The sequence below is a fragment of the Thunnus thynnus genome, chromosome 20 (genome assembly GCF_963924715.1).
Source record: "Thunnus thynnus chromosome 20, fThuThy2.1, whole genome shotgun sequence".
NCBI classification, from domain to species: domain Eukaryota; kingdom Metazoa; phylum Chordata; class Actinopteri; order Scombriformes; family Scombridae; genus Thunnus; species Thunnus thynnus.
The window spans coordinates 15,031,005-15,264,008 of record NC_089536.1 but is presented as its reverse complement, the minus strand read 5'-3'; the positions used below and the strand labels follow the sequence as shown (position 1 = coordinate 15,264,008).

The following is a 233,004-nucleotide window of genomic DNA, read 5'->3' as shown; positions in this document are numbered from 1 at the left end:
GTGTCACTCCACCAACCTAAACAATTACTAACACAACATTATGCAGTCCCCATCTACAAAAAATGACATTTTATACTATAAAATATAATTATTATCAATTAAATTATGTAAATCATCAGTAAAAATAATAAACGTATAGATAAACGCATAAGCACATAGATAAAAAATAAACTTAAAAAAATAAATAATATCTTATATTAGTAAGGACATTATTGTCATAAAAAGTTCCCGACCTTCACTGAACCATTAATAAGTATGTTGCAACATAAAGGTGATAAATACTGGCTGATGACAGTCTTGCTGTCCATTTTGTTTCCATAACTCTCATCCAACATCATTTCTGTTTTTTGTCCACTAAAATGAAAAATTAGATGAAAACATCCACAGTAAGACACATCCAGTGAAAATCTGTTTTTTCCACTCAGTGAACAGAGGTATGGTATGTCATGCGATCTTTAGCATTAATTCTTTTTTCTTCACTGATTTTACATTAAAAGTAATGAAAATCTAGATAATGATGATGATGATGGTGTGGCTTGTCAAGTTTTGATGCTCACTGCCACACCTATATTATTCAAATCCATGACTTAATCAAACACAGTAGGTCATATTGTCACTTTACTAACTAGCGAGGAGTCGGCTCAGTATGTTCAGCTGCTGTAGGTGTTTTGACTGTGACTGTTGCTCATGGATGCTATTTTGCTACCAGAAATGTTGACATTCCGATTGACCTCAACCCAATCTTGTTTTTAGCTTTGACACTCCCCTGTTATTGGGTTTTGTGACTTCTTTATCCTCAGGACTCTGAAGAGATCAAACTGCGGAGGAGGAGAGGTTCATCCTCAGAAGAAGATGGCTAAACAGAGAATCATCAACAACCTTGTCATTACCTTTATTTCCTATCTTCCTCCAATAATCATTGTATTTGTGTCCCAGTTTCTGAGCTTGGATGACATTACCATCTGCTGCCTAGATGTGATTCCAGTAATGTCATTATCACTGCAGTAGGAAATATAGCCTCGCCCATCCTGCATTTGAAGAATCTAGGAAAAGTGGACTGGTTAAAATGTTGGAAGCAGAAATGAACATAATACAATCTCTGTTTTTATCATTTCAGTTTCTATTAACAGAATTTGCCACAAATTTCAGTTTGTGTGCAGTTTCCTCTATATAGTGTTCTAATCAGTTGGGCTCGAAACTATTTCCTCATAGTATGAATATGAACATGAGTTTATTAAGCTTTGTTTCCAACTATATGCTACTCTTGAGACACTGCAAAGGATTTAATGGGTGAAAAAAGTGAATTTTTGTTCATTTATATTCATGTATTTGATAGATAGCGTGTTATTCTGCATATATACCTGCTACCAATTTTAAATTATGTTTTTTTAATATCTACCATATTTAACTTAGCTACATTTATTCATATAGTGCCATAGAGACAGACATTTCTGAGGCTCATAATCAGATGACAAATACATTAATTGTAAATTTGCTCTTTGTATTGTAAGTGAATGAGTTGGATTAAACGAAATCCATGCTGTTATATTCCTCTTTTAGTGGTGGTGAGGTTATTTAGAATTTTCAATACTTTATTCATTCATTTCTTCAGTCATTTTGTTTGTTTCCATGTATACAGCTTTGAGGATGTCCTAATGTAACCATAAAATACACACCCCGAAAGTATTTCAGTGCACTTTTCTGGCACCCTGAATCATATAATACTGAGTGAGATGTTGCATCTCATTGACCAGGTGTTGTCTGGTGCAATCTGTGGTCTGTAAACAACATAAGAAGCAATTTATGTCACTGCATGTTTGTTTGGCATCTGTCAGTAGCCACCACCTCGTTTACATTGAAACCTCACTTACCATTTACAAAACACTGATGGTGACAGGCAGTGGAAAGTGACTGGTCATGAATGAGTGTGACAAATTAGACCTATAGAGAAAGACTTGCATATTCAAAGCAAGATACATTTTTCACAATTAGACAGGGGAGGCATCATGCTAGTTGTTTATCAGCCATGTGTATCACACATGGTTAAGGTTTTAGTGCTCCTAGATATCTTTAATAAACTTGATATACAGTATCAGTCAAAAGTTTGGACACACTTTCTCATTCAAGTGAAGTGGAAGGTGTGTCCAAACTTTTGACTGGTACTGTAACTTGATGATACATGATATTTAAACTTAATAAATGATTATTTGCGCATTATGATGTCATTGTTGGTTATTATTTGAATTTTTCATTCAAAACTTAGTAAAAATCGCTTTTTAAACATAAAAATAACAATTCATATCATTATTAATTATATTATTATTTCAGGTAAACAATTTTTTTCGATACTGCGTCTATCTATCTTAAAATCTATGTATACACACAGTACAGAGCTATAACAATCAATATATCATGACTGCGTGACGTTGACATCAAACTCAGGAAGTAAATGTATCATCAACGAAACAAAAGTCTCTATTCAAAATGAAAGCGCAAATTATGTCGCTGTTAAAACACTGAGTTTAGTAAGTGAGTAGGACTACAGAACAACAAGAATAATCCCTTGATGCAGGAGTTTCAGACTCAATATGGATGCCTACTTTAACTGGACTTGATTTATCTCTCAAAACAAACGCTTCCAAAAAGGCTCTTCCTAATAAGTATTTTGTTTTGGAAATACCGGCAGGAAACGGCGTGTGACGTTTGACCCCGAGCAGTGTTATTATTTATCCCACCCGTATTCCGCGAAGACCCGCCCTTCTCTGCCTCTGATTGGTTTTGACAGTGATATTCTTAACCCAACCCAATCATCTCCCTCCTCATGCTTAAATCTGACCAATCTTATCAACGAAGGCAAAGAACACTAGCCAATCAGAGGCATGAAATGGCAGAGAAGGGCGGGTCTTTGCGGAATGCGGGTGTTGAGGAAAAATAAGGCCCCTGATCAGAGTGCAGGGCAACAGTGCAGACTGCCTGTAACTGTAAATCATTTCAGGTCCGCTTTCTCGCCACAAACTAGGAATAGTAATGTGGTAATGTGGACCTTCGGCTGCGGAAGCCATCGACACCGCTGTCGCCCCGCCGTGCCTTTGTGAGTGCTAACGGGCCGAGAGACCCACCATGGCCTCACCGTTACCCCGCTGCACAGCTGTCAGACTCCCCGCTCTGGCCGCCGCCGTCCTGCTCTTGGTGTCGGTGCCCAGTGTACAGTCCTCTCAAGGCGACAAGGAGCCGGTTTACCGAGACTGTGTGAAGCAATGTGTCCGTACCAACTGCACCGGAGCTCGGCTACGGGGCTTTCAGTCCGCCCAGCCGCAGTACATGATGCTGACAGGTGAGTTGTTGTTGTTGTTGTTGTTGGCAGGTAAATGAAGCTAACTTAGTCTGCTAGCAGTCTGTAACCTCTTCCTACACGTAGCAATCAAGGTACAATATCAATAACACTTGTTCACAGTGAGAGTCAATCACTGTGTAGTTTCTTGTCCATGTAGCTGCTCTCTGCTGGCTGCTGTGTGACTTTTAATCTCGTATATTTTCTCATCTTTGACGGTTCATGAAACATGTGAGTTTCTGTGTCATAAACCTGAAAACAGCCTTGAAAGTTGAAAGCCAGTTTTTCTGGCTGAGCAAGGTGTCACAAAAGGCCTATTGTAACTCCACCCAAGATCCATATCATTAGCAATTGTATGGTTTGTTTGTGTGAGCTTTAAAAACTCAATTTTGCATTAAAATTTGAAAAATGTGAAAAGAATAACTAATTAATAAAGGGCAAGACAAGGAGAGAATAGAGATCGAGAGGTAGTCATTTCTTCTCTGCTGCTGCAATAATTGGAAGAGGACATTTTCAGTAAAAAAAGGTTTCTAGATGTATTCTATTGTTGATAGTTTGTAGTTAAGTAGTCAGAGGTTTTTCCAACTAGAGCCCATTCAGTTCATCAGATGGGCCAGTAATAGCTTCAGAACTGCAATGATTAGTTGATTAATCGATTAGTTGCCAACTATTAAATTAATCAAGTCAAGTCAATTTTACTTTATTTATATAGCACCAAATCAGAACAGAAGTTATCTCAGGGCACTTTTCATGTAGAGCAGGTCAAGACTGTACTCTTTAATTTACAGTCACCAACTATTTTCGATTCATTGTTTTGAGTATTTTTTTAAGAAAAAAATGTCCAAATGTTTTGGGAAAGAGTGATCAATATTTTTCACCATTTTCTGACATTTTATGGACCAAACAACTAATCGATTAATGGAGAGAAAAACTGACAAATTAGTCGATAATGAAAATAATTGTTGGTTGCAGCCCTACTAGTATACACAGAACACTGATAAATTTATTTCTCAAATGTATAATATCACATTCTGTACATATCTTAGTCACAGTTTATTAATAACAAAATTTAAAAGATTCTAATCAAAAATATTTGTTCCACTTATGTGTTTATGTTAAACATGAATCAGCTGAAACTCTCAAATATCAGTATTGGTATTTATCTACATCAAAAATCTGAGATCAGTTTGGCTGTAGTTTCAGCACCTTGTTATGACCTCAACTGCTCTCTCTGTTCCTGTCGTCCAGGCTGGACATGTCGTGACGACTGTCGCTACCAGTGCATGTGGACCACGGTGGGCCTTTACCAGGCCGAGGGGTACAGAGTCCCACAGTTCCATGGCAAGGTTGGTGCTTCTTATTCATACAGAGGCCAATATGACATCGAAGTTATACAGGTTTCATCACAAACTTTACCTCAAGTTACTCAGTATTGCAGAGGATGCTGGATTCTGTCCTCGAGAGTCTTTTCCAAGTTCTCCAGTGTTGATTTTATTTAACCTATTCGAGTCCAATGTTGTGAAATGATGAGTGATATCTTTTGACTTCTCCTAGTGGCCATTTGCACGCTTCCTGTGTTTTGAGGAGCCGGCGTCAGCCCTGGCCTCTCTGCTTAACGGCCTGGCTTGCCTACTCATGTTGATGCGCTATCGGAGCACAGTGCCACGCCAGAGCCCCATGTACCACACCATCAACGCCTTCTCTCTGGTCAGTCCAGTGCTGTAGTTAGTCGAGTCAGACAGAGGACATGAAATGACTTAAAACACTAAAATACACAAGTACCAGCAGGTCTTTACATTTCTGTCATGACTGAATTACACTGCATATCTAACAAGAGCCTGCATGTGTGTCTCTAGGTATCTCTTAACGCCTGGTTCTGGTCCACAGTGTTCCACACCCGGGACACCTATCTCACTGAGGTAATGGTGGTTGTTAAGTGTCTAGAGTCTTTATTATTGTAAAGCTGAAATAAAAAAAAATAAAAAGTAGAAAATATATTTCTTGATCTAGTTTTTTTGAAAAACCTGTTAAAGAGTTTTGTTTGTCTCCATCTAACTCACATAAAATGAATAATCTCTCACCTTTCAGAGCAGCTAGAAGGAACCTTTTCACATCACCAGCAGTCAATGATTCAGTGTTGATTAAGAAAAACACTATAGGTGTAGCTTTATTATTTGGTGAATTGCGACAATATCTTTCCAAGCAGTGCAGTATATTTTCTATAAAATACAACAGGCACAAGTCTTTCTTTTCTTGATCTTGACGTTTCTTGTTTCTGTTGTTGGTAAACGGTCTGCATGTGTTGTTTTCTTTCAGAAAATGGACTATTTCTGTGCAACAGCAGTGATTCTTTACTCCATCTATCTATGCTGTGTCAGGTAAGCTCTAAAACATGTATTCTATTCCACATGCCCTGCAAACCTAAATCACATTCAGCTGGAGTAATCATTGACCCTGTATAACATTCCTGTCCAATGTTTCCTGAATGAAGATGTGATATTTCTGAAGAAGATGGCCAACTTTGAGAAAAAACCTGCTGAGACTGAGAATGTAAAATGTCTCAGTTATGACGCTTTCTATTATTAGATCATATCTGTTCACACCGTCTCTTCCTTCTCGTCGACAGAACTTTGGGTCTGAGGCGTCCAGGGGTTTCCAGCATGGTGGGAGTCTTGCTCATCTTGGCCTTTACCTCGCATGTATCCTACTTGACCTTTGTCAGTTTCGACTACGGCTACAACATGGCTGCTAACGCCACCATAGGTACAACAAAATGCTCAAAAGTCACATGAAAGCTCATATTTGCTTGCTCATAAAAGCGTATATTTGACAGTTGTGTTATTTTGAATACTTTCCTATAGCTGTACTTTATTATTAATATCTAATATCATCAACTGTTTTGCTGCTGCTGTCTCTTGTCCTGTTTTACGTTTTTCCTCTCTTTCTAGGCATGGTGAACCTGCTGTGGTGGCTGTGTTGGTGCTGGCAGAACCGGCGGACCCTGCCCTACTGGTGGAAGTGTGGCCTGGTGGTGCTGCTGCTTCACGGTCTGGCCCTGCTGGAGTTGCTGGACTTCCCCCCACTGCTCTGGGTCTTAGACGCTCACGCAGTGTGGCACCTCAGCACCGTCCCTGTGCACTTCCTTTTCTACAGGTTCGTCCGCTCACCCGCCTGAAGAAGATAAGCATTTCAGACGGCATCTGATAAAAAAGAATGATGTTTTTTTTAGAGGAAATGAGAGAGAAAATGTTTTTTTTCCTCTTTTACTACATAAATTTGTTCTTTCAAAAACATTTCAATCGTTTTCCTTTCTTTGCTCCCCCTCCAGTTTCCTGATAGATGACAGCCTCTACTTGCTAAACACAGAGAAGATGGGCGTAAAAGTCGAGTAGGAGGAGCTCACGGCCTCGTCGCCACGCCTACACCCTCGCACCTCTCCAATCAGGGCAGCCGCACACCCGAACGTGGCAGTAGCTCAGCCTCCCAGATGACATGCATGACACCTTTTGCGACTATGACTTCCATCAAAGTAGACTTTGTTTACACTCTCTCTCTCGTTTTTTTAATTTTCTTGTATTTATTTGATGTTGTTTCTCTTTTTTTTTTTATTTTCAACGAGAATTATCACGATTGATGCTTGCTCTACTTTGCCTTGTAATGACATGTGCACTACTTTTCTTTTTTGTCGTCTATCAAAACTACAAAACAGGACGAAGGAAAAAGTGTTTTCTACCACAGCAGACCCAGTTTTTGAGTTCCAAATGTGACTGGGGTACATATCCTAATCCTCCCCTCCTTCATTCCCTGAATCCCAACGATCTGACAGAAGCTCGCTCGCACCAGCTTCAGCCCCTCTGAAGTAACCTCGCTTTGCACAAATGCAGTTTGCCACAGCTGACAATAGATGGCACCAAATCCCTTGCCACGCCATCTTAACCTACACCGTGTTGTCAGGCTCCATCTATGCCAAAAGTGGACTGGCGGACACAGAGAGGTGCCCCTTGTGAAGGGGGGCTGCCAGCAGATTGTTCGAGAGAGGGGGGAGGTGGTTTATGTTTAGAGGCTATTCTAGCTGACTGTGTTTTTTTTTCTTCTTTTCTCACCATCACACCTTTTATTTTTGTGCCTCTGTTGTTTCCACTGCTGCTTTTGTTTCTTAACACTCTTCAGGATCATTTCAGGTTATTATTTTCTTTTTCATCAGCTGCCTTAGTTATTTTAATTCTGTTTTTTTTTTCTTTTTGTTGACCAGTCTGTGCTTTATTCTGTTGTTCTGTTTTACTTTGATGACTTGATTTTTTTTGAATTGGGTGGACGATCAGGAAATTATTTTTTATTCACCTGGATTGCCTTTTAGTGTGAGTAAAGCGAGGAAATGTTTAAAGTAGAAAGAAATAAGCAACAGGAAGCCTCAGTCAGTGGAGCTTTTTTTTACATATATGAGGGGCAAATCAAGAGATTCTAATAAATTCTGGGGTTAAGGTGGTGTGTGTGTGTGTGTGTGTGTGTGAATGAGTGTTAAGGTGTTTGATTGACGCCCAGTATTTGGATTTGGTTGTGTTTCTTGCTGCAATATTTCCCCAGAATGACACACACACATTCAACCAGCTGCTTTACAGATATCGCCCTGTCATGTAAAATACTCCATCTCCCTCCATGCCTGCCTTACCTACTGTATCATAACCATAAGTTTCTTCTTATATATATATATATATATATAACATTTCTTATTTTGTATCAAATCTTTTTTTTTCCCCTCTCAGAGTTGAGACCATGTATGTCTTCATCCCTCAGAGTTTCCCCTTCCATATGTGCACTTTACGGGTGTGTGTACATTTACGTGCGTTTCTTTTTTCTTTTTTTTTTTTTTTTCTTTGTTTGAAATTCTGCCCATGCCTTTTGTATTTCTGTGTGCGAATGTGAACAATGACTGGTACGTGAGTGTGTATGCGTACACGCTGCCTTGTGTTGTTTTTGCCATCACAAACTGAAACTGCGTGTGTGTGTGTGTGTGAGAGCTAGATAGTGCTCACTCTTTTGTAAAACTACTGACGTATGTGTGACTGTGTCTGTGTGTGCAAGTGTGAGTGTGTGTGTGTAAATATATATATATGTTCGAGGTTTGCTGTGTGAATGTGTGGCAGACGATGGGTAAATTTAGCTTTGCTGACAGACAGCCTGGGATGGGGGTGGGGGAAGACAGAGGACGAAAGACACGGAGAGGTTTGGGTGGCAAAAAGATTCCTGAAATTGTGGCAGAGATACCGACCTTATGAGATGAGAAACAATATATAGCACATATTCTAACTGCTACTGGCCAAAAATGCTTATATTATCAGATGTAATCATGTTTATTAACCAGCAACGTTCATGAAATGAAGTGTCTGGGCCCCAGTTATGACAAAATTGTAAAAACAAGAGCTGTCAGTTTCCTATTCAAAACAGACAGCACTTGTCTACAGGTAAGAAAATAACTGGCTAAATCATTTCATTGGTATCTATTTTGGTAAGGTTAGGAGTATTCATTAAACAAATTCCACTCCCCACTTTGCTCAGTGAATCATTTCATTGTTAATCTCCTTCCTTACTAGTAGCCACATCCGTCCTCTTCTCTCACTCATCTGCTGCCCTGTGCACCATCACCTCTCCCACTGAGTGCTCTTTCCTCCACCTCACATCTAATATTTGACCAAAAAAAAAAAAAAAAAATCTTTAAAAAAGTGGAACAAATAAAAGTGTTCTTTGTTGATAAGGGACGGGGGCTCGGTTGTGTGTTTTTCCTACATGAGACTATTTCTATTTCTCAATGATATGATCTTATGGAATGAGCTTTGTTGGCATTTGACCAAAAACCATTTTACACAAACATATAGTAAGACAAGAGGAGGAGAAGATGAGGAAAAGGGCAACTTTCTCTCATCACAGAATCTCTTTACTCTGAGACCTGGACCTGGATTTGTCAAACTTCCAAGAATTACACAACAGGAGTGCTGTGAAGAACCAAAGGAGTTACAAAATTATTTGCAGATTAATAATAAGACAGATATCAAGCAACTTACTCCTTTAAGAGCAGCTCTCAAGTGGTTACAAGATGAATAATATGTATACTCATATGAGGATTTATCCTACAGCTGACTTCTTAAATAGGAAAATCTTGAATTTTACTCACAAAAACTTCTATCTACAGTAGCAATTGACATGAAATTTACAATAATCTAATATTTATAATACATACTAACAATAGGACATTGGCTGAAATAAAATTAAACATGAGCAGGAAAGACAAGTAAGTCAGAGAATTCATATAATTAGGAGAATTTAGTACCACATTTACAAGATGAAGATGCATTGTACTGTTAGTGATTGCAAACAAAATCAGTAGGAGTTGTATTTGTGTTTGAATCCCTGATAAATGCAAAAAAGAAAGAAAAACGGGCAACCAATCTATCAAATATTCAAATGAAAAGTAAAAAGTACACTAAAACAACCATGAATTATACATATTGCTTCAACGTATTATCATCACGACCAATGATACTTTGTACAATCACTTCAGAACAGGAGGTGCTGGTCTCTGTTTCACTGCAGACATCAAGGATCTTCTCTTACATGTAAAACTGTTTTTATGATTTAGATAGTTTTTATATTTAAGTTTATGAGTAGGAGTAAAAGTGCAGGATTTTATGTTTAAATGTAACTTTTAGCGGCTTTATAAAAACGCTTCCTTATGGAGGTCAATTAAAACCACAACCGCCATTCATCTCAACTTCCTCATCTAACTACCACAATCTTTGTGCCACATCATCCAGACAAACTACTGAAACTGAAAGCCTTGTACTGCTTCTATTTATTATCAATGCATTTGATCATGGACCTATTCTTTATTGCACAGCCTTTTACTGCTGACATTGTATAGTTCTTTGCACTCTGGACATATTCCAGTAAGTGAGTCTGTGATTCATCTCTTGTGCCATTTGTGGGAATATTACACGTGCAGATTCTGTCAAAGCTGTTATTATGTCTCTTATATCATGAAGGCACATTCTTCAAGGCCTACATTAGTGATTCTGGGTTGATCTAAGTGAGCAGATGATATTGATTGTCCAAAATTTATTCTTAGAAACCCGTTTTTTGCAATCTTTGCTGTAGTTGTCCTTGGACTCTCTCACTTGCACACAGTATCTCTCACCCACTTGCTGGCCCCCTCACTTTTCACCCCATACAAGCCCCAACAAATACTGATGTTTTATGAGTCGCAGCCTCATTTTTGCAACCCCTTACATAATATTTTGTCACATTATAGGTGTAAATTTAAGCGTCAGTTTTGCATTTGACCTCTAAATGCATACTTTTTATAGATATTGCGAGGTTTTGCATGTTTCTACAGAGCCAGGAAACTTTATCCAAAACTTGATGCTTGAGAATTCTCTAATAAAACTTGGTTTATTCATTTCACAGAAGTTTACAACTGAGAAAATCGTCTAACCAGAGTGCTAAATTGGCTCCATCCCTTGAAGGCCTCAGTGGAACCCTGTGTCCTAGAAATTGCGTTTATACGGTGCTCTATGGCAGAAAAGTGACTTTTTTTGGTGGGAACCAAACATTTAAGTTTGGCTAGGAACAGTAAACCTTGTGAAATTTCCGGGACATGTGTTGTCTTTGGCTTTAGTGGGTAGCTTTTTGTTGTTTCCTGATAGCTCTGTGCAGTAGGTTGGACTCTGACCCTGGCTGCAGTGGGTGGGGAGAGTGGATAGGTTGGGATGAATAGAGTTTATTCTTCCTCCTTCAACTCCTGATTTGTGACTGTGAAGTGAAGGGCATGAGAAAAGTGAAAGAAATGTGAGGATGCTCCCAGTTCATGAATTGCAAAAAAATGTTTCCCCTCTATAAATTCAATAGCTCACAAAAACTAATTGGTATAAAAAGTTGACTTGGCATATGTATGATTATGCTTGAGGTTGGAATTACAAATAATGTGATACAGAGAGACATATTTGAGGGGCAAATGGAGATGAATTGGAGATGAAAGTTTGATGGCTTTTTGTAAAAAAACGAGTTGGCCTGGATGCTCTCAAGCATTTTTCCAGAAGGTCAAACAATTTTGATGTATTTGTACTTTTCTTGAGTATTTTCTTAGATTTTCTCTGGATGCATCCTCGTGTCACATTTCATATGTGTATAACTTGTTCAGCTCTAAACTTCTCAGATGGTTTCATTTTATAATTGTTCAACGATCAAAGAGGTGAAACTCTCCACTATTTCACAAAAAAGCAAAGATTCAGTCCAAAGTGCAAAACATGACTACAAATGTGCATCTTAAAACTTTGTTTTTATTTTCCTACCACATTAATTGTCTCACGACCCACAAGTTTTATCTTGTGACCCACTGGAAGGGTCTTAACCCCTTGGTTGGGAACCGCTGGACTAAACTAAACTGTGTATAAAGCAGGTAAAACTATAACTATCTCAACTAGTTGTGACAGTACATTGATGCATCAGTAATAACAAACTAATAATGTCATATAAAATCATGAAGAATAACTGCAGAACGAGCACTTTAAATTTTGATGATTCAAGATACATTTTACTGATAATACTTGTCTACTTTTACTTGTGAGTATGATTTTGAGTAATATTTGTAATGAATTTAGTATTTTTACATTGTTGTATTTGTACTTCTATTTACCTAACAGACATTTTATATACAGAAATATGATCATCTTATATCATATAGACCAAACTACCCAACTGTAACATAATAAATGGTTAAAATTTGTTCCACCTCAACTGGCTGCAACATATAAGTGCTGCTTACATGTGAATACATCAATGATTAATGATTAGCCAATTCAATTACAATATACTGTATGTATAGACCGTGAGTCTGTGGCCACTTTGCTTTTGATACTTAAAGTCCTCCTGCTCTCAGAAAATGTTTTGCCTGTTATTACTTCAGTTGGATGTTTGAGCTTCACTGTGCAGGATGACGTGTGTGCAGACTTTGACACTAGAAGACTGTTTTCACTTTCATTTGCTGAACACGGAAAGTTTCTCTGAGCTCGTCGAAAATCTGAGTTTAAGGAGTGAACCTACGAGCATGATTTGACGCATATGATGCAGAAACTAGAGTTGAAACAAGTAAGCGATTAACCGATAGGTTGATCCACAGAAAATTAATTGGAAACTATCATAATGGATTTATTATTTATTTATATTTATTGATTGATTTTTTTCTAGCAAACATTCATTGTTTGCAGCTTCTTTGGTTTGAAGATTTTGCTGCTTTTCTTTGTCAAACTGTACATGGTAGTAAACTGAATGTAGAGCTGCAACGATTAGCAAATTAATCAATTAGTTGCCAAATACTGAATTAATTGCCAACTATTTTGAAAATCGATTAATCGTTTGGAGTCATTCTTTAAGAAATTAATGTCCAACAACAAACAAATATTTTCTTTAGTTTTCTATATAGTAAACTAAATATCTTTGGGTTGTGGATTGTTGACATTTGAAGACGTCACCTTGGGTTTTGGGAAACAGTAATCGTGACTTTTTATGGACCAAACAATTAATTGATTAATCAATAAAATAATTGCCAGATTAATCAATAATGAAAGTAATTGTTAGTTGCAGCCCTGTATCTTTGAGTTTCTGACTGTTGATTGGACAACAATCTTTAAGTATGGATTCCTCCGTGTCAATAGTCCGTTTATTGTTGGTACGGAATTATTACGCATGCGTATTGGTATTGATTGTACAAGATCAGGTCAAATTGTTTCAAAATGGAGGAACGTTTTTGTTTGCAGGTGATACGCCAATTGTTCCCATGGTTTGGGTTAAAATGGTTTAGGCACAAAAACCACTTGATTAGGGTTAAGGAAAGATCATGGTTTGGGTTAGAACAGTAAAATGTGGTAAAAAAAAAAAGTCCCACTTAACGGTACTAAATTGCCTGATGTGACAGTAAAAAAAAAGTCTGGTTACTGGTCTACAAGAGGACTGGCAATAAATTCTGGGAACCCATTCTGTACCAATAGAACAAACTACTATCTGCACAGAAAACCAGTCTGGACCAACAGCCTGTAGACGATCCCGTTCCTTGTCAATAGTTGTAAATTATTGCACTGGTTCCGTAGCCTTAGCCGGTGCCTTTTATATCATGCTGGATAGTTTAATCAATAATAATGCATCATATTTTAATTGTTATATGTTTATGAGTAAAATCTGAATCTGCAACATAACCAGTAACATTTATCTGTAAATGTAGTAGTACAATGTTTTCATTCATAATCATCATAATAAATCTGTAGCTGTTTTTGGGGGCCTTTTAGTTGGGGGCCCCAAAAAGTTGAATACCTTTTCCGATGGTAAAGTCACTGCCGCCCCTGACAGCCAGTTTGAAGTGAGGGCGGGCTGACTCAACCTGCCACTCCCCGCTCAGGCCTTCACGGGAGCGCGCCTCTACTCCTGCGCGCACTCACGCTTTACTACCAACAGGCACTTAATTCCAGGGAGGAAGTCACTGAGATTGGGAAACGAGCAACGACTCCAAACGTGCCAAAAAAAAAAAAAAAAAAGAAAAAGTAAAAACCCAACCAAGGGACGGGAAGAGGTGTGAACGCAGCATTCCCTCACTGGGAACAGTAAAAACACCAAACTTTAATATGGACTAGAGGCGCTCGGTCGCGGCAGATGGAGGCGGCGAGAAGTTTGCTGTTTGTCGGGGCCGTGCTGCTCGGAGTGACGGGCGCGTTGGGCAGAGAAGGTGGGTAACTTTCGCAGCCTTTCTCGTCTTTTAACGGCCCGGTTGTCACCAAAACAGACACCCTGCCTGTTTAGAATATAAGAGTATAGTGTGTAGGTTATATTTAAGTAAATATTCGAGGTTCAGCTCGGCACAAAGAGCTTGATATCTCTGCCTTGAGACCACATTCCTCCGTGAGTCCGCAGCCCTCTCTCTCGCGCAGACAGTCGCGGTTGTGGTGGCTCGTGGGATTTATGAAGCGCTGATAAGGTGGAAAAATCACACCTGTCACAAAGTAGCGTCAAATGAGATTTACTGTTTGGACAAAACACGCTCGTTGACACTTTAGGCATGTTTTGTTGCACACATAAACATCGCTAGCATTGACATTGGGACAGGTAAAGAAATATGAGAACCTGCTTTGCGGCTTGTGGACAAACAGGAGACACTGACTGACTGACTTGCGCGTGCAGGAGGACGTTAGGCTAGTTTTGCTCTGCGCGTAAACAAAAACAAATCCCAGCAACAACAACAACAACAGTCCGTGCATTGTGTGCCAAGGATCATGACGATGTCAATTATTCACTTCTGGCTCCAAAGAGGACATTGTCTGATAGAGGGCCACTTGTCACACTTGGTGCTTGAGTGCATGCCAGTAAAACAAGAGCTAACTGAAAGTGCAAACAAGTTCACCACATATGCAAGATAGTCCCATAAATACTATTTCTTCCTGTTTTATATTTATATTTATATTTGGGGTCTCATTTGGAAAAATGACACTTTTTGACTTAATCGTTTCTTCAGATTATCAGAACTGAAATGATTTCGAGCTGCAACGATTAGTCGATTAATTGTCAACTATTTTGATGACTATTAAATAGTTTTGAGTATGTTTTTAAGAAAAAAAGTCTAAATTATCTGATTCCAGCTTCTCAAATGTGAATATTTTCTGGTTTCTTTACTCTTCTATGACAGTAAACTGAATATCTTTGGGTTGTGGACAAAACAAGACATTTGGGGACGTCATCTTGGCCTCACAACAACTAATTGATTAGAAAATAATCAACAGATTAATTGATCAAGAAAATATAATTGTTAGTTGCAGCCATAAAATGATTGGTTGATTAATCAATCAGAAGTAAATTATTTCGCTGATGTTCTATTTAAGGCTCTAGCCAGGTCTAAAGATTATCATCATTATCAAGTGTCAATTTACTGTCATAGATGACTAAATAACACCAGAAATTATTCACATTTAAGAAGCAGGAACCAGAGAATTTTTTTTTCTAAAAAAAAGTGATGCTCAAAATGATTAGTTGACTTAATTTTTGATTAATTTTCTGTTGATCAATTAATTGACTGATTGTTGCAGCTCTAGATTGATTATTTGCTTTAGTCTTATGGTTCCAGCTTCTCAGAAGTGAGGATGTGCAGCTTTTATTTGTCGTACATTACAATAAACTGAATATATTTGGGTTTTGCTCTGTTGTTCAGATGAAATAACTCAGAACTAATATAATATATAAAAGGAAAAAAAGCAAATGGGGTTTGGGCTGCAGCAAAATTCTGACTCGTTCCTGACATTTTATAAGCATTAGTTTAACAACTTATCATGAAAATAAGCATTATTTGCAACCCTACTTCATGTCAGTGGTTGTATAGACTTCAGTATTGACAGAGATCAATAATAAGCCTGGTCAGCTGATTTTAAAAGCTTCAAGTTAATGGCAAAAATATTGACATCAGTAATTCTGAGAATTCCTCTTACAATACAATTTTTATTGACATGCAGTTGCTAAAAAACAAAAACCTGCAGAGGAAGTAGGTCAGTACATAGCTTTTAAAAAATTAATAACATGAAATATGTGTTTTAGTTGTGGGTGAAATCTCTAAATAGGAATAATATATAAAGAACTAATAATCCATATAGCCACAGTTGTTTTATTAGCTGCCAGCAACAGCAGCAGCAGCAGCAGCAGCAGCACTACTACACACACTCTCTAACAAAGCTGATAGTCACAGGTGAAGTGATTTCTAAATAAAACTGCATTGTTGGTGGGAACAGGTTGGTGCACTTCTCTCACAGTGTTGATCTCTGTAGCATCGGTTCACTCTGAGCACCGTGATTGGTTCATCAGTCAGTTCTGTCTCTGAGTTTAGCGATGCATCATGCACAAGTGGACAAATCTCAACTGTGTTTACTTTCAGTTATGAAGTCATCTTATGCCAGTATTTCTGTCCACTAACACACATAAACATGTCCTGTGGCCAACATGACTCTCAATGTCAGTGGTTGTAGTTGCAGCTGTGTTTGTGTTTTTCCTTTTTAGTGGTAAGAAGAAATCCTTTCAAAACTAAACTTCTTCAGCAACCTGTTCAGTAGCCTCAATATTCACAGGGTTCATGTCCTTGTCACACTCCAGTGCACCCATTTAGCTGAACTTACTGTGAAATGATTAAGTCCTACTGAATTGGCCTCAGTGGCAGGTTAACTCAGCCAGCCGTGACTCACCAGTCTAGACTGCGTGTTAGTGATCTAACTCACTGAGGACGGGGGGCCACCGTTGGGCTTCATTACCAGCCTTGTGGGGAAACTTTCGACACCTTCTTGTGTGCTTTTCTTGGTTTACACCTTCAGGCTGCATTTACAGTAAAACAAATCCACACAAGGAAACCAGTTTCACAATGAATCATTGTCTTTCAGCAGCCTTCTTAAGAATAAGCTATTATTTCACTGATTGATCATTGATTTTCAGCACACGTCTTCTGTAGATACCAATTTTCTACTGAGGATTTTTTTTTCCGTTGTCAATTATTTATAGTTGGTTGGCAATGTTCGTGGTTTGAGTTTGGCAGGAGACTTTCGTCGCACGTCATCTCTCTTCCCTCCTTTCCTGTCACCTCTCTACTGTCGCTGTCAAAAAATAAGGCACAAATGGCTTAAAAAAATACCCTAAAAAGGAGATGAAAATGTCAATTCAGTATTGTCTATCCAGTGGAATTACATCTTGATGAAATATTTTGCTATTCAAATTTTCCCTTTTTTTACATCTTGATGAAATAAGTAAATAAAATTAAATAAGTCCTACATAAAGTTAAATCTTGACCAAATTTGGAAACATTATTTGAAAACAACCTTTTTATCACAATACAGTCCAGTGCAGTTAACATCAGTTCATCTATATACATCTGCGTGTATAGCAGATAATAAGCTACTGATATGGAAATAGTTCCTAATGAATGTTATGATAGGTGATGTTGTCCAACCTAGCTGTGAGCAATATACCAGTATTTATTGTTTCTTGTCCATCACTGTAATCATGTTATAGTATTTCTCTATTTAATCAATTGCAACACTAAATTTGGTCGTCCAAGTTAACACTACAAAACAATTACACTGTCAGATTTCTCCCCCCCAATAATTATTGACACTTGAGATTACAGGTTGAAAATGATAAATTCAGTTTGACCTCCATCATCATACAATGTGATGATTTCCATACCTTAAAACTGGTGATATTACAGCTGCAGTGGTTAATTTAACATTCATCAAAAGAAAATTAAGGGGCAACTATTTTGATAATCAGTTTATCATTTCAGTCATTTTTCAAGAAAAAAATGCTTAGTGGTAGTATCTTCTCAAATGAGAGGGTTTGCAGCTTTTTTGTCATACTTTATAGTCAATGAAACATCTTTGGATATTGTGATGAGCATTTTTCACATTTTTTTCACATTTGGACTAAATGATTAATCAATTAATCCCATTAATACTTGACATCAGAAAACAGACAGTATTTTCCCTTCATGTCCTAGTCCTAATCCAGTTTTGCATTCATTATGTTTTAAACATTAATCTGTTCTTTGTCTGCACGCACGCAATCCTTCCCCTTTGAAGTCAAATCTGCATTTGAATGCAGCTGCAGGTGTTTTCAAACTGTGGTAAACATGTCAGAAAGTATGCAGCAGGTTGTCTTATGCAGCAGTGTGTTTGTGATTGTGATTGTAGTCTGTGAATGACAGAGGGCATGAGCGAGGAGTACGTGTCTGTAGCTCCAGCACATAACAGATCCTGTTCTGCTTGTCTGTTGAGCAATACCTGTTTTTTCTTCCTCGGTCTTAGAGTGAAGGATAAGAAAGAATGTGTTCAGGGAGGTTGGGAGAAATTTGAATTTTATGCAGGACACGTTGCTGGGATTAGCTCTGCATTGGAAGCAGGACTGCATGTTTCCTTCTTTTTTCTATAATTCATGGTGACAGTGTAGGATATATGGATCATGTGCTGTGTTGTATATTGTATTTGTTTTTGGACTACTATCTGTAAAGTAAATTTCCACTTGGACACATTTAAGTTTTTTGAATCTCGAATGTTAAATCTTAGGGCTAATAAGAGAGAGAGAGAAAGTCCTGTTGGATCAGCTTGTTCTGTTTGTGTTGAGCTTTGATGGGATCTAATCCGTTAGAGCAGAGTGGAGGCTAGATGATCTTGTTGACTGTTCTGGTGTGTCACACTGCAAGCTTTTCCACCTTGATTCAGACTTAACTCCTTCAGCAGAATCGATGCCATCATGTTTATGTCACTTCTTGGCGTACTCACACTGGTAAACACACATGCACACTCCCTGTGTTAACTGGCGCGCTGCCACACACAGGTGTGGCTTCAAGCTGGCTTCATTTTACAGACCATTTCAAGATGCACACCGATACAAGACACAGTCAGATTGGAGTTGTTAAATCCTCTCTTGCAGGAAACCAGATTAAAGATTCATTTTTTCAAGTCTGTCTTAAAACTATTATGAACACTGACAGAGGTTTTGCTTGCTGTAATCATTCCTCCTGTCCATACTAGTCAATATAAGATCCCTTCCAAATGTGCTTTCAATGTAATTCTGTGCAAAAATGTATTCAAGTTTATCTGAAGGTAATATGAGGCTTCAGCTGCCTTATATGGGAAAAGAAATTGGATATCTTCCAAAATTAGTCTTTTCAGTTCAAAATTCCCTCTTTGTTTAACACAAAGATAAAATTTTGTACTAAAAAGACATGCATTTAGGAAGATATCCACTTGATTTGCCCCCATAAGACTGCCTCATCTTGTTGACTGTTCTGCACTGTCACACTGCATGCTTCTCCACCTTTATTCAGTCATGCACCAGCATTGCTTCCATCATGAAAAGTTCAATCAAAGCAAGCGTAAGTGCGGGGGCATGTTCAAAAAGGACAAACCCATACAGCTTGTTGTCCGACCATGTCTGAAAGCAAAAGTGTTCATAGCTGTTTCGAACGGCCACACATATACATGCACATGCCGGGGTGAAAAGCTGGCCATCACAGAGAGGTGCAGGACATTTAAATACCAGGAAAATAGCACACATTTTCAGGTAGTCTCTCCTGGAAGGTGTTCACATTGCTGAGCTCGGTTGTTGACACAAAAAGTGACAGAAATAGTTGTGTAAAGAATGAAAAAACAGCGCTTCAGAGAGAAGTTTAAATGCTGCTTACTTCCTCAACTTCACACACCTGACCAATCACTGGGTGAAGCAGGCACGATTGTTGGATTGTCCGTTTTGGAAAGTTACAGAAAAGGTGTCAGTAAATTTTTGGGAGGGATAATGCAACAAGCACACCCACTCAACACAACAATTGGTCAGGTGTGTGGAGGTGAGTAATCACAGTTTGTACTTCTTTCTCAAGCTATTTCTGTCACTATGAATGCCTTCCAGTATACATTGTCCAAAAATGAGCGCGCCGTCTTCCCCATATTGAAATGTTTAGCATGTCAGACAGCCAGCTTTTCAGCTTTTCATTCCATCTTTGAGTTTAGTCAGACAGACAAAACGCTGTATAAACTAGGTTGTTTCAAGCACACCCCAGCCAAGATTCTCATACACAGTCCCCACCAATACTTTGGTTGGAGCGTACCGATGCCTTAAGAATTCTTCAGCCTGATTTTAAACACTGATGAAGACATAAAACACGTCCAATACAGTCAGTTGTTTCATGTTTAAAACAAGCAAAGGTCTTGTCACTTGTAGGTGACTGAAACTCAAACAAATGTGAAATAGATAGCATAATCAATCAAATCAAGCTGAATCACGTTCCTGTTAAGCATTAACCCCGCATCGTCTTTACACCAGAACACTGAATGTGATCACAATGAATGCTCACTTGTTCTGTATGCAAAGAAGCGCAAACCGACACTGTCACTGACACTGACTGAAATGAACAGAAGTCCGTTAAAAGATTGCATGTCTGAAGTCAAACATCTCACTGAACACAGAAGGATCCGACCACAAAACCACCTGACTAGCAAGTTGCCTGTGTGCAGAGGCCATATCCCAGACAGCATGAACACGCTCAATCTTGTGTGCGTGTGTGTGTGTGTGTCTGTTTGGATGTCCATGGCAGTGGCATTAGTTTATGTGTGTGTGTTGGGGTGACCTGTCAGACGCAAGGATCATCTTGTGACCTGGAGAGTCACAGGTCGCTGACGTGTCTGAACAAGACACTGAACTGCAGCCTAGTCTCAGTTCCCCGACTCGCTGGTGAAATACATGCAAGTGTGTCATCTTCAAGATATGCAAAGACACACATTCCTGTGAAATGACACTTTCCAGAATCCAAAAAGAGGTGGGCAATGGCCAGTGGACTCTGAGAGGAACTGACAGGAAGAAATTATTGGGGGGGGAACAAAGGGGAAGTTTGTAGATAACGAAAACAACTAAAGATATAGTGACTGAAATTAGACGAGGAAGGCAGGGATAGTAACATGACAGTGCAGAGATAAAGCAAAGGAAGGGATAAAAGAACAAGATCGGGAGAGAATATTTCAAGCCATGGAGATGGAAAAGTGGGCAGCTCCTCACAAGGCCCCACATACACACACAGGCGTTGCTGAGAGACTTTTTGGAGAGCAAACAATGAGGGAATAAAAGGAGAGGAAGCTGAGAACTGGCTTTACACACACTTTTTAGAAATGGAAAATCTGCTCTGTTGTGCTTTCTGTTACGGCACATTTACCTAATCCCTAGAGCTGGAGCTGTCCATGTTTGTGTGTGTTTGTGTGTCACAGAGTTTCTGTTTCTGTTTGGATATTCTGTCTTAATAAAAAAGGATTTAAAATGCTGGAGAATAAAAGCATGACTCCCCTTTTGGCTCGACGTGTAAAGCTATTTTCCATGATGACATCACTGAAGGAGGCAGTGATTAGGCATTTGATTTGATATCTGACACAAGCTGCAACGACTGGGTGTGTATTTTCGGCAGCCACACTATTAATCATAGACGCATTTGCTGCATTGAGGATTTCAGTAGCATGCTGTCAGATTTTTAATGCAGACCTTATTTACTCTTTATGACCCAATACTTTGTTGCTGTGTTTGGTGAGCTGCAGCAGCTGTAATACGAGTCAAGTTCTGAGCACTCAAGCATCACTAAGAGACTTTACACGTGGCAGATGCACATACTTGATAAGAACACAACTTGAGCACATACAGTGTCTCCTGAACCTTGATGAGCCCCAGTCTATCATGAAAATCACCCTCCTCCTGCACTCCTGTTCCCCAGATGATGCATCCGAGTCCATCCGGCCATGTCTCCAAAAGGAGGGACAGAGATAGCACAAGGGGAGGGTGGCCTCAATCAGGAAAAGTGGGTTGACTATTGAAGGGCTGTTGGAAGGAAGCCAAAGGAAGTCATTTATAACCTCAGAAGAGGAGGGACTGTCCACTGTGTGACTGCCTGTTAAAGCATGGGAGCTATGTGTCTGCGAGTCATGAATTGTAATGCTGTATGGCCCACCGTGGGGAATCTCTGCTCACTGTGGCCTGTGGAAAATATATCATACACAGTAAGACACAGACAGAGGCAGTGCATGTGGTTTGTATTTCAAAGTATGCATTCAAGGCTGCTCATAAACAGTGACACCGTCGAACTATGTAGAAGCCTCAATCCTTACAGTCATTTGGACTTTGAATATCTAACACAAGAGCTGCTGTCTGTAACCTAAAGTAAATCAATTAATCATGTAGTGGTTTGTAAATTTCTTCTTTTGTCTGACCATCAGTCCCAATTCCAAAGATATTCCATTTATGATGATATAACATTGGTAAAAGCACCATACATTCATACGTTCTCTGTGTTGCAGTGTGCCTGGGTACAGACATGAAGCTGGCCCTGCCCTCCAGCCTGGAAAACCACTACGAGACCCTGAAGCTGCTCTACACTGGCTGTCAGGTCGTCCACGGCAACCTGGAGATTACACACCTTCATGGACAGCCTGACCTCTCTTTCCTACAGGTATACACAAGTTTTATTTTTTTATTACCTGCATACGATTAGCCAGACAGAAAAAGGAGTTTAAATGGAAACCTGGTTTAATCTTGCCACAAAAGAAGCATAATAGTTGCAAACTGAATGAGAGGGAAACAAATAAAAACAAAAGTGTTATTCAGGAGGACAGGGTGGTTTTCTGTTCTGCTCCAGTTTTTTTCTCTTCATCTCTTGTTCTCCAGGGTATTGTGGAGGTGCAGGGCTATGTACTTGTAGCCCATGTTTCAGTGAGTTTGGTGCCTTTGGACAACCTTCGGATCATCCGAGGCAGCCAGCTGTACAACACCAGCTATGCCCTGGCAGTGCTGGATAATACTTTGAACGGACAGGGGCTCAGTACACTCCGGCTTCGTAGCCTCACAGGTCAGAAAACAGTAGAGCGTTAATGCCCAAACCTGGTATGGCCTGACTGGACTGAACAAGAACTATGCTCTCCTTTCATCTAATATCTACTGTAACAGTAAGTTGATGAGCTCCTCTTACACATCATCTCCCCTGCAGAGATCCTGTTGGGTGGGGTGTATATTTGGGGGAACCCCCAGCTGTGCTTCCCAGATCCCCAGAACATCACGTGGAGGGACACTTTGGATGAGCAGAACATCCACGCCAAGCAGCACCGACTGCAGCCTCGGGCCTCTAAATGTGAGCAGCAGATTGGCTTTGAAATATTCAACATCACACAGGCATATTTAAGACATAACAGCAAGCAAAAGCACATCAGCATGTGTATGAAAAGGAGATTTGCTTGCTTTACAACTTGTTGATGGCAGGTTTTTTCTTCTACAGGTCCAAGTTGTTCCCCTGCATGTGAGACAAGCTGCTGGGGAGAAACTGCACAGGACTGCCAAACCTGTGAGTTAACATCATGTGCACAGTATGACAGTAACGCTATTTGGTTCTTGCTGGAGAAAGTCCAGAGCTGGTGAAGTGAAGTTGACAACTGAAATTTTTTCACTTATGTTCAAAGTGACCCGAATCAACTGTGCGTCTGGCTGTCAGCGGTGTAAAGGACGTCTGTCCAATGACTGCTGTCACATGCAGTGTGCTGCTGGATGCACAGGACCCAAAGACTCAGACTGTCTGGTAAATGACACACACACACTTATCAGATTTTTTTTTGTTTTCTCTCATCTTCTGTGTAATCCCATTGTGTTGTCAGGCAGTCCTTTATCATTTGTGTAATAACACGTTTCCTCCTTCCTCTTCTCTCCAGGCGTGTCGTCATTTCAACGACAGTGGTGTGTGTAAGGACAACTGTCCTCCACCCACTATCTACGACCCCGTCACCTTTCAGACCAAACCAAACCCAAACAAGAAGTTCAGCTTTGGAGCCACCTGTGTCAAGACGTGTCCCTGTGAGAACTTATTTTGAATAAACCTAAGAAAGCTGCGACACATTGCTCAGCTAGAGGCCACTGTGCAGCTCCACTATTGCAGCTGATGATTAAGAGCCTTGCTTGATGATGGTAGATGGGAGGAGGAGATAAGATTATTTAGTCCTTTACTTGCCAAGATTTCCACACAAACAGCAGTGATTCAAAACCTGGCAATGTTACAATCACACTCCTGCTTCTCTAAGCCTTTAGGCTACCAGCTTCCCATTTCAACATACCCATTTCATTTTTTTTTTACTGCTGCAAAGATGCCCTTTGAACACTTTGTCTCCTGTCTATAGATAACTACCTGGCTATGGATGTGGCTTGCACTTTGGTTTGTCCCAAAGCCAACCAAGAAGTTATCATCACCAATCCTGATGGAAACGAGATGCAGAAATGTGAAAAGTGTGAAGGAGACTGTCCTAAAGGTGGGAGTCAGTGTGTTTGTTTTCGTTTATCTGTGTCAGTGACACGGTGTTCCTCTACAGGTGATTTGCACTGCATGTACTGATGTTCTGATGTGTCGCATGCTGACAATAGTGCAAAGTGAACCAACCTGTTTCTGCAGTAGGTTGTTGTTGTTGTTCTTGCATCTGGAGCTTGTCTCATGAATCAAGATTGGTAAATTTAGATAACTTTGATAATTTATGCCAATCTGCATTATTGAATTTTACCTCAGTTCCCGATTTCAGGGCAGGGGGGTCCAGACTAGAGACAGACCCCAGCTATCACATAACTGCAAATTATACTGCTGAGACTGTCTATTATCATTCCATACCCCCAGAAGTTTTATTTAACTTCCTTAACACAGCCATTTCAAAAAGTGCATTCACAACAACCATTAATACAGCTATTGTTTCTCTATTACATAAACAAGATAAAAGATACATAATCTTATACACCAAGAGCAGACAGGGTTTTTTAAGAAAAGGTTAACCATGGATAAAATCCATCAGTTAATGGACGCACAGAAAGCTTTTAATCTTGAATGGTGTTATCTATGGCAGGTCCCTCATTGTTTTGAACAGTTTACTAATATGATTGAAGCATAATACTCTTCCCCAGGTGGAATTGTTTTTACAGGTAAGGCATATCCTCCATATATGAACATTGCTAGAGGCAATGGGCAGGGCTTCCCTCTCTCCCCATTCCTTTTTGCTCTAGCTCTTGAACCACTAGCTATTTGTCAACCGCCTTGTACCCTTGTATACAATATACACAATACACCACAATGTGTTTCATTCTATGCTGATGATGTCCTGTTTTATTATTGATTATTCTGTCCCTGTTATGTTAGACATGTTTGGTAAATTAAATTTAATCTCTGGATTTGAGATGAACTGGTTAAAATCTGTTAATTTTCTGCAGTGTGTTATGGTCTGGGTATGGACAGCCATGGCGTCATGGACAACCATGTTGTCACCATGGTAACCTCTTCTAATGTGGAGCAGTTTAACTCTTGTAAGAAGATTTTTGGCAGTCTGGCCTTCCTCCCTCAGAGCTTTGAGAGGTAAGAGTTACACAAATATAAGTATGACCTAAGTACATTTTTATCTCACAAAAATACATGTATTTCTATATATTTTAAAAAAAAACCCAACTAAATAAAGTAGTTAATTCAGTTGAAGTTGAACTTGTTAAGCGACACTGTCCTACCTGTAGGATACTTTAGCCTTGGTGACATTATTTTCAGGATCTTTTCAAATATCCCTTCAAATATTTGAGTTTGCAGCAACGTTTGTGGAAGATTCTTTGTGCGAGTTGAACAGAAGGTTGCCACCCAAGCCAAACAGATTACTGGACTCAAATGTACTTCAAATCTAAACTTGGTTTGTTTTCTTAGGCATTTTTCACTTTTACAGTGACAACTTCGTCAGGTAGGGAGACAAAATGGGGGGAAAAAGCTGCTTTCATGTTTGTAAGGGGAGTGAAATCAATAGATATATTTGCACCTCATGCCAATACAGTGAAGAGTAAAGAGAAGAACTAATGTACAGTAATAACATATACAGTACATCAAACTAGTTTGCTGAGTCACTAGTTGCTCTGTGAAGGTTTTATAAAAGGTTTTTCGATCAGCCAATGTGACACCTATCTGAGATGTCAAAAATGGATTATCTTCATAAGTGTGTGCCAACTCTTCACAATGAAAGTGAATGTTTTGTTTTGTTTTGTGAAAGGTAAACACAAACCTGAGATAACATGCATCAGTGAATAGAGATTTTACAAGATAATAATTATTATATTATAATTATGCATGTAAAATTTGTACTCTAATCTCATGTGCTCATCCAGGGACCCTGTGACCAACACATCAGGCCTGACTCTCATGCAGCTGAGCGCCTTCAAGAACCTGGAGGAGATTACAGGTACTGAACACTGAGGAACAGTTTGTTTAGCCCTTTGTTAAGCTTTAACCAAGAAAAGAAAAGCAGGTTATTCATTTTCTAAAGTTGTGTTTTAGTTCTGAATTTGCAAATGCAAATTTTCCAGTTCAATCTAATGTTCTTTCTGAGCTCCACATAGAAGTCTTGTATACAGAGCATGTTATGGCTCCTCTGTTAGTGTTTTTAGCATCTTTGTCTGATTTGCTTTTGCAGGTTATTTGTACATTGATGCCTGGCCAGAGAACTGGACTGACTTAAGTGTGTTTGAGAACCTGAAGGTGATCAGAGGCAGGATGCTCTACAAGTAAGACTTTTAAACTGCCACATCTGTCTGTATGCTCACCTGTCCTTCTTTTGGTCGCCTATAAACCTCCCTGTCCCAGTTTCAAAACTAAAACCACTCACTCATCGTACTGATTTCAGTTGCCCTCACGTCCAGTATTTTATGAAATGCAAAAAAATATATATTACAAAGTGTTCTCATATCTCAAGTCAATGTACAGCATCAGTTTCTTTCTGTGTTACCACATGCCACTGCCTTTATGTTTTTGTGCTCTGCTTTTTTGACTTTATGTCTCTGGTTCAGTTGAGGCAGTTTGTTCATTTTCAGGGTTATAAAGGCTAATTATTAGCCAGCACAGCTGCATTAACCTGCAGCACACGCCAGCCTGGATAACAGTAAGAGTCTATGTGACGGTAAACTAGTGCAGCATGCTCAATCTAGGTCATAGAGACAAGTGTGAGATCTGCTTGTCTGGAACGGTTTTAGCATTTTACAACATGGTCTGACTTTATGGGCTGTTGTTTTGATAAATAGTGAAGTGCTGCAGTTTTTCCTGTGATTCGTGTTCAGTTACTTTATCTATATACAGTGTTATTTCTTCACTCATGACACACTTTTACTTTCTTTCAGTTTCTTTCCTCATTGTGCTTCATTAATACTATTTTGGGTTTGTTTTTTTAAAAAGTCTTTTAACTGCACAATCCCCTTCATCTTTCCTGTTTTATACTAGATTCTTGTTCATACCTTATTGTCACACTTGCTCACATGTAGACTTGTATGATAGGAAAGAATCTCAGATTGTGGTTCAACCACTTGTTGTGATCCCGATGCAAACCTACCAGACCTCATTGTTAAAAAGTGTTAAATCTGACTTTTACTGTACATGCAACGTTGATACAGCCTTCTTTGTGAGCTGTCTTGAATACATTTTTAGAAATTTAAAAGAAAACATTATAATTGGGCCCAACTTATACTTCTCTCTCTGTGTTCAGGGGTGTGTTTTCACTGGCCATCCAGAACTTACACATCCAGTCACTTGGGTTGCGTTCACTACGCAGCATCAGTGGAGGTTTAGTCCTGTTGCACAACAATTCCCAGCTGTGCTACACCAGTTCCCTGCCCTGGGGGACTCTCCTCCATCCCACCCAGGGACCGCACTACATCGTCAGCCACAACCAAGATCCCGAACTCTGTGGTAGGTAAACACACGTAATTAAAGTAGAACACAGCGATGCCGCGGCCTATTAAAGTTATTGTGGTTGCACTTTGATCGAGCTCTTGTCTCTTGGTTGCTGTCTTTATCTGGATTAAATACTTTGATCAGATACAAGATTCAGTTTATTGTTGCAACAGAAATGCAGCAATGACAGTGCGGAAACTACAGTGCTATGATTGCATTTTTAAAAACATTCATGAATGTTATTGCATGTTATCACTTTGAAATTGGTGATATGGGGGCAGCTTGTCTGCGCAATCCTTATCAAGAGTTTTAATGTGCATTTTTGTTATTTTTAAACATTTCTCATTGAGCAACAAAAGGAAACTTCGCCCACAAATTTGTAAAATACAGCAGAAAACACACTCATAACAGTGATGGTGAAACCTGATAACTGTTTGATGGGAAGAAGCCTCATCACGCTCTGCTGTGTCTGTCTCTGCATGTGTTTTCAGAGGCAGAGGGCCGTGTTTGTCACTCGCTGTGTGAGGGGGGCTGTTGGGGCCCAGGGCCCAGCCAGTGTGTGTCCTGTAAGGCTTTCCAACGAGGAACTGAGTGTGTAGAGCAGTGTGACATCTATCAGGGGTAAGAAAGTTTGTGTGTGTGTTTTCTGTGGGTGTGGCTGCACTAAATCAATAAAAAGCCAAGTGACAATGTTTCAAATATTACAGTATACTGGAAGTAATAATAATCCCCAAACAAGTAGGCTAAATAAAGCAAAATAAGCATCCAAGTATCCATCTGAAGTAAAAGGTGAACTAGTGGATGTATGCGGGGTCAAATGGATTGACAGTCAATACCAAATGCCAAACCAGTAACAGTAAATCAATCTGAAAGCTTTTAATTTAAATTGCGCCCTTAAGCAAATAAAGATCATGAACAAAGCAAATAGATTTGATAACACTCGGGACTTGACCTGCTCTTTGCACAGTAGCAGGACTAAAAGTGACATTAATTGATGTCATAGTAGAAAAAATACTCGATAGAGATCCATTTTGTTTCCAAGTTGTTAGTCTGTAATCAATAGAAATGGTGAACTAGTAGGTTTCTGTGCAGGTTTTTATTACCTTTCTGCTGATCTGGAGTTGACCTACAGTTTGATACAAAAAGTCAAAAATATCCTTCTGATGAAGTCACAAAAAAAGCATAAACATTATATATGTGTTATTATGTATATACATTATTATATGCATATATTATGTATTACATAGTGATTGGAATCATAAATTTGACACCATATTTCTTAAAAACACCAATAACATTAGATGATTAAAGTATAATTACACTGAAAGTTAAAGTCTAATACATAGAACTGTATATTTTATTGGTTTACCATCCTTGAGTCAGTGAACATGTGGTCCTGCTGCTCATCAGGTAGAGTCTGACAGTATCAGGGTTGGCGGTTATTTGCAGCGTGGGCCCCCCTTTCTAAAAATGTATGTCCTTATGACTCTGTCAGGTGCTTCAGATAAAAGCACCCAACAAATGCCAGACTATGTTATGGGATGTTCTGTTACATTCCCTCTGTGCTTGTGTTACAGGCCTGTGCGTGAATACACAGATGGATCCTTGTGTGTCGCCTGTCACACAGAGTGTCGGCCTCTCAACGGCTCTGCGTCCTGTCATGGCCCGGTAAGATGTTTCTGAGCGTACAGTGCTGAGTGGGGTTAAGTGGCAGGTTTCATTCTAAATTAAACCTACTCAATAGTAATGATTTCTGATATTAAATCAATCATTTAGCTTGCAAAAAAGTTTCAGGATGCAACTCAAGTCCTTGGAAAGCAGAAATCACTATGATTTTTTTTTTTTTTTTTTGACTTTGAGAAGACACAAAGATGTGTGCGTGTTTTGGGCATTGATTGCTTGAATATCACTCTTAAATAACATAAAAATGAAATTTAAAAAGTATGATAAAACAATTGAAACATTTATCTGCAATTTTGTACTTTTGTACTTTTACTTTGATTACCTTCTAGGTTTGGACGTTTGTTGTGACAAAACAAGAAACAATAACTCAATTAATCAAAAAAAGACAGATAATAAAAATAATTATTAGTTGTGTCCCTAAAAAATAATAATTACTCTGTAGATTTGAATATGCATTGAAATATGATTCTGAAACTTTTCAGTATATATCATAAAAGCAGTACAAGGACAATTATTCAGACTTTTACACTGCAATGAAAATTAAAAGTCAAGTCACAAATTACAATCTGGGGGGCATCCCTGTGGTCTAGTTGTCTAGAGCAATGGTTCCCAACCTGGGGGCCAGAACCCTCACAAAGGGCTGCAGGACAAACCTGAGGTGTCACAGGATGATTAAGGGGATTCAAAAAAAGAAAAAACATTTATAAAATGCCTTAAATGAAACAGTCTGAGAATGAAAAATCATCCACTCAAAGATCTTAACCTGTTAAGAGGTTTCATAAGTAAACACCACCTTGTTCATGGGATCTCTAGACAAAAAGGTTGGGAACCACCACTATGTGACACATGATTTCCTTCCTGTCTATACTGTAAAAACTATCAAATAAATGCAAAATTGCCCCAAAGTAATCTTAAAAATTAAATTCACCTTATTATACCTGTGTGGATATATCCAAATATGCCTTCCGTCTGTCTCCAGGGTGCAGACCAGTGCACAGAGTGTCAGAACTTCCAGGACGGTGAGTCTTGTGTGGATCATTGTCCAAGCGGTGTGAAGGAGGATCAGCATACTGTGTGGAAGTACAGCAATGCCACAAGACACTGTCTGCCCTGCAACACCAACTGTACACTGTCGTGAGTGGACACACACACACACACACCCAAACGCACTCTGTACACACAGGGAGAATTATTTCACACCCAAGTGTCTCTGTGTTTCAGCTGCACTCTGATGGATGAGAGAGGCTGCCCCATTCATACCAAGACAGGGTGAGGTCCTCTCACTGTTCAGACACTATAAAGGTGTCTCTATGTGCAACTTGTTTTGTTTACAAGTAATTTCGGTACAATTTCCTACCTGATTGAAGTTATTTTGGATAATTTTATTTAAAATTCAGCCTAGCTGAGTTTCTCGGACTATAATAGTCTTTTCCTTCACTGTAAAGCATTGTGTCTCTCTGTTTAGACCGGGTACGACCATAGCGGCTGCAGTGGGTGGTGTGGTGCTCTTCTTCATCCTGCTGGCTCTGCTTGTCTTCTACCTGAGGAGACAGAGAAAGCTTAAGAGGAAGGAGACCATGAGGAGGATCCTGCAGGAGCACGAGGTGGGCCGTTAGTAAATATTGATGTTTTATCATTTAAGTTGTACTTGGGTCAGAAGTGAAGTAATGAATGAATCTGCCTTCTGCTTTCTTCTTATGTGCAGCTGGTGGAGCCTCTAACACCCAGCGGTGCCTCACCCAATCAGGCTCAAATGCGTATCCTGAAAGAGACTGAGCTGAAAAAGCTCAGGGTTCTGGGTGCAGGGGCTTTTGGTACTGTTTACAAGGTATGTGTCTCAGTTCTTTAAAAAAGAAAACATCAAAACTGAAGCATATGTTGTTATTTTATATTTAGATTTAGATCTCTGGTGAACGGTTTTGATCACTGTTTCAGGGAGTGTGGGCTCCTGATGGGGAAAACGTGAAGATACCAGTGGCCATTAAGGTTTTACGAGAGAACACCTCACCAAAAGCCAATAAAGAAATCCTTGATGTAAGTACAAGCCTGATACATACACATGTACATTAACAGTCCACGTAAATACAATTTTCAACTCGCAGCATCTTTCCTCCGTCCGTTCCCAGGAGGCCTATGTGATGGCAGGGGTGGCCAGCCCCTACGTGTGTCGTCTGCTGGGGATTTGTCTGACCTCCACAGTGCAGCTGGTCACTCAGCTGATGCCGTACGGCTGCCTCCTCGACTACGTCAGGGAGAACAAGGACCGCATTGGCTCCCAGTTCCTCCTCAACTGGTGCGTCCAGATTGCCAAGGTACGTAAACAGGACACAAAATATCATCTGAAACGACTTTGTCTGAATCTTACTGTTGATTTCCCTCTCTGATATTTTATTTTTTCCTTTCAAATTTGATGTGGTATCAGTTTGTACATTTGTGGATCTGTGTGTGATGGATATGTGCGTGTGTGTTGGTGTAGGGGATGAGCTATCTAGAGGAGGTCCGGTTGGTCCACAGAGATTTGGCCGCTCGCAATGTTTTAGTGAAGAACCCAAATCACGTGAAGATCACTGACTTTGGCCTGGCCCGCTTGCTCGATATAGATGAGACTGAATATCACGCGGACGGAGGGAAGGTACATTACGGCTGTGATTGTAGGAGCACCTGCTTTTTAAAATTTTTGTTTTTTTTTTTAATTAATGTATCTGTGTTTCTAGGTGCCGATTAAATGGATGGCTCTGGAGTCAATTCTGCACAGAAAGTTCACTCATCAGAGTGATGTTTGGAGCTACGGTCAGTGTCACTCAGTGCTGGAAGTAACATTAACGACATAATGTCAAACAAATGTAGAGGCATGTATGGAAACTAGTTGGTTAATTCCTCAATTTTAATGATGTAACATGATGCTGATAAGTGTTTTATGTGTCCTTTTTCATGATAAATGTTTATTTTTTAGAATCACATTTGTTATGATGGGTAGAGACATCATGATTTGGAACAGTTGTGACTCATGCATGGGGTTGTTTTTTTGTGACACTAAATTCCACTTATTAATGCAAATCCACATGATTCAGTGAAGTAGTTAAGTTTAAAAAAGTGGTTTATCTTTAATCAGTAAATGCATCTGCAATGAAAGTGCTTCCAAACTGCTACAAATCTGTAGTAGAAAAAACTGTATCATTTTGGTAGATATCTCACTTTGGATTAAATGTTGTAACTGTTGTAACTTTGGATTAACTGTACATTTCTCTCTCAGGGGTGACGGTATGGGAGCTGATGACGTTTGGTGCTAAACCCTACGACATGATCCCAGCAAGGGAAATCCCAGATGTTTTGGAGGGAGGAGAGCGGCTTCCGCAGCCCCTCATCTGCACCATTGACGTCTACATGATCATGGTCAAATGTCAGTAGTCGTAGTTGTTACTGCACATTTGATTTTTACATTTTGTCTGTGTTTTAAGCAATTAACTAATTCAATGGGATAGTACATATGCAAATTTTATAAGAACATGGACTTAATTTGCAATGCATTTTATATCTGACCGAGTTCAATCAAAAAAGTCATGATTTCAGAGGCAGCTCGGATGTATTTCACTGTCACCTGTTCCTCATTAAACAGGGTTACAAAGTAGTAAATAATGATTTATTGAGATCTTGACTTTCTGTTTGAATGGCAGGTTGGATGATTGACCCAGACAGCAGACCAAGGTTCAAAGATCTGGTGAATGATTTTACTGCCATGGCCAGAGATCCACCTCGTTATGTAGTTATTCAGGTATGTGTATGTGTAAAGCCTCCAAAGTTGACCGTTATCATGTAATGCTCATGTACACTGTAGCATTTTATTTGTCATAGACATTCATGTGTGCTGCTTTTTTAGTTATGTTGTACATTTAGAGATTAAAAAAAACACAATCCTATACATCAACATTCTTTCATCATATTCCACTGAAGCTCCACATCCAATTTTTTTTTTTTTTACATGTTTTTCCTTCTCTGTTTGCAGAATGATGAGCAAATGAGCATGTCCAGCCCAGTGGACAGCCAGTTCTTCCGGATGCTTCTGGAAGAGGAGGGGAACAATATGAGGGAACTGCTGGATGCTGAGGAGTATCTGGTGCCACAACCAAACCTCTTTCCCAGGGCTCAGGGAGACGGGTCTCAAGCCAACGGGCCATCTAGACACCAATCATACAGGGTCAGTGGGACAGGACAGTAATTTTTTTTTCTTATTATGTCCTGAACCTAGTGACTAATTATCTGTGTTGGAAGAATCTGCGATTGGTCTTTGTTCTGGGCTTTTACTACTAATTTTTACTGAAAAGCTTACCATTGATCCAAGCAATAGATACAGTTGTTCTGTAATCATTGTTTTTAATTTTTATTGCTGTGGTCTAATTTGAAGGACAGACTGTCTGCACTCTTATTTGGTTATCAGGTTGGACTTTGTGTTTTAAGCATCATTAACCTACCAGCATTAATTGCTCTGGAAGTGAAGGAAGAATCTGTAAACACTTTCCAAGTATGTCTTATTAGGGATTTAGGGAGACACTAAAATATGTCAACAATAATGAGATGGATTGCCATGAAATTTTGTACATTTACAATCATCAGATGATGCATCCTAATTTCAATTTGTATTGTTCTTTGACCAAATACTTGCAAAACCAATGACATTTCCATCAGCTTCAGCTACACTTCAGCGTTAATTAGCAAATGTTGGCATGCTAACACGATAAACCAACATGGTTTACATTATACCTGCTGAACATCAGCATGTTGGCATCATTGTGAGCATGTTAACGTATAAATGTTAGCATTTAGCTCAAAGTGCTGCTGTGCTAAAGTAGCCTCACAGAGCTGCTAACATGGCTGTAGATTCTTTGTCTTGTTTTGATGTATTTTTTACTTCGTTTTATCATTTTTAATGCTGCATAATTTTTAGGTAATATAGTTGTCAAGGTAGATATAATTAAGTAGTGTGATTTTTGGATTGGATTTCAAACCAGCTGTAGTCTAATTTGCAAGAACTTTCTAAACAGCTTAACTTTTTGAACATATAGTAGACATGGAGTCCTGGGAACCCGTGACTGTCTGGATTCGCCTTCTTGTTTATTTTTCATTCATCATCTATGTCTCCTTTCTCTCCAGCAGAGTAGAGATCTGGGCTTAGATGTTGAGCCCTCCATTGCTGGTGGCCCTCGCAGCATGTACTCCTCCCTAAGCACTCTTGGCCGCAGTCAGTACCCCACCTTACCATTAGGAGGTAGCACCTCCAATGGCATGTGGACTCCCCAATACCCAACTCTGGCTCGAAGCCCCTCAGCCAGCGGGCAGTCTGACTCGGTCTTCCTGGATGGGCCTCCAGATGACTCGCTGCCCCCGGCCAGCCCCGGCCGTTACTGCAAAGACCCCACCTACCCCAACGGCAGCCAGGATGACCTGGAGACAGATGGGCCAAATGGCTTTCATCATCCTCATCACTTTCATCACTCACTGCCCAGACGAAGTCATGGGCATAATCATAATCATGCCTTGCCAGGTGAGCGGGAGAATCCTTCCTCTGTAGACTCTCTAAAATAAATACAAATGTATGATATTTAATTTGGTCTGACGTTTCTCCTTCTTCCAGAGTATGTCAACCAAGAAGTCCAGGATCTCAGGCTGGGGATCCCTGAGCGGCCCAGCACGCTGCCTCGTAAAGGCTCCAAAGTGGACCGACGCCTCCCCAATGGCCTGAGCTCTGGTCACAGTGTGGAGAACCCGGGATACTTGGTCCCCATGAGCTCTAGGGGTTCCACCTCCCCAGCCTTTGACAACCCGTACTACCTGGACCTTGTGGCCAAAGCCAAAGCTGTAGCAGGGGCTGCAGCAGTGGACGGCCCCGGGCAAGTGGAGCGAGACGAAGGAATGCCCAGGCAGGTGAACGGGTTTGTGACCTCCACGGCGGAGAATCCAGAGTATCTGGGACTAGCGGACACCTGGAGTGGATATACTTGAGATGGGGAATGGAAGTGATGTGAGGAACTCAAGAGGAGTCGCAGGTTGTGTTCATGGAGCGAGAGAACGGCAGAACTGAGCTTAGTGTGTAATAAGTGTGCTTAATATTGGGAATAGTGGGCACATGTGGAACTGAATCTACTCTGTAGAGAAGAGAAGCGTCCGAATAGAAAAAGTAGTTGACGGTGTTTGGCAGAAATCACCAAAACACCCAGTTGTGACACACCATGACTCAATACTCTGTAGCATTAATCTGGTGTCAATGGCATCATTCGTATTCCTGCCTTTTCTCAGCAATCTGCACTCTCTATGTGACTGTTAGGTGCCAAAAAAAAGAAGTTTACTCAGCCTCTGTAAATAATTCAGTACTTGATAAGCAAAGGAGTTCACATCTGTCAAAATCCATCATGGTACTCGAAGGAGAACAGGGGAAGTTTTTAATCTCAGAATCCAACATTTGACTGGATTAATGAATGCTGATTTTTCTTTTTTCTTTTTTTTTTTTAAATATTCGTTTTTTTTAAAGTTGGTGTCGTTTCTACAACATGTGAAGCATTATTTGTAATTCCTTCACTTCCCCTGTGCATCCTGATATGCTAGTCAGCCCAGCTAAACAGAGAAAAACATAGAGCACTTTGACAAAGTGAGCCATAATATGCATTGAAGATGATGTTTAGTATTCTGGTCACTTTCTCCTGACCTGATGGGGGTCTTCAATACACTCAAAAGCCATTTTGTTTTGGCCAGAGAGGGCCTTGCAGCCCATCTGGCCAGTAGACATGCTCCCTGAAAGAAAGGCATCCTGTATGTAGAAGACAGAGGCATTGTGCTGCACTGATGTATGTGGTTGTTAGTGTCGGTGGCTGCAGCTACTTTGTGGTGACAGATGAGGTATGAGGTAGCAGCAGACTTTATAGGCTACAAAAACCTCAAAAATTCAGTTTTTGTTTTACAGATGTGTACTGGTAATTAAGTTAACTTTTCAGGAATTTACTATTTTGCAAAGATGATTATTTGCATTTTAAATAATGCACAATGCACTACATGGTAGGATATTGCATATGCCCCCTCAGGCTTGTGTTATCACAATGAGCCTTTTGGTTTTGGTGGACGTTGACTGTGCAAGAAAGCACTACAAGCTATTGGTGAATATATTCCAAGAAAAGTGAAGAATTTGCATGTGTATATACATGTATTTGTTACCCTTTACGGAACAAAAAGCAGTTTTTCTGTTTGTATTTTTGTGTAAAAGTGAGCAACGCACTAGACACTGGAGCTGAATGTGATTCTGATGATGCAAAATTTGCTCTGCTCGGTTTGGATAATCAATGCATGACTCAAATTCCACTCGATGAGAACCCACTGGCATCCTAGTTAATAATCAACAGCATTTTTTTGAAGACTGATTTTCCTTTTTTTTCTTTTTTTTCATGTTAACTGGTGTTGGGCTGGGGGAGGTCAAACAGAGTCAATGGAGCCATTGTCTGACCCCATGTTCTTGTTGAAAAGTCAGCACTCTCCCAACTCGCTCATCCCAGCGACTGATGTTTTCACAGCGTTGGACAGGAAAAAAATTATTTTTTTCCTGCAGATTTTTCGGACTCTGCTGCAGAATGTGGGTCAGTGTTTGAGTCTCGTAATCCGGAAAAATTTCTAAGTCTTGAAACAGGATATTGGGTGATTTTTTCCCTCTCCTGTTGCATACTAAAACTGCATCTTGCCATCCAGCTACTACTGAGTGAGTTTCAACATTGATAATTTTTTACATATGAACCTCTCTGAGATGGATATTTTCTCAGCGATTCCCCACTCAATGAATTAAATGTGTCAGGTGAAGAGTGGCAAGGCTGAGAGTTTTGTTGAAATGTGTACAAGCCTCCACCATACCCCCATCATCACGTCTGTTTTACTCCAAAGTGTGTGGGAAATTATCTTTTATCTTGATGTTCTCATACGGGTTCAAAGAAAAGTTTGAAGAGGATACAATAAGATCTCTAAAATTGATACCTGATTTTATATAACAATTTCTTACATACTAGTAATATGTTTTATTAATCAAAACATATTTTAATACCTTCTGCTATTATATACTAACATTGTTCAGAATTAAATTTATTTTTTGAGTGATAAGATTAACATTACAGTTGTTTCATGTTTTTATATATACAGTGGATTTGAGTGTTTTGGAATGAAACCTTTCATATGTATTGTTGCTGGTGAGGCCCTCATATCTCCACAAAGTTTTTAAGAGAAAAGCAGCTTTAAAGGATGGATTCACAGTTTTCCAGTCTGTCTTAAAACAACAGTCAGGTGCTTAAATGAACATTGAGACATGTTTTTCTTGCTGTAATCATTCCTCCTGTTCACACTGACCATTAGATGATTCCCTCTAAAAGTGCTTTCAAAGGGGGACAAAATCCACAGTCCTTATTTTGTAAAAAAAAAAAATTTCAAAGTTTATCTGAAGCTAATACGAGGCTTCAGTCGACCACATGCATCAAATTAAGTAGAAATCTTCCACAGTTGAGTGTTTTTAATACAAAATTCCCTGTTTGTGTTTCCCTGGACAGTGTTTCTCTGCTGAGTGGCATTGAGAGGATAGTAACAAAAAGAGGGAAATTTGCAGTGAAAAGGTGGTAACTTTGGAAGATATCCTCTTGGTTTTACTAATTTGGACAAATGAAGCCTCATATTAGCTTCTGATAAGCTTAAATACATTTTTTGCACAAACAAAGGGTGTGGATTTTGCCCCCATCACTTATATTGAAAGCATATTAAGAATGGTTCTTCTAATGGTCAATATGAACAGCAGGAATAATTACAGCATTTGCTGTAATTATGTGCACCTGACAGACTTGAAAAAATTGTGAACATGTCCTTTAAGATTGACCATGCTTTTTTTGCATTGATCCTGTGGTATATAAAAAGTTTTTAAAAGATCATTTGATGTAGTATTTTCTCAACCCATAAGGAAAGTATTCAAAGCCCCTGCCCTTTACTTTGGGACAGCACCCATAGGTGCCATTAATCCCCCCAAATTTCCAAAAGTTGAATTTTAAACCATCAACCATAAGATGGGAGGAATCTTTTGGTAAAACAAAGTCAATGTGTACCTTCAAACGTGGACGTCACCTCTGCTGGAGATACAAGGTTTTCCCAGGATCATAACAATGTACTATTTTATAGCACAGCTCATAGACGTTCCCTCTTCCTTTTTGAGAATGTGATGCACACCTTTAAATACAATCAACTAATGTACTGGTGTTTACACTGTAGTGTCATTTTTGTATAAATTGTTCATTTTAGACGTCTCTGTTGGAATCTGACAGATGAGAAAAAACAAACATCTGCTTGCCGTCCTCATTAGAAAGGTTTTGCTCTTTTACAGATGGGTAGACATAAAACCATGGCAGTGCACTAAATAAATACAGGACTTTCAGGTTGGAATCTGCTAAATGTCAAGAATATTCATGTTTATTGGGTAATTTTAAACTGTATTGCAATGAGATTGAGCAGACGGGGCGTAAACCAAATGAAAAAAGGTGCCTGTGGCTGCTTTTATAGGTGTTACTATCTATAAAAGTGTGTTTTAAAGTCTGATGTGACTGAGAGGAATTAAGGAAAAAACTAACGGGAGTGTGCTGAAGGTTTTATAGAATTAAATATCTGTAATTTACATTTTGAAGAAAATGTATCTTTTGTACTTTTCATGTGAATGTTTTTTAATGCATCCTTTCTACCAGTTTGGTCAGTAAGTCCGATAATGTAAATGCGTAGTGTGTGTGTATATATAAATAAGTCAATCATTTTGGTAGCTAATTTGATTGGATACATTGTGACCGGTTGCTCTACTGTGGATAGAGAGGGGGGGGGGGGGGGAGTAAATACATAAGAGAATATTTTATGAAGAAATGGTCATTTTTATATGGAATTGTGTGCATACGCTGTGTGTTCTTCAAAGCATAAAAAATAATTAAACCTCCAACCTGTGCTCTGATCATTCCTTAACATAAACTGAAATCCCAAACTTCAGTTCTCTTTCCCCTCAGTTTGGATTAAATCAAACGACTGATCAATCATGGTATGAAAAATTGGACCATTACTCTGTGATGACTTCCTGTCCTGACCATTATGATTAAAAACTGACTTTAATTGTGAAGTATTGACTGAATGTATTAAAGGACAGGTTCACAATTTTTTAAGCCTGTCTAAAAACAGTAGTCAGGTGCCCATATGATGAGGCAGGTTGTGCTCGCTGTCATCATTCCTCCTTTTCATACAGACTGTACTAGAACATTAGACTCTAGTCTTTTTAGTAAAAAAAATTCCCTCTTTGTGTCTCGACAGTGTTTTCCTCTTCATCTGCAGTGGAAGTATTGTAACAAAAAGAGGGCATTTGGCACTTGAAAACAGTACCTTTGAAATATATTGTCTTGATTTGATTAATTTGGACAGCTGAAGCTTCATATTAGCTTCAGATAAACTTTAAAACACATTTTTGCACAGAAGGAGGACTTTGGATTTTGTCCCCCATCATTTACATTAAAAGTCTATTATGAAGGGATCTCTAAATGGTCAGTAAGAGCAGGAGGAATGGTTACAGCAAGAAAAATGTGTCAATGTTAATTTGGTTACATGACTTTTACCTGACTTGAAAAATTGTGAACCTGTCCTTTCAGTTTGGTCAGTTTAACAGACTACTTGGTTTTGCTTGCCCTATGTTACTGCAGGTTACTGTGCACAACAAGCTGCTACTGCCACCCAGTGATGGTAAGTAAAACTACAGCAATCGTGTATCAAGGAGGAGAGACCAACTGTTGTTTAGAAATTTTTAAAGCTAAATTACTTTTTCTTTTCACCTTCATCAAAGTAGGGAGTAATTCTGGTTGTGGTTATTTCTGGTCATGCATACTTTTAATCACCTCTTCCCACTGCTTTATACTGATTAGATACATGCTCCGTTTATGTGTGTATATAATACTCAAAAAGAAAGTTAGCTCAATCAGCTTCTACAACAGTTACACTACGCATGTCATAACGTCTCATGTGAATGTAGTAAATAACAGCAGGTTGTTCTGCTGGTTAAAGAAACTGGATCGAGGTCAACCCCTTGACCTTTGACCTCTAACTGTTCAGTGAGGCAGAAAAAACTTCATTTTAATGCAGCCTAAACAGTTTATATCACATTAACTCCTTATCCAGTACTTCTAAAAACACAGCTGGAGTCCACATGATTCCTTGTTTATAAAAACACTGGTACAGACCAAGATTGGAAAAATGATCCTCAGTGTCACTTGCATATTCAAGTCAGTATTTTCTGATTAGCATACATGCTAGATGGCTACATGTCCAAGGTTATACAGTGTGAGTTCATCCAAAATGCACAGTATGAAATGTAGTACAGAGAATAAAAACTGTGGTTTTTCTATGACAGTTGACACCAGTTCAGCAGCTTTATTATAAGTTTTACTTTGTGAGACAGATTACAGCTATTTATTCCTATTTTTAATATTAACATTCAATCAAATATACAGGGTCCAAAAACATATTTTAATATGTAATAACTGCAGTTATTTCAATTTAACTTTTTTTTAGCACAAAACAAAACATACATGTAAAGCATACAACACGCATATGTCATATGACAATAAATAAAAAAACATCATGCAAGAACAACAGAAAATTGAACATTTACAATGTTAAACATTATCACATAATAACAACATGAGTCAGGGATAAAGCTTTATCTGAGAATTGATTTGGGGTCATTTTAACATATCTGAGCTGATTGAAATTCCTGGAAAGTTAAAGAGCCCCTCCAGAAATGTTTTAGGAAATCCTCTGCTTGGAATAATAAATTGTGTCTGGCATGTTTTTTCTTTTTCTTTTTTTCGTAACGTGACAAAAAGAAGAGTGAATTTAAATAAAATAGACGTAATAGACAGACATACAAACAAAAACATGATGCAGTTATGATGTATGTGATGATATGATAAGAATCCAGGAGTTGAGATTAGATTAAGTAGGGTATGTGTGGGTGTGAAACAGTGATACCATTGCAGTAATATAATAATAAAATAATATGATAATAATATAATAACACTATCAACAATACAATATAATACAATTTAATAATTACGATATTAAATATATGGTGTAACAGCAATATTACAATAATAATAATAATAATAATATAATAAAATAATATGATAATAATATAATAACACTATCAACAATATAATATAATACAATTTAATAATTACGATATTAAATATATGGTGTAACAGCAATATTACAATAATAATAATAATAATATAATAATAATAAAATAATATGATGATAATATAATAACACTATCAACAATATAATATAATACAATTTAATAATTACGATATTAAATATATGGTGTAACAGCAATATTACAATAATAATAATAATAATATAATAATAAAATAATATGATGATAATATAATAACACTATCAACAATACAATATAATACAATTTAATAATTACGATATTAAATATATGGTGTAACAGCAATATTACAATAATAATTATAATAATATAATAATAAAATAATATGATAATAATATAATAACACTATCAACAATATAATATAATACAATTTAATAATTACGATATTAAATATATGGTGTAACAGCAATATTACAATAATAATAATAATAATATAATAATAAAATAATATGATGATAATATAAAAATACAATCATTATCATCATAATAGAATAGAATAGAATAGAACAGAATAACCAATGTAAAAATTAACATTAATTAACATTACATTACCTGGCATGTTTTATCCATATAAAACATGTTCAGTTACCTTGTCAAAAATCCTTGACTTATACTCCTTTTCCATTATTGAAAAATTCAGAATCCTTGAATATGCAAATATTTTTCATTTCAATTTTCAGTGACACAGATGATGCTCATAAGTAAACGCCTTGAACTCAGATACTCAGACACAGAGTATTTCCAACTTTGGCAGATGAATGTGAAAACAGCCTTCTGGTGTCAAACTCTGCACAGTGAAACTCAAACATCCAACTGAATTTGACCTTCTACAGCACCTGATTTCTCAAGAGGGAGAAGGAGAGATGAGTAGCGGAAACATGAATTAAGACTTTTTGCAGGGTCTGAAACGATCCAATTTCCCAAGATTATTTAGATAGAGTATTGGCATGACAGCAGATCCTAAAGTGGAAGTAATGGTTATCGGAATAACAATAGTGCACCTGGAGATAACTTCATTAGTCAACACATACCTCGCAAATGCACAGAGAAGTACTGGAGGAAGGTAGGAAATGGCTGCTATCACCAGGCTGTTGATAAGGATCTGAATGGCTCTTTGCTTCTGTGGGTGGACATTTTTTCTGCCTGGGTCAGACCTAATCAATGTATGGAGTATGAAGGAGTCACAGATTACAATTATTACAAGAGCTATAATAAATGGCACGATGGGCAACATGGTGTAGTACAAACTGTGAAAAAGAGTGTAAGCAATTCCAGTGGCAACCGTCAAAGTCCAAACAACGCCAGCCATCACGATCCTGGGAGTCAGACTTTTCTTCTTGTGGTAGATGACTGGATGAACCACCGCCAGATAGCAGTCCAGACAGATACAAGCCATCAGAAGGGGTCTCCCACACAAGTTCAAGGCATAAACACAGTTCCAAGTCGCTTCAATCACCCAAATGTGCCAGATGAGATGATTCAATACTCCAGGTGGGACAAAAACTAAGAAGACCATATCCATGGTAGAGAGGTTCAGCATGAAGATATCATTTGGTGTTAAGGGAGTTCCTCTCCTGTGTGTCTTCAGCAACTCCCACAGGATGGCAACAGATGCAGGAAAACCAAAGACAAAGCATACCATTGTAAAAGAAGCCCAAATATGTATGCCCACTTCATGATTGTTACACATCTTAAAATCAAATTCTTCCCAGACAAATCTGTCGGAGGCAGACTGGTTGGACAGGTGCTTGTAATGAGGCAGCATTATTGAGCTGAACTGATAACAAGAAACACAGAAGAACATCAGAACAGCACTCATAAATTAATAATAATAATTTTGTTATATACACTGCACATACACACACATAAACATTGGTTAATTAATAAATACAGACACATACTGTACCTTTTTATCAGATCTTGTTTGTACTGAGACGTCACTATATCTTGTAGCTGTAATGAAAGTGGCGAACCTCTGTGCGAGCTGCTGCACATATGACTGAATATATAACTGATGCTGAGGCATATTCATGACCAGTTTTGCAAATGACATATTTATGGAAAAGAGTGGAGCTACACAGTGCAGGAGCTCCACAAAAGCTCACAGCAAGAGACAATGATAAATATTCACACCAAGGTTTTGTCTTTTGACCTGTCAGCAGCATATCAGCAGCCACTGAAACTGCAGTTTCAGTTCAGTTTTGTAATATTATGCAGATTTAATGGAGTAACTGGAGCAAATTGTTTTTGTTATGACATAACAATTACATCAAATGAGACAGCAAGCCAGAGCTGACATGTGGATTAATGTTTTTCTACTCTAAGACTATAAGACTTTTGTCTTCACATGTGTGTCCCATCTTTGTTGCATTAATGACAAAGGAAAAAGAAAAGCCATAATCTCTGGTGCCCAATTAAAGTTGTTTTATTAGTTTTTTATTTTTAAGTTTATTTCCTTTTCACCTACTGAGTATTTACTTTTACTGTATGCCATTGGAGACTCATTGGTTATATTTCTTCTCCTTGTTTAAACTGCCCAAATGGGACTATGTATTCAATTGCCTCATTGTGTGCCATCATGTGATATGTCAAAAAACTTGATCACAAAAAAAGAAGAAGAAAAAACGCTTTTAGCAATGATACCATATACCATGATAGTTGTCACCAGAGAGCACAAAATTAAATCATAGGCCTACAATACATCTGTGTCAAACTCCAATGTTGAACTAAGTAAATGTTTAAATACTAATGAATTTGTGGCATAAAATGTCAGTTGACCTTTGTTAATCAAAAGTAATGCAAATATGATCAGAATGTGCAAACACACTGTGAGAGGACCGGACAAGCAAATGTTGTTTATAGCTGGTGACAAGACAATGGAAAAAAAACAAAGTATGTGGAAACATAGGTAAAGGCAAATTACACGTCAAGGCTCAGGCTTGTCATTGTCATTACCGATGAATTATCCTCCAAGCATTGCTGAGGTACATTGGTGGTCACAGGGCTAAATGAGTGATCACAGTCACAAATGGAAGCTTGAAACGAGGCCTAGTGTCAGGTAAAAAAAAAAAAGCAGGGGAGAGGTTTTGGCTTCCCATGACTGTTGGTGTTCATGGGCCATGCAAATATCATTGTCAACTTCAACTTCATTTAAGGAAATGTTCAACATTTCTGTATGCCCTTTGTTGAACTTTTCATGCAGCCTTTCAGGTGTGAAGCACATTCTTTGTAATGCTGCCTTTACTGTAAGTGCTTCTCATAAACTATCCTTTCTGAGGTCAAATAAAGGTCCGAACATTCAAATTGTAGGCAGAAAAAAATAACAAACAAATTATAACAAAATATGTTTGTGGTGGATTAAAGGATATATTTTATTGATGTGTTATTAGCCTGTTTGGTCCATCGAATGTCAGAAAATAATGAAAAATGTCGATCATCGTTTCCCAAAGTCCAAGGTGACATCAGTCCACAACCCAAAGAAGACTAAAGAAACCAGATAATATTCAGATTTGAGAAGCTGGATTCAGAGAATTTTGACTTTCCTTTTCTTAAAAAAACTGACCCAAAACAATTAATCAATTATCAAAATAGTTTATTCATATAAAAGTTGGCAACTAATTGATTAATTGACAACTTGTTGCAGCTCTGCAGACCAACAACAACTAAACGTTATGTGTACACAAAATGAGTCAGTATCACCTGTCTTTTGAGTGTCTGTCCCTTAAACCTCTCAGAGTTGGTTGTCAAATCAACTTTTTCCTCATAATAACTTCTTGTTGTACGACAAGCCATCAAGCTCATAGTGCATTAACATGTACACGTGCATGTTAACAGCTGCTGATCCTTGGAATCATCACCACCTGTCCCACCACTGACTGACTGTACCGTTTCCCTCCAGATAAGTAACACAACACTGACTCACTAAAGGTGAGTTGTTATTGCGTCTCCACAGGTTCAGATAGTTGGTCTAGAGGACGGGGTTTGTGTGTCGAAACACTTTCAACCATCCCCACCCCACCATGAAGATCACATGGATTCCCGACTCCAAAGGAGTGTATCCTGACCTGCTGGCCACCAGTGGAGACTGCCTGAGAATCTGGAGGGAAAGAGGACCAATCAAATCTCAGCTGAACCCAAAACCAGTAGTTTTGTCATGTCTTTTGCCTTCATTCTTTATCCTATCTCTTTAAATTTTAAAATGTGGATGTATTTTAAATATAAAAAAACAAACAAGTGGTGCATGAACTCACCAAAGTGAATAAATATTGAAAATAATGTGTCTTCCTATTGAAAGGTGAGTGATTCAGAGACCCATCTGGAGCGCCTGCTCAACAACAACAAGAACTCCAACTCCTGTGCAACACTGCAAGACGTTATTGCAACAACACACAGAAAACAGGATGAGCTTCACCAATGTAGTAGAATCAATACTTATGAGTGTAAAGTTTCTTTACATCTCCTGTGTTCTTTGCAGGTACCTTGAATATCAACACCACCTGTATGATCTGGGGGTTGGAGACTGGGGAGTTGGTGGGAAGGGTCAATCTGGTCAGCATGCATGCAGCTCATTGTCCATGACAAAGAAGTAAATGTTATGATGGATCAAAATTTCATATATTTTATTTAACATGTGTCTAATAAAGTAATACTTACAGACATACTCTCAGTGTAACATGCTCATCTTCCATGTGAAATGCTTTTCACTGGTTTGTTGTCTCAGCTGATTAGAACTCACCACTCACTGTGCACTGTAGATCTATGACATCTCTTTCAGCTGAGCGGTTGGAGGCAGAAATATGTTTGCCTCAGTGGGAGCAGACGGCTTGGTCTGCATACTTGACCTCCACTACCTTGAACACACCTTGCATCACCTGATACTCACGCTCTGCTGGAACAAACAGGACCCCAACAATCTGGCCACCATGGTGATGGACAGCTGGAGGTTAGTGCCACTCCCCCTGTGGATTCATGATGTAAACTGCAGCCTGATTACTTCCAGTTACTCTGTTTCATGCTTTTGTATGTTAAATGATAAATGTAACTTAATTTGAAACCTAAAAAATAAGGCTGTTTTTAGATGGACTTCATCTTAACACTTGACTTAGAAATGAAAAATCTAGAAAATCAGAGTGGAAATGATTACCTCCATTCTCCCATTTGCCTTCAGAATGAGCTGTCCTGTGTCCCTTTTTTCTTTGCTGCCAGTTTACACCTGTACATTTCTTCTTTCACAACCTCAGATAGTCATTTTAGATGGGTGTGTGCCCTGTACCCCAACAACCACAGGGCCTGTGTCAATGAATCCCCTTGGCGCCGCACTTCTCTTGTCATATCCCCACAGCAGGTAAGCAGGTATATTGAAAACACAGTTAGCTGTATTCACACAGACGGCTGTTTGCAGTATGGGAGACAAGCTTAAAGTATACTAGTATTTGCTGCAGAATGAGAAGTGAATATTATCTCAATACATTATTGCAGTTACTGACAATGAACACAAGAGGGAGCCGTTCTTATGCAACATGTGAACTCAACACAGCAGCTTAATGGGAAACAGACAGTTATCATTGTGAAAGATAGAGGAACAAGTGGTAGATGGGTCACCACAACAGAGAGTCACCTAAGTCAAAAATCCTTCAGATAGGAGCTTTAAATACTTTTAGAAGCTAATTGTCAAGTTCAGGGTTTCCCACAGTGTGGACGCACACAGCCTCACCTACAATGAACATCACTCCTGCCACCAGCAGAAAAAATGATCTCACTTTCATGAAATTAATCCACAGAGAGAGAGAGAGCAGAGTCACTTTCTCAAACAACAAAAGCTACACATTTAAGCGCATTTAAGCTCTTAAGACAATCTTCTAGACATCAGCTTGTGATGGCAGTAACTGATCGATCACATCGGATGTTGGCTTCAAGGTCATCAATCAGAGCACAACATGCAATATTGAAAAAAAAAATAAGCTGAGTGGCAGAGTTTACCACCTCCTCTTGCCAATTTCCTCAGGGAAAATGCACTTTGCAATGGTCCTGTAATACAGTAACAGCAACACTGCAGATCTTTTGTCCTTTACTTGTTTTCTGTTTCCCTTGTTTGCTTTTATGTTCTTATATAAAACCTGGTGAAAAATAGCTATTTAACAGTTTAGACTCCGAACATTTTTCCTGGTTAAATAAGATACATCGATTCAAATCAAACCTCCTCCCTTTCTGTCTAGTGGAGTGGAAGATCACCAGGCTCTAATCTGGGACATCCAGCAGATGCCGCAGGCCATCAAGGACCCTATACTGTCCTACACAGTTGAGGGAGAGATCAATAATGTCCAGTGGGCCTCCATCCAGCCCAATTGGATCGCCGCCTGCTACAACAACTGCCTGGAAATCCTCAGAGTCTGAGCTGCATTCATGATACTCCTAAAACTAAAAGGAAAAAAAGAACTGAGGCACAAAACAACTCAAAAACATTCTCTGTCAGATTTACAAGCTGACATGACTTAATTGAAGGAAACTATTTGTTATTTGAACTATTTGAAATATTTGTTTATGAAGGACAGCAATGTTGAATTCATGTTCGTATTGAATTCATGTTGATACAGATAATGGTTTTCAACTGATTGTTGCGTTTTAAAAACATGGAAACTACTTGACTTTGTGATATAAGATGTCCTGCATCAGAAAACGCAAAGGAGCATTCAATCAAAAATGGAAAACAAGTCTCAAGTATCCAAAAGACTGTTAAATCCCTCGTCATATACAGACACAAACCAAAGTTCAACAGTGTTCAAACTTAACAAAATAGACAAATAAGCTTGTCAGTTACATGCTTGTTTTTATATGCTACATGGTGCATTTTACTTGTAGTTCCCATTACATCATTCTCAACTATTCACTTTTTTAATGACATTTAAACAGGGACTGAATGTGGTTGTTGTGAAAGTGTTCATGTATCAACTTGTTTTTTAACTTAGAAATAGGCTATATATATTTTTTATACAATAAACATGGGCAATAATGTACTGTGATTTCATTAACTGACCATAATACATATTTTTTTGTAATTTCCGCATCAATAATTTAATTCATAGCAACATTATTTTAATTTTATACAAAAATATACTGTCCCTCACACTTAAAACCACTATACAGAACTTTTATAATTAGACAACAGAAATGACCTCACAGTGAAGTGACTCATTAATACATTGATAAGAACCTGTAGTACAGATTTACAGTTAGAAATGATAGGTTGAAAAAATGTATTTTTACTGTATAATACTGAGAGCACTGCCCAAAGTACATCCAAGATCGCTAAAATATAGAGAATGTAGTGGGTTAAACAGTCTAGAAACTGACATTCATGAATTTTGTTAGTCCTGTTGAGATGGGATCAAGATTGGATGGGAAATACAAGACGCAAGAGCAGACAAGGGGTATTTCATACACCTGCTGCAGCTTTCAGTACAGGGTCATGATATGGGACTATTTGCTAAACATAAATTTAGTAAACCACTTGTTCATACATCTATTTTCACAAATTGGAGCCAGATCATTGGTTCATCATTGGCATGTATGTTGGCCAATAATTAACAAGGTATTTCAGCCCAGAAAAGCCAGAGATATGTGGTAATTTAGAAAAAGTGTTGTTGTTTAGTTTGTACATAAGAGAGCACTGACAAAATTACTAAATTCAAAATAATTATTAACTCATTCCTTTAACAGTGAATTGTCCTACTAGGTACATTTCTTGCTCACAATTCATTAGTAACCAAATTCAATAGATCCTTATTAACAATGTTTATATGTTTTTGTTTAAAAAAAAAAAGTCAGTCCATGTTGTTTGATTTTTTTGAAGGAATAGTTCAACATTGTGGGATGTATGCTTATTTGCTCTTTTGCCGAGAAATAGATGGGAAGATGGATACCACTCTCATATCTGTACAGTAAACATGAAGCTACAGCCAGCACCTGGTTAGCATAGGTTTGCATAAAGACTGGGACAGGAGGTTACTTGCCAAACTATTTCTTCACCTAGAGCAATTGCCTGGCACATAACCCTCTGTAAAACCACAACTTGTTGTTTTTACCCTTCAGTATCTGTAAAGATTACACAAACGCAAAAGATATAACTTATTAGTGAGCTTTAGAAAGTGCTGGTCAGTGGATTTTGTTACCTTTGGACAAAGCCAGGCTAGCTGTTGCCCCATGTTTCCAGTCTCTGTGCTAAGTTAAGATAGGCTAACCATAACGTCATATTTACCATACAGATGTGAGAGTGGTACCAATCCTCATTTAACAAAAAAAGGAATAAGCATATTTCTCAAAAAACAGTTCCTGAAATAACTGTCTGAGTAGAAGCTTTGTGCTAGTCAGTAAGGAAAATAATTACTCAGGATGGAACTGGCGTAAAATAGGACAACGAGATGTTAAGAAAATTTGACTTGTGAAGTAGCACGGGATCACGGGAGTTGTTGTCTTCATTGTTAAACAACAACCATTGCCGTCATTGCAGTCAGCTTCTCCCGCTTAGGATTCCTTCAGTGTTCATCGTTCAGAAGGTTTTTACTGGGAGCCGAATTATCCGCAGAGGTCTCCTCCTCTCCAAAACAAACAGACAGTGATTAAAACCAGTAAAAACACTGAATAAAGTAGTTTCATGTCAAAAATCAGCGTTTCTTCAATGCTATTCGGTGGACACAGGGTGTCCAGAGAGGCTGCGAGCTGAGCTGCTGCTAACATTTGCTCAGCTTGTTTCCCTTATAACTTAAGAGACTTAAATTAAACTCCTTCATCCGGTTAAAAGATATAGTTAAAAATGACCAAGATCTAAAAAGTGTATCGTAAAAATGTGGCTTAACTGGATAAAAAGTAAATTTATGACAGCTTTTGGCAGACAACCACAATGCTGCCACATGCACAAAGGAGATATGACACCATTGACAGGCGACCAAATGAAATGGACTGTTGACTAAAATTGGTTAAAATTACATATTTCTCTTGGTTTGAATATTGTTGGAAACATTTGGGATAATGTAAGTACACAACTCAACAAAATACATAACATAGTTCTAGTCGTTTTTAGACATTTTAATGCGGAAAAGTTACATATTATATCTTTAAGAGGAGATTACTAGCTGTCCAAAATATGTACTGATAGCTGAATCTTTGGAGACAAAGAGCTGGACTAGTCACTTGGCTCCTTCCAAAAGTCTATAAGCAGCAGAGAGTGACTACTTATAAAGTCATACTGATTGGTGTGAAACTCCTTTACGGTGGCCATCAGATGACAGGCAGCACAGGATCTGAGAGGTGTTTCTGGATCTCAGCCAGTCCTGAGGTGATGTCCAGATTCCCTGGCAGTGAGGGGTAGCGGAGGCTGCCGCACAGACCAGGGTTCTCCATGAGGGAGGATTTGACTGATGCCTGGGGCAGCTGTGGGGTCAACCCTGTGTGGGTTTCAGTTTCAGGTGTGATGGTCATGAACATGGTGTCGTCTGATGCCACAGTCACATGGATACCACTGGACAGCGACTCCTGGGACTTCTTGGTGAATTTAAGGTCGGTCTGGGTAGAGCTCTATAGGATGACGAACACACATAAGTTACGTGATGGGATTTTTCAGGGTTTGATGTTTCTTGTTTCAGAGATTTCTCTTAAATTTCACAGTACTATCTGGTATTATTCTATACCTGTGTGGGTGCGCGGCTGTCCATCTGTATGGGGGAAATAGGATACATAGAGTGCAGGACTGCTGTCCCAGTACCATACAAGCCAGGTGAGTCTGCAGGGAGGGTACTAGATGATACTGTGCTGTAAGCTGGAGGAACAGGAGCAATCTGCCTCTGTAGAAGCTGGAGAATAACATTGATGTCGGCTGTCATTCGAGTCTCCAGTCTGGGGAAATAAAGGACAATGAGAAGTGAAGTGGATAGTCATATCAGTAACACTATCCAAAAATCTCCATTCCAACCCTCAGCAGTGAGTGCAGACTTTGATTAGTGATGGAAGACTTTAATCACATATATGAGAGATGTGATATTTCTAAGCAGTTTGATTGGGCTCATTCTACACTGTGAAGTGAGCATTTAGGATGGGCTCAGTATCAAGTTGCTCCTCAGCATTAAATGGAGCCTGGTTGGTTAGTTTGGGCACCTAGTTAGACCCTTTATATTTATTCTGAGCATGGCCACCTGGAAGTAGACCACGGGACAGATCCAAGACATGCTGGAAGGATTATATCTCCAAGGAGACCTAAAACCACTTGAGTATCCCTCAGGAGGTGCCAGAGAAAACATCTGTTGTTCTGCTACACTTGCTGTGTCACAACCATGACCATGAGCCTGTGGCTTGACAGATTCCACTCATAAAGTTTCTTCATTTCAGCACAGTTACCAACTGTTCCTGCTTTGCTAAAAGACAATCTTTGTAGACATTTGCGTCACTACCTGTCTATGTTTTTGTACCTGTTTGTTTTCCTTGAGGTAGTTGTCCTGTTGCATTAGTAGGGTCCTCAGCACTCTGGCCCGACTTGAATTTGTCCAATTACATCATTATTTCCAACCAATATATAACTGTCTTGAAGGTTCAGACATCAGGATGTAATTGGGCAGATGGAAGAGGGGATAGAAGCCTTATGACTACCTTAATAGCTTGTGACTACCTGAAACAGGGGAACTCCAACAAGGCAAACAAGGTGCTGGTTTCATCTAAAACTCCTCCATTTCCCTTGGTGGTTCCAATTAGAATTTGAAAACATTTTATACTCTTACACTTATACTTATACTGTCACCTGTATTTAAGTACAATTTAGGGCATCATTAAATTCACCTGTTGAGCTGTGAATGTAAAATCTCAAGTCGAGATTCTAGATCACTGGGCCTCTCTTCTGTGAATGGTGGTGGGTGGTATGAGTTGCGGACAGAAGAGGATCGCCAGGTGCGACTGGAAAACTGTTGCGACTGTCGGTCTGGCCAGTAGCGATACATTCCCGGCACATTCAAAGAAGAAGCTGAAGAAAATGTAAAGACAAGAAATGGGTTGACATTTTTCTGCTTAATTCTTATTAGAATGATGGTAATGTCGAAAATGTTCAAAGACATGCAAGATACAATATATTAAAGGCACCTTGTGAAGTTTTTGACCACTAGTGACACTGTAGAGCAATGATTTGATGACCTCAAAACATCTTTAAAAATTTGGCATATAACATAAAACATTTGCAAATGTTTTAGTACATTTAGAACAAGAATGTATTCAACATGTTGGTAAGGCCTTTAGGATCATTTTGAATGTAACCAAAATCATGCTGTTGTTTTGTTTTGTTTTTTTATACAAGGAACACTACACAGTATGTTTAACATCCAGGCCTCAGTACACAATGCAACATCAACAGCTGTAGTCAGTCATAGCATGTTTAAAATTTTGAAACATACTTTTTTTTCCTTTTGTCCCAAAACAACCCACAAATGAGGCAAAAGACTCATATTTATCTACCTTGGTGGCCCCTGTCCAACACTGCTTCCCTCCCCACTGAGGCGCCACTCGGGGGTAGCAGCTGTACAACAGAGTTGGAGTATTCTCGTCTGGCATCTTCTGGAGGGTAAAGCTCTACTTTGGCACCATGCGCAAGAGGCTGGTCCTCACTAGACTGTGAGCATGGGGAACCACAGCTACAGCGGTCATCCCAATGGGTCTGGGGAGGTGAGTGACGATGCCGGAAGGACTGAAGCGGGTATGAGTCTTCGTGATCCATTCCATCTGTTCAACGGAAATTAATTGATTTTCTCTACTTCTGTTACTGTAGCTCACTGTGCAGTATTTTGTCTGATAGCTTCTAGATTGTTGAGTTAATTTTGTACTTTTGACATGGTCCACTTAAACAATCATGGTTCAGTCTCTACAATTTTTGCAATTTTTCTTTCAGATTAGCAGGGTATGGTTGTAAATGGAAAATAAAGATTCAGGTTTGGGTTGCTTTGAACATAGTACAAACAAACAAAAAAACAAACAAACAAAAAACACTAGATATCTCACCTGGCCTGATTCGGCAGTCCAGGGTTCTGTGTCTAGGCTTGTGGCGATATCCACAGTCGTCACCAGAGTCATCAGTTGTTATTATTGGCACTTGATCAGCCTGATGAACACAGACAAAAACCTGGTAAACTCATACAGAAGTCAAGTGAAAGTCATTTGCTTTATACAGAATCATATTAAAATGTTGCAATTGGCCCTCATCTACTGGTCAACAGTAGATGAGGGGAAAACTCCCCAGGAAACTTAGGGAGAGGACACAAATACTTGGAAGTTCATGCATTGACATGAACTATCCTTTCAACCCTCTTAATTGGCAACTAGCAGATAAGAAGTTTTTGACTTCTAAAAAAACTAAAAATGCTGAATCTTAACCATGCTAGTGACATTGCTCTTGGGATGGCAATGTCTGTCTAACAGTTGGTCAGTCCACCACCTGGGTCCAGATTGAAATAATTAAGCAACTACTGGATGGATTGCCAGGACATTTTGTACAGAAATTCATTGTTCCCAAAAAATGTATTGTAATGACTTTGGTGATCCTTTCTAGAGCCACCATGAGGTTGCTATTTGTGTTTTTTATCAAAATGTCTTGACAACAATAGGATAGATTGCTGTGAACTTTGGTACAGACATTCATGTCCCCCGCAGGGTGAATTGTAATGACTTTGGTGATCCCTTGACTTTTCATTGACTGCCATCAGCAGCTCAACATTTTCATTTGTTCAATACTTTTGTTTATGACCAAATGCCTGCAAATGTAACAACATTCACATCAGTCTCAGTTGTACTTTCTATTTCATGCTAATCAGCAAATCTTAGCATACAAACACACTAAACTAAGAAGTTGAACATGGTAAATATTATACCTGTTAACATCAGCACATGAGCATTGTCAGTGTGAGTATGTTAACATGCTGACATTAGCATTTAGCTAAAAACACTGTGTAAGTACAGCCTGTCAGAGCTACTAGTATAGCTGTAGACTCTTGGTGTTGTTTCTCTATAAGAAATTTTGTGAATAAAGCCAACATACATCTCTAAGGTCAAATGTTATCTCCAGGTTCCTCCAGAAATTGTCTGCAAAGGTGGGGTAAATATCTAGGACCTCCAGCAGGTCATCCCTCAGAATGCGGTGCAGGTCACAGTAGGTGATGGTGTGTACATCTGAATTGGATTTCCCTGGCTCATCATACAGGTGGATATGCTCGCCAAAGATGTCATTCTTTTCTGAAAGAGCATGAATATATTTTAATGGAGTAAGTGCTTTTTAAAGTATTAGTTATGTCATGTTTTTGAGACACCTCATTTAAAGTGTCTATGATTAGATGCTTCACCTAATATGGCAACCACCACATCATCCCTGATGACCTGGATGGATCCACGAGAGATGAAGAAGAGAGAGTCCAGGATGTCTCCGTAGTGGATTAGACTATCTCCCGGAGGGGCATGGACTGTTTTAAACCTCACCGCCAAAGCACGCAGACAGGCTTGACTGCCTCCTCGGAAAGCCTTACAGTTCTGTAGCAGGGATCGGTTCAAGTGCAAACAGATGTCTGCCTGGAATGACTCTGGGAATCCCTTCAACACCTGAGTATAGGAAGACATAACCATCAACATGTCAGTGATTAGATGCAAAACAGGCATACTGAACAAACTTGCCTGTAGTTTCAGCAGTAAGTAATGTTACTTTTTGTCTTACAGCATTCATGTCAATGCCATTTGTGTAGGACCAGGCATGTTGGAAGTACTCCTCCAGCCTTTGGCGCAGGCCACCTGGGATTTGGTGGAATCGGATGAACTCTTTGACTCGCAGCATCTGGGTGTGATAGCGTGTTGTACCAGAATACAGCCGCTGGATGATGGCAGACACATTCCCAAATATGCTGGCATACATGAGAGCTGAGAGCGAAGAAGCAATGAGGACAATGAGTTAACAGTAACACCTTGATGAGTGTGTCATTTCAGTGGTAATATTTGCTAAAAATTCTATAAAGGGGACATGAAAACAGTGTTTTTCAACTCACAGCCAATGACCATGACACAGATGGAGAAGATCTTCTCAGAGTTGGTGTTTGGAGAGACATTTCCAAAGCCCACACTTGTCAAACTGCTTAAGGTGAAGTACAGAGCGGTGACATACTTGTCTTTGACTGACGGACCAGAGGAGGAGTCGCTGTCGTTGTATGACTTGCCTAGTTGTTCAGCCAGGTTATCCAGCCAGCCAGTCTCTGTGTATGGCCTCTCCACAAATCCAATAGCGTACCAAATGCAGGCCAGCCAATGGGCGATGAGCACAAAGGTGCACATAAGCAAGAAGAGGACAGCAGCCCCATATTCAGAATACCGGTCCAGCTTTCTTGCCACGCGGACCAATCGCAGCAGCCGAGCTGTTTTCAGTAAGCTTGTTAAGGTTGCCATCTTTAGTGTCCAATAACAGCAAAGAAGAGGATGTTAGGCAGAGAAAATTGAGATGCTGTACAGTAGGTTTAGAGAACTGAAGTAGAGAAGTTTATAGACATGAGGACAGCACAAATATCTCTAAAATGATTTAGAATGAATACAAGCAATGCAAACATATGTTATCAAGCAGATGAGCTTCTTCAGTTGCGTCAATCAAATTTTTTTATTATACAATATTATTTTCAGAAAGGCAGAATTCTTACCTCATCAGAGCCAGATCTGAAAATGAGAAGGTCGAAAGGGATTGCTGCAAACAGATCAATCGGGAACCAGCCTTTGATATAGTGCTTGGCTATCCGGCTTGGCTGTGTGACCACCTCGTCATTTTGGTCCACGTAAGTGGTGCGAAGGTTGATGACTATGTCCACAATAAACAGCACATCCACCATAAGGTCCGCCACATTCAGAGGGTTACATGTGTAGCCACAGCTCCTTTGACGTATGTCCCCGTGTTCATCCAAGAGGAAGGCCGCTGAGTAAGGAGTGAAAACAGCTGTGTAGAGGACCAGGAGGAGAATAATCCAGTCCCAAAATGCCTTGAAGGGGCTGTAGTGAAGCAAGATCCACCATGTTGTCTCTGGCACCTGGAGTTTGTATTCAGGCAGCACATCAGACTCCAAAGAAAGTACCTAAGCATAAAGAATGCATCAGTATACAATGATACTCACATATGAAAATTTATCCTTCATGTTCCTTCAATTATGTATTTTCCATAGTGACATCTCAACTTTTAATACCAATTTTTAAAAGGCAAAATAATAGTTTTGCATTAACCAGTCATAAAACCACAACCCTAAAAAAAAAACCACTAAAAAATGTTCAACTTTCTTTCAGAGCATATACTAACCAACAGACCTTTCTAGAAGACGTACTGTTGTGACCAAGTTCTTGGTGAAGACTGCATGCTCTGGTTTTGCGACCTTGTAGGTCCAACAGATCCTTAACCATCCTGTCATTGGTGACTCAGCAGAGGCGAGACTTGAGTAAAGATTACATCCAGATAGTGAAATTATTTCCATATAGTTCAAAAAATCTTGAGGATGAAGCTAAAGCAATAGTCTGCTTTTATCAACTGCGCAAGAGCTGACTGAGTGCAGGATGCTGATGGGTGTGAGGGCAGTAATGATGAGCTGGGCGTCACAATCACACAGCTGAGTTCATGTGCTGTCACAGTCCTTGTGTTCTCTTTAGCCCAATTTCAGATGAATATTTGCTGCCCTGATGATTCTCACTGACCTTACAGTTAGATCTACCTATCGGATAGATAAATGGATACAAATTTATATAGATAGACAGACAGACAGAAAGGAATCAACAAGTGACACTGCCCTGCAAGGTTATGCGTTGTTGTAAACACTTCCCTTACATTTGTTTTATATCCACCACACACACACACAGAGGCAGTGATGCAGAATGCCGAGCCCCAGGGCTGCAACTGTGACAACAGTTGGTCCGAGTTGAACTTTGGCTCGATGTAACTTTGCTTTTCACACCCAGAAGGAAAACATGCAGCCACCAAACCACCTACTGATTTTTCCACTAGCAGACTAATTAACAGCAGTCTTCTGTCACGGTAACTTTCTGGAAGCCTGTTTATTTCTTAGAAAGCAAAACATGATAACTGTGAGCACTTTAATGAGAGTCTGCACCTTGCAAGCAGTGAATGCATCATGGGGCACTGAGTGAATGACCAGTGAATGGCTCTCAGGTCAGTCTATAAACCAAAACACACAAAGCCAGAGACTGAGCCCAGATGTTCTCTGCCCCCGTACCTGCGTGACCTTCTCTGTGACGTTCTGAGAGCGGTCCTTCACCTTGGAGGGGCTGAGCAGCTCCATCCTGGGAGTTGGAGGCGATCGGCATTCGGGGCCCTTGCTGGCTGGTCCCGTACGCTTCATGAGGTCCGAGTCAGACATGGAGCTCTGCTGGCCTACAGGTGAATAGAAAAACCCATTTATATTTACCTTTTTTGTGACCTAGATCCTAAGCACTCTTTGTTCTTACAGTTTTTCTTTTGTTTTGTTTTATGGAAATCAGTCTGGCTTACTACTATTATTACTACAATTACACCACTCAGTAACACATTGATGCAAAATTCAAAATTTGCCCTAGAAAATATCATTATTAATGCAAAAATAGACCTTTTCAGTGACATTTAACAGTCTGCACCCCCCTTTAACAATTTCCTCTCCACTCTGATTTCCCACAATGCTCATCTATCTGTGCCCCTCCCAAAGTTACTCTGCCCTCAAATACTGGAATACTGTCTCAATACTTGACTCACAGAGTGTTACTGCATAGGGAAGGTACAATTTACATTGCAGAAATAGGTGCTTCACAATTCCTCAACCAAAATGGGTTTTATGAAAAGAAAATAAACACAACATACCTGAGTTGAGATCAGAATATCAGATCCTTTTTGACCTTGACCACTAGGAAGCCATGACTCAAATATCCATCCTTCAGAACATTTTTGTACAACTGAACTCAAAAATATTCACTCTCCTCTTTCATGGTTCATATTTAGGAAAAACAACTGTACTTGAAGTTTTCAGTGTGTGGATGCTGACGTCGATGTTGAACCCTCCACTCTGGCACAGGGCAGAGGACTGGCCTGCAGCTCGCATGTTGCTGCTCAACATTGGTCAACACTGGAAACTAATCAATGCTATGCTATAGCTGAGAGGAAAAATCAAATAGCTGACAGGAAAGTCAATGACGAGCATTGATAAAAAGACCAAATGGGCTCAGAGCCATTACACTGGACTTTCCTGTTAACATCAAATTACCATTTCAGTGCTGTTATATGCAGTTGACTTTGGTGGTGAGGGTTCAGAATATAGTTCAGGCTGTTACATATACGACACTGGTGTAACTGGTGTCTAAAACAGCTGGATAAAAGTATAGCACCCGCTCGATATGTTGCATACATACTGTTAATGTGGGATCTTATTGACTGCAATGTTGACACTACAGTAATATGAGGGGGTAATGACCTGTGATGACATTGGTTCAAAACGTCCTTCAGATGTAACCTTCAACCATCTGTAGTGTTTTTTTTAAATTTAATAAATACAGTATATATTTGATTTTAAAGCATCACATATACACTTCTTATGAAGTGGGAGAATATGCATGCAAAGCATAAAGCATTTTTGGAGTTTGACCCATACTAGAGGCTAATAGTCAGTTTATATCGATCTCTGCTGCTTCAATTTTTATCATTCTATTTTTTTGTGAGTCCCAAAACTTTATTGAAGTGCTATACTAAATTGCTGGAGTACCTCTTTAATACATGAATATTATTTCCTTCCTCTAAGAGTAGAAGTTAAATTTCACTTTGATGCTTGATACTTACATCTAGGATATCATAAATGATTAGCCAATGAACCCTCTAAAGTACCAACAGCTCTTATACAGAGAGATTTACCTGGTGGTGATCAGTTTAATCAGCATTGTATGAACTCATTTAGCAAGGGCTTGAATGAAAAAGACGGCCACTTATATGTAAAAATTCTGCATGGCAGGTTTAAAGCTGGGGAATAATTCAATATCATCATTTGCAGAATTTCAGCACAATCTTGTTGATTTTATTATTTGTGGTGTCCAAATGAATGATTCCAGGCAAGCTGTAGTTAAATATGAACAAAACTAGTCACAGAAGTTTTTGTTTTCCACACGCAACAATGAAACACAGTTAATTCCAAAGAACATCAGTTTGATTATCCTTTACGTGATGTTACATACATTTGGTTGATATTTATCTATATCAGAAAATATCCTCATTAATATTGCGAGAAAGATTTCAATCATATTGACCAGATTTACTCTTACTTGTAACCTTTAAAGACCTACTGGACGATTTGGGTCTCTACCAACAAATGAGCAGATACAGATGTTATTTCATGTGCTTCACCAAAGAAGACATTTTTACAAAACATCTTGAAATCATAACTTAAAGGAATATTCTGAAGAGCACTGATGGCAGTGTATCTCAGGGATGGCTTCTGTATGTATGCTCAAGGTCGACTGCTTAAGAACTTCTGTAGATTGATGCAGTCTGAAGATATTTGAGTTAAAATATAACTTTATATCTCAACAAGGACCATAATTTCAGTTCTTTCCCCTTTCAAACAGCATTAAAATGGCTGATACACTCATATTTTCACACTGTTAATGTCTATTCTTCATGTTGACATAACAAGCACTGACAGGCAGCTGTATCACCCACTGATGTACAAGGTATTTGTTGGCAGATCCTTTCTCCTTTCTGAAATGAAATATTCCACATGTAAGATCTTCAGTGTCCACCAAGTGTCCAGAGACATTCTCAGCTGTGGGCCTGGATGTTGTCCCAGACTCGCACTACGTCTGGATAGTCATTGAGGGCTTCTATTAGCGTTGAAGTAGCGTCCAGCTGGTCCTGGTCCAGAGAGGAGAAGGTGCGGGGGATAAACTCCAACCCAGCGGACGTGATCTGCATTCCCAGCTCCTCTAGCGAGCCCCGCACCTTCTTCAGGTCCGACATATCACAAATAAACTGAAAGGAGAGAAATGATTAAAATGTGGTGGGAATTCATTTTCATTATTTCTGAAATTGTGTATTGTTTTATCGAGTAATTGTTTAATCTAGAAAATATCAGAAAATAGTGAAAAATGCATAACACAATTTCCCAGAGCCCAGAGTGACGTCCTTGCATTACTTGTTTTGTACGACAGACTATCCAAAAGATATTCAATATAAAATGATGTTAAAAAAGAAAAAAAGCAACAATTTTTGGCATTATTACTTGATAATTTACTTCAACAATTAAACAATTATTTAATTTGTTGAAGATAAACTTTTTATCGATCAACAAATCAATAAATTGACTAAACATTTTTGTACAAAGTTATGGGAAGGTTCTAATACAATGATTAATTCTACTAGGAGATGATCAGGTCTCTTTAATGGTCTGTATTAGACATATTACTTATATATGCAAATGATATGAGGACCAATAACAAAATGGTTATGGGTATGGTAAATATTTTGCAATATGCTGATAATAATAATGTGACACTTTGAAAGATAAACCTGCAGCAGGAAAACTGTGGTGAACAGATATGTTTAAAAATGCATAAACAACAACAAACTCTCTCTCTTTATCTGAGGACAGTTGAGTCACGAGCCAGATTTCTATCAAAATGTGGCTTCACACGTGCCTCAGTGCCGCTGACTGACCTGCAGGAGGGGCTGCTCCTCCTCATCTTCGGTCTCCTGGACATCCTCGGCTCCTGCCTCAATGGCCAGTTCCAGAGCTCGCTCCGTCGTCACGTTTCGTCCCGGCACCACCACCACCCCCCTCCTGCTGAAGTTATGACGGGCTCCATCTGACAGCATCCCTCTGTGGACGAGTACAGATGTGCATCTCTGTGGGACTTTTTTTAGGCATAAATCATACGTGGAATTTAACTGGGAAGCCAAACTAAATAGAGTTGCTTCTCTCTTTTTTTTTTTAAAAAAAGCCTAAGTGACATGCAGCTGGCTGTAAAAATGATCAGATCAACAGCTGTGTTGTTTTTTTTTACCTGCAAAAGCTAATGCAATAAATAACTGTGTGTTATGATAAAATTAGCCAATTGATTTGATTATTATTATTATTTCTTTTCATAACATTGACTGGAAACAGTAGATTTTACCTACTACTAACATTTTTTGTTTAAAGTAAACATTCAAAATTAAGTACTGTTGTATACTGTACTTTGATAATGTGTTTTGTTTTATTAATTGTGTATTTGGTTTGTAAGGTCTGGTGATTTATTTTTAATGAGACAAACAATCCTAATTTTTTTGGAAGACAACCCTCCCTTATGGAGCCGACTGCCATAAATAAATTCTCAGACATAAAATGTTTGCTATATTTCAGTAAAGTACAGAACAACTGCTCAGTAGGACAACCTGCCTCTTCAGCTGAGCTCAAAGACCCTGCAGATGCTGCTGGACCAGATCTGTTGGACTGTGGGTTCTGTTTTGGCAAATAAACGGCACAAACAAGCAGTATGGAAAGTAGCCTTTACTTTATAACCACAGATGACTTGCTTCACATACTTTACCCAGAATTTCAGTTATTGGATGTGGATATGTGTGGGAGATAGAGGCTTAAATAGTGAAGTTCAAACATTTCTTCATCACTATAGCAAATACATTAAAAAAAGACTGATCCTGTCCAAGATACATTTTTCTTAGGACAATATGGTGTACAGGTTATCTACTCTCTCTATCCATTGTATGTGTAGGGACATCTAGTGGTTACTATCATATACTGTTTCCTGGATACACCATCTATGCAATGTTGTACATATATAGTGTATTCTTCATCAAAATCATCCTAAATATCTGACATTTGTACCATAATACTATTGTTTTAGTGCACACGTTAGGATTAGTTACCTCATCATGTTTTTGATGAATTATTGATATACAGACATTTTAGCTGTTCCAGTTAAATGTTTTACTAGTCATGTTTTTTTTTTTTCCCCATGATTTGAGTACCAGATGTTTGGGGCTTGCCATAAGAGGTAATGTACTTCAGAGAAGTTTTAAAAACAAATTACATGAAGATATTTAAAACCCCAATTACTGTTCTTTTTATGCACCTATTATGGAGCTTGGTTAATCTTGAATGTCCAGCAGGTTAACACAGCGATGTGGTGAACGCACATGAAATATCTGTGGAATTATTCCAGCTGCACAATCACAGCAGAGTAAGATTACAGTAAACCAGTACTGACCCATTTTTGGTGAGCAGGCGTTTGATTTCCTGATGGCAGCGGGAGTTGTTGTCAGTCAGGACCTCGATGAGCATCAGGCATCCACCGGGCCCCCGAGCTTCAAACATGTGCTGGGATGCTGGTTTAGCCTTTTCCTGTGGAGAGAAGAGTACATTTCTAACAGCGTCACAATACCGTCACCAAGCACTTTATTAGGAACACGTGTGTAATCTAATGCAATCCAATACAACAGCTCGGCCGTAAACTCTACTTTTACAAAGCTTATACATTTTCAGTTTTTGCTGACATTGTCAGAAAGGAGATAGTTCTACTTTATGTTTATTATTGAGGTCGTTGTGGGTGTTGGTGGTGTACTGGGGTGCATTATATTGAAAAGTGTTCCTAATATTCCTCGTGTATGTTAATGGAGTGGACAAAATGTAAGGAGCGTTTTTGCTCAGTGAATGTAAGTATTGTCATATGATTAAGTTACCTAGACCTACTTCATGTACAGATGGATGACAAATTATGGAAAAACTGAATGAGTAGAGGAACATAACAAATAGGCAAGGATGAAAATAATGTGAATTACAATTATCTCAACCCAACTGATTGATTCACAACTTGTTAAGGAGTGTTGAAGCTGTTCAGAGGGCTTGTGTCAGCATGTTGTCAACCCACCGCACTCTTGATCGCAGTCTCGATGGATGCTTTAGGCATATTCTTGCTCCTGCACTGCTCCAGGATGTGGGCTAAGTTTATATTATGGTCTGGGTTGGGTCCACCTTCTGCAATTGACAACAAAATTGAAATTAAGCTACAGTCCAATTGTGATTAAAATGTATGACTTATTAAAAATCCATGCAGTTGTTTTATCTCACCTTTCACGGCTATCTTTATCATCATGCCAAATTTCATAAACATTTTTCCTCGTGCCTCATCTTTGGGTCCTTTTATGTGTTTCACCTTTGACCACTTGTTGTGTCCCGCACACAAGGCGGGGCTCAGCTGCAGCGTCCGGACGGCAGAGGTCCTCCACGCCGGGAACAGCACGCAGGAGGCCGGCGGCATAACGGACTCCACCGGGGCCGGGAACCTGCCGGAGAGGGTCCGGAGAGCCCTCAGCACCGCTGCCCCCGTCATGCCCTTCAAGCAAAGTGTTAATGAATGCATTGTTACAATGAACCTGCTGTGTGTTCACGTGGAGCTCAGACCGAGTTCAGCACGCGCCGGACTGCACGTGAAGCTTTTAACTTTTATACATATATTCATTAATATCGATTTAACAACGCCTGGAGTTTTCTAACTTACGGGTTTTACAAGTCAGGAGACCACGCAGCTGCTGCTGTCCTTGTTGTGAACCCAACTCTTCCGGATTGTGATGACGTCAGAAAAAGGCATTTCAAAATAAAAGCTTAACAACACGCCATTCTTTCCGCCCCCCATTAAAAACAGACTGTAATGTTTTACTTATCAATAATAAATCAATATATACATTTTGGATGTTATTTTTTCCTAATAAGGGTTCAATCATTATTTGTCTTCTGCTGCAACGGCTCAAATTTCTGTGAGCTGGAATGAACTGAAACCATGAAACTTGGCCCAATAGCTGGAAATGATGTGCACGTGTTTCACAAGAAATATGAGTCAAGTCGGCCAGATGATGGCGCTGTAATTAAGGCCCAAAAGTTACATTTCGAAAGGCCACGCCTCTCACACCGCAAGTCCAATTGACTTGAAATTTAACACACAAGTCCAGCTCAATGTGCTCTACAGAAAAGCCTCTTGGACCATATAAGTCCGCCATGATGGATTTTTTGCTAATCTGCATAATGTGAAAAACGGTAATATGACATCTACTTTTTGGATTTTGACTTTATCAACACCAATTTTAGCATACAAGCTTGTGGGACTGAGATACACGATTCTATTACGAATGAGCAAGACTGGCCCAAAAACATGGCTGCTATCAATCAAAAAACTTCGCAAAGGGCGAGGCTTAGCAGGAACTTGGCCATAACTCATTAACCATTGGTCAAACCATCATAAATCTTGGTTGGATGTCTTCATACTGTGTGTGGTAGTGGGTCTACCAAAGAATTTTGAGCCCGACCCATAGTGGGCGTCGCAAATGCCAAAAACATGTATCTCAAAACCCAGTAAACAGAATTCCACCGATTTCTGTGTGCATGCTTTGGGGGTGAGTATTAACCATGATCTGAAGTGCCATATTAATTGGGGCAAGTGGGCGTGTCCTATAACATATTTGCTCATAACTCAAGATGCTTTTGAGCAATCCTGATTAAACTCACTGGAGACATCTTGCACTATCTCCTGAACATATACATAGAGTTTCGTTCACATTCAATGAAGGAGGGATGAACGGAGGAACTTTGAACACACAATTATTGAAATGCTAGCTGAAGTAACTTTGCTCACCTTTGTGAAGCCCGAAACCCGCTTGTTGCTGCTCACGACTTTAATTTTTGCAGATTGAGCTGCTTCCTTCTGCAAATTGCTGCTTGCAGCTATATTTATTATGTTTTTTCCCCCCCACAAAATCAAACCCAATTAGAATAAAAATGAGACAAAAAAAACCCCCAAACAAACAAACATAAAAAAACCCATAAACATTATATATTCTAAGTAATTATAGCCCTTTCATTGTAATAAGACTATAAGGATAAGGGTAATACAAAAGCTAATTACAGCCTTATTATTTTCCTCAGTCTACATGCCATTACAGTAGTATCTAATTGCGCATAGAAAGTCAATCAAAAATAATAAATACAACAACAACAACAACAACAACAACAACAACAAACAAAAGGGGGAAAAGAACTTAAGCAAGAACTGAAATAGTGCATTGTGGTGACAGATATATTTTAGCAATCCTTTCTAAATGTTTTATGTCAGGGACTCACAAAGTGATAAGTTGTTCCTTTATTCATTAAAAGATCCTCCCATGCAGGTACATATATTTGTTTTCTGTTGATTATCTAGTCTTAAATTAATCCCAAGTCCCCTCTCATACTTTAACAGCTCAGTTCTGAGGAACATGTGTAAATCATCCTGAACCATGTGAACCTGAACGCTCCTTGAGGACCCCTGAGTGTTTGTGGTTGAGTTTGGGAACCACTGTATCAGCACACAAAGCTGATTTAACAACTAGTCTCAAAAATAACAGAGACATCAGCCAAAATATTGCCTATATCTTTCCCCTAATTTGTCCTTTTGTTTCTGTCTATTAGTTTTTGTGTTGCTGTATTGCTCAAGCACAGATTATCACTTCAGTTTGATCGGCACAAACAGTGTGAGTCAGTGTGAGTCTGTTCTGTATCAGTGTCCTCTAAAACGTCCCAGCGTGGGAACTGGAGGAGAAATGTTGGTCTCTTGCCATGGGACCAAAGTTTATTAAATCACACTGCTTCTATTTATGATGATGGGTACATTAATAGGCCTATGATCCAGTCTCCTGGCACATGGATTCACAAATGAGGAACATACTGTATGGACTCAAGTCCCGGACAATATGCTGTTTGCGTGTGTTATTAATTAAAATGTTAGCAAACACTCTGTTTTATCATGTACTGTTAAATAGTGAGGATTATCAAAAGGATGGCAAAAGCTAAAACTTCTTTTTCAGCAGGCAGTGAGGGATTAGGAAAAGCCTTGTAAGAGACAAACAAAGACGGACAGACAGAAAGGCAAACAAAGACAGATGACCCACCAGAGGAGCACAAAGAGTTAAGTGAGTTGGAAGCCACAGCCAATCAAGGCCAACCCATCTCTGATAGACAACACTCCAAAGAAAGGAGGAGGTTTCTTCCACGGTGATCCTTCTCTCTCTTCCCAACAGGAACCAGCAGGTTCTCTCACATGCCCATTCACACCTGATCAGTAATGTCCAGAGAAGACTGGAAAGAGGAGACATTTTTGAAAGATCACTTCTGGATGTTAAGAGACCCTTAAAGACAAAAAAACAATCAGGAGGAAACAACACAAGAGGAGCACTAATGGGACACAAGAGAGGGATAGTCTCTAACTTTGGGATACGAGTTCCTTCAACACAACCTGAGGAGAATGAGATGATCTGAGGGTCTGAGTGGAAAGTTGTTTGTCGACGAAACATCCAGTTAAAGTTGACTCGCAAAAAGACGTCATGTTGTCTGCTCAGGGAATTGGTGCCTTGACTCTTTTTCATAGTGTAGTAACAGTGATTGCACTGGTAAGTGTACTCTACTTATCCTAAGTATTTGTGTGATTGAGTTATTGATTACTTCACTGATTGGATGGGTAAAGTAACTATTATTTTTCAATAATAGTACATCATTAACTACATTTTGTCAGCAGACTCTATTATCTCAAATTAAATGGAATTTAAGCAAATTTTGAAAAAATAATAGATTTTTATTTCTACTTTTTATAATTTGTGTTAATTTAGGTTCTATTGGGTCTTTTCAGCTCATATTTATCATATTTGATAGGGATAAAAATAATGTGCTTGTATTTGTTCTGACTGATTGGTGAACATGTAATCTGCTAATGGAAAAATAAAATGAACACAGTCGTAAATACATTTCTCAGCATTGTTGAGATTTCTACTCTAAGCTCTGTGAGAACTGATGAATTTTCTAAAATTGATCTTTTCACACAGTAACAGAAAATCTTACACTTTGCCATGACACTGACTCAGAAATAACACTCCCATACTACTGCATTTGGGCCAAATATAGAAAGTTTCATTCATCTGTGACTTTCTTTGATCTTCATTGAATTTTGGACATAGATTTATCTTGTGCTTCAGGAAACACGCCAGCCATTCACGAGTGATAAGAACCATTCATGGGTTTTGTAATCTTCCACTGTGCTTAACAAAGGAGATGATGTTGAATAACCTTTTTTTTATTTATTTTTTTTTTTTTACCAGTGCTGCTATATAAAATTTCCATTTTTGAGTATAAATATCTATTTTATAGTTCACTTTCAAATGTAAAACAAAAACATGTCAGAACTATGTGAGGACTTGTCTGGATATTATAAAAATCCCAGTGAATACATTAAGTTGTCACAGCTGTGCGATCTGATATTTGCAGCAAAACCTCTTGTTAACAGAACAGCAACTAAATAACTAACTGATAATTACTAATTAACAAAAAAGCCTCATAAATGACAGGATATTTAGCAAATTTGACTGCAAAACCTCATGTCAACATAGGTGACTTTGTACAAAGGCAACAAATACACAAAAAGAATGACCTTTGGGGGGTTTACGATGTTCAGATAGACATCAGGCATATCTGATTGAGACAAAATTTCAGACAAGCCAACAACATTTGTGAGTGGAGGGAGGCTTTAAATTTGATCATTTTAGACCAGAAAATAATCAATAACTAAGATGAAATACTGTAAATGAATTTCAACTAGAATTATAATCTTGGAAATGTGAAGATGACATTCAAACAACATGTAAAGAGATAAAATTTACAAAAGATATATAACAGAAAATTTAAGTTAAAGAGTAAGTAAGAAAAATCTTACAGGCTTTTCATATATTTCTTGCACGTGGGTGATTCTGAAGCACACCAACACAAAAAGCTGCAGTCAAACCAAAACAATCTCCACCATCAGAAATCACCTGAGGTCTGCTTTACTTCGCAAACCTCCCTCAGCGCTGACCTCTGTAACCCTTCACCCACTGAGGCATGACCCTCCTGCAGTTAACACTGACCAGCGTTTCTCCTCTGAGCTCCATCTCTTCATCTTTGCGGATCAATCCCGAGTGTCCACCCAGGGCAGACTTACAACCTGCTGCTCAGTCAGCCTGAAAATAGCTCCGCATGAAGCAGAGGCCTCACGGAGCAAATTCAATTATGACACAAAGGCGAGGAGATGTCTAAGACTAATTGTTTTGCTACCACTCCCTGTCTGTCAGCAGAAAACCTTCCTGTACAAAGAAAAATGAATGACTTCTCCATAGTGACCTGCGTGTATTAAATTATGCTGCATGTTGATAACTGTATTAAATTTTGAGGACTGTGGTGTTTGTTTAACATTTGACTAATCTAATCGTGGTCGTCAATAATCAGTGTGTGTTTAAACCGGATTGTGGACAAAGCCCCAGCAACACACACACATATACCCACTGTAAACATTGTCAGCACTGCCAGAGTGTGTCCACAGTCCAATATACAACAACAACAAGTGGTTTGAGCTACTCAATATGTCTGTATTGACTTTGGCTGAGAGTCCCCTCCCAAAATAAATCACTGTAGGAAATGATAGCTGTTCAGCATTCTGAGTGCTACAATATTGGAAACACTGTTCACCCCATTGGCAGTTTATTTTAATGGCCTATGCCAAGAATGTTAGTTATCACACATCCATCGACGTGAATTGTTCCAGTTGGGCCTCGGTCTGTTGAACAAGAGGGAGCCTTCTTTTTGCTCGCGGGGAAGGCGGCTGTGGAAGAAGTACTCGGGTCCTTTACTTAAGTGTAGTAAAAGTACTAATTCCACAAAAAGTCCTATATAAAAAAATCCTACTTAAGAAAAAGTACAGATGTGTTATTAGCAACATGTACTTAAAGTATCAAAAGTAAAAGTAATCTGTTTTTTTGTGAAATATTCGAGAGTTTTACCTCTTCTGACCTTACATACTGTTTACATTCTGATCCTTTACAATATCCCCTCATAATTAGTCTCTGTGCCGCAAATCTATATTTCATTCATAAATACTTCATCAGTCATTCATAAAAGGGTGATTAATGAAGCTTTCAGGGAGCAGAGAGAGTGTCTTCTTTTAAGGCTTTGCACTATTTCTTCATGAGGGAAAAACATTCACAATCACACAATATCACGATCCTATGTTACCTAAAACGGGAGAACATAACAGCTACAGTGATTTCAATGAGTTTTAGTTAATGCAAATATTTTTGAATGGTGATTTTTTTCAATAAATACAAATTGAACCCAGAACACCCTCTATAGTATGTACAGAAATTAGTATCAGCTGCACAAAAGTGGAAATATTTCCATTTTCGTTTATTCTCAGTCACTTTGAGAAAATGTCAAGCTATAAAATCTGTGTTTACTTTGTTTTTACCGCTATCAATTGTGAAAATGGGTCAAATTTGACTTGAACAGTTTGTAAGGGTTAAATGAAACCGTCTGAGAAGTTTAGTGGTGAAATCTCTCTTTAGCGGACCTGCAAACAGCTCAGACATCTGAAAATTGACAAGGGGTTTCAAGTGATTTCAGGCCAAAAATGTTTGGAACTGCTGGTTGAATCTTTAACAGTACATTGTTCTTTATAATCTCATGTGTTTTTATATGTAAAATGTTAATCTGAAACGTAACTAACTACAGCTAGCAAATAAATAGAGGTATAAAGTAACATAAAATGGAAATACACAAGCCGTTGGACAAAGCTGAAGTCACAGCAGCAACTTGTTCCTCTGGGTGTTTCTTTTCTATCCTGGGCTGAACTTTTGCTCTGTTGTTTGTTTCCCTTTCTTTGTACCTTTCTGCTTAATCCCAGTGTTCTCCTCTATCTCTGGCAAACTATTCTCCTGCGAGGGCTCCAGTTGACTCGCTCCTAGTTTTGCAGCTCTGTTGTGAAATGTACCAGCGAACACAAAGCTGCTTGTGTAGGCTAGCTCTCACCCGCATGGCCGAGGTCCTGAGGACAAGGGCCCCCATGTGGCCAGCGGGGAAAAAAAAGGGGGTTTGGCGGGGGATCATCACATACCGCACACTCACACAACTATTTCACAACACCTGGAGACAGCACATCAAATCCCTGGGAGTGTTTTGTAGCAGATACATCACCCTAAGTGGAAAGACACTTCAGAGAGGATTTTATTAGGAAACATTTTGTATAATTTCAGTTAAAGATCAACAAATCCAATGATAGTAGCTGCTAGTTTTTCTTGTGGCTTGGACAAAATACCAAACAGTCTATTCTGACATCTGCAGATGTTTGAAGCTAATTTAAAATATATAAGAGGGACATGAATATTGAAGGATAGTAACCAGTCATATCTTTGTCAATGTTTCTGAGAATGTCTTGAGGAGAAGTTTACATTCTGCAATTGCGCATGGCGTTTTTTAAAAAGCCAATTGTGATTTTGAGAGTCACTTTATTTAAAGATTCCTTCCTGACGTGTTTGAACATGTATAAAATACTCTGCTTTGAATGATGATATGTGTCTGGTATGGTTTTTCCACAAAACTTACATGGTTAAAATGTCTTCTCCCTCATTAAAAACTATCCAGAATGAATGAAAATGCAAATATAAGTTGAGCGACTGGACACAAGATGTCTCCTACTTCTCTGAAAAGTGTGCGCTGGAGGATCCAAGTTTCCACATCACACACATCACTGTTTAAGTTTCATACTGGGCCGGGAACGGCTCCCAACTAGTTGTGATGTCAGAAATCATGCTCGCAGGTACACCCTTTAAACTGAGCACAGAGAGAAACTTTCCACTTTCAGCAGATAAATGTGAAAGCAGCCTTCTAATGTCAAACTCTGCACCTACATCATTCAGCACAGTGAAGCTCAAACATCTGACTGAAGTAACAAGAAGCCAAAAACATTTTTGAATGAAGGGGGACTTTAAATTCAACAATTTTAGAGCAGAAAACAATCTATAATTTACACTTTTCAACCAGCATTATAATCTTGGAAGTGTTAAGATTGCACTTAAACAACATGTAAGGACATACAATTACAAAAAATGCAACAAAAGAGTTATATCAATAAATAATAAGAGTGAATCTTCTTGAGTAAATCCTTTGATCTGGGGAATTTGGACTCCTGTAGATTTCCATCGCTTTAAATGAGGTAATTTACCATATCATTAAAACAGCTGACTGTAAATACATCTAACATGATGCTGCAGGCTGCAAAAACAGACTGCATTTCTATTCCACATCATATTTAGCAAAATAATCACATTTTCTACTGTTTTGTGCCATATTATTACTCATTTGCATTCTGTGTAACTCTATGTCACATCTACTGCATGTTTACCTAAACAACGTGATATCAATCTGTTTACAGATAGACTCTGATGATGTCATCACACGAGATGAGCAGATCTACGTTCTGATTGGTGCTCATGCCAGGTGTGAAAGGAACATCCAGGCACAAATGGCCCTCGTTAAAGGTGTGTGTGCTATTAATGATCATGTACCATATACATCAGAGACGGTGCTAACTCTTGCTTAGTTGCATCCTGTTATCAAAAGGCCACAAGTTTGATCCCATCATATGTTAGACAACAGCTGTATGTGAACCTGCTGGTCATATTTTAAAATCATAATGTTAGCTAGACCTCTAAAAGTGTGACAATTAACTGTTTGTTAACAGTATACAGCGGATATTTTTGTAAGTCTCATCATGGGTTGTTCATGCGAGTTCAATGAGTTTTTTATAACATGCGACACACAATCTGTAAAATCTCATTTAAACCTTTGCTCCAAGTAAAAAGTCAATATTGGAAGTGTTGAATATGCTGATTGGTTTGAAGGGCTTTTTACTTTTTTGAAAATATTCAAAACCTTCACCTATTGGGGAGGTAACGTCTTTCGCTAAGCTTACCCAGTGCTAGTATAAAAACACACGGAGAGGTCAAGAAGTGCATGTCTGGATGTATAACCAGAAAAAGTATTTATTACATCAATAATATATTAAGGATCAGATACAATAGAACACCCATCCAATATCCTGCTGACCAGTATCTCTGTGATTGCAGAGTTGAATGCACTGTAGCTACAGACAATAGCCGAGCATCTATCATTCAGACTATGACGCAGAAGCTGATGACAACCTTTCCAGATAAGTTGCTTCAATTTGTGTATTAACATGGAGCCCAAGTCAGAGAGTTCAAGTCAGCCCAAGTCAGAGAGGTCGGAAGAGAAGGACGAACAGGGCAAGAGTCAAGTTGTACAGAGTCTTATACTCTGACATTTTGACTTTTATAATCTCCATCATCATAATAAATCATGCATCCTACAGTACAGTATTATGGACCCAACACCTCCTCCTCTCCAAATCTTCCTATCACAGCAAATCCACAATAACACTCCTCTCCATATCTTACAAAAATCACTTTGTACTTAACAAAGTATTATCGATAACCATCAAAGGAAACTGGTGATGAACCTGTTTCACATATTTTATTGCTTTACTAATTTCAGTGTAGGTTTAGGGTAGCTTGGGTAGGCTGAATTTGAGGAAAATGATCAAAAATATAATACAAATAAATATCAGATCTGACTTTTTATCAGTACATACACAATTTCAGTATCTGTTTGGGACATTCCCACGTTTGACGTTCCATACCTTTATAGTAACAGTCACCTAAAACAGATGCTTAAAACCTCCCTGACAGATTGGGACCCCGGGCATCAGACTTAACCACCACTTCCTGTAAATTGACTAACATCTATTTCCCCATTCTGTGTGAAGATGGTGATTGTATCCCAGAGTGGGACGGGATCATCTGCTGGCCACGGAGCAGGCCGGGTCAACTGGTCCCAGTTCTGTGTCCCGAATACATCTATGACTTCAACCACAGAGGTAGGAGCGCTCAAGAGAAACTGACACGCTGAAATAAAATACAGACACTTTTCCCTGACGCATGGTCTAATATAGTCTCTGACATAGAGGGCTTTGTTGGAGTACAAACAACACAAAAAAAACTGTATGTGAGTTTCAAAAATCTCTATCTGCCCTCAAGAGAGTTCTGACATTTCTATTGTATCAGACTTTCCTGCTCATATTGTGACTCTGTGTTGCATTTTTGCGGCTCAGGTCGAGCCTACCGCCAATGTGATGCGTCAGGAAACTGGGAGCAGGTTCCCATTATCAACCGCACCTGGGCTAACTATACTGAGTGCACCACCTACTTGACCTCCAACCACAGGAGCCAAGAGGAGGTGCGTAAATCTGTGTGATGTGGTGGTTGGTGTGCAATGTGGTGTTCAAAAACTAGAAAAAAATTCAAAGCTGTAGTGTGTAGATGTGTTTTTTTCCACATCTATGTTTCCTCAAAGGCTGGTGGAAATTCTTCAGACTTGTTTGGAAAAGGTGTTTAACTTCCAGTGTGTGAAATATGCTGATTTTGCCAAATGAAAAACAGTACCAGTCAAAAGTTTGGACACACCTTCCCATTCACTTGCATGAGAAAGTGTGTTTAAACTTTTGACTGGTACTGTATGTTCAGGTAATGATATTGCAGAAAAGCTATTACAGCATGTGCACATTTCCCCGTGCTGATCTGTCATTTTTTTCTGATAGCTGAAAGTGTTTGCATCTGCATTTTATCTGCACGCATGCCCACTCTAAGTATGTTTTGTTTCAGAAGGTGTTTGAGAGACTCCATCTCATGTACACGGTTGGCTACTCCATTTCTCTGGCATCACTGCTGGTTGCAGTCTCCATCCTCTGCTATTTCAAGTAAGAAACAGAAAACTAGAAACTGTGAAACACAGCCTAACTCAGCCTCAAAATAGGAAATTATTCATTCATATTACCCTGAAAGAAGCCTAGAAAGAAGTATATAATAATTTGAATTGCACTGAGACATGAACAAATTATTTTTTTATTCTCTCTCTCTCTCACACACACCTTCCAGGCGTCTCCACTGCACACGCAATTACATCCACATTCACCTCTTCACCTCCTTCATCTGTCGGGCAGTCAGCATTTTTGTGAAGGACGCTGTGCTTTACTCCATTTCTGGTGACAGTAAGGCTGAACCTGAGCTCCCTGGACCAAGGCAGCATATGGTAAAGTATAATTCTTTTACATTCATTACCATTTATTAATTAATCACAATATGATGTGTTTTAAGAGAAAAAAACATAAATTCCAGCTGTACTGACATTATATATGATTGTTTTTTTTCCTTTACTTGCTGCTTTGTGTCTTCAGGCTGGCTGTAAAGTTGCTGTCACGCTCTTCCTGTACTTCCTGGCGACCAATCATTACTGGATCCTGGTGGAAGGGTTGTACCTGCACAGCCTCATCTTCATGGCCTTCCTCTCTGACAAGAACTACCTATGGGCCCTCACCATCATCGGGTGGGGTAAGCAGTTGTTGTCTCACATGAGAACTAACAGGGGATTAAAAAACCGCCAATTTTCCAATTTTTTTTCTCTTTCTGCTTGTTTTAGGCGTTCCAGCTGTGTTTGTGTCCATCTGGGTCAGTGCACGAGCATCGCTGGCGGACACACAGTGAGTCATGTGATGTGTTATTGTAATGTGTCCAGTATTTAAACGTGGTACAAATCCTCACTCAAGTTGTTCCACACCCCTCTGTTTTCAGATGTTGGGACATCAGTGCAGGAAACTTGAAATGGATCTATCAAGTTCCCATCCTGGCAGCCATTGTTGTAAGGAAAAGACATTTAGATACTATTAAAAGGATGATTGATGCTTGAGTCGAGTGTAACCTTACATTAAGTCTCTGCCCCTGCAGGTGAATTTCCTCCTCTTTGTCAACATAATACGAGTACTGGCCTCCAAACTGTGGGAAACAAACACTGGTAAACTGGACCCTCGGCAACAGTACCGGTAACTGCTTCATTTAAAGCTTCAAGAATGATTAGCTGACTATAACTATAACTTTGATTTATTTTTTTTCCTCATACATGTAGTATAAAAATCCCAGCAATCTTTCAACTATCTGCTTTTTATTTGCAGGAAGCTGCTCAAGTCCACGTTAGTCCTCATGCCCTTGTTTGGAGTTCACTACATGGTGTTCATGGCTCTTCCTTACACTGAGGTTACTGGGCTGTTGTGGCAGGTGCAGATGCATTATGAGATGTTCTTCAACTCATCCCAGGTCAGATAAAAACATGTACACATTTATATGCACTGATTAGATAGATAGATTCAAAAATTGCTCACTTTCAGATGATTTTGACATATTTTAAGAACAAAGATTAATATAATTAATTGTACTAAGGATTCAATACGCCTATACATCTTTTTTTCTACATTTTCTGTGCAATATTTCCTGAATTAATCACATTATAATATGTTAACAAATATGTCTGAGTTAAAGAATACATTTAGTTACCATTTTCATTAATAAGATGCAATACAGAATTTCATTACTATCCTCCTCTGCACTGATGATGAATGTTAATGTGAGTGTGCTTCTTCTCAAATTCTCCATTTCCTCTTTCCAGGGCTTTTTTGTGGCATTTATCTACTGCTTCTACAATGGAGAGGTAATAAAGCTTTAATCCATTGTAGAATAAATGTACCCAGATTTTTGTCGTCTGATAAAAAATAAAGACAAACATAGCTTTCAATTTTCTCGTGCTTCTTGTTCAGGTGCAGGCGGAGGTAAAGAAGGCGTGGTTAAGACGGAGCCTAGCGCTGGACCTCAAACAGAAAGCCAGGATGACCAGCAGTGGCGGTGGAGGCAGCTGTTACTACGGTGGCATGATGTCACACACCACCACCCACAGTGTCAGCTTGTCAGCTTCCAATCCCCGGGCTCTTTCCCTCGCTGGAGGAGTAGTGGGCTCAGGTGGTGCTGCTGGTGGAGGGTCAGGTGTCAGGCCACCACGCCACACCTCCCTCCACCCACAAAGCAGTCTGCCTGGATACGTGCCTAGTAATACTGAGACCTCCGGCCCCCAGCAGGAGCTGACAGTTCGGAGGCCAGGGGGGACAGAGTCTGGAGTTTTTGCCAGGCATGCCAGAGCCAGCAAAGGAAGTCATGACTCTAAAAGTCGTGGATCTCCAACCCAAATCCAAAGAACAGAAGATCCAGACAGTTCTTTGTCACTGAAAGAGCTGGAGACCATCTTGTGAATATTTTTGATAAATACTGGACTCATGCAGACCAAGACAGAGGACAGGGATGAATTATTCTGTCTTCAGCTGACTGGAGTGGTCTAAGAGTGTAAAAACCTCAATGTTGATTTGCTTTTGCAAATACAGACATGACAATGTACTAAAGAAGACATTTCAAGGATTTACTTGTGTTGAAATTGTCTTGTCAACTTGTCAGGAATGAACTTTCAATCTCAATTTTTAAGCCAACGTAGAGGAGAGGTTCTTTCAGTGCTCAGAAAAATGGAAATCTGATTTCAGTGGATGTGATCAAATTTCAGCTTCATAAACTATGAGGGAATACAAACACAAAAAATAACAGAGAAGACCTTTATTCATTATAATATACCAAACTAGGAATGTATGCTTTGTCCTGCATAACACAAGGACTGTAATGGTTTTATGTTGTACAATACATTCTCAAATCTCTCAAGTTATAGAGACAATTTTCTGATGGATTTCTTGTGGATTTGTTACACTTCTGCTCTATTTAATATATCAGTATATAAACTGTGCATATTTTCAAACAATGTGAAAGAAATGTGAACAAATAAATTAAGCTAAATAATCTGTGAAGACACGATGCTGCAGAGAATTAAGAAAAGACAGTCCTGGATGTTTAAACTGTGAGTTGTTTTAAAAAAATTTTTATTTCACATCTTTCCTGTGTTGGATTTTCCAGTCCTCTGACCCAGACCTACTCCAGTGACCAAGCTAACTTTCAAAATGTTATTATTTTTAACTGTCAGACAGTCAGACAGCATGTCTAGACAGGCAGGGTCTCCCTCTACACCTTTGTTGTTGTCCATTGTTGTCTTCTCAGCCCTATTTATCAGTTAGACAGGAACCTGAGGGCTGATTCACCAACGTTTTTCCCCCGGCAGGTCAAACCCTGACTCCTTTCTCTGTGCAACCTCTGCCCTAAATGCCCTCACAACACTGTCCAGAATTTCACACACTCCCCTCAGGCTTCAGCCCGGAGCAAGAGGCACCTGAGCTGTTTGCAGACCTCAAGCATGAGTGGCAAACCTGCAGCACAAACCACCAGTATTCACAAGATAAACAGAAAGTGAATTGTAGCTGTAAATATTTTAGGACTATTTAAGTGTCCAGAAATAGAAACTATTCTTCTGTGTTTACGCATGTATATGTACAGTGTAAGATTACTCTGATAATTTAATAAATGTTTTGGGAATATGCATTGAGAGTTTGAATAAAGTGAGTTAAATGGAACCTAGCCTTTTAAAGGATTGGCTCACAATATGTCAAGTCTGTCTTCAAACAACAGTCTGATATCCATATGAACATTAAAACATGTTTTGCTCATGTACTTATTCCTCCTGTTCACACTGACCATTTGAAGATCTCTTGCTAACATGTTTGACAAGATTAGGGACAAAATCGACAGCAACCGTTTTGTGCAAAAATGTGTTCAAAAGTTCATCTGAATCTAATATGAAGCTTCTTAGAGCAGCAGAAAGTGTTGATATCTTTAAATGTAAACTTAAAGCCCACCTGTTTAGCCTGGATTTTCCTAAGAATGTTTTATGGCCATTATCTATTTTATCTAATCATTTATTTTATTGTATTCATGTTTTAGAATGTTTTATTCTCTCTTATCTATTGTCTTTTATCTGTTATTTATTTTACTTTAAATCTATTTTATTGGTTTTATCACTTTTTCATCATTTTATTTCTTACATGCATTAGTCTCAAATTGTTTTACTGTTTACATTTGTACTGTCCTCAGTGTTCATATGGACACCTGACTGTTGTTTTAAGATGAACTTGAAAAATTAAAGATGGATGTAGCAAGGTGTGACGTCACCTGTTGGTTTGCATTGGAGCCCGTTTGAAGCTCAGAGTTGCAGCTTGATCGACGACATCTTTTCCATTTGGAGCCAGGACCCTCCAAATAAGGAATGGGGGGTGTTGTCTTTCATGCTCTGGAAAAACGTCCACTTCCTCGGGTGAAGCGAACACTAGCTTACTAGGAGCACTGAGCACTGCACGCTTGGGCTAACATTAGCTACTTTAGCTACATTGTGCTAACTGGGCAGGTATCATAATGAAGTAACATTAAACTTACTGAAATATTTCTGCAATAGTCCGACTCAGTGCAAGAAGCAGGAGAGTGAACCAGCTGTCAATCAACACCCACACGACATCAAAGCTTCCATAAGTTTTCAATTCTTATTAACAGCCATAATTTCCTAAATTAACTCCAGCACACTTATTAGACGGCCTGAATTTAGCCATTGAGACCATGAGTCATTGAAAAAAAGATTGACTTAGTATTTCTAGAGAGGTGGGTGCTTTTTGAATGGGAGTCAGTTGGAGCCAGCATCTAGTGGCCATCTGTGGCATTGCACTTTAAGATACTTCCTCATTGGCTTCAGCCTCAAGCCGTGGTAGTTGTTGCTTGGACTTATCCTTTAAAGGACCAGTGTGTAGGATTTAGTGGTATCTAGTGGTGAGGTTGCAGATTTCAACCAACTGAATACCCCTCACCCTCTTCCTCCCCTTCCAAGTCTGGGCTACTGTAAAAACATAGCGGTGCAACATTGTGGGCTCTGCTCCCTCTGTATATATAAAGGGCTCATTCTAAGGTAATGAAAACACAACAATTCTTATTTTCAGGTTATTATACACTAATTAAAACATACTTATGAATATTACATTCAATTTCTGCCAATAAATCCCCCTAAATCTTACACACTGGTCCTTTAAGCTGGTAGTACTTACTTTTATATTCATATTACCTTCAAGGTCCAAAAAGACATTTTAGTAGGAAAACACACCACTACCATGAGCTGACCAGATTTTTACAATCAGATGTCAGCAGATTTAGAAAATAGATGATGTCTAGTGATGGTGACCATGATTATAAGACTTTTCCCACCTGAATTTCCCTGTGTATTTTTCTGCCGATACACTGCACTTTTACCACTGGAACACCTTGATGAAAATATTTTTCATCATCCAATGAAAATGAGAAACTGCTGGCTCTCGACATGGAGCTCTGTAAAGCAACATGAACATGTTTATTGCTCAAGTAATAAAGAAGGAAAGTAGATACAGCTCTTTCTCCTGCTGCGAAAATCAGAACACAGCAAGTAAAAATGTTGGTTGTTTACACATGTGAAGTCAAATGAAATGGATCCAATTAACAAGCAAGAGCGTGTGTGTGTATATGTGCATTGTTTTTGAGTTTCAAGAGCCTAGGGAGAGATGGATAACACATTTGTAACAGACATGTAGTCAGAGTAGAAATGAAAATAATTAAGGCACAATGGAATGATTTTGGAACATAATATGACATTTATTTCTTTTACATAATTCACAATAGTGTAATACTAAAGGAGGTGAGTTGTTCTGATGCTGTCAAGACAAGAATATGAAGCGTCCAAACATATGGAGCACCGGACACAGATATGCATGAGTGATTGCTCCCCCACCAGGACAAAAAAAGCCGCAACCCCCACCCACTAACGTATGGCGGCAACCAGCTGTCAGCTCATTAGAGAGGAGAAGGTTAGGGACTGTGTGGTTGCCAAAGTGTCTCCATGAGGGTTTTTTAGTGACACTTTTGTTGGTTTGGCTCAGTTGGTTCAAGCTTCAGAAACATGAGCGTCTCTTCTAATGGTAGGAGGGAGGAAACAGAGGAGAGGGAGGAGAGTGAAGAGGATGCTGATCGGAAATCATAGAAGGAAATGATCCAGCATGATGACTATGCTGTTGCTGCTGCTGCTGCTGCTGATGATGATCCAAGATGTTTTAGAAACACAGCAAAAAATTGGTACAGCTGTTATTGAACAAGAAATGATATTACAACATACAGTATAACCACAATGTTTTACAAGTACAAAAAGGTCTTCGATGGACAAATACACACAAAGTTCCTATATTATAGCTTTATTGTCTGTGAAAATTTTTTTAAAAATAGTGGAATATATGGAAGGTCTCAGCATGTTTTGCAATACAGGGCAGTTTACTGTAATGTCTTTACTTATTTTCTGATATATGTGGCAAATATATAGGATGAGGTAAATGCTGTATGTGTTAATAAATGTGTACCTTTTGCACAATGAAAACAATTGTTGATACATTTAGCAAATAAATTGACTCATTAACATACATGACCCCCTTTATTTAAGTAGCTTTAAGGGGGGGGGGGGGTTTGTTGTTTTTTTTAAATCCTCTTATTCCACAATGTCTTACAGAACAAGTTCTGTATCACCATTTGAAGCTATATGAAGTTTGCACTGGGTGATATATGCACTTTTCTTATAGGTTAGTGCAATCCAAAGTGCTTTACAGATGAGTGAAAAGCCAATAAAACAGTAAAACAATCTTCAATCTTTATCTAAAATGATGAATAAAAAAAGTAATAAAACCAATAAAATAGATTTAAAATAAGAGATAAAGAAGATAAAAGACATAAAAGATGTTTTTATGGCTATTTTATCAAATGGAAATGTTACATTTCCCCAAAATTCAAAGACATATTTGGAAACTCTGGAAACGTTGGGATGTTTATAAGATGATGTTTGGCAGAACAGCACCAGTTTATAATGAGGTTTTAATATCTGATATATTCCACAGTTCATAGTGAATATTAGATTATTAGGCTAAATGTATATCGGATATTTATCTGTGGGGAATATGTTTACTTAGCCATAATATTAAAGCCCTTATAGGATGGTTAAATGTTAAAGCCATGCTGTAAAGCTCTTTGTCACTGATGTGATTCGTCATGTTCAGCCTGCATGATGCGAGGTGATCCAGTGACGTCATGATGAAGTCAAAAAAGAGGCGGAGAGAAAGAGAGAGAGAGGGAGAGAGGGAGAGAGAGAGAGAGAGAGAGAGAGAGAGAGAGAGAGAGAGAGAGAGAGCTTAGACGTAATTGAGTCCTCTGTGCATAACAGTAATAATACAAACACAGCAAACACACTATATGTTCCGGTGAATCCGGCTCCAGGTGAATCCTCTACTTCTGGCTGCCAGCGGCTCTGATGCGGGCAGGACAGGCAACGTCCTCTCCGGCATCCAGAGGTGCATGAGGAGAGCCGACAGGGAGGGGTCCTTTGATATTAGGGCTGCTTCCTTCTGGATGGAGACCGGCTGTTTGCAGGCAGCGATGGCCATGGAAGATGTCTCGAAAAAGGCGTCCGCCCGGAATGTGGCAGTGGAGCGAAAAAACCTCATCACTGTTTGCAGGTAGGCTGTATTTTCGAGGAGACGCTGTGTTTGTGTATTTAAAGTGTCTGAGCTCTGATGGGCGGCGAGATGTAAGTGGTCATGTTGTAGGTGTTTGGTTAATTTGTGTCTTATAACAACAAAATGATGCTGGACATGTAAATATGGCATTTTTTAACATCCACGCTTACGTCATCCCCACAATAAGTAATTTTTTCATGAAGTGTGTGGGCCTGCATGGACACGAAGCCTGCATGTGCACTAAACACCTTTAACTATAAATATAACACACAGATACCTCTATCCGACAGCACACAAACAGTCTGTGTGAGTTTAGCCATGTCATCTTTGTCTCTGCGATTCATTTTCTCCCCGCTGATGGCGTGGTTGCTATGACGACAACCTTCCTGGGGCAAGGACTAACTGGCACCCCAGGGACTCGGGGCAGGGAGGCACTATAAGGCCTGTACATCACGTCCTGATTGGACTTTGTGGGCTTGTTGAAAAGAGGATTGAGATTAAATTGTCTTCGCTAGACATACACGAATGCACACAGGCTATAAACTGCATAGTGTGCAAACACATATAGGCCTACACAAACTCTATAACTGTGTTTATAAAGGGATTCTGCAGACATGCATTTACTCTATAACTTGTGTTAAAGCCTTTGATGTCAGCAGGTGTCCACCTTACTGAGGAGACCTTGAGAAAGAAAGATCTGTAACTGTGTCTGACCTCTGAGCCTCCTATTTCAAAATGTAAACACCTGTACAGTTTTAGTTAGTAGCAGCACATTTAAACAGGCATGAATTGTGAATGACTTATCCAATTTGTGCTAATTAACCTTTCCAAACTTCCCAATCACAAAAGAGATTTTAGTATTTGACTAAATCCAAAAACTGTACTGCAGTTGAAATGAGATTTAGACTCTTCAAACTAGAGCACCACAGAATTTAACACTCAAATAGTCTACTAAATATAAGGAAATCTGTCTCTTTTCTGTCCATCCTTCTCTTCCTACAGATATACACTAGATACCTAAACTATATCCTGACTTAAAGTTATAATCGTTCACTCAAAAGCACGTCAAAAGTATTGACTTCCAGAAAATCTATAGTTTGAACCCTGGCTTCATGTCTGCTCTGCAGCTAAGCTGCTTGTGCTTCAAAGATTCGAGTCATCAATGTTAACGTCAAAGTCTGAAGTCATCAAATCACTCAAGCCTGTTTCATGGGTCCATTTCAAGCCCAAGTCATATGACAGTCCACAGACTGGACATGTCACATGTCACATGGTCACATGTTCAGTCATACAGCATGTCCTATGTATGTTACACTTATTAAACACATACAAACATTAAACACACATTCAGACAGCTGGACAGGTGAACTAGAAGGGACTGCACCTCTGCTGAGCCACTGACAAGCTTATCTGGGTCATGACACGGCCCTGCTGTGTGTAATACAGTGAAAACACAGGGGATTGTGCTCGTTTTGATGTGGAGGATAGTCAGCCAATTATTGTCCAGTATCTGGCCCTGCTGAATGAGACATTGTTGTGTTTGGAACAATGGGGAGTGAAATCACTTGCCTCACTGGCTCGTGTTAGGATAAGCATTGTCTTGTGGACACGCAAACTGAAAGTGTGTGTATTAGTATGTTTTACTAATAACACGTCCAATAAAAACAGTTTAAAAGTAGCCACTGAGGCACAAACTTGGTGATTCCAGAGTCAGCAAAACATAACCAATATCTATATCTGAAGTCATTTCTCTCTATCAAACGTACATTAAATTGCTGACATATCTGATTTTGCAAAAGACTATTTCTCATTGTCACTGCAGGACCATATCTAGTAGGGTTTAAGTAACCCATATGGCCTCTCTTGGCATATCTCCTTGTGTCTGGACAAATAGCATTTGGCAGGTATTCTTGCAGCAAATAGACCTGCTGAATTATTTAGTCTTCAGGAACATATTTAGGAGCGGTCATTTCAGGGGAAGGATGATGTGGCCTGGGAAAAAAAAGTGTTTTAGTTACCAAAGGCACATGGGTTTATTATTGTAGCAGGAAATTACATGAAACCCCTAATTATGCAGGTACATTGTTACACTAGAGAATACATATCCATAAGTTATATCTAAATATGTTTTATCAGCTACTGTAATTCCCCAGAACAGTAACAGTAGCAATGAAATTAGCAAATGCTCATTGGAAGATATTACAGAACCAAGCTCATCCTATAGTATTAGCATGGATAGCAGGATGACTGGATGACTCAATGTCCTGGATCTGATCGAGAGCTGTTCTGTTTCAATTATTGATTAATCTGCTCATTTATTTTCTCCATTAATCGTTTTGTCTTTAAATTGTTGGAAAATGGCCACTATGTTTTCCCAGAGCCCAGGGTGGCATGTTGCTTGTTTTTTAATGGTAAACAGTCTAAAACCCAAAGATGTTCATGATGATGTACAGTAGACAAAGACAAACATAAAATCATCACATTTAAGAGGCCAAATCCAACTAACATTTGGCATTCTTGCCTGAAAAATCATGGAAACTATTTATCAAATATTAATATAGTTGTCAAATTTACTGTCAAATGATTAATCAATCAACCATGTCAGCTCTAATCTGATATTTCAGCCAAAATTCACTGACCTACCACGCTACCACAGTTACCACAGTTACCCAGTTATACTGTACATCACTATTTCACTAACATAGCATTCACATAATGACCAAGAACAAATTAATAATGTAATTTTATGAACATGTTTAAGATTGGGATCACAACAGTTTGTATCAGGCATCCTTTACTTTACTGTCATTACTTTCATTCACAATTTTTTTGCCTCAAATCACATTAATTGTACATTTTCCCTACCATCCCAAATATTTTTCTCCTGACTGTGCCTTAAACTGCTTATGTTGGGTGTTTTGCTGAAGTGTGTTTGCTGAATATATTCATGTATGTCAAAAAGTACATGGTAAGCTACAGCGAGGTGCATCACAAACAGGCTTCCTTACAACTGTGAATGTATTACATCAGAGCAGAGTCATAAATCCAAGCTGTCCAGTAAAAGGTGATTGAGTAGTTGGAGCTTCCTGAAAGCTCTGCCTAAACGTCTTCCTCCCAGTAAATGAGTGACATCAGGCTCAAGTACGGAGATGAGAGTCAGCAGCAAATGGATTGTACGATGTGACTGTGGTGGAAATCTACATTCATATGAGATGCATATTATTTGACCACAGTGTCTCTAATGCATTTCATTCTCTTTTACTAAATATACTATAAAGATACTTACATTGATTTATTTAATCAGATACCAAAAAGTTGAATTATAGTTTCATCTGTGATTAGTTCAACCTACAGTAAACTGAAACTAAGCAGTAATACATTAAAGGTAAAATATGTAATTTTTCTGCATTAAAATGTCTAAAAAACGACTAGACCTATGTTATATATTTTGTTGAGTTGTCTACTTACATTATCCCAAATGTCTCCAACAATGTTCAAATTCAGAGAAATCTGTCATTTCAAGCTCATTCTTATTCATTTGGTCGGCAGTCAATGGCATCATATCGCTGTGGTGCGTGCGTCAGTGTTGTGGTTGTCTGCCAGAAGCTTCATAAATTGACTTTTTATCCGGTTTTAAGTCACATTTTTATGATATACTTTTTTAGATCTTGGCCATTTTTAATTATATCTTTTAACCAGATGAAGGATTTTAGTAATCAGATGTCTGGATCCTTAGTTGTCAGAGAAACAAGTTGAGCAAACGTTAGCAGCAGCTCGGCTCGCAACCACTCCGGACGTCCTGTGTCTGCTGAACAGCGTGGAAGAAACACAGATTTTTAAAGCGAAACTGCTTTATTTAGTGTTTTTACCAGTTTTAATTACCAGGTCTGCTTGTTTTGGAGAGGAGGGGAACTCTGCGGATGATTTGGCTCTCAGCAAAAACATCCTGGACGATGAAGGAATCCTAACCGGGAGAAGCTGACTGCAATGACGGCAATGGTGGTTGTTTAACAGTAAAGACAACAACTCCCATGATCACATGCTACTTCATGACATCATCAAACTCTGTCTTTTGTTTTTGTTTTGATTGAGAGACCCCTAGCGGCAGAAATTACATATTATCATATTATGCATCTAATCTGTGACTAGTTTAATCCCATGATGACCATTACTGGCAAACCAAACTCCCTGTATGAATACTCTCTCTCTCTCTCTCTCTCTCTCTCTCTCTCTCTCTCTCTCTCTCTCTCTCTCTCTCTCTCTCTTAAATAGGTTTTCAGTAAAGACTCTATTAGAGAAATACACAGCTGAGCCCATTGATGATTCATCAGAAGAGTTCATCAATTTTGCAGCCATCCTCGAGCACATCCTCAGCCACCGCTTTAAGGGTAATGAACCCATAAGGAATTTGTCCCTTATATACTGCATATTATTTAAGATAAAAATAAAAAATACTGAAACATAGCCTAAATGGAATCTGATATTGAAAATGTCCAAATGCTGTTACTGATAATGGACTTTTAGAAGATTATACAGGTTTCCACAAAAATTATGTCATTATTAAAACTTAAAAACAAGGAATTAATGTTTATTTGTCATTAATACACATAAACATAAAGAGGAATCAATTTAATGTTGCTACTAATAATGAAATTACTGCATATCATTATTATAATGTATCTGTATGAAAATGTTGTACTGAGTTTTTAAACAAAATACAGTCAACCCTTAAAGACTGAAGTTCCAGATGCATTTATGAAGTGATAAATTAGTAATTTATTGTGCCTGTGTAGTAAAATACGTATATATATAATTAATAAACATTATATACAGTATACTGACATATTACATGTTTTTAGAGCAACATAGAGACAATATTAATGTTGCACTGTATTTCTAGGCTCCAGCAGCTGGTTTGATGGCCAGAGAAGTTTCTGGGACTTCATCCGGCTGGCCTGCGCTAAAGTGCCCAACAGCTGCATTAGCAGCATCGAGAGCATGGAAAACATCAGCACCTCACGAGCAAAGGCAAGTCCTACCAACAATGATGGTGGAGATGAAGATTATTAAAAAATATATCATGATAAAAAAAATGGTAAACAAAAACATAGAACATATGAAATCACTGTGAAATATGGTAAAATGGGCTATGTTATGTTATATAGGATAAAATAGTATAGTTAAGTAGTAATTTTTTATTTGAGGTGACTATTTAAGTTCATTTTTTAACCTCTGGTGACCCCCTTAGGGCCGAGCCTGGATTAGAGTAGCCCTGATGGAGAAGAGGCTGTCTGAATACATAGCTACTGCTCTGAGAGACAGTAGAACAACCAGGTTAGAGGCTTCAGCACACATGTTTTATACGGTAGTATCATCTAATCCCAGCTAGAACCTTGTTCCCACCTGGTTGTACCTGTGTCTGTACTTCAGGAGACTCTATGCAGAAGGAGCTGTCATGTTAAGAGAAGAAGCCACAGTGCTAACAGGGATGCTCATAGGTCTCGGAGCCATAGACTTCAGGTGAGGAGTCTTGCCCTTCATACAGTGACCTTTTATGCATCCAAATGATCGTTGATGAGTCTCTGTAGTTTTTTGTCTTATTTCTATGCTGTTTCTCCTCCACAGTTTCTGTCTGAAAGGGGAAGCCTTGGATGGGAAATCCTCTGCTGTGATTGACTACACGCCATATTTGAAATTCACACAAAGGTATATCTTTGACACAACTTATAAAAAATCTTAAATACTCAACAATACATTGGAAGACCCAATAAATGTTTAAACTTTTATGTACTTGAAAAAGAAATGGTTTCATCTTGGTATTTACATTTTTTAATCATGAAAATACTCTTGATATCTTTACATATTTTTCTTTGGTTTTGTGCAAACTTACTTTTTCATACAGTTACATACCAAAATGTTTTCTGTAAAATAGGGCAATTACAAAACACTGACTGTGCTGTGCTGTAAATATGATTAAGCAGTTTCAGTTCTGTCAGTTTTTCACTGTCCAGTTTTTTAGGGGAGTTCTGCAATCTTCAAACATATTGCAAAAAAGATATAATTTGACTTATAGTCCAGTTTGAAATGTGTTACAAACGGTACGTGCAAAGTCAATATTGGCACTAAAAAACAGTCAAATTGACTGCTTCTGTTGTAGCTATGATTACATGAGTGATGATGACGATCGACGGAGTGTTGACAGCAGCACAAGTGATGACAGCATCCCTGAACATCCCTACATCCCTCTGGTCACTGATGAGGAGAGCTGGAGCACAAAGTGTCGCAAGATGGAGCAGAGGTTCAAGATCGTCAATGCTCAGAAGGTGCCATCTTTTTATGTTTGAACATACACAGGACAGGATTGCTTAAAGGAATATTTTGACATTTGGGGAAGTAGACTTATTCACTTTCTTGCTGAGAGTTAGATGAGAAATTTCATAGTGCTCTCATGTCTGTGTGCTGAATATGAACCTATAAGCAGCAGCCCTTTAGCTTAGCTTAGCACAAAGACTGGAAACAAGGGGAACAGCTAGCCTGGCTCTGTTCAAGGGTAACACAATCTGCCTACCAGCACCTGTAAAGCTCACAAATGAACATGTTATATTTCATTCATCTTATATAAGTGTTGATGTCAAATAGATGCATTACTCAAAACTATTTCTTTAATTGAGTCAGCCGACACTGGTTTAGCTCTGCATAAATGTTAACTGTAAATTTTGAGTGTTCACAGTAGTGTTGAGCAAAAGTGGGCACATCCTAAATTACAACATCACAAAATAAATTCTGTAATATCACAGCTGATGATCACAGATGAATACGAGTATGCAGGGGTGTCATTTCCTTTTACTCAGTGTGTATGTGCATTGTCAGGGTTACCTGGAGGAACTTGTGCGTCTGCGTGAGTCCCAGCTGAAGAACACAGAGACGGAGAACAAGAGGCTAAAGGCCCGGCTGGAGGAACTACAGAGCCAGAGCCAACAGGAAAAGAAGGAACTGGAGGGCATAGTCCTGGAGCTTCAGGATCAGCTGTGAGTACAATAGACAGAGGGTAGTGCTCAGATTTCAGATTGTTTTAGTTATATCATCAAAGATGTTGAATTTGTTTCTGATAATGTACTGCACGCTCTTGTTTGTCAGGACAAGCTTGATTCCATGTGACTCCAACGACTTGGCCAAAAACCAGTGGCCGACACTCCAGGAGTTCAACAACGAGGAGGACGTCAAGCTGTTCCGCAGGTTTGACTGAGTGTCTGTCTCCTCTCCTGGTATAACTGAGCTTCAATGCAACACAATTGCTCACACTCTGCAGCATATAATCAACCAGCAAATGTCATTTGAGAGAATAATTTTGTTCAAGGATTTGGCATGCAATACTGAACATATATACAATACATACACTGTATTCATGTACAGTACATCACATCACACCATGCATGTTCTACTCATTCATACATACTGTATATTAAGTTGCACATATAGTTACACATGCATTTGCTACCTATGCCCATATACAATATATTTGCATACTTTTTAATACAATATTTGTTTACTGTTTTTACATAAACAGTCAAGATATGGAGCCTGAAATTTGACTTTTAGAGCTGTTACAACTGGTTGATTAATCAATTAGTTGCCAACAATTAAATTAATCTCCAACTATTTTGATAATCAATAGTTAATAATAGTTTTGAGTCATTTTTTACGATCACTCTCGGCAGATCAAGAGTGATCAAGATTTTTCACCATTTTCTGATATTTTTTGGACCAAACAATATAATATAATAATCGTTATTTGCAGCCTTAGTGACTTTTACCAGTGACTTTTTAATTATAATCAACTGATAAATTGATCCATTTTAAAAAAAAGCTTTTATAATGCTACGTCTTTGGCAGTAGTCTGGCCAGTCAGAGCTACTTCTACTCCTCAGCTGGTTGGATTCCATGTCATTTTTAAATGGCGCACATGTCTTTAATTAAAGAGAGCTGTCTTTAATTAAGCCGTATGTTAAAGCTAGAAACAAATGAACTGTGAGGTGGAATATGATAGGCAGTCACATTAGTAAGTATAATGACAGAACATTGTATTTAAAAGCCTTTTTATTATTAATAGGTGATCCCATTTTTTTAAAAATTTACTTCAAGTTTTATAATGAATAATTTAAATTCAATCTTGAAACATTACTGTATAATGGCTTTTTCAGAATGTATCCATTTATTAATTGATTATGAATAAACACTGAATGAGTCTGAAATTATTCAGGTGACACACTCCATGGTTCAAGGACATAGTAAAGCAAGTTTTTTCAGCTCCAACCAATAAAAACCCTACATATTTCAGACCTGCCTGCCTTCTACTATAGTGTTGACCTTTGTTGTCCTTTTGTTGACCTTTAGGAGAAGTTTCCCCAGCACAGAGCTGCTGTCAGTGGAGATCAGCCTGGATTCAGACTCTCAGAGGATCGAGGGGAAACAGAATGGAGGAGCCTGGTGCACAGGTGACATTTTAGACAGTCACACACTTTACCACACTGTGTTCTTATAAAATGATAACTGCGTAAACACACACACACACACACACACACACACACACATTTGAATTCACCCTTCTTTCCCACCCCTTCAGGAAAGGACTACACTCCCTCCATGATGGGCCTGTGTGGGTCCTTGGCCTCCATTCCGAGCTGCAAGTCCCTGGCAAGCCTCAAGTCCAGTGAGTGCCTGGTCAACATCAGCACAGAGAACAGTCCTGCCCTCTCTCCCAGCTAGGGGGCGCCAAAGAAACACTGCCAACCACTGAACAGACACTGAGACAATTCAACATGAAAACAAAAATGACTTCTTTTGGTAGGCGGACAAATGCTTGCTCTTTCGTGGCCCTTACGTGAGTCCCTTTACTTTTAGGCTCTGAGCCCAGCTCTCTGTCAACTTACACCTTTTTGTGAAGAGTAGCCTCCCTGTGTGGGACTGTCCAACAAAGACGCAGGAATAGCTGCTGTACTGCCCGATGGCCTCCTTCAGTTTCACTGTCTTTCATAATCTCGACATGATTAAGCCTCGTGCAATGCAAACAGACGGTTCAAGTTTGAACTCTCTTACGTCATGAAGCTTGATTTTGTGCAATTACAGTCATGTATCTGTACTGGTCATATTCATCCAAACTCACTGTAGTGTTATGTACGTATTTGTCCATTTGTCTGTGTCTTATCAGTCTGTCACTGTATCTTCTGCCTGTTGCATAATACTGGCAGTGCAGGATGGATGAGCTGTTATAACCCTTTAGGGAACAGAAACAATGTTTTGCCATACACTTATAAGAGGACTGGTTAAATGATTACAGAGATGAAAGAGGGGCTTATAATGTGCGAGTTAAAAATGTGGCTAGAGGGTTTTATGAAAAAGATTATTTAAATTTAACAGAAGCAGCTTTATGATATTCAGTTGAATGACAGTTTAGGCCTTATTCAATCATACATTAGTTACAGATTTTAGGATGTGACATGAAAAACCTGTCAGGCTAACAAGGTTTGCAGAGCCGCTACAATGTGAACATAAAAAAAATAGACATACTATCTATTGCATACAAATGCAAAGTGCATTGAGACTATGCAGAATGAATGTTTTCATTGTCTTTCTCTACAAACCTGGCTTGATACAGCAGGAGAGAAATAGTGAATGTGCAACGTGCCTATGTGTGTATCATTTAATTTTTGGTTTTCATTTTTTCCTGTGATCTGTTCTTCTTCTATTATCATTTATTTTATGACATACTTACTTGTATCATTTGCCATTATGTAAATTGCAATCTCATGCAGTGTTGTTGAGAGTCGGGATAAATTGTGTTATTTAAAACTGCAATAAAACTGCCTTTTTTTGAAACGTTAAACGCTAGTATGCATTGGATATGTACTTTTTTTTTAGCCACACTAGCGGTATGGCTCCTGGGATGGCAATGACAGTGTTTGTTTGCTGGTCAGTCGGTCCACCACTTTGATGCAGACTGAAATATCTCAACAACTATCAGATGTATTGCCATGAAATGTTGTACAAACATTCACCGCCCCCAGAAGATGAATCCTTCTGACATTTGTCATGCTTTGACTTTACCTCTAGTACCACCATGAGGTTCACATTTATGGTTTTGAGTGAAATGTCTAGACAACTATTGTCCGATTTGAAACCTGTTGACACAGACATTCATGTCTGCCACAGCATGAGCTGTAATAACTGTGGTGATCCTCTGACCTTTAATTTTACACCGCCATCATGCTAAGATTTCAACTTGTCCAATACTTTGTTTATGACCTGCAAAATTAGCAACATCCCCATTAACTTAAGATGAGCATCGTAATTAGTGCTAATTTGCAAACGTTAGCATGCTAACATGCTAAATGAAGATAGTGAATGTGGTAAACAAACCTGACAAAGGAGATTAGCATGATCATTTAGCTCATAGCTCTGCTGTGCTTTAGGCTCACACAGTCTTGCTCATGCACATATTGTTCATGAATTGCCTCCACATTCACATTCAACAATATCTTTTTCTGCAAGTCATGTTGCTTGCATTTGACCATTTACTTACTCACTACTAACTTGGTAGCTGTTAAATGTCACGATTTACAATAAAATAAGACACAAAAATGACAGACTGGGGAGAAAAAGAAAACGTATTCTCAATGCTGACGTCATAGCGAAGTCATTTACTGTAGATTCAAGACACTCAACACATGATCTTTCCCCCTGTGCCTCGGTCACTCTTTGTGTTCACGTCTCCTCTTTTTAGCTTAACTTTGTGAAGCATGAAGCATTTGTGTTTCTCCTAAAATGGGTTCCAAACAGCCGAGGCCTAACGTGGGGTCATAGGTTAGAATCATTCATTCATTAACACAGACAAATACACAGAGCTAAACAAACAGCAGCTGAAAGTCCTTTGGTAAACATTGGAAATGCATTATGTAGGAGACACATTCCAGATTGACATACTGTCCAATTAACTCCCTGGCTGTAAATGAATGGATACCAAAAAGGTTGTGAAAAGTTGGTTTCAGTTATTTGGCTTTGTCTTTGGCTGTTTTGTGTTGGTGACATCAATTGTTGGGTGCAGTTTCACTAGATAGATGAGCAGGCTGCTGGACACATGGTTCAGCACTTCACCCTTCTGTGATAAAGCACATTCACTCCCATTTTGTCGTGCCACACACAAGCATGTTATCTAAGAATGGGCTGAGGTGAATAAGTTCAAATGTTACGCCAGTTTGGTTTGGGTGAGGGCATACTGGAGCCACTGGTCTAGGATCTGCTTAAGTGCACATCATGTTATCTATGCCTCCTTTCCCTGACCCACCATTGGCACTCCCTTTTACACAGAACATTTATCTCCCACAATGCACACTGTCTTGCACATACATGCACACACACCACCCCAAACCACCTCATAGTCCACCCAGATGGTGCACACACACACCCAGCTTGGATGATTTCATCAGCCTACAAATGAATGAATGAATTAATTAATTAATGTGTTGAGAAAGATATGCTTCAGTACACTAAATATCAGTGGTGGAAGAAGTACTCAGATCTTAAATAAAATAAAATTACTGATCAATCTGAAATACTTAATTACAAGTAGAAGTCCTGCATGAAAAATCCCACTTAAATAAAAGTACATAAGTATTAACAGCAAAATGTACTTAAAGAATTAAAGTAAAAGTACTCATTTCTCATTTGCCCCATTTCGGACTGATATATTGTTATATATGACATCATTAGATTATTAATACTGGAACAGCAGTCAATACAAAGAGCAGCATTTAACTGTTGTAGCTGCTGGAGGTGGAGCTAGTTTGAACTACAGTACTTCATGTACAGTTAGCTAGTTTAGCCCATTGGTTCCAAATCTAGTGTTCGGGCCCCTCTTAAGGGTCACCAGATAAATCTGAGGGGTCGTGAGATGATTACTGGGAGAGGAAAGAAGAAAAAATAAAGTTCTGATAAACAAATCTGATTTCAGACTTTTTCTCTAGTCTTTGATTTTTGGTGAAATATTGCATCATTTGAACATTTTTTGAAATGAAACCAGAGGGGAAAACCAGAGGGAAAAATCACTATTTATTGGAGCTGTTAACAACTCATAGACATCTGAAATGTGACCCCAACTACACACTGCTTTTTGTAAGACATCAAAAGCCAAAAAGGTTGGAAACCACTGGTGTCATCTTTAAAAGTATGTTGTATTTTAAAAGTTTGTTATGTTATCCATTGTGTCAAATCTTCTGTAACTAAAGCTGTCAAATAAATGTAGTGGAGTAGAAAGTGCAATATTTCCCTCTGAAATGTAGTGGAGAGGAAGTATAAAGTAGCATCAAATGGAAATGCTTAAGTGAAGTACAAGTACCTCAAAAATGTGCTGAACTACAGTACTTGAGTAAATGTGTTTTCCACCACTGCTAAAAATGGTAAACTACAGTAGCTTGTTTAAAAAAGTAGTCTGTATTTTTTTTTTACTTTAAATGTGACTGTTTAAAGTTACTACTGCTGATTACCAGGCTTTAAAAGTTCAAATAAGGCATTTAAACAAGAATTTTATGGTGAAAATCAGTTAATATGAGATATGAATCGGAGGCGGTGACAACACATTTCATTGTCCGAGTTTGATGGATTTATGGCAAACTGTCCAATAGGGTCGAAGCTTGACATTGCACAAACCAATCAAAAGTGAGATCCAGAGCTGGTCCCGCCCCCGACATAATTAAACCCACACCAGCGTGGAGGAGGAGGTGGAAGTGTTTGGAGTTGAAACAAGAACGCGGAGGGCAGAAATCTTCTGTCCACCTCGCAACTTTTTTCTGGGCCACCAAAACTCGCTCCGGCCCGAAAAATTATAATGAAATATACACCCAGGTTTGCTCAGAAGACGTAGGAGTTGACGTTAAAGTGACTTTTTAAAGCTGGAGCCGCTTCCTTGTTCGACAACGGGGCGAAATATCTCAACATCTTCACAAAGAAACTTTTGCTTGCTAGGCAGCTAACTCGCACTCAAGCCAGAAAAAAAAGTATGATCACCGCCGAAGACTTGATCACAAGCCATAAATAACGACTCATCTGTCGAGCTAAGTGTTGCTGGTAGTTGTATAAACTTGGAAATGGTGTCTGTATGACTCAAGACTGAGTTTTGTAACGGTTTTTGAGTAGTCATCATCACCAGGAGGAGGAAGAGTTGCAGCTGGTAGCCAGCACACCACCAGTGTTTCCACCAGAGCGCCCCCAGATCTCCATCAGGCAGGACATACATTGCTCATTTCAGCTAGTTGAGAGCCAGGCTGTCCCAGATTTGTCACTGGAAAGATGTCAGGCCGAAGTGGAGCTGGACAGACCCGGGGAGCTGCGGTGGGTCCACAGCCCCTCAAGGCGACCATTCCCTACCAGCTGGCCAGCAAACCTCGACCCAGCCGGAGAGATGGAAAGTCAGGTATGAGCTACACCTGTCACACTGTATGGATCATGTAGTCATGAAGAAATTATATGATGGGAAATGCAAAAAAAAAGGGAAATAAAAATAAAGCTTTGCACAGGTTGCAAGTAAAATTCATGACTATAGTTAGTTTCAACGTGAAATTGACTGATTTACCTCAGAAATGCCTGACCCAATAAAGCCCCAGTGATTAGAAAACATCTGTAGCTTCATCCAGTCATATAATAATCAATAATATCAACACTGAAGTCACTACAGCATCTCTGTCTGTGATTTCCTGAATTAAGTTTTTCAACAGACAACCACTAATCAGCTATTAACCTTCACTGTTAAATGTGTATTGTGTGCTATGAATTAAGCTGTGTTCAGATTAAAGATTTGTCTATCATACTATAATTTGATTTTGATAATAAAACAATAACATTGACTTCATATAAATAAAGTATTATATGAAGCAGTATATGGCAAATGGTTGTCACTTTATAGATACTATATAGATCTGTTAAGGCCCACAACTTACAATTATTACAGTAATGATCGATTAATGATGAATACCTTGTCGATTAACTGTTAACAACATGAAATACTGAAAAATGCTCATCAGAGGTTCCCAGAGCCCAAAGTGACGTCTTCAAAGTGTTTTTGTTTTGTCTGAACAACAGTTCTCAACCCAAAATATTCAGTTTATTATCATAGCAGACATAGAAAAGCAGGAAATATGAACATTTAAGAGGCTGGGACCGGCCATTTTGTCATTTTTCCTTAAATTATTTAAACTATTAATCATGTATCAAAATTGTTGTCAATATAACAATCGAAAGCATTTACATTACATTTTATGTTGATAAACTAAATGAGTAATCGACTAATAATTTCAGTTCACAGTGTGATCAGTGTTGACATGAAGTAGCCTAAAGCTTGCTCACTGTAGCTGTATTACACTTTTCACACACTTTTTGAATTAGAGCTGCAACAATTAATCGACAGACAGAAAATGAATCGCCAACTATTTTGATAATCGATTAATTGTTTTGAGCCATTTAATCTCGTTCCAGCTTCTTAAATGTTAATATCTTCTGGTTTCTTTAGGCCTCTATGATAGTAAAATGAATATCTTTGGATTTTGGACTGTTGTATCAGGACAAAACGAGACATTTTCGGTTGCATCTTGGGCTTTGGGAAACAGTGATCAACCGTTTTCTAAACGACTTATTGATTAATCAAGAAAATAATCAACAGATTAAATAATGATGTTGGTTGTAGGGCTGATGTGGGAGCTGTATACATAGACAGTCAGTAACCACAGTATTGTTCATGTGGTTTCTGTTATGTTGGTGAAAAGAGTGAATGTTAATGAGTACAAACTGATATTAGCCTCAAAAGTCTGTCACCAATTGAGGCAAACATAAAAGATATTTGAGTCTGTTGCCACATGTAAAATAAAAAGTTGTTATCCTACTGACAGCTGGGAAAGCCAAACCGCAGCAGCTGAGCCCCGGCATGAGGCGGACGATGTCTCTTGATGCCATCATCGGTCCGTACCTGCAGGGACACTGGCCCAAAGAACCAGAGGGTCAGGGCAGCCTGTCTCGCAAGGACAAATCCACTCAGGTCAGCTCCGGATGAAGAATGTTCCTTGGTGTTAACATATTTAGGGTGGCAAGTTTGAATCGAAACCATTTTGTCAGGGAGAAATGCGTGGAATGCAACTTTACCACTCATGTTTCCATAGTCAGACTGTAAGTCTGACTTTTATATTTTAACTCTTTGAATGTGTCTGTGTAGCCGTGGTTTATTTTTGGAGTTGGGTTATGTGTTAAAAGATTAGTTAGCACTTTTTGCTTAGAGAGAAGTTGCTAGGAGACGGACTGAGGGAGGGAGGGAGGGAGGGAGTGTGCTTGCACAGTTATTACAGAGTGAGAACCACAGCCATGAGAACAGTCCCTGAAGTCAGCTGACGAGGCCGTTTTGGCTGCACCCATCCTCTCTGCTCAGTGTGCAGGCACTCGCCACTGCTTTTTGGTTGCCCACATCCTCCCCCCCCTCTTTGTTTTTCGGTTTCCCCTGCTCTTTTGTTCCTCTACAAGTGCGAAGACAGAGACTCTGTGGGTGTGGATGGTGTGATTTGGCTACAGATCAACCTTTCGGCATGAGAATCTGATCTGTGCTAAGTGTGCAACAAATTAGTAAAATATGTGTGAAGTCCTGATGTAATGTGCAACTTGAACGTAACATTTTCCAGTCAGGCTGAAACTTTAAATATTTATAATCACATTGAATGTTATTTGAAGGGTGTGAGTCACCATATTGTGGTTTCTTCCTCCTCAGACCCCAGACTCATGGACAGACAAAACGCAGAGCAGGAGAGGCAGCAGCAGCAGCAGTAACAGCAGCAGCAGCAGCAGCAGTAGTCACAAACGGTCGGCATCATGGGGCAGCGCTGAACATCTCCGGGAGGTGAATCTCTGCCTTTATTGCTCAACTTTTGTGTTTGTGGGAACCAGATTTGCTAAAGTGAGCGTTTTTTTTTTTTTTTTAATTTTTGTATCAAGGAGAGAAAGTTCTTGAAAAACACCTAACTCAATTATTTTGACAGCATTGAGCAACACGAGACAAATGATCTCATCTCTCAAGAAACTTCCCTTTTTCACACTTTTCCTTGAGCCGCACTCTTCATCACTCACTGCTAAAATAATACAAAATACTTATGAAGAATTCTTGTTGTAAAATGTGGCATTTGTCAGTTTGAAGGATTTCCTGCGAGCTGATTGACTGACAATAACCTCTGTTCATTGCAGATTGCTAAACTAAAACAACAGCTGCAGCAGCGCAGCAAACCTGCAGTCTCAGGGGGACATGACAAAGACCGCCAGTGTGGGTATCCTCAGGGGAGCTGTAGCCTGGGAACTACTCAGGTACTTTACCATCTCATCACCACACATAAACATACTACACAGCCTCCTTCATACATGCATGCGTGTACATTTTTAAGAAGTACATCTGACAGTATTTTTATATTAGCGCAACCTCTCTGGCTTCATGCCATGTATGTATCTTTATCTTAATAGTGTTAAATACAACAATGTGAACTCTCACTCATTACATTCATCATCAAAGTGAATAAACGTTGCTGCTCATCAGCAGGAAGTGAACAAAATCAAACACTGAAGCAACAGGAAGGCCACTACATCACGTTGCTTCTCCTTTTCAGAATGAAAAACGTTCTTCTGCTTTTCAGCACAGCTGTTCTGCACTGTTTAGTTGGTGGTGCCACCCTCCACTGGGCCGAGGAGGTTTCAGATTTGTGCGTTGCAACATGATAAACCGACAAGGAAGTTTATGAACCTGATTCGTGCCAGAAAGTGTTTATAAGTTTTCATGAGCACCATCGTTTTAGGACTTGGTGAATTTCTGTGATCTCTCCAGCACATGCTGCTTCAATATTTAACTCATGAAGAATGTGCTTTGTTGTTTGTGTTCTCAGACTCAGCCAATTCCCATCCCTCTCGCTCCCCTGTCTACACTGGTCCCTCGGCTGCGCTGCAGCGTGGAGGGCCTCAACCAAGAGCTGGAAGGCATGTTCATCTGCCAGCCAACACATCAGCAGCACAGGGTACCTCTCACCTCCCCTCCACACAACAAACGCATGTGCAAAAGGATCAGAAAGTATTTAACTTGTATAAAGACTCCGAGATTTCTGAAAAAGCTTCTTCTGATGTTAATTAAGCAGTGTAAACATTGTTGTTTCCTCCTCTTGGCTCAGCTCCTTGAGGTCCCAGACGGACACCGGGCTCCAGTCCCTTCGCAGAGCCGCAGCAGCGGATCTCAGAGTGACCCCGCCGCCACCACACCTCTCTCCTCATCTCCCACCTCCTCCTCACCCTGCTCCTCTCCCACCTATATCTCCAGCTCCCTGCCCAATTGTGAAGACGCACTTCTGGACTCGCACCAAGGTTGGTTTCAAAGTACAAGGTGTCATTCAGTCTTTTGGTCACGACAATCAGGATAGTGCAGTTTCTCTAACAAATATATACAAAGGTGAATGATAGATGAATAGAAAAAGACGTGTAGATGAAAAAACAGAGAAAATTCATACAAATTCCACGGTGGTTAAGAGTTTAGTCCAACACATCTTTTTATAGCACATATGTGCTATAAAAAGCCTTTCCACTTCTTGGAAAGGCTGAACGAGAGAATTTTGGATTTATTTATGACCACTAAGTTGACCACTAAAGTGATTGTTTTGTTTTTTTTTTGCTTTTGTTTTTAATCACCACAAAAATTGTATTTTTCTCGGTTTTTAGAATGTACTACATTGACAATACCTGTAGTTGCCATCTAGTATGTTCTGTACAGAAATTGCCTTTTTACAGGCATTACAGCAAACCAGCAACTGTTTGTTTATCATGTCAGTTGTAGAGCATTTTCAAAAGTGAGACCTAGAAGTAGCCTTCAAACATGTACCTGGGAGTTGATGCTTTAGGACAAAACCAGATAGTAGCTTTGAAAAGCAGAAATGTTAGAAAACAAAAGGGAAAGTGAACTGCTGCTGTGTGACATTTGCACCTGTTGCTGACAATCAAGAAACAGCCTAAAATCAGAAACCCACTCAGACACAACCTAAAATCAGAAAACCAATCTGCACATAAACACACGTTCCTGCAGCCAAACTGAAACAAACACTCACATTCAAAACAGGGGTTTGGGGAAAAGAATGCACATATTTTTCCCTTTTTTTTTATAAATTACAATCAACTGCAAAATGTGTGCGTGCGATTGAACCTCATATCCCACCAATTTCACTCATACAGTTAACCATAAATGGAACAATGCAAAAGGCCACAAGAATATCGTCGTACATGTTGTTCCTGTGGAGAGCGGCAGCAGTATTAAAAACAGAAGAAAGTTCGAGAGGCTGAAGGCTGCAGCAGTAATGCAGTCGGTGCAACAAACGAAACAATTCAATAAATAAAACAAAGTGGTCAGACACGGAAACACCAAGAAGCTCATGGCTGCACACTGTCAGTGTAAAGACTAATGGAGGCACAGGGGACACTGAAACTCACTGCTTGGTATTTAAGAATCTACTGTAGGCCTATATAGATACATGCATGACTGATGAGACCTCACACTCAATATCTAAAATACAATAATCACAGGTGCATGCAGGTGGTGAAGTGAAGCGGTTGAAGTCGTTGTCTTCAGTGCTCTGTGCGCCTGACGACACAGTCATGTGTTCACTGCAGTGATTTTTACACACAAAACTATATGAAAACTAAAATGGTACTTGGTGATCTATGCACAGTATTTGAAGATATTATCAAATAGCTATCGGCGATCAGTTCTGCAGTTATTTAAAGCGATTTGAGGTAATCTTGGATTCTCTACAACCGATAATGATGATAATTGCATCAGTTAACATGATTGAGGTAAAAAGGAATCAGTGTATTTAAGCTTAATATCGGGGGGGGGGGGGGAGGCAATCCAGACTTCCCAGCATCCTGACACATCCTGGCATCATCCTGACGTTATCCTGGCATTCCAGCAGTGCTGTGCTGCTCCACAGCTGACCAGGAGCGGGAGCACCGTACGGCCTGGCCCTCTCCTCTTTACTCTAGGGGTTAGGAATGTGATTGTGAGAAAGTGCATTAAGCTCAGTGTTTCAATAATAGTTCAATAATAAATTACAGATGTTAATTGAGTAAGATTTTAGCTGGCTTGTATCTTTTTAACATTGAAAGGTTCTTATGTAATAATTAAGACTCACTAGCACAAACAGAAGTAACACTGCTGGCTTGAATGTTTATAATAAAGTGGATCTATAATTAACGTTTGATTATGAAATGTGTGAGAGGAATCGTTATACAATCTGGCTTTAATTTACCACCTCACCATCTGCGTCACCAGTTTCCCCTGTCTCTAAGATGTTTGTACGCATTGGTCAGAGTTTCAGTAAAAGTGCACACATTCTCCCGTCAAGTTTGTTTTTATAAATCCCAGCTTTGTCGTGGGAAGTGACGTATTGCTATAGCAAAACAGCTATAAATTTGTCTTTGGTGCTCATGTCCTCATATTGCTTATGTGTTTACACAGAGCTACTAGGAATTATACTACTTTTATCCTGTTTTAACACACGGTACTAAATTAATTTGACACATAATCAGTTGGAACAAAATAAACTGAGAATAAACTTTTCTGAGGCTTATTTTGTTCAGAGAGACCTTTAAATGACAGATCACATAAATAGTTTGTGTAAATTGAAACCGTTAGGTGCAACTAACTAATATCAGTCGATAAGTAGCGTGTGCATCACCTCGAATCTTGGTGTAAACTTAAAACTGTCCTCAGAAATGTAGAATCTTTCAATATACTGACACTTTTTTGCTTTCCATTTTCAGGGTTGATAGACGGCGCAGAGATGTGCCTCCTGTCTCCGTTCTCCTCCCAGAGCGAGGCTGACCTCTCCCTGCCTCTGCTGATCTCCTCCTCACCAGGGCCCAACAAAAGCTGCTGCTTCCAGAGAGAGCCTCCAGAAGGCTGCGAAAAGATCCGAGTCTGGGAGGAGACCAGGTATGTTTTTTTTTTTTGTTTTTTTTTTTCTTATTTTTTTAAATTATTTTGCATCCGAACATAATTGACAGACTTCTCCCTCATGTTTACTCTGAACCACACCTACAGTAGTCAGCAGCTTGAAGCAGCTATTTAGAAGAAAAGAAGAATCTAGATCTATACAGCAGAACCTGAGATGCCATCTTTATTCAATGTATATTCTTCCTTTTCAAAACATTGTGTTATGCTAGTAGCAGCAAATGTAGCCTTGAGCCGCTAGCCTCAAGCAGAGATGTGGAGCAGGCCACAGAGTTCTGGTAACGACACCTCTTTCTAACTCAACACCCCCCAGACATTAGTCATTTTAAAATGTCATATTCTTCAACCTTAACCAACGTTTTTGCAGACTTCACACAGCCTTTGCAACCACAAAAAGCTTTATACAATTTGTTTCCCATATGCTGTAGTGTTCCTCAAGACCTGTAGCCTTTGATGTGTAAAATAGGAGCAATTACCTAGTCTATTATTATTACTTCAATGTTTTTGTGCCTTTTTACACAAAGAAATATCTAATAAAAGACCATTTGGAATGAAGTAAGAGCTCTAAACCAGTTTAATTTGACTAATTGTAGCATCTTGGTTCAGACTGAGTCAGTGTGTGGGCGCCCTCTGGTGGTGACCAGTTTGATGTGTCCTCATACATTGACTGTAAACGGATATTTATATATAGACCTGATAGTTTAATTAATGTGCCTTGAACAAGTTTGGTTAAAGTTAGGCAATTAAGACAGTTTTTTAAAGTTTAGTCAATAAAATTTAAAAAATTTAAAACTGTCTAATGTTTCATTAGGATTTTAGTCCAGATAAAGTACAAACTTGTGATTACTCATTAATAGAACTGGAGGAAATGTAGAGGATGTGTATGTACTGTTCTCTTGCCTCCACCCTTTGCCTTACTGCCTTAAGTTCCTCCTCCTCTTCTTACTCAACATGTACAAGTGCAATATGTCTTGTAACTGCAGCTATAGTTGCGATATACTTCTGGTGGTTGTTATTGTTATAATTTTAGTGGGGTTTTTTTTTTTCCTCTTGTGTCTCTGTAACTTGTATCATGTTACACTCTTGGGTAGGATAAAGCCGAGCACATTAAGTGAGGTTTTAGCACAAGAAGTGACTACTTTTAGTTAATTTGTGAGGGACAAGTGTATTTATTGCAACATTGATAACAATATCTGACGTGTGTGTGTGTGTGTGTGTGTGTGTGTGTGTAACCAAACCTCATTTCTACCAATTCTATTAGTTTTGTCAGTTTTCTCACAGCCTCCCTCCTCTCATTCTTTTAGCGCTCCACGCGAGCAGAAACCAGCCCTCATCTCCTCCTGCCCAGACCCCAACAAGGTCAACTTTACCCCCCATGGGGGCTCGGCCTTCTGCCCCGTCAGCCTCCTCAAGCCGCTGCTCCCCTCCATGGACCTGTTGTTCCGCAGCCTTGCGGTCTCCCCAGCAGGCAGTTGCTCAAACCAGGGAACAAGCTCCTGCCAGGCAACCTCCTCTGGCAACCGGACCGCTCCTCCAGATCCCCCCGCACCCGCCGCCGTCATGGGAGAAAGCTCCGGAGAGGGCCTCGCTTTCTGATCACAGCGGAGGATCTCCTCTGCGGAAAACGACAAAGCGTAATGCAAATATTTCAGATTTGTTGCTGTTGCTTTGTTTTAGGAAAGGACCATTCCTTTTTCTAAACAGGTATAAAATGTTTAAAAAAAAACAAAGATAATATTGAAAAAAATAATATCATACGCAATCCAAAGGATATGCTTTATAAGCTACTTGTTTTAGGTGTCCATGCATTTCTAAATTAAGACCTTTTTTATGTTCTTTCATTTCATAATCCAAAGATATATTTTTGGCCAAACACGAGCGTGTGAGAGATGAGACGACTTCTCACTAACTCTACTCTTAACTCACTTGCTGCACAGATTTTTTTTTTTTTCCCCCCCCAAAGAAGCAAACACACACACACACACACATGTACGTTGTTGATACTGATTTTTAATCTCTGACTGCAGTGTGTCATCTCTGTCCAAAATGTTACAAATAGAAGAAGCAGCAGAAGAAGAAGCAAAACCCTTCTTGGATAAATTTGGTTGTTTTTAAGTATTCAAAGATATTTTTCTGCATTTCACCTCAATATTTTTTTTATTTTTTACCTAACTTGACCTTGCACCGTTGGTGGTGTACAAAGCACGACAAATCAGTTGGGTTTTATTTACCTGATGAAAACATTTCACAATGAAATCACATTTTGATTATTGTAGACTGAAGGGAATTATTCCAGCTGTTGGACTCTGGTAGCATCAGTACCTAAAAGACTTCAGCTCCTGCATTCCTGCTTTAAAAGTTGTACAGTATGTTATTTTTGTTGTCATTTGTTTACTTGCAAAAAAAAAAGTAACGTGCACGCGTTGATGGATAAAACCTGTTTATTCCTTGATGTTCTAGATGTGTGCTTTATGGTATGTTTATAGTTTTGAGGTTTCACAGCCTAGTAGACTACCTAACCAGTTTTAGTGGTGTAGTATTGTGATCCTTCATGTTTAGCATTTCTCTGGAGATGTTGTTTTTTGTTTTTTTTGTTTTTTTTCCTCTGCCAAGCTGACAAGTTCACGTTCAAATAGTTTTTATTTCTGGTAGATATGTTTGCACAAATTGAACTGCTACTTTTGAGTCGCAATTCTTATTTTTATATTCACTTTTGTACTTTTGGTAAATGTAAGAGTAGTAATGTGTATTTTCTACATCGTTTTCAGTTACCTGCAACATAAGCTAAAAAAAAAAAAAAACCCTGTTACTTTTAGTTTTGTTCTGTCAGTATAATCGAGGCAGGTGTTATACATGAGATATTGTATCGGGTGGATTTTTATGCACTTCCAGGAGAGGGGTTTTTTATGTGGAGGAAAAGACGTTTTCTTCCATACGTTAGTCCTGGGTTTATTGTGTCTGACAGGATATTTTGTTTTTGTGTGTGCACGTGGATGGAAGGTTCATTAGTCTGATCGTTTGATTAACTTCTCCTAGTTTTAGTATCCTGGTGAAATGCTGATGGATTCAAACATTGTCTTTTTTTCCCAAATAAGCCTAAATTTCAATGTTTTATACATCAGTGTGAATGCTGGGGACATACTGTTATCTCAGGTTCTGTGTTCTGTCCACATAAATATATGATTGATAACGTGTTGTCTTTGTGATTTATTAGACTAAGTCATAACTTTTAATACTCTGCTCTGGTCTGCAGTGAGGTGTAGTAACTGGAGTCTGAAATTGGTCTGATTTGGGTCATCATGAAAGTAGAGCATGAGCAAAAACCATGTAAACATATGTGATTTTTACACCATGTGCTCCCTGCATTGCTAAACTCCTGAAATTTATGGCTAAACCTACTGTTATATCTTCTCTGTACTGGCAGATGTTCAACTGAATTACTTCCATGTGCTATTGTGACTATTTTTCCCTTGTCCTACGTCCGATTTCTCAAGACCTTTTAGATCTTTGACTTTTTTTTACATATTATAGTTCTGTTCATTCATTTCTACAAGCCTCTTTAAAGTGTGGGAAACAGTCAAATCAGTCCAGTAAACTTCCAGCGAATTAACTTCTCTCAGCTATTTTTAAAATTGATTGAGTCACATTTTTTCAAAATGCCAAACATTTGCTGGCTCCAGCTTTTCTCTGTGGGACTGTTGGATGAACAAAAAAATGATCAAATTTCTCAGGCTCTGACAGACTGTGATGGCCTAAAATAATAATCTAGAAAAGGTCTTCAGGATTTCTTCTTCTTCTTCTTTGGAATCAGAATAATTGAGCACAATGTTGGTGTATGTTTTTATTTTTTCAAGTTTAAAAGGATTTAAATGATCCCTTTCTATGTGTTTTAAAATGCAGAAGGTGCTGTTTTAGATTTATTTTCACCATCTCTTGTGTATGTTAGAGATCTTTTAACATGAGGCAAGGCAACCTCTCAACAACAAGGCAAATTAAAGTACTTTGCATAAAACAGAGACATTTTCACAAAATGTGAAAGAACCACAAGACATAACAATTTAAAAGAGTTAAACAGAATAGGAAATTGCTGACTAATACTGGCTGCAGGTGACGTCATGTTTGTAAGACAGCAGCGCTCTGCACTGAGCCAGCATATGACACACAAATAGTAAGCAAGATCAGATTTTCATATAAAGTCTTCTAATTGCATAACAATTGGGGGTTGCAGCTCTGACATTCTTAATGGTTATTTATCACTAAAGGGTGCTGAACTTGCATTGCATGATGGTAGATAATCATGTTAAGTAGCTTCATTTACAAGAGCAGAATTAAGAGGAGTGCTGCCCTGAGCGAGTACTGAACCCAGAACCTTGTAATCTCACAGGGAAAGCATTTTGTTGAGGAAAAATTAATTTGCCAAAAACGAAGCTTCTAGTTCAGAGACTATTACTGGCAGCAGGATTTGCTGAGAATGAGGAAGTGTTTGAAGGAAGAGAATCTGTAAATGTAGGAAATGGGAGAGTGAGAGCCTTTGGATTGTATTGTATTCAATGAGTAAGGTTTAGATCTCAAAAACTAAAACTGAGAGAGAGGAGGCTTGTGGCAAGATTTTGAGGTATGATATGTGCTTGAAGAGTTAAAACTGTGTGACATGTTTAGAATTTCTTTGCGTGTCTAAAATCTCTCTGCTGTCCCCTCTGCCTGATCACATGACACACTAGTGAGACCTGAAAACTGCTGTAAAGGCCCTCACTTTGGACTTAAATTGCTCCAAAAGTACAAAAGATCTCACAACATGGAATACAACTTTGAAAATTCAAAGTTTTGTGAACGTTTTAAAGTTTGAATGGGGTCCCAAGGATAAGATATTGTATGTCCAAGCAGTTGAGTTTCAAAGTGTCAAAGGTTTCAACTCAGTTGGATCAAATTCTCTCATAGACTATTATAAAATTTGATTTTCAAAAAATAACATAAAATGGAATATGCTAGAAAACTAGAAAGTAAGCTAGAAAGTAATAGCACACATCTGCTGAATGAGCTGCAGTTTGACATTTTCATGGTATGCAGCAGTTGAAAAGGTCCAAAAAACCTTATGGAAGAAGTAGCTGAATAATAAACAGTGACAAAAACAAAGAGTGATTGTTTTCAGACAAAAATAAGCGAAAATAGAATAAGTAAGCTAAAACAGGCAGCCCTGACTATGTTGGTGCCCCAGGCTAGATTTTAGATTGAAGCCCAACCTGCAGTCCAAGAACTTCAGATAGGAATTCACACTAAAATCAGCTGCCACAATGGTTCCTCCAGCCCAGACGAAGTCCTCCCAGTCCTCCAGACAAAAAGGCCAGTGAGGGTCAAGGTGCATTCAAAAGTGTTTGCTGGCATGGCCTGTTAGCACATGAACTTTGGTGGCTGTTGTTAGAAAACTGACTGAACAGTAAGGCTTTAAAAAAAAATCAAACCAGATGAAAATCCATGCAAGTTAATGGAGTAAACAGACGGTATAAACGTTAAGAGGGGAGAACATGTGACATGTTTTCTTTACGACCTACACTTGGCCTACACATGACATACTGTACAGATACATAGTACAGCTGTTATCGTTGCATTGTCGGATTGGCTAACAGCAGAGGAGGAGGGGAGAGCGCATTGCACTGCATCAGGCCTGCAGGAAACGGTAACAGATCCCTCGCAGCCCCCAAGAGAAGCGCGCCTTTCGCCCCGCATACATTCGCTTTACCGGACCCTGTCAGTGGGAGGATTATCCACCATGTTGGGGGTCGTCGCCAAACAACTAAAGAGCCACCCTGCTGTAAGTATAACCCATATTTTTTGTAATATGAATGGTGAAGGACCCGATGACATTGACATGTGTCTTGAAAGGACGCGCACGCGCTCGTTTCACCAAATCACTCCTTAATTATCTGATGTGTGATCGCCCATTAATGCGCTCAAGTGGCATTTATTAAACACATCCTTCCGCAATTAATGCGACAATTAGGATGTCAGACAATATAATATATATATATATATATATTACAGTACGTGTCATATTTCTTTTATATAGGTCCAGAAATTCGCTGATGTAGCTCCAGATTTCAGATGAAATGGATGATTAAGGCAATTTTTCATCAATACAATTCACTTAAACCTTTAATAAAGCCCGCATTTCCTTTTACCGTACACCTGTAATTATTCTCCCTCCTGTAGAGGCTTTTATCTTTGCTCGACCACCCTCTTCAGCTCCATGACAGGATTATTTTTTTGCTCTTTGTATTGGACAGCTTTAAAAATGAAAGTCACCTGCTCTGATGCGGTATGATCCATTCATACAGAAATTAAATATCGTAATCGAAATCGTTGTAATAATGATCTAATGGCATGATGTGAGTGGAAAAACACGCGTGCCTCAGAGGAACAGCTCCACAGCCATTCCTGTAGGTCGCTGCAGCACGTATGGTTTCCATACTGGCATGACTGAAGGCCAGGCCAGTGCATGCAAGAGAGTCACACTGTTTATCCAAGGACGACGGGGTGAACGCGTCCATATTAATAGACCACTGGTGATATGTGTTTGTCCCCCGTTAAACAGTGACTACAGCCACACTGGTTCCTTTAGTGTGATCCATTCTTGCTATTGTACTTAAAAAAAACATGACGTATAGCTATAAAAAAGGGAAATCTTATGTATTTTAAAGTATGTAGTCATGTGATAGACTGTTATTGCGTCTGTTCTCACAATCAGCCTTTATGATTTTTTTTTTTTGAATATATACAGTGTATATATACTGATAAGCTGTATACACTTGTGATTTTGCTGCTGGAATGGAATAAAACCAACCTTGAGAGAACAAGAAAGTCCTTTTTTAAAGACTTTCTTTTAATCGTTGTAAAATACTGTACATTATAAAAATAGAACAAAGGGGGGAAGTTAAGCCAAATGTTTCAGATGCACTGGAGTTAAGGATAGTAATATGAACAACAGCATATCTTTGTTGTTGGTTAGCTTGTATCCTCGTAATACAAATAATGTTAAGTGATTTTGTTCTTTGCCTACCAGCTGATCCCTCTCTTTATCTTCATCGGTGGCGGGGCAACCATGAGCATGATGTACCTGGGTCGGTTGGCCTTGAAAAACCCCGATGTCTCGTAAGTTCCAGAGACATCTGAGGATAAATCCCTCTTTTTTTTCAGCCCCCAGTTGGCTTTTTGTTCATTAATGTTTGTTAAACCTGTTAAGTATTAAGTTTTTTGTGAGGCAGGCCAACAACCTCAGGGATACTTTGTTTTACTAACAAGTTTTCTTCTTCTCTTGTCCCCAGATGGGATCGCAAGAACAACCCTGAGCCCTGGAACCACTTGGGGCCCAATGATCAGTACAAAGTATGAGCCTTTCTGCATATTATCCTTAAATTCACTCCTCTAATTCTGATACATGTTGATGATTTTGTGTCATTTTTCATACTTCTTTACATGGCATGTTGGTTAGATTTTAAAGCACAGGCCTATTTTTGTAGAGAATAAGCCATATCTTTTCTGTTATCTTGCCTCAAAGTTCATATCACCTCCCTCATACTGATTGCGTACATTTGTTTTCCTATGTGTGTGTGTGTGTGTTTTCAGATGTTCACAATTAACATGGACTACTCCAAGCTGAAGAAGGATAGGCCCGATTTCTAAGTCACGGTGTCTTTGCACCTCGGCCTCTGATTGTCGTCAGCCTGAGGAGCCTTTGCACTTTTTTGCCAAATATAAATAAACCTCTGGCACTGAATGAAGTTTGAATCACGCTGAGTGCTTAACTCATTCTGTCAGTTCCTTTCCAGTGTGAAGGGGGGCGGGATCATGCATTTATCAATGACTGTCTCAATAAAACAGACAACCACCTGTTTTACTAATTGATGAATTTATTTTTGACTTTGCTGTGTTGTAAATTATTAAAACTGTTTCAATCACCCCTCTCACTGGCATTTGTGATTTTTGCACAAATCCAAGAACATTATGGTCACATTGCATCTTACATTCAATACGTATAGCATTTCCCTTTAAAGTAACGCTTGTTTTAGCCGTAAACTGAGTTGTAAAGTACATTCGTCTACATCATCCATAATCTACTTTTCGTATGGTGATTATTCTTTAAATGATACTATTCCACTTTTAACAATTTCCTTTCATCTCTTTATGGCAACAGGTATAATAGTTGTAATAGTTAAGATCCCAGTATGTGCCATACTGCTTTGAGAGTTTGGACTTTAGCCACCCATCTTGCTTGGTTTGCTCTAATAAATCATCTCAACCCAGTAACGTATTGAATTTCTGTAAGCTGTTATTCCTTTTTTGGCCAGAGGAGGATGCTGTTGCATTTACAATTTGAGAAATAGGTTATAAAAATGTACGTTACTGTGAGCAGGACAGGGATAGAAACTTTTTTTAAAAAAAGAGCAAAGTCTCAAGTTTTAGGTTTTAGGTTTTTTATTAAACGTGGAAACAGTAGTGACAGATCTCAGGTCATCTGGTAGTTTGTTCCAGACAGCAGGACCAAAGTAACCAAAACCTCCCTCTGAAGACCTGGATCTTATTCTGGGTACAGTTAGACGACAAGCACCAATTGTCCTGAGGGGTCTGTTTGGACTGTACACAGTGAGTAGGTCAGTCATGTACTGGGGAGCCAAACCATTAAGTGCTTTGTGGACTATTAGCATTATTTTTAAGTTGATTCTGTGCTGTACTGGGGGCCAGTGAAGAGATTTAACAAGGCTGAGGGTAGGACACACCAGACTAAACAAAACACGCATTAAATAAGCAAACATCCCTCAAGATTATGTGTATTTAGAGGAATCAGTGGAGGATGTGGTTTGTCATAGCCAAAAGAACTCTCAAGAGACATTAAAGTGGGAAATCAGGAAATTTGACCAGAAGACCTGTGATTAAGGAGGAATAGAGGGATAGGAGACTGCGAAGGCCATAGCATATGATTCATTCATACTCATCAAACCATTTAGTGGCTCCTCGTGCCCTGTGACTTGGGGCATTGTCTTCCTGGAAGAGACCACTCCCATCAGGATAGAAATGATTCATCATAGGATAAAAGTAATGACTCAGAACAACTCTGTATTGATTTGCAGTGACCCTTTCCTCTAATGGGACAAGTGGACCCAAACCATGCCAGCAAAATGCCCCCCACAGCATAACAGAACCACCAGATCCCCTCACTGTAGGGGGCAAGCATTCAGACCTGTACCAGTTTTTCCTTTAATTTGTCACCTGTCTGTATGTATAGATATGAGTATGTGTGGCACATGTATGTTGTTTATGCATAATCATTGGCCACTACTATATGGGATGTGCAGTGTGTATGTAACCTGAGCTCAGTGTTTGTTCCAGGACATGGATATATGCAGTGAACTTACTTAACCACCTTGTTATTTTGTTTTAAATCTTTTTTTTCTGCACTTGAGCTGATATATGCAACGTTTTATTTCTGTAAAACAGCATGAAATCAATAATAAAAAAAGAAATCTAGGTGTTTTTTTTTAAAATTAATTTATTTTTTAGAATGTATTTATTTATCAAATGTTCTCGTGTCTATTTGTGGGGGCAGACATAACTGTGGTTCACACTCCAACCTGCTGGGTGGCGGTAATACGCTTTAAAGCTCGTTTACCACCCGCCATAAAACCGAAAAGAGAAGATACTAGTCTCGCGAGACTTCACTTAAAAATAACGCGGGACCGCGAGACTGAAGAATGAATCCGTTGACTTGAATCAAACACGAAACAGCGAAAAGACGGTAAACAATGCAGAAGTAGCTCAAACCTGTAAAACATGACACTGTCGTCAGTTGAACTCCGTTTGTTTGAGACAGTTTCCGCCTGAATTATCAAAAGCTGCAACTTAGAAACGACCAACATTACTGTTTTACGGTTCACAAACGTTTGCTAGCTCACATCAGTTAAACAGCTGAGATGGACACAACGGAGGACTTGTCTGCTCGGGTCCTACTGAAACATATTCTCACTACCGAGACACCCAGGACTCCCATCACCCGCAGGTATTTGAGCATCTTATTAGCTTATTCTGCAGAAGAATTTAAATCAAATTGTTGGTGTTTCAAGCCTTCATAAACAGCTAACGACATCGGAGGTAACTTAAGTGATAACTTAGCTACGTTAAGTTGACTCAACCTTAACTTAACATTTAATTGTAATTTACTACTGCTCTACTGTGCCTTTCTTAAGTATTCACTCCGCTCTGGACTTTTCCACATTTTGTCATGTTGAAAATAAAAATCTGAAAAGTGTTGAGTGCATATGTATTCACCCTCTTTGCTGTGAAACTAAACATAACTAAGAGGCGCAACCAATGGCGTTCAGAAGTCACATAATTAGTTAAATAGAGTCCACCTGTGTGCAATTTAATCTCGGTATAAATACATCTGTTCCGTGAAGGCCTCAGACTTTGTTACTAAACAAACAGCATCATGAAGACCAAGGAGCTCACCAAACAGGTCAGGGATAAAATTGTAGAGAAATGCAAAGTGGGGTTAAGTTATTAAAGAATATCCCAAGCTTTGAATATCTCACAGAGCACCATTAAATCCATCATTAGAGAAGGGAAAGAATATGGCACAACAGCAAATCTACCAAGAGAAGGCAGTCCACCTAAACTGACGGACCGGGCAAGGAGAGTGTTAATCAGAGATACAACCAAGAGGCCAATGGTAACTCTGGAGGAGCTGGAAAGATCCACAGCTCAGGTGAGAGAAACTGTCTACAGGACAACTATTAGTTTTGCACAACACAAATCTGGCTTTTATGGAGGAGTGGTGAGAAGAAAGCCGTTGCTGAAAGAAAGCCATAAGAAATCCCATTTATAGTTTGCCACAAGCCATGGGAGACACGACAAACATGTGGAGGAAGGTACTCTGGTCAGATGAGACCAAAATTGAACTTTTTGGCCCTTGTGCAAAACGCTATATGTGGCGGAAACCCAACACTGCACATCACCCTGAGCACACCATCCCCACCGTGAAACATGGTAGTGGCAGTATCATGCTGTAGGGATGCTTTCCATCAGCAGGTACTGGGAAATTGTTCAGGATTGAGGGCAAGATGGATGGAGCCAAACACAGAGCATTTATTTCAAGAAAACCTGTTTCATTCTGCAAAAGACTTGAGACTGTGGAGGCGGAGGTTCACTTTCCAGCAGGACAATGACCCTATGCATACAGCCAGAGCTACGCTGGAATGGTTTAAGGCAAAGAATGTTAATGTCTTAAAATGGCCCGGCCAAAGCCCAGACCTCAATCCAATTTAGAATCTGCGGTGAGACTTGAAAATGTTCTCCATCCAATCTGTCTGAGCTTAAGCTATTTTGCCAAGAATAATGGGCAAAAATTGCAATCTCTAGATGTGCAAAGCTGGTAGAGACATACCCCAGAAGACTTGGTGCTGTAATTGCAGCAAAAGGTGGTTCTACAAAGTATTGACCCAGTGGGGGTATGGATACTTGTGTATCCAACAGACATCTGCTCTTTCGTCTTAATTATGTTTGTGTCACAACACAAAGTATTTTGAGCCTTCAAAGCACCGTGTATGTTGTGTTAATCAAATGGTAAAAAGCCCAATAAAATCTATTTGAATTTCAGGTTGTAACACTGCAAAATGTGGAAAAATACAAGGGGGTGATTACTTATGCAAGACACTGTATTTCTCCATCTATAACCTTAAGACTTATATTAATCCTGATAAAGGACATGAGGTGGCTTTATATCAGGTTGCCGTAACCCAGATTTTCGAATTGTTACAAATGAGTCGTAATGATCTTGTATCCAATATAGAACTAAACAGCTCATCTGTTTTATTAGCCAAGTATGCAAGCATACAAAGAATGTGTCTTGGCGTTTGCTCCCTCAAGCAACAAGGAAGAATAAAATAACAAAAGTAAGGTAATAATAATAATAATTTAATAATATAATAGTTTTGAAATGGGATATAAAGCTTGAAATTAAATATTGACTGTACCAAGGAGATATGGACTGCACTATGGACAAAGAAATTAAGTGTATTAAATATATGAAGGTGACAAGTGCAAAAAATTACATATGATGTACAATAAATAATAATAGTAATAATAATTAAAATGTACTGTAACAGTGGAGGTTGAATGCAATGTACAATGTTAAGTCCAGTTTGATGAAATATATAAAAGTGATCAGTTCAGGGATTAAACTAGGGATGTGAAATGTAAAGTCTGGTTTGATAACAGAACAGTTCAGCTATTAAGTAGTGCAACAGCTTCTGGAAAGAAGCCTGGAGGAGTGCAGATGATCAATAGTAAATGTCTTTTCTTTAGGACCTCAAAAACACAGACTGACAAAAAGGCAGCCTCCAGCGGGACCCGGCGCAGTGCCAGATTAAGCAAGAAAGATGCTGGTGGCCAAACCCCACAGGACATCTTACGGCGCAGCCTGAAACATAAGATTCGTGAGGTGAGGAAGACGAGCAGAGTATTTGCAAATCATGTACTATGTTGTTGATACTCTCAAACTTGACTATCTACCTTCCTTTCCAGAGTATATCCACAAAATCTCCGCTGCCTGTTAAAAGGAGAACCACTGTATTCAGAAATACACTCACGTCTGCCCGGGCCTCAGAGCTGTTCGATGAGGGAGACACTCCAAGGCACATACTCATGAACATCCTGCGGACAGGTATGCATGAGCCTGCCTTTATTCTCACATCATGTTGCAGTTGTTTGTTTCTCCTTTTTAATTGTCTTTTGTCACGTGTTTCAGAGCCTGTGAAGTCCCCTGTTGTTCACGAGAAAGCTGCATCAGAAGAGCCACAGCTTCCTTCAGCCAACTCCAGCATTACCAGCAAGGATCCTAGGTGAGCTGTGTGTGTAACAGGAACGACATGTTGCAGACATTTGGGAGGTCCATCCAACAGTATTTTAAATAACTGAACTAATATTAATTGTGAGGAATGGACTTTTGTATCATTGTTTGTCCTTAACAACATCCACCTAACCTGCAGTCTCTACTAATACTGGCTATTTGTATACAACTTTTTCTTAATTATGTTGTGTGTGTGTGTGTGTGTGTATAATGAGTTTATATTTACTTGGTTTTCAGTATTGAACTGTCAGGGTTGGAGCTGTCTGATATAACTATTGGTGGTGCAGCAAGCACTGCAAAGGGACTGAGCAAAAAGAGACCACGTCGCAGCCTTAATGTAACTGCTTTTGAAAAGCGACTTCAAGGTGGAGATGGTAAGTTTAAAGCCACTACTGATAGGCCTCAGTACTTTAATGGGATTGTATAAGATGTTGAGATGTTGTTGTTGTTGTTGTTGTTGTTATGAATTCATACTTTTAAGGGTTGAATTGTTCTGTTTACTTCTGCTGCTACAAAAATGTGAGACACATAGAAAAGGTTTTTGTACAGATGGTGTTAACAGCTGTATTAGTGAACAGTTATCATGAATTTTGTGTTTTGTTGACTAGCTGTTGGATACTTGTGCTTACAGATGTTGAAGATGAAGAATCAATAGATAACCATTCATCGCTTTCTTTGTCGAGGTAAATTTCATTAAAAAAACTATATCATGTGTACTTTTCTTTACATGTTAACAGTCAATTAAGGTATTTGACTGTTCACTATGTCAATGAACAAATACTATAGATAAGTATTTGGCCTGTCCAATCTGTCTTGCAGTTCCACTTCACTGAGTCTAAAAACACCCTTTGTGGATGTTCATACTGAGAAAAGGGGCCTGCAGAGAAGGGTTTCTAACCGTCGCAAAATCACAGAGGAAGAATTTGACGCTAAGATGCAAATGGAAGGTGATAACGGTGATTACAATACTCTTCTTAAGCTAGCATATTTTTCATGTTTGTTCCATGTGTGATCATATGTTTAACAAATCAATGAGAGCACTGATAAATAATCTGTCATGTAACATTTTATATTAACCACTTAAACTGTAAAGTGTCAAAGATAATGAAAAATAACCATCAGTGGATCCTAGATAGTTTTTTCTAAGATTTCTTAGAGATTGATCAGCAGCTATAAAACCAAATGATACAAAACAAAGAAAAGCAAGCTGATACAAGCATTGTTGTAACCAGCATTTTTTTCTACAATGTATAATGTTTTTACTTAAAATAAGCATTTGTGTAAAAAAAAAAAAAAAAAAAAATGTAGTAATTTTTTGCTAATTGGCAATATTTTTTTAACCCACTAATATTTTCAAGACCAGACCACGTTATGTTTAAAATGTACCTATGCTGATGTGTTATCTGTTACACTGTAAATGTTAATTTTAAATCCCAGTTACATGAACAAGCAGGTAGAGGGAAGCAGAGGAAGCTTGTTACTTTTTTGAAGGGAGGTGCAAAATATTGTAGTATGTATGGAATGAATTTTAAGATGTTTTCAACTACTGTCCTCAGTGTCACTGCTAATGCTTTTTTTCCCCCTGCATTGTTTGCTCTCTTTCATCCTGTCACCCAGAGGTGGGCAGTGTTGTGCTGGCAGAGCAGGGTCTCAGTGAGAGCACCCACTTTGAGGGCTTCACTTTAGGCCTGACCAAGCTCAGTGAACCTGATATCACAACTGACATCATCAACTGTGACACGGCTAACTACGCTCAGACTGATGTCATGACATCCAACTTCTCCATCGTTGCAACGCAGGACAAGCCCACTGTCATGGCGTCTCAGCTTCAGAGAGAGATGGGAGAGATGGAGCAAGAGGAGCAGTTGGAAGTGGAGCAGAGCCAGCTGGAGAGGGAGAAATCCGCTTATGTATTTCCAACTGAAGAGGGGGCTGTGGTAGAACCTCAGGATGAAGACTGCCAGTCTCAGTCAGAGAAAGAGGAAACTGAAGCTCAGACCGAGGAAGGGAAGCATACAGCCGATTGTCAACCTGAAGATGCTGTAGCCATGTTTGAATCTGAAGATGTAGCGGAATCTCAAACTGGTGGAAGGGATGATGCAGCCGAGTCTGAGGAAGATGAAAATGGAGTGGAATCTCAAACAGAGGAGGAAGGTGCAGCTGATTCTCAAACTGAAGAGGATGTTGCACCCAGGTCTCAGTCTGAGGAAGAGGAGGATGCTGAAGAATGTCAAAGTGATCAGCAGGATCCTGTCGGAAATTCTCTGTCTGAGGAAGAAGATGTAGTAGCTGATTCCCAGACTCAAGATGAGAATGATGGGGAGCAGAAGGACGAACACATCAGCCGAAGGGCTTATCGCTCTGAAGGTGGACTCATTATGCCTGTTACAAGGGTAGAGGGGGATTTACCAGACTCCACAGAGGCAGGTAAGGATGTCAAAAATATCAGCTGTCACTGTGGATATTTTGGCTGCAGCTAAGCATTATTTTCTTTACTAATTTCACAGCTATCTTTTTAAATTAATAGTGCACAAAAGATATTTGTCATAGGAAGACAGAAAAGCCACAAAATGCTCACACTTGAAATGCTGGAACCAGGAAGTGTCTGGCATCTCTTTACTAAAGGAAGGAATCTCTGTATGTATGTATGTCCTTCGCGTATCTTGAGAACTGTTCATTTGATCAATTCCACACTTGTTGAGTATATTGCTGGGGACCCAAGGGAGTGCAGTGTCGAATTTGGTGCAGTTTGGACATGGGATACGTTTAATATTTAAACTTTTAATAAACCAGCAACCAGCGAGCTGCTCCGCTCTGTGCAGAGGCAGGGCGGAGCTTCAGGACTCTGCCGACTGACTCATCATGTCAGGGAGAGACAAGAGACGAGCCGTGACACAAGTCAGAGAAAAGTGCTCTAAAGAGAGAAAAGTAGACAGTGAAAACAGTTTTTAATCCAAGCAATCTGCATGTTTTGAATGGGCACTGCACTAGTCTTAATAAAAGCCTCAAACAGTTAATTGATCAAAATTCCTGGTGATTAATTTTGTCAGTTGATTAATTGGCTGATTGTTTCAGCACTAGTGGACAATACTGTATATTTACAGCCAGCTGAATATAAGACACCAACTATATTGAGTACACAATATACAGTAGACTGCCCATGTGTGGTGTTTAAGTGAAACAAAGCAAAGATTAATCCTATTAGTCGATCGTCAGGAAAGTAATCAGCAACTATTTTGATAATCAAATAATCGTTTCAGTCATTTTTCAAGCAAAAATGTCCAACATTTCTGGTTCCAGCTTCTCATATGTAACTATTTGCTGTTTTTCTTTGTCATATTTGACAGTGAATTGAATATTTGAAGGTTTTGGACTGTTAGTCAGACAAAACAAGCAAATTGAGGACATCACCGTGGCCTGTAAGAAATTGTAAATGCAATTTTTTCACTGCATTTTTTTAACATTTCATAGACTACACGATTAATCAATTAATTGATAAAATTATCAGCAGATTAACCAATCATTAAAATTATTGTTAGTTGCAGCCTTAGGGCTGGGTTATACAGGATGAAAAAATAAGAATCGCATAATCCAGAAGGCCGTCTTTCCATATCTTCATATAGCACAATATTGTTGAGATTTAGAATATCATGACTGAGCGATAAGTGGAAGTCAAACATATTGCTACAGTATACTGTACAGTATAATATAATCTGAGATAAAAAAAAAAACAACAAACCTATCCTTAATGCATGTCAAGGTATTTGTAAGTGACATTTATCGCTAAACATCTAAATGATGCTTGTGTGTAGGATGGTCTGAAGAGAAGTCCAAAGCTCACAGTGCCAGTGATCTACACAGTGGCCTGGAACTGGAAGGCTATGAGAGCAGTCCACCTCATACTGGGATCCCTGACTTGGCTGAGTCCTCAAATCAAGGACTTGACCAGAATGATGTCTCTAGCACAGAAACAGAACTGGATGCTGATAAAGAGAACTCCTTTCATCTTCCGGAGCTGACGCATGATATGGAAGACAGTGGCCACCTGAGTGATGCTTCACCTGAAGAGGCTGCAGCCTCAGACCCTGCTGAACAGGAGGAGGAGGAGAAGGAGGAAGAGGAGGAGGAGTGGGAGGATGATGAGGAGAGTGAAGGTCAGTCTCTCTTTTTCTCTTTATGTGTGTTTGTTCTTTTTTTATGTCAAAGTTTTTTAGTTTGATAAATTAAGAATAAAAGTAAAAATGTCTTCTTTTCTAACATCTTTAGAGGTCCCCATGAAGACTCCAGCATTTGTCAAAGAGAAAAGGAACTTTTTCCTCTCTGATCTTCTGGCCTCACCTACTGCTTTTAAGAATATTCAATCCAGGCAAGTTGCTGTTCCTGTTTCCTAGGAACATCTATTCCCCTTTTCAGAAAAACTGCATTTTTGACATTTAACTATATCTTTTGGCTGATAAAACATTGTACAATTGTTGCAGAATGTCAGATGTAAAATAAAGTGTTTAAAAAATCATTTAATTCTGTTTCAATAGTCAGTACAGTCTCAATAGAAGTTTAATTATGCGGATTGCATGTATCATATTTTATGTAACTAACAGTCTCTTCCAATGTCTGTTATGCCACCAGTGATGAAGGTTTACCTCCAGGTAAAACCAAGCAGGTGAGACAGAGGAAAACTGGAGCAGCTAAGAGAGAAACCGGCCTTCCCAAGAGCTACCTTATGAACGTTTTCAAGCACTTTGCCAAAACAAAGGTCTCCGCGGATGTTTACCCTGTTCTAAAAGATATGTAAGTAACTGTCACTTATAGAGGTTTTGGATCGAAATAAGCAAAAAATGGATTACAAAAAGTGTTTGGAACCTCATAATTGAAAACTGTTGAAATTCCTTCAAAGCCAAGTAGCAAAAGTGTTTTTTCTGAACTGCAATGTAGGGACAATGTCATCGATTCACTACTCATATATACTTGCTTCATTGTATTTTACTCTCTTTAACAGAATGGACAAATTCTTTGACCGCTTGGCGGATGACTTGGAGACATATGCTGTTCATGCAAAGAGAAAAACCATAGAGGTTGAAGATGTTGAACTTCTGTTGAGAAGGTAGGTGTGCAGACTGTCTTCATGCTGTTTATTGACATTTGGGATCGAATCTTTTACATGTGATAATAAAATAAAATACAGGGAGACAAACTGAGTTTTAAAAGTAAAATAAGATTACATCTAAGCTTTTCTGGTCTCCAACTCTAAATGTGTTTATGATCACAAACACTATTTGCTATTCCTGGATAATTGAAATATTGTTAATTCTGAACTACTATGATTAATTGTATGACTTCTGCATGCAACATTTTAAAATGAAACATCATAATATGTGTATTTCAATATAAAACACTTTCCACCATACATAGATTCTTTTTTCTTCATAATGGACTTTCAGCTCTACCTGCCATTTAGAGTTGGATGAAATTAATTAAATCCACAATAATTAAACCTGTATCAATGGATTTTTGGACACTTGTAGGCAACACAACAGGCTGTAAACACATTATCACCTTATAAACTTGTTCTGGCAAATGTGTAAGCAAACAATTTTGGAGTAGTTTTTCTGGCATCCTGACAAATGTGAGTCAAATATTCACTCTTCCTTTCAGCTCTGATTTGGTCTCCACCATCTCCTCAAAAATATTTTTCTCTTAAGCCGCTAAAATCTTCACTATGTTCAGCAGCTTTAACAAAATACCAATTTAAAGCCTTTTTAAAACCACAAATGCAGCAATCACCAAAAGATTCTCTACTATACAGCTGTAATGTTGTCAGCTGTATAGTATATACAGTATTGTACAGTATAGTATGAAGAAAGAAATGCTAGAGCAGAAATGACAAAAAACACAGCCACACTCCCACTGGGATTATACTGACCTCTAGTTGGCAAGATCGAGCTCCATATTGAGTCTGAAGAAAAGGACTGGTGACTGTGACATGATCAAAGAAAGAAAGAAAAAGATTGAAAAACTCTCTAAAACACTCATCTGTCACAACCCAGCTCTAGACTGTGGCAAAAAAGGGAAGTCACACAGGTATTCAGTAATAAAAAAGTAAATTTATTTAACACAAAGTACTCAAAACAAACAAAAGATAACAATAGGTAGAGTTAGTCTGTAAAATCAGTCATGTAGGGAGTGGATGAGTGAATGTGTGCTGTGTGGGTGTTGTATGGTTAAACAAGAGAAACAGAACCAAAAGCAACACAGGAATGTGTGGAGGAGAGAAGAGAGGATCCCATCCTGCTAATTAGTGTGCTCAGGAACCCGCCCCCGCAAACAAAGAGCACAGCAGCAACGAGCACAAAGCAGAGGGGCCGTGACGGAGAATACATATTGCCAACAGTGAAGACGCATTATTTTCTCACATTTGACCTCACTGATGTGTTTTTGCACTCTTCAGGCAGGGATATGTGAACGACAAGGTGCCGGTGGAAGTGCTTATCGAAAAATATCTTCGCATGGATCAGCGCAAGCTCCTGATCCCCATCGCAACCAGCGGAAATAATGTTGTCCCTAAAAGACGGAGATGAAAGCCTTGTTATATGGCTGTTGTTGTCTGATCATCTCTGGACTGCTACACATTTTAGCTACACTGCATTTGATTTGGACAAATGATGTCTCCATTTTTGACTAGAATAAAGTATTTCTATATGATGTTTGTATAGCCTTTTCTTTTTTCATATTATCAATTAAAACAGAACACACTTGTGCCCTTATTACATTTGGGTGGGGGGGGACGAGTGTGACTGTAACTTTATTCATTTATCATTTCATGTATATACTTTCTTTTTATGTGTGAAACAATTGAGGATGTGTAGACTTCTACAATGAACAAATATTAAAATAAAGCTTCCTGATGTTTCACATGTCTGTGCTTTGTTAGTAGACATTGAAGATCTGATGCCTGAACTGTAAAACTGGTGAAGAAATACATTTAAACAGCCTTCTTCAATCCTTATCTTCCCCTCATCCTTTTGAGGCCTGAAGATGGATAACTTGTGAGTGTTCTCTCATATAATATATTTTTTTGTTTGTTTTGTTTTTTATTTAAACAATTAACTATCAAAATTACACTTTCTGTTAAGTGATAATTCATTATAGACTAATATTTCAGCACTAGCTGTATAGTTTTTCTTTAATGAGCGTATCTGGAAAGAAAGAAACATGCTTTTGCTAAATATACTGTGTATATATATAGTACATTGTACATATACTACATATATACTGTATATGGTGTATTCTTTATATACTAAAAGATCACTGCTTGGGCCAATATGTGCACTAGATGGCGCAATTCATTAAAACTAAACCTGACCCTCACCACAACCAGTCGAACCATATGGTCCAAACTAACAATATTAACATAAAAGAAGTACAGTAACTGTAAAAAACACTTGAAATGTTTATCGACATTGGAAGTTTGTTCGCACAGTTAATCACTCACTTCACAGACATCAGGTCGTGAACATTAGAGGTTGCAGAGGTATTTATTAAAGCCGCCTTCAAGGTGAGCTGATGAGTCCAGAGATTAATTCACTCCACACCTTAATTAAAGTCAATCTTTTAACAGTCGATATCCGTTAATCTTCGCAGACTGTGTTAATAACCTTGGCACAAAGCAATAGCTCATCTGCTCTGCTGATTAAATTATGATAAAGTCGTTTTCAGTGGTGGTAAAATTAAACCCTGCATCTTAACTACGTGGACGACCTGTAGACACAACAGAGCTGTAATTCAGTTTCACCCCTCACAAACAGCCAATGAAGAGTTGTTTAAGTTAAGAATTAATTATATAAGCTACACCATACCAGACAGATATATGATTAATAACACTGTGTAACACATTTTGCCTGTTTTTTGTTCCTGGGTCGTAAGTGTTAATTCCTAATTGTGTATACCTAAAAAGTATAGAAAATGACTTTTATTCCCTTCACACTTTGCTCTTGTGACCAGAACATTGATATTTTGAAATTAACCTATTTTCAATGAGAAAACCAGCGAATTTGCACATTTTCATTCACATAAAGTCAGAAAAAACAACATATGAATGACAGGATGAGATGATGGGAGACAATATTATGGGACTGATTGGTGGAAGTCATTTACAGTAAACTATTCAATTCTAAATCTTTTGTGGTCACTTTTGTATAACTTTAGTATAAATACACGTTAATTATGAGTCATGTTTTTTTTCACAAAAGCAAATTGTGAAGGGAATAATAGCCATTTTCTATACTTTTTAGGCACAAGCAATTAGGAAATAACACCTTTATTGAACACACATATAAGAACATACAAGAACTTGTAGAGAATACATAAATATAATACAATATAAATGTTATCAAAATAAATGAAGAGAGAAGAAAAAACAAAATATGGAGAATTTATTTACAAAATATTATATATATGTTCTGTATATCCTTTATTTAACCAGATAAAAGTCTCATTGAGATTAAAACCTCTTTCCCGAGACCCAGCATAAACATTGTTACAACAATAAACACAAATAATACAAACAGACAAATACAATGGTCATCATCAGTTAATATAGCAATACAAGGTCAAGGACAAAAATCTAGTCATGATGCATAAACAGGTACAATTCTTTAAAATGATTTCTTTGAAAACTTAGGAGCAATCACATTTACCAAGAGTACTATTTTCTAGATCCTTTAAAATTAACTTAAATTCCCCCAGAGTAATCAGCTCTGACAATTTCAGGTCCCTCTGTACATTAATCCAGGAGGAAATGGCAGCATAATTAAAAGTTGTTTTTTTTTTGTCTAATTCTTTTCTAACTCCAGGGATCAACATCTGTAGATAAATAAATACATAAACAGTGAGTAAATTAACAGTAAATAAACATTTCTTAATCACTAGGCACAGATAAGAACAAAAGAAGAGAAAGGACTTCAGAAATAAGGGGCATAAATCAAAACAGGAGGTGAGATATATGTCCCCACAAATCTTTCTTGCTTACTTTAGTACATTTTTTTATGTGATGAGAAAAATAATTTGAAGTCATTTACATGCCAAACAAAGGAGGGCTTGCTGTTTCTCCACTTCCTATAATGAATATGATATTTGGAAATAACACCTAACTACCGAGGAACAAGAAGTTGTGTGAAATGTTAATTGGTGACGGGTCCTCCAGTACAGCAGGGGGCGCTGTTGGTGAGACAACACTGTTCATGTCTGCCACTATCTACAGACAGCTAGCCTGCTAGCTAACAACAACAGAAGATCCCGGACAACTAGCGTTATAATTTAACTCAACACAGAGGTAAGCCCGCCGGAATATAAAACAAAAAACAGAAATAGAAGAACTAAAGACTTCAAAATCAACCCGGTAAAGGATGTTATGGCGTATCTTTAGTCGCAGCTGTTTCGGCAATTTACGACCCTTTTTGTTTGGCTTAGCTAGTAGCAGATATGTGGCTATCAAGTTAGCTGCTGGCGTGCTAACGTTAGATTGGATTTTTAAACATTGTGTATTTATAAATGAATCAGATATTATCACCCCTATGTCTTTCTCTTTAAGCAGACTCGTCTGCTCGGGTGGCTAAAGTTTATTGTTGTTATATTGCTGAATTGTTAGCAGGTTAACTACCTGCTACTGTCACCGCCTACATTAATTGCAAAGTGAGTGAGTTTCAGCTTCCAACGTTGTCTGTTTATATTCTAATATTAGTCTGTTACCTCAATGGAAACATGTTGAGAAAGGCTAGGATACGTTTAAACATTGGTTCAATAGTATAAATATTATATGTAGTGGTTAATAGATTCAGAAATGAAAGAGACATTAATGAAATCAATGTTTTGGGCGACCCTTCATCATAATTTTTGATCAGAACCAGCACTATCATATGTAATTCAGTGTGGTTAGATTACTTCGGTTTGCTAATGAGTTATGGTTTGTTTTCCCAAGTAATGGTTATCCAAGCTGCTCACAAATAGCTGATGAGAACAGAAGTAACTGAGACAGGATCAGTAGACCAAGCTCAATCAGACTGGACTATTAGGTCAATACACCAGCTGTCATATATAATTATTTGAATAGGAAGAGATGAGTAAAAGTCAAGTGTTACCCTGAGCGAGTGAACAGTGTCATATTGGTGCGTCAGTACATAAACAGAGGTTTGAATGACTCAGGTCCACTGGAAACAGACCAAACACCACTGCAGTGATGTCAAATATGTCTTCTTATTGAAAGGAGGTGGTGTGTATCTCTCATGCAACCATACACTGTAACATAAACATAAATATAATCTAACTCCAGTACAAAATGTCTGCCAGAAATACAAAAATGAAGATTATGTGATTATGATTTTTTTGTTGAACCTTAGTTTGTGATGCTGTAACTGATTACAGTATATTAAGTAGGTGACTAAGGTGTCTAATGTCCTAGTCTTAGGGAAAATTGCAAAGGGAATAACCTAGTAGCCAAGACCTCTTGAACTATATTTCAAATGCATGAACAGTATTTTAAATCATCAAACCTAAATGCAACTGTAATTTCCATTCTGATGATGTTGAACAGTACTGTTCCCCGCAAGTCAAGGCCCTCTTGTAGTTGCAGCAGTTAAATTAAATGTCATAAAGCTGCCACACAGCAGATTTGAAATGGCTTTTAATGAAAGTTTTCCCTGAGTCTGTCTTTTTGCCTTCTACATACACAACTATACACAACTCTTTTTAGCTGAGTTCACCTTTTGTGTGATGACCCTAAGGAAAATCATGTACCATTAAGCTTTCCAGTTTTCAAACTGTGTACAAAAGAAATGCAATTTGGAAGAATGACTTAAGTCTCAAATCAGTTTCCAGCTCAATGCAAATGATCCAGTCTTTGTATCAAGAAACTGAGTCACAAACCAGTATTTCATCCCTGCTAAGTTAAGTATTTTAACACTAAATAGCAAATTCTAATGTTTTAATGTTTTATAATGTTTATTAGGATGGACTAGTAATATGGTTGAAATTATAATAACACTATTAGTTGTGATTATTAAGATTATAAAGACTAATTTAGATGCTGGCCCTTTTCTGGCAAGAAACAAGAAGTAGGTGGTTTGTTTTCCTCCTGGATCTTGAGGTCAGACTGATCTGCCTCAGTTAGACGAATTGTACAAATTAAAAAACAGAAATCAAATGCCCTGGCCGTTTTTCCCAGCAGTCATGAGACTTTTATTTTATTAGCTGTCATGATGGCACTAACAGTATCAAGACAGATCTGGTAATTGCAGGCATGTGCATTCCAGCGGTGGAGCTGCCAGCAGTAGAGCTGAGTGGTGTCAACATATTCACATTTTGATATTGACTCACAATTTGGATTCACTCATAAAAACAAGTGGCCAAAAGAAATAAGTTATAAATAGGCTGCTTGATTTAAAAAAGACAACAAAAACAAACAAAAAAACAATGTCTTGAAATGCCTGTGAATTGTTATTACAGTTACATGGTTCATAAGTGTATCTTGTTGATTTCTGGTGGCTTTTTTTTGTTGATATGAAGTTGAATGTGTTGAAACTTTTTGCGGTGTGGACACAGATACAGTCCAGTCACACTTCTCTTAAATTACAAATAAAGCCAGAGAGCCTTTCTGTGATTTTTAGATATTTAATTACGTGCCTTTTTCAAACAGCTGGATAATATATGAAGCCAACCTATGGGCATGGATGCCTGGCAAATTTAGACAAACCAAATTAATATCTGAAATTGTGCATAGTAAAATTAATCCTTTGCAAGAAGCAAAAAAGAAAGTATCGTAATTATTGTAAATCAGTGAAGTTTTAGTTCCACTCTTTCTCATGTAAGCCCAAAACGGCTGTAATGACTGGACTATTTGTGGTGTTTTTCAGCCTGCAGTAGCGTCTGCCCTTGTAGGTCAACATATCAAGAGTAACTGCTGGTAACAGTATGAACCAGGTGACTGGAGACATTAGATATGCATTGAGGTCCCTCCTCCCTTTAACCTCCCGTGCCTGGTGAAGTGAGCAGGGTTTTAGTGAGGAAGTACAGGCAGGAGGTGAAGCCAGGCTGCTAATGCTTTTTTCGCCCTGTCAAATCCCCCTTCAATGTAATTGTGGGTCTGCACAAAGTCAGGGATGAGAGCGAGGCGGGCTGATCGCTGTAGCAAAATCAATAGTTCATACCTCTCTGAGATTGAGTTTTTAGGAAAGGAGGAGCACCGTGACCAAGGGCAGAATATGAAATCACTCCCATAGAGGCCCAACACGCTCTGTGCAATCGATCCCCGGTTCCTGTACCAATTATAGTTTTAAGGTTTGTCTGTGGCTTACTGCAGTCATCAAAGACCAAAGCTTTGGAAATAGACATTGTGTTCACTGACACTTTGACAAGAGTTGCAATTTTTTTACCCCCCCCCCCTTTGGAAATTGCCGTCTGAAATGCCTCCATACCTCCAGTTTTTGATTTAGAGCAGAGATTGATTTTTTCTTTTTGGTCAAGGGAGTGAAATTTCTGGAAAAAAAAAGCTTTGTGGTCATAACTGCCATCTTATGTATCATATCTCCACAGATATACATGCATACGTTTTAATTGTTATTCCAGATGTGTGGTAGATTTGTTTTTTTGGACATACAGTTTTAATTCTGTGTTCCTCTTTTCTGGAATTTCTTTGCTTTAGTACTGTTTTACTGAAATTCATGTAAATTAAGTTCAGATGACTCTAATTAGAGCTCCTTTTCTGAGCAGTAAGAGTCACAGTATTATATCCTCATATCACTCAAGTCTGCTGATACAGTAAGACATAGTAGTGGATTGTTAAAGAGATTTGCACAAGGTTACTAAATGTTATCTTAGTTGTTGAAGTCGTTACAGGGGTTGTTGTGGCCATGAATATCACCTTGTATCAAGCTTGTCTGGTTTGTCTTTATAGGATCAATGTGGACAAGTCAAAAGTCTTCTACCTAAGATTGCAATGATTGAAGGCTTCATAGATTGCTTGTTTTACCTCTGCCATCTCCTTGATTTTAAATAGATTTTTAAGAATGTTTTTACTGTTTGCTGGATTTTGATCGCAGCCCTTACAGTTTTAATAACCTTATGGATTTTGTTCATATTATTAGACACAGATTAGGCATAGATAAAGTTATCGGTGATAAGTGTATTGATTATCTGGTGAAAGTTCAGCGGACAACCAGAATTTATCACCCCTGTCTTTGACCTCTGCTGTGGTTTTTCTGTGTGTTTTTGTTTTTGGAAAGCGTCATCGATCGATAAACCTTTCAGAGTTTGAGTTGGTGCAGGTTGTTACTGATCGCAGGTCATGTGAGAGAGGCTCTCTGGCTGATATGTGTTCAGCTGTTTCACTATAACTGGATTACCTGTCCTTAAATCTGTGCTCAGTTTACATCTCAGTTCGTGGGTAGCTGAGAAGGAAACCGGAGAGCATAAACTGTCTTTTTAAAAAAGGTACTGGGACTAACATTTTAATACAGCATGCATCTTCATCACAACCCACCTGTCCACGAATCTCTCCTTGATTTCTTTCTCACACCTTTTGATTTTCTTTTGTCTCCATCTAACCTCTTTTTGTGGCAATTTATCTCCTCGAACAGTTCCACAGACAGTGGCCCATCTGTCATTTGCCACCTGTTTTTTCATTTGGCTTTCTCTATCACTTTACTATTCATTTTCTTTCTCTCTCTACCCCCTTCCTTTATCTTCATCGTCTCACTCCATCTTACCGGTTGCCATTGTTAAAGAATCAAGAAGATTGGTTGGTTCTTTGTTCATTGGAGTTTTTTTTTTTTTTTAAACAGTCCTTGGAACTAGGCTGAAGCAAGCTCCTGATATGGATTACTTTATGTTGGCTACAGTAGGTAATGTAGTTGGAGCGGTGAATAACATGACAAGTACTCCTCAGTTCATTGGGGTCACATTAGGCTAAACATCTTGAATCAGCACAGAGATATGCCTACTGACAGTGACACTGTTCTGATATACTGTATTAGTTACACTCACATTTTTCCCTCTAGAATAATCTTTTTTTCCTCCTCCACCTGGCTCTTGGTCCACTTTGACTGTGACTTTGTCGTATCACTCAGTTCATGTTAAGTTTTTAGCCTGATATTCACTCTATGTAAATCTGCACTTTAACTGTGTTCCTGTTTTATATACCGTACGATTAACATTCAATCATTTGTGATTTTTTTATTTTTTATTTAAAATAAATTTCATAACAGCAGCAGAGATGCTCTGTATCGGATTTAGCGACTAATTACTTTTCATCTGCAGTTTCTGGGCAGGTAGACATTTATAGTTCGTTTTTTTGGTCGTTAGTATACAATAAATATATGTAAATATGTATTAAAATTATACATTTAGTGCTCTTATCAACAAACTGTAACTTTTGAACACTACTGCCAAGTAAATATAGTGAGAAGAATGCAGACCATCTCACCACCGTCCCCAATTTGAATTTGTTCTAATTTTTTTTCCTTTTTTCCTCTCCATTGTCTTTGAATATTGAATTGTGGGACATCTGTGTATGTACTGCTTTTGTTACCTTGCCCGAAATTGTGTTTACTCCGCTGCATTGGTATGTAGAATGGGATTGAGACATACTCCTGGAACCATCTTGAGACAATTAGATGGCATCTTGTCAGAGGTTTTCCAAAAGACACACTGTGATTTTGAAGGGATGCGTCTGGTCAGTATAACAGCCTTAAAATACTCTGCTGATTACACCTCTGCTCAGGTTGAAGTTGGGAAGAGATACGTTGTGAGTTATACTAAACTTCATAGGAATCAAAATGGTTATGCTAAAGCTGTTCTGTTCTGTCAAGTGCAGCAAATCTGACAGGAAAGTGAAGGGAAAGTCAGTCATGCACAGTCTAATCACACAGAACCAGTACCACGGATTTGTAGAGGCTTTAAGTGTGCCGTAGCATACAGTAGCTAAGTAGATTCAAAGGGGTTCAACAAAACAGTTTACACCATTAGACTGTGCAATACACATACTGTTCAAATTTTACAGTTTTCACAGCCTTTAGACAGCATCACTGTCATTGTAGCACCAAACGAAATCATCAGGAGCAGAAAGCTCAGCTCCTAGCCATCACAAATTGAATTTATGGATGAAGGTGTAAAGACATTAAAGCCTGTGCGAATGAGAGATAGGTACGGATGGAAGGAGGGTTAGAGGACTGGTGAAATAGAAAATGATATTGAACAGTGGCCACAGATCAACTGTACGAGGGCCCAGAAAGACACTGACTTGTATTATATAGGAGTGATTGGGTGAAATACGGTACATTGTTCAGCCACTGACCTTGCAGCAAGATGAAAAAGGCTTATGAATCTGGCATTGTGTCAATATGGTGTCCAGCAGTGGGTCTTTATCCTCTACCAAAGGTGTAGAAATGGGGCAATCTGTATACCTTTATCAGATAATTAAGCAGTGACACTGATTTGTGTGTCCTCCAGTCTGTGGTAAACAACCAGGTTTGTCTTTATTTTCTCAATCAGCATCAACATCTTATCGGAGTGATGATGTCCTACACAAACACATAGTTTTGTGCAATAAGTTGGAGGAGTTTTTCTGTCGGTGCTATTTTATCTCTTCTCAATGATGTGACTCAGTTGGAAAACTTTGATGTCACACATTTCCATGCACCAATAAGGATTTATTTTGCAATTTTTGAATCAGAATGTTTTGACGCGTGTGTGTGTGTGGAGTTGTTCGCTCATGCTGTCAGTACTGTCAATCAAATCTGATCAAACCACAACCATACAGTCCTGATGAGTATAAAATTCTCAATAAATAATAATGACTGAGGATGTTGTTTTTACAATTTTGGACTTAAGCTCATTTAGATGTGAACATATAATGTTTTACATATATGTTAAATGTTTGAAACTAATGTTTTATGTACTTTAAGAGTAGTGTGTGCTTCTTGTGTGGAAAAAAATAATTGTTTTTCAATCCAAAAAATTAGGAGCTCATAGTTATCCATTAGACTCAAATCATTAATATGTAGAATTTGAGATTTTACACTTGTGTGTGGACTATCTGTTCTTCGATAGCCATCCCACCAACCAATCAAATGTGAGATTTAAACCATCAGCAAAAATGTATTTAATTGTGAGGCCCACTCAAATATATTTCCCCACTCTTGTTTTCAGAAGTCTGTGATTAATTGAAATATGTCAGAATGCTGCTTTGTTGTCAATGCTTAATGCAGTTTGTTGTCGCAGTTTATAAACAGTTAAAATATATATACAGATGGACCTTTTTCAAGACTTGATTTTACAGTTTTTCATAGTTACCTCTCGCTGCATCACAGCAGAATCCAGAATTTCCACCCAATGAGCTGCATATCCAAGAAAATGAGATGAGAAGTGTCAGTCTCTTTATCAAGAGAATTAAAACTTAACTAGCATTAAATGGTCCCTGCTGACCAGTTGAAGCTCTTGCAGAGAGCTGTGCATCAGAGTTAAACAGTCTGTGTGTAGAGCCATGTGTTTGTGAGTATTTGGAGGAGGGAAGTGTGTATAACAAATCTGCATGTCCTGCTTGTGTGATTTGAAGGTAATTTGGGAGCCTTGGATTTGGCCAGTGGCTGCAAACATCACCGCTACTGTCCTGGGAGACAGTTTGCCACCTTGTTTATTTACAGTTCATTTTTGAGACTTAATTGCAATTGCAGAGGCTATTGATCTTAGAACAGGCATGGGCCATCGATCTCCTGCTGTCTCCCTGTGGGTCAGGGACAATTCATCTAGCCCCCAACACAACGAACCTCAATCGCAGGCAGTGTGGCCACATGAATTAAACGATATGAAGTCTGAACTGGATTAATGAAAGATACAGTGCCTAGGTGTGAGCTGTGTTTTGTTTAAAGAATGTGCGCTATGTGATCGCCTGCCTGTGTGTTAGAGGAATGCGTTCCAGACTAAACTGAATTTTCAAGGAACTTCAAGGAGATTTATTTCTAACTCTAGTCTGATCAATTAATCACGCTCACGTTGTGTGTTTTCTAGGGGGCAAGCTGCTTCCATCTGGCGTGTACTGATGCAGATGGACGTCAGGGCTGAACGTTGACGAGTGGAAGTGACGGATCCTCCTTCTCCTTCTCCTCCTTCTCCTCCTCCTCCTCCTCTTCCTCACCCTCTTGCCCCCCAACACCTTCTGTCACGCTGGCAATGTCAAGAGTCCCGAGTCCCCCTCCCCCTGCGGAAATGTCCAGCGGGCCTGTGGCTGAGAGCTGGTGCTATACACAGGTAAAATACCTCAACGGGTTAACTGTTCACCAGCCAGCCCACACTCTGTAACATTGTTGAATAAATCTGCTACTCTGAGGTTTACTGAATCATTTTTCCTTTTGCTAGATCAAAGTGGTGAAGTTCTCTTACATGTGGACCATCAACAACTTCAGCTTCTGTCGCGAGGAGATGGGCGAGGTCATCAAGAGCTCCACCTTCTCCTCTGGGGCCAATGACAAACTCAAATGGTGGGTGAGCAAGAGAGGTGCTTTGTTTTTTCACATTCAAAGCAGTGCAGCAGTCTTCATGACACCTGATGTTGCTGTACTTTATTACAAATTGTGGCATGTTAAACAAAAACATGAACACAGTTGTTCTCATCATAATGTGGTCAGGTGGTGGTCAGGTGTATACCCTGTACTGATTCCCTTTGTAGCCATTTACAATTCGTCACTTCATGCATCTGGGGTAGATCAGATAGCTATTTGGTCTCAAAAAAGCAAAGAGTAAATACATCCAAGAAGCATTTGAGATGGATCCAGTTTCATTTGAAAATTCTTGGCATGTTGTAGGATGAAGGTGTAAACCAAGATAGATTGAAATCAGATTCATGATCTGGCCAATGGGGATTCATACATGCGGCAAAGAGTAAATTAAAGTGTCTTGAATCTCATCTGGATTTCATTCAATATTTGAAATGACAAGTGCAAATGCGGCCGTAGCCACATATAAAATGAGTGTAATCAGGAGTGTTTACAGTCATAATAATTTGTTTATACTGTACTTTGTTATCACTTCAGCTTTTTACAATCCCCTCTAACTGCTCCACCCTCCACCACCACCTTCAGGTGTTTGCGAGTGAATCCGAAGGGCCTGGATGAGGAGAGCAAAGACTACCTGTCTCTCTACCTGCTGCTGGTCAGCTGTCCGAAAGCCGAGGTCCGCGCCAAGTTCAAGTTCTCCATCCTCAACGCCAAGGGAGAGGAGACCAAAGCCATGGGTGAGTCAGCTGATGAACACAAAATTTTAACTTTACAGAGGCTTTGTAGGAGTTATATTCCAGTTGTAAAAAAAAACATTTTGTGTAAAGCTACATTTCCATACAAAAAATCCTAGAGATTTCTCACAAGTAATTTTTTAATATCACATCTTTACTTAACTTTACTTGGACTGACCACCTTGTGACTTGTGTGTGTCATGGATGTGTGCAGAAAGCCAGAGGGCATATCGCTTTGTCCAGGGGAAAGACTGGGGGTTTAAAAAGTTCATCCGGAGAGACTTCCTCCTAGATGAGGCCAACGGTCTTCTACCTGACGACAAGCTCACGCTTTTCTGTGAGGTACGCTGCCTTATCCTGTTTGGGCTGCAACAACGGCTACGAATTTGCTTAAGCTGAAATAATGTTTTTTCTTGGTCATACAGCATTTTGGAATAAAGCATTTAATTTCCCTCCATCAGGTGAGCGTGGTGCAGGACTCGGTCAACATATCTGGGCAGAACACCATGAACATGGTGAAGGTGCCTGACTGCCGGCTAGCAGATGAGCTGGGGGGCTTGTGGGAGAATTCCCGCTTCACTGACTGTTCCCTGTGTGTGGCTGGCCAGGAGTTTCAGGCCCATAAAGCCATCTTGGCAGGTACTGACATGAATCAGACACATGCCATGTGTTTTCTTTCTGTTCCTCCAGTTTGAAATGCTTGGCTGTGTGTATGTGTGTATAAACATTTATGCATGTATTAACCGTTGCTTGATCCAACAATTACCTAAACATCTCTCTATATCGATGCTTTCAGCACGTTCGCCTGTATTCAGCGCCATGTTTGAACACGAGATGGAAGAGAGCAAAAAGGTGAGCCCAAGGTCTCAAAGATTGAAATAAATTTGTTTTTTTCCTCAGCAGCTCTAATGCTCAGATGTTCGCCGCTGTGTTGAGGGGTTAAGTGAGTGAAGGATTGTGTGCTGTCAAATGGCTGCAGCACAGAGCTGTTTGGTGAAACTGAAAGATAGCACACCTGAAATGAAATTGTCCTGCCGTACTTGGGGGTCAGGATTCATCCTTCACTGACAAAGCTGTAGAAGCAGAGAATTGCTTTTTTTTTCATTTGTGCACATGTGATTGTGAGAAATGAAATTGCAGGAGAAGCTGGCCAAATGTTTTTAAAAATGAAGGCCATTTTAGAGATCTTTTTGCAAACATTTTAAAAGATTTAAAGTTTTCATTCAGTAATTAACATTTAAAATGTGGAGCACGTTTTACCAGCAAATAGAAGGTAGAGTAAGGGGCAAGAAAATGATTTTGATGGTTTTTAAATGATGGACAAAGTTTGGGGCTGTCAGAGGATGTTTTTACAAAGAAGGTTTAAGCTATAGTAAAGTAAAATCAGAATATCAAGCAATCCTGTTATTCCAAAATACAGCTAAATAGAGACTTAACTTTTTCTTAATTATGAGATGAACACTAAAACAGAAGAGCACAGATGAAGGAATTGAATTAATCTAACGTCCTTCTTCCCCATCTGTTTTTGTCAGAACCGTGTGGAGATCAACGATGTGGAGCCCGAGGTATTCAAAGAGATGATGTGCTTCATTTACACAGACAAGGCTCCCAACCTGGACAAGATGGCCGATGACTTGCTTGCAGCAGCTGACAAGGTAATATAAGATTACAAAACTAGTACATCAGTATATCTTGGTATATTGAGACTACACGCTGCCCTTCTGGGGGCTGTTTGAACCAGAAAAGTGTGTTTTAATTCTACTGAAAGTAAAGCTTAATTTTATTGCATTGACATCATTCACACTATACATCACTACAGATGTTACTATTGCAGTCTGTATTTACAGTGATTAGAGATGCATGTAATTTTGTTGGCAGCATACAAGCTGAAGGTTAGGGAAAGGTAATGAGATGGATTAGGACCTGAGATGTATAAGTGCACAATATCTACTAAACCTTCCAGCAGGGTTTCAAGAAAAACTTCACACTTTTACACTGATCTCACTATTCCATGACACCGAATGGAAGACTGACTTTGAGACACAGCTTCTCCTGAGCATTTAAATACTCATTTTATAGTAGTAATGTCAAATTTGAGTTTGCATTTCTGTTTCCATTTTTATCCTAAAGCCTGAATTTATTAAAGGACCATCAATGTCAGTTATTATTTCAAGTTATTCTTTTCTGAGGTGTGACATCACAGACAATGGGATCAGACTGACCTTTCGCCGTCATATTTGCAAAATACCACCTGAACTGTCACAGCAAATACCACATGAATACTGATGAAGAAGGAAAAGTAAATTCACCCTCTTGTATCTCCTCTCCCTCAGTATGCTCTAGAGAGACTGAAGGTCATGTGTGAGGACGCACTGTGCACCAGTCTGTCTGTGGAAAACGCAGCCGAGATCCTCATCCTGGCCGACCTGCACAGCGCCGACCAGCTCAAAACGCAGGCTGTTGACTTCATCAACTAGTGAGTTCACACACAGAGAAAAGAGCCGGTGATCACGTATAATTATGTCTCCAGCACCTCACAGATGCACAGCATCCGCTGCACATGTTGTCTCTGTAGCTTGTGTTGATTTGTCACATCTCTTTCCTTCTGTATCTTGTCGTTGTCATTACTGATTATGCCAGGACACAGTCTCACCCTCCCGCCTCATCTCTTGGTGTTGCAGTCACAGTAAATAATTTAATTTCACATGTCTACTCATCGAGTGGCCCGTCTGATATTATTAAACCCTGTCGAGGTTTTCAGAGGGATCAGGGCAACCTGACTCCTCACTAGGTCTGCTGTCACCTCCTCTGTTGACTCGGATGAATGTGTGATAATAACTGTGAACATGTGTCTGCACTGATGTTGAGCTCGCACATATTCCCTCAGATTGTTTCCTTCCCTCAACTACAGGATTCATCGTCTATATTTACAGAGCTGAAATATTTGGTGTTAATTAGTTAACAGAAAAATAAAAGGCAACTGTTCTGATAATTGATTAATGTTAAAGTAATTTTTCAGGCAAAACTTCTCCATTGTGTTGTTAGTTTGCTGTTACTTAATTTAAGTCAGAAACCTCTTCAGCAGGTCACAGGATAAATCTGAGGGGTTCACAAGATGCTCAGTGTGATAGGTGAACTCAGTGAATTCTTATCTCCAATCTTTGCTTTTTTGGTCAACTATTGGAAAATTGTAACATTTTAGCTTTTAAAAACTGTATTAAAATTAGATTATATGAGGAGTTTATGGGTTGAAATTTGTAACTTAGAGACTTCTGACACATCCAGAGGGATCATGCTTTATCCTAATAAGTCAAAAAGGTTGGGAAACACTGTCTTATGTGATGGTAAACTGAATATAGTAACTGAACTATCATGGGCATTTTTCTACAATTTCCTAACATTTGTGACTCCAAAGGACTAATCAGTTAATCAAGGAACTAATCATCAGATTAATATGTAATTGTTAACTGCAGCCCCATATTTCCATATATGCAATTGATTTTTACTAATTGAATATTTGTATTTTCTTTCTGTTTCCCTTTTCTTGCATCTTGTCCTCCAGCCATGCTGCAGAGGTGATGGAGACAGCCGGTTGGAAGTCCATGGTAGCATCTCATCCTCACTTAGTGGCTGAAGCATACCGCTCTCTGGCTTCAGCCCAGTGCCCTTTCCTCGGACCCCCACGCAAGCGCCTCAAACAGTCCTAACAGCCTCACAGCGAGGCGTCTACACACACTTATACACACACATACATAAATACACAAAGACACACAGACACCCCCGCCCTCAAACACACAGGGACAAACTTTCCCCTTGCTGTTACCTACTACACTACCTACAGCCTCCCCCCGATCCCCACCTTCTGCCCCATCCAGAACCTGCTGTATTTAGTCTCTTCTAAAGATGGAGGGAAGAAGAAGAAGGAGGAGGAGGAGGAGGAGATGGAAAAAAGAGGGACAGGTGGGCTCGTGAAGTGGATGTTAGTCGTTTACAAAAAAAAAAAAAAACCCTTTCCTCACCGGCTCTGGCTTAGCGAGGTCCGACATTGTGCTCTTTTTCGCGTGTGAAGACTCGATCTAAATCCTTCCGACATCCTGCTAGTTCCAACTTTGGAATCTGTTCGGGAGAAAGAAATGGACACAGCAACTCAGTAAGAGCCAACTGTCTGGAAATGTGGAGGCATAAAGGACAAGCCCAGATAAATAAAGTCTTTAACTGTCTATTTCATCATAAGGCTTCTTTTTGCTCTGTTCTTAGTGTAGAGCGGTTGGAGAAGCCCCTAACTAAAGAACTCATGGGCCTATGAGGGACTGAAGAAGACAAAGAAGAAGAAGTGGGCCTGTTATTTACAAACTAGAAGACCCCCGAGAAAGACAACCAAGGGCTAGTCAAAAAAGCAGATGTGGGACAAAATCATCAAAATAATTTTTTTCCCAAAGAAAGTTGGGAAACATTGCACTAAAGTCACAGGTCACCCCTTGTCAACCCTTACCAGCAGTAAAGTAGAAATACTGTAGGCAAGCACACATTGAAGCAAGCTTCATGGACTAAAGACCCAGCTGGACCACCAAGAACAAGTACCCTTTAAGATGATTTATCAGCAAGTGACAAAAAACAAACACATGTACTCCCATATAGAACTCTGCTTCATCTGCGTCCGTTTTCATTTTTCAAATAGCAGGAAGAAAAAGAGCAGTATATAGTGAGGATACAGAAAATAGCAACGCACAACTGGATGTCATTCTTGGGGAAATTGTATTCTGTGTGTGGATCTGTCCTTGTAGCCCTTGAGAGAAAATAAAATCCAAGGTGTCAGCAGACAAACCAATGGAGACAACAAATGGAGGGAAAAATAAATGTCAAGAAATGGTTACAAAATAACATTAGGATTCAATCAGGCATGTTCATGTTCTTTTATAATGGATTTCTTATTTGTCTTTCCTCAGAACTGTCATTTCTATTTTTTTCATAGGAATTTGTACAGACACTAGTGTTTTTGAAGTTGTGTAAACAAAATCATTTTCAACCGTGAAATTGAAAAAAGCGGACAGACGTTTTCTTTGCAGGCATGAAGACTGAGGGGAAATGAAATTGAAATGAACACGTTTTAATGTTCAGAATAGACAGAATGTGAAAAAAATGCACACCAAGGCAAACCACATGTAATACATTTTTGAAGTTATCATTTGAAGCTGGTAGAAAATGGTAATTGATAGAAGGAACCGTTGTTGTTTCTTTCCTGTAGATATCGCTGGTTATGAGAAGTGACACTTAGTTGTTGCCATTTTTTGTTCCCGAAAGAATAAACCACAACTATTTTGTATTGAATGCAATGCAAACTTTGTCTGGGTATTTTTCTATGAATTATGTGTTTTAGCTGTCACACAAAATGACAGAATCTTTAAGAAATTAGAATTATGAGACTGCAAAGAAATAGAGTTACAACTTGAACAAGTATTTTTATGTAAGATCCATTTGACTCGTAAGAAACTTTAAAACAGAATAAAAGAAAACATATCCTGTTGAGATCTATGTTTTATGAGGGCCAGAGTAACTTTGAGATTATCTTTTTTTGTACTTGGTAATGAAATTCTAGCTCCTGAGCAGGTTTATGAAACCTGTTCCAATTCCCAGCAGCATTAATCTAAACATTCACAGATCTGGGTGTCTTAGTTTGTTACCTCATATATTTTATATATTTTTTAACGTCTTAAATCTCTTGTTTAAATCTAATGATTTCGATGTGTCTACACTTCTGTTTTTGGCGCTGTCCAAAACAAACTCCTTCCCTTTTCCTTCAGTGACAGCAGAAAAATGTAAAGCCCATTTATTAGTGTTGAAGGGTTTCTCTTGCTACCAGCTCACCTCTATAAACAGGAGCTTTACAATTTCATAGGACATTGGGCCTCAGTTAAATTTCTAACTTGTTATCTTAAAATTCATAAATTGGGTTTTCTTGAAAAAAAAAAAAACCCTCTGAAGTGCGCTAAAACTGAAAAGAAATAGCTTGACACGCAGATAAGATGTTAAAAAAATCTGGTGCTGTTTATTGGACTAATACTGTATATGCTATGGCCACTGTTGCTCTGTTAAAATGAATCTAATGCAAATCAGGTTTTATTGTCACATACAATCATACGATGTAGTGAAATTTGATCTCTGCATTTAACCCATCCCTGAGGGGCAGCAGGCACCCATTCCAGCTCTAAACTAATGCCATTGACAGGAGAATTAATTAATATACATGTTTTTGATGGTGGGGAAAATCCACACTCCATAAGTCCACACAGAAAGGCCCTGCCCTAGTTGGGATTTGAACCTAGGACCTTATCACTGTGAGGCAACAATGCTAACCACTTAGCCACTGTGCTTCCCTGAGATTTACAGCACCTGGTCCCATTCGGTCCAGACCTGACTCTGCTTAGCTTCCAAGATCGGATGAGATCAGGTGCACCCAGGGTGGTATGGCCATAAGCCATTCTGAGAGTAACAGGAAAGTCGACTCTACAGAATGGCTCTCATTGATTATAGAGAAGCAGCCTGTGCAGCGTATCAGATTGTAAGCTGAAGCAAAAATTTGTGTTGACTTCAGTTGTAGCTGTTAACTGAAGCTTTCTGTTTGCTGTCTCAAAGCTTCCCAACTATGTCCGAGCACAGCTGTGATGCAGAGGGGAGTGCATGACCATGATCACAGTGGTGAGCAAGGGTTTGTCGGGGCATCACCTCTGTCACCTACGTAATTGAGTTAGCAGTGTGCGCCTGGTTCATTACACATCCTTTCACCCAGTAGAAAAGGTTACTTGCCAGTGCAGCGAGTGTAGTGACAGAAACAAATATCTCTAATCCCCAGCATGTTACAGGGCCCCTGCCAAGCTCTGGGCCCCCTGAACCATTCAGCACTCAAACCCCGACCTGCTCAGACACACCAGCTAGTCAGTCTAGTCAAGACACACACACACACACACTGTTTGCAAGGCCGAAGAAAAAACACATTTAACAGTTTTACATTGCCCTAACAGATAAGCTGCATGTTAGTTTAAGTAAAATAAACAACAGACTGAAATAAAATGTTCTTACCATCCTAACTTATTATCTTAATTACCTGTTAAGACTTCAAGCTGTACATTGTGGTGTTTATAGATGACATGAGGTTTAAACTTCTCAAAGTGAGTTTGTGTAAAGAATTAACATATTCCCCTTTCACACTGAAAGACAGTACTGCCTCATCACAAATGCTTGTTTGTGAAGCTGAATCTTCCCCAGATGGTTTAAAGGACTTTCATGGTCACTCTTTGCTATTTTGATATTTATTTTTTTATTGGGCAAAATACAGTGCAGCATGTTAGGAAATACATGAGATAGTGAGAACAATACATGACAATAGTGTACAAACCGAAAGATTAGCATGGTACCATCCCTGTACCCTATGACAGAAGAATCAATCAACATGACAAAGATCATCCATGTAACATCACATCCTTCCTCTTGAACCACACCACTCCCCACTTCCATACAGTGTTACTGAACAGTCCAAAGAGATGTCTTAATCATAATATACTTTGTAAAATGGTGGAATGAAATGTGGAGATTTGTGAAAAATCTACTCATCTCATTTTAGCGACATATTAGGGGAAGAACTGCAGGTGTTTCATAAAAACAGGCCAATATAACCATTGTAGCCTACAACAAGCAAGATACTGCACTACAAAACATATGCGTTTAAGTATTTGCCGTCATACTTGAAAAAATGCTAAACCTAAAAACTTCCTAGTACAGACTCAAAGACTGTCTCGTAGCTTCTCAAACTGGATTTCTCTTTGTGGATTAATTGAATCTTTATTTTCCAGAGGTTCAGCCTCTGGTTAAACTGTTGGCAGGTAAGCTCCTGGACTCTGGTAGCTGTAGTCCGGACAGACTTTTTGAACCAGCCTGTAGTCCGTGCTGTAGAAAGACACGTAGATACAGATGACCTGGAAAGGTTTGGAGCACATCCAGGTGACGTGGCTCTGGGTCTGCTCCTGAGCACACGTCTTGGATGGGTCGTAGTTACACAGCATCACCTTCTTGTTGCTTTCCGTTTTCTCGTAGTCCACCCTGCAGTTGAACGTCTTGGAGTCTTTGGGGTGGACCACGCTTTGGCGCTCAAGGTCGAACTCCACCTCCTTCATCGGTGGGACGAGACTGACTGACACGTTGCCCACACCTGTGGAATTGTGGCGGAAGTAAACCCCAAGAGAGCCGTTCCTGTGATCCACGATCTTGCCCATGATCAGCAAATTCAGTTTGACTGTCTTGATGTTTGAATAAAAGTCCCCCCAGCTGAACGTCCTGGAAAACTTTGAAGCTCCATGAACTTTCATGATTGGGCGAAGCTTTATCTTTAAGGACGGGTTGGAGCGTGATTGGGAGTGTCCTCCAACTATTTCCCAAAGTCCCTGCTTTGAAAGAGGGATAAAGGGACTGATGGGTAGTTTGGTGTTCTCTTTCAAACTCCTGGTTTGGAGCAAGTTCTTTGAAGAATGGTCTTCAGTTAATGTTCCCTTGCCAAAGGTGAAGTTGCTGTGTGACTGTTGTTGCCCAAGAACCAACTAGAAAATCAAACAAGGAGAGAAATTGGACATTAAATACAACTGGAAATGAATTAATGAGTAAAAGAGAGTGGAAAGGCTAAAAATGTGAGGGGATTCAATTCACGCTCTTTCTAAGTTCCTGAAAAATGTCAAATTTATGTCAAAGCCCCAACAAAACATGATGGTGATGGTAAGCATAAAATATAATCTTGTGTGTGATCTAACTACACCACATACTAAACTCCAAAAATGCATCATATTCAATGAGCATATATTGTTATTTGGCATGTAAAACTGCAACATACTGTAATAATTTCACATATGAATGAATAAAACGTACAATCATTCTGTGTGAAATATAACAAAAAATCACAAAAATTCACTTAAAATGAAGACTGTTACTTTTCACGTGTTTGCTCCATTTCTTATAATTTGACATCTAATTCTTTAGTTCATTGCTTCTGTTTAGTTTACTTACCAAACAGAAGGTCCCTTTCACAAGTATCTGAACAAAGCGCTGCCTGGCAAGCATCTCCATGGTGCATCAGTTACCGTCTGAACATCCATCCACTCTCACCTGAGGTTCATTCAAGCCAAGTTGACTTTTGGAAGAGAATACAAGTTGTGCTCAAGTGTCTCTCAAATCCATGTTGGAATAACTAAATCCACATTAAACTCTGTCAGAAACACACCAGCAGAGAACTCTCTGCGAGCTGCTGCTGCTTCTGCTCACAGCACACAGACTGGGGAAGCTTCTCTCAGATCTCAAGATTTTTAACACCCAGTTTTTCTGTGACTGCTCTCTCTCTCTCTCTCTCTCTCTCTCTCTCTCTCTCTCTCTCTCTCTCTCTCTCTCTCTCTCTCTCTCTCTCTCTGCCCCCCTTTCTCTCACTCACTCATCCAATCACACACATACAAAAACACACACTTTTGTTCATGGATATGAAGTGTCCACCCTGCCTCCTCGTGTATTCCTGCCATTGAAAAAAACCCATCTTGGATTATGTTTTGAATGATTCAATTAACACGTTTTAAATGACGATCCATTTACTCTCGCGAGATTTGTTGTTCCTTCACGTGCGCGTAGTTTGTCATTTTACAAAATAATTATGTTTTATGGTGTGACAATACTGTGGTTGAGGTCTGGTTAGGTTTAGGCACAAAAAACACTTGGTTAGTGCTGCTAAGGGAAGATCATAGTTTGGGTTAAAATGATCACTCTCGCGAGATCTTTCGCAAAATTAGGGTTACCATCTAAACATGATCAAGGTAAACTCATACAAGGTTATGTGACACTGCCATCTTGTGGCCGCATAGCATAGTACAGGCTGAGCTAGACTCATCAAGGCAGCCACATTTTAGAGGTGACTCCCATACATTATAATTAAGATGTCACATTAGGAATAATGACTCAGAGACTCTGGATAATTGGATCAAAACATGTTTACAAGCATTTTATATTCAGAGAACTTCAGTCCAAAGTGAGACATCATTTATTAAAATTAACACTCACTCATGTGCGACGCTCAATGTGAAATGTATGCAAATTAGATTTTTTTTTTTTTTTAAAGAAAAGGCCTCTCTCATCTATAGATATCTCACCTACATTCACACTTTCTAATTATACAAGATCACCCAGCTGGGGTGTTTGAAAATGGAAGTCCTGTTAACACCAGAAGTGCAAAATATCGCCTTTTGATTAGCATTTTCTCATACAATATATACTGTTCAAATTCACGTAATGGGGCCAATTCAAGACTTATTTATAGTTCACAAGTTAACCTATATATCTAAAGCAACTCCACATTGTAATTTGCTAATACTAGTGATAGTAGTAGTGTTGTATGTGTCATGGTGATGGATTTGATCATATGTCCAGCATTACAAGATGTAAATCTAAATTTTCTTGTCCAGGATAATATTCCATAGTGGCTTTATATATATTTTATAGTGGCTGTATATGTGACTGCCATCTTGCATGCAGTCCATTCACATATTTACTTCTATATAATACTGGCTTCATAGGGAGTTTAACATGACTTTTATCACATTTTCTCTACACACTTCAATTTAAATTAGCAGGTTTTTGTGATAGCTTGCTTTACTGTTGCTAAACCTTTACTGCTTAGGCCCGTTCTATGGTTTACACTGGTGCGATATTCAGCACTTCAGCACTTTATTAGGAGATGAAAAAATGTTCCATTGTATGTGCGTGTGCGCTTACAAGCCTGCAGGTGATATCAAGTTTCCCCTCATCAAAGAAATCAAAAAAACTCTGGCACTTCCTCATCTTATAAAAGGGTATCACCTTAAAACATATTGTGGTGTGTTTGGGCTGGTATGTTAGTGAAGAAGAAAAAAATCCCAAGAAGACTGAAAGTTATTGCATGGCAGTGAGCCAACAGGAAGATCACACAGTTCAGACAGTGGCACAGATTTTATCTTTACAGCATGTTTTCATGCATGAAAGATTCTTTAGTAAAAGTGATGTGATTCATAAATGGTCACACGCTCTGAATTTCCTGGCAACACCACTACCAGGAAGTCCAGAGAAGACAAGAACCACTGAAAATAGCTTACACAATAGCTACTGTCAATCCTTTCAAGTGAAATAAACAGAACGAAAATACCCAACAACACCTTTGTTTTGAGTGATAGGTTCTAGGACTAACTTGCACCTGCAAAACCTCCTGCCTGCCCTACTTTGCCTTTGCTTATGGCTCAGCTCAAATTGCAGGGTTTTTATTTTCGGATTCAATATCTAAGGCCCAATTTACAGTGAGAAAGAAGATCATCAAATGTTACTTCATTTTTATTAATGTTCCTGGTGTGTCCTGGTAAAAACTGACTGATGGTAAATTTTACTGTGTAAAAAATGCGTTTCATTTTTCCGGATTGTCACAATGTTTCATGAAATCCTTCACACAGGACATCCAAACATAACAGTTAAAAATAAAGTTAATTATTACCATTAAATAATCAGTACAGTAACCTGTAGCGCAGAGCAAAGAAGTGAAACACATGTGTACAACAATAACTGTAACTGAGAAGACAAGTAAATCTCTTTCTTGGACAATGTGTGTGTAAGTGAGGAACAGCTGAATCTCTCCCTTTATGAGTGTACCGTGTCCAGATTTCATACACCACCCCCTTTGTCTTGACTCTGACAGTTGACCTCTCATCATTTTTGCAAAAAACAATGAATTTTATGAACAATATACTCACACAATGGTCAATAAGAGATAAAAGCAAACAAATGTCTGCCAACATCTCCATCAAGGCACAGGGGGCAGTGTTTTAAACTGGATTGTATTTTTAGTGACAGAAACATGGATGTGATCTGAATTGCTCCAGTGAGCTTCTCTCTTGTATTTTAGGAAAAATTAAGGTGGTGTATTCTACAGTATTTATGCTGGAGATTAGATAATGTCAACATGTCTACCCTGATTTGAAATTAAGAAAAGATCAGCATTTCAGTCTAAAAAGAAAGATATCACAGACAGATCTGTATGCATGATAAGCAAATTGATAGAGGATAGTCAGATTTGGGAGTTGACAGCCATACAAAAGGAGTGTTCGGACACACTTGTACCAGCAGCACTGATGCTACTTGTTAAACAGGTTTGCTGATATGTGGTTGTTGGAGTGGGACAAGGTGTCCCAGTAGAGAGCAGTTGATGCCAATATGATGGCTTCTACCATGATGTGAGTCACATCCTGGTGAATCACAGTTTTAAATATATTCATAGTGTATATAGAGTTATGACTGGTACTGTATGTTTGCTTACAAGTGGCACAAATATCACCTCAGGCTAAATAATATGTAGTGTCACAAGTTAAGTGTAGTAAAACAACTAATTCACCTTTGAATATTGATCCAACATGCATTTAGTTGATAGAAATTGACTTTCATACAGATTAATAGGCCAACAGTGTTATTTATCTTTACAGATCATGGTATTTAAACAAAGGTTAAACAGTCTGATAGTGCTCTGATAAAACCATCAGGCACAACACACTATAACAATAGCTGGCTGAAATTTGAGGGAGATAGGTGTCCCTCCAAAAAGACACTGGAGATGCTAATAAGTCAGTGGGTAACCAAATATTATTGTGATTTGTTAGAAGTTGATACGTGTGGTCCATAATTCATAAGGTAGTGAACAGTTCAGATTTAGACATTTTCTAGGGCGTCACTGTTCCAACAGTGCTCCAGGGCAACATGAAGAACATGGAGATCCCTTGAAAATGACCTTTCTGACCTTTCTGGGTTAAAAAAAAACAAAAAACAAAACAAACAACGAAAAAAAACAATTTTTTAAAAATAATACAACACTGTCAAGCATCTACTAGGATGCAGGATATGTTCACTTTACAGGTGAAAAGATAGCGGGCAGACAGGAAACAGATGAGTAGGCAGGTGGAAATATTGAACAACAGATAAATGACAGGTGAGAATACAATATGCTGTTATGGTTGACATGCATTGTTGCATAGTATCTGACTTGCCACTAAATAATAATGAAAGTTTCTTAAAAGCAGAATATACAGTGAAAAAGCAGAATATACAATATACTTTTATTGGTTAAATCTACAGATTTAACCAATAAACTTGGACAGGAAACATGGACAGGCTGCACCAAAAGGAAATTAAGCTTTTCATTTAGAGTACAAATTAGTTTGTGGTTTCACCACAATAGTGATATCATTAAATGTTTCCTTTTTGAAATTAATATCTTGACACTTAATAGCACTACATCGTCTATCTAAAGCCTTTGGTAGAGTATTACATCTCGTTTTTTGTCCTGAATACAATTTGATGATCTTCATAATACTCAACAGACAAAGATGTATGGTTACAGTTTACCAGGAAGCAAGATTTATTATACACTGACCTATTTGAAACTGATCAAAAAACAGGTTTATGGTACAGTGCCAGCTTGTACTGTATAAAGCCTGGTTCCATCCCTACAGTCTCAAATGGATGAGAAGGAAAAGGACAGCTTATATCACCAGGTAATTATTTAATTTTCTTTTTAAGGGATATGCCTATTTCTAATTCCAATTACTCTACTGTCTTGTAATTTAGCATTCAATTGTAGTTTATAATAAAATGACCAAACCATTATGTTTGGTCTGAATTGCCTAGGACAATGGCATGTCACATCACATTGTCTGTGCTGCTTTTGGGGATGATAAGTAAGTCATTTTCATAAAATGCAATTTCATTTCATTTTTTGAAATATGTATGTTATCTCATGGTCCTGTATTTAGTGGTGTTTTTAAATATTAGCTTTATTTAAATACTTGAATATCCCTTTTAAATTTTTCTGGTCATATCCGTTTACTTATACATGCGTTTTTGCTTCATTTTTGTGTAATTTACAGGTACAGTGATTCCCCAGAGTACAGGTAAGTTGAAGTCTTTTTCATTGGTCCGTTGTCTTATCATGCTAGTCACACAATCATGCTAATTCATTAAGTCATAGAGGCTATTACATCAGGAGGATTATACTTGATACAAATGCTGTATGGTAATCAGTGTGATTGTTAGCCAGCACGATTTGCTTAGAATAGAAGTTGTTATCTACACCTTACCTCAAAGTCATATTCAATGTAACTGCAATTTTGATGAATCATTATGATTATTAAGGCATACGATTGCTAATGAACTAACCAATTCATTTTTACACCTTAATATCACCATTAGCCCATCTGTATAAGGATGTATAATAACTGGATGTTGGATAATTTCAGTGAAATTCACATTGTTTGAAGTCTCCCTCCACTCATGTGTTTTGACTATTATTTTTTCAGTTGGATGTTTGAACTTCACTGTGCAGGATGATGTATGTGCAGAGTTTGACACTACAAGACTGTGTTCAAATTAATCTGCTGGGGGGGAAGTTTTCTCTGTGCTAACTTTCAATTTGAGTTTATGATGTGTATCTATGAGCATAATTTATATTGTGACATCAAAACAAGTTTGGAGCCAGTCGTGGTCCAGTATGAAACTTACACATATGTGATGTGAAAACTTGAAGCCTCCAGTGCACATATGCTGAAAATGGACTGTTCAGGGATTAACAGGGATGAAATAAAGGAGAAGGAGGAAATGTCGTTTTAAGAATTTAATTAAACTTGTTTATGTAAAATTCATATTAGATAGATTATTATTCAAAGCAGAGTATTTTTTATATATCTGAAACATGTCTGGAGGGGATCTTTAACATATGTTATACTTACAAAATCCCTTTGGATCTTAGTGGAGCATTTTATTATGCAAAACCTTTTCATGTTTTCAAGTTTCAATTATGTTTTTATGTTTCTGGTTTTGGTCTGTGAAGAATATTATGTATTTTAGGATTAAAAGACATGCTCTGCACTCTACAAAAATTACCAAGTCAAACATGAAGTTGAAGTAAATAATTTCGCTGAGTACTCTTGAAGAAAGAACATATTTTGCAGAAATGATGAAAATTCAGTGTTTTTTTGTTTTGTGACTGTAATTGTGTTCTTCCTAGGGCCCCTCTATCCAATATCAGGAACTATGAACTCTCAAACAGATGATGGAAGCTCACCTTTAATAACCTTGCAGCAATCTTTTGTCTTTTTTGGACGGACTTATAACAAGATTTATGTATGTAAAATTATGTTTTCTAAATACAACATTCATATATAAGTAAGTGTGTAGACTATGACAACCACTGGTTAACCACAGAAAACAACTTTTTTCCTAAAACTTAAAATGTGAAATTTGAATTTAAATTCAACCTTATTTCACAAAAACTGAGTTGTAGTAAACATTAACATCTGTTTTTATAACATACTCTAATAAATCTTTGATAAGATGTAGTTGTCAAAGACTATAGTCAGCATCTCGTGATTTCTTGTTAGTAAGAATTGGTTTACCCAAATATTTGTTTTCAGGTCAACCACAACGGACACTTGACATTTCGAGCTCCTTGGTCAAGTTACATACCTGAAAGTTTTCCAATATATGGATCCAGAGACATCATAGCTCCATTCTGGACAGATTTGGACAACAGAAAAACTGGTCAGGTTTACTACAACCAATACACAAGTGGCAGTGTTCTCCAACAAGCTACATGGGACATAAATAAGTATTTCCCAAGACTGAACTTCCATGCCAAATGGGTCTTTGTTGCAACATGGTATGAGGTGGCCTACTTTCCAAATTCAGGAACAGTAAGTCAGTGTATTTGCAGTGGTAAAATACACACAAAAACACACACGAATCTTCTATTATCAAATTTGATAAAAATTTTTGTTTTTTTCCAGCGCACAACTGCCCAAGCAGTCTTGATCTCTGGTGGCCAGTACTCATTTGTTCTTATAAACTACGGGCTACTAGCCTCAACAGCTCGCCGTGTACAGGTTAGAACCTTTTGTGTTGTATGTAATTTACTACAAAATAAAGTGTTTTAAGTTGCTGTAACTAAAAGTGAAAACAGTGTAGTATATTACCCATGTGGTACATATTTTTTCATTTGCAGTATAACAAAAAAAAAAAACACAAACAGATCTGACATCAAATAAATTCATTCCATATAACATTTGCTGTATATTCCAGGCTGGCTATGACACAATCAATTCAACTCACCATTTCACCATCCCTGGATCATTCTCTAACAATGCAACAGGCAGTAACTCAAATTTCCGCCTGAGCAGCAATGTCAATTTACCGGGTCGCTGGGCCTTCCGGACAGACCATGGATCAAAAGGCTGCACTTTCAATGGTAAGACCACCCAAAGTGACACTTTGGGCTTTATGGACTTTACTTTACAGTGATGTACAATATATCTACAATGACCACTCATGAAACTTATGTGCCAGGTTAATAATAAATCTGCACTTCTTGAACAAATTCATGTTTTATATGTTGTCTGCAGATGAGTGTATTGTACACTGAACTTTGGTGACATTAGGTTTAAGTGTATGATTATCCTAGTTGTAAAGAAGTCAATTTGCAGTTTCTTGTCCATTATTGAGTGAAATGTATAGTTATTTGCATTGGCAAGTATATATGTTTTTTCTCAAACATCAGTTGGTGTCTATGGTAGTGTTATTTTTGAGTTGGATTAAAGAAAATGTTTTGAGTGACTATTTCCTTTTATTCTTCTCAAGGTGAATCTGTGCAGCTGGGAGACTCATTCTGGAGCGATAGTACCTGTGCACAGATTTGCACCTGCACCTCAGCAGGTCTGCGGTGCCATTACCAACCCTGCTCCTTTTCCCAAATATGCCGTCATGCTGCCTTTCAATTCTCTTGCCAGACTGTGCAGAGACAGACCTGCACCATTGCGGGTGATCCACACTACTATACCTTTGATGGGACCCTGTTTCACTTCCAGGGCACTTGCAATTATGTTCTCTCTGAACAATGTGGTCATGGGCTGCCCTACTATAGAGTAGAAGGTGCTAATGAGCACCGGGGCAGCAGTCGAGTTTCTTGGAGACGACTGGTCAAAGTGTTTGTCTATAATGAAACTATTGAGCTTGTCAAAGGACATCGTGGTGAGGCAAAGGTAATTTTGATGGGTTATTCTGAGTTCTTCAGTCCTTATGTATTGAAACAACTATTTCTTTGTTGCTCTTGACATACTTGCTGGTGTGTTTACAGGTTAATGGAAACTTTGCAGCCGCTCCATTCTACCTCAATAATGGCACTGTCCAGGTTTATGAGTCAGGTTTTTCTGTGATCATCAGTACTGACTTTGGCTTGATGGTATCCTATGACGTTAATCATTATGTCAGAATCAGTGTGCCCTACACTTACCAGAATGCAACATGTGGTCTGTGTGGAAACTTCAACAATGATCGCAGGGATGACTTTCGAACTCGCCAAGGTGAGGTTGTGAGCTCTGATGTGATTTTTGCCAACAGCTGGCAAGCATCAGGGGACGATGAGCCTGGTTGTGAGGCACCATGTGGAGGTCTGGACTGTGCTGTCTGCACTGAGGCTCAGAATGCTTTATACAGCAACACTGCCCATTGTGGTATCCTTCAGAGCAGCTCTGGACCCTTTGCTGCTTGCCATCAACGACTTCCTCCACAGCCCTTTGTGGAGAGTTGTGTGTACGATCTGTGTGTAGGAGGAGGGTACCAGCCCATTCTATGCCAAGCACTAAATGTGTATGCAAGTCAGTGCCAACAGAATGGCATACAGCTCCCAAGATGGAGGAGACAAGGCTTTTGTGGTATGTCTGTCAGTCACATAACATTTCAAAAATATTCTTTTGGTAAAACGTCTATGATGTCAAGATCACTTTGATTTTTTTCCTTAGAAATCCCCTGCCCAGCCAACAGCCACTTTGTGTCCAGTGGCACAGGATGTCCTGCTACCTGTGTCAATCCCAATTCTACCAACAACTGCCCTCTCCCTGCCCAGGAGAGCTGCATCTGTGATTCAGGCTACATACTCAGTGGTGGGGTCTGCGTCCCTCATGCTGAATGTGGCTGTAGCTTTGAGGGTTGCTACTACCGCTCTGGAGAGACTGTAATATTAGACCAGGACTGTGGGAGACGTTGTAGCTGCAGTTATGGCTCCATGACTTGCCAACCCTATAGTTGTGGCCCACTTGAATCATGCGGTGTGGACGAGGATGAAAGAGGATGCAGACCTAACAGCTATGGAACATGCTGGATTAGGGGCAGAGGGTCATATCATACATTTGATGGTCTGACATACCAATATCCTGGGGCATGTCGATTAACCCTTGCCAAAGTAGTGGAGATGTCTAGTCACTCCCACTTTGCAGTGACAGTTGAAAAGGTACCCAGTGGCCAGCAGGGCTTCGCCAGGGTGCTGAAATTTGAGGCAGAGGGCACACATGTGTCCATTGAGATAGCAAGGAGCAGTAGAGTACAGGTAAGGCATGACAAATGTGACAAAATGAATTGAACATGAATATCATTTATACTATGCTGCAGTAACCTCACACTCATGTTAGTTAATTTCATTTATTATCCTGTTGGAAATCTTGTCAACTATGAAATGAAAAAACGATGATTTAAATTACCCTTTAGGTTGATGGTCAGATCATCAGACTACCATTCAGCTCAGTGTCCAACCGAATCCACATCTACCACAGCAGCACTGACAGTATCATCCTTCGCACCTCCTTTGGTGTAACGGTACAAACAGTCTGGCCTCACTTTGTGCGAGTCACTGCACCTGGAATTTACAATGGTTCACTTGGTGGACTCTGTGGTGATTACAATGGTCATCCAAATGATGATTTCCGGACACCCAATGGCATCTTGGTTAACAGCTCTCAGGTCTTTGGGGACAGTTGGCGAGATGGCTCCCTCGCTAAGCATTGTGTGGAGAGTAGAAATTACAACTCTACAACAAATTACAACTCTAGTGAGTACTGTGGCATTCTTGTCTCATCGCATGGGCCATTTGCCCAATGTTGGGCCACGGTGGACCCATGGCAGAATGTTCACATCTGGAATGAGACTGTTAAGTCCTCTAGAAATCCAGGAGTGGTGTTTTGTGAGATTCTGCAAGGTTACGCTCTAATGTGTCAACAGAAAGGTATTGCCATAGGATACTGGAGGAATGCAACTGGCTGCGGTAAACACTTTTTCCCTTTTAGATCAAAATTAGCTTTTATACTGATTTAAAAAGTTTTTAATCCATCTTTTTGTTTTTCCATAGAGCATCCATGCCTTCCAAACAGCCATTATGAACTCTGTGGAACAACTTGTCCATCCGCCTGTCCAAGCCTTTCCTTCCCCTTCTCCTGTGACACACTGTGTCAGGAGGGTTGCCAGTGTGATGATGGTTTTGTCCTCAATGGCAACCAGTGCGTGCCACCAACAGACTGCGGATGCCATCACAAAGGACGCTATTGGGAAGGTGGTGAACAGTTCTGGGATGGTGAGGAATGTCAGAGCTTGTGTACCTGTAATGGCACAACTGGAGCAGTCCACTGTATCCCAAACACTTGTGGTCCCCAGGAGTCCTGCCGTGTGGTGGGGGGTGAGTTTGGCTGCCATCCGAACCCTCATGGCACCTGCTCTGCCTCTGGGGACCCCCACTACTTCACCTTTGATGGCAAAGCCTATGACTTCCAGGGAACCTGCCGCTATGTTCTGGCAACCATGTGCAACACCACTGATGGCCTGCATCAATTTTCTGTGGAGGCTAAGAATGAGCCGTGGAATGGGTTGCCAGTTTCAATTACAGCTGAAGTTTATGTGAACATGTGGGGCTATCGAGTGCATATTTCAAGGGAGACAAATGGTGTGGTAGAGGTGAGTTTACCAACTTTTGAACCATTGCAGACATTAATCAAATCTTATCTACACCTGGATAAGACATCATTTGAAAAACACGTAATGGCACCACATATGATTATTCTTCCAATTTTGCTTTTCTAATCTTTTAGGTGAATGAGTTAACTAAAAACTTACCTATTCTCTTGAATGGTGGTCATGTGTCTATCTATGCAAGTGGATCTTACACATTTGTCAATGCTGATTTTGGCTTAAGTGTCACCTATGATGGATATAGTACAGTGTTTATCTCTGTACCTTCAAATTACAGGTATCTGCAATTCCCCAAATTAAAATTGGAATCTTTTGACATGCTTAAAAAAATATAATCACAAATGTGTGTAGGATATTCAATAACCATCTATCTTTTGAGCCACTTCTTTTCATCAATACAGTGGAAAAATGTGTGGACTTTGTGGAAACTTCAACGGAAATCCAAATGATGAGTTCCGCACCCCATCTGGAATGATGGTCACCACTCCATCTCAGTTTGGGACAGCTTGGAAAGTGGCGGGCAATTACACCTGCAGTGATGGGTGTGGCTCCTCCTGTCCACAGTGTACCAATGAGCTTCCTGCTAGAGCTCAGTGTGATGTAATTCAGGCAGCTGATGGCCCCTTAAGCTTCTGCCATGAGCAGGTGGACCCAAGACCATTTTTCAATGACTGTGTGTTTGATGTGTGTGTGTCCGGAAATGAGGGCCAAGATCTCCTGTGCAGGGCCATTCAGGCATATGTCAGTGCCTGTCAGTCTGCTAATGTGCGAATCTACCCTTGGAGACAGAACACCACCTGCAGTGAGTTGACCTGTCACTGTCTCATTTAAAAACTACAAATAAATAAATAAATAATGCAAGCAATCTACATTTTCTCAACATATCTCCTGACTTACCTTTTATTCACAAATTTATGTAATGAACATAACTTATTATGATGGTCCCCATTTGTTTCCTCACTTATTTAGGACTTGACTGTCCAGCCAACAGCCATTATGAGCTGTGTGGTACTGACTGTGGACACACGTGTGCCAGCAGTGTTCGTGGCAGCTGCAAGCAGATTTGCTCTGAGGGATGCTTCTGTGATGAGGGCTTTGTCAGGAGTGGGACAAGGTGTGTCCCTGTGGAAAGCTGTGGCTGCCAATATAATGGCTTCTACTATGAAGTAAGTCACATCCCATTTAATGTTTTCTATGTTTGCAATAAGCCACATTTTCATGAAAAATATGTTCTTTTCTCTTTCTTACGCTAAAGGCTGGTGAATCGTTCTGGACAGAAGGATGCTCCCAGCGATGTGAATGCCATGCTCCCAATGACCTGCGCTGTTCTGCTGCATCTTGCACCTCTGCACAAGAGTGCACCATCAAAAATGGCCAGCTGGGCTGTTTTGATACAATGTCTACTTGCACTGTGTGGGGGGACCCACACTACATCACCTTTGATGGGGCACTGGCTCATTTCCAGGGCACATGCTCTTACATCATCACTGAGAGTGTGAACCACGGCATCAATGAAACACAGTTTCAGGTAGTAGCCACCAATAATCACCGTGGCAACAACCGTGTGTCATTTGTGTCAGCAGTGGATATATACCTTTCAAATCCACCAGAGAGTGCATACGTCAGGATCGGCCCTAACAAAAGAGTAAAGGTACAGTAAACTATATTTACTTTATTTTATACAACTTTCTTTATATTAGGTGTAAACATGACTGACAACAAGTACCTCCCCATCTCTTCTCCATCTCTTTTTAATCTTTCATCCTCACAGGTAAATGACACTGAAGTGTCTCTTCCGACCACTGCAGGAACCTTAGCTTCGGTGTTAAGGCAGGGAAACTACATAGTGGTCGATGCCAGTGACCTGATAGTCCAGTTTGACGGTCAGAGTACTTTACTGGTCAGAATCGGCCTACACTGTGAAAACAGAGTCACCGGGATGTGTGGTAACTTCAACAACGATCCTGCAGATGACAAAGTCTTGCCCAATGGTACACTGGCACAAAATGACAATGACTTTGGACACAGCTGGAAGGCACCCACAAGTCAACCAGGGTAAGTTTTTAGGAAAAACAGTGAAGGTTAATTTGAAGTTAATGTAATAGACTATAATGGCAGCTATACTATGCTGAATATTCACACAAACTACAAAATATTGTCATTGTATTGTCAGTTAAATTTATTTCAGTGTATGACCTTGTTTTCTGCCTGACCACCCCACGTTTCTTATTTACCAGTTTTTCAACTTAGCTAGCTAGCATTTTTTTTATTTGGAAATCACCAAAATTGCATTAGTGATATATCATTGAGTCAGCTGCAGTGATGACAAAAAATATGTCTGAGCAAAGTTTCTTTTTAAAAAGGCCAGGTGTTAGAAGTGTAACACTCTGTCTTTTGTAGTTGTGGATCCACAGATGATCAGAATGGTGATGGACTGAATGACTGTCCCTTCATGGAAGAATACTCTGAACTCTGTAGTGTCATCACCAACTCTAGTGGTCCATTCAGTGCCTGTCACCTGCACTCAGACCCCCAGCCATTTTTCAGTTCCTGTATCTACGATCTCTGCCTCTACACTCCAGCCAATGGCATGCTGTGTTCTGCTGTATCAGCCTATGAAAGAACCTGCTCTGTGTTGGGGTTGAATTTCCCCGAGTGGCGCTCTGCTTTGCTCTGTGGTATGTTTTAACAAGGCTGATAGGTTTAATAAAAATTAGGACATAATAGATCATGCAAAATTCTTCAAGCTGAAGGTGTTTTGTGGAAGTCCCTCTGTTCAATCAGTCTTTGTCTCATTGCTTCCCCACTATTTTTCTAGCTGAGTCAGACCCTTGTGAAGAGTTGAACTGCACAGAGTTTGAGTGGTGTGGTGAGAAGGATGGTTTTTATGGCTGCCTCTGTGATGAGGACCATCCTCGGCCCAACAATGAGAGCTACGGTGAGGGAAGCTCCTATTGAAATACTGCTTTATTTCCTCAGATAACAGTAATAACAATGATGTGTATGAGCAATGATGAAGAGTGTATATTGCAAGTGAATTATTAGCCCTGCTAGCTGCATGGTTGTATGGTTGGCAATGTTGGTCTGTCAGTCAGACAGTTCACAGCTGTGGTCCATACTGAAACATGTCAATAACTGATGGATTTCCATGAAATGCCACGAGCAGGTCAAAGTTTTCACTCATCCTGTGAAATATTTCTAAGTTTAATTGATAAATTGGCACAAAATTTTCTACATCCACCCATGGAGATACTTTTCCTCTAGTGCCAACACGAGGATCACATTTATGGTTTTGAGTGAAATGTCTTAACAACTGTTGGATGGATTGCCATCAAATTTGGTGCACTCATATCTTCCTCAGGATGAATAACTTTGCGGAACCTCTGAGTTTTCATCTTCTTTGATATATTACCAAACACCTGAAACACTAATGACACCATCAGCCTCAAGTGTACTGCTAATTATCAAATGTGAGCATGCAACACACTAAACTACGATTGTAAATATGGTAAACATTATACCTTCTTAGCATCACCGTGTTAGCATTGTCATTGTGAGCATTTTAGCATGCTGAAGTTAACATTTGGCCCAAAGCACAACTGTGCACATGTACAGCCTCACAGAGTCGCTAGCATGGCTCTCGACTCTCAGTCTTATTATTGTTATTTACATGGTAACTCTGGAACAAATGAAAAATAATATGCATTTATGGCAGCACAAAGCATATTTACTCACTTTTCTATGTTCTGGTTGGGGATTTGGTAAACAAAAATGCATTGTTATCTTTTTTTCTAGACTCGTCCATCACATGTGTCAGTAGTTCAGGCACTATATCCCTGTCGCGCTGCAAGCTGTTTGAAGCTGGATTCCATCCCCAGACCCTACATCTCCTAGATGATTCTTGTAAAGGGACTCTTCAGGACGGTCGACTGGTGTTCCACTTTAATAATGACGACCAGCTGTGTGGGACAGTGCTCAAGGTACAGTCCATAACCTCCAATAATGCACACTGAGAAAGGTTTTAGATGTAAATGTACTACACAGGCCAGACTGCACCTGGAATATACTAACTATACTTTTTATATTAATTATACTTCTTTTTATCATCTCAATATTACAGAGCAATGGAACCCACTTCAACTATGAGAACACCATCCAGGGCGATGACACCTTAAACATTAGTTTGGTTTTTTCCTGTGAATACCCTCTGACTCAGGCCCTGTCTATGGATCAGGGTATCAGCCTAGTAGAGAGGTGACAGTCACAATACCATCTCCTCAGCAATGTTTTATTTGCTTGATTGTTTTAGTTTTAGGTGTTAATGAGTAAATTACATTTTTTTTTTACAAGAGCACAGTATGTCAACATCTAAGTTCTTTTTATGGTGAAAATCTTATCTGTATCAGAGTATATGTAACACAACAAAGTTTTCAATAATTTCATGTATCTGCGTCATGTATAAGCTACACAATGCTAAATCTGAACTTCAGGAGGCACACTAAAATGTTAAATCTGCACCTACAATAAGACCCCTTCAAACAAGTGATTTGAAGCAGTGGTTAAATTTTCAAACCAGGAAAGGGTGTCTAACCTCATTATTAACCCCTCAAACAACTGCATTTAAAGTTTATGTGCTTTTTACTATTTACAGTTTTACCGCTGTATAAACTATATAAATGTGTTAATAGGTCAAAATACTTTTGTGTGTATTTAAATACTCTTTAAAATCATATTTGGATAAATATATCCAAATGTGATTTCATCCCAATTCTGTAAATGCAATCCTAGCTCCCTACACGATTGTTTCTCATCTCATTTTTAGTCACATTGTGTTGTTTTTCTGTAGCATTGTGAAGAAAAAGCTTCCACCTGGCCATGGACAGTACCATTTGAGAATCATCCCCTATCAGGATGCTGGCTTCCAATTTCCCCTCACCAGTGACAGAAACATAGAAATGGAAATAAACCAGAGGTTGTATGTGGAAGTGCGAACAGAAGGAGTTGATGAACAGCAGATCTTCACCATTCTGGACTCCTGCTGGGCTACACCGGTCAACATCACAAACTACCCTGTCCGCCAGGATCTCATTACCGCAATGTAAATAATCAAAAGCAATTTCACCCTCTGTTAGCAAGCACATTTGATTCATTTGCCAGATTAAGTTTGCAGCCAGTCTCTAGCCTCCCTCCACTTACTTTGCCAATCTTCTCTTCCACATATTAACTCTTTTTTCACCTGCTAAACTTGTTGATGCCACTGTCTTCCAGGTGTCCTAATACAGCAGATGGTACAGTTGAGCTGGTCAATGGCAGTTCCACTGTGGCCCGATTCTCCTTCAGGATTTTCACCTTTGCCAACTTTCCATCCATTTACCTGCACTGCCAGGTCCACTTGTGTCTTTTGAGCCACAACAACTGCACAACTGTATGTACCATTTTCCATCCATCCACACACTTTTTATAATCTTAAAATGACCAGAACATCAGAGGTGGAGGGAGGCAGGGTTGCTGGTCTCACACAAGGCGAACACTCAATACAGGACTTACACATACAGGCAGATACATGTAGATACAGTCAGACACAAAAATCCCTTTTAGAATCACATTCACATCTTTGCATATATTTGGACTGCAGACACTAACCACTGGAAAAATTTGTAAAATAATCCTGTACTCCAAAAGCAATAGGGTTGATTTCTGAGCTGCTTTAGGTCAATGCAAAGTGATCATTTCCTGTGAGACACTTTGAATAAATGCTCATACTAAAGGCCTACATTGTTATTGTTCTGCAGCATTGCAACCCTGATCACCACAGAGTTAAGAGAGATGTATCGTACCATGACATAGTTATGCTCTCACTTGGACCTCTGGTCACCATGCCAGGTAAATACCAGGGTAGGTACATTTCTTTTTATCTTTGCTGTTGTTGTTCTACTTCTCTGTCCCCCTCTTCTCTTTCTCTTTCAACCCAACCGGTCAAAGCAGATGGCCGCCCACCTAGAGCCGGGTTCTGCTTGAGGTTTCTACCTGTTAAAGGGGAGTTTTTCCTTACCGCTGTTGCCAAGTGCTTGCTCATGGGGGAATTGTTGGGTCTCTGTAAATTAAAGAGTACGGTCTAGACCTCCTCTATGTGAAAAGTGCCCTGAGATGGCTTTTGTTGTGTTTTGGTGCTATATAAATAAAATTGAATTGAATTGAATTACCTCTGTATCCTTGTAGATGCTACATATGTGGATGGATTATAGTTTATATTTTGGTTGTTCTCTTGCAGACACAATGATGAGACCTCCACGATGATCTTGCTTGCCATTTTGCTGACTGCAACAACTCAAAGATGAACTCATATACGCTAAGGAGGCAAATGTAATGTTTTCATTACCAGATGAATGTGATATTTTTTTAATCAGAGAACAGTAGCCTAATCATGCCAGTTATTTTTCATCTTGGGTAATAGAGTGAAAGCCTTTGCCTATATTTAGAAATGAACAAGGTTTATAGAGGCCTATGAAATCTATATTTTACAGAAACTTGAAAGACATTACCATAGCTTTGCTCTTGAATTGTATTTTCCTTTGCATAGAAATTACATACATAGAAATAAGTAAAACAACAATCTATACTGTATTGTTTGTCTGGGCTGTGACCCATCGGTGGGTCATGGAGGATTTTTAATGGGTTGCCAAGGGGTCACTACTAAAAACAAAAATAACATTAAACTCCTTTTTTGACAGATATAATTAAATTTGTATTGATTTTTTCAGATCTCGTCTACTGTAAAATTATTTTTTACTATTACAGGAAAAGTTGCTTCATTTCAATCACAGTACTACAGTCATTGAAATTCAACTGTAACTCTAAATGCTATCATATATGACTTCAAAATGCATGTGGGTAACCTTGTATATGCACTAGATAATAAAATAGCATTTGCATTTAAAGTATGTTTTCCCGTCACCTTTACTTTGGGTTGCTAAAAAAAAACCTTAAAAAAATGCCTGAAGGTTGTCCTGTTGTAACCATTGACTGTATATAAATATGGACATCATGACAGCTCCCCAAAAGTGAAGCCAAAACATCTGGATCACCCCCTGGTGGCTGGCTGCAATATAATGATGGATAGACAAATGTTGAAACTGTTGACATCCGGAAAGACGGGATAAAAACCAAAAACAGTCCGATCATATTACAGGTTTGAAGTAATGTTAACCAAACTTATTTGGATGAAAAATTAAAGGCAATTCTTGCTTGTACACAATCCACTTTCACAACAATCCCACCTTTGGTTCATAGGTGTATAACGTCTCCTGACAGCCCACATTCAGGTTCAAAAACATTTTATAATTAACATTACTGAAAGATAAAATATTAAAGATATTTGTAAATGCTTTTTAAGACCTGCAGATCCCCTGTAATAACACCTCACTGCACAGAATTGTCACAAAGGTGGGTGAATGGAGCAGGTGGACCCAAATGCAGAGACGGCAGGCAGGTTGGATACGATGCTGAATATTTAATGAAAGAACTCAAAAATCACAAGAGACACTGGGAACAGGAACAAAGACCATAAACACAGGAAAAAAAACTTGGCGCATACACAGAGCGAAAGCAGAAAAAAAAGCAGACAACTCAACAAAGACCGAACTGAAAACTGGACTATAAATACACAGGGAGTGATTGCAAATGAAACACAGGTGAGGGAAACAAGACACAGGTGAGACACATGAAATAATCAAACACAGGAAGTAAAGTGACCAGACACAAGAAGGAAATATTTCAAAATAAAACAGGAAATAACATAAACAAACAGGTGACACAAAAACACAGGAGGAACACACAAGGGAACAGAAAAAAACAAAACCAGGAAACAAATGCAACACAATGAAAGAGTCCCTCAAAAAGTCAGACAGGGTAAATTCGACCAACACATCTACACATAGAAACACACACAAACACAAAATGCAAGCAAACATTACACAGTGTTACACAAACACATTTCCGATCCAAGACTGTACTAGCATATTAAAGGTGAGCAGAGAGCAGAATCTGTCTGTTTCTGACAGTGTATTTGTCGCTACAAAATATAATGACTGTTAATATACTGTAGGTCATACATTTACCAATGTAAGCAACATTGTCTTCCAAAACAGAATCAAATCATTTACTCTGCAGGTTTAGCTGTGGTCATTGCAACTGACTCCCACCCTCAACCCACATGACAGCTTCCCTATGCTGCTCAATCTGTACATCAGCAATGAAATATATATATATATATATCCATAATTTTAATTCAACTTGTTTCTGCATGAGAACAATAGATCACTTACAAAATTGCATGTATACACATTTTCCTCTTTCATAATGTAGACACAGCAGTTTAGTTTTCGCTTTTAATCATTCAAGAACTGAGTTATTGTGAATAATTTCTCTCAAATGAATGTATTAAGTACTGCAACCACGATCCTCATCATGTCACCAGGATTTATATTATATTTATATTATCATTGTTATTTTTCTCCTTGACACCTCCCAGATTCTGTAGCTGCACAATAGAAGTGATGAATTTTTTATCAATATGTTTTAAAGGACCAGTGCGTAAGATTTAGTGGCACCTAGTGATGAGGATGCAGACTACAACCAAATGAATACCCCTCCCTCCTCTTCCAAGCGTGTACAGTAGGAGAACTGTGAAACTCCGTTCTGGGCTACTGTAGAAATATGGTGGTACAACATGGGGGGCTCTGTAGAAGAGGACCCGCTCCCTCTGTATATAAAAAAGGCTCATTCTAAGGTAATAAAAACACAATGATTCTTATTTTCAGATGATTATACACTAATTAAAACATACTTATGAATATTATATTCCATTTCTGCCAAGTCCGTTCTGCTAGATGCCACTAAATATTGCACACTGGTCCTTTAACATTATAAATGACCACATTTGCTCCTTGGTCCTTCATCGCCAAATAACAGGTTGAATGACTGTTACGGTATGTTCAATTGAAACATGGTCTCCTTAGTTTATGTCACTCATTGTAAGTGTGTTGCTGTGGTCATTATTTGGAAAATTAACTGGGGGAGAGACACCACTTCATTAAAAAAGTCTGTACACTATTAAATTACATAACTTTAAAAGACTCGACGATATCATTAGCAAACACAGTGGGGAATAAAACTGGTTCAGACAGACACAACATAAAGACACCTGGAACCTTTGGATAACACTTGTTGCATACCCATCTGTATTTTGTTATGGACACTTGTTTGTTTAGTTAGTTTGTCATTAGCTGTGTGTGCACTTCTGTTGATTTTTGCACATTTGTTTCACTTTTGCAAGCAAGAAGATTTCAATTGTCTCAATGTTGACCATTCAATTTTTTGCTGTTTGTTGGAATTATTACATTATTTATTCATAAAGATTTGTACCACAAATGTTTGTTCTGACTACCCACACTGGTTTTACTTGTCTCTACAGCCAGTAAATGGAAAGAACAACAGAGAAGACAACAGCATACGTGCCTGAAAGTCTCACTACCTTCATTATCTGTCTTTCCATCATTTGCTTTGGCATTTCTTTATCTATTGTGCTGTTGTTTCATGTCATTGCACTCTTTTTATTGTCATCATTGACATGAGCTTTTTAAACAAATAATAAAACATGGATGAAAAAATCCTGTCAATCGTTTTCAACGTGTGAATTAACAGTAAGATATAGAGCAAATTCTGTGTCCTCATTGCAGGTTCTAATCATCAAATCTTTATTGGGGTGTGTGTTATTAAGATGTAACAGATTTTTTCTTTCAATTTTCTGCAGATTTACAACTGAAAATGATTTATGCTGAAAAAGCTTGGCACTGTCAGGATAATTGGTGCCAAGTCGGGTAAGCCAAGACAAGGAGACGTATTAGATATCGTCTTGTTGTTACACCACTCCTTAATCCGTGGCACCATTTCCAAGAGCCGTCCCATTGTTCTTTTTAGTGTCTTTATTTACTTAAGAATTTTACACATTGTTTCTTTGCACGGCATGTTTTTTCAGTAAAGCACACTTTCATTTCATCATCAGAGTGTCATATGGATACACGCCTACTTCAAATATTTTCAAGATGTACCAGTTGGGATTTTACTGTCATTGTTTCAAATGAATAGAAACTTAAACTGGGTAACTATTAATAAACAACCTGGAACCTGAAAGTAAACAAGTAATTAAACAAGTAAGATGAGTGGTCACTCAAGCAAGTCTTTTTTTCTCATCTCAGAGATGTTGTCAGTTGTGCAGTTGTACTGTATACTGTATTTATACCCATATTTTTATTTAAATTCATCCCATGAAAAACTTTCACAGTCTTCAATTTGTCACTGTACTATCAATGAAGCAGAACCAAAACAGAAACAGAACTTAACCACATATTCCTTGTGAGTGGAATGTTGTATGGGTAAGGTGATTTTTAAAAAAAATTCCACTCACCTGCTTTGTACTCTGAGATAATATCTCAGAGTATTATCTCATAAAACTCTGAGATAATATCTCAGGCAGACTTGAGGTATTTGACAGCCAAGCCACAAACCATGGCAGTCAGAGACAGATAAGGACTGCCATGACTATCTTTGAACAGACAATGTTATCTGCAGTTTATGTCAAGTCAAATTTCAATTTATTGTCCCTTTCAAATTTTTAAAGTATATATGGTACATGGAAATTTCACATGAACTAAGCAGATGTGGACAGTAACCAAGTACAAGTACTGTAAAATGACAGTACACATCCTAAAGTATTGTACATGCTTTCTGGTAAAATAGGATGATTCCTTTGTATACAATTTACATCCAGTGCCAATGTTTAGTGCGACTTAAAGTAATAGTGTTTTGACTTTGACACCAGAGGCAAGGCTTTGCTTTGTTGTAAGCCCAAAAATTGGCTTTTGACTTTTTTTAATACTTAAAGAATAACTAAACACCAGGCTGAGCTGTAGTGTTTCACAGCCTCCTTTCATTGGAATTTACAAGTGTGATGCATCTTGGATGAGGTCAATTGACTTTGCTGCACCTGTAGCCACACCCAGCAGTGATGTCACGGTGTACTGACACACCATAGAGTCACTGCAGCAAGGTGAAAAGTAAAACCACTGGAGGTCAGCCAAAACATGATTTTCAGCCGGTGTTAAATTGCTCTTTAACATTCTGGTTGGTAAGTATGTTGAATAAAAAGAGTCCAAGACATGCTCTGCACTCTAACAAAAATGTATAGAAGAAAACTTAAAATACTAAAATAAATAAAATAAAATAAATAACACAAAAAAGCATATTTTTGTTTATTAGATCAGACACTATACAACATTGGCAGGATACTGTACAAGGCCAACATGGATGTTCATTCTATTTTTAATTTTTTAATGTGATGTCTTTTGTTCTTTTTAGGACTGCTCTACTCAATTTCTGGAACAACAAGCTCTCCATCAGATGATGGAAGTTCTCCTGAAATTGCCCTGCAACGACCTTTTCTTTATTTTGGACGCTCGTATGATCAGATTTATGTATGTAATAATTATTTTGGCAATATAAAACATCTATAAAACTTTCACAGTCTTCAATTTGTCACTGTACTATCAATGAAGCAGAACCAAAACAGAAACAGAACTTAACCACACATTCCTTGTGAGTGGAATGTTGTATGGGTAAGGTGATTTTAAAAAAAATTCCACTCACCTGCTTTGTACTCTGGGATAATATCTCAGAGTATTATCTCATAAAACTCTGAGATAATATCTCAAAGTCTTGGCAAATAAAACCAGAACTAATTGGTTATATAACACTAGACACAAGTGAGAAAAAAAGTGAAGCATTCCTTTGAGTAGTTTTTGAGATACCTTGCTAAATAACATATTGGACTGAAACCATAACCTCATTGACAGAGGTAATAACTTGCAACAAAGAGCAGGTTTTACATTCTCAGCAGTTAACAGTGAAAGAAAAGTATACAGTTCTCTTATCCACTTATGAGTGCCCACAGAAGGAGTTACGGTTGTTAACCAATACATTTCTAAACACTTATACACAATTAAAATTATTTGTATGTTATAAACAGTTTATTAAATGTTTATATACTGCTTGTAAATGTTAAATAGGGTGCGGTTAAAGTACAGTCAAAAGTTACTGTTGTTACTACATTTCATAAGAATATCACTTGAAAGTTTTCTCGGCAGTAGACTTTAGTTCATGCTTTACAACAATAGTTACCAATATTGTTTTGTGATATAAAATCTTGATAAATACCACTTTACAGCAAGTATTTTGACACTTAAATATCTTTATTTAATTACTCAATAGAATATAGAATATTACACTTCCTTTATGTTGAGTCTGATGATCATCTTAATTTCCTCATCACCCAATGGAATGTTTCATTCACTTGTTATGAGGAAGTAATCAGATATTATCCATCAATACACCTGTAACTGGTTGAACAACAGATTTATGGGACTGTGCCAACTTCAACAGTATAAACGTCAGTTGCAACCCTGCAGTCTCACACAGATGAGAAGAAAAAGAACAAAAGAAGCACGCGTGGACAGGTAATTAATTTATTTTGTAGAAGGGAAACAGTACTTCCAAACTGTTGTGCCGCATTATAAGATTTCATAAAAATGTGGCGCTTATTTCCAACTGAATTATAGTACTAATTTCTAATAGAGCGAAACGACAAGTGATTTGTTTTTGTTGCATAAAAAGATTCAGGTGCAGATCAGGGATTTTTTGACAGGGCTTCTTGACAATGTAAGATTTGGCTCTTTGTGCCATTTTGTCAGTAACTATTGCACTTACATGAAATCAAAATGTTGCACATATACTGTATGCCACTGTTTGCTACTATGGGCATTTTGATGCATATTTGAAACAATATAAATATAGTTCTTTGAACATCCTCTGCTATTAATACAGTATAACTAATTTACAGGAATGTGCAGCCTTAGTAAAGTATGCTTTCTGTGTGCTTTGTAGTTTTTTTCTTAATTCTAATTGATTATGTTTGGTCTGCAGATTTGAATTTTGAACTTTGGATAATGGCAGGTCAAGTCATCTTGCCTGTGCTGCTTTTGGGGATGATAAGTAAGTATTCAATAAAACCAAATTTAATCAAATTCAGTTTTATTTTGGTTGATGCTTTTAAGTTCATTAACTGACCTTTGTGTATTGATGTTAGCATTCTCAGATATATGTCCAATTATATTTATGTGTTTGTTTACATAGGTACAGTGACTCCTCAGAGTTCAGGTAAGCCAATGCTTAGATTTTTTTCTACTTTTAACAGAACAGGCATACAAAGTTACAAAATCAGTAGCTCAAAGCAGCTATTACTTCAGAATTATACCTAACGCCACTGGAGTACAGCTACTACCACAGCTGTATGCAGGGGTGGAGTGGGAATAAAAATAAGTCCAGAACTTTTGACTCTGACTGGTCTGCCAAAACCCACATGGAGACATACCATCACACATAACAGCCCATGTCGCACTTTACAAAAAATATGCAGAAATCAGAAGTCGCTTTGACTGTCTGTCAGTTAGCACTGAGACTTTACCCTCATTTGAACTTCATATGACTAAAGTTGGTTGGTTGAAGCCTTTCTATTGTATTTTAATTTACAGACCTCCTGGCCCATCTGGCCCTTTTCTGTCTGATTTTACTGAGTTCTTATCTTAAGTTATAAAGTTGAATAAAGTTTTAATTATTGCTGATTTTAACTTTCACGTTGATGATGTTACCTCTAAGGTTGGACCTGTATTTCTTGATATTACTGAGTCCTTTAACCTTATACAATGTGTTTCTGGGCCCAGACATAGAGTGGGGCATACCCTGGACTTTGTTTTGCACACGGTCTAACTACTGATAATGTTTGCTTGGAGGATTTCCTTGTCAGCGATCATAAGTGTGTTCTTTTTGATGTTTCTTGTAATTTGGATCCACTGCCCCATAAACATATGTCCCATAGGCACATCATTAACCAGAGCACAGCTGAAAACTTCATAGCTTTATTTGACCCTGATGTCCTGTTAATCTGTAATGACGTAGAGACCTTGGTCCAGTTATTTAATGGACAGTGCTCCTCTGTATTGTATATACTGGCTCCTTTTAAATCCAGACAATTCTCTGTCAAATCCTCACCCTGGATTTATGAGTCAATCTGCAGTTTTAGGTGGAAATGTAAGGAGATAGAGTGCTTGTGGAAAGCCACCAAACTAGAGGTCCATCAGCTACATCTTAAAGAGAAGTTTCTGTCCTGGGTCCTATGTTGTTCTCTTTATATATGCTGCCTCTTGGGCAGATTATTAGCCGTTATAGAGGCATCTCTTATCATTTTTATGCTGATGATATTGTTGTATTGCTCTTTTAAACCTGATGAGAGTAAGTGATTGTCCATTTTCAATGAATTTTTGGATGCCATCAAGATTTTGATGTCTGACAACTGCCTTCAGTTAAATGCAAAAAAGACCAAAGCTCTTATAATTGCTCCTGAAAATTTTAATCCAAATATTAAGCAACATATGGGGTCGTTGTGTTTGGGTTCAGCATAACCTTTGAAATTCAGGTGTCATCTTTGACCAATCCCTGTCCTTTGATAATCATGTCAGCCAGCTTATGCGCTCCTGTTATTTCCAATTGAGGAAAATTGCTAAATTATGAGCTATGGTGACCAAGGTTGAGATGATTATTCATGCTTTTATTTCTTCTTGTTTAGATTATTGTGATATTCTTTTTGCCTGTTTAAATCAAACTTCTCTGAACCGTCTCCAAACTGTCCAAAATGCAGCTGCTCGGCTTTTAACTAGAAATAACAAGAGATCACATATCATGCTAATTTGACCCTCTCTGCACTGGCTCCCAATTGTCCTGGATCCACCCTGCTGTTCTGTTCCTCCTCTCTGGCTGTTGTTTGACGAGTCAATGCTGTTAAATGCAGAACTATCTGACGCATCTGGATGCTCTCATTTTCATGCATTTTCCTGTCACAAACTGGGTCAAACTCACATCCATCACTGCTACAAGATAATAGATCTCTCCACACCCAACGTCTCAGAGCTCAATTGTAAGGCCATCACATGCATTGCAAATACAATAGCACAAGACATCACACACCCACTCAATCGCAACTTCACTGTAAAGCCCTCTGGGGTGCTTGTACAGGTCCCTGAGGTGCAGAAGGGCTCACTTTGGCAAAAGCCTGGTACCCACAGCCATAGCAGCCCTAAATAGGGTGACTTGCTGAGGGAACTATGAGTCTTGTTTCATGTTGTTTTGCCTCTTGTTGTTGTGTGCTGTTGTGTTGCACTTCATGTATCCTGTCTGTCATTGTTGTGTGATGATGTGTGTAAATGTTGATTTTTCCCTGTGATGTCCAGTGCTGTGAAAAAGAATTGCTCCCCGGGGACAATAATGTCTAACTAACTAACTGACTGAACGTCTGACTGACTGACTGACTGACTGACTGACTGACTGATTGACTAATGCTTTAATTTTTTCATGATTTTATTGTCTTTTCTCCAAGCTTTTCAGCCCAGCCTGTCCTTTTTTTAAAATCTTTGTTATTCATGTAAAGTGAGTCCGCAATAGATCACTGTTAGCTGGGTGTGCGTTTAAACAATGTTAAAAAATATTCCCACAGAGACAAGGGTAGGTGGAGCTGCGGGGAGAGGGAGGCAGACTTGAGGTATTTGACAGCCAAGCCACAAACCATGGCAGTCAGAGACAGATAAGGACTGCCATGACTATCTTTGAACAGACAATGTTATCTGCAGTTTATGTCAAGTCAAATTTCAATTTATTTTCCCTTTCAAATTTTTAAAGTATATATGGTACATGGAAATTTCACATGAACTAAGTAGATGTGGACAGTAACCAAGTACAAGTACTGTAAAATGACAGTACACATCCTAAAGTATTGTACATGCTTTCTGGTAAAATAGGATGATTCCTTTGCATACAATTTACATCCAGTGCCAATGTTTAGTGCGACTTAAAGTAATAGTGTTTTGACTTTGACACCAGAGGCAAGGTTTTGCTTTGTTGTAAGCCCAAAAGTTGGCTTTTGACTTTTTTTAATACTTAAAGAATAACTTAACACCAGGCTGAGCTGTAGTGTTTCACAGCCTCCTTTCATTGGAATTTACAAGTGTGATGCATCTTGGATGAGGTCAATTGACTTTGCTGCACCTGTAGCCACACCCAGCAGTGATGTCATGGTGTACTGACACACCATAGAGTGCACTTCATTATCACTGCAGCAAGGTGAAAAGTAAAACCACTGGAGGTCAGCCAAAACATGATTTTCAGCCAGTGTTAAATTGCTCTTTAACATTCTGGTTGGTAAGTATGTTGAATAAAAAGAGTCCAAGACATGCTCTGCACTCTAACAAAAATGTATAGAAGAAAACTTAAAATACTAAAATAAAATAAATAACACAAAAAAGCATATTTTTGTTTATTAGATCAGACACTATACAACATTGGCAGGATACTGTACAAGGCCAACATGGATGTTCATTCTATTTTTAATTTTTTAATGTGATGTCTTTTGTTCTTTTTAGGACTGCTCTACTCAATTTCTGGAACAACAAGCTCTCCATCAGATGATGGAAGTTCTCCTGAAATTGCCCTGCAACGACCTTTTCTTTATTTTGGACGCTCGTATGATCAGATTTATGTATGTAATAATTATTTTGGCAATATAAAACATCTATTTTTTGTAAGCTTTGAACAATTCTGGTATAATTTGTGAAAGGATAACATTTTCATACACTTTAACTTTCAAAACAAGAACTGTATTGTGCACATGCAAAAACAAATAAATAAAATTAAAGAATGTAGCAAAAAGTGCAATATTTTGCGAAACTAATAATACTCCACATTAAACTTCAAATTTTACTCAGTATTGGATATAGTTGTAGTCAATATATTGTGATATCTTATAATATGGTAATAAAATACTAAATAATACAAAAATATATTATTTGATAACATGCAATTGTCTGAGACTATAGTCGATATCTACTGATTCTTTGCTAGTAAGAACTGGTTGATGTGTTTACAGGTCAACCACAATGGACACCTGACCTTTGACTCATCATGGGGTGTTTACGTGCCTCAGAGGTTCCCAGCACATGGATCCAGAGACATCATAGCACCATTCTGGACAGATTTAGACAACAGAGCAAATGGTCAGGTTAACTACAACCAATACACCAGCGGCAATGTTCTCCAACAAGCTACACAAGACATTAATAGGTATTTCCCAGGGTTGAACTTTAATGCCAACTGGGTCTTTGTTGCAACATGGTATGAGGTGGCATACTATCCAACAACTGGAACAGTAAGTCAACTTATTCTAAATGGTGAAATACATATGATGTGTAATATGTGTTATCTACAGTATTATCATTATTATACTACCATAAAACTATTACTAAATTCATTATAAAAACAATGAGTATTTTTTTTTCAGGAAACAACTGCCCAAGCAGTCTTGATCTCTGGTGGCCATTACTCATTTGTGCTGATGAACTATGGGATAATAGCCTTAACCAATCACAGTGTGCAGGTCAGAGCCATTAAAATTATAGCCATTGTACTACAAAATAAGTCTTTTTAAGTTTACATGCCTTATTTAACAGTAACGTACAAATTCAAAACATAAAATTTGTTTTATCTATGTGACATGCATTTCCAGGCTGGATATGACACAATAAACTCCACCCACCATTTCACCATCCCTGGATCATTCTCTAACACTGCAACAGGAAATAACTCAAATTTCCGCCTGAGCAGCAACGTCAATGTACCTGGACGCTGGGCCTTCCGGACAGACCATGGATCAAGAGGCTGCACTTTCAATGGTACGGTAATACCACAGGACACTGAGGGTGATCACCTTAGGTACTTCTTCTTCAGTAACTCCACTTGTTGAAAATCTGTGCTGGTTGTAGAAATAATCAATCAAGTTTTATATGCAGCACACGGCTGAATATATTGTGCACTTAAAGGGCATTACATTAAAATATGATAACATACTGATAATCTAAGTTGCAAGTAAAGTTGAAAATAAATGTGTAATTTGTAATGATATGCCAAAGTAGTTCTCAAAAGTCAAATGGTAGGGGGCATCTTTGTGTCCTACAAGGTCAAGATGCTGACAATGACCATGCGGTGTCCCTGGTTTAAGGCAACTGGGAATCATTCTTGCCTGCCGTCCTCTTCTCTCTGAAGGCAGTGAAGACAAAATGCCTCCAAAAATTTAAAAAGTCAGATAGTTAAAATGATAATGGTGTTTGCATGTTGAAGTAAATGCTTGACTGACTTTTTTCTTCTGTCCTCTTCAAAGGTCAACCTGTGCAGCTGGGTGACGCATTCTGGAGCGACAATACCTGTGCACAGAGGTGCACCTGCACCTCAGGGGGCCTACAGTGTCATTACCAACCCTGCTCCTTTTCCCAAATATGCCGTCGTGATACCTTCCAGTTCTCCTGCCAGACTGTGCAGAGGGGCACCTGCACCATAAGTGGTGATCCACACTACTACACCTTCGATAACACAGTGTTTCACTTCCAGGGCACCTGCACTTATGTTCTCTCGGAACAATGTGGTCGTGGGCTGCCCTACTATAGAGTAGAGGGCAAGAACGAGCACCGGGGCAGCACTCGAGTTTCTTGGACACGACTGGTCAAAGTGTTTGTCTATAATGAAACTATTGAGCTTGTCAAAGGACGTCATGGTGAGGCTAAGGTTAGTAATTGAGACTGCATTGGTCAGCACTTGGTGAAATATTTTTAGCTTGTTCATAATTTTATAACTGTCTTTGCTTCCTGCTGTGCTTGCAGGTTAATGGAAACTTTGCAGCCACTCCATTCTCCCTCAATAATGGCACTGTCCAGGTTTATGAGTCAGGTTTTTCTGTGATCGTCAGTACTGACTTTGGCTTGGTGGTGTCCTATGACGTCAACCACTATGTCAGAATCAGTGTGCCCTACACTTACCAGAATGCAACATGTGGCCTGTGTGGAAACTTTAATAATCACCCTGAGGATGACTTTCGAACCCGCCAAGGTGAGGTTGTGAGCTCTGATGTGGTTTTTGCCAACAGCTGGCAAGCATCAGGGGATGATGAGCCTGGTTGTGAGGCACCATGTGGAGGTCTGGACTGTGCTGTCTGCACTGAAGCTCAGAATGCTTTATACAACAACAATGCCCATTGTGGTATCCTTCAGAGCAGCTCTGGACCCTTTGCTGCTTGCCATCAACAACTTCCCCCACAGCCCTTTGTGGAGAGTTGTGTGTACGATCTGTGTGTGGGAAGAGGGTACCAGCCGATTCTGTGCCAAGCACTAAATGTGTATGCAAGTCAGTGCCAACAGAATGGCATACAGCTCCCAAGCTGGAGGAGACAAGGCTTCTGTGGTATGCCTGTCAATTATTCAACATTTTTTTCATTGACATTTTGGTTAAATGTCAATGTTCAATGTTGTTTTCTTTTTCTTAGAAATCCCCTGCCCTGCCAACAGCCACTTTGTGTCCAATGGCACAGGATGTCCTGCTACCTGTGTCAATCCCAATTCTACCTACAACTGCCCTCTCCCAGCCCAGGAGAGCTGCATCTGTGATTCGGGCTACATCCTCAGTGGTGGTGTCTGCGTCCCTCATGCTGAATGTGGCTGTAGCTTTGAGGGTCGCTACTACCGCTCTGGAGAGACTGTAATACTAGACCAGGACTGTGGGAGACGTTGTAGCTGCAGATTTGGCTCAATGACTTGCCACTCCCATGGCTGTGGCCCACTTGAATCATGCGGTATGGAGGAGGGTGAAAGAGGATGCAGACCTAACAGCTATGGAACATGCTGGACAAGGGGCCCAGGGTCATATCATACATTTGATGGTCTGTCATACCGGTATCCTGGGGCATGTCGATTGACCCTTGCCAAAGTAGTGGGATTGTCTAGTCACCCCCACTTTGTGGTGACAGCAGAGAAAGTGCCCAGTGGCCATCAGGGCTTTGCCAGGGTGCTGAAATTTGAGGCAGAGGGCACACACGTGTCCATTGAGATGGCAAGAAGGAGTAGAGTACAGGTATGTTACTGGTATGACGACTACTATATTTCAAGAGACAAACGTGATGAAATGAATAATAACACCAGAGAAAGGTTTTAATAAAAATTTATATTATTATTTCTACATTGCATGCCCCTTTGTTGTAGTTTTGTTTTGAACTTGCAGTTTGTTATAAAATATCAAACTAATTGTTTAAATTACCCTTTAGGTTGATGGTCAGATCATCAGACTACCTTTCAGCTCAGCGTCCAACCGATTCCGCATCTATCACAGCAGCACTGACAGTATCATCCTTCGCACCTCCTTTGGTGTAACGGTACAGACAGTCTGGCCTCACTTTGTGCGAGTCACTGCACCTGGAATTTACAATGGTTCACTTGGTGGACTCTGTGGTGATTACAATGGTCATCCAAATGACGATTTCCAGACACCCAATGGCATCTTGGTTAACAGCTCTCAGGTCTTTGGGGACAGTTGGCGAGATGGCTCCCTTGCTGCACATTGTGTGGAGAGTAGAAATTACAACTCTACAACAAATTACAACTCTAGTGAGTACTGTGGCATTCTTGTCTCATCACATGGGCCATTTGCCCAATGTTGGGCCACGGTGGACCCATGGCAGAATGTGGAAGCGTGTGTGGAGATAATTAGTGCCTCAAGAGATCCAGCATCAGCGCTATGTGAGGTCCTTCAAGATTATGCACTAATGTGTCAGCAATTGGGTGTTGCCCTAGGACAATGGAGAAATACAACTGGTTGTGGTAAGCATTTTCCTGCTTTTATTTGAGGCGGCTTTCATTTAAATATACAGTTGATAAATTAATTGATTTGATTTAAATTAATCTTTTCTCTTCTCTAGCGCAAACCTGCCCCCTAAACAGCCATTATGAACTCTGTGGAACAACTTGTCCATCCGCCTGTCCAAGCCTTTCCTTCCCCTTCTCCTGTGAAACTCTGTGTCAGGAGGGTTGCCAGTGTGATGATGGTTTTGTCCTCAATGGCAACCAGTGCGTGCCACCAACAGACTGCGGATGTCATCACCAGGGACGCTATTGGGAAGGTGGTGAACAGTTCTGGGATGGTGAGGAATGTCAGAGCTTGTGTACCTGTAATGGCACAACTGGAGCAGTCCACTGTATCCCAAACACTTGTGGTCCCCAGGAGTCCTGCCGTGTGGTAGAGGGTGAGTTTGGCTGCCATCCCAACCCTCATGGCACCTGCTCTGCCTCTGGGGACCCCCACTACCTTACCTTTGATGGCAAAGCCTATGACTTCCAGGGAACCTGCCGCTATGTTCTGGCAACCTTGTGCAACACCACTGATGGCCTGCATCAATTTTCTGTGGAGGCTAAGAATGAGCCGTGGAATGGGTTGCCAGTTTCAATTACAGCTGAAGTTTATGTGAACGTGTGGGGCTATCGAGTGCATATTTCAAGGGACAGAAATGGTGTGGTAGAGGTGAGTTGAACAATTCCAGATTTGTTAAACTCTTACATATCAACATTGTTATTAGTTGTAAAAGTATTGCCCAGGTTATAATACAAGTATAAACATCATTTCAAAATTTTCATTATTTTTCAATTGTATAGGTGAATGGAATAATAAACAATTTACCAGTTCTACTGAATGGAGGTCGTGTGTCTGTCTATGCAAGTGGATCTTACACATATGTCAGCTCTGATTTTGGTCTGAGTGTAACATATGATGGATGGAGTACAGTGTTTATCTCTGTACCTTCAAATTACAGGTATCTGCTGTTTACCAATGCTCAAAGTGGAATGCATTACTGTGATAATTACACACATACTCTACGCAAATGATAATGACCTATTATTGTATTTTTGGCACTTATTTTTTCATTTTATTATTATCTCCAACAGTGGACAAATGTGTGGACTTTGTGGAAACTTCAATGGAAATCCAAATGATGAGTTCCACACCCCTTCTGGAATGATGGTCACCACTCCATCTCAGTTTGGGACAGCTTGGAAAGTGGCGGGCAATTACACCTGCAGTGATGGGTGTGGCTCCTCTTGTCCGCAGTGTGCCAATGAGCTTCCTGCTAGAGCTCAGTGTGATGTGATTCAGGCAGCCGATGGACCGTTAAGCTTCTGCCATGAGCAGGTGGACTCAAGACCATTTTTCAATGACTGTGTGTTTGATGTATGTGTGTCAGGAAATGAGCGCCAAGATCTCCTGTGCAGGGCCATTCAGGCATATGTCAGTGCCTGTCAGTCTGCTAATGTGCGAATCTACCCTTGGAGACAGAACACCAACTGCGGCAAGTCATTGCATTGTTTATGTAATATACAAATATGAAACAGCAGGAAAGTCTCTTGACCTATTGTATCTATATACAGGCTTAGTTAATCAACACCTGACATTGACCACTATTTGTTTCCTCACTTATTCAGGACTCGACTGTGCAGCCAACAGCCATTATGAGCTGTGTGGTACTGACTGTGGACACACTTGTGCCAGCAGCATTAATGCCACCTGCGAGCAGGCTTGCTCTGAGGGATGCTTCTGTGATGAGGGCTTTGTCAGGAGTGGGACAAGGTGTGTCCCTGTGGAAAGCTGTGGCTGCCAATATAATGGCTTCTACTATGAAGTAAGTCACATCCCAGTTAATGCTTTCTATGTTTGCAATAAGCCACATTTTCATGAAAAATATATATATAATATATATTCTTTTCTCTTTCTTACGCTAAAGGCTGGTGAATCGTTCTGGACAGAAGGATGCTCCCAGCGATGTGAATGCCATGCTCCCAATGACCTGCGCTGTTCTGCTGCATCTTGCACCCCTGCACAAGAGTGCACCATCAAAAACGGCCAGCTAGGCTGTTTTGATGCAATGTCTACTTGCACTGTGTGGGGGGACCCACACTACATCACCTTTGATGGGGCACTGGCTCATTTCCAGGGCACATGCTCTTACGTCATCACTGAGAGTGTGAACCACGGCATCAATGAAACACAGTTTCGGGTAGTAGCCACCAATAATCACCGTGGCAACAACCGTGTGTCATTTGTGTCAGCAGTGGATATATACCTCTCAAATCCACCAGAGAGTGCATACGTCAGGATCGGCCCTAACAAAAGAGTAAAGGTACAGTAAACTATATTTACTTAATTATATACAACTTTCTATATCTATATATTAAGTGTAAATATGACTGACAATAAGTACCTCCCCATCTCTTCTCCATCTCTCTTTAATCTTTCATCCTCACAGGTAAATGACACTGAAGTGTCTCTTCCGACCACTGCAGGAACCTTAGCTCGGGTGTTAAGGCAGGGAAGCTACATAGTGGTTGATGCCAGTGACCTGATAGTCCAGTTTGACGGTCAGAGTACTTTACTGGTCAGAATCGGCCAACACTGTGAAAACAGAGTCACTGGGATGTGTGGTAACTTCAACAACGATCCTGCAGATGACAAAGTCTTGCCCAATGGTACACTGGCACAAAATGACAATGACTTTGGACACAGCTGGAAGGCACCCACAAGTCAACCAGGGTAAGTTGTTAGGAAATACAGTGAGGGGTAATTTTGAAGTTAATGTAACAGACTGTAATGGCAGCTATAGTATGCTGAATATTAACACAAACTACAAACTATTGTCACTGTCAGTTAAATGCAGTTCAGTATATGAACTTAACAGTCTTGTTTTTCTGCCTGACCACCTTGAAACCTTTTACTACATTAAGAAAATTGGCTTTTTTGGCTTGACCACCACATATTTTAATACAAATTTTGCAAGCCACGCCTTGTACTTCATTTCAAGTCATGTATAATGGTTTTTCTATTTTAGGTGTGGATCCACTGATAATCAGAACGGTGATGGACTGAACGACTGTCCCTTCATGGAAGAATACTCTGAACTCTGTAGTGTCATCACCAACTCTAGTGGTCCATTCAGTGCCTGTCACCTGCACTCAGACCCCCAGCCATTTTTCAGTTCCTGTGTCTATGATCTCTGCCTCTACACCCCAGCCAATGGCATGCTGTGTTCTGCTGTCTCAGCCTATGAAAGGACCTGCTCTGTCTTGGGTTTGAACATCCCTGAGTGGCGCTCTGCTTTGCTGTGTGGTATGTTTGCACTGTGTTAGTTATATGTATGATCTGTCATTTTGTTTCAGTTTCATCACTCTTTGTCTTTTTCTCTCCCCACTATTTCTCCAGCTGAGTCAGACCCCTGTGAACATCTGGACTGTGCAGAGCATGAGTGGTGTGGTGAGAAGGATGGTGTGTATGGCTGCTTCTGCGATGAGCACCACCATCGAGCCAACAATGAGAGCTATGGTGAGGGCAGCTCCTATGAAAGCAGTGCTTTGTTTTTCAGATCTCTTGCGTGTGAGCCAAGATAACACTGAACTTTAGCTTGTTTTAATTGTTGGAATATGATTTTTTTTCATGGCTGAAAAGTTGAATTATGCATTTTATTTATGAGTTTACAAATTATAATAGATCAGACTTTCTACATTAGATAACTTTATCTCATCAAACTTTTAAACTATGACTTAACTACCAGACATCAGCAATCACAGCTGTCAGCCAACGATTTGGTCTACTGTAACACAAGTTCATAACTGTGAATACAAACTTAAAAAGTCACTCACAACAAATGACTGTTTGCCTCAACAAGCTTAAACACATTATGTTGTCACTTGCAAATATTTTTTTTATTTCTATCTCTCTTTCACAGACTCATCCATCACTTGTATCAGTAGTTCAGGTACCATGTCCCTGTCCCGCTGCCAGCTGTTTGAAGCTGGTTTCCACTCCAGTGCCCTACACCTCCGAGAGCACTCCTGCAATGGGACTGTCCAGGACGGACGGCTGGTGTTCCACTTCGACAATGATGACCAGCTGTGTGGAACAGTACTGAGGGTACAGGCCATACATTTCATAGAAACAGTCTAAACAGCATTTTAGATGTAAACTTCATATGGATCAGTTAAAAGCATATTGCGTCTAAAAAATAAACAATCTTTATTGTCTTACATGTAAATCTTTTCCATAAGACGTATTAAGTTTAAAGTAACTTATACCACTTTGTTATTTAAATTTAAGAGCAATGGAACCCATTTCATCTATGAGAACACCATCCAGGGTGATGTGGACCCTCATGAAGGTCTGATCAGCCGCCAGAGGAACATCCACTTGCGTTTCTACTGTGAATATCCTCTGACCGAGACACTGTCTATGGCTGTGGGCATCAACCCTGTAGAGAGGTGATAGTCACAATAAAATCTCTGCATGTTTTATTTGATTCCTGTTGCTACTATAGCTAATTCAAAATTGCTGTGCATTTTTTTACAAGAACACAGTGATAACGACAGTGACAAAGACTGATGGGAATAGGTGCCCTTTGCTATCAGTTTGGTGTAATTGGCCACTACTCACATTCTACACTTTCACTAATCAACCTAGAATATGAAAAAGGGCGGTCTGTCCCTTGTATCTTAATTAATGAGTAACAGTCACCTTATGTGTTGTTTTTCTGTAGCATTGTGCAGAAGAAGCTTCCATCTGGCCATGGACTTTATCATATGAGAATGATCCCCTATCAGGACGCAGGCTTCCACTTCCCCCTCACCAGTAGCCATAACATAGAAATGGAAATAGACCAGAGGTTGTACATCGAGGTGCGGACAGAAGGAATTGACGAACGGCAGATCTCCACCATCTTGGACTCTTGCTGGGCCTCACCTGTCAACATCGCCAACTATCCTGTCCGCTGGGATCTCATTACTGAAGAGTAAAGGAGCTATTGCAATTTCACCCTGTCTCCGCACACTGGTTTCTTGTGCTTGATTAGCAAAGTCTGAAAAATTAATAGCCCCTACAAGGGCCTCCCTTCACTTGCTCTACCCATCTTCTTTTTAACAACTTAACTTTCTTGCTTTACTTTATCATCTGCCTGCTTACATTGTAACTTTTACCATCTTCCCTGTCTTCCAGGTGTCCAAACCCAGCAGATGGTACAGTAGAGCTGGTTCAAAATGGCATCTCCACCGTGGCCCGTTTCTCTTTCAGGATGTTCACCTTCACCAACTTTTCATCCATCTACCTGCACTGCCAGGTCCACCTTTGTCTTTTGAGCCACAACAACTGCACAGCTGTAAGTACAACTCTGTGTGTGTTTGCAGTGAGATGTGATGGATTATCAACATGTGCAATACTCTGTGTAAAAGTGTCAGCAGATGCCTCTAATGCTGTTTTCCTGCAGCCCTGCTACCCGGGTTACCACAGGAGAGTTCAGAGAGATGTATCCTACCATGACACTGAAACCATCTCACTAGGACCACTAGTCCTGATGCCAGATAGCAAAGGTAAAGCTTGCTTATGCTTTCATAACTTTAGCAAGCTTGTAGATGACATCTCAATCGATATACTTTATGTAAACTTTGGTTCTTCTCTTGCAGGCAGAATGATGAAAGCAAGCAGTGCCTCAGGCCAGTTAACTTCCCTGGTGACCCTGATGATCAGTCTGCTGACTGCCAAAACTCTGATCTAGGGAAATAAAAGATGATACAACGTAAATGTGAGGACTGCCACTAGAGTGCGTTTGTTAGTGAGCAGTGGCTAAATTGTTGAGTATAGATGTAAGAACTGCAAGTTACTTTTCATCCTCAAAAGAATGAAAGCTCAACATTTGAACAGGGCTCAGTCACGACAACTGATTTGTTATTGTTAATATTATAGAATGCTGGTTTGGTTTGGTTTCTTTGACAGTCTTTTTTCCTTGAGCTGTGCTTTCTACTTGTGTATTTGTACTTGTCATCAGGGGAAAAGTAGAAGTAATTTTGCTTTACATCAGTAGGGGGCAGCAATGTACAGTACACTGAAGTTGCAACCACTTCCTGTATTCACTCTGTGTCATGTCAATCAATTGTATCCTCTGTTCCTTTGTGGTGGTACTTATAATGAAATATCTGTCATATAATCATGTTTAATGAAGGTTAACAGTATAAATGAAGACATTTTTGAATGAAGTATGAATCCCATTGTTGCCTAAGAATTTCCTTACATAATCCCAGTCCAGTGGACCTTTTAAAGTTGATAAAGATAAACCTTTTTCTATCTTACATACATGCTAGAGGGTTCTAAAATAGGCTAATATTTGAGGCTTTTTCTGCTGCTCACATACCTTGTTGCACCCTGCTGGCCTGACTCCAAGTTACAATGTAGTCGCTCTAGTTCTCCTCAGTACTCCCTTCTCTAAATGTGACAGTGGGTGTGGTTACTGCAAGCTGCAAGCAACCACAGCAATAATCAACTAATCAACAAGTATAAGGGTTTGGCTAAATACCCATGTGGTAACAGAATAAATTGCAAATTACTGTTGAAATAATAAAAGCAAGTTAATAATCAGAACATGAGGCGCATCTATGAATCTTCACCCTCTTCATCCTCTCATATAAACACACACACACACACACACACACACACACACACACACACAGGCACGCACACAAACACACATATATACACACACACACACTCTCTCTCTCTCCTTTCCTCTCCTCTCCCTCTTGCCACTTGCACTTGTGTACCACCTCATTGTTTCGGGATATATACACATTTTTCATGTGTGGTGGGTGAGTGGGCTATACATTATACATTATATGCTTGTACTGTCAAGGTATGATATACCGCATGAATACTGTGCAGCTGGCAGCCAGGGGTTTTTGTTTGTTATTTTAATTAGCTGAGGGGCTTTTTCACACTTTTTTGGAGAGCACGACCTGAGTGGAGAAGTGAGGATGTGTGTTGTGATGTGTTGTGGTGTTCCCACCTCTAGGTGGAAATTCATTGTACTGTCTTGAGGTAATCTGACAAGCGAAATGAGACAGACCCCTGTTCAGGTCACACCAACTTTGGATTTTGTAACTCCACTATTTGAGCTTTTTTGGAACATTGCCTGTTGTGTAGTGATAAAACAACTCTGAGCAAATGTGTCAAACTATTTAAACTGTTTGGCAAATCATGAACAGGAAATAAGTGGTGATTTTGAGGAAAAGACACTGTCTATCTCTTCTCTACTACTCCAGTTGGCACGTTTTCTTCCTGCCTCATAAAGTACTGTTTGTAGTAGGGAATTCAGGTCAAATCAAGTTGTGTGCTCCACACAGTGGGAGGACATTTGTTTTGCTGCCAGAGTTTTAATATGGTTACTGACAACCATATCAAACATCTTACAAAGGTCTATTTAGGTAGCTTATTGTAAAAAGTAAGAGTTGCATAATAAAGATGACCATAAAAAACAGTGAAGACAATAAGATGATGAAAAAACAAAACAATAAAGACATTAAACAAACTATAAAAAGGTAATATAGCACAAAGATTCAAGAGATGTGGCAAAATAAAATTTTTTATACAAGGTAGGCTACACGGAGTATCACAGTGTCACACTACAAAGATAAATGTTTAACATTATACTACCACAGTATCATTATTATAAGTGTGAGCCATATTATGTAATTCTAGTAATAGCCACTGAAACAAGTAAATCTTGTTTCCCCCTTTAACAAGACTGACAATCATGCTGGGTGTAATGGTTTACCAACTGTATCTCAGTCCAGTTTCACATGTCTACAGGTTGATCTTCATACATTATTAAAAAAATATATTTCTTGTTGTAACGTGGGAAAAATACATTTTATATTCAATGTAGGAGTATTAATACTTTATTATTCAATTACCTTGTTAATGGGAGCACCACTTTTGGCACCTTTTGGGTTAGAATTTGTTAGTGCCAAGAGGAAGCACTAATCCTTGTCCAATTTAATCAGTGAATCACTCTTATAACCATAAATTCTTGTCCCAAACAGTGACCTGTTTACTGCAGCTCAAAGAAACAAACAACCACTTTTCATAATATATAAATGTCTTGAGGATACATGATAAAGGTAATATAAAGAAAAAAATAATAAAATAATAAAAATAAATATGAAAAAAGCCTTTAAATGGTAATAAAAATAATAAAGAAAATTATTCAGCAAGAGTGGCTTGAAGTATGTGACTGTATTGCAATGGGGGATGCTAAGGTAAAGCTAATTCAACTTCTCTGAAGAAATTATCTTATAATTTTAACGTTATTGGACATCAACCCTTGATCTCAAAGCCATGTTATGCCTTACTGTTGAGGTGTTTTGTCGTGGTAGAGGCATCATCTCGGCAGATCCAACTTGGTTTGGTGTATCGTCACCAGCGGTGTTTGGCATTGAGGAGTCCGGATCAGGCTTCGGACTATGGGCACGTTTTCGTGTGTGAGGTGTTGAACACCGGTAAGAAGGAGTCAAGTCGTTCCAGGCTGCTCTGAAAGAGTCTCTAGGCCTGCTTAACTTCTAGTTTTCAGTATTGCTCTCAGAAAGCAGCTAGAGATTCAGTTTCAAGCGTTGTTTTCTTCTTCAGGAGTTTAAATTACGGATTCAGGCTGTGGTTGGCTTGTAGTAATTGCTGCAAATTTAATCTGACTACACTCAGATCTTCAGCAGCGTTTACTTCAAAAACAAAATACTGTACATAGAAATAGAAAACGTAATGTTACAAATAAAACAAAAACGAACTAACTTGTTTCAATAAAAGATTAAATACGTATATTTGGTTGAAAATCAAATAAAAGAGGCGTCCTAAGAATTTTTCTAGAGTTCCGGAGGTCAGCTCAACTGAGTTCAATTAAGCTGTCCTCTGTATAATTTGTTCAAAAACAGGCAGAGTTTTGGGGTGTCTTTAAAGGTTTTCATGCCAAATTGTTGATGAATATTCAATTTCTTTGTTTTCGGGGACGTTAGACTTGGCTGATGACTGCAGCTGGATCCTCTGAAATAAAGGAATTTTTTGGGGAAGTCTAAATCTGAGTTTTTGGATGAAGAAATCACACTTCAAGTCACTAGGTCTGACTATGTCCAGTATCTAACCTTCATTGATTCAACTTTCTCAAACAATTACACATCTCAAACCATCTACACTGAAATAAAAGTTGAATGTTATAGTGAAATGAAATAGTTAGGCAACACTTATGTGATTAGATGACTTTCAGAAATATATTCAAATATAAATTCAACATAACCCTTACTTCATAATATAAAAGCATTCAATGTGACTATTAAATAATAATAAGAAGAAGAAAAGGAAACTTCAAACTAAAATAAAAATAAAAAATAAAAATATGATTGTCTATGAGGTTAATAGATCAAAACTTAAACACTTAGGTGACTTTAAAATACAAATACATATTGACCAAACATTCATCAAAAGTCCTCAGGAATGTGAGTTAGAGCTTCTATGTCCCATTTAAGGTGGGGTTTTGTTTGGTCTTTCTCCAAGTGGCCTTAGAGTCAGCTTATACTTTTAGTTCAGGCCATAATTCAAATTATTGATCAGAAATAGTTTCTCAGAAGGTCTGTTCAATCTCCATTTTGTCACAGTGTTTAACTTTTGGGTAATGTCCTGCTAACAGAAACCCACTTAGCAAATAGGTCAGTTCAAGGTCCAGGGGTGAGGTATTCTCCATGTCTCTTAGTTTGAAATGAAAGAAATGCTGTTTTACCAACGAATTATCTATGAATCATCCAAGTCATCCTACAAGGAGGACATTTGTTTTGCTGCCAGAGTTTTAATATGGTTACTGACAAACACATCAGACATCTTACAGAAGTCCATTTAAGTATCTTATTGTAAAAAGTAAGAGTTGCATAATAAAGATGACCATAAAAAACAGAAGAAACAATAAGATGATGAAAAACAAATCAATAAAGACATTAAACAAACTATAAAAAGGTAATATAGCACAAGGATGCAAGAGATGTGACAAAAAAAAAAATACACAAGGTACACAGTGTATCACAGTGTCACACTACAAAGATAAATGTTTAACATTATATCTTGTTTCCCCCTTTAACAAGACTGACAATCATGCTGGGTGTAATGATTTACCAACTGTGTCTCAGTCCAGTTTCACATCTCTACAGGTTTATCTTCATACATCATTAAAATAAATCTATTTCCTGCTTGTAACATGGGAAAAACATGTTATATTAAATGTAGTATTAATACTTTATTATTTAATGACCTTGACCTTGAAACCACTAGGTGTTAGGATTTGGTAGTGCCAAGAGGAAGCACTAATCCTTGTTCAATTTAATCAATGAATCACTCTTATAACCATAAATTCTTGTCCCAAACAGTGACCTGTTTACTGCAGCTCAAAGAAACAAACAACCAGTTTTAGGATAAATGAAGACATTTATTAATATCTAAATGTCTTGAAGATACATGCTAAAGATAATATAAAGAAAAAAACGAAGATAAAATAAAAACAAAAATGAAATAAAATAAAATAAATAAATAATAAGGCCTTTAAATGGTTATAAAAATAATAAAGAAAATTATTCAGCGAGAGTGGCTTGAAGTATGTGACTGTATTGCAACGAGGAATGCTAAGGTAAAGCCTGCTTGTAATATGGGAGAAACACATTTTGAAATTTATAGAATATTATATCAAAACAAGAACAAAGAGTCTACAGCCATGCTAGCAGCTTTGTGAGGCTAAGCACAGCGATACTTTGAGCTAAATATTTAAAGTGGGCATGCTAATACTCACAGTAACAATGCTAACATACTGATGTTAAGTAGTTGTAATGTTTAACATGTTCATCATCTTAGTTTAGCATGTTAGCATGCTAACATTTTCTAATTAGCACAAAGCACGAAGTTGATGAGAATGACATTATTTTTGCAGGCAATTGGTCATAAACCAAAATATTACATGAATTAAAATTTTGACTAGATGGAAAGTCACCACAGTTAAGTCAATTCATCCTGAGGGGGACATAAATGTGTGTACCAAATTTCATGACAATCAACAGTTGTTTAAGCATTTCACTAAAAACCACAAATGTGAACCTTGTGATGGCACTAGAGGAAATGTCAGTGGATCAACCAACTCATTACCATACAGCGTCTGTGTACCATGAATCTCTGTACTAAATTTTGTGCCAATCCATTTATTAGATGTTGAGATATTTCACAAATTAATTGAAGTCTTTAACCTGCTCATCCCAAGGGCTCTAGGAGTGGCAATGGGGACGTTCACCATTAGCAGTACTCATGTAATATAAACATGATAGTGATGTAAACATGATTTTTAAACGTGTAGAAACACTGGCATGGTGTTGTATCACTGAAATACAAAATATGTGATTTTCCACAAGGAAGAACAATTTGGCCTCTAGTCTTATCAGTGTGGGTAAAAGTGATTGACGTCCTTCTGTAAATCAGTGTTGAGAAACACCCTTTTTACACAACATATTAAAGGTTCAAGCATTTGGTAAAGTATTAGATTACATCTTCTTATGTTTATTCTGAACATTGTTCAATAGTTTTCTATTATTATCAAAGCAAAGTAGAGTGTTTGGGTAATAGGTTGGGAGAAAAAACGTTGACTTTTCCGATTTAAACAAATTTAAAGAACTTAAATACAAATTATACAATAAATAAGTAAATCTTTAACTAGCAAAACAGGTTCATGGTGCTGTGTTATCTTTTTCTATATAAAGCCTTGTTCTAGCCCTGCAGTTTCAGAAGGATGAGAGGGAAACAGACAGCATATATTAGCAGGTGATTTTACTTTAGAATTTATTGTCAAACTTTTTTATGCTAGTATAAGCAACATTCATTTCCTACTTAATTTACACTAATATCTACATTTAACTCAATACTTTATGTATGTTATGGTATAATGGAAATTAAGTTTTATTGAAGTATTATTTTTGGTGACCAGATTTGAATTGTGAGCCTGGCCAAATGGCATGTCAAATCATGTTGTTTGTGCTGCTTTTGGGGATGATAAGTAAGTAATTCAATTTATTTTATCATATTTTATTTAGTTTCAATTCCATCTGACTAATAATCTTATTTGTTTTGCATATATAATCTTGCCTGGATTTGGAAAAATAATGTACATTTTCTGCTCATCCATTTTACTCATTTGCCTTCTTTCTTTCATTTAAAGGTGTGGTGACTCCTCAGGTCATGAGTAAGTTCATATTGAAGCTTCTATGACATTTCATTTTCATTTGTTCATATGTATGTCATCGTACAATCATTCATATTGTACTTATTCTGTATAAAGATTGAGCATTTACAGTGGTTTATAATTTCATATGGGTTTAAAGAACAGGAGGTAGAGTCTGAACACAAAATAATTTGAAGTACATAGATGAGCACAAGTAATACACTCTAAAACTAATGCAGTCTTATTTATCAACCCTGGGATGAATCCCACCTTCGTGAATTTTATAATTTTTTAGTGAGGTGTTGATTCAACTGTTTTGTGTTGGAGGCTCTATTTTGTGGTGTTGGTAAATTTTACTACATGATGCTGAGAGGTGTCTCTAATTTACAGAATAGCAATGTTTTTCCTTTTACTTTATGCTGGAAATTAGATGCAGTATGTGGATACATGGTTTGCAGAATATTTGCTATTGCCAAGCCTGGTTTTAATATATATAATATATTACCAAATTATTAATAAAATATTAGTAAATTTCTTTTGTGAATTACACTTGCTTTCTAGGACCCCTCTACCCAGTATCTGGAACTGCAAGCTCTCGATCAGATGATGGAAGTTCACCACGGATTACCTTGCAACGACCTTTTGTCTATTTTGGACGAACATATAATCAAATTTATGTATGTAAAATTAATTTTGACAAAATAATTTACATATTCTATGTAGACTGAAAATATTTTTGGAGTTGAATCAGATTTTGAGTTGAATTTTTTTTTTTTTATTTAATTATTTTTTTATTAATTTGTATACAAAAGGACTGATGACTACAGATGGTTGTAGTCTGTATTTTGCAACAGCAAACAAAATTATTGAAGAATAATTTTGCTCTGGTACCAGAAAAAATCTGGGCCTGTGAATGTAGAAATTGTAGGTGATGACAAATACTTCTGTGTTATCTACTCATCTATTTTCCAGGTCAACCACAATGGACACTTGACATTTAACAGTCCACTGGGTACACATTCACCTCAAAGGTTCCCACTACGTGGATCCCAAGACATCATAGCTCCATTCTGGACAGATTTGGACAACAGGCAAATGGGTCAGGTCTACTACAACCAATACACCAGTGGAAGTGTTCTTCAACAAGCTACCCAAGACATTAATACCTACTTCCCAAGCATAAACTTTAATGCCAACTGGGTCTTTGTTGCAACATGGTATGAGGTGGCGTACTATTCAAATTCAGGAACAGTAAGTCAACTTAATCCAGTATCACCCAAAAGGAGGACAAAAAAATCCTGAATTGTAGAAATGCAATTAAAATTATGAAGACATAAAGAATATTCCTGAGACAGATTTGATGCAAAAGTATTTTAAGAAATGGTATTATTAAAGTGCATTTACGTGTGAGTGTTACAAATGTTTGAGGTGATGATATTGCAATTCAAAAGTGACACCCACTTCCCCAAGGTACATTTTCTATACCTAACATGTTTCATAGCATAAAATATACATATTCTAACACATAATACAGCATTTGTCACATGGTGGCTCATACTAACTTGCTAAATTGTAGGCAATATAATTTAATTATGAATATTATTAACTGAAAAGGAATATAGTGACATAAATAAAAACAAATTAAAAACTGATTGTTATATACATTGTCCGTTTTTTATGTGTTCTTGATATGGTGTTGTAACAAATAGATTCTGAATTGCAGGATGTAGAGTATTGTACAAACAATACATATGGTGATCAATTCATATTTTCCAGCGCACAACTGTCCAAGCGGTGTTGATCTCTGGAGGCCAGTATTCTTTCATTTTGATGAACTATGGGATAATAGCCTCAACACGTTTGAATATACAGGTCAGATCCACTACAATTATGTGTATATTTACTTGCTTAGACTAAAATTGACAATATCTCGTGTATACATAATGCATACTAGTGTTTCATAAGTTTAATTGAAGTTTTTTTTATTTTTATTTTTTTATTTTTATTTCATGTTCACATGCAGGCTGGCTATGACACAATAAACTCCAATTACTATATCATCATCCCTGGATCATTCTCTAGCACTGCATCAGGCAGTAACTCAAATTTCCGCCTGAGCAGCAACGTCAATGTACCAGGTCGCTGGGCCTTCCGGACAGACCATGGATCAAGAGGCTGCACTTTCAATGGTAAGACCAGATACAGAGGGTGATCACTATTGTGTGCTATATGTAAGTGATGTGTACCTGTACCTACAATAAATCCTGACTTGTTGAAGAAATTAATGATGTTTTATATGCCAACTACAGCTGACTATATTGGGCACTAAACTGTTGTTAGATTGTATCATAGTAACTGAGATTATTTGATTTTTGAATGAGGAAATTTGTAGTTTACTGTCCATTACTAAAGACGGGTGACAAATTAAAGGAAAAACTGGTACAGGTCTGGATGCTTGACCCCTACAGTGAGGGGGTCTGGTGGCTCTGTTATGATGTGGAGGGCATTTTGCTGGCTTGGTTTGGGTCCACTTGTCTCCTTAGAGGGAAGGGTCACTGCAAATCAATACAAAGTTGTTCTGAGTCATCACCTTTATCCTATGATGAAACATTTCTATCCTGATGGGAGTGGTCTCTTCCAGGATGACAATGCCCCAATTCACAGTGCACTAGATGAGTATGAAAATGATGTGAATCATATGCTATGGCCTTCACAGTCACCAGATCTCAACCCAGTTGAACACCTATGGGAGATTTTGGACTGCCATGTTAGACAGCGCTCTCCACCACCATTATCAAAACACCAAATGAGGGAATATCTTTTTGATGATGGTGGTGGAGAGTGCTGTCTAACACGTCGGTCCAAAATCTCCCATAGCTGTTCAGTTGGATTGAAATCTGGTGACTTCGAAGGCTTGTACCATTTTTCCTTTAATTTGTCACCTGTCTGTATATACAATGCACATTTGTTTGTACTGCCCAAACACATGTGAATGGTTACATTACATGTAAGTTTATGCCTTTGAATCTTTTAAAGGTCAAGCTGTGCAGTTGGGAGACTCATTCTGGAGCGACAGTACCTGTGCACAGATGTGCACCTGCACCTCAGCAGGCCTGCAGTGCCACAACCAACCCTGCTCCTTTTCCCAAATCTGCAGGCCTAGCAACATTCAGTTTTCCTGCCAAACAGTGCAGAGGGGCACCTGCACCATAAGTGGTGATCCACACTACTACACCTTCGATAACACAGTGTTTCACTTCCAGGGCACCTGCACTTATGTTCTCTCTGAACAATGTGGTCGTGGGCTGCCCTACTATAGAGTTGAGGGCAAGAATGAGCATCGGGGCAGCACTCGAGTTTCTTGGACACGACTGGTCAAAGTGTTTGTCTATAATGAAACTATTGAGCTTGTCAAAGGACGTCGTGGTGAGGCCAAGGTGATTCTGATGGGTTATACTGAGTACTTCAATCCTTGTGTATTGAAACAACTATTTCCTTGTTGCTCTTGACATACTTGCTGGTGTGTTTACAGGTTAATGGAAACTTTGCAGCCGCTCCATTCTCCCTCAATAATGGCACTGTCCAGGTTTATGAGTCAGGTTTTTCTGTGATCGTCAGTACTGACTTTGGCTTGGTGGTGTCCTATGACGTCAACCATTATGTCAGAATCAGCGTGCCCTACACTTACCAGAATGAAACATGTGGCCTGTGTGGCAACTTCAACAATGATCGCAGGGATGACTTTCGAACCCGCCAAGGTGAGGTTGTGAGCTCTGATGTGGTTTTTGCCAACAGCTGGCAAGCATCAGGGGACGATGAGCCTGGTTGTGAGGCACCATGTGGAGGTCTGGACTGTGCTGTCTGCACTGAGGCTCAGAATGCTTTATACAGCAACACTGCCCATTGTGGTATCCTTCAGAGCAGCTCTGGACCCTTTGCTGCTTGCCATCAACGACTTCCTCCACAGCCCTTTGTGGAGAGTTGTGTGTACGATCTGTGTGTAGGAGGAGGGTACCAGCCCATTCTGTGCCAAGCACTAAATGTGTATGCAAGTCAGTGCCAACAGAATGGCATACAGCTCCCAAGCTGGAGGAGACAAGGCTTCTGTGGTATGTCTGTCAGTCACATAACACTATTTCAAAATTTTCTTTGAGTAAACTTTCCATGATGTCAAGATCAATTTGTTTTTTTCTTAGAAATCCCCTGCCCCGCCAACAGCCACTTTGTGTCCAATGGCACAGGATGTCCTCCTACCTGTGTCAATCCCAATTCTACCCACAACTGCCCTCTTCCTGCCCAGGAGAGCTGTATCTGTGATTCGGGCTACATCCTCAGTGGTGGGGTCTGCGTCCCTCATGCTGAATGTGGCTGTAGCTTTGAGGGTCGCTACTACCGCTCTGGAGAGACTGTAATACTAGACCAGGACTGTGGGAGACGTTGTAGCTGCAGATTTGGCTCAATGACTTGCCACTCCCATGGCTGTGGCCCACTTGAATCATGCGGTGTGGAGGAGGGTGAAAGAGGATGCAGACCTAACAGCTATGGAACATGCTGGACAAGGGGCCCAGGGTCATATCATACATTTGATGGTCTGTCATACCGGTATCCTGGGGCATGTCGATTGACCCTTGCCAAAGTAGTGGGATTATCTAGTCACCCCCACTTTGTGGTGACAGCAGAGAAAGTGCCCAGTGGCCAGCAGGGCTTTGCCAGGGTGCTGAAATTTGAGGCAGAGGGCACTCACGTGTCCATTGAGATGGCAAGGAGCAGTAGAGTACAAGTAAGTTACTGGAACACTTTAAAAAAGACTGTTAATGTGATATATCCATCAATTCACACATGAGACATTTGAAAACTAATGAAGACAAAATGACATTTGAAAAAAATATGAATATTATTACTACTGTCTTTCCTCACAAGATAACACCATAATATTTAAAAGCACGTACCTTTGTTTAAATCCTGTTAACCACGAAAATATAAAAGTGACTGTTTAAATTGCCCTGCAGATTGACGGTCAGATCATCAGACTACCGTTCAGCTCATCCACCAACCGAATCCGCATCTATCACAGCAGCATTCACAGTATCATCCTTCGCACCTCCTTTGGTGTAACGGTACAGACAGTCTGGCCTCACTTTGTGCGAGTCACTGCACCTGGAATCTACAATGGTTCACTTGGTGGACTCTGTGGTGATTACAATAGTCAACCACGGGATGACTTCCGCACACCCAATGGCATCCTGGTGAACAGCTCTCAGGTCTTTGGGGACAGTTGGCGAGATGGCTCCCTCGCTGCACATTGCGTGGAAAGTGTAAATCATAATTCTACAACAAATTACAATTCTAGTGAGTACTGTGGCATTCTTGTCTCATCACATGGGCCATTTACCCAATGTTGGGCCACGGTGGACCCATTGCAGCATGTGGAAGCATGTATGGAGATCATTAGTGCCTCAAGAGATCCAGCATCAGCGCTATGTGAGGTTCTACGTGATTATGCACTAATATGTCAGCAGAAGGGCATTGCCCTAGGACAATGGAGGAATGCAACTGGGTGTGGTAAGCACTTTCCACTTTTGGATTAAGTTTGGAATTGTTATAAAAAAACATGTAATGACCTTTGTGAATTAATCTTTTTGTCTTTTTCTAGAGCAAGCCTGCCCTCCAAACAGCCATTATGAACTCTGTGGATCAACTTGTCCATCTGCCTGTCCCAGCCTTTCCTTCCCCTTCTCCTGTGACACTCTATGCCAGGAGGGTTGCCAATGTGATGATGGTTTTGTCCTCAATGGCAATCAGTGTGTACCACCAACAGACTGTGGATGCCATCACCAAGGACGCTATCGGCAAGGTGGTGAACAGTTCTGGGATGGTGAGGAATGTCAGAACTTGTGTACCTGTAATGGCACAACTGGAGCAGTCCACTGTATCCCAAACACTTGTGGTCCCCAGGAGTCCTGCCGTGTGGTAGAGGGTGAGTTTGGCTGCCATCCCACCCCTCATGGCATCTGCTCTGCATCTGGTGACCCCCACTACCTTACCTTTGATGGCAAGGCCTATGACTTCCAGGGAACCTGCCGCTATGTTCTGGCAACCCTGTGCAACACCACTGATGGCCTGCATCAATTTTCTGTGGAAGCTAAGAATGAGCCGTGGAATGGGTTGCCAGTTTCAATTACAGCTGAAGTTTATGTGAACGTGTGGGGCTATCGAGTGCATATTTCAAGGGACAGAAATGGTGTGGTAGAGGTGAGTTGTTAAAATTATGTCAAATATTCCTCATTAGATGATTGCCACACATTATTTAGATTCTGATTTAATCTAATTGGCAAAAATAATTGACAACCATACCCATTCTTCTGATTAATTGAATAATGTAGTAGGAAGATTAAGACATTACTGTAAGTATATGTAATCTTAATTAGAAAAGAATGAATCTGTTTTTTTCTTCTTGAGAAGAGGCTGTCAGAAGTCTGTAAAAAGAAAACCTAATCATTCTTTCAATTTCTTTTTTAGGTGAATGGAGTGACGAGAAATTTACCTATTCTCTTGAATAGAGGTCAAGTGTCTATCTATGCAAGTGGACCTCGTCTATTTGTCAGTGCTGATTTTGGCTTGAGTGTCACCTATGATAGATATAGTACAGTGTTTATCTCTGTACCTTCAAATTACAGGTCTCTGCCATTCACCAAAGCTCAAACTGGGATGCTTTGACATGCTTAAAAATATATTTTCAAATGTATTTAAGACATTTAATAACCATCTATTTTTTGATTAATGACAGTGAATGTATTTACTTCTTTTCATCAATACAGTGGGCAAACGTGTGGACTTTGTGGAAACTTCAACGGAAATCCAAATGATGAGTTCCGCACCCCTTCTGGAATGATGGTCACTACTCCAACTCAGTTTGGGACAGCTTGGAAAGTGGCGGGCAACTACACCTGCAGTGATGGGTGTGGCTCCTCCTGTCCACAATGTCCCAATGAGCTTCCTGCTAGAGCTCAGTGTGATGTGATTCAAGCACCTGATGGCCCCTTAAGCTTCTGCCATGAGCAGGTGGATCCAAGACCATTTTTCACTGACTGTGTGTTTGATGTGTGTGTGTCGGGAAATGAGGGCCAAGATCTTCTGTGCAGGGCCATTCAGGCATATGTCAGTGCCTGTCAGTCTGCTAATGTTCGAATCTACCCTTGGAGACAGAACACCACCTGCAGTGAGTCCACCAGTCGATATCTAATAAAACTAAATAAATACCAGAAATCTATTGACCATTAACTTAAGATGTGCTATTGACCTACTGTATTGATTATTGTGTCATGTTTTAAATGGATAAATCTCATAAGTTCATAACCATCTAGTAGCAATCATTTTTTTTCCTCACTTCTAAAGGGCTCGACTGTCCAGCCAACAGCCATTATGAGCTGTGCGGTACTGATTGTGGACACACCTGCGCCAGCAGCATTGATAGCACCTGTGAGCAGGTTTGCTCTGAGGGATGCTTCTGTGATGAAGGCTTTGTCAGGAGTGGGACAAGATGTATCCCTGTGGAAAGCTGTGGCTGCCAATATGACGGCTTCTACTATGAAGTAAGTCACATACCAGTGAATACAAAATAAACTACCATGTTGCCATGTGACATAAAAGGACTACACTGCTAACTTTCCAGACCAGTAAAATACTTACTCATATAAACTACTGTGCAGTGTTTTGGCATCTGATAAGCCTTCAAACTGGTGGATATATTAAACAGAGGTGGAGGTGATTGGGTCCAAGACAGCAGTGTTTCAAATTTCAAAAGGCATGCATCGCGTCTGTCCATCAATCACATTTATATTTACCTAATTGCTGAGGTTTGCAGGTGCACACGCAAGTATGTAGCGCCTTGTGCAAGAAGCATAGAACAGTCTCAATGCTAATGATGTTACGCTGGAAGCAGTCTACTACTCGACACAGTATCAACCTTTTTCAAGCAAAAGTATCGCAGCAAGATGTTTTGATGCCTCACTTCACCATGCCAAAAATCATATGACCACCCCAAACAAGGCCTTGTTACTTCACACTTGTATCAGAGAGGTGTCTGCCACAGCATTTAAAGAGCTGTAAACTCAGTTTAAAAATGTTAATAATATAGTCTTTATTGAACAAAATGACACTAAGAAAAGCAGTAAAACCACTTTTATTCTGACTTTTTCATCACATTCACAGATTTAATTCATCCATACATTTGCAATACTAATAGTTGCCCAGCTAATGTCGCCATTTTGGCTGTATCAAATGCTTCGAAATGAACCATTTTCAATACAATTACTTCATGTTGATTCAGTGCTTCAGAAAGCTTTGTTTACCACTGACTACTAAACGCCCACTTGCAGCAATAAAAACTGGAAGGATGGACAAACAGTGTAGACACTTTACAACATATTAATCAAATGATAATAAATAATAACAATAATTACATTTTTTTCCCACACTCAACACAAGAATACAGGACCCCTGAGGCAGAAAGTTAAAGCCTAATTAACACAGCAGGTGCAGGAGCAGGCACAGACAGCAGTGAGGGTTTTCAGTTATAATGTATCACAGGGACACTTGGCGTCAGACCTGAATCTCTTTTCCACCTTAAGAGTGCATATTTTACCTCCACAGTAAGATATAGACACACAATATTTATACTGTGTCAGTCTTAAAATGGGAAGACAATGTTAAGCAAAAGCTGAGTTCATGAATTTTAGTCATTTGAAGCTACATTATTTGACCTATTATGTGGTATGTCTCTGTTTTTCTCACATGCTACAGGCTGGTGAATCGTTCTGGACAGAAGGATGCTCCCAGCGTTGTGAATGCCATGCTCCCAATGACCTGCGCTGTTCTGCTGCATCTTGCACCCCTGCACAAGAGTGCACCATCAAAAACGGCCAGCTGGGCTGTTTTGATACAATGTCTACTTGCACTGTGTGGGGGGACCCACACTACATCACCTTTGATGGGGCACTGGCTCATTTCCAGGGCACATGCTCTTACATCATCACTGAGAGTGTGAACCACGGCACCAATGAAACACAGTTTCAGGTAGTAGCCACCAATAATCACCGTGGCAACAACCGTGTGTCATTTGTGTCAGCAGTGGATATATACCTCTCAAATCCACCAGAGAGTGCATACGTCAGGATCGGCCCTAACAAAAGAGTAAAGGTACAGTAAACTCTATTTACTTTATTTTATACTTATTTTATACAACTTTTTATATATTAAGTGTAAACATGACTGACAACAAGTACCTCCCCACCTCTCCTTCATCTCTCTTTAATCTTTCATCCTCACAGGTAAATGACACTGAAGTGTCTCTTCCGACCACTGCAGGAACCTTAGCTCGGGTGTTAAGGCAGGGAAGCTACATAGTGGTCGATGCCACAGACCTGATAGTCCAGTTTGATGGTCAGAGTACTTTACTGGTCAGAATCGGCCAACACTGTGAAAACAGAGTCACTGGGATGTGTGGTAACTTCAACAGCGATCCTGCAGATGACAAAGTCTTGCCCAATGGTACATTGGCACAAAATGACAATGACTTTGGACACAGCTGGAAGGCACCCACAAGTCAACCAGGGTAAGTTGTTAGGAAAAACAGTGAAGGATAATTTTGAAGTTAATGTAATAGAGTGTAATGGCAGCTATACTATGCTGAATATTCACACAAACAACAAAATATTGTCCCTGTATTGTCAGTTAAATGCATTTCAGTACATTAACTTGTTTTCTGCCTGACCACCCCACATTTCTTATTTACCAGGTAGTCAATTTGCTTTTGAAAGCTTGTGAACTAGAACTTTCTCAACTCATAACTTTTTTTTTATTATTTGGAAATCACCAAAATTACATTAGTGATATATCATTGAGTCAGCTGCAGTGATGACAAAAACATGTCTGAGCAAAGTTTCTTTTTAAAAAAAAGCCAGGTGTTAGAAGTGTAACACTCTGTCTTTTGTAGTTGTGGATCCACCGATAATCAGAACGGTGATGGACTGAACGACTGTCCCTTCATGGAAGAATACTCTGAACTCTGTAGTGTCATCACCAACTCTAGTGGTCCATTCAGTGCCTGTCACCTGCACTCAGACCCCCAGCCATTTTTCAGTTCCTGTGTCTATGATCTCTGCCTCTACACTCCAGCCAATGGCATGCTGTGTTCCGCTGTCTCAGCCTATGAAAGGACCTGCTCTGTCTTGGGTTTGAACATTCCTGAGTGGCGCTCTGCTTTGCTGTGTGGTATGTTTGCACTGTGTTAGTTATATGTATGATCTGTCATTTTGTTTCAGTTTCATCACTCTTTGTCTTATTCTCTCCCCACTATTTCTCCAGCTGAGTCAGACCCCTGTGAACATCTGGACTGTGCAGAGCATGAGTGGTGTGGTGAGAAGGACGGTGTGTATGGCTGCTTCTGTGATGAGCACCACCATCGAGCCAACAATGAGAGCTATGGTGAGGGCAGCTCCTATTAAAGCACTGCTTTGTTTTTCAGATCTCTTGCATGTGAGCCAAGATGAAGACTTTGAAAATACTGCATGTGTTCACTTTAACTTGTTTTAATTGTTGAAATACGATTTCATTCCAACGGCTGAAAAGTTGAAAGAAAATTTCTGTCAGCCAATGATTTGGTCTACTGTACCACGAGTTCATAACTGTGAATAAACTTAAATAGTTACTTACAGCAAATGACTGTTTGCTTCAACAAGCTTAAACACATTATGTTGTCACTTGCAAATAATTTTTTATTTCTATCTCTCTTTCATAGACTCATCCATCACTTGTATCAGTAGTTCAGGTACCATGTCCCTGTCCCGCTGCCAGCTGTTTGAAGCTGGTTTCCACTGCAGTGCCCTACACCTCCGAGAGCACTCCTGCAATGGGACTGTCCAGGACGGACGACTGGTGTTCCACTTTAACAATGATGACCAGCTGTGTGGGACAGTACTGAGGGTACAGGCCATATATTTTACAGAAACAGCCTAAAGAGCATTTTAGATATAAACTTCTCCACAACTTCATGTGGATCAGTTAAAAGCATACTGCATCTAAAATATAATTCATCTTTATCATCTTACTCTCACAGAGCAACGGGACCCATTTTATCTATGAGAACACCATCCAGGGCGATGTGGACCCCCATGAGGGCCTCATCAGCCGTGAGAAGAGCATCCACCTGCACTTTACCTGTGAATACCCTCTGGCCCAGGCCCTGTCTATGGATGTGGGCATCAACCCTGTCGAGAGGTGATGCATTTTATGATTGATTTTTTTGATTAATCAAAGTCCTGGTGACTCAAGGGCATCTTATTTTTTTTGCAAGACCACATACAACAACACTGCTGATTATTTTTTACATTCTATTACATAAATGTTTTGTATCATGTCATTTAGCTGGTCCAGAACTGTGCAAGAGCTCAACCCTACATCATTATTATGACCTAATAACTTCGTTACTGAACAATCTTGTGTTTCACATCCCCACAGTACAGTTTTTTGACATATGCACCAGTAATTTGGTCAGCTGTCAGTTGCCTCATGTTGTTGAAATGGGTCCCGAAAATGGAACATCCAACATAACCGTAATGTCTGCAGTTAGATTCCAGCAGAGGACTTCTATTGCATGTTGTTCCCCTCCTCTCTCTCTCCCCTCGTTTCTTGTCATCTCTCTACTGCCGCTATCCAATATAGACATAAAATGCCACAAAAGAAAAATGGCTAATTGCCAAACCTGTTTTTATACCTGACAAAATGCTTCTACTTGGTATTTATCCTACTACTGTACAACTCATGTTTGTAGCAGTGTTCGTAATACATTGATTAAGTCCTTTTCAGTGAGTTATTAAGAATGCATTATCTATTCTCTGTACTTTTTAGCACAAATGTGTGTTTATTTTACATATTTTATACATTATACTTATGAATATGAAATCTACCCACATGAACAAAGTTGTTCTTTCTCTGGTTTAATCACACTGTGTATTTTTTTCTGTAGCATTGTGAACAAGAGGCTTCCATCTGGCCAGGGTCGCTATCATTTAAGGATGATCCCCTATGAAGACGCTGGCTTCCGTATCCCCCTAACCAGAAGCAGGAACCTAGAAATGGAAATAGACCAGAGATTGTACATCGGGGTGCAGACAGAAGGTGTTGATGGACGACAGATTTCCACCATTCTGGACTCATGCTGGGCAACACCTTTCAATGATGCCAGCTACCCTGTCCGCTGGGATCTCATTACCACAGAGTAAAGGAATTAATTTGATCCTGTGTCAGAACACTGATTCTCAAATTCAAAAAGAAAATTCCCCTGACTGATGCTGAAAAAGTAGAAGTACTCACTTCAATCATCTTCTCTAGTACAGCTTAATTTACTTCATCATCTGCCTGCTAACATTGTAACTTCTACCATCTTCTCTGTCTTCCAGGTGTCCGAACCCAGCAGATGGTACAGTAGAGCTGGTTCAAAATGGCATCTCCACCGTGGCCCGTTTCTCTTTCAGGATGTTCACCTTCACCAATTTTTCATCCATCTACCTGCACTGCCAGGTCCACCTGTGTCTTTTGACCCACAACAACTGCACAGCTGTAAGTAACACTTTGATTGTGTGTATTTGTTGTAAGACTGGAGGATGGCTGCAGCTCGTGTAATTAACTTTGGCTAAAATCTTCTGCTGAAAACCTGTAATGTTGTTTTCCTGCAGCATTGCTACCCTGGTTACCACACAAGAGTGGTGAGGGATACATCCCATCATGACACTGCAGCCATCTCACTAGGACCTCTACTCCTGAAACCAGGTAACATTTTCATAACTTCCATATTCTTGTAGATGACATTATTTGTTTACTGACTTTTTAAAAATCCTGTGTTTGAAATGAGTAATTCTGTTTCCTAAGTGACATCAACACTGTGTCATTTTTTATAAAAACATACCATTTGTCTGTATTTAACTGCTGAAGTTAGACTTTGGTTGTTCTCTTGCAGATGAAAGGATGAAACAGAGCAGTGCTGCGGTTCATTTGATCTCCCTGGTGACCCTACTTCTCAGTTTACTGATAGCCAAAACTCTGACCTAGAGAAATTAAAGATTGGCGCACATACAATAGTCAGATAAATGAATACATACTACACCACACTGATTAGCAGTAACTTAATCACTGAGCATTGATTTAAGAACTGACTGTTGTTTTATCTGTTGTGATACAGTTGAGTGAGATGTCTTTTTTTTACAAACAGGAGCAGTGATGATGCAGTCCTGATAAAGTTGTAAATGTTACAGAATATTTAGAAATACATTCCACACATTTATGTTCCCTTTCTCTAAGACGTCCGGTCTAAAGTTGTGGTAGTTTTTATTTACAACATTAGAGGGCAGCATAAGATCAAATACATTTAGCTCTGTGATCATTCTACTGCTCATCCCTGCTGTAATGAGTGTAATGATATAGAGTGTATCCTCTGTTTAATTACAATCAATTCTAATGAAGATAAGAATGATAAATTGAAGAGATTTATGTGTGAAATGTTAATCCATTTTAAACTATAAATGTAGCCTGCCCTGCAGCTGTAGATTACCTGAGGACTCAAGTGCTGATTAAAAATTGATGTGTGAACTTTTTACATTTTTTTTTAATAAAGATTTTTACTATAAGTTTGAAGTTGTTTCTTGAAATTACACAGAGGCATCTACTGTCTACAGAAATACTTTAATTAAAGGGTAACTTCTGGATTTTTCAACTTTGACCTTGTTTTCCAATCATTTTGTGTCTAAGTGACAAATGGGGAGAACAATTTTTGAAATTGGTCTAGTATTGAATGAAACAGGCTGCAACAACTCAACTCTCAAGAGATTTCAGAGCATAACAAACAGACTGGATCAAGCAAAAGGTAAAGAAAAAAGTTTTATTTCTCTGTATGGTCCTTTCCATAATGTTTTCAGAAACTTATAATAACAATCTGAGCCTGTCAGTGGCAAAAACAAGTACTTTTAGTGGATACACATTGACTTAATTGCCCCTAGGGATTACAGTGCAGCCCGTTTCATGTCATCATTTATACACAAAATGATGGGAAAATAGGATCAAGGTTGAAAAATCCCATAATTTTCCTTTAATAAAACTCCACCATGCCATCACAACATGTTATATACTGGACATGTAAATGCAACAATAACCACAATCCAAACCATTAATACAGGATGGTCCTCATTTGACATGAAAGAAGCTATCAGTGATACAAGAGGTTTCTCAGGTTTCTCTCTTTTGTGCCGAACCTCCTTTGTTGGGCGGAGTGTGGAGACTGACAGAGCTGGTATCTCCCGTGTCTTCTCATTCGGGGTGAAATTCATCATTGTCAGTTAATGTGTCCTCAACAGTATGGGATGAGACCTACAGTAGACATAACAATACTTACCACACACCCACAACATGTAATTTGTCATTGGGGGAACAGTACAGACTTCAAAGAGAGACAATATGTCCAATACCACATGGCCCAATACATCAGCTGTCAAATCCACTACTTACATATCAGGTAAGTTATGTGTAGGTTTCTTTACAGATCAGAGTCATTTTTAAAACAAAAGTACGCTTATAATCTTATTAATCAAAATATACATCATTTTTGTACCCAAAACAAATCCATGTCCATCAACTCCCTCTATATCTTGGAGTAGCAGTCATTGTTTGTTAGCTCTCTGTTTCTCATGTAGTAGCTTAGCTCCTCTAACAATGTGCCATTGGAAGGTTAATCCTGTGGCTTATGCGGCATTTGAAAGCTTTTAAAGTCAATGTGTGAACATGAATGAGAGAGAGAAATAGAGACCCACTCGCAAGAAATAAAATATAGTTCACGCTGGAACGGATATCTGTTAGTCATTATGTAGCAGACGTCTTTTGTTGAGAGAATACCTCTCTACAAATCTAATGTCATGCCCAGGCTTTGCAGGAAACCACGTGCCTGAGCTCCACTACATATCCTTGTCATTATAGAATGACAAGGCAGTTAATAGTGTGAGAGGCTATATGAAATTAATTTACTCTGCAGATATGCCACAATTCCTGACATTCACTTTAAAGGAAAATTTGGCTCAGTTGTATTTTTTTAATAATTTAAAGGTGTACACACAGTTTGGAAAATAACTTAAGAAAAGATACTTTAGATGACATCAAAGCACATTTCTATAGGGAAAGCCCTGGGCTGGACCAAGGTAATGTGTTTGGATGAGACTGTCAGTAGTTAAAATGAGCATCGTGCTAACATGCTAACATAGTTCACAATGCTATCAAATACAAGTCACAGCTCTTTGTGAACCCAGCACACCATGTGTTAGGTTCACCAAATGTATTTAGTTATCTTGTCTTCATGAGGGTGGTGCTGACAGAGACAATGCTGATGTTTATATATTTACTGTGTGCACTGTCTTAGTTTAGTGTATTACTATGCAAAACATTTGCTAAATAGCACTAAACATGAAGTACAGCTGAGGCTGTTTGGATTGTCATTAGTTTTGCAGGTATTTGGTCATATAGCCTACCGAAGTAAAATCAGTGGATCACCAGCGCTATCGCAATCCTACGGGGGACATGAATATCTCTACCAAATTCCATCTAAAAATCATGGATGTATTATAAGACCTGGATACTGGACCAAAAACGGCGCCTATTCAGTCCAATAAGAACTGCTTGCCTGGCACATACGGCTGGCTACATAAGGTTTCTAGCTTCCAGGTTTTCCTCCAAGGGTATGTGGCCCATTGAATATGTGCAGTAGTGTTTCTCCTGTGGCCCCGCCCATGATTTCCTGCTTGGCCCATAGCCTTTACATTGTTGTGACGTCATGAATTTTTAAGATAACATTTTTAAGATAATAAGTTAAATCGCTTTTCTCGGCTCATGGAAAGTTTTACAAATATAAAACCTCCACGGATCAAAAAATCATAATATAAAGAGTCATAATTGACCTGGTTTGCAGTTTGAGGTGTCCTGTCAACAGTTTTACATCTCTTTTACAATGGTGGTCTATGGGGAAAATGCTTTTTGGGCCGCAGGGGGATTTTTTGCTGCAATACCGCGAGTGACCACCGGGAAAAATTGGTTGCAAGTCTGAGAGGTGGCGTTGTATCCTGCTTCTATAATATGCTAAAAATGCTGTACAGAATTGCTAACAATGGCTAATACTTATAAGTATTTGGGAAATATATCCCCAAACTCAAAGACAGACTATAATGTATCCTCCTCAAAATACATGTGGTAAAAATACATCTAAGTGAGATGAGTGATCTTCTTTTCATTCCCTTTTATTTTGTCCTTTTTTTGTCTTTCATTCATCTATCATGTTCCTAATCCAGTTAACTAAATGCAGTTCCTGAAACTTCACAGATTTTGTCCCACCTTCTTGAACCCACCCACATATGTCAAACTTAATAATATCCATATGTGGCGAGTCATATCTTATCTTTCATTTGTAAACTGCTGCCATACAAGCACTTTATCAAGCTCTCCTTAAAGTAGAGACCTCCTGAGTGAAATGCCTTGATATCAGATGGCTTAAAGAAAAAAAGAACATACTCGTAAACTGCATACATTTTTTATGAAGTTACTTACAGCTTTATGTATACATAAATTAAATATTTGCATTGATAGTTGTATGAATACATCTTAACATCCATCATTAGAGGTTCAGTACCCCAAATACTAACTATTCAATAATTCAGCTGGCTCCATTAGCACACATCTCAGGGTTTTCTTCTGTTTTGATTGAAATCTGTCAACCAAAATGTCAACCATGCAGTTTCCAGCTCTGAGCCATGAAACCATCTTGAACCATCTATTTCCTCAAGTTCATATCTGAGCTGTTTTTAGAAGCAGCCTTGTGCCGGAGCAGGGGAGTTTGTAGCCTCAGGAAGGAGGGAGGGAGACAGAATAAGTGAGAAGATGGTGAAAGGGAAGGAGAAGTCGTGGATAAGGAAAGAAGGGAAATGTGAGTGACAGCTTGTTGACTTTTACAAGATGCTAAGGGCTTAGCTGGCTAAATTGGATTCCCTCAGAAAGTCCCCTGTGTGGTGTGTTTGAAGGGTCAGCAATGGTCCCATCTGATGTTTGACCTCTTCTATTCCCCACACACTGCCCCTTATGTCAGCACCATTGACCACTATGCACAGCAGCTCACAGCATAATTACATCTGAACTTGAGTCAATTTGTGCAAGAATCCAGCCTCTGTGATTCTTTATGAAGAGATCGATGTGAAACAAGTTTTAATGAATAGTTCTGCTTTGTGGTTAGCAAAAAGGCCATTTTGACCACTGATATTTAACTAATTTTATTTCCCAAAAAGAATTCCCCCCAAATCCCAGCTGCAGGGTCTCTTATGAAGACATACTGAAGAACGAGTAAAATTGCTAACAAACAGAATCAGCTTTATTGGCCAAGTATGTTTGAACACATACATACAATGTACCATAAGATACACAAACACAAGACATACAGCTAAACAAGTATAGCAGGCTAACACAGACATAAGCAGACATAAACATATAGCTATTATGTATAGGCAAATACTGTAGGTGGATTGGTGGTAATATTATGGTGAACATGTTATTTTGGTGTTGTACATACATTTTATTTCATTATTTTATTTTATTTATTTTTTTTGTTGAATAGGTTATTCATGTAATGTATTTTGATGTATTTCTTTCGTATACTACACTAAAGATTTAATAACTCTGAAGGTATTGCAACATGCTAATATGAAAGGTGCAATATGCAATGGATCCAATTCATTTGATTTGATTTTTCATATTTATGTTTTGCAGTTCCCAAAATGCTTGCAACTGACAAGCATGTACCTCAGCTCAATTCTCATGACTTTTTTCATATTGGGTACATTTCTCATTATTATTTGGCTATCCCTTCATGTATCTCTGCCAACAGATGTGAGCTAAATATAGCTAATCATGGTGAAGATGAACTGAAAAATAGAAAAAATCATGGTATTTGGATAATTCAGTGTCAATCTATTTTTTTTTACAGAATATGAAATCAAAAGTAATACATTTATGTTGGTTGGGAATGTGTGAAAAAAGATACCATATGGTATTTTATGTCTAAAGATAGAAAAGGAAGTTGTAATTCTTAGTAATGTGTCAAATTCCTATCAGCAGGAAGCACAACACACCTGTCCTTACAAGCCCGTGAGAACTGAATTTCATGGGAAAAGATTTTGTAGCTTGTTTTTCTTGTTGTTCACAAGGTCTTTTGTTTTGTTGGGACCTTCCTCGATCAAGACATATCCGTCCATCTACTGTTTCTGCAGAGAGTAATTAGATTTCCCTGGTGAATTCTATACTCCTGAGAAGGCTGGACAGTCAGGGAACTGTAGCTGCAATCCTAGAAGTCATGAAATTGACTCAGCAAACCATGTGTGAAAATCAGCACTGTGTAAAGTGAAATATATGTACCGTGACTTTCATCCATGCTGTATTTTTCCCGGATTTACTGTGACATCTTTACTGTCTGGAAAATTACATCTCACACGAGTGACACCCATATATATATTTTTTTGTTAATATTGTTTATCTATTGTCCTGGTGTGTTTCTTTATTGTAACACTATTATGTCCCATTTAAAGTGAACTAAAACCAAAAATCAAATCAGGCCTTTCCTACTGTAAGTATAATAACTATTACGTTGTCTGTGGTCATGCTTTAATTTAATACATTAATTGATTCCGTAAAAATCCATTATGATAAAATGCTATAATTATGAATTATGTTGTCTGTGACATGCTGTTTCCATCAGCCTTCCATTTGAAATATTAGATCAGAGGTTTACCAGAGGGCTTCCTCTTGCCATCTGGTTCTGTTGTCAACCCATGACTGCTTCCCCTAGTGCGTAGACCTACAATACATCTTTGTGACTCACTAAAGATTCATGAAATCTTAAAAACCATGAACCACATGTTTGTCTAGTGCGAGAAATTTAGCCTTTTTTATTTCTTTCCACATCAAAAATATTGTCATCAAATAGCCACCAAAGAGTAATAAGTGATGTTAAGCAAATTGTTGAACACTGCATGTTTTTACTTTTTCGGGGTTCCCCTTAAAAGGCTAGTTTCACATTGCGTGCTTATTTGCTTAATTGCCAAAAGTAAGATGAGAAGATCAATGCCACTTTCATGTCTGTGCTGTAAATACAGTATGAATCTACTGCCAGCAGCAGGTTAGCTTAGCATGAAGACTGGAAACAGAGGGAAACTCTGTCCACAGCTAATGAAATCCACCTACCACCAACACCTCTAAAGCTCACCAATTAACACGCTAAATATTATTTTTATATTATATTTTATCCCTGGCTTCCAATTTTTCCCCCCATCCTGTAAGTCTTTGTGCTAAGCTAACTACCAGCTAGCTGTAGCTTACTGTACAGACATGAGATTGGTATCAAAAGGGAATAAGAGTATTCCTCAAAATGCGGAACTATTCAATTGAATGTTGAATGAATACACAAGTAGTGAGCAAAACTGAAATCTCATTCCCAGTTTTCCAGTCAGACCAGACTACATGCTGTTTTCTGGGGATTTTCAATTTACTTAAAATGCTTTTAGCTAATTTGCCTACAAAATCCAATGAAGTTTAACACCGTAATTAGAAGGCCAGAGGTTGATAGAGTGAGTGATGGACTGGATGATGGATAATGACAACCCTCCTGCTTTCCTTTTCCACTGTGTCACCATATTTTCTTTCCTCTGCCCCCACCCCGCCCCACCACCACCACTTCACTTCCTCCAACAGTGACCATGGGCTGTTTATCGACTAGCTTCTTCTTCCTGTTTGTGGTACTAAGAGGCTGAAATTAGATCTGCATCGGCGAGGATTTGAGATAAATTGGGCAGCGGATCGGTCCTAACTCAATTAGCTCCTGGTTTCTGAGGGGGAGGAGGAGGATAGTTCATGATGCAGCAGACAAGAACAACACCAGACTGACACAAACAAGGATGGGGTGAATTTGTGTTTGTTGATCATAGGATGTGCTGGAACTGATGAGATTTTCAAATTAGAAAATATGTGTTGTGATGAGCCAGTACTTCTGTTGACTTTAAATGACTAGGACATGCATTTTCAAGATTCTTTGCCTTTTCTTTTCTGAGATTGTGATGCTCTTCCTAAACCAGAACTTGAGTGCTCTGACAACCATTCTAGCGGTTCTGCCACCTTTATCCATCAACATGCTATGAAAGGCCTCATCACAGGTTGTATGCTATCCTCTACTGTAGCTCCTTTGGGCTGCCCCAAATGGCTGTGGTACACAGGGGTAATCGGCCGCTCCCATTACAACTCCCAGGGGAGGGGGGTTTGCTCCTTAGCTTCTTTGTATGGTTAGGAGTCGGGGTGTGGATCTCACTCTTTTCACCGTCCCACTTTGATCTGACTCCAATCCCTGACAGCTGATACTGTAGCTAAACCCGACACTCGGCGCTGCCTCTGTAGAAATCTGGAATGGGAAGAGGAGAATGGGATTGAGAAGAGCAGCGGTGAATGCCAGAGTATCTGTTGTTTTGTGTACCAGACAGACATGATGACCCCCTTGGTTAAACTCTGCCCAAGAGGTCACGGCCCAGGCCGAAGATAGGAAATATACCCTGAGGGTAAACAAGTGTCTCTTGATGTTTTTGTCACTTTCATTTGTTCATATAGATACATAAAATATAACTTGGACTAGATATGGGATTGTGTCTCAGTGTCTGAATAAGCAAAGGACTCTGTTCTTTTAGGTGTGCAGTTATTATGGATGATATACAGACAAAGCCAGTCTTTAACAATCACTGCAATTTCAAATAGCCATAAAAGATGACTAACAAGCATCCTTTTCTGGAAATTCCTCAGAATCTAATGAGAGGATTCAGAGATATTATATGTTATGGACATCCATCTTTAGCTTGCCAATTTAATCTGCGTCATGACATATTCTGGTCAGTTGGTTTGTAAATGTGGCAGCAGTCACATTATGGGATTTTGGTCATAAATTTCTGACAGTCAAAACTTTGCTGTAGCCTGTCTTTGGTTGTCAAAGCTTAGCCCTGATCTAGGACCATACACAGATCCACTCATAAAAGTTATGGGAAAAAATGTTAAAAATACAAACTCATGGGTTGATGGTCAGTAACAAAAGACATGATTTTTTCAGATGGAAAAAGTTCTTCAATTAAGGCAATACAAACCATGTTAAGATGGTGCAGGACTGCTTCCTTGCTAACTGACTCAACCACAGTTTTTGATTGATGAGCAAAGATTTCACCCTGTTTTTCTCACGACTGTCAACTTTGGTCTGCCCGGAATAGTACAGTGTAAGGGGCCTTAAGTTTGCCTGTGGGTTTAGTCCACTGTATTTGTTGTTAAGTGTAAGCGAACTAAAGAAGAAAAAAGGTCAGAAGACATTTGACTGACATGAAAAGAGCTTAACTTTCTCAGAACTTGGTCCACGATCTTATTTCCACAGTCTTGACAGCTGTATTTTTCCTGAAGAGATGTTTCACAATGAATCTGCAGGCTGTGTGGCCGATGTTCCACAGGTGCTACAGACTCCACCAGCATTAGCTGCAAAGCTCTGCTGATGGCTGAATGGCATAAAGCGATCAGCAATCTGAGCCTCCCTGAATTAAATTGGGAGAAAAACCTTTTAAACAGTGGCTACCCAAAATTCCCAAGGGATACACGGGAGCGTTCAAAAACATTTGTTCCCTGTATTTTTGTGTGATGAATCAGTTGTCATATGGTGAGTCACAGAACAAAGAGTATGTGTATATGCTTCACTGAGGTGTCTGGGGTTTAGCTTACGCTTTCTTGGAAATGCTTAAAAGCAGGCCTGCCACTCTCGATCCACAAGATCCCCAATGTGCTTCGAATACATCACGAACAGACAAGCTGCAACACATTCTGCCTCAGGTCAATGCTAAAACTGATGTTGACCGATCGGGCCCCTGTCTGTCATCACAAACTGTGAAACATACCTGAACATGTACATTAGTTGCATTCTTCACCACGTTGGGTCACATATATGGATTTTCTAACTATCAGATCTATGACCATTTTCATATTTTATTGAATATATTTACAGAATAAAAGTTTCCACAAGAGATTTTGGCATCCCTAGCACAACAGTTTCTTTATTTACAGGATGCTATTGGAAAAACTCAACCTTACCATGGTATCAATGTCTTCATTACATAAAAAACACACAGGGATGAAATACCAAAACCCACAGGCGCTTTCTCTTTCTTGGATATCTAGATAGATGTGGGAAAGGACCATGTCATACTAGAGAGCTGTATTTTCTTTTGTCCTCGTCCACATCCACAGTGCAACATTACATCACTCCTTTATTTAGAGGCCATATCAATGTGACATCATCACCATCACTCTATACCTGCATTCACCACAGAGATGGGTGGCTGGGATTGAAACACAAGCCTGTGTATTAGATGAGATGCAGAACATCAGCACTTATCCTTGGCTATTCTGAAGGCTAATCAGATTTCATGAAGGAGAATATGAGGACAGAGTTCCAGTTTCCTGTACGCTCTGTGCAGAAAACACAGTCCAGATACTAGATACACCATAGTAGATGTTTCACATGTCTTGAAGAGATCATCCTATTGGCTTTCATGTTTTTGCCAAGACTGGATTACCAACAGGAATAAAGTGAGCACTTGTCACACAGCCTTATACCTCCTGGTTCACCATCTGGCGATTAGTGTCCAGTAAATTGATATGGGCCTTACGGTACCTTCTGCATTATTACCCAATCTGGATCTTATAGAAGGACCCTGTGTCAAAATGTACTTTGGATACTTTTATCATTTTAGTTGATATTATGCTTAAATGGTGCATATTTGATTAAAAAAATGAAACTAACAAACTAATTGGCACACAGCAAACAGCAAGGTAGAACGTCAGCACAGAAGTACTGGTAGGAGTCAAGTCAAAATATAATGAAGCTGCCATGTGCACTGTTCCTGATGAGTATTTAAAGACAGTAAAGGGTCAAAGGGGGCCCATGGGTCTTCTTTTTTCTTTTTTTTTGTGCCCCAACCATTGCCCTCAAATGGGCTAATCTAGCCCTCATTTGAGACCAAACAAACTGCCAATCTTGCAGGACTGCTGAGCATTTCTGGAAAAATATAAAGAGGGAACAGAGAAGATTTTCTACTTTTGGCTGACTTTCTCTAAGTCAGCCACTTGTTTCCATTGATTCAGTTGGCCATTAAAATCAAATTGCAGAGATTTGAAACTTGTTTGGGATCCTTCACAATGATTAATAGATCAATCTATCTTATGTTTGTGGCTAATCATATGTGACTCTTATTTCAGGAAAAAATTGAATTCCATTTTTAATTTACAGTGGAATCAATGTCTTAACTACATTAAAAAAACAAAACAGGTATTAAGTATCAAAACCCACAGGCTCTTTCTCTGTCTTGAATGAGTAATAGCTCACCAATAATGCCAGATTAATTTCCCAAGATTCTCTTAAGTCTTTTTTTTTTTTTTAAATGGCACTGTACACATAATCACACAGATTCATGTTGGCATAGTATGTTAATACATGTACAGGTGACTTTTTTCCACACAATACACATATTGTGGGAAAAAAGCTATTTCTGCTCAATATTAGCTTATATGTCTGCTTGTATTTGATACAGTAAAACAGAATTATGTGGCTCCTCCTCATCATGACTGATTAGCCAAGACTCTGAGGTACATCTCAGTTGATCTCGTTGTGGCAGCAGTTGCAGAGCCTGATCTAAAAAGTGGAATACTGGCGGAGCAGAGCCCCAGTTTGTGCCTTTCATGTAGCAACCGGAGATGTTAGCAAGTCTTCACCAACACTGGTGGGGAGACAACGTCATACATGAGCGATAGTATCATTGCTCTACTGTGGCAGTAAATACAACACCTTTAGAGCTTAACAAGATGACTTACAGAAGGCTAATGTTAACTTAGCCATGATAAATATGTGTTGGCACAGAGAGAACCTCTTGCAGTAGAGCTGCTGGCCCAGCTACGACACAGTTACCCACACATTAACTTTTTCAAACAGGCATAAATGTGCATGTTATCTCTTAAATGTTTATATGTTACATGCTAAAAATGTATTGTAACAGAAGCACAAGCAGAGAATTGCCACCATAGGCTACAGGTCATACCAGACCAAGTAAGACTGTAGCAACAAAATCTCATCTCTGTGATGTGATATGATTTTCAAACAACATCCCTGGAACATAAACAATGTTACATAAAACATTTCATGTTAAGTGGTTACAAGGTTTCAAAGCTGGTCTTCTTTGACATGAGTTTGAAATATACAGCTGGCTCAGAGTATCCAGTGTCACTCAAGCAGGGTGTTTTTACCTTTAGGTGCAGATCCGGCTTTGGAAGTATCTTGGTACAATTGTTACTGTAGTGTGGGTCCTTCTTCTGTTATGACATGAAGGCTCTGTTGGTTCAGTGACTCACTTGTTAGGACGAGGTAACAAAAGAATGAAAGGGAGGACATGAACGTGCAATGAAGCCAGTCACCACTTTGAACAATGTGTACTGCTTATGGTGGATGTTTGTTTTTGTAGTGACGAATAGATAGAATTTCTCTTGCAAAACAGTGTCCTGGGTGAGACTCAAACATGACAAGAAATGAAATGTAAACTAATATCAGCCTGTTCTAATGGTGGCTGAGTACTGTCTAATGGCCCTGCACCTGGTAAGCAGACGGGAGACATAAATAGAAACAGGGAGCATATGTGGTGTTACATAAAGTGCAATTAAACCTATAAAGTTTTAATGGCCTTTCCACCAAACCAACATATGACTAACAAATAAATCCTTTCCTGTTCACCGCAAAACCACTGGAGGGAATGCCTCACAATTATGAGTTTCTGAATGACTGTTTGGATTGTGTCAGTGCTCCTCATTTTGTCACTTCCTGTTGAACACATTAAAACTTCATCATCACTGAAAATGGAATGATTGCGGACAATAAATGCCATGTCTCTCCAGAGCACACTCCCATCATTAAGCTTTAATCACCTACCGCAGACATTTTATAACCTTTTAGTCAACAAAGATGTTGCTTCTAAGGAATCTCAACTATTGGATCGATTTGATTCATCAAAAATTAACTGGATTTGAAAGTACTTGACATTTTTTTGATGTCTTACAAAATTTTTGATCCGTTTGAGACCACAGTAAGGCATGCTCTGTCTTATTTACATCATATAGCAGTGTAAAAAAGAAGGAAGACTGTAATTGAGAAGAGACTGACAGGGTACATTGCAGAGAAACCGGAATAGCTTTCATAGGAAAAGAGAAGTGTTTTCCAGGAGAGAGGAGCAGCAGACACTTACATGATGCTGTACCATCTTTAAAAAGGAAGGAGGAGAGAGGAAAGGACAGGGGGAGGAATTGTATAATAGACTCATGTGGAAGGAGGTGAAAAATGGCTCTATTACAGGCCTAATAGAATTTCCCTTGGCCCCAGAGGGGAAAAGAATGGACTCTCCCTCCTTCCCACTTTGCCTCTCCATCCCCTCATCCCTCCATTTGCCCTGGCCAGAGATATAATTTCATCACTCTTCACTTAATTGTGCGCGTTGCTGGCAGAGCCTCACTCTCTGTTCCAGCAAACAGAGGCAGGTGGCAGACGAGGAAGAAGAGCAGAATAATAGAACAGAGTGGGAAACCACATCACTTCATTTTTATAGATGGACAGCTTGTAAAAGCGATGGGTTACGTGGTCCCCTCTGAGTAGCCAAGTGTAAACACAGCAGAACACTGAGTGGGATCTAAGAGCAAAGCTGTGTCATAGAGGATATGTTACAAGCTAGATTTACAGTAAATTTGAATATTTCATAATTTGTTTTTGTTTTATTGTGAAATATGATAATCACTGCTTTTGTTTACACATGATGAGTTCCCTGAACAGGTAATTACAAACATTAAGTATTTTCACAGTGCATTGATGAATGCACAACATAGTCAGGAAGAACATTTGAAAGTTTACAACATATATTTGTATTTTAGTTAGAGTTAACAGTAATGCATCTCACTGTAGTATAACATTTTCTACTATTATAGATTGTGTGTTTGTAATCTGATATCTTGTGTGTCTGTAAATATACTGCATGTGTTCAGTGAATGTTGGATATAGGGACAGTCAGTAAAATTTTCTTAAAGGGAAACTTAATTGATTTTACAGATCAAAGTCTGTTTACAGGTCTGGAGTACTGCTGCACATGTTAACAAAGTTGTATAAAGCCTTTTGTGGCTCTAGAGGGCGCTGCATGAAGTTTGACAAGCGTTGGTTGCAGCTGAAGACTTTGAAAATGTAAAAAATCTAGGGGTGTGTCGTTACAAAGAAGTAAGATTAGCAGACTTCTGTAGACCACTCCTCATCTTTGCTCACTCGAGACTATATTAGACACTACTAGTATGACACACCTGGATCTATATAGTTGAGTTAATCGAGTCGAGTTGCATTGTGGGTAATGTAGGTACCAGGTTTCGACAAGGAAGAAGAATGCATGCATTGATTTTTTTTAAAACTGCCCATCAGGAGCCTAACAATGTTTTAATATTGTATTATTTTTATTATTATTATTATTGTTTTATTTTAATTTTACTGTTGAAATGTATTTTCTGTAAATGTTGTCTCCCCACGATGCTGCTGTTTCAAAGAGTTAACACACAACTCAAGGAAGGAATAAATAAAGCTCATAATCAGCCTGAAAAACACCACAAGTGTAATTCATTTGCGTGTCATCGTAACATTTAAATTCCTTTTCATGTAATAAAAAACCCCATATTCCTAGAAACAACACTGAACATAAAATGAGGACATTTTTATGGTCATTGTTTTTATGACGTAACAATAAACACAACGGAAAACTTGGGAGATCTATGATTGTCATTATAGAAGTTGAAAAAGGAATTGTTTTGTCAGCAGAGACAAAGAAAAAACAGGGGGAAAAAGATGTTTTCAAGATGTTTGGTGAGTGGGAAAGTGAGTTTTTTGACCCATCCACACTTAGTTCAGTAACATTCGTGATAATCCTGTATACCAAGGTTTTGGCCAAGACAAGAATCACCCTCCGGTGGAGACGCTACATCGACACAAGGTGATACATATGCTATTGTTTGGCCAGAGAAAAGACTGCATGATTGGTTCAGGACATGTTGTCATGTTGCCTTGTCTCTTAAAGTCCCCTGTAATTCAAAAATGTGTTTTTGCTTTTTGTTACTTCACTGCGATGTTTGAGCTTCACTGTGCAGAATGATGTATGTGCAGAGTTTGACACTAAAAGGTTGTTTTCACATCCATCTGCAGAACAGGGAAAGTTTCTTTGAACTCACTGAAAATCTGAGTTCAAGACGCCTATCTATTAATATGATTTATGACTTTACAACTTGTTTGGAAGCCAGTCAAACTTAACTATTCGAACAGATCATATCTGATTATAATTGGCCTTTCTCTCTCTCTCTGTCGTAAGGAGTTGACTTAACACACATGCTTCAGTAGGCGTGCGCACACACTCACACATACACCAAAACAGACACCCACCCTCATTACATTATTTTTTTTCTTTTATGTCTTCGCTTGATTTATGCTGCCTCCTTTATGTTTGCTTTTTTTTAAACTACACTGTAGTATGACACATCTTGCTCCCACCAGTTAAACTTTTGAAATGAAAAATATTTGCATATTCATAGAATCTGGATTTTTTTGATGAAGGAGAAGTAGTAGATAGTAATTTTAAGGATTTCTAACCAGAGAGAAGCTTTAAAGTTTCTAAACCTCGTTGATGAGAGTATTTGAATGTTGTCCAATCAAGAATCAAAAACACATGTGAACACTACAACATGTTAATTCTCAGGAATTTTTACTTCAGCACACACTGATTATCACATCCCCCAGTGTAAAATCCAGTCTATGTTTTTCCTCATTGTTACTGTACAGTAAAAAAAAAAAAAGTGTTTCTCAATTCATTTGCAGTATTAGGTCAGATTGCATATTGTATCGTTATGTATTGTATGTATACAAAACAGGGTACAAATTGAAAGTGACCATCAAATTCACACCTATTTGTATATTAGAAAGAGAAAAAAACCTGTTCCATCTCTGTTACCTTGTCAGACGCCGACCTTCGACTTCAGAGGAGATCAGTCACATCTTCCCCACTGTCCCACCCAGGAACACCATTTTGCTACTTTCAAAGGCCGTGTCTGCTGTTTGATCTCCTGTTACAGTCCACCATGACCAAAGAGAACACGTGTGCCCTCGTCTGGAATGATCTGCAGACTTGATACAGTCAGTCATACATCATCATGAAAGTCTGCTGAGATCTTCACAGAGATGTTCTTCATTTAGTCGTAAAGATGAAGATTCTTCTGACCTTTGACCTCATGTCAGTGATTGCCTTTTCAAAGAACACTATGCTAACTTGTATGGTATGAGGCAGAAAAGCCATGAAGGTTAGAAGATTGTGGTCAAGTATTTCTGACTATTTTTTGCAGTACTGGGACTAGTTCTTTATACAATCCTGCAAAACCTGTGAATTTGGTCATTAAGAATTTTATGGCGGAGCTGTGAATCATTGTAATGTTATTGTGACACAAACTAGACTGATTCTGATCAAAAAATAATGTCTATTTTGAACGTGAATGTTTGTAAAATGCATGAGTGTTGAATAACTTATACAGGTGATTATTATATGCAGTCCTGCTCCTACTCTGAGCTTGGAACTATGATATTCTTATTATTGTGGCCAAATAAATGCTAAAGTTCTTACATTTTAGTCACCATCACCAAAGTTTAACTGAGATATTCACTGTAAAATTAAAAACAAAATGTACAAAATTTCATTCCATAATCTTGGTTTTCATGGTTTGAAATTAAGCATAAAAAGATGTCAATCATACATTTGAAAACTGTTACATTTTTTCATACTAGTCATTCATCTGTCACTGTAACTACAGAGTATATAAAATACCTTACAATGCGTTCTTAAATCTGATTCACAGGCAGGTATGGTACTTCTGACTCTTCAGCTTTGTTAGTTTTTGACATTTACTTTAGGGTTAGGGTCCAATCAACATTGACTTGCTATTTCTGAACCTGTAGAAGAACTTTAAAGTAAAGACTTCTGCACTTAGGGGGAATATGCTTATGTGCTTTCTTGCCGCGAGTTAGATGAGAAGATAAATACCACTCTCACGTCTGTAAATGTAAATATGATGCTGGAGGCAGCAGATGATTAACGTAGCTTAGCACAAAGATTAGAAACAGCAGAAAACGGCTAGCCTGGCTCTGTCCAATATAACAAAATCCACCTACCAGCACCTCTAAACCTTACTAATTAGCACATTATATTATTTAATATGAACAAAAATTCAAGTATAAAAATGACACTTTGCATTTTTGGATATTATGTGTTTTCTTGGCGCGGATTAGTAAAAAACTCAATCTTGGCAGAAAGTAAAAAGATTTATTTCCCAAAATGTCTATTCCTTTAATATCTTAAATAGTTTTAAGGATCTGCTGTTTGGACTGAATCAAAGTATTTCACCCTTGGTTCCTACTTCAGCTCCAACCTGAGGAAACCAGCGCTTTCAGTTTCATTTGAATTCCTCTGGATGCACCTTCAGAGATTATGATGCTTTGTTATTTTGTGCATGACCTGTGGAAAGGTCTTTTCATGGCAAAGGTTTCACAACCTCACATTTCTAGACTCCTGGGGGAGTCTTGTTTCCACCTCCTCACTTTATCCCAGTGGTGATTTGTAGAGTAAATAAGCATGTTATTCTGAGACCACACTGGGGCTGAATCATAAAACTGACCATAACATGTTGTAATTTAGTCAAATTAACTGTGCAGCAGGGAGAGATCATCATCAAAATCTTTCCACTTTTTATTTCTAAAAATAGTGGATTCAGTTCGACAATCTTTTTTTTTTTTATCCTAATACATCATTTAGCCTTATGTGCTTTTAAAAAGTAATGTATAATAATCAAATTTTCTGCATTCATCATTGTTTTTTGCAAGAGACATTTCTGTTCTTTACCTTACTTTTCCCATTCATTCACTTCAGTCTCAACAGACTAAAGTAATTAAATCCATTAAAACTGTATTTCTTAAAGTGTGGTTAAGTGTTTTTAACATCAAAAGTTGAATTGTTGCAACATTTTGGGGATTTTCAGATTTTTTCATTTAAGTATGAGCCACATTAGAAAGTAATTACTAAAACAGAACTTCAGTTTTCATCACTGCTGAATATCCAAACACACTGATTGTAAGTGATGTGGCTCTGCAGAGTTGACGACTGGAGTCACTCAGTGAAAACAGCGTCCCCTCACTTTGTTCAACGTGCAGCCAGAAGTCGACTGGTCACCCAAACTTAACATGGACTATCCTCTTTCACCACCACGTCACTCCCGCACACATGGTTCCCTTCACACATCAAACATTCCTCGCTAACGACTCACTGGAGGTTAGCAGCAGTTAGCTGGGGAATGTGTTTTCCATTTGGACCATGGTTCACTTAGAAACTGATCCCGGACCCTGGGACTGGGTCAGAACCTGCTGATGCCATTTCTGATGTGAAAAGACAGATAATGGGTCCGGCTGGAGCAAGCAAGTACACAGGTCGAGATTGATTGGATTGGGAATATAGTGGAATAGAGACAGTTTGGGTGCATTTTTAGTGGCACAAATAAAGACAAATATAATTTTTTACATTCACAGACATTTTATGGTGTATGCTATATTCTATACATATTATATATGACGTACTATATTCTATGTGTGTTTTATGTGCTTACATTATTTAATTCATGTCATGTTTTTACATGTGTGTTTACATAGTTTTAATATATATTCAGTTTTACATGTTTTTAATTTTAATTTTAATTTGATTTGCTTTAATGGTTATTTTAATACCTTCACATCTGTGTTTTTATTTAATCATTGCTAATTTTCTCGATGTAATATTATTTTATTTTCTGTAAAGCATTTTGAACTGCCCTGGGTATGAAATATATATGTAGTATTTACTATTATACCTATATAACCATAACTATATGTATATTATGTATACTACTGCATGTGTACTATAGATATCCACATTTCTACCTAACTAATGCCTGCACAGTTGCAATATTAGACTTATTACTTCTGTGTTTACTTTGACAGCTATTTGCACAAATCATGCAGTATAATGTATATAATGTATACAGCTTTTGAATGCCACTTTCTTAATTTCTTATTTAGTTCCATTTATTATTTTAAACAGCTGTTTATATTTTTTCTACCTCTTGTACTGCTGAAACTTGTGAATTTCCCCTCTGGTTATTAATTAGGTCTTATGTTAAAATCTGCAGACATCCATCTGAGTTTTTCCAGCAGATATAATAACTTTAAAAAAAACCCAAAAAGACCATAAGGTATATTAATCCATCACAGCATTTTCACACTTGTAACACTACCACTGATTTAAGCCCACAGTGACATAAAAATATGAAACCAGTGGGAACAAGTGTGCTAGCATGTGTCATTTCATGCATCGTTACCTGGACATTTCACTCACCAGACTCAGTCTAATTGTGCTGACAGGCTGTTTATGTCTATTATCATAGTATTGTGTTGCCGTTGCTAAAGTGACCACACGCGATGCCATAATTCATGCAGTCAATGTCTAAAGAAGCCAAAGTGGAACTGCTACTTTGCCCCCTTTTTCAGTCCACCCTTCCTCTTCCATCCCTTCAAGTGCTGCAACTGTTGAAGCCTCCAGTAATCAGTCTGTCTCATTTGGCTTGGATTACATGTCAGAAAGACTTTAGTGGCTCTTGAGGAAAATGCACAGGCCCTCTCCATCCTGAGGGCAAGACACAAAAAGAACTCAGGGCAGTTTCAAGACCAAACCATACTGTGATTGTGTCGGAGCATGTATACTGTATATGTATATAAGTTAATATTCTTGTGTATAAGTGCATGCACTCTTAGGTTTGTGTAGTACACTGTCAGATCAATACAGAGAATGAGTGGATGTAAAAGCTTTATTATTGGTTTTACTGCTTGTCTGATGTAGGAATTTTGCAAATTCACATAACGTATAGTACAGTATATGTATTAGTATACAAGGAACATTCAGTATTTCTAACATCTGTACAATTCAGTCCTCGTACACTGTCAGTCTTGTCACTATGAACTACATTTCTAGGGGCTTTCTGTAAGATCTAAACCTCCAAAGGCAGTCTCTAGTCTTTTAGTCCACCCTCAAACCCTCATTTGCATTTGTTACTCTCAAGTGCAAAATCATGACATGTTCACCTTCAGTAGGGTTTACTGTACAAGTTCAACTACATCTTTCATCTTTGTCAAACTAAACAAATACTGTCCAAGGAATTAACGGCCATCTTCAGTCACAGTTTTTGACATGAAGATGTAGTGTTGAAGAAGTTATAGTACAATGGACAAAAGGGAAGGTCATTATATGGTAAACAGGAGTATTGAGTGCATCAATCAAACCAAAATAATTATTATGAAGTATAATGCTTCCTGCAGCAGTCAAGAAGTGATACACTTACTAACTTACCAAAGTAAAGTCGTATTTAAATTGAAAGTTTGTATAACTTCTCACTTAATCTGTCAGTTTGTGGTCACAAAAATAGATCAGGTCCAACCAGAGCAAGATTAGTGACTCAATATCTTGCTGGTGCAAATTCATTCGGGGCAACTGAGAACTTTATCTTTCAACTTATTACTCAACATGCAACCTGTTCCTTGACTTCAAGAAGTCTCTGGGAGAAAAACATTATGACATATGTTGTATGCTATGGACACATCTACTGTATGTCTATATCTACTGTATGTGATATCATAGTATCTTTGAATACTAAGTGGCATACATATCAACTGTTGTAAATGACTTTCAAATGTACAAATTTATGATTATATGAGGTGCTTTTCATTTACTGTAAAGCAGTAGTTCAACATTTTGCGAAGTGATCTTACTTGCTTTCTTGCTGTGACTTATAATTGGCTCTGTCTAAGGGTAACAGATGAAATAGTCCAGTACATTACCCCAACTTGTTGTTTTTACACTTATGGATTAAACAAACAAGATATAACATGTTCATTTGTGAACTTTAGAGGCGCTTGTAGGAAGATTTTATTACCGTCAGACCAAGCCTGTTAGCTTAGGTTAGCGTAAAGGTTAGTTTAGGGTAGGTTATCTGGCTATTGGACAATTATGACAGAGGTATCAATCTTCTAACCTATCTCACAGCAAGAAAACAAATAAAAGCATTTTCCAAAATGTCAAATTAATTCTTTAATACTGCGAATCACAGTGTGTTGGACGTCTGAGTCGGGTGGCTCCTCAGGTGATGTTTTTCCAACTAGGAGATAAGAGCCTTCCCAGTTCTGAGCAGCATAAAAGGCATTTAAAATTTGTCTTCCCAGTTCATGTCCAGTCTCCTTAACAACAGACTACATCAATACACTTGACACTGCGGTGAATCGTTTTGTTAATTGCACCAAGTACCTCACGAAGGCACTTCCCTTCCCTTTACTCTTCTTACCCTTTTAAACCAGGACAGTGTTGATACTGTAACAAAGTCCCATTCACATAGTTGTTGTACACCTTCCAAGCTTTAACTAAAAAAAAAACTAGAAAAAAATATTTAAAAGTAAAAAAACAACTATAAAGAAGACATACTAAAAGCTGAAAACAAAAATGTACAACATCAACGGAGACCTGAAATAGTTCCCAGGCACTTGTGATGCAAAACAGACGTACATACATTAAGTGCTGCAACCTACAAGAAGAAGAACAATACCATTTACAATTGTTATTTGGGAATTAAAATACAAAACCCTTTAGAGAGTAGAGTGAGAATACCTTCATTAAAATAACACTACAGTATGAAGCTTAGTACGCTAGTGGTTAGTAACAATGTACAATCTGTACTCAAGAGTAACACATAAACTTTAAGATATAGGTGAGTTTAACATAATAAACTATTTGCTCCTTCAAATATTTTCCCCCAAAAGTAAAAAAAAGCAAATCTTAAAAAAGTAGGTGCTCAGGATCCTCTCTTGGCAGCATAATAATATCAACATAATTACAAAGTTGACGTATGTTTTGACAAATTCAAACCGTATTCATGCAACACAACACAATGTAAAAAAGCACATACAGTACTGCATGCTTACACTTAAACAAGCTAATGGATGCAAATGCAGGTTCCTGGGTTTCACATTTACATTTAAGTAATCCAAAACTTTACATTTCAGATCCGCTCTTTTCCGCTCTCCCCCGGTCTGAATTCATCCCACATCCTTTGACTTATGTCTCTATTGACTTTTCTTTTTATCTTAAGGTCTTTGTTGCAAACAATGAGGAAACAAGACACCCTTCCTTCTCACTTTGGCCCATTTCCCTCTCTTGTTCATCTGTTTGAAAGATTGTCAGTCGCAAAGAATCACTGCTTTGGATAAATACAGCATCTCTGTTTGAAAAACTATAGATTGCTTGGTTAATTAGAGGGTGCAAGTGTTGTATTGATGTAGTAACACAATCATTCAAGATACCCTGAGAAATTAAGCAAAAAAGATAGAAAACCCTGGATTTTTGTTTTGCATCCTGATCATATTGATCTGTACAGTACGTGCATTTGTTTTGTTTTGGAATTTGGGCACCGGCTGACAATGTGTTGCTAGTTTCTGCGTGCTGTTTCCTGTTAATGTAGCATTTCTCCTTGCAAATCATATGGTTTTTAGACATATAGTATTTTTTAAGACACAGAGTTACCTTATATTGGCTAATAATAAGATATAACAGTATATGGTCCCCTCATGAGAGTGTGCCATACAATATATGGCAGGATCTGAAGTTTTCAGTGTCTCCTACAATGTACGAGAATGTAAATGCATAATAACCTGTGTGTGTGTTTGTATTGAACATACATGCATAGTTACATACTGTAGGCATGTGTGTGTATGTACAGTATGTGTGTGTGTCTAGTTGGTATGCGCACTTGTCCACCTATGTACATATAGTATACATGATTGTTACATGAGTTTCAAATTCCATGTCTTTCCCTTTCTGGGTCAGTATGGAGGAGTCTGTGTGGGAGCTCCTGTGTTATGCAGATAGGCTTGAACACATAGAATGGAGTCATGTTGCCTTGGTCAGCGACCTGCCCCACAGACCACCTAGTTGGCAAACTCCAGTCAGGGGTGCTTATACATAGCACTTGTCAGGAAAAAGGAAGAGTCTGCAGAAATCACTTAAGACAAAGCCAAAGAGCCAAAGTTAAGGTCAATTCCACATGTGCCGCAGCTCAATGTCTTACATGTAATACAAGTATTTAAAGTTTAGTTTTGTATTTGCTAAAGAGGAACTGGTTCATTTGAAACACGTCCAAGCATCCTTCCTCAGGTTGTCATACTTGCAGATCCAGATACTTTGTGGTATGCGGGCCTCATCCAGTAGGTAGCAATAACTGACACAAGCCATTTGTCAACTTAAATTCAAAGTCTAACATGGCATTTAAATAATGTCACTTGTCAGGTATGTTCTGGAGACTTTAGCTCCTCTTTGGTAACGTAGTCTGGAAAAGTAACATTTAGAGCTACAACACTGGCTTATGAATGCTACGAGTAAGGGCCACGCTGACTATGCATGTTTAAGAATCAAGGTGCAGGGGATCAAGTTGTAGGAATGAAAGAGCCGGGTATGCACGATAACTTCAGTTCAATCCCACTGCTGCTCCATATTTAGTAAAGTCAGAAGATGGATGTTGAATAGCATGGGAAAGGCAGGTGGATATCCAGGCTCACAATGGAATGATTACAGACATTGAGAATGGAGTTGGTAAAGTTAATTTCCTTCCACATGGGCTTTACATTGTGTGGATTTTAAAATATGAGAATGAATGATTACATTCTGATAGAAAGGTGAAGGGCTTCCTTTGGGTAGATTGTATTAAGTAGGAAATCTTATATTCATTGGGTTTTTGTGTAATATCTGGCATGTTCCTGTGTTATCGTTTGATAAACGTTAAATAATTTGACAGGACTTATGCAGTTTGATCATCACAGTGACTGCTGGCTTCAGGAGGGAATAGCTTAAAGCAGCTGTAGCATGAATTATCTGGAGTGAGGGAGGCCATGGAAGAATACTAAGATTAAGGTTCAGGTGGTTTGCTCACTTGTGATCCTAAATCACACTACAGAAGTGGCGGTGGGCTTTGCGGCACTTGGGCTGAGCATCAGACTCTGGGCGATGTCGTCGCGGTTGATCTTGCGCAGCGCCGTGCACAGTGTATCGATGCTGGCGCAGTCCTTGCTCGCCCAGTCAGACAAGAGTGCGCGGACTGGATGCTCATCCTGCCTGAAGGTCGCAATACGCTCCTCCTCGTATCCCAGGAGGCCTGCCAGGTTGCACCAGTCACTGTCCTCCATATGGTTGCAGTCGTCTCCTTCACTGCCCCTGAACAGCAGCTTCTCCACTTTCTCTCTGGTGTGGAGAGGAAGCAGCAAACAAGGCTCCTCATCCATGGTCACAACTGCACAAGGAAGGAAATGTTCCTGTTATTTTATCATTTGGATTTACAGTATATTTAGCTTGACATGATGAAATAATCTAATTTCATTAGATTATTTTAATCCATTTAAATTTTAACAAAATTCAGAATAAGTGACTGGCATGGTTCAAATAATGGAATAAAGTGAGAAATACCCACATTTTTACTTCTCCTCATGACTAATGCAACACAATAAGGATTTAACCTATATCCTGTTCATGAGCTTTTAAATTTGCTGTAAACACTAAAAAGGAAGTGATGGAGTATGAATTTCGTGTAGCAGCAACAGTGGCTTAATTGGAGTAAATAAATGAAACACCAGGTAGTTGCGCTACATGAGCTACAATAGCCTCTCTGGCTGACCAGTTTCATTAAAACATCAAGGAAAATATGTTTCATCTGTAGTCATGCTGTTAGACTGTTAGGTGTCCTTTATAAAGTGCATGAACACAGCTGTTCAGTGCCAAAAATCTCTCCACACCTCTCACAAACCTGAACATTATTTTCTCCTGCTTGCACTACCTTGTTTTCCTTCTTTACCATTATCTGGGCAAGCATGTGGTGTTAAAAGCCCTAAATTTTCTCAAACTGGTTTGTCAGGGTAGGACTGGAAACTGCCAGGAGCACGTGCTACTATAAAAACATGCATACACACACTGTAGCTCTGTCAGTGTTGTAATCCTTGATTGCTGATGTGCTACAGTACGTTTGAAAGGTCGTTTTCAAGGTAGAGTTGATCAAGCCATCAGACAACTTATTCCTGAAGGGGAATTCTTTTCTTTCGACTGGTGTGGTGGGACAGTTCAGGGTGCAGCCTGCGTGTACATTCACACTAACCTGAAAATTCAGGTTTGCTATCCATCAGATTTATTCAAGGATTAGTGAAAACTCATTACCAGAGGAATTTAGCGCCAGATAAACCCTGACTTTTGTGCTGAAATGTGCTTACGCTCAATTTAAGTACAACAGTTTGATAAATGAGGGCTATTGCATGTATTGGTATTAAGGGAGTGGCCTCTCTCTGTGCAGTTACAGGTGTTACAGGTGTGTGTCAGTATTACCTGTTTGTGCCTGAGTCTGGCCCTGCTGCTCCTGCAGACTTTGGCTGTCCACAGAAATGCCGCTGTCACTGTGCAGCTTCTCCCCCTCGGGTGACGGTGTCTGGTTCTGGTTGGCTGTGCAGTTGTTGGCTCCTTGTTTATTCTGCTTACAGCTGTTCCACCTAATGAAAATGATTTGGAAGAGCAGAGAAACTTAACTGAGAAAAAAGAAAAAAAGCAGGAATTCAGCAGAACTGTACATATGTTTATGTGGAAATCTGATGATAATATGACAATAATTACTGTACTTTTGATGACTGAACTGTATCAACCTCATCATTATTTACCAGCTTGTGTTTGCCTGCTTGTGTTCTGATCTGTCTTCAAGTCCCCATGTTTAAAGTTACAGACTTGCAACACTTGACTTGCCAGAAAAAACAGCTGGATAAACATATTGTACATTCAAAATGTAACAGTCAAAGTTGGCTGTTTGTTTAGGCATTAAAACAGACCATATTGTGACCCAACAGTGTGCTCTCATCACAAAAAGCAGCAGATGATTTCATTAAATATGAAACAGCGGAAATTAAAAATCTGGTTGGATTTTGTTGTCCATGTGTGTGAGTATCAGATCCCTTTTTTCTTCCCTTCAGCTGTTGAATTTCCCATTTAAAAAAATGTTATGACACTAAAGCACCACAGCAGTATGGTTTGTGCCTTAGACCTATCAACCAATCTTCAGTCCTCTAAAATCCATCAAATGAAACAATCATAGTAAAAAACACAATTTGGTTGACCTGTCTGCACTACAGCCATAATCTGTGAGTCACAATTATGCATTGTTTTGTTTTAAAAAGTCATAAGTGAAACAAGTTGGACCACTTGACTATCTGCACATCTATCACAATCCTCATGACAAAAAGATCCCATTTTCTACAAAATCATTTAAAAAATGTCTTTTAGCAGGGGAACAGTTCTGACTAAACACAGTCATGCTTGATTTTGTTATCTAACCATCAGGTACCATGATGCATCATTTAGTTTACTGTGTACTTTAAATTTCATTTAGTACTTCGCCTCTTTTCTGTCCTCACCTCTTGAAGATAATGAAGGCCACGAAACCGACTACAACAGCTGCAAGGATGGAGCAATAGATGGGGATGAGTTTGTCATTCAGACCCTGGTAGATCCGCTCACGGGAATCACCATCAGTGGTGGTGGTGGTACTGGCTGTGGAGCCGTCTGGTGGGGGGCCGTCTGGTGGAAAGTCTTCATACATGGGTGTGGGGGAATTCATAAAGGACGTGGGAGATACTGAGGGGTAGTTAACTGTGAAAGACAAGAAATATTCCATATGGGCTTCCTGAATGTGTGAGAACAAAGCAAAATTGCAATTACAGGCATTTCTTGTACATTTCAGATATTAAAGGGTCAGTTAAACCCGATTTATTCTTTTTAACCACTTGGGGGCAGCAGAAAAAAGCTGTAAAAACAAAACTGACACATTTTAACCATTGTTAGCAAACAGTTGATATTTCAACTTCCAGCTGACACAGAGCGACATTAGCATTGATTTGGAGTCGTTTTTATGTAGACCTGGCAATGAAAACCCAATATTCACTTTCCTTTTAGCTCTATTTGGTCTCCAGCAGTGGGATTATCAGAGTTTTTTTCCGCTAAAAACAGATGCCTGCTGCAGCTGGATGAGAGCTGTGAGACTGAACCAAGACAGTAAAGTTGAGGGCCCTACAACCAAAACAATCAGCTGAAAGACACTTAAAAGCTCTGTGGAGCTGAGGGGAACTGCAAGATAGGGTTGCAGTTGTGTATTGTGTATTATATTTTATGTCAAAAATCAAGCATTGGACTATGCAATCAAATTTTTTGAGTATACTTACTGGTATGAAATCACTACATACTTAAAACCATTTTGGAATTAATATGTAGTAAGGAATTTGGACACAGCATCAGTCTAACAATTGAATTTAAAGCAATAACTTCATATATAATTGAATCAAAGGGCATTTTTTGCCCAAAGCCCTTAAAAAGCAATATTGGACCTCCTCCAGGCAAAAGTTTGCTCTCTCCATCAGCAGATGGAGAGACGGGCTGTTGATCTGGATATTTTCAGCTCGAAGATATGATTGGAAAATGGTATCCAAGATCCAAATATGGCTACAAATATGGCACAAGATAGACAGATCAACTATCTTCATGCTCCTGTCCCTTTTTTGCTTTCTTTCTTCTATCCACCATGGCTAGTGCCACAAACACACACACATTACATCCCACATCACTTGGTCATTTCCCCTCCTCCTCCAGGGAGCCATTAACGAGGGTAAGAGCAAGTTTGTCCATCCAGTCCTGCCCACTTAACCCAACCATTAAACGCTAAGCGGACATGTTGGTGGAAACCTATCCTCGCCTGTCACCTACTTACAGTTACTCACATCATCAACAGGAAATCATTGTGTTGGCTTCCAAGGGCTCTAAATACCTCAAGGGAGCCACTGAGTGCAAGGCGGCCATTTTTCATTTCCAATGAGGTGAAAACATTTAAAATGAGAGCTTATTTAGATGGATGCATGGAGGTGTTATGGGGCTTTTAGCTGAAGGAATTTTGGGGGTGTGATAAGTACTTCAGGCAACACTAATCTACTGTACATCCAATTTAAACTCATCACTCTTAATCCTTCACCTGTAAAGCCATAGTTTTTTTCAACATCACTTAAAATACTTTATCATATGATGAAGTTGGTGTCATATTATCCTGAAGCAGAGCAGAAAACATGCTGCCCTGCAGGGTTATCTACTTCACAGTACCAGCTATATTTGGCATGTGACACATAAAAAGTAAATATGTTTTTTGTGCAGTGTGATAAAGGGCATGTATCATGCACACTTCCAGGTCTATATTTATATTCTGGGGCACTACAAGAATATGTTTGCATCATTTAGAGCTCCATATATATCTTATTCTTGCTCTTTACGCGGCCCCTCAGTTAAGCCTCTGTCTGAAACTGGCTGTTTCAGCCCCCGTTTCTTTAAGGCTCCCCTCCTGATGAGCCCACTCTGTTCTGATTGATTAGCTTCCAGCAGCTGCCCCGCAGCAAACTTCCAGTAGCTCTGGAGGCTACGTTAACAAACAGTAGGAGTAGGATTTTGCTTCTTTCTCTCATTCTTTACTCAAAATGTCAACTTATCAAATACATCTGTGCATGAGCCCAAATCTGATCTGCAATATGCAAGTGGACAACGCGAACAGCCCGTTGATCAACCTTAGCAACAAAGGCTACAGAACAGACAGCTGTTTGTAGACATGCCCGAAGAATCTGACATCATCACAAGGAGGAAGTGGAGGTAACATTGCAAATGAAGCATTTAGAGCAGTCTGAAGTCTGACCTTTTGACTTGAAGGTTCCATTTTTACATACGTTCACCTCATGTTTTGGAACTTTGACCATGTTTAACATAGACATCCAACGTCATAACAGTATAAAAATGACCAAAAAGCATGTTATGTCCCCTTTAAGAGTTGAGTATTTATAACTGTCACAAAGGTTTATCTTCTTGTTAATATGTTTGCAGTCCTTAGCCAGCTTAATGTTTTTGACTGCCAGGTCGGTGAAGCTAATGCTAAGTGACCTCCAGGTGCTTTCAGCTCACTCAGCAAAGCACTTCTTATTTACAAGTGGCTAGCTGACGTACAAGGTCCCCTCTCTTCACACCTTCTCTCTCTTCTACCTGTACTAACTCCCATTATTCATCTTTGAAGTCAAGTCACAAAGTATATGTGACTGAATATCAAAGAAACAAAAATAAATAAAAAAAAAAAACAGGCTTCTAGTGATGTAGTGAAACATATCAAGTTCCTTCCCAGCTCTTCAATATCTCCCTATAGACAAAGACAAATGCATACACACATACACACCATCATGACCATCACCACCATAGTTGGTCTGTCTCTCCCTCGAAACCAGACACCATTCATTGACAGAGATCTTCTTTGTCCAGCACAAACACCCCCTCCCCATCTTTTTATCCTTCAATCCAGTCTCTCCCCATTTTACTGCTGGCTATGCTTTTTTCTGGCTCCTATCAGGCATTTCCTTTTCTGTTAATCAGTCCTACAATCATTCGGACGCCACCTTTTTTTTCTCTCGTTCCGACTTTTTCAACCCAGTTTTTTCCATCTGGGTCCCTTCATTGACAGTAAACACAATGTCATATTTGTCTAACCTTCCTGTTTATGTCTTTTATTCTTACGGTTCATTAATCACATCCCATCCATCCATCCCTTTACTCTCTATGTCTCCACCTCATTACTTTGCTCTCCCTCCCTCCCTCCCTCTATGATTAACAGTTAAAAAAAGCAGCCCTAAGTGCCTACTGAACCACTACCTCAACCTCTCACATTGGATGGTCTGGGGATTGACCTTCCCTTGCTGAGCTCAGCTTGTTTCCACTGTGCAGAAACCTTAGTGGTAACTGGACCACTGCTCTCAGTCAGAGAAATTTTACTGATCAACTTTGCAATGATTTCCTAAGGAGTTGCATGTATAATCTTGTTTTTTAGAGTATATTAACAAGTCTATAAGAAATTTCTGGAACTGCTAATTTATCAATATTAAGCACCAAAATGAAGGTATATGATATATGATATGATTAATTTATGGGTAACAGACATAAAACAAAATCCAAGGGATGACATGCTAAAGTGAACAATTATTTCCAACATGGTCCCAAAATGTTAAAAGACAACATAACAAACACAAAGATAGACAACAAGGGAAGAAGAGACTTGGTGCAAGTAAATATGAGAAGAGATGCAGCTCAATACATAAAATTACTGTTTCAGGTGAGAATATTGGTGAAATTTACACATGCACTGTTTCACTAAACTGATCAAGTGAAAAATAAAATGTTGGAGGGGGGCAAAAGATTGTCTGATGTCTGATTTAAGCTGAGTAAAAATACCAATGTACTAATAAGATAGAAGGTGTTTCATTATGTCATATTAGATGCCTAAAATCTCAAACATATGGAAATAGCACTTACAATAGGAAAGAATTCTGCTATTGACATCACAATTTTGTGTCCATTTTTCCTCTTCTGTCTCTTGTACATCTGTACTGTAGTTTTAATAATCATATTTATTAACACACAATATATTTCTCTAGCCCCATATGACGACACAATACATGCTTTAACAAAATAAAAATAAAATTTGTATTGTCTCAAAATGGTCCTCTATAATACTCTGTCCCTGATCCAAAGACCCAAATGACAGTTAGTAATTTGACAGAAAATTAATATTTCAAAATTATGAAGTTAACTACCAGTTTAATCCAACAGTGTTTTCATGTGTATGATTGTATTCTAAAAGTGAAGACTTTGAGGCATGCTGATGTTCTTCTGGTCGGGGTGCAGCAGTACTGTAGCTTTGTCATTAAGATCATAAATACTGAGAAACACACAGCTGTCAAAAATGACAGGTTCAGTCAACTGACTCCTGTCAACAGACCATTTATTGTATTTATTGTTAAACATTGTTTGGCTGTTAGAGAAATCACTGGAATTTTCCTCCTGGCTTTGTGTGTTAATGATTAACTTGTTACTGGAAATCCGGGCACAGGTTTCCTTGCAAACATTAGATGAGTAATTATATAGAACGAACTTGCTGCTCTGTGTCCTCACCACTTCTGTGTGGTGGAGTGTATATGTATACAGTGGGTCTGTAATTTGTGTTCAAAATGAGTGTGTGTGTGTGGTAAGCTGCAGCAACCACACCTGAGTTAAACTCCTCATTCCAACCTCTTGCAGACTCTTGCAAACAGGTGTTGCTGCCATTTCAACACCATATACTTTAAAGCTGAATTTGGATTTAAACAAAAGGAAAGGAGGGGTTTCTGTCATAATCATGTTGCTTTTTTTATTATATGTTATTACACCTGAACACAGCCACGACTGCTGCCAAGACCTGTGCAACAAAATACCTCCAACATTGAGTGAAATTTTTATAGTATTGATGCAGTTACAACAAGACATAAAGGGATAAAAGAAGAATGCTTTTGCCCCAGTTTTGTTGATCTGCTTTTGACATTTGTGATTTCTTTCATTTCACCATCTCTTCCTTCTTTCTCACACTTTCCCTTTTCTCCTTGAGGCCTCTGGCTCGGTTCCTACCTTACATGACCCATCTCATTTTTCTGCCCACGTGCTCCAGACTGAACACACCCCCGTACATGTATGCATGTTTGCGCGTTTGTACGGGATGCGTGTGTGTGCATGCTTGCCCCTGTGTGTGTTTGTGTGTGTGTGCCTGCTCTGCGGCAGAATGTGATCAGCACTCGTAGAGGTCAACCAGAGAAATCTGAGAGTGCAGAGGAGTAACTCCATCGCTTTTATCGACCAGGCCTCATTCTCAACATCTGTTCCCTCTCACCGCTCTTTCAAGCTTTCTCCGTCTCTTTCTTCTCTGCTGCTCTCAGTTCACAGTTATCTTCTGCCTTTCCTCTTCCTGTATACAGCTCTCATTGTCATTTATTTTCTGTTTGACAATTCACTATGGATTTGATTGTCATTATGGTCTTTTTGTTGATTCTGAGATTCTTTATTTTTCTGCAAAATATTATGCTTCCTCCCCAACTGTATTGTGTATTTTGTTTCTCCTGTTTCTTTCTGAAATTAAACTGAATTTTTTGCTACTAAAGCATTCTATGATTGTGCCCCCTAGTTTTACATTATTTTGATGAAATACCGCTTCACTATCTGCTTACATAGCTGGAGACCTTATATCAATACAGCAAATCAAATCTTGAATGAAGCAATAACGTGGCGTTCACTCATAGGCAGAGCAGATGGTCACACTGAGCCTGATAGCATCCGGCTACACAACACACGAGTCATAGACTCTGAACAACAACTCACATTAGCTTTCCTGCTAAAGTCTGTTTCTTATCTATCTTACAAACATGAACACACATCTTGTCCAGCACCTTAGCTTGTTGAACAAACTTCAAAATACAAAAATATTCACATTTAAAAAACATCTTCACATTATTTTTGAATGCAAAGAGGGATTAAATGTGATTTCAGTTGGACTTTAAGATGTTTATGTGCAAATAAACGGACAAAGTAAAAGAATAAAAATCTAAATCTTGTGGTCAGATTTAACCCATATATTTGTATTATTATGAATAAGCACCAAATACAGAAAAAGGCAGCTCAATACAATTTTTGCATGCATGCCACCACAAAAACACAGTCTAACAATTTCTGGAACATTATTATCTGTCGTTATCTAAGAATTGTGCACCATACAAATAGTGAAAACAATTCAATGAAATTCCTGCTCTATGCCACATTGAGCTCTAGGCAGCTATGGCAGATATGAAGATAAATATCACTGAGAAAGACACTTGGCTTGGCACAGACACAATTCTCCAATGCATAAATCCTGACGAGGACAAAACCTTGGCTCCCCAAGCAGAACTTTTGGCAAAGGAAGGAACGGCACGAGCGAAAGCGCAAGTGTTGTGGTCACCCTTGGACCTAAGTGACTCACTCATGCCAAATCACCTCCAAAAATTTCCCCTAGAATGTCGAGGGTTGCATTTCTGAGGGATGGCAGGCGACTTCAGGAGACTAAGTCATTGGCACAAGGGGACAATTCTTGTTTGGCAGCAGAAAGAGAGTGAGACATACGACTTATAGTTCCTTCATCATTACAATGCTCATACTGTGTGGAGCAGGGAGCAAAGGGTTAAGGAGAGAAGGTCATATCTGGCCGTACAGCCTGAGTCAGTGGAGATGTAAGTCAGTAGATGTGTAGAGAGCAAGCTATAGCCACACAATGAGTGACTGTGCCATACAAAGATAGTCAATTGTTTCGTCGGACTGGGGTTAGGGATTCTTCACAGTTACTGATGTGGTAATGCTTTGGACGCAGGAAATCAGGAATGTCAATGGCATTTTGCTCTTTATCGTTTCCCCCATTTGTCTCCCTCTCTCTATCTGTCTGTCAAAAGTTTACTGGCAGTGCACGTGCACCAGCATGTTGACGCAAACCAAGAAAAGAAAAACCCTCCTCTTCATTCATTCTCATCTTCTCTCACTCCTTCCCTTTCTCCGTCCACATCCCCCCTCCTAATTTCTGTCTTGATTTAGTTGAACTCGTCAGGTCCTGAGTGCTGTGCATGGGGCTGGTTAGCAGATTACGCTTTCTGATTTCTGGGGGGCAGCCTGTCGATCGTTAAGGTCAACCAAACTCAGGAAGGAAACAGCTCCCTCCTCCTACTCATCTATCAATTCAATAACCCAACACACTTGGCCCAATCACCACTCCTCCTCCTCCTTCCTCTTCACCATCCACCTGACCTTCATCCTCTCATATGCTGCCTCAGATCTGAAATGTTCAGTAAGTCATCTTATTGATTTCAAACTATGTGGAACGGGAGTATCAGTACCCGTCTACATACACATGGCTTTGTGCATGTTTTGTTACTCAGATTCGAGTTAATCCTTTAAACTTCATTTAGTGCATGCATGTACATGAATAACATAATTGCATGTGTGCTGCAAACCTCAACCTGTTGCCCCATACTGCCACAGGACCAGAAACCCATGCTTTGGGTGATAGGTCAGTCCACATATGTGCAGTCAATCCTCTCAATGAAGAACAGGGTCGTAGAGTGAAAGCCTCTGTTTCCCACTTTGCCTCAAGGGCTTTTAACCAAAACCTCAGGCTGATACGAACAGGCAATGACTTTTCTGTCAAACTCAAGACTTCAACTTTAACCATTGTATGAAAGGGCCTTGATACAGTGTGTTTGCATGGCTGGCCACTCCTTCTGATAACAAATTTTCAAATAATCTCTCTCTGCATGACAGTCATTACCCTGTAACCAATCCTATCATTGGCCATATTACATTCAAGTTTCATACCGAATCCGGCTTTGCAAAGCAAACCCTTCCATCTCTGATAGAGGTTAATAACTGTAAAACCAACTCTACAGTATCATTGGTTTGTCTTAGCTGATTTATGATAACACAGTAAATGTCACTTTGATGAGCTGGTTAATATGATCTCAAGTTTTAATCAACTTCATTTGTTCCGGTGTTGTTGTGACCCCTGAAAGGATTGTGGGGATTATGCCATTTTGTTCAGTGCACATCCCCAGGGGAAACTCATACTGCCTG

General features: G+C 39.0%; 15 protein-coding genes across 19 annotated transcripts in view; 11 read left to right on the top strand and 4 right to left on the bottom strand.

The window, feature by feature from the left end:
- The first annotated feature begins 2,893 nt into the window (after window positions 1-2,893).
- On the top strand, window positions 2,894-8,877 carry pgap3 (post-GPI attachment to proteins phospholipase 3). The gene is made up of 8 exons (XM_067576289.1): window positions 2,894-3,334; window positions 4,580-4,677; window positions 4,886-5,038; window positions 5,188-5,250; window positions 5,648-5,709; window positions 5,958-6,094; window positions 6,280-6,484; window positions 6,660-8,877. The coding sequence occupies exons 1-8, from the start codon at window positions 3,121-3,123 to the stop codon at window positions 6,721-6,723; spliced, it is 996 nt and encodes a 331-aa protein (XP_067432390.1). The 5' UTR covers window positions 2,894-3,120; the 3' UTR covers window positions 6,724-8,877.
- Window positions 8,878-13,690: 4,813 nt separating this feature from the next.
- erbb2 (erb-b2 receptor tyrosine kinase 2) lies at window positions 13,691-38,577 on the top strand. 2 transcript variants are annotated; one of them, XM_067575611.1, is made up of 27 exons: window positions 13,691-14,096; window positions 22,219-22,370; window positions 22,586-22,766; window positions 22,905-23,045; window positions 23,190-23,255; window positions 23,371-23,486; window positions 23,617-23,758; window positions 24,079-24,207; window positions 25,148-25,289; window positions 26,075-26,148; window positions 26,380-26,470; window positions 27,442-27,644; window positions 28,121-28,250; window positions 29,207-29,297; window positions 30,292-30,446; window positions 30,534-30,581; window positions 30,778-30,916; window positions 31,018-31,140; window positions 31,248-31,346; window positions 31,439-31,624; window positions 31,789-31,944; window positions 32,027-32,102; window positions 32,566-32,712; window positions 32,987-33,084; window positions 33,316-33,507; window positions 34,461-34,851; window positions 34,942-38,577. In XM_067575611.1, the coding sequence occupies exons 1-27, from the start codon at window positions 14,024-14,026 to the stop codon at window positions 35,307-35,309; spliced, it is 3,909 nt and encodes a 1,302-aa protein (XP_067431712.1). In that variant the 5' UTR covers window positions 13,691-14,023; the 3' UTR covers window positions 35,310-38,577. The 2 variants fall into 2 exon arrangements, with proteins under 2 accessions (XP_067431712.1, XP_067431713.1); XM_067575612.1 differs by having other exon boundaries at window positions 13,693-14,096; window positions 34,464-34,851.
- Window positions 38,578-50,631: 12,054 nt separating this feature from the next.
- On the bottom strand, window positions 50,632-57,960 carry kcnh6b (potassium voltage-gated channel, subfamily H (eag-related), member 6b). Its single transcript, XM_067576872.1, has 11 exons — window positions 57,825-57,960; window positions 56,256-56,681; window positions 55,617-56,010; window positions 55,292-55,491; window positions 54,927-55,179; window positions 54,626-54,819; window positions 53,593-53,692; window positions 53,053-53,316; window positions 52,387-52,567; window positions 51,249-51,453; window positions 50,632-51,135 (listed from the first exon to the last, which is right to left on the bottom strand). The coding sequence occupies exons 1-11, from the start codon at window positions 57,948-57,950 to the stop codon at window positions 50,839-50,841; spliced, it is 2,640 nt and encodes an 879-aa protein (XP_067432973.1). The 5' UTR covers window positions 57,951-57,960; the 3' UTR covers window positions 50,632-50,838.
- A 1,660-nt stretch (window positions 57,961-59,620) lies between these two features.
- Window positions 59,621-64,203, bottom strand: taco1 (translational activator of mitochondrially encoded cytochrome c oxidase I). Its single transcript, XM_067576870.1, has 6 exons — window positions 64,117-64,203; window positions 63,687-63,951; window positions 63,487-63,593; window positions 62,827-62,960; window positions 61,277-61,439; window positions 59,621-60,592 (listed from the first exon to the last, which is right to left on the bottom strand). The coding sequence occupies exons 2-6, from the start codon at window positions 63,946-63,948 to the stop codon at window positions 60,383-60,385; spliced, it is 876 nt and encodes a 291-aa protein (XP_067432971.1). The 5' UTR covers window positions 63,949-63,951; window positions 64,117-64,203; the 3' UTR covers window positions 59,621-60,382.
- Window positions 64,204-64,334: 131 nt separating this feature from the next.
- Window positions 64,335-78,482, top strand: pth3r (parathyroid hormone 3 receptor). The gene is made up of 14 exons (XM_067576868.1): window positions 64,335-64,649; window positions 66,459-67,033; window positions 71,872-71,977; window positions 73,282-73,392; window positions 73,627-73,751; window positions 74,177-74,271; window positions 74,450-74,603; window positions 74,749-74,902; window positions 74,991-75,051; window positions 75,143-75,209; window positions 75,296-75,390; window positions 75,520-75,661; window positions 76,011-76,052; window positions 76,159-78,482. Exons 2-14 carry the CDS (start codon window positions 66,968-66,970, stop codon window positions 76,642-76,644), a joined length of 1,704 nt encoding a protein of 567 aa, XP_067432969.1. The 5' UTR covers window positions 64,335-64,649; window positions 66,459-66,967; the 3' UTR covers window positions 76,645-78,482.
- A 3,023-nt stretch (window positions 78,483-81,505) lies between these two features.
- Window positions 81,506-91,768, top strand: rundc3ab (RUN domain containing 3Ab). The gene is made up of 11 exons (XM_067576610.1): window positions 81,506-81,885; window positions 86,158-86,273; window positions 86,786-86,913; window positions 87,134-87,219; window positions 87,316-87,405; window positions 87,511-87,591; window positions 88,043-88,208; window positions 88,756-88,913; window positions 89,023-89,121; window positions 90,280-90,380; window positions 90,509-91,768. The coding sequence occupies exons 1-11, from the start codon at window positions 81,725-81,727 to the stop codon at window positions 90,649-90,651; spliced, it is 1,329 nt and encodes a 442-aa protein (XP_067432711.1). The 5' UTR covers window positions 81,506-81,724; the 3' UTR covers window positions 90,652-91,768.
- Window positions 91,769-94,646: 2,878 nt separating this feature from the next.
- Window positions 94,647-105,131, top strand: LOC137172447 (protein FAM117A-like). Its single transcript, XM_067576869.1, has 8 exons — window positions 94,647-95,350; window positions 96,819-96,964; window positions 97,682-97,810; window positions 98,152-98,268; window positions 98,838-98,966; window positions 99,117-99,306; window positions 101,752-101,923; window positions 103,246-105,131. The coding sequence occupies exons 1-8, from the start codon at window positions 95,227-95,229 to the stop codon at window positions 103,535-103,537; spliced, it is 1,299 nt and encodes a 432-aa protein (XP_067432970.1). The 5' UTR covers window positions 94,647-95,226; the 3' UTR covers window positions 103,538-105,131.
- Window positions 105,132-107,584: 2,453 nt separating this feature from the next.
- Window positions 107,585-109,895, top strand: ndufa4b (NDUFA4 mitochondrial complex associated b). The gene is made up of 4 exons (XM_067576871.1): window positions 107,585-107,750; window positions 108,999-109,087; window positions 109,261-109,321; window positions 109,562-109,895. The coding sequence occupies exons 1-4, from the start codon at window positions 107,709-107,711 to the stop codon at window positions 109,616-109,618; spliced, it is 249 nt and encodes an 82-aa protein (XP_067432972.1). The 5' UTR covers window positions 107,585-107,708; the 3' UTR covers window positions 109,619-109,895.
- Window positions 109,896-111,651: 1,756 nt separating this feature from the next.
- Window positions 111,652-121,745, top strand: cenpt (centromere protein T). Of its 2 annotated transcripts, none has more exons than XM_067576867.1 (13): window positions 111,652-111,989; window positions 114,293-114,428; window positions 114,512-114,650; window positions 114,735-114,828; window positions 115,074-115,210; window positions 115,468-115,519; window positions 115,656-115,783; window positions 116,454-117,263; window positions 118,649-118,990; window positions 119,103-119,202; window positions 119,463-119,624; window positions 119,833-119,937; window positions 121,282-121,745. In XM_067576867.1, the coding sequence occupies exons 1-13, from the start codon at window positions 111,904-111,906 to the stop codon at window positions 121,409-121,411; spliced, it is 2,421 nt and encodes an 806-aa protein (XP_067432968.1). In that variant the 5' UTR covers window positions 111,652-111,903; the 3' UTR covers window positions 121,412-121,745. The 2 variants fall into 2 exon arrangements, with proteins under 2 accessions (XP_067432968.1, XP_067432967.1); XM_067576866.1 differs by having other exon boundaries at window positions 115,656-115,792.
- Window positions 121,746-124,055: 2,310 nt separating this feature from the next.
- LOC137171928 (speckle-type POZ protein) lies at window positions 124,056-138,446 on the top strand. Its single transcript, XM_067576123.1, has 10 exons — window positions 124,056-124,164; window positions 131,889-132,128; window positions 132,237-132,358; window positions 132,959-133,110; window positions 133,322-133,449; window positions 133,569-133,746; window positions 133,904-133,959; window positions 134,640-134,762; window positions 135,441-135,583; window positions 136,670-138,446. Exons 2-10 carry the CDS (start codon window positions 132,051-132,053, stop codon window positions 136,812-136,814), a joined length of 1,125 nt encoding a protein of 374 aa, XP_067432224.1. The 5' UTR covers window positions 124,056-124,164; window positions 131,889-132,050; the 3' UTR covers window positions 136,815-138,446.
- A 1,980-nt stretch (window positions 138,447-140,426) lies between these two features.
- On the bottom strand, window positions 140,427-142,885 carry LOC137171842 (neurexophilin-1-like). Of its 3 annotated transcripts, none has more exons than XM_067576015.1 (3): window positions 142,606-142,885; window positions 142,156-142,279; window positions 140,427-141,695 (listed from the first exon to the last, which is right to left on the bottom strand). In XM_067576015.1, the coding sequence occupies exons 2-3, from the start codon at window positions 142,213-142,215 to the stop codon at window positions 140,970-140,972; spliced, it is 786 nt and encodes a 261-aa protein (XP_067432116.1). In that variant the 5' UTR covers window positions 142,216-142,279; window positions 142,606-142,885; the 3' UTR covers window positions 140,427-140,969. The 3 variants fall into 3 exon arrangements, with proteins under 3 accessions (XP_067432116.1, XP_067432117.1, XP_067432115.1); XM_067576016.1 differs by lacking the exon at window positions 142,606-142,885 and adding an exon at window positions 142,370-142,598; XM_067576014.1 differs by lacking the exon at window positions 142,606-142,885 and having other exon boundaries at window positions 142,156-142,598.
- A 5,324-nt stretch (window positions 142,886-148,209) lies between these two features.
- LOC137172165 (alpha-tectorin-like) lies at window positions 148,210-159,662 on the top strand. Its single transcript, XM_067576455.1, has 22 exons — window positions 148,210-148,317; window positions 148,608-148,886; window positions 148,980-149,075; window positions 149,272-149,437; window positions 149,827-150,227; window positions 150,323-150,899; window positions 150,987-151,570; window positions 151,729-152,281; window positions 152,366-152,964; window positions 153,099-153,256; window positions 153,381-153,781; window positions 153,949-154,145; window positions 154,235-154,630; window positions 154,751-155,034; window positions 155,380-155,657; window positions 155,798-155,917; window positions 156,775-156,959; window positions 157,100-157,233; window positions 157,826-158,077; window positions 158,248-158,404; window positions 158,772-158,874; window positions 159,251-159,662. Exons 1-22 carry the CDS (start codon window positions 148,228-148,230, stop codon window positions 159,274-159,276), a joined length of 6,036 nt encoding a protein of 2,011 aa, XP_067432556.1. The 5' UTR covers window positions 148,210-148,227; the 3' UTR covers window positions 159,277-159,662.
- Window positions 159,663-165,523: 5,861 nt separating this feature from the next.
- Window positions 165,524-181,156, top strand: LOC137172166 (alpha-tectorin-like). Its single transcript, XM_067576456.1, is given in 25 exon segments — window positions 165,524-165,548; window positions 166,015-166,083; window positions 166,225-166,248; window positions 169,560-169,675; window positions 170,063-170,341; window positions 170,474-170,569; window positions 170,699-170,864; window positions 171,350-171,750; window positions 171,846-172,422; window positions 172,505-173,088; window positions 173,279-173,831; window positions 173,930-174,528; window positions 174,660-174,817; window positions 174,951-175,351; window positions 175,485-175,681; window positions 175,784-176,179; window positions 176,306-176,589; window positions 176,885-177,162; window positions 177,256-177,375; window positions 177,779-177,963; window positions 178,147-178,307; window positions 178,583-178,834; window positions 179,038-179,296; window positions 179,298-179,408; window positions 179,502-181,156. Coding segments are annotated over 23 exon segments (6,213 nt in total). The 5' UTR covers window positions 165,524-165,548; window positions 166,015-166,037; the 3' UTR covers window positions 179,379-179,408; window positions 179,502-181,156.
- Window positions 181,157-185,590: 4,434 nt separating this feature from the next.
- LOC137172164 (alpha-tectorin-like) lies at window positions 185,591-199,717 on the top strand. Its single transcript, XM_067576453.1, has 25 exons — window positions 185,591-185,700; window positions 185,864-185,932; window positions 186,095-186,118; window positions 186,659-186,774; window positions 187,070-187,348; window positions 187,874-187,969; window positions 188,121-188,286; window positions 189,134-189,534; window positions 189,630-190,206; window positions 190,294-190,877; window positions 191,107-191,659; window positions 191,751-192,349; window positions 192,617-192,774; window positions 192,916-193,316; window positions 193,493-193,689; window positions 194,900-195,295; window positions 195,427-195,710; window positions 196,092-196,369; window positions 196,463-196,582; window positions 196,896-197,080; window positions 197,214-197,374; window positions 198,123-198,374; window positions 198,556-198,715; window positions 198,832-198,925; window positions 199,113-199,717. The coding sequence occupies exons 2-25, from the start codon at window positions 185,887-185,889 to the stop codon at window positions 199,202-199,204; spliced, it is 6,219 nt and encodes a 2,072-aa protein (XP_067432554.1). The 5' UTR covers window positions 185,591-185,700; window positions 185,864-185,886; the 3' UTR covers window positions 199,205-199,717.
- Window positions 199,718-218,213: 18,496 nt separating this feature from the next.
- The window catches only part of ngfrb (nerve growth factor receptor b), a 30,144-nt gene continuing 15,353 nt past the window's right edge, over window positions 218,214-233,004 (bottom strand). The window contains exons 4-6 of the mRNA XM_067576090.1: window positions 224,898-225,132; window positions 223,825-223,985; window positions 218,214-222,745 (exon numbers count right to left, since the gene is read on the bottom strand). Coding sequence (XP_067432191.1) covers window positions 222,402-222,745; window positions 223,825-223,985; window positions 224,898-225,132 — 740 coding nt within the window. The 3' untranslated portion in view covers window positions 218,214-222,401. The remainder of the gene's footprint in view (window positions 222,746-223,824; window positions 223,986-224,897; window positions 225,133-233,004) is intronic.

Bases quoted from the DNA above. Each gene is read 5' to 3' on its own strand.
- pgap3 (XM_067576289.1), top strand. From the start codon at position 3,121: ATGGCCTCACCGTTACCCCGCTGCACAGCTGTCAGACTCCCCGCTCTG. The intron at 3,335-4,579 runs GTGAGTTGTTGT...CCTGTCGTCCAG, and splicing joins GCAGTACATGATGCTGACAG to GCTGGACATGTCGTGACGAC. The intron at 5,039-5,187 runs GTCAGTCCAGTG...GTGTGTCTCTAG, and splicing joins CCATCAACGCCTTCTCTCTG to GTATCTCTTAACGCCTGGTT.
- erbb2 (XM_067575611.1), top strand. From the start codon at position 14,024: ATGGAGGCGGCGAGAAGTTTGCTGTTTGTCGGGGCCGTGCTGCTCGGA. The intron at 23,046-23,189 runs GTGAGCAGCAGA...TTTCTTCTACAG, and splicing joins GCAGCCTCGGGCCTCTAAAT to GTCCAAGTTGTTCCCCTGCA. The intron at 23,487-23,616 runs GTAAATGACACA...TCTTCTCTCCAG, and splicing joins CCAAAGACTCAGACTGTCTG to GCGTGTCGTCATTTCAACGA.
- kcnh6b (XM_067576872.1), bottom strand. From the start codon at position 57,950: ATGAAGCGTACGGGACCAGCCAGCAAGGGCCCCGAATGCCGATCGCCT. The intron at 53,693-54,625 runs GTATGTTGGCTT...TGTGTTCATCAG, and splicing joins TAACATTTGACCTTAGAGAT to GCTGATCAAGTGCCAATAAT. The intron at 53,317-53,592 runs GTGAGATATCTA...TCCGTTGAACAG, and splicing joins GGACTGCCGAATCAGGCCAG to ATGGAATGGATCACGAAGAC.
- taco1 (XM_067576870.1), bottom strand. From the start codon at position 63,948: ATGACGGGGGCAGCGGTGCTGAGGGCTCTCCGGACCCTCTCCGGCAGG. The intron at 62,961-63,486 runs GTGGGTTGACAA...TTCTCTCCACAG, and splicing joins AGACTGCGATCAAGAGTGCG to GAAAAGGCTAAACCAGCATC. The intron at 60,593-61,276 runs GTCAGTCAGCGG...CTCTCCTTTCAG, and splicing joins AGGAGCAGCCCCTCCTGCAG to TTTATTTGTGATATGTCGGA.
- pth3r (XM_067576868.1), top strand. From the start codon at position 66,968: ATGTTGTCTGCTCAGGGAATTGGTGCCTTGACTCTTTTTCATAGTGTA. The intron at 75,662-76,010 runs GTCAGATAAAAA...TCCTCTTTCCAG, and splicing joins TGTTCTTCAACTCATCCCAG to GGCTTTTTTGTGGCATTTAT. The intron at 76,053-76,158 runs GTAATAAAGCTT...CTTCTTGTTCAG, and splicing joins ACTGCTTCTACAATGGAGAG to GTGCAGGCGGAGGTAAAGAA.
- rundc3ab (XM_067576610.1), top strand. From the start codon at position 81,725: ATGAGGAGAGCCGACAGGGAGGGGTCCTTTGATATTAGGGCTGCTTCC. The intron at 86,274-86,785 runs GTAATGAACCCA...CTGTATTTCTAG, and splicing joins CCTCAGCCACCGCTTTAAGG to GCTCCAGCAGCTGGTTTGAT. The intron at 87,406-87,510 runs GTGAGGAGTCTT...TCTCCTCCACAG, and splicing joins CTCGGAGCCATAGACTTCAG to TTTCTGTCTGAAAGGGGAAG.
- LOC137172447 (XM_067576869.1), top strand. From the start codon at position 95,227: ATGTCAGGCCGAAGTGGAGCTGGACAGACCCGGGGAGCTGCGGTGGGT. The intron at 98,269-98,837 runs GTACTTTACCAT...TTGTGTTCTCAG, and splicing joins GTAGCCTGGGAACTACTCAG to ACTCAGCCAATTCCCATCCC. The intron at 98,967-99,116 runs GTACCTCTCACC...CTCTTGGCTCAG, and splicing joins CAACACATCAGCAGCACAGG to CTCCTTGAGGTCCCAGACGG.
- ndufa4b (XM_067576871.1), top strand. From the start codon at position 107,709: ATGTTGGGGGTCGTCGCCAAACAACTAAAGAGCCACCCTGCT. The intron at 109,088-109,260 runs GTAAGTTCCAGA...TCTTGTCCCCAG, and splicing joins TTGAAAAACCCCGATGTCTC to ATGGGATCGCAAGAACAACC. The intron at 109,322-109,561 runs GTATGAGCCTTT...GTGTGTTTTCAG, and splicing joins GGCCCAATGATCAGTACAAA to ATGTTCACAATTAACATGGA.
- cenpt (XM_067576866.1), top strand. From the start codon at position 111,904: ATGGACACAACGGAGGACTTGTCTGCTCGGGTCCTACTGAAACATATT. The intron at 115,211-115,467 runs GTAAGTTTAAAG...TTGTGCTTACAG, and splicing joins GCGACTTCAAGGTGGAGATG to ATGTTGAAGATGAAGAATCA. The intron at 119,938-121,281 runs GTAGGTGTGCAG...TGCACTCTTCAG, and splicing joins GTTGAACTTCTGTTGAGAAG to GCAGGGATATGTGAACGACA.
- LOC137171928 (XM_067576123.1), top strand. From the start codon at position 132,051: ATGTCAAGAGTCCCGAGTCCCCCTCCCCCTGCGGAAATGTCCAGCGGG. The intron at 133,747-133,903 runs GTACTGACATGA...CGATGCTTTCAG, and splicing joins CCATAAAGCCATCTTGGCAG to CACGTTCGCCTGTATTCAGC. The intron at 133,960-134,639 runs GTGAGCCCAAGG...TGTTTTTGTCAG, and splicing joins AGATGGAAGAGAGCAAAAAG to AACCGTGTGGAGATCAACGA.
- LOC137171842 (XM_067576015.1), bottom strand. From the start codon at position 142,215: ATGGAGATGCTTGCCAGGCAGCGCTTTGTTCAGATACTTGTGAAAGGG. The intron at 141,696-142,155 runs GTAAGTAAACTA...TTGATTTTCTAG, and splicing joins TGAAAGGGACCTTCTGTTTG to TTGGTTCTTGGGCAACAACA.
- LOC137172165 (XM_067576455.1), top strand. From the start codon at position 148,228: ATGAACTCTCAAACAGATGATGGAAGCTCACCTTTAATAACCTTGCAG. The intron at 151,571-151,728 runs GTAAGGCATGAC...ATTACCCTTTAG, and splicing joins CAAGGAGCAGTAGAGTACAG to GTTGATGGTCAGATCATCAG. The intron at 157,234-157,825 runs GTGACAGTCACA...GTTTTTCTGTAG, and splicing joins GGTATCAGCCTAGTAGAGAG to CATTGTGAAGAAAAAGCTTC.
- LOC137172164 (XM_067576453.1), top strand. From the start codon at position 185,887: ATGGCATGTCAAATCATGTTGTTTGTGCTGCTTTTGGGGATGATAA. The intron at 187,349-187,873 runs GTAAGTCAACTT...CATATTTTCCAG, and splicing joins ACTATTCAAATTCAGGAACA to CGCACAACTGTCCAAGCGGT. The intron at 193,690-194,899 runs GTAAGTCACATA...CACATGCTACAG, and splicing joins ATGACGGCTTCTACTATGAA to GCTGGTGAATCGTTCTGGAC.